Source organism: Gambusia affinis, linkage group LG11 (assembly GCF_019740435.1).
Source record: "Gambusia affinis linkage group LG11, SWU_Gaff_1.0, whole genome shotgun sequence".
Taxonomy (NCBI): Eukaryota; Metazoa; Chordata; class Actinopteri; order Cyprinodontiformes; family Poeciliidae; genus Gambusia; species Gambusia affinis.
This window is the reverse complement of record NC_057878.1, coordinates 8,024,725-8,288,526: the sequence shown is the minus strand read 5'-3', so window position 1 is coordinate 8,288,526 and position 263,802 is coordinate 8,024,725. Positions and strand designations below refer to the sequence as shown.

General features: G+C 38.7%; 10 protein-coding genes and 4 long non-coding RNA genes across 21 annotated transcripts; 6 read left to right on the top strand and 8 right to left on the bottom strand.

Annotated features, from left to right (window-relative positions):
• The first annotated feature begins 6,121 nt into the window (after positions 1-6,121).
• On the top strand, positions 6,122-10,681 carry LOC122840461. Its single transcript, XR_006372232.1, has 3 exons — positions 6,122-6,258; positions 7,714-7,814; positions 9,407-10,681. It is a non-coding gene; the product is annotated as an uncharacterized LOC122840461 (long non-coding RNA).
• Positions 10,682-12,786: 2,105 nt separating this feature from the next.
• On the bottom strand, positions 12,787-19,394 carry LOC122840276 (hepatic lectin-like). Its single transcript, XM_044132544.1, has 7 exons — positions 19,320-19,394; positions 18,668-18,766; positions 16,679-16,849; positions 16,171-16,247; positions 14,606-14,706; positions 12,909-13,012; positions 12,787-12,794 (listed from the first exon to the last, which is right to left on the bottom strand). Exons 1-7 carry the CDS (start codon positions 19,378-19,380, stop codon positions 12,787-12,789), a joined length of 621 nt encoding a protein of 206 aa, XP_043988479.1. The 5' UTR covers positions 19,381-19,394.
• Positions 19,395-27,627: 8,233 nt separating this feature from the next.
• LOC122840464 lies at positions 27,628-28,626 on the top strand. The gene is made up of 3 exons (XR_006372234.1): positions 27,628-27,718; positions 28,107-28,227; positions 28,438-28,626. It is a non-coding gene; the product is annotated as an uncharacterized LOC122840464 (long non-coding RNA).
• Positions 28,627-45,373: 16,747 nt separating this feature from the next.
• Positions 45,374-76,954, bottom strand: LOC122840459 (CD209 antigen-like protein C). The gene is made up of 7 exons (XM_044132907.1): positions 76,870-76,954; positions 51,932-52,040; positions 51,737-51,838; positions 51,383-51,559; positions 50,941-51,083; positions 50,077-50,180; positions 45,374-47,001 (listed from the first exon to the last, which is right to left on the bottom strand). Exons 2-7 carry the CDS (start codon positions 51,999-52,001, stop codon positions 46,845-46,847), a joined length of 753 nt encoding a protein of 250 aa, XP_043988842.1. The 5' UTR covers positions 52,002-52,040; positions 76,870-76,954; the 3' UTR covers positions 45,374-46,844.
• Positions 76,955-77,163: 209 nt separating this feature from the next.
• LOC122840455 (CD209 antigen-like protein C) lies at positions 77,164-91,400 on the bottom strand. 2 transcript variants are annotated; one of them, XR_006372230.1, is made up of 7 exons: positions 91,075-91,400; positions 83,909-84,017; positions 83,714-83,815; positions 83,360-83,536; positions 82,932-83,074; positions 82,067-82,170; positions 77,164-77,258 (listed from the first exon to the last, which is right to left on the bottom strand). XR_006372230.1 is itself a non-coding variant. In XM_044132901.1 (7 exons), the coding sequence occupies exons 2-7, from the start codon at positions 83,976-83,978 to the stop codon at positions 78,848-78,850; spliced, it is 753 nt and encodes a 250-aa protein (XP_043988836.1). In that variant the 5' UTR covers positions 83,979-84,017; positions 91,075-91,400; the 3' UTR covers positions 78,712-78,847. The 2 variants fall into 2 exon arrangements, 1 of the variants encoding a protein (XP_043988836.1); XM_044132901.1 differs by lacking the exon at positions 77,164-77,258 and adding an exon at positions 78,712-79,004.
• Positions 91,157-92,297, top strand: LOC122840462. Its single transcript, XR_006372233.1, has 2 exons — positions 91,157-91,285; positions 91,364-92,297. It is a non-coding gene; the product is annotated as an uncharacterized LOC122840462 (long non-coding RNA).
• Positions 92,298-102,562: 10,265 nt separating this feature from the next.
• LOC122840456 (C-type lectin domain family 17, member A-like) lies at positions 102,563-120,397 on the bottom strand. Of its 2 annotated transcripts, none has more exons than XM_044132902.1 (7): positions 119,907-120,397; positions 106,313-106,421; positions 106,118-106,219; positions 105,472-105,615; positions 103,900-104,042; positions 103,029-103,132; positions 102,563-102,877 (listed from the first exon to the last, which is right to left on the bottom strand). In XM_044132902.1, the coding sequence occupies exons 2-7, from the start codon at positions 106,380-106,382 to the stop codon at positions 102,715-102,717; spliced, it is 726 nt and encodes a 241-aa protein (XP_043988837.1). In that variant the 5' UTR covers positions 106,383-106,421; positions 119,907-120,397; the 3' UTR covers positions 102,563-102,714. The 2 variants fall into 2 exon arrangements, with proteins under 2 accessions (XP_043988837.1, XP_043988839.1); XM_044132904.1 differs by lacking the exon at positions 119,907-120,397 and adding an exon at positions 112,619-113,681.
• Positions 116,340-120,159, top strand: LOC122840460. The gene is made up of 2 exons (XR_006372231.1): positions 116,340-118,425; positions 118,461-120,159. It is a non-coding gene; the product is annotated as an uncharacterized LOC122840460 (long non-coding RNA).
• Positions 120,398-123,883: 3,486 nt separating the features above from the next.
• Positions 123,884-127,729, bottom strand: LOC122840457 (C-type lectin domain family 10 member A-like). The gene is made up of 6 exons (XM_044132905.1): positions 127,573-127,729; positions 127,383-127,484; positions 126,735-126,878; positions 125,125-125,267; positions 124,350-124,453; positions 123,884-124,198 (listed from the first exon to the last, which is right to left on the bottom strand). Exons 1-6 carry the CDS (start codon positions 127,640-127,642, stop codon positions 124,036-124,038), a joined length of 726 nt encoding a protein of 241 aa, XP_043988840.1. The 5' UTR covers positions 127,643-127,729; the 3' UTR covers positions 123,884-124,035.
• Positions 127,730-128,645: 916 nt separating this feature from the next.
• On the bottom strand, positions 128,646-134,425 carry LOC122840458 (CD209 antigen-like protein C). Its single transcript, XM_044132906.1, has 6 exons — positions 133,266-134,425; positions 133,081-133,182; positions 132,277-132,399; positions 130,586-130,725; positions 129,724-129,827; positions 128,646-129,119 (listed from the first exon to the last, which is right to left on the bottom strand). The coding sequence occupies exons 1-6, from the start codon at positions 133,357-133,359 to the stop codon at positions 128,972-128,974; spliced, it is 711 nt and encodes a 236-aa protein (XP_043988841.1). The 5' UTR covers positions 133,360-134,425; the 3' UTR covers positions 128,646-128,971.
• A 5,574-nt stretch (positions 134,426-139,999) lies between these two features.
• Positions 140,000-180,104, top strand: plekhm3 (pleckstrin homology domain containing, family M, member 3). Of its 5 annotated transcripts, XM_044132899.1 has the most exons (10): positions 140,014-140,143; positions 140,480-140,545; positions 143,684-144,588; positions 149,171-150,277; positions 159,811-159,956; positions 160,217-160,410; positions 165,709-165,772; positions 176,964-177,121; positions 178,691-178,854; positions 178,989-180,104. In XM_044132899.1, exons 3-9 carry the CDS (start codon positions 143,955-143,957, stop codon positions 178,851-178,853), a joined length of 2,466 nt encoding a protein of 821 aa, XP_043988834.1. In that variant the 5' UTR covers positions 140,014-140,143; positions 140,480-140,545; positions 143,684-143,954; the 3' UTR covers position 178,854; positions 178,989-180,104. The 5 variants fall into 5 exon arrangements, with proteins under 5 accessions (XP_043988832.1, XP_043988834.1, XP_043988830.1 ...); XM_044132897.1 differs by having other exon boundaries at positions 140,000-140,082; positions 178,691-180,104; XM_044132895.1 differs by having other exon boundaries at positions 178,691-180,104.
• Positions 180,105-193,063: 12,959 nt separating this feature from the next.
• Positions 193,064-196,504, top strand: fzd5 (frizzled class receptor 5). Of its 2 annotated transcripts, XM_044132893.1 has the most exons (2): positions 193,064-195,314; positions 195,399-196,504. In XM_044132893.1, exons 1-2 carry the CDS (start codon positions 194,116-194,118, stop codon positions 195,832-195,834), a joined length of 1,635 nt encoding a protein of 544 aa, XP_043988828.1. In that variant the 5' UTR covers positions 193,064-194,115; the 3' UTR covers positions 195,835-196,504. The 2 variants fall into 2 exon arrangements, with proteins under 2 accessions (XP_043988828.1, XP_043988827.1); XM_044132892.1 differs by having other exon boundaries at positions 193,070-196,504.
• Positions 196,505-197,823: 1,319 nt separating this feature from the next.
• On the bottom strand, positions 197,824-209,372 carry ccnyl1 (cyclin Y-like 1). The gene is made up of 10 exons (XM_044132894.1): positions 208,366-209,372; positions 206,042-206,116; positions 205,718-205,761; positions 205,192-205,292; positions 204,863-204,898; positions 204,728-204,779; positions 203,671-203,790; positions 203,179-203,345; positions 201,133-201,295; positions 197,824-200,630 (listed from the first exon to the last, which is right to left on the bottom strand). Exons 1-10 carry the CDS (start codon positions 208,523-208,525, stop codon positions 200,514-200,516), a joined length of 1,035 nt encoding a protein of 344 aa, XP_043988829.1. The 5' UTR covers positions 208,526-209,372; the 3' UTR covers positions 197,824-200,513.
• Positions 209,373-210,323: 951 nt separating this feature from the next.
• On the bottom strand, positions 210,324-219,703 carry creb1b (cAMP responsive element binding protein 1b). The gene is made up of 8 exons (XM_044132891.1): positions 219,538-219,703; positions 217,502-217,608; positions 217,184-217,330; positions 216,994-217,094; positions 216,606-216,760; positions 215,589-215,777; positions 215,272-215,425; positions 210,324-214,500 (listed from the first exon to the last, which is right to left on the bottom strand). The coding sequence occupies exons 2-8, from the start codon at positions 217,598-217,600 to the stop codon at positions 214,356-214,358; spliced, it is 990 nt and encodes a 329-aa protein (XP_043988826.1). The 5' UTR covers positions 217,601-217,608; positions 219,538-219,703; the 3' UTR covers positions 210,324-214,355.
• Between the last annotated feature and the right edge of the window lie 44,099 nt (positions 219,704-263,802).

Below are 263,802 nucleotides of genomic sequence, written 5' to 3'. Positions count from 1 at the left end.
AAATAATATTTAATTTACCTTTATTATAGTTAAAGTCATAATTCAAGAAGTATGTACTGAATTACCTTTTTAATTTATTTCAGATTACTGTATACTCCGGTTTCATTACTGAACAATTGATTATCACTTAAGAATCTGTAATTTAGAGATAACAAAGTGTTGAGATAAAGCATTCTCCAGGATAATGAAATGTAGGAAGAAACAATTCAACTCGGGCAAAATTATCAGATGATTAAGCAGCAATCATTTTAGTTCAAATTCAATAGTTCAATGAGTCTTTAATGTTTTATTATTAGTTTTTTTCCTTACTGAAGACATTTTCTATCTGCTGAAACCACAAACATTTATATCACATATTTTATTTATGTAAAATAGCATTTATTTATTTTTGTTTTTATTGGAAGCTTTAACATGCTGAAAAAAGTAAATAATAAACTTTAACAAAAAAAACAACAATAATTTGTTACATGTAATCTAATTGTGTTTGTCAAATTTACATTATGTTTGCATAACATGGCAACTTTATAAACTTAATAAATTTACTTGGATAAACTTAAGTTGATAACTTGCAACAAATTAACTTGATTTTTTTTAAAAAGTTGGATCAACTGTTTTCTTTTTCCAGTGCAACATCTTAACTTGTTAAATTGCAATGGCTATTTTTATTTCTGTTACTGCTCTTATTACAGCTGCTTTTTGAGCTGGAAAACTGGAAAAATCAAAACCTTTATTTGACGAGTTGATAATTTATTTAATAATAAAGTTAAACCTTTTGGTGATGCTTATCTAATTGGTTCAAAAGTAACGAGAGTTAAACTTTTAAATGTTACCTTTCATTAATTGAGGGCTATTGTTAATTTGTAGCTGATGACATGCTGTTTTTCGATGAACGCAGGAAACTGGGGGCGGTGATTGATGTGCAGCGGAGAGGAAGTTGGAAATTCGGTGTAGGCCTATGTGTTTCTTATCACGGCATTTACTCTAAGAGTTTTAAAAGTCTGTGGCAGATTATTGCAAAGATAAACAGACAGACAAGCAAAAATATTTCCTGCTGGTTCAAAGTTTGACTTTCTGCTCATGTGAACCATCAGAAACTTTTCACTGCCTGACAAACAACAAAGACAAAGAAATCACGAGATGAGAGAAATTTATCTGTCATTCACAAATACAGCGGATGTTAGATAAATCTTTTTTATCTCAAGTTTCTTTTTGCTTGCAACAAGAATAACATCAATAAATTGATTTTATTCTTTGCTGCAGGGTGCATCTTTCATTAGAGATTAGCTGAAATTGCTGGAATGTTTTAGAAAAAGTTGAAACAACAATGTTTTAAATCATCAATAGTTTGACACGTCGTTAAAACCTCCAACCCTGTTTTTGATTTCCAGGTTTTGCTTTCAAGTCATAACTAGGTTTTCAGATAAAAATATCGATTTTACAATAATTATCAATTTAAAACTGAATGCACCTTGATGCACTTATTATTTTGTTCTTAATTTTTTAGTTTTCAAAACAAGTCTTTTGTATCGTCAACCTAACTTTAATATCAAAAAACGATGATCTGAGTGAACGCCACAAGCGGTTTTCAAAAGATGCTTTCAATTTTTAAGAAAAAAAAGAAGATATACAAACCAAAGTGATCTCAACAAGGTCTTGTAGCCTCAGATCACTTAATGCTGTGATCTGAATAACATTCAGTGATGGATTCAAAGCACACCAGCAAACCCGCCTCTGAAGAAAATGAGCAACAGTAGGTTTTGAAATGGAGCCGCCAGGTCAGGTCGCTCATTCTACAAACGTCTTCAGTCTAAATTAAAGCAAGTCTACAAAATTTCCCCTACAGCGATGCAAAACACTCAGTTGATTCCCGCTGTTGCCATCAAGGGGAAAAAAAAAAAAGGTTTTACACATAGAGCCAAGTTTGAAGGAAAGCTATTTCCCCTAATAAATTGAAACATTTTGTATTTTTGTCTGATAATAACATTTGCTTGATGGTCTGAAATTCAAGCAGTTTCAGACCGTCAAGATGAAAAAAAAAAAAATCTAATGGTTTCACAGCGCTGTGAAACAGTATTTGAAGTAACTCAACCTGAAACATTTCTGTCAAACCAACAAACCCAACTGGAACAGATTCCACACTCCATGATCGTCTTGTAAACTAATTTGTATGTGTGTGAAAATCAACCCAAAGCAATGTTTTTTGTCAACATTTTAAGTTCGCTCCCATGTGGTGGGAACTTTATCATGAAAAGTTGATTAAAAGCAAAGGCTCTGATATGAATAAAATATGTTTTTTATACATACATAAATTAAAATCATGAATAAAATGACAAAATACCTCCTCACCTCAAAGATTTCTGCACATTTCATAGAATAACCAACGAGAATTTAAAGTAGTTTTTGTTCTTAAAAGTCATATTTTATCAAGTATCATCTTTACAATGTTCAGTTTCAGGCCCATTTGCGAAGCCGTTATCAAGCCTCGGGGAAAGCAGCATGTTGACTTTTTTTTGTGCGTGGGAGTTTTCTTGAAGAACCCAATATACAGAAAAATAATTTTGCATATTAAACTGCAAACCAAAAAAGTCCACCTGTTCAGCAGATTCCCGTCTGATGGTGCTGCTCACCATGTCTGTGGGTGTGTCTAGTGCACAGTAAGAGTCTTTAGTACCAATCCTGATTTGCAAGTTACATTAGTTGCTGGTGCTGCACAGCCGACAGCTAACAGGTCACGATGGAGAAAAAGCACATTCATGTTCATCACAGCAGACTTTCCAGTTCTGCTTCTTTAAGAAACTGCAGAGGTGAGTTTAGTTCAGACCAACAGCCTGATGTGTGTCTGGTGTCTTGGCTCTAATCTTCCCTCTGTTCAGGTTCAGAGAGTCGTTTCCATCTGAGCGTTATTCTGTTCTTCGGAGTGTTCAGCATCTGCCTGCTCATCGGACTGCTGGTCGCCAACGCTCAGTGTGAGTCTGCTTAGAAACCTAAAATTATCACAACTTGTGCATCCAACTAAAGCTTTCATTAATTCAATGATTGTTAGAGACTCTTTGGACTTCTTTCTCAACACATGAAGTCAAAAAATATATATATCTTGTTTGTTTTTAAAGCACAACATTTTTGCCAAAAACTGAGATTTTTGCCTAAAACATCTTTTGGGTAGAAAGTGGATGTAATTTTTTTCCCCCCTTTTTTTCGTTTTTTTTGCCAAAAAAATGACAAAGGCTATTATTTTAGGATGGTGGCAATTTTCAATTATTATTTAAGTATATGACGGTAAGTTTAATTTTTATTATTTAGAAGTTTCTAGAAATATAAGTGAGTAAGCATTTAATTTTTTATGATTATGTATATAATGTATATAAAGGAGGGACTAAACAGAAAGCAGCTGTTCATAAATAGAAATTATATATGAAAAGATAAGTCTATGATTGATACTACACTTTGCACATAGGGTTAAAAGTAATTTTTGAATATTTCTATGTAATACTGAGGTTTTGTAGTGGGGCAATCAGAGTCCTGCTCTGAATCCAATGCAGAATCTTTGGAAGGATCTTTACATGAGGGTAATGGCAAAGAGGTCCTCCAAGGTCAAAGACTTAACCGGACAAAAGATCCGATCAACAATTATACAAAGTGTCGCCTGATGTGTTGCAATAACAATACAGATTTTTCTATTGATTACTAATAGAAAAAATAACTAACTTCTTAAATAAAATATAAATAACTTCTTCTATGCCGATATATAATGTATATAATGTTTTTAGGGTTTTATTGTTTTAATTAACATTTTTCTGAAACAAAGCCAAATGAGAGGCCAGTCAGGACATTGTTGTGTCTTTGTCGTCTTTCCCTCAGTAAAAATCTATGTTCCTTATGAATTACAGACAACGACGCCAAACGGCAGCTGACTGAGGATCTCCAGGTCTCGAAAAAGACTCTTGCCTCCAAACGTTCAGAAATAAACCAGCTGAAAGAAACGCTTGATAAGAAATCTACAGAACTAAAGAGAGCTCTGTCTGCACAGAGTGAGCCTTCACAATTTATGTTCTCAGAGCCTTGAAGACGTCACATTTAGCTCTCCTGAAATCTTTCTTATCTCACACCTTTTCTTTTAAAAAAAAATTTATTTCAGACAGTGATCCCAAATGTAATGCAAATGAGGAACTCCAGAGGGATCTGACTGAACGTCTCCTCGCCTGCAATGAATCGCTTTTCACCATAACCAAAGAAAGAGACTGGCTGAACAACCGGCTTGTTGAGTCTCGTAGAGAGGGAATCGATGGAGGATCGTCTGAGCAGAGTAAGCCCTAGACACCATACACTATTTAATAAAAAACATTGATAAAATAGATATTTCTGTGCTCCTTTGAGAATATATATATAATCCAAAAACACATGTGGTGTTGATGAATTTTTTTTTGTTTCAACTTTCAAGCTCTTTTTTCTATTTTCAGATAACTCCATGTTTAATATGACAGAAGGAAATGAGCTCTCCGCACTTTTAACCAATCTGACAGCGTCTCGCCAAGAAAGTGAGAAAAAACTTTCTTTCCTATTCCTTGCTAAGCTCGGTGAAACGACTAAAGAGTTGCTCCGGTTTTGCAATTCTTTAGTTTTCTTTGGTAGAGACGGCGGAAGTGAAGTTAAAGTTAAGACAAAATTGGTCCAAATTATCTGGCATGTTCACTCCTGAGATAAATTGAAGACGTTTAATTATGTATCTATGTCGGAATTTGTGGCATTTACAAATGTGAAATGCTTTACATTAAAATAAAACATTGTTCTGACAATGTTTTATTGTTAGAACAATCCTTTTGATGTTTGCATAGCAAATGATTTTCACTGACTGACACAAACAACAAAAACGAAGAAATCATGAGATGAGAGAAATTTATCTGACATTCACAAATACAGTTGATATTAGATAAATCTTTCTTATCTCAAGTTTCTTTTTGTTTGCAACCCTGCAGCAAAGAATAACATCAATAAATATATTTTATTCTTTGCTGCAGGGTGCATCTTTCATTAGATATTAGCTGAAATTGCTGGAATGTTTTAGAAAAGGTTGAGACAACAATGTTTTAAATCATCAATAGTTTGACACGTCGTTAAAACCTCCAACCCTGTTTTTGATTTCCAGGTTTTGCTTTCAAGTCCTAACTACGTTTTCAGATAAAAATATAAATTTTACAATAATTATCAATTTAAAACTGAATGCACCTTGATGCACTTACTATTTTGTTCTTAATTTTTTAGTTTTCAAAACAAGTCTTTTGTATTGTCAACCTAACTTTAATATCAAAAAAAGATGATCTGAGTGAACGCCACAAGCGGTTTTCAAAAGATGTTTTTAATTTTTAAGAAAAAAAGAAGATATACAAACCAAAGTGATCTCAACAAGGTCTTGTAGCCTCAGATGTCTTATACAGTATATAAATATGATTCAAAAACCCATGTGGTGTTGATTAATTTTTTTGTTTCAACTTTCAAGCTCTTTTTTCTATTTTCAGATAACTCCAAGTTTAATATGACAGAAGGAAATGAGCTCTCCGCACTTTTAATCAATCTGACAGCGTCTCGCCAAGAAAGTGAGAAAAAACTTTCTTTCCTATTCCTTGCTAAGCTCGGTGAAACGACTAAAGAGTTGCTCCGGTTTTGCAATTCTTTAGTTTTCTTTGGTAAAGACGGCGGAAGTGAAGTTAAAGTTAAAGTTAAATGAATATTAAGCTTTTCTGCTTTTATCTAATAATATACTTTCATTACTTTTAGCTCATGATGTGAGCAGCTTGGCAGCAGATCTTATCGACAACAAAGTCAATCTGACTGATCGTCTCCATGACAGTAATGACCAGATTTCTGCCATGACTAAAGAAAGAGACCAATTGAATGCAGCTCTCTTGGAACGGTCTAGAGACAAACATACTTGACAAACGGTTCAGAGTTTGTCAAGTAAGTTGTGAGAACAGCTTATTTATAGAAAGTTAAAATCCAATGCAGGCTTTGGTTTAAGTTGGTTTTATATTATAGATCATAACTTAATGACTGATAAAGTAAAACTACATTATAAAATATAAATATATATATATATATATATCTTTTTTTGTTACTTTAGACAAAACATGTCCTGATGGATGGAGGATGTTCAGCTTTTCTTGTTATCTCCTCATTACTAAGACTGGTTCTTGGAATAAAGCCAGAGAAGACTGCAGGAACAAAGGAGGAGATCTGGTGGTGATAAACAACGATGATGAACAGGTGATGTGATCTTTCAGTGTGAGATTCATTTATGTTTGCAAATCAGATTCATACTTTCCTATTATCTTTAAGATAAACATTGTGCTATAAAATGTTTTTCATAATGTTTCTAGAATTTGAATACAATCTACAGACATTTCCAATAATTACATATTTTAAATATGTTCTACATACAGCAGTAGTTCTGTCTCTAATGCCTATTGCTGCTTTAAATTTGTTCACTTTTTTCTGTTTTGATTAATTGCCAAAACAATGATATCAAAGATAAAGTGAGTAGATAGAAACTTTTTTAATTTATGAAGAGACAAAGCTTTGTAAACACACTTTGCCCTGTGTGAGAAAACAGTGAGTCTTTAAAGCTAAAAACTGGTTGTGCAATTTTCTGCAAATTAGTTCAGCCACAATGTGTCATGTTTAGTTTGAGTTTTCTTAACCAACACTGAAAGCAGATAAAGGTTTAGTTTTTTGTTTTTTGTTTGTTTTTTTGTAAAACACAGAAGTGTGGAAATTGCTTGCCAGAGAGGGTGTGTGTAAAATTCCAGTTTAGTTAAAATGGTTGCTTTTAATTTAAATAGGATTTTGATTATTTTTAAAAAGACATATTAAAATTAGATTCTTTTATTCATTAACTGAATATGTTTTATGACCGGGCTCTCGATGCCCAAATAATAAAGCTCATGATAATTTAAGTTTACAACATAGACATGCCCGCAACAGCAGAGCTTACAAGTTTCACCACCACAGAAAGTGACCATGTCATTCTGAAATCCATCTGACATGAAGTACAACAAACCAAGAGAACAACAGAAACATCAGGCTACTGTCACTAATGATGAAACGACACAAATTCAAATCATTTCAGAACTGCGGATAGGATCGGATCATTTTGACACTTTATCAAAATCAGAGCCTGAAGCCTGGTTGACTTGTTGAACCAGCACGCAGCAGCGCGTTGAAGCGGGAACACAGAGAAGATGCTCTTCCAGGCGGCTCCAATGTAAACCTTATCTGTAAACGCTATACTGCTGTCTTGGTTCAAAAACGCGCTCAACCTGAAATGTTAAAAGCGACTATAACTCAGCCTTCAGTCCCTGACATCACCTCTGTGCCACCGATACAGAGAGAAAAGAAGTTAGCTATTCGGCTGGGCTGATCCAATTTACAGTCACTCTACAGTTAACTCACACATTGTGAATAATGTTGTTGCTACCTGTAACCAGTCCGGCTCTTTCGCTGGGCTGGAAGTTTTGGCGAGTCTGAATCGCTGCAAACAAAAAGATCCGGTTCAATTTACAAGACGAGGAACAAAATATGCGTCCAGTTTTTGGCTTTTCCTTGGTCTCTTTTAGAATAGTAAATTTTCAAAATGATCAATATATCTGGATTACAATTATAATATACAGACACTGTGTTGTGATTCAAGTCTTAAAGCAATATTTTCATGCTGTTTCACAGAATTTTGTTCTTACGATTTCTGTGAACTCACCTTGGATTGGTTTGAGTGAAGAAACGGAGGGATCCTGGAAGTGGGTTGATGGCACTGCTCTGAGTTCTGAGTAAGTTTTTCCTTTTATAGATTAATCCTGACTATGAACCAGAATGGAATCACTTTACTGTAGTTTGTACCAAGATTGGTGTTTTATTCTGTATAAAAACATTTGTGTTCAAAATAATAGCAGTCCAACATTACAAATCAGATCAATCATGGGTTTGATGGAAACTTATATTTAATTTATAATTTTTCTACATTATAAGTAGAGTAACAGAAAATATACAGTCCTAGCTGCCATGATATGCATGCTATTGATGCTCTGTAATTAATTTATTAATTGACAATGTTGTCTTTGGCTGGGTGAACAAAATCCTGCCTAAGATCAATAGCTGTTAGTGATCAGTTGCACACTGCTGGCGGATGTTTAGTGATCTACGGAGCAGAAAGGTGACGTCACTGTTTCTCCCTACATCCAGTGGGTGGCGCATGTTGCTACAATCGATAGTATTCACAGTGGCACACCCGCAAGAAGGAAACAAACGCACCCAGTACAACACTTCATTCTATTGGCTGAGAGGTTGCCAGGCAACTGTGCCAAAACGTAGTTTTATGTTTCGTAAGTAAGGAGAGACTATATCTGAGCGCAAGGAGAAGTTTTGAGAAGCACAAGCGTTACAAGTTTTGAGAAGAAAGACATGAAATCCTGCTTTCAAAATAAAAATGTAAGAAAAATTATTAAAAGTTTAGAGAACAAAAGACAAACAAAACAAAACCAGAACAAAATCCTGTTTCCAGACAGAAAATGTGTGCTCTTGGATTATGGCAGGAAAATTCCCCCATAGTTTATTACAGAAATAAGATTTTACAAAGAAAACATAGTGCACGTTAATCCAATTAACATTCAAAAATCAAAGGATTAGAGCTGGTTAAGTGCCGCTCCAGCAAGTAAACAAAAATAATAGCAGTTATGACTTGTAGATAAATTATCTACAAGTCAATCTAGATTGTTTAGAGCCAATCAAGTGCAGTCAGACTGTGAGGCAGAACTAAAGGCCAAAAGGACATTAAATGTTACCACTATATTACAACTTTGTTCTGGCAATAACTACGACTTTCTGATAATATTTTGACTTTATTAGTATGACTGTATTCTTGTAATATTATGACTTTATTCTTAACGTGGATAAAGGTTAAGAACCTGGACCTAAAATTCTACTGTAAGAGTTAAACCCAGAAATAAAAATTTGATACAGACAAATACAACATAGAAGTAGAATATTTAGTTATTAGCAGCAATAACTCAGCTGATGGTCAATTCAGGAAGGTGTCACAGCTAAACAGAAGCATCAGGCCAAATAAAATTTCTTTGTAAAGAAAAACCCCTGAAATAGTCAAGAAAATTTAAAATTGTGACCATAAACACAATTTTTGGAAACACTGCAGTTATTTTGAACACAACTTTGATTCTCTTTCAAAAGTAAAGAAATTGAATCCTTCAAATAAAGGAAGTTGTTGTCCTGATGGAAACCGTGTATCATTTATTTATCTTCTATACTCCAAAGCCAACTGCAGTAAAAAACATCAAAACTCATAAGATACCATTTTGTTTCTGATTGTTGTGAAAGAGAATCTGTGAAATAACTCTCTTGTTTACAGACTTGAAAAATTCTGGGGAGAGGAACAGCCTGATAATGCTGGTGGAAATGAGAATTGTGTACAGATCTGGGGAAACAGCAAGACATGGAATGATGAAAAATGTGAATCTTCTTTGCCGTGCATCTGTGAAAAGGCTCCAATGTAATGATGGGTAAATATTAGTGGTTGCTTTCCAACTGAGGCTAATTTTAAGCTTTACGTTTTGTCCTCCACTGCAGATACCTGAAGAGGTTTTAACATTACATATTATAGATACAGTGCAGTAGCACCATTTTTAAAGTGTTATTTCTTTAAAAACACAAATTATCCATTTGCAGATTAGATTTAACTGTAATTTCTTTCACAAAAATGCTTCTTAAATATGGATGTACAGCCTATTGTTGCTTTCAGTCTGCTGTCTGCTTCATTGTAAAGCTTGTTGAAATTAATCCTGTCATCTGTAACATCTAGCAGTGTGTGGACGTCCACAAAAAGGCCTGATTTTTGTGACTGCACCAAATGTTCACATCAATACTGAAAGTACAGATACCATTTAAATGGTGGCAATAGAAGAGCAAATAAAGAAAAACAATTTAACATAAGCAGAAGAAATAACAGTAAGACAATTGTTTTTAAGAAATACAGAGTGGAGAGATTATATTGTTGACCCCTCTGGATTATTTCTCAAGAACCGCGAGGACAAAAAACTGTATTGTGTGTTTGGTGAGAAATTGTCATTTTCTTCTTCTCTTGTAATCAGAAAGCACACAAACTGCATCATTCTCACCGTGAGACTCATCTCTGAGTGGAGAGCAGCAGTTCATCTTAGTGAATATGAACACATTCCTGTCCACACAGTCTGAGTGACTCACATTTACATACGATCAGGTCTCAACATTTGATCATGTGATCAATTATCATTAACTAATTTGTATTCAGTGAACTTACAACCATCAGAACAGCAAAAGGCCTCTTTTTGTTACTTAACAGAACAAAAGCTCCTATCTGCTACATTTACTGTACCGGTTACTGTCCATGTTGATGATGTCATTGGAAAGTTTTGTATGGATGATATTATCTTGAAAAGTTGGAACTGTATTTTGTAATTCCTTGTGGCTTTAAAAGGCAATTAAATAATAAACTTGCAGATTCTGGAAATGTCATTTTTTTGTATTTTGTAGGTTTTATGGCTCCCTCTCACTATGTAAAAGTTTGCATGTTTTTATTTTATTTCTTTATTTAAATAGGTTCATTTTTTTTAGGGACACACTGTGATGGTGTTGTGATTTTGGTAATTACTTGTTTATAACAGAGATATTCTGTTGTCCTTCCATGGACGCTTGCAGACTTCAGGTGTTTGTCAGAAAAACTTATTTTCTAAAAGACAGAAGATTCTTTTGATACCATCTTTGGTTTAAGTTCCTTCCTGCAGAGTTTCATTTATTTCATCCTCCTCAATCTGTGGGTATTTTATGTTTTTTTTTTTTTTAACTGTTACTCAAGACCCAGGATTCTCAAAATGATCTGTTTATAGTTCAAATTTTAATGACTTTACAAATGGGTGATTAATTGACCCATTGATTTCTTAATACAGTAATAATTAGTTGCCAAGGTGAAGAAAAGCTAAATTGTGGGGATTTGGGATTTTGTTTTGCTTGTGTGCTGCTTTTCTCAATTTATTAGTTAATCATTTCCCCTGTAGTCTCGTTTATTGTACCCAGCTGTGTCTTGTTCTCTGATTATGTTCCGCATGTATTTAGTCTTTCGTCTTGTTTACTGTGTTGGTAGATCCTTGTCCTTTCAGTCTGTCATTTGAGTTTTCCTGAGCTACCAGTTCATGAGTCTGTGTCAGTTTGTGATCCCACTGGAAGAAATTAATTAAGCAGTTTCTCGTCTCTACCGTCTTTCTGAGTGGCTAAGTTCTTCTCGACGGCTGAAATCATGACATAAATGTTATTTTTCCTTTTAGAAAAAAAACATGCTATGCAGGATGGAGGATGTTCAGCGGTTCTTGTCATTTCATCTCAAAGGATTTTGACCCCATTGGATAAAAGCAGAGAGGACTGCAGGAACAGAGGAGATCTGGTGGTGACGGATGGCGTTGATGAACAAGTGATGCGATGTGTAATGTGTGAAAAATACTGAGGACTTGCTGTGATTCACTTGTCCGGTCATTGGTGTCTGGTTTTCAAATATTTTATGTTCTCTTGTGGGGTTTTATTAATATGATATATACAGATGTTTTGGCAGTCGTGTCAAAGCAGCAACCTGTATTCAAAGTGTTTTAACGTTAGTCTGGATGCTGCAAGAGTCCATGGAAGGACAACAGAATATCTCTGTTATAAACAAGTAATTACCAAAATCACAACACCATCACAGTGTGTCCCTAAAAAAAATGAACCTATTTAAATAAAGAAATAAAATAAAAACATGCAAACTTTTACATGGTGAGAGGGAGCCATAAAACCTACAAAATACAAAAAAATGACATTTCCAGAATCTGCAAGTTTATTATTTAATTGCCTTTTAAAGCCACCAGGAATTACAAAATACAGTTCCAACTTTTCAAGATAATATCATCCATACAAAACTTTCCAATGACATCATCAACATGGACAGAAACCAGTACAGTAAATGTAGCAGATAGGAGCTTTTGTTCTGTCAAGTAACAAAAAGAGGCCTTTTGCTGTTCTGATGGTTGTAAGTTCACTGATCACAAATTAGTTAATGATAATTGATCACATGATCAAATGTTGAGACCTGATCGTATGTAAATGTGAGTCACTCAGACTGTGTGGACAGGAATGTGTTCATATTCACTAAGATGAACTGCTGCCCTCCACTCAGAGATGAGTCTCATGGTGAGCATGATGCAGTTTGTGTGCTGTCTGATTACAAGAGAAGAAGAAAATGACAATTTCTCACCAAACACACAATACAGTTTTTTGTCCTCGTGGTTCTTGAGAAATAATCCAGAGGGGTCAACAATATAATCTCTCCACTCTGTATTTCTTAAAAACAATTGTCTTACTGTTATTTCTTCTGCTTATGATAAATTGTTTTTCTTTATTTGCTCTTCTATTTCCACCATTTAAATGGTATCTGTACTTTCAGTATTGATGTGAACATTTGGTGCAGTCTCAAAAATCAGGCCTTTTTGTGGACGTCCACACACTGCTAGATGTTACAGATGACAGGATTAATTTCAACAAGCTTTACAATGAAGCAGACAGCAGACTGAAAGCAACAATAGGCTGTACATCCATATTTAAGAAGCTTTTTTGTGAAAGAAATTACAGTTAAATCTAATCTGCAAATGGATAATTTGTGTTTTTAAAGAAATAACACTTTAAAAATGGTGCTACTGCACTGTATCTATAATATGTAATGTTAAAACCTCTTCAGGTATCTGTAGTGGAGGACAAAACGTAAAGCTTAAAATTAGCCTCAATTAGAAAGCAACCACTAATATTTACCCATCATTACATTGGAGCCTTTTCACAGATCCATGTGAAAGAATTACCACAGTCATCATCATTCCATGCCTTCAGATTTCCCCAGATCTGACCACAATTCTCAATTCCACCAGCATTATCAGGCTGGCCCTGTCCCCAGAACTTTTTAAATCTGTAAACAAGAGAGTTATTTCACAGATTATCTTTCACAACAATCAGAAACAAAATGGTAGCTTATGAGTTTTGATGTTTTTTACTGCAGTTGGCTTTGGAGTATAGAAGATAAATAAATGATACACGGTTTCCATCAGCACAACAACTTCCTTTATTTGAAGGATTCAATTTCTTTACTTTTGAAAGAGAAACAAAGTTGTGTTCAAAATAACTGCAGTGTTTCCAAAAAGTGTGTTTATGATCACAATTTTAAATTTTCTTGATTATTTCAGGGGTTTTTCTTTACAAAGAAATTTTATTTGGCCTGATGCTTCTGTTTAGCTGTGACACCTTCCTGAATTGACCATCAGCTGAGTTATTGCTGCTAATAACTAAATATTCTACTTCTATGTTGTATTTGTCTGTATCAAATTTTTATTTCTGGGTTTAACTCTTACAGTAGAATTTTAGGTCCAGGTTCTTAATCTTTATCCAGGTTAAGAATAAAGTCATAATATTACAAGAATACAGTCATACTAATAAAGTCAAAATATTATCAGAAAGTCGTAGTTATTGGCAGAACAAAGTTGTAATATAGTGGTAACATTTAAAGGCCCTTTTGGCCTTTAGTTCTGCCTCACAGTCTGACTGCACTTGATTGGCTCTAATCAATCTAGATTGACTTGTAGATAATTTATCTACAAGTCATAACTGCTATTATTTTTGTTTACTTGCTGGAGCGACACTTAACCAGCTCTAATCCTTTGATTTTTGAATGTTAATTGGATTAACGTGTACTATGTTTTCTTTGTAAAATCTTATTTCTGTAATAAACTATGGAGGAATTTTCCTGCCATAATCCAACAGCACACATTTTCTGTCTGGAAACAGGATTTTGTTCTGGTTTTGTTTTGTTTGTCTTTTGTTCTCAAAACGTTTAATAAATTTTCTTACATTTTTATTTTGAAAGCAGGATTTGACGTCTTTCTTCTCAAAACTTGTAACGCTTGTACTTCTCAAAACTTCTCATTGCGCTCAGATATAGTCTCTCCTCACTTACGAAACAAAAAACTAACTTTTGGCACAGTTGCCTGGCAACCTCTCAGCCAATAGAATGAAGTGTTGTACTGGGTGCGTTTGTTTCCTTCTTGCGGGTGTGTCAGTGTGAATACTATCGATTGTAGCAACATGCGCCACCCACTGGATGTAGGGAGAAACAGTGACGTCAGCTTTCTGCTCCGTAGATCACTAAACATCCGCCAGCAGTGTGCAACTGATCACTAACAGCTATTGATCTTAGGCAGGATTTTGTTCACCCAGCCAAAGACAACATTGTCAATTAATAAATTAATTACAGAGCATCAATAGCATGCATATCATGGCAGCTAGGACTGTATATTTTCTGTTACTCTACTTATAATGTAGAAAAATTATAAATTAAATATAAGTTTCCATCAAACCCATGATTGATCTGATTTGTAATGTTGGACTGCTATTATTTTGAACACAAATGTTTTTATACAGAATAAAACACCAATCTTGGTACAAACTACAGTAAAGTGATTCCATTCTGGTTCATAGTCAGGATTAATCTATAAAAGGAAAAACTTACTCAGAACTCAGAGCAGTGCCATCAACCCACTTCCAGGATCCCTCCGTTTCTTCACTCAAACCAATCCAAGGTGAGTTCACAGAAATCGTAAGAACAAAATTCTGTGAAACAGCATAAAAATATTGCTTTAAGACTTGAATCACAACACAGTGTCTGTATATTATAATTGTAATCCAGATATATTGATCACTTTGAAAATTTACTATTCTAAAAGAGACCAAGGAAAAGCCAAAAACTGGACGCACATTTTGTTCCTCGTCTTGTAAATTGAACCGGATCTTTTTGTTTGCAGCGATTCAGACTCGCCAAAACTTCCAGCCCAGCGAAGGAAACGGACTAGTTACAGGAAGCAACTCTGACATTATTCACAGTGTGTGAGTTAACTGTAGAGTGACTGTAAATTGGATCAGCCCAGCCGAATAGCTAACTTCTTTTCTCTCTGTATCGGTGGCACAGAGGTGATGTCAGGGACTGAAGGCTGAGTTATAGTCGCTTTTAACATTTCAGGTTGAGCGCCTTTTTGAACCAAGACAGCAGTATAGCGTTTACAGATAAGGTTTACATTGGAGCCGCCTGGAAGAGCATCTTCTCTGTGTTCCCGCTTCAACGCGCTGCTGCGTGCTGGTTCAACAAGTCAACCAGGCTTCAGGCTCTGAACTGATTTTGATAAAGTGTCAAAATGATCCGATCCTATCCGCAGTTCTGAAATGATTTGAATTTGTGTCGTTTCATCATTAGTGACAGTAGCCTGATGTTTCTGTTGTTCTCTTGGTTTGTTGTACTTCATGTCAGATGGATTTCAGAATGACATGGTCACTTTCTGTGGTGGTGAAACTTGTAAGCTCTGCTGTTGCGGGCATGTCTATGTTGTAAACTTAAATTATCATGAGCTTTATTATTTGGGCATAGAGAGCCCGGTCATAAAACATATCCAGTTAATAAATAAAAGAATCTAATTTTAATATATGTCTTTTTAAAAATAATCAAAATCCTATTTAAATTAAAAGAAACCATTTTAACTAAACTGGAATTTTACACACACCCTCTCTGGCAAGCAATTTCCACACTTCTGTGTTTTACAAACCCCCCCCCAAAAAACAAAAAACTAAACCTTTATCTGCTTTCAGTGTTGGTTAAGAAAACTCAAACTAAACATGACACATTGTGGTTGAATTAATTTGCATAAAATTGCACAACCAGTTTTTAGCTTTAAAGACTCACTGTTTTCTCACACAGGGCAAAGTGTGTTTACAAAGCTTTGTCTCTTCATACATTACAAAAGTTTCTATCTACTCACTTTATCTTTGAAATCATTGTTTTGGCAATTAATCAAAACAGAAAAAAGTGAACAAATTTAAAGCAGCAATAGGCATTAGAGACAGAACTACTGCTGTATGTAGAACATATTTAAAATATGTAATTATTGGAAATGTCTGTAGATTGTATTCAAATTCTAGAAACATTATGGAAACATTTTATAGCACAATGTTTATCTTAAAGATAATAGGAAAGTATGAATCTGATTTGCAAACATAAATGAATCTCACACTGAAAGATCAAGTCACCTGTTCATCATCGTTGTTTATCACCACCAGATCTCCTCCTTTGTTCCTGCAGTCTTCTCTGGCTTTATTCCAAGAACCAGTCTTAGTAATGAGGAGATAACAAGAAAAGCTGAACATCCTCCATCCATCAGGACAGGTTTTCTCTAAAGTAACAAAAAAATTATTATATATATATATATATATATATATATATATATATATATATATATATATATATATATATATATATATATATATATATATATATATATATATATATATATATATATATATATATATATTTATATATATATATACAGTATATATATATATATATATATATATATATATATATATATAATAATTGTTCAAAGAAAACAGTGTTATCAAAATCATTTAGATTTTATAATATAGTTTTACTTCATCAGTCATTAAGTTATGAACTATAAGTAGATAATATAAAACCAACTTAAACCAAAGCCTGCATTGGATTTTAACTTTCTATAAATAAGCTGTTCTCACAACTTACTTGACAAACTCTGAAGCCTGATCACTTCATTAGACCGTTCCAAGAGAGCTGCATTCAATTGGTCTCTTTCTTTAGTCAAGGCAGAAATCTGGTCATTACTGTCATGGAGACAATCAGTCAGATTGTCTTTCGTACCAGAGAGACCTGCTGCTGAGCTGGATAATGCATGAGCTGAAATAATTTAAAGTAAAATATATCAGAAATGTAAAACATGTTTGTTTAAGCCTGATAAAATGTTTACTTATTTAAAAAAATAGTCGACACACTGAGAAAACCTATGCTACTCTGGATTTTGATGACATTATTTTTTTTCCCCATTTATAGGCAAGGCAATCATTTCCAAAGGGTTTTTCACAGAAAAAAAATGAAACAAATAATCTGCTAAAACTTTTATTTAATTCAAAGGAAATACATCAACTTTCAAAAGTATTCATAACTTTCAAACTTTTCTATATTTTGTCAAATTACAACCACAAAAGCGATATAGAACTGTAAAGTAGAACGAACATTATAAACGATTCAAAACATTTTTAACAAATTAAAAACTGAAAAGTGCAACATGCAAAAGTATTCAACCCCCTTTATTTTCTGAGTGCAACTAATTGCCTTCAGAAGTTGCCTGATGATTTGCTAACGACTGACTAGAGTCAATCTGTGTGTAATCTGATCTGATCTCAGTACAAATCCAGCTGCTCTGTGACGCCTCAGAGGTTAAGAAAATATTGGAGAGCAATAATCATGAAGTCCAAGGAACACACAGGACAGATCAGGGAGAAAGTTGTGGAGAAGCTTAAAGGAAGCCTAGGCTATAAAAAGATTTCCCAAGCTTTGAACAGAGGACTCTTCAATCCATCATCTGGAAATGGAGAGAGTATGGCAGAACTGTAAACCTACCAAGACAAGGCTGTCCACCTAAACTTACAGGCCGAACAAGCAGAGCATTGATGCAGCCAACAGGCCCCTGGTGAAATGCAGAGATCCATGTTGGGGAATCCGTCCACAGGACAACCACTAGTCATCACTGCACAAATGTGGTTCTTATGGAAGAGTGGCAAAAAGAAACCCATAAGAAGTACCGCTTCTTATGGTTGTTTTGGTCAGATGAGACCAAAATTTAACTTTTTAGCCAAAATGCAAAACAATATGTGGTGAAAAACTATCGCTAGAATAATTATGTTATCATTCTTACATAAGTAGTTACCAGTTTACTCTTCATTTAAAGGTTTAGTATTCAAACCCCAGAGAGGAAGAATATGTTAAACTGTGTGAAAGACAAAACTTGCTTCTTTGCTAAACCTTGAAGCTGCAGCTGCTTCTTATCTTGGGATTCTCCTTAAACTGCTTGCATGTTGAATGAAGTTATTCCTTGTTTCAGAATAGCCCTTCTTTTATTTATCACTCTCCCACATTTCACTCCCGTCTCCTTTCTTTCCTCCTGCTTAATGAAAAGACAGGCTCTGCTGCAGGGAGTCAGAACGCATGGAAACACCTTGGAGAAATAGTTTGTTGTGTCTTCACCTTCTGCAGAAGCTTGGTTTGAAAACTCATAAATGTCATCTGTGGTTCTCTTTTTATGTAGGTTTGAGAAATACTTATCAACTATCACTACACATCACTCTGAACATATCAAAGCTGGTAGAGACAAACCCTAGAAGACTTGCAGCAAAAAGGTGGTTCCACAAATTGTCCCAGTGGGGCTGAATAGTTTTGTACACCACACCTTTCAGTTTTTTCTATCTGTAAAAAATGTTTTGAATTATTAATTAAAAAAAATAAATAATTTTCTTTCACATAAAATTCTGATGAGACATTTTAATTTGAATGTATTATATAGAAAAAATTATGAGTCATGAATTCTTTCATAAGCCATTCTATTGTTGTGATGGTAATCATTTATGAAATTATTCCTTCTCTTTAAATAAACTTATTTAAAGCCATGAAAGTGAAGCAGAGCAGGTTGATAGGAGATAAATGAATAACAAAACTCACTGAGAAAACCAAGTCTGATGAGTCCAATAAGGAGACCAACACTCAGGATCCCCAAAGAGATCAGACCCACAATGAGTCTCTTCTTAGACCTGCTAGAACCTTAACAAGGACAATTTATTTCAATACCATTTGTACTGGGGATTGTTTGTCAAACCAAACATCCTATAAAAGTTCAGTCCATGAGTCGTTGCTGCTGCACTGAGCTGAAGTTTCATAGGCAAAAGTCGCCCAAAGTCCAAAACGTGAAGGTTGCTCTTTATGGTTTATTTTCTTCAGTTGGCAAGCAAATAACAAAAATTAAACTTTTCATTGTTTCCTGCTGCCTCTCTCTGGGAGAAATAAATAAATAAACATAGGCTCCAAACCCAGTGCATGCTGGTCCCTATACTTATAGAAAATGGACCCACAGTTATTTCTGCTGTCTTAGAAAAGCAAATAACAAAAATAATTAAACTAAAATATATAGTCAATAATTATTACCCTACAAATAAAGTCTGTGAGTAATAGAAAAAACATATAAAGTAAACTAAGAATAAACTAACAAAATTTTAATTGATAAAAGATTTAAAAAACAAATAGTTCCAAAACCATTCATTTCTCCTGGATAATATTAAAAACATGTTTGTGTTTTTCTCTCAGAGATCATTCTTACCTCTGTCGTTTACTACTGTAATGTTGCAGACAGAATCATCATTTGCATACATTTCCTCCATTGGTTTGACTGAAGTCTTATCTGCAGTAAAAACAGAACTACATGAAAACTGTGAAAATTGTTTTTCATGAGGAAGTTGAAAGTTTTAAGAATGCAGAACAGTTAAAACCAAATATTGTTTTTGAGAGTGACAACTTAATCTTCTTACAACCTTACAGATAATTTAGATGTTTAATGCTTAAATTACAGAGAAAGCATCGAGCGGTGCCTTTAAATTAGTCAACTCAAACTATAGAATAAATTTACATTTAATTAACACATTAAGGAAACATCATTTGCTTCCCAACACCATGAACACATTTTCAGTAAAATAATTTTCTAACTACACTGCAAAACCAGCTTGTCAATTTAGCATTTCTTTAAATAACTTCTTTTTCAATTCACATGTAGAAGTTTAAGGCCATTCCTCTTATAATAAAATATATTGATATAAAACAGATTATATCAATATCAGATTACTTCAAAGAAAATGCAAACATGACAGTTTTTGAACCAATTAAGAAATGTTTTTTTATGCTGCTCCTTCCAGTAAATGACATACGAGTTCTATGCAAGAGTCACTTAGGACTTATTTCTGACATTGTAGCTTCAATTTCTCTCTGGATTTCACTGTCTGACTGTCACACTGCTGTTATTGTTAGATTTCAAAAAATATTAAAAAATGTAATACTTCAATAAAATAATGAATAACTTACAACAAATGAATGCAGGTCAAGTCAAAGGAGGCAGGCAGAAAGCAGAAGAGTCCAGTGAAGAATAATAACGAAATAACTTATATACTAGTGATGTTACGTGATGAGCCGAGGCTTCGAGGCGTGTGTCGAGTAATGGAGGGGGCGTTTCCGTAAAGCGCTTATCGAGGCTTGCTTCATTTAGGGGAGGAGCCGAAAACGATGACGTCTTAGGCCTCGCTGACCGGCTGTACCACGTGACTGCTTCGGGAAGTGGCTCAGATTTTGTCGCGGGGTTTGACAGCTTTATAAACCTCACAGGCTCCATTCAAAATGTGGGTTGTTGTAGGCGAGTTGCGGTCAGTTGAGAGAGTGGATAGAGTTTGGATAGTGGTTATTTAGTTTGAGACAGTTAGTTTGGTGTTTGGAGAGTTTAGGAGAGAGATAGATAGATAGGAGGTTTAGGAGCGCGAGGACAGGATAGGAGTAGGATGGAGCCAGCGAGAGGAGGATTTCCCCTATGTGGGAACATTTCGATTTGATAAGCCCTACCAAGGTAAGGTGAATTGAACATTTGCAGATGCATTAGGTTTGCTTATGAGGAACTGTATTTTTCACTGTTTCTTATTTTCTGTAAAGGTGAGGTGTTTATTGTGCACCATGGAGTTGTGGTACAATAATAACACCTCATCCATGCTAAGGCACTACCGTGCCTTGCATGAGAATAGGGAGGAAACTGGAGCATCACCCAGCCAAGGTATTTCATTACTATATTGCAAACACACTATCACAATTTTTTGCATGCTGATGTTTGCTTGTTGTGCAAATAAAGACAGGTAACAGACACTGTATTTATTCCTTTTTAACCAGCCACCAGAAAACAAGAGCTGGATGAAGCTCTAGTCTCCATGATAGTGAAGGATACCCAGCCTTTCACTATTGTGGATGACGTTGGATTCAGGACATTTGTGTCTATTATGTTCTCCCTACAAGGCAGGTATGTGTGGGTCCATACATGAAACAAATGACTATATTATTGTATGTGTCACAATTCAGCAATATATATATATTTCTTCCATTAGGCTCTGAAGGCCATGGTGGAGGCCAAATATGAGTCTGCTAAGGAGCACGCTAAGGCTAAAGTAGAGAAGGTGGCTGCTGTTAGCCTTACATCAGATATCAACATGGATGCCTACCTGGCAGTGACATGCCACTTTGTGGAGGAGAACGAAAAGCTGAGCTCGGTGTTGTTGGGAGTGCAGGCATTCCCCCAGTCTCACACTGCTGAAAATATTGCTTGTGTGAAAGCCTCCCTGATGGAGGAATGGGGAATCTCAGGCAAGGTGACATGCATGGTCACCGATGGTGCTCCTAATATGGTGGCATGCGTGAGAGAGCTGAAGCTTCGCCACCACATTTGTGTTGCTCACACCCTCAATCTTGTTGTGAAGAGGGCACTTGACCAGCACCCTGTGCTCTCTGGCCTCCAGGCCAAAGCAAGGAAGCTGGTTGGCTACTTTAGAAGCAGCACCACTGCTAAGATATGCTCTTTTCGTATATTCCAATATATAATGTTAATAGTTTGTCTGTACTCCTACTGCAGTAACTTAATGGCCTACTCTTCTGTATCTTTAAAGGAGAAGCTTACACAAGTGCAGCTTCAGCTGGGCATGCAAGCAACCAAGCTGATGCAGGAGGTGGAAACAAGATGGAACAGCACCTATTTGATGCTGCAACGTCTGGTGGAGTTGAGGGAGCCAGTAGGAGCGGCATTGGCTGGATTACACACTGACATTCCCTTTTTCACTGCCAGTGAGTTTGACATTGTTGTAGCGTGCCTTTCTTTACTCTCTCCTTTCTATGACGCCACCACGGAGCTCTCTGCAGAAGAACACTCCTGAAGATGATAGAGAAAGCCCTTCAGGAGGAAGACACCAAGTCGGCACCTGCAGTAGCAGTGGAAATAGGAGAGCAGCTCATCAGGCAGCTCAGGGAGAAGCTGCACATGGTCCAGTCAATGAGCATCTTGTCGCTGGCTACACTCCGGGACCCACGATTTAAACTTATAGCATTTTTCAGCAACACAAAAGCTGCTGAAGCAGTGAAGCGCTTGACTTTAGAGTGTGCCACCGTCATCCGACGGAACACAGAAGTGAACACTCACGAGATTCCCCAGGCTTCCACCTCTCAAGAATTCACTGGAGGTAATCTTTTATATTACATTTGGAGATTACTTATTCCTATTACAACACTTACTAACATGACCTGTGGTCTCCATTTAGGTAGCAGACTTTGGCAAAGATTGGACACTAGTGTCATGGAGGCAAAGAGGACTCAAAATGTGTCAGCAGATGCCACCGTAGAGGTCCAGCGCTACCTGTCAGAGGCAAACATAAGCAGGCTGGAGAACCCCCTGGAATACTGGGCAAATCATCGGTCACTGTACCCCAATCTGTACAAACTTGCACTTATTTATTTATGCACCCCGGCATCATGTGTGCGTGTCTTTTCAAAGGCTGGAGAAGCAGTGTCAAAAAAGAGAAATCGTTTGAAACCAAAAACTGTGGAGAAATTGTTGTTTCTTAATAAAAATGAATGAAATCATCCAAGTTACACAAGCATTAGCCTATTCACTACCCCCTCCCTAGTTCCACAAGCACTTTCACTGTCCTCTGCCTGATTAAGCTCAGGCCATTTTTCTAGAGTCACAGAAAAACATTATTACACAACATGCCATATCACATGACACTACTACTTTGGGAATAATTACACACAGAGAATACATTCAAACAATATTTTATTATACACATATGTGTATACATAATTTATGTGGACAAATGATTTCGTCCTACACCTTTTGTGAGGTCATTCCCAAGAGCCATAATAGACAAAAATTCAATGCATCACATGTGTTAAGATACAGCGGGCTGTGATTATACACCTGGCCAGTAGATGGTTTCGTGTGCACATGAAGCTTCAAGAAATGAACCCTTTCTCGAACCATTTGGCTCAAGTGGTTCAATGTCTCATGAGGCTTCATCTCACCATCACTAGTTGAGACTAAGTTCAGCTTGCTCTGCTTTATGCTTGGCTGCATTGTTGTCTGTGACTGACCTCTGTGGTCTCTGTGAACGTCGACATGAAGGCCTGATTGTAGTGACTGCAACACGAGTGTTCACCAACACTGAAACTTCAAAGAGTGGCGCTAAACATCCTTTGATGTTTTATAATAATAATAGTAATGATGATAATAGTAATAACAATCAGTCAACTCATGATCAGAAGCTAAAAATAACACAAGACTTGTTTTAAGTATAACTGTGGGGAGTTTCTATTGTTGACCCCTTTGGATTATTTCTCAGGAACCACAAGGACAAAAAACTGCACTGTGTGCTAGAGAGTAATATAGACACCCTTTAGTCAAATTTTAATCGAGAGTGATTAATGACCCTAATCATTTTAATTTCCGGTGTATTACCGCCTCTCCCCCCTTCCGGTGTCAAGTTACCCATCCCCCATTTCACCCCATCTATTATGACATCTGAGTTTTAAGAATAATACAATTAAAGAATGAAAAACATGAGTTTTAAGAGTAATATAATACGTGTTAGATAATCTAGAATAATATACAATATAATATATTTAAATAGATTTGGGATGTTGTAGTTACCTCTAGTTTAAGCAGAATATCTTCCTGAGACGTGAAGCGGGAGTTACGGTCCTGTTTTGAGGCGGGGGGACAGAAATCCCTCAGGATAGTTCTCCTGACCTCTGGGTCAACACACATGGCGAACAAGGAAAATGTATGTCTCAGAAAAAAAAAACCACATTTTTCAAACCGTTGGCATTTCTCAGCTCTCAGGATTTGCGCGGCAATTTATGTTCCCTCTATGTCTCAGAAAAACACATTTTTCAAAAAGTTGGCATTTTCTGTAGCTCTCAGAATTTGCGCGGGAGAGGGCATAAGACTAGACAGGGGCTGACATCGTCCCCACCATGGGCGTGTGTGTGTGTGTGTGTGTGTGTGTGTGTGTGTGGCAGGGCTGACCTCTAGGCTCTGAAAGTAAGGGTTTGACCCCCAGTCCTTGCCATCCGTCTGTGTGCGTGTGTGTATGTGGGTGTGTGTGCGCATGGGTGTCCCTGCGTAAGAGTAAACATATACCTCTAAAGAAAACCTAAAGTTTAACTGTTTTACTGCATTATTTATGGTAGTAGAATTAGTCAGTGCTGACTGAGTTTGTGATTTCCTTCATCACTTAAATTTTAAACTCTTATAGATTTTTTTTCCTGTAACACTTGCTAGTGTGATACATGTCCTTAAAAGTCCCTCATCTGTAAATTTATTTCTGAAGAATATCCTACAGATACTAAACAGGCCTTGGTGAAGCTACTCACATGTATCTTTCAGCTTTCCCTAAAGTTGAATTTTTATTTTTTTTTTTTACATTGCACAACCACGCTCCGAGTTGCTCCAACATGGGAATTATTTTATTTCTTCTTTTTTTTTTACCTTTAAAATTATCCACTACTTTTATCTCTGAGTTATATGCTGTATGTTTCTTGGCCCTAATGATGTTTTCCCTTCATCCATTATCCGACACACTTGAGTAATGCTGTGAATATAAGAACCTGTAGTATTTACTAGCAGTCATATCGCCTGAGTTGTTCCACCTTGGTTTTCAGTCAGGTCACTCTTAACAACTACTTAATTCAGTTAAACCTGAATTGATTCGTGTTCACAGAACCAGTTTCACAGCTACCATCTGAACTAGTTCTTGCTCATTAAGCTAAAAATAAAGCAGAAAGCACATTATAGGTCATGCTGCCATTCACAAAGAAGTGTTTTGATATGTGAGCTTGGATTTCTATCGATTTATTGAATGTGTAAATATTTATCAAACTGAATGGCCATTCAGGTTTTATTTAGGTTTTTTTCTTTTGGTGTTTGTTGCACAAATTTAAATATATGAAGACTATCAACCAACAATTCAGTCAATTTGTGATTTTTCTTAAATACTCCCTCTCACGGAGACTTGCTTACATCTTCTGACAGCTAGTCCAACTTATGATAACATTGACTAAGTCTGCTATTGGTACACTTTACCTAAAAATAAAATTAATAAAATAAAATTAAACATACTCATTACACAACCACGCTCCAAGAGTTGGTCACAACATGGTGAATTGTTTTGTTACCGTTAAAATATCTACAGCTTTTGTTCCTTGGTCCTAATGATGCGTCTGTTCACTAATGTTCACTAACAGACAGTGCACCTCTTGTAATTGATAAGCTTATAAATGATCACTGTGAAGCATCAGTGTGCATTAATTAAGATCATATCAGTCAGATTAAGTCAAATATCATCAAACTCAAAGCAATTAAAATACTATTTATCTGAAAGGTAATTTCTCCTTTTCAGGGAGTTTAGACTGTATGAAAGGAATCAATTAAATATACTATGAAATATTTAATTTGCAGAATCCCCATAATAAAACTTAAATTGTGAACTGAATGATTACATTGCATCTAGACACAAAAGAATCAACTGTTAATTAGTAATCGTGCTATGTAAATGACTAACAAGATCTTCTCAAACAAGAAACTTGACTACCTAAAGTGATTTCTCACATTGAACCGTCTGACTTTCTGTAGCCGAATAAATGTAACCTTACCAAAGTTTTGCCTTAGAGCAAACAGGTACTGAGTGTGAAGCGTGGATCAGACGCCTTCAGCCATCTGCTAAAGCTAGACTCCGGCCTTCCTCACTGTAAAATAAAACATTACACTTAAAAAAAGTTCAAGTGAACATCGTTTAATTATTATCAATTTGTTGTTTGTACTCGTCTTAAACAAGTGGCAGGAACGTTTGGATATTTTTTTTTTTAAAAAAAAAGCTTGATAAGTTATTTACGTTGAGTCCATGCAACAAATAAAATAAAATAAAAAGTGAAGTATTTGAAAATAGTGAGGATTTTGGGTGGTAAAAGTTTAACATCTTACATCCAGACACTTCGCCATTTCTGCTCAAGCAAACGGAAACGTTTTGAATAGCATAACTATGTCAAATAATGAGACCGGGTGTCTTTAATCTATGTAACAAAATATATTGCTGCTCCTGTAAGCAGAAAATAAAATAAGTTTTGCGGAGAATAACATTTTGGATGAGTTGAAGAATATTGTTTGCCAAAATCACACAGTGTAACTACACTTGTCTTTTATATGATGCAGTAATTGAATCTTGTGAGGCAATTGGTTTGCATAAATTTAAGTAAATGCAACCTATTTTCCTGCTCCACATACTTAGCTAGCAGTTTGCCAATTAACTTCCCAGTCTGAACTTTTGGGCAACGTCTTGATTCAGTCAAACCTTCTATCCTATTTCTCCTGAACTCCGACATTCTTCTACATATCGGTACATATGTGAATGTTTGGCTTGCTGGTCTTCAGCATGCTTTGAATGCAGTATCTGGTTTCTCTTACTTTAACCCGCCCAACTTGCACCTGATTGGTATGTTAGTCTTTTGATTCCCTCCCAGTGAGGCGGTGCTTCACAAAGCAAACTGTGTGTCAAATGGTTGATCTGCCTGATGGCTGTTTCAGAAGATGAGGAAAGACGGTGACTGAGTTTTAGACAGTACTGGTTTTAGACAGTACTTTTTATTGTAGCTGCTCATGTAGCTTTTTTTACTAGATGGCAGTCCTAAAAGTACATGTCTTTAAAATATGAATAAATACGTACAATTTCATAGTTATTTGATCCAGCGGTTATAGAAGTTTGGTAATAATGCAATTCAGGCATTGTGCTTTCTTAATGCAAGTATTTCTGCTACTGGACAAAAAAATAGTGTTAAAAGAGGATTTAGAAAGAAAATAGATGATATTTGTATTTACTGAGTGCAAGGCTGTGACTAGTTATCAGGACAGAATGAGAACTGAAAAACTGTTGGGTCCACATGACCAAGGAGGGAACCGGTCATCTGCTCCAACAATTTATTAGTCTTTAGGAAATATTTTTGGACACAAGGAGCAGGAACATAACAATATCAGATGTATTGTTCATCCTTATATCAGTGATTCAAAGCTATTTTTAATTTTGCATCATCTTAAAGATGGAAAGAGTCAATTATTTTTTCACCCATAGACAAGTGTAATGTGTTTATTACAAGTAGGATTAACCAAGCTGAAGGAAAACAGAGAGAAAAGAGAAATAAATATTCATTGATACAGAACAAGAATTTTATGTTGTGTAAGATATTTAAGAAAATAATACTGAAGCTGTGAACTCATGAATTTCTTTATTTGGTTGTTATCTCTAAACTACGTTTACTTTTTATGTTGAACACCAGACATCTTTTCCACAGTTTTTTCACTTAGTTCCACGACTGCAGTGGATTTTGTAGTCAATGTTAAAATCCAGCGCAGAATCTGAAGCGATGGAGGAAATTTACGTCAATATGGAACCTGTTGGACAAACTGCATCTAATCACACAGGTAAGAATGAAGTTACAGAGAAATCTAGTATGTATGTTATTCAATTTTTTGCTAATGTTAAGGTTTTTGTTAAGGTTGGAGCAGCTCCAAAGAGAGACTCGGCATCGGTGTGGTCGTATGCTTGGGATTCCTGAATGTTTTAATTCTGGCTGAACTCATAGGCCTCAGTGTACACAGTGAGTCTTCTTCTAGTCATGTTACAGATGTAAAATGAGTAAATGTTATGTTTCTGTTTTTTCTACTGATCAAATAGCGAGGGTTTAAAAAAGAATAAAGCTTGGTGACTCAAAGTGTTGCAGAGAGGTGAAACATTACACTATGTTACATGAGTTTGATTCATTTTCAGCAATGGTTGCATCTGCAGCCGTTTAGCGTGTCTTTAATATCTCCTCTTTTTCAAACTATTTACCAAACAATTTATTTTTCAGTGTTACCTCAGTTTAAATTCTACAGGTGTAACCAAAATCATGAAACTATTTTATAAGTCTTAGTTGAAAATAGATGCCACTTCTTTTTTTTCTGCAAACATGTTTGTTGACTTGTTTTGGGTTTTTTTCTTCCCAGCTCATGACATGACAGCAGATTTTTCTGACATCGGCAACATGCTGACCGAACAGAACAGCAAGTTTCTCTCCATGAACGTTAACTTCACTGAAACGGCTCCACGAGCTGAAGAGACTTTAAGGTTTGTCAAAACTTTAAAAAATGTGTATCTCTTTAAAAACTGAATTCTACACTGAATTGTAAAGTATAAATAATACCTTTCCTTTTTGGTTTAAATGAGTATAATGTAAATGAACAACTTTTATTGAATTTATTAAGTGCTCTATCATTTTCGTGTGCTAAAGAACAACAATGTAAAGCCAACTGAACTTTGATTCTTTTCTCCTTACAGGACAGACAAACATCAGTTGTTCCTGTTAATCCAGGGGCTGCAGAGGAAGAGCAGATCCAGTAGTGATGGATGATTAGGATTTGTGTTCACTGTGATATTATTCATCAATAATAATGTAGCTTATTAGTATGCTGTTACATAAAACCGTAAAGATAAATTGTACACTTCCAACTGACTTATAAAGCAACAATTTTACCCGTTGTACTCTGTGTTTTTCTTTCTTGTTAAAACTGACACGATAAACAAACGTTGGGGGATGGTTTTGTGCGGAGGATCGGTTTAGCATGATGCTCTCTGATTGTGTCTTGATGTGACTTTTACTACGAGACTTTAAGGAACTCCAGTTGTGTCCGGTAATAACGGATTAAGCTCTATCTTGGTAGATTTTTGTAATAAAGTAACGTCAACACCACAGATTCAGCTGTGAGGAGTTTGTTCTAGTCATCTTAAAGATGGCAAGAGTCAATGTCCTGTTGATTCTGAGTAACTGAATAATTAACCGAATGACATTTTATTAATTTCAGAGTTCAATCAGCGTTTTGTAGTGATCCTAGTCTAAGAAAGAAAGAAACAAAGATAGAAAGCAGCAAATGTTCATGTTGGTTCCACAGACTTACCTGAAAATATGGATCAAATCAGTCATTACAGGGTAAAAGTAATTTGAAGAGGGAGAAGCGTATAAACAAGTCAAGTCAATGACAAGTCAATGACATGATGCAATCTGCATTTTGAACTTTGATAACTTTTTTTTTTACTGACTTAAATAATACATTTAAATTGCTGCGTTGTTTGATAAGTAGAATAGAAGTGACTTTTTTGTAAATGGTTTTGAGATTACCTATTGTAAATTAACGTTTTATAAATCAACTGAATCGAATTAAGAAATTTGCCCGACTGACTGGACTGGAGAGAAATGATGAACAATGTTTTATGCTTTTCGTGGAAAACTAAGAAATTAAAACAGAAATTTTCCAATTGCATTTTACTACATACCGTTGCCTGGTGTCTGAGCAGGTAAAAGGTCATCCCAAGCAATAAGAAGAAGCTGTTGTCAAAATCATGATCTTAAATTTTATTTACAAAGAGATGAGTCATAATATTCTGTACCACATAATTCACTGCTTACAAATACTAAAAAGTCCTGTTTTGGAAAAATGTTTCATGTTTTTGCAGTTTGTTCAAATGTATGATTTCAACAGCAAGTGCTAAATCATATCCTGTTTTGTATTTTTATGTATGTCGTAATAGAGAGGATGCCGGGGCAGTGTGCTGTCCTGACACGATAAACGTTTCATCTACTATCTGGTCAACATACCAGTCAATTATACTGCATAGGACCAAGAGTTTATCCGTTTATCGTGTTTCCTGAAACACGATAAACGGAAACACGATAAACACGATAAACCGATAAACCGTTTATCGTGTTTCCTGAAACACGATAAACCGTTTATCGTGTTTCCTGAAACACGATATGATTGAACTTTTTTTTAAGTGTAATGTTTTTTTTTGCAGTGAGGAAGGCCGGAGTCTAGCTTTAGCAGATGGCTGAAGGCGTCTGATCCACGCTTCACACTCAGTACCTGTTTGCTCTAAGGCAAAACTTTGGTAAGGTTACATTTATTCGGCTACAGAAAGTCAGACGGTTCAATGTGAGAAATCACTTTAGGTAGTCAAGTTTCTTGTTTGAGAAGATCTTGTTAGTCATTTACATAGCACGATTACTAATTAACAGTTGATTCTTTTGTGTCTAGATGCAATGTAATCATTCAATTCACAATTGAAGTTTTATTATGGGGATTCTGCAAATTAAATATTTCATAGTATATTTAATTGATTCCTTTCATACAGTCTAAACTCCCTGAAAAGGAGAAATTACCTTTCAGAGAAATATAATTTTAATTGCTTTGAGTTTGATGATATTTGACTTAATCTGACTGATATGATCTTAATTAATGCACACTGATGCTTCACAGTGATCATTTATAAGCTTATCAATTACAAGAGGTGCACTGTCTGTTAGTGAACATTAGTGAACAGACGCATCATTAGGACCAAGGAACAAAATCTGTAGATATTTTAACGGTAACAAAACAATTCACCATGTTGTGACCAACTCTTGGAGCGTGGTTGTGTAATGAGTATGTTTAATTTTATTTTATTAATTTTATTTTTAGGTAAAGTGTACCAATAGCAGACTTAGTCAATGTTATCATAAGTTGGACTAGCTGTCAGAAGACGTAAGCAAGTCTCCGTGAGAGGGAGTATTTAAGAAAAATCACAAATTGACTGAATTGTTGGTTGATAGTCTTCATATATTTAAATTTGTGCAACAAACACCAAAAGAAAAAAAAACCTAATTAAAACCTGAATGGCCATTCAGTTTGATAAATATTTACACATTCAATAAATCGATAGAAATCCAAGCTCACATATCAAAACACTTCTTTGTGAATGGCAGCATGACCTATAATGTGCTTTCTGCTTTATTTTTAGCTTAATGAGCAAGAACTAGTTCAGATGGTAGCTGTGAAACTGGTTCTGTGAACACGAATCAATTCAGGTTTAACTGAATTAAGTAGTTGTTAAGAGTGACCTGACTGAAAACCAAGGTGGAACAACTCAGGCGATATGACTGCTAGTAAATACTACAGGTTCTTATATTCACAGGATTACTCAAGTGTGTCGGATAATGGATGAAGGGAAAACATCATTAGGGCCAAGAAACATACAGCATATAACTCAGAGATAAAAGTAGTGGATAATTTTAAAGGTAAAAAAAAAAAGAAGAAATAAAATAATTCCCATGTTGGAGCAACTCGGAGCGTGGTTGTGCAATGTAAAAAAAATAAATAAAAAAATCAACTTTAGGGAAAGCTGAAAGATACATGTGAGTAGCTTCACCAAGGCCTGTTTAGTATCTGTAGGATATTCTTCAGAAATAAATTTACAGATGAGGGACTTTTAAGGACATGTATCACACTAGCAAGTGTTACAGGAAAAAAAAATCTATAAGAGTTTAAAATTTAAGTGATGAAGGAAATCACAAACTCAGTCAGCACTGACTAATTCTACTACCATAAATAATGCAGTAAAACAGTTAAACTTTAGGTTTTCTTTAGAGGTATATGTTTACTCTTACGCAGGGACACCCATGCGCACACACACCCACATACACACACGCACACAGACGGATGGCAAGGACTGGGGGTCAAACCCTTACTTTCAGAGCCTAGAGGTCAGCCCTGCCACACGCACACACACACACACACACACGCATACACGCCCATGGTGGGGACGATGTCAGCCCCTGTCTAGTCTTATGCCCTCTCCCGCGCAAATTCTGAGAGCTACAGAAAATGCCAACTTTTTGAAAAATGTGTTTTTCTGAGACATAGAGGGAACATAAATTGCCGCGCAAATCCTGAGAGCTGAGAAATGCCAACGGTTTGAAAAATGTGTTTTTTTTTTCTGAGACATACATTTTCCTTGTTCGCCATGTGTGTTGACCCAGAGGTCAGGAGAACTATCCTGAGGGATTTCTGTCCCCCCGCCTCAAAACAGGACCGTAACTCCCGCTTCACGTCTCAGGAAGATATTCTGCTTAAACTAGAGGTAACTACAACATCCCAAATCTATTTAAATATATTATATTGTATATTATTCTAGATTATCTAACACGTATTATATTACTCTTAAAACTCGTGTTTTTCATTCTTTAATTGTATTATTCTTAAAACTCAGATGTCATAATAGATGGGGTGAAATGGGGGATGGGTAACTTGACACCGGAAGGGGGGAGGGGCGGTAATACACCGGAAATTAAAATGATTAGGGTCATTAATCACTCTCGATTAAAATTTGACTAAAGGGTGTCTATATTACTCTCTTGTGCTTATTGATAAATCATGTTATTCAATTCTTATTCTTTTGTAATAATACTGAGGACTTGGGTTTTTCTTTGTGTTAATTTAGGTTTTTGTGTTGTTTTCATTTTATTGAGTCTCCATTTGTCTCTTGTTTCTCCTTATTGTGTGTATTTAATCCCACCTGTGTTTCTTGTTGGGTTCTCGTCTTGTCTGCCGTCAAGTTTGTTGTTTTGGTTTAGTTATCCCAGTTGCTACCAGCTCTGAGCTTTGTTGTGTCTCATCTGTACTGCCTGGATTTCTGGACTTTGGAATTGCATTTTCACCATTAAATCATCTTTAATTCACTCCAACGTGGGTCCTCTGTGTCTGCATCACCACCTCTCTACCACACTTCATGACAAAGACAGTAAACAAACTAAATCTTTCTCACCATGAGACTCATCTCTGAGTGGAGAGCAGCAGTTCATCTTAGTGAATATGAACACATTCCTGTCCACACAGTCTGAGTGACTCATAATTTCAGGCCTCAACATTTGATTATGTGATCAATTATCATTAACTAATTTGTGATCAGTGAACTTACAACCATCAGAACAGCAAAAAGCCTCTTTTTGTTACTTGACAGAACAAAAGCTCCTATCTGCTACATTTACTGTACTGGTTTCTGTCCATGTTGATGATGTCATTGGAAAGTTTTGAATGGATGATATTATGTTGAAAAGTTGGACCTGTATTTTGTAATTCCTTGTGGCTTTTAAAGGCAATTAAATAATAAATTTGCAGATTCTGGAAGTGTCATTTTTTTTTTGTATATTTCAGGTTTTCTGGCTCCCTCTCACCATGTAAGTTTGCATGTTTTTTTTTTGAGCCACTGAGCTGCATTGAAGTTTGTTCATTAATTTTGTTTTTGTCTTTTTCAGTCGATCATTTGTTCACTCGTTTCTGTCTTTCCTTCCTTTCTTTCTCCATTTCCTTTGCCTGTTTATACTCATCCTATTATTCCATTTGAAGAGATCGTCTCTGAGAGCATCAGACAGGAAATCCATTCATTAATGAAGAAGTTTTACTGTTAAACATTCAACATATAGACACAGTTTCATTTGTCTGTCTAATTATAATCCTTTTGGAAATTACATCAAACTGTGTCTGAAGCAAAAGGCGGCAGTAAATAAAGTAACAAAGTAAATAAGCACAGAAACTCACATTGATTTGTCAGTTCAAGGTTAATTGCTAATCTTTATTCCAGCTGATATTTTACATGAAAAGGAATCTTTATCTGGTTAATGTTTATTTCTTGTCTAGTTATTCTTAGTTAGTCTAGTTTAATCAGTGAGAATACATTGTTGTATTCTCACTTAAGATCCTGCTCACATTTTTCAGTCGTTAACTCACTTTTTCAACTATTTCAGGTTTTATACTAATTTCTGTTTCTGCTAATTTCTGCTTTTTTTTGCCATGTTTTAGTTTTCAGCTTCTTCAAGTTTTTCAGTTTCTTAGTCTTTGTTCCGCTTTTTCTTGCATATTCTGCGGCAAACATTCTGCAGATATGCATTCTCACGACTGTTTCACTAGAAACATAAATTTTTCTAGTTTAGTCAAACTTTTTACGGATCCTTGCGTGAAACTCAGAGAGGTTTCATCAACCCGCAGACAGGATCCCTCAGTTTCTCTCAAACCAATCCAGGCGTCCTTCTTAAATTCAGAAAGAAAATTCTGTAAAATGTTGACATAAAAAGGTTTCCTTTAGTTTTGTTAAACAATGCAATGTGATTTTTTTAAAAATCAGTTTAATCTTACATTGTTTTTTAATTGTTTGCTCCATTATCCAATTTTAAAAATTGTACCACTGTTTGCCCCACATATTATAATTAAATACTCATTTATATGCTTCAGAAGAAACTTATGATGGTTCACATAAACAAGAAAACTAAACTATGAACCAACAGGAAACATTGTGGCTTCTCTGCTTGTTTATCTTTGCAATAATCTGCCACAAACTTTTAAAACTCTTCCAATAAGTGCTGTAAAAAGACACACATTAGACCAATTTTCCATTTTCTTTTCTGCTCCACAGTGATTAATGCCCCCAGTTTCCTGTGTTTATGGGAAAACAGCCTATCATTGGTTACATGAATTAACATTTAACTCTGTAACTGGAAGGTAACTGATCTGCTGAACCTCTGAGAGGATTTTCCAACATGTTTATGGTCAAGATAGCCTAAGTTACTCATTGCTTGTTCAAATACAACACAGAAGTACAAAGTGAGGCTGGTCTGTGCCTCTCCTCTGCCAGCGTTGTGTCACACAGTAAATGTTGCAAGCAATTCATGCCCATTGCTGTCTCTTTATTTTGCCAAAAAAACATGTCTGACCAAACATGTACGCCACATATTGAAGTTTCACTGTCTGACAAATTTAGTGCGTCTGCTTGGCCATAAATGTTCAGTGAAAATGAGGCAGAAGGTATTTGGACTCACTGATCTCATTAACGATCACCTGTGAGGGTAAGCGTCTCTCTTTTTTAGCGCTATAAAAGAATAAAAAATGTAAAGTCTGATTATTCTGTGTTGGCTGATTTTCTGTTCGTGTGCGCATACGGTTTTGGTCTGTTCCGGTTAGTTTAGACTTTAATGGCTGTATAGTTATTTTGAGAAATAATAAATTTACACTGTTATATAAGATACAGGGCTGCCCAGTTGGTAGAGCTGTTGCCTTGCAGCAAGAAGGTCCTGGGTTCGATTCCCGGCCGGGGATCTTTCTGCATGGAATTTGCATGTTCTCCCTGTGCATGGTGGGTTCTCTCCGGGTTCTCCGGCTTCCTCCCACAGTCCAAAAACATGACTGTCAGGTTAATTGGTTTCTCTAAATTCTCCCCATTAGGGAAGAAGGGTGTTCAGATAATGGATGGATGGATATAAGCTACACATGTGCAGCTTATATAACAGTGTAAATAACAGCGTGCATAAGACTGACATGATACTGTCAGGAAAATGAAGGAGTCGCCATAATTCTTTACCACTCTTGTCATGAAATGTCACTCGGCAAATAGTGACAATTTTAACGCAAAGATGCACTAAAAGTTGTATTAAAAGTCATTTACAAATGTCAACTTTGTATTAAAAATGTCATTATTTACCAAATGACACTTCATGACAAGAGTCATAAACATACATAAAGACTTCATTATATTCATGACAGGTGTCATGTCATGTTTATGACTGTCTCATGTCAGTCTTATGCACAGCCCTTCAAATAGTGTTACTGATGTGACAAACCCTTTGAAAATGATTGCATTGCCTGTCAATCAAAAAAGAAAAATCAAAATAAAATACTAACGTCATCAAAATTCAGCGAGTCAAAAGTCTTCTCAGTCTGTTAACCTTTTTTTTTTTTTTACAAATTATTTCAGCTCATGCATTTTCCAGCTCAGCAGCAGTTCTCTCTGATACGAAAGTCAATCTGACTGATCGTCTCTGGGCCAGTAATGACCAGCTTTCTGCTCTAAGGAGAAAAACAGTCTGAATGCTCGCGCAATCCGCAAGGATTGTTTAAATATTAATAAGGTGAATCTGTGAGAGGGAGACCAGGTTTGTTGGCTGAGTTTAAAATCAATCAGTGATTATTGGTTATTTGCTGTGATGTATTTGTGAACAAAACCAATTCAAACACAAAGATTACACCATATTGTAGCCATGGTAACATAATCAAACTATCAAGATGATTCTTTAAACTTTTACAAAGTAAACGTCCTAATTAAATCCTAAATGTACTTTTTTTTCCTCAGCTGAATGCATTAAATAAAATTCAATAACAATGTTATTCTCTATAAATGATGGTTTAGATCTATGGTCTGTGTTACAATTAAACCATTTCTAGGGGCCCCTGGATGTCTGGAGGCCCCTGAATGGCCCCTACCAGCAGCTGCTGAGTTTTCTTTGCCTTGATATTCCAGTCTTATAATTCTAGGTCTCAGAGTTGCTAACATCAAACCCCTTTGAGCTTTTTGGATCTATAAATCAGTCTGCAGTCGGGTTGTTCTAGAGGTTAAATAGATATTATTAGAGCTTAATTAGCGAAATGGCAGAAATTTTGCTTATTTCATAACTTCATAACCTTTGACTTTCTCTCCTCTGGTCTGTTTAACAGCTACAGTCTTAGATCAGCTCAGCCCTCCAGGACTGTCAGCAGCAGAAACAGAAACTTTATACCTGTTGGGGAAAATATAGACTAGATTTGCTTTGGATTTCCCCATGTGACATGTTTTTTTTGCAAAATAAAGAGACAACAATGGGCATGAACCACTTGCAACGTTTACTGTGTGACACAACGCTGGCAGAGGAGAGGCACAGACCAGCCTCACTTTGCACTTCTGTGTTGTATTTGAACAAGCAATGAGTAACTTAGGCTATTTTGACCATAAACATGTTGGAAAATCAGAAAAAGCATTCACACCTCTTGAAATGTTCCGCATTTTGTCCGTTAGAACATAATTCTCAGGGTGTGGTTTGGGGCGTTAGTGTCATTGACACTTACACAAAGTAGCACATGACAGTGAAGTGTTAGTGAAGTGATGCATGGTTTTCTCATTTCTATGCAACTAAAATCTTAAAAGTGCGGTGTAGCTACGTTTGTATTCTGAGTTGATAGTTTGTAGATCCAATCGTTTGCTCCAATTACAGCTGCAGGTCTTTTGAGATACGTTTACCAGATTTAGACAATTATAGACAGAAACCTACACCAGTGTATCTCTGACCAGTCTGCTGTGTTCCTGGTTTGTTTACTAAATGTTTTCTGAAAAACTACTGAGATTGAATTACACAAAGGTTTAGGGTGATGAGAGTAAAGGGAGCTAAACTTTTTAGTTCTTTGTTTTTTTATCTTTGACTACCAAGTATCATTTCCCTTTTACTTCACAGTACATTGTGTGTAAGATCAAGACCAAAAACTAAAGCTTTATTAGTGTATTAAAGTCAGTCAGTTTGATCTGGTCTTAAAATGAGTAAAAATAAATAAGTTAATTAATTGAAAGGGGGGAAAATATGTAAAAATACAGAAACAAATAAGGTTTGCTCAAATGTTTAAGATAGACTTATTTGTAAGCAGTATTTGGCAAACAATTCGTAAAGGTTTCATACACATTACATAGTTTTGTGCCTTATTTGACAGACATTCCTTGTTGCACTCATAAAGAAGGAAGCTTGGATTGGTTTAAATGATAAAGAAACTGAGGGTTCCTGGAAATGGGTTGATGGAAACTCCCCGGAGTTCAAGTAAGTGATTAGATATTTGATTCAGTAACAAACAGAGAAATGTGGTTTGACATGTGGTTTTATTTCTGTACTTTAAATCACAATATCAGCTGTTTGTTTGTGTCTGTTGTTGCGTCGTATGAAACATTGTCTAATTCTGTCACAAATTTAACAGGAACTGACACGACTCTCAGCCTGATGATGGTGGGACAAGTGGAAGATGGGGAGAGGAGGACTTTGTACATGTCAATAACTACGGCAAAACGTCTTGGAATGATTTTTCATGTGATGATAATATCCATTATTCGCCGACACCAAAAACAATCTGACTAATCGTCTCCATGACAGCAATAATCAGCTTTCTGTAATGACCAAAGAAAGAGACCGTCTGAATGCAACCCTGACAGAAATGTCTAACGAGATGATCAGGCTTCAGAGTTTGTTGAAGAAAAGTAAGTCTTCATCTCATGCGTTGAGTTTTTGAGTTATGGTGGGATCATTCTGTCGTGAAGCGTCATGGTGAACACAGGTGAGTCCAGGACTTCAGTTTACAGTTTGAAAATAATCACTTTATTGCCACGATGGTACCTACTAACTGCAAGTCCAGCTAGTAACAATAATGATCCCACGAAAACTGGGAACAACAGTTTTCTGTTTCTCCACCAGAGAAACAGAAAACACAATAACAAAATAAAGAAAACTGCCGTGGCAATGACGCCCAGGTGGTGGGCATAAAGCAACACTGAACGAAAGAAAAACCCAACTCATGACACTTCAGGTGTTTTTCAGAAAAACTTATTTTCTACAAGACACAAGATCCTTTTGATACCATCTTTGTTTTAAGTTCCTTCCTGCAGAGTTTCATTTATTTAATCCTCCTCAATCTGTGGGTACTATATCTTTTTTATAAACTGTTACTAAAGACCCTGGATCCTCAAATAATCTGTTTATAGTTCAAATTTTAATGACTCGATAAATGGGTGATTAATTGACCCATTGATTTCTTATTACAGTAATAATTAGTAACCAAGGTTAAGAAAAGCTAAATTGTGGGGATTTAGGATTTTGTTTTGCTTGTGTGTTGCTTTTCTCCATTTGTTAGTTAATCATTTGAAGTGTCCATGTATAATAGTTTTTAAGGTCAACCAGCGCTCCTACCTTTACAAAATCAAAATTATCTTTAAGCTCTCATTTAAATCCTCATAGCCAAAGCAGCACAAACAAACATTTTTTTTACTGCCCCTTCATTGCGAAACCCCAGCAAACAATGCATCAAACTTCCTTCAGAAGGCCTTTAATCACAATTCAAATCCAGCTGTTTGTTAAACAGCATTATACATGTTGATGTTGCACACGTAGTAATTAATCAGTGTGGTTTCGCGAGTTTTTATTATTATTATTACTATTGTTGTTGACAACTGTTAATACACAGATAAGAGCGATATAAACACCTTTGTCGATCAGCAGCCGTTGGCGTGTTCACTCAGAAATGCTTACTGTGTTCAACACGCCCTCTGGTGGCAAAATGCTGCAACTACAGCTCAACCCTCCCTCAGTACCAACAGAAGAGACAGCCAAGCAACAAGGTTTCCTGTTGGTTAAACATTTTGGTTTTCTGCTTATATGAACGATCTTGAACATTTCACTGCCTAACAAACAACAAAAACTAAGAAATTAGAAGATCTGAAATAATTATCTATATAAATAGTTTGATCTTTGTATCTAAAGTTCAAACTAAATAGTTCAATAGAAAATAAATACGCAATACATCTAAGAAAAAATAAGAATTAATTTTTAGGTTGACTGAACCATTACTGGAACAATGGTTCAGTCCAACTTGTAGGAGGAGCAACAGTAGAGCTGATAAAACGACACAGGCTCCATCAGACTTACAGGTCTTACTTTAAGAAGAAGTGTTTGAAACGGGAGGGAGCGGCAGAGTGTTACCACTAGACTACAGCTCTGTATGGAAACCCAGAGCAGAGGGGCCATTACAGAGCAGCTGACAGTAAGAAAAATAAAGTATGCCACCTTCAGCGTAGAGAGCCTTTAAAAGCACAAAATAAAACCTTAATATTTTTTTTACAAAAACTCTGGTGCAGAGCCTTAAGTTTAAGTTATGATACTTTCCAAATATTCAATTTCAACATATTTATAGATTCTCAGCCATCGAGGACATGACCCCCCAAAAATAGGTCTAAAGCAACTTGTTATAATTTAAATAGCATATAACTTGTATTAAGAGCCAGTAACTAGTAACTTTGAATCTTATTTTGAATTCTGTGGGTCTCTTCAGGTTGTTTACTGAGCAAAACACATTTGATATGTATTGCTTCTTATTAGTCATTTTTGGGCCTGGAGCTTGAACTGAGTAAAAAGATTAAACCACATTTTACGTTACATTTCACTGTAACTTTACCAAATCCACCCACCCCAAAAAAGAAGTTTGCTCTTAAGAAGTTTATGGTCCCCCACAATATATGTATCAGAGATTGTATCAGAATCCAATTTCTGTTCTTTATTATAACCATCTATGATCAAGAAAGAGGGAAAGAGTGTGTGTGGTGGAATGGTAGAGCACAACCCAGGTATGGAGGCCTTAGTTCTTGGCCACTGAGGACTAACATGCAAACTTTTGGATGGTGGGAGGGAGTCAGAGAGCCTGAAATATAGAAAAAATGACACTTCTAGAATCTGCAAGTTTATTATTTAATTGCCTTTTAAAGCCACAAGGAATTACAAAATACAGTTCCAACTTTTCAAGTTTATATCATCCATACAAAACTTTCCAATGACATCATCACCATGGACAGTAACCAGTACAGTAAATGTAGCAGATAGGAGCTTTTGTTCTGTTAAGTAACAAAAAGAGGCTTTTTGCTGTTCTGATGGTGGTAAGTTCACTGAACACAAATTAGTTAATGATAATTGATCACATGATCAAATGTTGAGACCTGATCGTATGTAAATGTGAGTCACTCAGACTGTGTGGACAGGAATGTGTTCATATTCACTAAGATGAACTGCTGCTCTCCACTCAGAGATGAGTCTCATGGTGAGAATGATGCAGTTTGTGTGCTTTCTGATTACAAGAGAAGAAGAAAATGACAATTTCTCACCAAACACACAATACAGTTTTTTGTCCTCGTGGTTCCTGAGAAATAATCCAGAGGGGTCAACAATATAATCTCACCACTCTGTATTTCTTAAAAACAATTGTTTTGTTATTTTTTCATGTCATGATCAGTTGTTTTTCTTTATTTTCTCTTCTATCGCTACCATTTAAATGGTGTCTGTATTTTCAGTATCAGCCACACCCTGCTAGAGGACCGTTACAGATTACAGGATTTATTTCAACAGGCTTTGTGATGAAGCAGACAGTATATTGACAGAAACAGGCTGTAGATCCATATTTAAGTTTTTATTGTGAAAGAAATTACACAATATGGAGCTTTTTTTTTTTTTTTTTTTTTTTTATAGCACCGTAAATGGCACTAATGCATTGCATGTTTGGAGGAATTGTCCTGCCATAATTCAAGAGCACACATTTTCAGTCTGAAATTCTCCCATATGTATTAAAACATTTTCAGGTATCTGCAGTGGAATACAAAGCATAAAGCTTCAACTTAGCCTCAATTGGAAAGCAACCACTAACATTTACAGATTATTACATTGGAGCCTTTTCACAGATTCTTGCCCTAAAAGCACCACATTTGTCATTATTCCATTTCCTGTTGTAATCCCAGATCTGAGCACAAGCCTCACCTCCACCAGCATTATCAGGCTGGCCCGGGGCCCAGAACGTCTTAAGTCTGTGAACAAGAGAGTTATTTCATAGATAATCTTTCACAACAAAGGGAAACAAAATTTTGTTTGAGAAACTATGTTTTGTTCAAAATAACTGTTTACAAAAAGTGCATTTGTGGTCAGAATTTTTCCATTTTCTTGTTTATTTCTGTTTTTTTCTTTACAAAGAAGTTTATTTTGGCCTGGTGCTTCTGTTTAGTTGTGACACCTTCCTGGAATGAGCATCAGCTGAGTTATTGGTGTTAGTAACTAAATATTCTGTCTCTATAGATAATGTTTCATTTGTCAGCATCATATTTGTATTTCTGGTTTTGACCCTTACAGTAGAGTTTTAGGGCCAAGCTATGGAAAAGAGAAATAAAATTATGAAAATAAAGCCAAATATTATGAGAAGAGACATAGTATTACTAGAATAAAGTCATAATATTACAAGAAAATAGTTGTACTAATAAAGTCGTAGTTACTCAAGAGTAAAGTTGTATTATTATCAGAACAAAGTTGTAATATTGTGGTAACATTTAAAGGCCCTTTTGGCCTTTTGTTCTGCCTCACAGTCTGACTGCTCTTGATTGGCTCTAATCAATCTAGAAACTTGTATTTGAGAGGTTCAGTGCTCCCTTAGTGTTTTTTCTTTAGGGTTGTTTTGAATTCAATTTTGATTGACTTGTTTGGTTATTTTTGTTTAATTGTTGGGGCGCCACTTAACCCTCTTTAGTCCTTTTATTTTTGAGTGTTAATTGGATTAAGGTGTATTCTGTTTTGTTTGTAAATCCTTATTTCTGTTTAAACCATTTTACATTTCAATTAATAAGTTAATTACAGAGCATCAATAGCATACATATCCTGACAGTTCGGTCCGTCAACTGTCATGATAGTTGACAGACAATCCCGTTCTGGATTAAAATTAGGAATGATATGAAAAGAGGAAAAACTTACTTAGAACTCAGTGGAGTGCCATCAACCCACTTCCAGGATCCCTCCATTTCTTCATACAAACCAATCCATGCTGACCTCTGAATAAGGGCACGAACAAATATCTAGAAAACGTCAGAAAAAATGTTGCTTTTAGACTTGAATCACAACACAGTGTGTGTATATTATGACTGTAATCCAAATATATTAATCATGGTGAAAACTATAGCTGTTCTAAAATCCTTCCTCTCCTTCGCCCAGCATAAGAAACAATGTAAGAAGAAACAACTTGTACATAGCCAAACCAAACGAAAACAAAACTAACTTTACTTGCAGACAAAGCTAACCTGGGAAAATCTGAAATTCAGCTTTCAAATGATCACTTTCTTTAAGGGAAAAAAGCTATCCAACCTGGAGTTGGTTAAAAAATATAAGAGATAAAAGTGTGTGTCACACAAAAAATGACAAAGAAATGAGAAGTCTTGCACAGAGATAGAACCAGTATTATAGCAACAGTAGAAAGGAAAAACTCCCCTTTAACAAGAAGAAACCTCCAGCAGAACCAGAACGTGATTCAATACAAGTGCCTGCATCTGCCACGAGATTTGAGAAGACAAAAAGTAGATGCAGAAGAACTGATGTAGGATTATTTTCACTGTTCATGAAAGTAAAAAGTTAATGCAGAGGAGAGAGAGAATGACTAATTGATGAGTCGCACCGTCTCAGCTGAGATTCTCCTCCAGGGAGGAATGTCATTTGTCACAATATAGAAAAACATTAAGCTATGAGTTTCAGTCCAGTTATCTGTTTTATTTTACAGCATATTACAATAAAAAAAATTTCTATTAATATTAAGAAAAGCAGCATAAAAAGTATAAACCAAAAAAAAAATATCTAATTTTAATGAATGTCTTTTTAAAAATATTCAAAATTCTATGTCATATAAATGTAACCATTTTAACTATACTGGCATCTTAAACATCCGCTCCCCGGCAAGCAATTTCCACACTTCTGTTTTACAAAAAAAAAAAAGAAGTTAAACTTTTATCTGCTATCAGTGTGATTCTAAGTGTTGGTTAAGAAAACTCCAACTAAACATGACACATTGTGGCTGAACTAATTTGCAGAAAATTGCACAACCAGTTTTTAGCTTTAAAGACTCACTGTTTTCTCACACAGGGCAAAGTGTGTTTACAAAGCTTTGTCTCTTCATAAATTAAAAAAGTTTCTATTTACTCACTTTATCTTTGATATTATTGTTTTGGCAAGTAATCAAAATAGAAAAAAGTGAACAAATTTAAAGCAGCAATAGGCATTAGAGACAGAACTACTGCTGTATGTAGAACATATTTAAAATATGGAATTATTGGAAATGTCTGTAGATTGTATCCAAATTCTAGAAATATTATGAAAAACATTTTATAGCACAATGTTTATCTTAAAGATAATAGGAAAGTATGAATCTAAATTGCAAACATAAATGAATCTCACACTGAAAGATCACGTCACCTGTTCATCGTCGTTGTTTATCACCACCAGATCTCCTCCTTTGTTCCTGCAGTCCAATCTGGCTGTAATCCAAGAACCAGATGTAGGAGAGAGGAAATAACAAGAACAGTTGAACACTGTCCATCCTGCAGGACAGATTTGGTCTAAAACATCCAAAAAAAATAATTAGCTTCATTGCAAAAAAAAACCTTTACTAATTATTTCTGTTATTGTTATAAGAAAACAATGTTTTCAAAATCAGTCAGGTTTTACAATGTAATTTTGCTTCATCACTCATTTGACTAGTCATTAAAATACAAATTACAAATAGATAATTTAAAACCAACTTAACCAATGTGTCCATTATAAGGATTTAAGTCTATCAATAAGCTGTTCTCACAAACACTTGAAGACTTACTTTTCTCCAACCAACTCTGAAGCATGGTCACTTCATCAGACAATTCCTTGAGTTTTGCATTCAGACTGTTTTTCTCCTTAGAGCAGAAAGCTGGTCATTACTGGCCCAGAGACGATCAGTCAGATTGACTTTCGTATCAGAGAGAACTGCTGCTGAGCTGGATAATGCATGAGCTGAAATAATTTTAAACAATGTAAGATTTAAACTGATTTTTAAAAAAATCACATTGCATTGTTTAACAAAACTAAAGGAAACCTTTTTATGTCAACATTTTACAGAATTTTCTTTCTGAATTTAAGAAGGACGCCTGGATTGGTTTGAGAGAAACTGAGGGATCCTGTCTGCGGGTTGATGGAACCTCTCTGAGTTTCACGCAAGGATCCGTAAAATGTTTGATTAAACTAGAAAAATTGCTGTTTCTAGTGAAACAGTCGTGAGAATGCATATCTGCAGAATGTTTGCCGCAGAATATGCAAGAAAAAGCGGAACAAAGATTAAGAAACTGAAAAATTTGAAGAAGCTGAAAACTAAAACATGGCAAAAAAAAGCAGAAATTAGCAGAAACAGAAATTAGTATAAAACCTGAAATAATTGAAAAAGTGAGTTAACGACTGAAAAATGTGAGCAGGATCTTAACAAGTGAGAATACAACAATGTATTCTCACTGATTAAACTAGACTAAGAATAACTAGACAAGAAATAAACATAAACCAGATAAACATTCCTTTTCATGTAAAATATCAGATGGAATAAAGATTAGCAATTAACCTTGAACTGACAAATCAATTTGAGTTTCTGTGCTTATTTACTTTGTTACTTTATTCACTGCCACCTTTTGCTTCAGACACAGTTTGATGTAATTTCCAAAAGGAGTATAATTAGACAGACAAATGAAACTGTGTCTATATGTTGAATTTTTAACAGTAAAACTTCTTCATTAATGAATGGATTTCCTGTCTGATGCTCTCAGAGACGATCTCTTCAAATGGAATAATAGGATGAGTATAAACAGGCAAAGGAAATGGAGAAAAAAAAGAAAGAAAGAAAGAAACGAGTGAACAAATGATCGACTGAAACAGACAAAAACAAAATTAATGAACAAACTTCAATGCTGCTCAGTGGTTCAAAAAAAACATGCAAACTTACATGGTGAGAGGGAGCCAGAAAACCTGAAATATACAAAAAAATGACACTTCTAGAATCTGCAAGTTTATTATTTAATTGCCTTTTAAAGCCACAAGGAATTACAAAATACAGTTCCAACTTTTCAAGATAATATCATCCATACAAAACTTTCCAATGACATCATCAACATGGACAGAAACCAGTACAGTAAATGTAGCAGATAGGAGCTTTTGTTCTGTCAAGTAACAAAAAGAGGCCTTTTGCTGTTCTGATGGTTGTAAGTTCACCGAACACAAATTAGTTAATGATAATTGATCATATGATCAAATGTTGAGGCCTGATCGTATGTAAATGTGAGTCACTGAGACTGTGTGGACAGGAATGTGTTCATATTCACTAAGATGAACTGCTGCTCTCCACTCAGAGATGAGTCTCATGGTGAGAATGATTTAGTTTGTTTACTGTCTTTGTCATGAAGTGTGGTAGAGAGGTGGTGAGGCAGACACAGAGGACCCACGTTGGAGTGAATTAAAGATGATTTAATGGTGAAAATGCAATTCCAAAGTCCAGAAATCCAGGCAGTACAGATGAGACACAACAAAACTCAGAGCTGGTAGCAACTGGGATAACTAAACCAAAACAACAAACTTGACGGCAGACAAGACGAGAACCCAACAAGGAACCAGGAACACAGGTGGGATTAAATACACACAATAAGGAGAAACAAGAGACAAATGGAGACTCAATTAACTGAAAACAACACAAAAACCTAAACTAACACAAAGAAAAACCCAGATACTCAATATTATTACAAAAGAATAAGAATTGAATAACATGATTTATCAATAAGCACACAGTGCAGTTTTTTGTCCTTCTGGTTCCTGAGAAATAATCCAAAGGGGTCAACAATAGAAACTCCCCACAGTTATACTTAAAACAAGTCTTGTGTTATTTTCATCTGTTCATGAGTTGACTGATTATTATTACTATTATAAAACATCAAAGGGTGTTTAGCATGGGGCTGTGCAGTAGCGCAGTTGGTAGAGCTGTTTCCTTGCAGCAAGAAGGTCCTGGGTTCAATTCCCGGGGTTTTTCTGCATGGAGTTTGCATGTTCTCCCTGTGCATGGTGGGTTCTCTCCGGGTTCTCCGGCTTCCTCCCACAGTCCAAAAACATGACTGTCAGGTTAATTGGTCTCTCTAAATTCTCCCTAGGTGTGAGTGTGTGTGTGTGAATGGTTGTGTGTCTCTGCTGCCCTGCAAAAGACTGGCGACCTCTCGCCTGGAACGTAGCTGGAGATAGGAACCAGCAACCCTCCTGACCCCATTAGGGAAATGGATGGATGGATGGGTGGGTGTTTAGCGCCATCCTTTGAAGTTTCAGTGTTGGTGAACACTCGTGTTGCAGTCACTACAATCAGGCCTTCATGTCGACGTTCACAGAGACCACAGAGGTCAGTCACAGACAACAATGCAGCCAAGCATAAAGCAGAGCAAGCTAAACTTAGTCTCAACTGTAAAGCAATTTCTGATATACTTCCAATTTAGACTGGATCCTTTTCACAGATCCACTGCTGAGAATCAGAACATTTAAGATCATTCCATAACTTAGTAGTCAGGATAAGTGCACAGTCCTCTTCCCCCCACTGTGGGTCTCCACCACCATTATCAGGTTGTTTATTTGCCCAGTATTTGTTAAGTCTGCAAACAAGAAAATCATTTTACAGCTTAAATATAACACTGTTATGAAATAAGAAATCTGACATTTTAAGCTCTTTAGGAGGCCATGTAGAGACATTTGGTGAAGTTTGTTTTTGAGTCCATTAAATGAACGGTATTGTGTATTTTACAAACAGTTTCCATTGATAGCATAATCAATCCCACACACAATGCTGCTTTCAGTTATAAAAATGCTGTTATTTTATATATTTCTTTTAGTAATGGGTTTGTTTCTTAGTTTGTTTCCCTGTTTCTAAACAAATATGAAGATACCCTGGAGGAAATAATTATTTGATCCCCCATTAATGTTGAAAGTTTGTACTGTGACAAATAATTCAACAGTCTATGATTTTTATAGTAGCTCAATGTGTTGCCACTGATTTTTCTCGTGTTTTTTTTTTTCCACCAGGGGGTCCTTTTTTGTGGGCTCTAGTGTCCCTTTTTTCATAGTAGGCTGACAGGAAGGGGGAAAGAGAGGGGGAAGACATGCGGCAAATGTCATCGAGTCCGGGAATCGAACCCGCGACAGCCGCGTCGAGGACTGAAGGCCTCCAAGCGTGGGGCGCGCTAACCTCTGCGCTAACCTTTACGCCACCGGAGCACGCCCCTTTTCACATGTGTTTGAAGAGGAAAATAAAAACTTCCACAGGACTCCGATGTAAAGATGTAAAACAAAAATTTATTCCACAATTTTTGCGTTATCCTTTAAAGAGCAATTAAATCCTAAACAACCTAAACTGAACAAACTACGGTTCAAAACCGTGTGGCCCTGTTGATCTTACTTGCAGTACCTTCCCTTCTCTCTGCTATCTAACCTTTGTTAACGATCAGGCGGCACACCTCATTAGCATAAGTTGCAAAATGGCTGATTAAGTTATAAAGCATACAAACTTAAAATAAAACTTTTATTCACAATAAAACATTATGAAATTAGCTACATGCAATATAATAATGCTACTAAAACCTCAACAAATGCACTTATTAAAAAAACACTAATTAAACAAAAAGGTTTTAACAGTAACTGAATATTTTTATACATTAATTTGGCCTCCACACTCAATTTTAACAGTGAAAGATAGAATATCAAAAAGAAAATCTAGAAAATCAAGTAATATTTAAATAAAAAATACAATTAGCATTTCATTGAGGGAAATAAGCATTTGGTCCCCCAACAACCAGGACTAATGTTGGCTCCCACAGACCACTGACGCACCCTGATCTCAGTGAAGTTGTTTCCTGCATTAGAGACATCTGCCCAAATTGTCACCCGTATAAAAGGTCACCTGCCAACAGACTCAGTGACCCCAACATATCCACCATGGGCAAAACTAAAGAGCTGTCTAAAGATGTCAGAGACAAAATTGTTGACCTACACAAGGCTGGAATGGACAATAGAGCCATAAGTAAGAAGATGGCTGAGAAGGTGAAAACTGTTGGGGCAAATATTTGGAAGTGGAAGAAGTACAACATTACTGTCAATCGGCCTGGAGCTCCATGCAAGATATCACCTCATGGAGTCTCATTGATCATGAGAAAAATTAAAAGTCCTGCAGTGCACACAAGGTTCCTCTGCTCATGAAGCCTCACGTCCAGGACCACCACAAGTTGGTCAATGAACCTATTAATGACTCTGAGAGAGATTGGGAGAAGGTACTGTGGTCAGACGAGACCAAGATTGAGTTCTTTGGCCACAACTCAACTCCACGTGTTTGGAGGAAGAAAAATACAGAATATGATCCTAAGAACACCATCCCCACTGTCAAGCATGGTGGTGGAAGTATTATGTTTGGGCAATGTTTTTCTTCTAAGGGCACAGGACAACTTCACCTCATTGACAAGAAGTTAAACATTGAAATGTCTCACAAAATCCTGGGTGAAAACCTCCTTTCCTCCGGCAGGTCACTGAAAATGGGTCGTTGATGGTTCTTCCAACACGGCAGTGACCCAAACATACAGCCAAGGAAACAAAGACGTGGCTCCAGAAGAAGCATATCAAAGTCATGGAATGGCCCAGCCAGTCTCCTGACCTCAACCCAAATGAAAATCTATGGAGAGAGCTGAGGATTCACGTTTCCAAACACTTGCCTAAAAACCTCAAGAATTTGGAGATGATCTGCAGAGAGGAGTGGGTCAAAATTACTCCTGAAGGTTGTGCACACCTTATAAAAACTACAAGAAATGTCCCACTGCTGCGCTTGTCAACAAGGGTTTTGCCACCAAGTATTAATTGATGTTTCACTGGGGGGTCAAATACTTATTTCCTTCAATAACATGCAAATGAATTTTTTTTCTCCATCCATCCATCCATCCATCCATCTCATTTTATGTAATTTTCTCAGTTTTTGTTTTGATATTTGTTGCGTCATTGTTAAAATAAATCAGGCATAAAATTGAGATGTTTCATTAATTTTTTTGTATAAAATATTTTAAAGTCAGTGGGGAATCAAATGCTTATTGGATGAGATGAGCTTTTCAGAAGAACAAATGTTTTACTCATTTTCCTAATGTGAGAAATCCTAACTCTTACATATTTTTTGAGTGTAATTTTGTCTCAAAGCTGCAACTAATTACTATAAATCCTGTCTAATCTTTAACACTTCAGTGAGATTTTGAATGGTAAAACCACTTTTTGTTTTTCTTATCATCCATCCATCCATCCATTTTCTATTCACCCTTGTCCCTAATGGGGGTCAGGAGGGTTGCTGGTTCCTATCCCCAGCTAATGTTCTGGGCGAGAGGTGGGTTCACCCTGGACAGGTCGCCAGTCTGTCGCAGGGCAACACAGAGACAAACAACCATTCACACACACACTCACACCTAGGGAGAATTTAGAGAGACCAATTAACCTGACAGTCATGTTTTTGGACTGTGGGAGGAAGCCGGAGAACCCGGAGAGAACCCACCATGCACAGGGAGAACATGCAAACTCCATGCAGAAAGACCCCGGGCCGGGAATCGAACCCAGGACCTTCTTGCTGCAAGACAACAGTTCTACCAACTGCGCTACTGTGCAGCCTTTTTCTTATCAATGAATAAGAAATAAAGTGGAAAACTCACAGTTGAGTCAGCGGAGTGCCATCAACCCACTTCCAGGATCCCTCAGTTTCTATATCAGTCAAACCAATCCATGTATATTTTTTGATGATTGTAGAAAGAAAATCCTGTCAATATTATAGAAAAAATATTAAGGTTTCAGTACAGCAGTTATCTGTTTATGTTTTAACATGCCATGACAAAAACCAAGGTAAAGAACATTTCTATTAAAGGTTTTAGAATTTATTCACATAAAAAATTAATCAGTAAAATTTTTCTAACTGTCTTCATAAAAAATGAATCCGTCTTAAACTTTAACTATACTTTAATCTGAAGGATTCCTTTTCTTTCCCTTCAGTTCCACGCTTCTTTATTTCACTGGAAAAATAAAAACATAAGCGAACAGCTAAACATTCATCTTCTTCCAGTGTGTTTCAGTGTGAGTTAAAGAATACGAACCCAAACACGACACAATGCACAGTAAATAAAGTATGAAATGCTAAGATTTGTTTCTACTCAGTTCATCCTAATATGGTATCAAAATGTTTGACATATAAGAAAAAGAAGAAGTCTGATGGACATTTTTTTCACAACAGTGCCATTTAAAATTAAACTGGTCACATTGACATATTTGAATGTTTTGGGTGTATTTTCATTGTATTAAATATTTCTTAAAAATATTTTATAATATTTATGCATGAAATAGGCAGCAGTATTGTTGTATATGTAATACTATAACACAATGGTGATGTCTGTGGATGGTACTAAAATGTTAGAGGCTAAATGGAAACATCTTGTTACATAATATTTACATTAAACTATGAAAGAAAGATTTGAATCTCATTAGTAAACATAAATGAATAATCTCACATTGTAGGATCACATCACCTGTTCATCATCGTCGTTTATCACCACCAGATCTCCTCCTCTGTTCCTGCAGTCTTCTCTGGCTTTATCCCAGGAGCCAGACGATGTAGAGAGGAAATAACAAGAATAGTTGAACATCATCCATCCTGCAGGACAGGTTTTCTCTAAAAGATAAATGAATATTTAGCTTTTTTTTAAAACACTGCTTACTAATTATGACGTTAATAGGAAGTCAATGTTGCTCAATCACCCATTTGTAAAGTCATTAAGATTTGAACTATAAACAGATTATTTTGAGGATCCAAGGTATTTAGTAACAGTTAAAAAAACATAAAATACCCACAGATTGAGGAGGATGCAGTAAATGAAACTCTGCAGGAAGGATCTTAAACCAAAGCTGGGATCAAAAGGATCTTCTGTCTTTTAGAAAATAAGTTTTTCTGACAAACACCTGAAGTCTTACTTTTCTTCAACAAACTCTGAAGCCTGATCATCTCGTTAGACATTTTTGTGAGGGTTGCATTCAGACGGTCTCTTTCTTCGGTCATTACAGAAAGCTGGTCATTACTGGACTGGAGACGATCAGTCAGATTGTCTTTGTTGTCGATGAGATCTGCTGCCAAGCTGCTCACATCATGAACTAACAGTAATGAAAGTATATTATTAGATAAAAGCAGAAAAGGTTAATATTCATTTAACTTTAGCTTAAAAAGTTGATTTTAATGCTGTGAATAATTAAACCACTCTGGATTTTGATGATAGACTAATTTTTATTTGCTGCCTTTAGACTCATGAGAGTTAAATAAGCAAAACTCACAGAAAACACCAAGGCTGATGAGTCCAATCAGCATCAAAACATTCAGAAGAACCAGAAAGATGATGACACCCACATAGATTTTCTTCTTAGAGCTGCCAGGACCTTATCAAAGGAAATACATTTCAATAACATTCATTTCTACTACATATTAATGACATAATATATTCATGCTTCTCTTTCTCTTGTTGTTCTTACCTTCATTTTTTCTAGCAGGAATTTGCCAGGCATTATTCACAGGATCAACATTCATATAAATTTCGTCCATTGCTTTGACAGATGCTGAACGTTTTGTAGACTCTCCGATCTGCAGCAAAACCAGAAGTATGTGAGAATTGCAAAACTGAGTTTAAATTGAGGAAGTAACAAGTTCTGATAAAGAAAGAAAAATTTGTTTTTAGAGTTAAAATTAGTCCTGTGAGCCTCTAGGCCAGTGTGAGGGATTATCATCTACCAGCCAGAGAAACTGAATAGTATCAAAAAGATCCTTAATTTATTTAAAAAAAAAAAAGAAAAGAAAAAAAAGGTTAGAAAACCATATTTCAAAAAATGATGAATTGGGCCAACATAAAAAACAGAAGACAACATAACAGACTTCAACTCGGGTAGTAACTCAAACAACTTGAACACAAATTGACCTAACAAACTAGACAGAAAACACAACTTATTTGCATCTATACAAACCATGTGGAAGTGAAAGACAGACCAATAGGAATGTTCTAGCTAAACTGTAAAAAACAGTTACAACTTGTTGTTTCATTCAATATTTTTTTCAAAATATCTCCTGTTTAAATCTAGAAACGTGAGGTCATTCCTCCTGTCATAAAAATATATTAAATTAAAGTGTTTAGTCCAGATGTATATAAGTGCCTCTTAACGGGTCCAATGTCTATCTGAGGGAGATGTTTCTCTGCTGGACTGTTTCCTTCATCAACATTCCCATGATGACTTTTGGCAGAGCTGGATTTGTACAACCAGCTTCCTTGGTGTGGGTTAAATGTCTGGAATGGTCTGCATGAATAAGATGTTAATTGTGACAGGGGTGGACATGTGTTTGTGTTGATATAAAACAGTTACTGAAAAAAAAAAGTAAAAAAAAAAAAAAAAAAAAGTATATAGTCCAGGAGAAAAGTGTGGAAAATGCAGGCTTAAGAGTGTCCTGAAGCAACTCAGCATTTTATTTTTATCCAGGACTCTCCTTCCAGTTAATGTCCGATGTGGGGTGAGAAGGGTCACATGGGACTATATTTTCAAGCTGAAGACCCTACTGTTGCAGGATTGACAGACAAAGATGTCATTTAAAGAGTTGGAGGAGAGACACAACGTTTTAAGCAGGCTGTTGTGAACTTAAGATCATGTGAAGTACATTTATTACTCATAAATGTACTTCATACAATCACCTCATTTCCAAGATTCACCATGAGAATTTTATTTATAGAAATTTTAGTTAATATTTTTCTCACTGAAAGCAGAGCTGTGCTGTAGCATAAAAGCATAAATACACAAACGATATATTGTGATGTCACAGGACATTGTAGGAGTTTGTATGCAAAACATTTTCCACCTTGAGGTTTGGAGAATCGCTCTGCTCAGTAAAATATACCAGACCATCTCAAATTTACCTTCCCTGATGAGAAAATAATATATTTTTTAATGAATAGCACATTAACAAAGAAACTATAGCTTCATAATTATTTCTGTATTTTCATGTGTTTAATATTGTCAGTCTTTAAAATCCATATTGTGAGACTCTGAGTTATTTGTGTTCACCGTTTTTTTTTTTTTATTCTTTTTTTGTGCGACACCCAAAGATCATCTCTGGCCCCCATTTAGACTTCTTTAAAAACATTCTTGGATTCACTCCTGCCCAGAATCCTTTAAGAAACATTTAATATAACAAAATTAATTCAAACTGAAATATTTTGAGTATGATGCACTAAATTAAAACTCAATGGTTGAACTTAGTGGGTCTGAAGTCGTGATTGATGAATAGCAGCAGCAGCAACAGGATTGATGGCGCCCTCTAGTGGTCAATCTGTGGCTCCAGAAACAGGAGCAGATCCAGAACACTCCTCTTGTACCGTTTGAACAGTTCACCTAAAGACTCGCTAAATAAATGGAATCCCTACTTGTTGGATCGTCATTGTAGTTCCTGCTCAGGATCGGACCGCCAGGGTCCTCTCCCTCAGTCACCACCCATCACACACTGCACCTGACCCCTTTGGACCCTCAATTGGGGTGATTTGGCAAATCTTCTCATATGTTGCTGTGCCTTTCAGTCTCCTTAGAGGGCTTGTTGACTGAAAGGCCTCCCAAAGGCAAGGGAACCCAAAGACGAGTCTTGGGAGCAGGTCGTTGGATGCACTATGACCTACAACTCAGTTGTCGTTGAATCGTTATCCTCCATGATGTGTGGGTTTTGTCTACATAGTGACACATTACTTTCTCTGGTCAGGTCAGAATGAACTTTGGATGCAGATCCACAAAACTCCTCTTGTACCGTTTGAACAGTTCACCTAAAGACTCGCTAAATAAATGGAATCCCTACTTGTTGGATCGTCATTGTGGTTCCTGCTTACACACACATCATCCTTCTTAAGACTGACACACTGCACCTGCTCAGCAGAGACACAGACAGCTCTTTAAATGGTCAGGTCTAAGTTGGGGATCTCGGCACAGAAATTACACACAATAAAATACACACAACCAAATTATAGACAGTTAAAATATACCAGAATAGAAATGGATGGAGTTGGTTTTGGACCCTAGAAGACAAAGTGATGGTTTTTGACATTTACCATAAACACAACAACTTCCCATATTTTGAATACAGTTTTTTTTTTATAGCGGTGTTCAAAGTAACTGCATTGTGTTATTTTAAAAAAAGTCAGTAAAGGTCAATATGTCAATAAGGCCTTTATTTTCGTACGTACAAATTCACTGGTAACACTGCAGTCTATAGCAAAATGTATCAAATTTATTATTGGTTACCTTAAAGTAAATCATTCCAAGACGTTTTGCCGTAGTTATTGACAAGTACACAGTCCTCCTCTCCCCATCTTCCGCTTGTCCCACCATCATCAGGCTGAGAGTTGTACCAGTTCCTGTTAAATTTGTGACAGAATTAGACCACGTTTCGTACGATGCAACAACAGACACAAACAAACAGCTGATATTGTGATTTAAAGTACAGAAATAAAACCACATGTCTCTGTTTGTGCCTCTCAGCACTGAATCAAATATCTAATCACTTGGGGTGCTGTGGTGGCGCAGAAGCAAAGCACAACCCACGTATTGAGGCCTTAGTCCTCGTGGCGGTGGTCGCAGGTTTGATTCCCAGCCTGGCGACATTTACAGCATGTCTTCCCGTCTCTGATTACCCTGTTTCCTGTCAAACTACTTTCAAATAAAGGCCACTAGAGCCAACTAAAGAAAAAATAAATAAATAAATCAAATATCTAATCACTTATTTGAACTTCGGGGAGTTTCCATCAACCCATTTCCAGGAACCCTCAGTTTCTTTATCATTTAAACCAATCCAAGCTTCATTCTTTATGAGTGCAGCAAGGAATGTCTGTCAAATAAGGCACAAAACTATGTAATGTGTATGAAACCTTTATGAATTGTTTGCCAAATACTGCTTACAAATAAGTCTATCTTAAACATTTGAGCAAACCTTATTTGTTTCTGTATTTTTACATATTTTCCCCCCTTTCAATTAATTGACTTATTTATTTTTACTCATTTTAAGACCAGATCAAACTGACTGACTTTAATACACTAATAAAGCTTAAGTTTCTGGTCTTGATCTTACACACAATGTACTGTGAAGTAAAAGGGAAATGATACTTGGTTGTCAAAGATAAAAAAACTAAGAACTAAAAAGTTTAGCTCCCTTTACTCTCATCACCCTAAACCTCTGTGTAATTCAATCTCAGTAGTTTTTCAGAAAACATTTAGTAAACAAACCAGGAACACAGCAGACTGGTCAGAGATACACTGGTGTAGGTTTCTGTATAATTGTCTAAATCTGGTAAACGTTTCTCAAAAGACCTGCAGCTGAAATTGGAGCAAACGATTGGCTCTACAAACTATCAACTCAGAATATGACCAGTGACCAGTGAACGATGTCCACTTTAACCTGTGACTTTAAAGGCTTCGACCAACTTTATTACAATTTGAAGATAACAAATTCAGAATAAATATTTTCATTTATTTCTACTGAAACCATTAAATGTAGTAGTTTTCTCATTCTCAGTAAACAAATGTTAAATTCTAGATTTATGCTTTGTGTTATAAATCAGGTATTTATGGGTCAGGAGACTGACTGAGTCTCAATGCCAGGAGCCAAAACAGCTTTTAAAGACAAGTTCAGCTCTATCCCTCAACCACTGATGCAAATTAAGACTCCTGCAACAAAGGTCACCTTGACAGAAGCCCATGTCTTCCTGTGTGTGTGCAGATCTTCGTTCTTCAAGCTGGGTCGTAACACAATTTTCTTCTTTTTTTAACAATATTCTTCTTGCAGAGAGAAGGGGGGAAATACATAAATCAAAGGTAACGAGGACAGGATTTGACGAACGGGCTGCTTGCTCTAACCACACAGCCTACTGAGACTGCTGTGTGCTTGATCAACATAGATATTTCAAGGGTCCATCGGCAGCCAAGAGATTCTCAAAAGCTCCTCCGATCGTTCATTGGTACCAAGACCACTCTCCAGGACTTCTCTTTGTGTTCCAGTCTCTGGAGCTCCTCAGTTGATCTCCCGACAAGTTTTTCTGTGGATTCTCTATGCCTTGGAGTTGACAACTTGATAAGACTGTCCACAAGTTCTTCTGTTGGGTCTTCATCGTTCCTCTTCTGGGAATATCTCATGTTTCTTCACCACTGTAATACTCCAGTTCACTATACAAAAGTTGCTGATGTTGGTCATCTTCTATAACTTCTTCTTCTAAAGCCCATGAATGTCCAGTATAGAAATGTTTGTTGGTTTTCGTATTTTAATAAAGTAGACCCGTGATGTGTTGCAAATGGTGGTTTAATGATGAATTTCACTAGAAACAGAAGTCCAGGCATCCAAGGTGAGCAAAGAAGCCAGAAACTCAGGCACTGGTAGCACTGGACACTAACAAGGCACCGACATGACAAAAGCCAATGACAAGTACCCCATGTGGAAATACAGACAAAGATGGGATTCAATACAAAAGGGCTAAACAGGGAACATGAGACACAGGTGGGAACAATCAGGGTCCGACACAGGAACTAAATTAACTGGAAAACAACAGAGAAACCTAAATCCTCACAGTTCCCTTGGACGACCACCAGGTCACTCATTTGTTTTTTATTGTGTCGTTTTTTGATTAAACTCTCTTGTGTTGATTAGCCTCCTTCCCTCAGGTTACCCAACCTGCATTCTGCAACAGTTGTTCCTCTTTTTGTCCGATTTTCTCATCTGATTATTCTGTCAGTTCGACCTTTACAAATAAGTTCATATACATAAGTTCTTTCGTTATTATTCTTCACTGGACTCTTCTGCTTTCTGCCTGCCTCCTTTGACTTGACCTGCATTCATTTGTTGTAAGTTATTCATTATTTTATTGAAGTATTACATTTTTTAATATTTTTTGAAATCTAACAATAACAGCAGTGTGACAGTCAGACAGTGAAATCCAGAGAGAAATTGAAGCTACAATGTCAGAAATAAGTCCTAAGTGACTCTTGCATAGAACATTTCTGTCATTTACTGGAAGGCAGCATAAAAAACATTTCTTAATTGGTTTAAAAACTGTCAGTTTGCATTTTCTTTAAGTAATCTGATATTGATATAATCTGTTTTATATCAATATATTTTTCAAATAAGAGGAATGCCTTAAACTTCATGTGAATTGAAAAAAAGTTATTTAAAGAAATAAATTGACAAGCTGGTTTTGCAGTTTGTTAGAAAATTATTTTACTGAAAATGTGTTCATGGTGTTGAAGCAAATGATGTTTCCTAATGTGTTAATTAAATGTAAATTTATTCTAGTTTGAGTTGTCTAATTTAAAGGGAATGATGCTTTCTCTGTAATTTAAGCATTAAACATCTAAATTATCTGTAAGGTTGTAGATTGTCACTCTCAAAAACAGTATTTGGTTTTAACTGTTCTGCATTCTTAAAACTTGTAACTTCCTCATGAAAAACAATTTTCACAGTTTTCATGTAGTTCTGTTTTTACTGCAGATAAGACTTCAGTCAAACCAATGGAGGAAATTTATGATAACGTTGATTCTGTCTGCAACATTTCAGAATGCGACAGAGGTAAGAATGATCTCTGAGAAAAACACAAACATGTTTTAATATCATCCAGGAGAATGAATGGTTTTGAACTATTTGTTTTTTAAATCTTTTATCAATTAAAATTTTAGTTTATTCTTAGTTTACTTTATATGTTTTTCTATTACTCACAGACTTTATTTGTAGTAATATGACAATATTTTAGTTTAATTATGTTGCTTTTCTAGTTTTATGCCAACTGAAAAATAAACCATAAAAGATTCACGTTTGGACTTTGGGACTTTTGCCTATGAAACTTCAGCTCAGTGCAGCAACAGACTCATGGACTGAACTTTTATAGGATGTTTGGTTTGACAAACAATCCCAGTACAAATGGTATTGAAATAAATTGTCCTTGTTAAGGTTCTAGCAGGTCTAAGAAGAGACTCATTGTGGGTCTGATCTCTTTGGGGATCCTGAGTGTTGGTCTCCTTATTGGACTCATCAGACTTGGTTTTCTCAGTGAGTTTTGTTATTCATTTATCTCCTATCAACCTGCTCTGCTTCACTTTCATGGCTTTAAATAAGTTTATTTAAGAGAAGGAATAATTTCATAAATGATTACCATCACAACAATAGAATGGCTGAAAGAATTCATGACTCATAATTTTTCTATATAATACATTCAAATTAAAATGTCTCATCAGAATTTTATGTGAAAGAAAATTATTTATTTTTTTATTAATGATTCAAAACATTTTTACAGATAGAAAAACTGAAAGGTGTGGTGTACAAAACTATTCAGCTGGGACAATTTGTGGAACCACCTTTTTTGCTACAAGTCTTTTAGGGTTTGTCTCTACCAGCTTTGATATGTTCAGAGTTATGTGTAGTGATAGTTGATAAGTATTTCTCAAACCTACATAAAAAGAGAACCACAGATGACATTTATGAGTTTTCAAACCAAGCTTCTGCAGAAGGTGAAGACACAACAAACTATTTCTTCAAGGTGTTTCCATGCGTTCTGACTCTGCAGAGCCTGTCTTTTTATAGGAGGAAAGAAAGGAGTCGTGAAATGTGGAGAGTGATAAATAAAAGAGAGCTATTCTGAAACAAGGAAGAACTTCATTCAACATGCAAGCAGTTTAAGGAGAATCCAAGATAAGAAGCAGCTGCAGCTTCAAGGTTTAGCAAGAAGCAAGTTTTGTCTTTCACACAGTTTAACATATTCTTCCTCTCTGGGGTTTGAATACTAAACCTTTAAAAGAAGAGTAAACTGGTAACTACTTATGTAAGAATGATAAATAATTATTCTACATAGTTTTCACCACATATTGTTTTGCATTTGGCTAAAAGTTAAATTTGGTCTCATCTGAAAAACAACCATAAGTACTTCTTATGGGTTTCTTTTGCTCTTCCATAGAACCACATTTGTGCAGTGATGACTAGTGGTTGTCTAGACATTTAACATGGATCTTATTTCACCAGAGTCACCACCTGTTGGCTGCATCAATGCTCTGCTTGTTCTGTAAGTTTAGGTGGACAGCCTTGTCTTGGTAGGTTTACAGTTCTGCCATACTCTCTCCATTTCCATGATGGATTGAAAAGTCCTCTGTTCAAAGCTTAAATCTTTTTATAGCCTAGGCTTCCTTTAAGCTTCCACAACTTTCTCTGACCTGTCCTGTGTTCCTTGGACTTCATGATTATTGCTAATATTTCTTAATTGAGGCGTCACAGAGCAGCTGGATTTTTACTGAGATCAGATAATTACACACAGATTGACTCTAGTCAGTCGTTAGCAAATCATCAGGCAACTTCTGAAGGCAATTAGTTGTCAGAAAATAAAGTTGAATACTTTTGCATGTTGCACTTTTTGTTTTAATTTGTTAAAAATGTTTTGAATCGTTTATAATGTTCGTTCTACTTTACAGTTCTATACCGCTTTTGTGGTTGTAATTTGACAAAATATAGAAAAGTTTGAAAGGTATAAATACTTTTGAAAGCCGATGTATTTCCTTGAAATTACATAAAAGTTTTAGCAGATTCTCTGTTTCATTTTTTTTCTGTGACAAACCCTTTGGAAATGATTGCCTTGCCTATAAATGGGAAAAAAATAATGTCATCAAAATCCAGAGTAGCATAGGTTTTCTCAGTGTGTCGACTATTTTTTTGAATAAGTAAACATTTTATCAGGCTTAAACAAACATGTTTTGCATTTCTGATATATTTTACTTTAAATTATTTCAGCTCATGCATTATCCAGCTCAGCAGCAGGTCTCTCTGGTACGAAAGACAATCTGACTGATTGTCTCCATGACAGTAATGAATTTCTGCCTTGACTAAAGAAAAGACCAGTTGAATACTCTTGGAGCGGTCTAATGAAGTGATCAGGCTTCAGAGTTTGTCAAATAAGTTGTGAGAACAGCTTATTTATAGAAAGTTAAAATCCATGCAGGCTTTGGTTTAGTTGGTTTTATGATAGTTCATAACAGACTGATGAAGTAAAACTATATTATAAAATCTAAATGATTTTGACTGTTTTCTTTGAACAATAATATATATATATATATATATATATATATATATATATATATATATATATATATATATATATATATATATATATAAATATATATATATATAATTTTTTTGTTACTCTAGAGAAAACCTGTCCTGATGGATGGAGGATGTTCAGCTTTTCTTGTTATCTCCTCATTACTGAGACTGGTTCTTGGAATAAAGCCAGATTGGACTGCAGGAACAAAGGAGGAGATCTGGTGGTGATAAACAACGATGAACAGGTGGTGATCACAGTGTGGATTCATTTATGTTTGCAAATCAGATTCATACTTTCCTATTATCTTTAAGATAAACATTGTGCTATAAAATGTTTCCATAATGTTTCTAGAATTTGAATACAATCTACAGACATTTCCAATAATTACATATTTTAAATATGTTCTACATACAGCAGTAGTTCTGTCTCTAATGCCTATTGCTGCTTTGAATTTGTTCACTTTTTTCTGTTTTGATTACTGATAAGTACTTTTCCTTGAACCTAAATAAAGAACCACAGACAACGTATATATGAATTTTATGATAAAGCTTTTGCAAAAGGAATTCTCGAACAGCTTCTCCAAGCCGTTCAGAAGAGTTCTGATCTCCTTCCACGAGCTCCTGTTTTATTGTCAAAGAAAAACAGCCAAGGGGCAGTTAGTAAAAACAACAGAGGTCGTAAAACATGTAACCTAAACAACCAGCAACCCATTTCCAGGTGTGATAACTAATCTGCGATCTGAGCCCGGTTCAAATCTCGGTCAAGCTGTTAACAAAACAAAATACGACTGCTCACAGGCAGTTTAGAGGGCTTTCTGGTTGATAAGAATTTAGGGTCTGAGAACACAGAATTAACAGGCAAGCCTGACCTCCAGGTCAGAAGATAAACAGACACTTTAAACAGGAAGAGAAGAGAACACTTTAAACAGACTGAATTTGAACTAAAGTAATAACAAAATGATAATACCGAAAATTCTCTAACATTCCCCCCTTTTTATCATTTTACGACATGTGTGTAAACCTTATGCAAAAGCCAAGTATAGAAAAGAAAAATGGAAAAGAAGAAAAAAACAATAAATGCAAGAATTTTTTTTTTTTTTTTTTTCTAACCTAAACAGAACATACAATGAATAAATCAAATATAATGTATTAAATGAAAAATAAAAGAAACAGCAAAAATCAAATGCAGTTTTTCTTTCATCCAAAACACCACTTGTTTTCACAGTTTCGGTGTAGGAGTCATTCAGCAAATGAAGTTATCTGTTTATTGATTACAGAAATTCATCATTGTTCAGAAAATCGTCAGAAACTTGGAACAAGTCATCTTCAGTCGACTCATAAGACTGTTTTAAATCTTCCAGCTCATATAGAGCGTCAGAAATAGTTCCTCTAGTTCCTGTTTTAGGCACACATAAATACAGCATTGGGCCAATGATCTACCATGTTTCTCAGTTCAGCCATTTCTTTCATAGTGCCATTGGCCAGCTGGTATGTGATGTTGATTAGTCGCAGTAATCCGTACCTGTTTATCTCAACGTGGTCCTGAATCTCTCCTAGACCAACCCACGGAAAAAGACTTTGCATGAATTTTTTCTCCACCGTTCCAAATCCGGAATTCCCATGGAACTCCAGTATGTGTTGTGAGGCCTCCCCATCTTTTGACCTCTGACGTAACTGTTCGTTTTGTGAGATCAGGTGTAGATCATTCTAAGGAACCAGCAGCACAGTCCTCCCCAATTTTTCGGCAAGAACATGTATGCTTCATTTCCGCATATAAAGTACCAGTCTGCCAACATCCCCTGGCACTATGGCGCTACACAGTGTTGTCTCCTGTTTCCTCTTTGTCTTATGCGTGATGTTGAAACTCCTCTCCTGAAGTAGGTTGTCACAGTCTGGGTTTTCCTTCCAGACTTTGCAGTGTGGAGTCGTCTGTTGACCCCTGCATGCTGTGCAGGTGATGAAATCCTGTGTCGGTTCGCAGTAGGTGTAAACTCTGTTACACAGGTTCCAGGGCACCGTCCCTAGAACAACATGTCCATTATTATAAACACAGTTCCCTCGAGATCCTGGTTTGGCTCCTGCTAACGATATGATCTCTGGTATTTTCCATACAGTTTGTGAGATTTAAAGATTGAAATAGGCTTTGCACAGCCTCCCATCCGGAGGTCAACTGAATAGTCCTCCTCACTGGTCTGTCTCCTCTTATGCTTAGAACATAGAGACACATCTGTTTGTCGTCAGTAATGTTACCTGGTCGTAGACCTGAGTTATGTATGGAAACCGCATCTGCACACACGTAGCAGTTCACAGCATGTCCCTCATAAGCGGTTCTATTCATCAGCTTCCACCACAGATTCGTACTGTAGTCATGCGGATGAAGCTCAGGCTCGTTTCCTTCTCCAAACATCAAAGATACAGCTGTCACAATACAGTAGAAAATCCATCTGGCATATGGAGTTTCCATTACTGCTCGGCGTGCAGGGATGTCAAAAATCCCCAAACTAAAGGAGTGAGAATCTTAGCGTTTCTTCACCGGGTTCCAGACGAACTACAACTATAATGTAGCCCCCCTGTTTACCCCGGGAGCTTTTTAAAAAGCTCTCCTTCCTCTCTACTCCGACTTTAGGGATCAAACATTCTCTGTAGCTTGCAGTGACTGAGATGAATCCATGTGGGTCTTTCAGCAATCTTTACGGCTGTTGGTGTGGTCATCAGCACCTGGAACGGTCCTTCCCACCGTGGACTCGCCCAGTTCTTTCGTTTGATGACCTTTATGTAGACCCAATCACCTTGCTCGATTGGAGTGGCCTCCTGTACAGGAAGAGAATCAGAAGGCAGTAAATTCGCACTGGACAGCTTTTTGTAAGTCTGGAGCAAATAGAGGCAATCTGTAAGCTCTCCCATGAATTATTTCAAAAGGTGTTAGACCATCAGCTGTCGGGGTGATCCTCATATAAAGCTTCACCAAATCTAAGCATTCAGGCCAGGCCCGGCCAGTATCTGCCATGCATTTTCGTAATCTGCTTTTTACAGTTCCATTGGCTCTTTCAATGAGGCCGGCACTTTGTGGTCTGTACGAACAATGATTTTTTAATGTCATTCCTAAATGAGTAGCCATATTTTGTATCACCTTGTTTACAAAATGTGGTCCATTGTCACTATAAACAGTTTGTGGGATGCCATGTGTTGGAATAATAGTTTTACAAATAGCCTTAGCTACTGTTAAAGCATCTGCATGCTTTGCTGGCACTATTTCAACCCATTTAGAAAAAGCATCAATCATCACCAGGCAATATTTGTATGGCCCACTTTGTGAAAGTTCAATAAAATCCATATGCATAGTTTGAAATGGATAAGATGGTTTCGGGAACCTGCCTCGTTTTGGCCTTATGTTTCCCTGAGAATTATATTTCACACAGACTGGACATGCAGTACAAAAATTTTTTAAGTAAGAATTTAAACCATATGTTGTGAAATGCTGTTGTATTATAGTTTCCATCCCCCCTGTTGACACATGGCATTGCCCGTGTGTCACAATTGCTGCCGCTTTAAATAAAGATTTAGGAAGGACTGGTTTGTCATTGACTTCAAAAATGTTCTCATCATTAATTTTCGCACCCTTAGTTATCCACATCCTTTTTTCAACTGTCAGTGCGTTATCCTGCATGTCTTTTAGTACTGCTTTGTCTATCATTTGTTGTTCTCCTTCAGTCTGTGCTGAGAAAGCTCCTTTCCCATGCTTCCCTGCTGCAGCTTCTTTAGCAACTTCATCAGCTAGTCTGTTCCCACTTGAAACTTCATCTTTTCCTGTTGTGTGAGCTGCGCATTTACATACAGCTAGTTTAGTTGGCAGTTGTATTGCTTGTAAAAGATCTTTAAGCAAAGATGCATGCGTTACTGGTTTCCCAGTAGATGTTGTCATTCCTCTACGCTCCCATTGTGCAGCAAAATAAAACAGTGTAGAGAAAACATACTGGCTATCTGTGTACACTGTCAGGTGCTTGTCCTTAGCCAGTTCGCATGCCCTTGTCAAAGCAATCAACTCTGCTGCTTGTGCAGAATGAGTGTTGGAAATTCTTTCTGCTTCTATTATTTCGTTCGGCAAAGCAACAACAGAATAACCTGTCTGGTTTTTACCCATAGGGTCCTTTGAACATGACCCATCAACAAACCAGACTTCTCCTATTTCTAATGGGGTGTCCTGTAGATCTGGCCTAGGAAGCTGCAAGTGCTCTGTAGCTTCTAGGCAGCTGTGTGGCGTTCCATCACATGGTAATGGAAGCAAAGTAGCTGGATTCAGAATCGTACACCGTTTTATTATAATGTGTGGTTGTGACAAAAGTGTCGCCGTGTAAGAAAGGTGTCGTGCTGGTGAGAGCAAATTCATTTTGCTCTGCAAAAGTAGAACATCTACAGCGTGTGGAACTAACAGCTCCATTTTGTGAAACAAAACTATGTCAGCCGACATGTTTACTGCTAACGCTGCTGCACAGACTGCTTGCACACAATCTGGTAAAGACTGAGCTACCGGATCTAACCTTTTTGAGTAGAACGCTAACGGTTTCAGCTTATCACCATGATTTTGTAGTAACACAGAGGTCATAAATCCGTTCTTGCAGTCTACAGTTTGAACAAAGGTTTTTTTATAGTTTGGAAGAATCAAAGTTGTTGCTTGCATTAGTGCTTGTTTTAATTCAACAAATCTTTTTTCAGCTTCTGGATTCCAAGTTATTTTGTCAGTCATAGCCATTGGGGTGCTATGAATCAAATCCTGAAAAGCCTGAGTTTTTTCAGCATAGTGTGGAATCCAGGCTCTGCAGTAATTACAAAGTCCAAGAAAAGACATCATTTGCTTCTTAGTTTCTGGTTTAGGTGCTTCAGAAATTGTCTCTTTTCTCGCTTTTTGTATCTGCTTTTCCTTTAGGTTTCCCAACCTATGGCTCGTGGACCCTACGAGGATCCTTAACAGTGGTCCTGCTGTACAGGACTCAGAGTTTACTGGGACAAACTGAAATAATTTGTCTAATATTGAACAGAAAAGCCTCTAAAACTTTCTTTTCTGGCTAGATAATATGTGAAAAGGGTTAGTAAGAAAGCAGGTCTTCATTGCAATAACAGTGTATAACAATAGTATGTGTGATACACTTATCTTTTGATGTCTCCTTTCTGTCCCATTTCTCCCTCCTCCTCTTGGGTCTGGCGTCGCTGGGGTGCAATCCTCCCTCCCCCCTTTAACTCACTCTGCAGTTTCTGGTGTTGGATCTTGAGTTGTCCAGACTGTCCCTCTGTCAATGTCCAAACATCTCACAAATGAAACAAGCATCAAATAGTTCAGTTTGTTGTCTTCGTCTCTGAAGCACATTATCTTTTCCTTCTCCACGCTGATATCAGGGAGTAGATCAGCGGAGATTGTAAGAGTTCAGTTGCATTTTAGTGTCTGGATGTGATGGAACTCTTCTTTGTCTTCTTGATCGCTGTCAGAAGCTGGTGATGAGGGAGGGACTTCATTTGATCCATTGCAGGACAGCTTCGAGTTGAGGTCAGAGGTCAGATGCACCGCAGCGAGGCTCAGACAAAGGAAAAGGAAAGAAGCAAATAGGAGTCAATGAGGGTTTATCTTTCTTTTTGTGTTTTTTATTTCTAAATATCTCATGTATATCTTTTCTCTCTTTTGATTTTATAGTTTTAGCCACTTATTACCCAACATTATTTATATTTTATAATTCTAAATCATTTAGAACACATATAAACATGAAACATGTTTAACCTGTAATCTCTTTATATTCTTTGCCATGTTAGATTTTAAAATGTAGACTGTAAGTTAATTTAATTAACTTAGGTCGAGTGAACATCTTATCAGAGACCAGTGAATTACTTAAGTTTGTTGATCCTTAATGCTGAAGCTGTGAAGCCAGCGAGCAGCCCTCCTCTCATTTTGGAATTTAAGTGAGATATGAGGCTGGATAAAGTCCAGGTCGGTACCATACTCTGATCGCTGACCCCTCCAGACATACAGCCAAAGGATCATAGCACCAAGTTGGTGTTTTAACCTTTTGTAATTATGCTACCCAGTAATCTATGCAGTATAAAACATTGTTCTCTGAGAAGAAATGTTTTTTCCTTTTTTTTATTGTTTCATTTAATTTCTCATCAAGTTGTTTTTGCACCTGTCAAAAATCATTTACTTAAACTTCCCTCTTTAGGAAAGTCATAACTCCTTTTCAAATCGTAGACGAAAGTTGTCCACATCTTCGCCAACTTTTTGTTTAATTCCTGACAGATGACTATAATTTGCCCTTTTACGAAAATTTGTTCTAACTCTCTCACACAATCTTTCACAGCAACATGAATTGTAACACAAACAGAGACACAAAACACAAAACAATTAGTCAGATTTGTGGTCAGTCAAAAAATCATCAGTCACCAATTTTCAGTCAGTCCTCATCATTTTCTTTACTCCAATTGTTTATCAAATTTTACTGAAGCTTCAGGAATTTTCCAATGTTGTTTTTTTTTTTTTTTTAAATATTTGTCATGTTATAATTTAATTAATTTTTAAACACTAGTCTTTAGGAACCTATTTTAAATAACTTGTGCGCATAATCATCCTGTGGATCATTTAGGATGTTCATTGTTACATGCAATTGATTGTAGTTCATTTCTGTCTCAGGTAAGTCCAGTTGTCCTCAAGCTTCTCTGAGAAGCTTTCCTGGGACATGAGGATTGTCAGCTGGCTTTAGATCATATGAACAGTAGATTTTTTTTTTTTTTTTATGTGTACAATGCTACCATGAAATCTGGACAGCATGTATTTCTCATCTCCGTTGAGGCCCTCAGCGAGTGAGGAATTACAAGAACTTGTGTTTCCCATTATTTAAATCACTTGCAATTTTAGCTTGAAAATTTTTTGGTATTTTGTGCTTTCTCAGAGAAAGTGCTGTAAATCAGCGCTCAGTGCCTTCTGAAAAACAGGCTTCTACTTGGAGCCTAGCTTCCAAGCGGTTTTTCACTTTGGATCCTAATTCCGAAGGCAGAGAGGTTTACTCCCAGAGAGAGAAGCACCATTCACTCCTTCATACACACACATCAACAAAGCAGCAGACAAAAACACCAATATCAACACAGCAATAACAGAACAGTATTACAAACTTCCTATCTTACGTGAGGACTTACCCTTAAGGAGCGTCCTGTAAATAAGGCGGCTCTAAAAGCCGTTCCTTTTGCCTTTAGTTGAAACTCAGTCAACTGGGACTCTAACCCTTCTTTAGTCAAAATAATATTTGACAAGGACTTTAACCTTTCTTTAGTCAAGCTGGTATTTGACAAGGACTCAAACCTTCATTTAGTCAAGCTGGTATTTGACAAGGACTCAAACCTTCATTTAGTCAAACTGATATTTGACAAGGACTCAAACCTTCATTTAGTCAAACTGATATTTGACAAGGACTCAAACCTTCATTTAGTCAAACTGATATTTGACAAGGACTCAAACCTTCATTTAGTCAAACTGATATTTGACAAGGACTCAAACCTTCATTTAGTCAAACTGATATTTGACAAGGACTCAAACCTTCATTTAGTCAAACTGATATTTGACAAGGACTCAAACCTTCATTTAGTCAAACTGATATTTGACAAGGACTCAAACCTTCATTTAGTCAAACTGATATTTGACAAGGACTCAAACCTTCATTTAGTCAAACTGATATTTGACAAGGACTCAAACCTTCATTTAGTCAAACTGATATTTGACAAGGACTCAAACCTTCATTTAGTCAAACTGATATTTGACAAGGACTCAAACCTTTTACGGAATTTAAGCTTCTAGCAGGACTCCGACATCCTTTTGTTACGGAACTTGCGACTGTGTCTCGCAGGACTCCGCCGTCCTTTTGTTTTAAAATTCACCTACGTTTCTGTAGTTGTCTGGTTGTCCAGTCGGATCTCGTCTCTCCGCCGTTGACAGACAAAGTCGGACATGCGTCGCTGGCCCAGCGAAGAATTTGCTTCCTGGGTCTTTCTTTCCAGGTCCAGTTGACTCTGGCCGTGCACGGATTCAGCGCGTCTTCCTCTGCCTGGCAGCGGGGGAGGAGAGATCCCGGGTTTCGGCACCAAAATGATAAGTACTTTTCCTTGAACCTAAATAAAGAACCACAGACAACGTATATATGAATTTTATGACAAAGCTTTTGCAAAAGGAGAATTCTCCGAAACAGCTTCTCCAAGCCGTTCAGAGAGAGTTCTGATCTCCTTCCACCCGAGCTCCTGTTTTATTGTCAAAGAAAAACAGCCAAGGGGCAGTTAGTAAAAACAACAGAGGTCGTAAAACATGTAACCTAAACAACCAGCAACCCATTTCCAGGTGTGATAACTAATCTGCGATCTGAGCCCGGTTCAAATCTCGGTCAAGCTGTTAACAAAACAAAATACGACTGCTCACAGGCAGTTTAGAGGGCTTTCTGGTTGATAAGAATTTAGGGTCTGAGAACACAGAATTAACAGGCAAGCCTGACCTCCAGGTCAGAAGATAAACAGACACTTTAAACAGACTGAATTTGAACTAAAGTAATGACAAAATGATAATACCGAAAATTCTCTAACAATTACTTGCCAAAACAATAATATCAAAGATGAAGTGAGTAGATAGAAACTTTTTTAATTTATGAAGAGACAAAGCTTTGTAAACACACTTTGCCCTGTGTGAGAAAACAGTGAGTCTTTAAAGCTAAAAACTGGTTGTGCAATTTTATGCAAATTAATTCAGCCACAATGTGTCATATTTAGTTTGAGTTTTCTTAACCAACACTGAAAGCAGATAAAGGTTTAGTTTTTTCTTTTTGGGGTTTTTTTTTGTAAAACACAGAAGTGTGGAAATTGCTTGCCAGAGAGGGTGTGTGTAAAATTCCAGTTTAGTTAAAATGGTTGCTTTTAATTTAAATAGGATTTTGATTATTTTTAAAAAGACATATATTAAAATTAGATTCTTTTATTTATTAACTGAATACGTTTTATGACCGGGCCCTCTATGCCCAAATAATAAAGCTCATGATAATTTAAGTTTACAACATAGACATGCCCGCAACAGCAGAGCTTACAAGTTTCACCACCACAGAAAGTGACCATGTCATTCTGAAATCCATCTGACATGAAGTACAACAAACCAAGAGAACAACAGAAATATCAGGCTACTGTCACTAATGATGAAACGACACAAATTCAAATCATTTCAGAACTGCGGGTAGGATCGGATCATTTTGACACTTTATCAATTTCAGTTCAGAGCCTGAAGCCTGGTTGACTTGTTGAACCAGCACGCAGCAGCGCGTTGAAGCGGGAACACAGAGAAGATGCTCTTCCAGGCGACTCCAATGTAAACCTTATCTGTAAACGCTACTGCTGTCGTGGTTCAAAAACGCACTCAACCTGAAATGTTAAAAGTTAAGAGCCTTCAGTCCCTGACATCACCTCTGTGCCACCGATACAGAGAGAAAAGATGTTAGCTATTCGGCTGGGCTGATCCAATTTACAGTCACTCTACAGTTAACTCACACATTGTGAATAATGTCAGAGTTGCTTCCTGTAACCAGTCCGGCTCTTTCGCTGGGCTGGAAGTTTTGGCGAGTCTGAATCGCTGCAAACAAAAAGATCCGGTTCAATTTACAAGACGAGGAACAAAATGTGCGTCCAGTTTTTGGCTTTTCCTTGGTTTCTTTTAGAATAGTAAATTTTCAAAATGATCAATATATCCGGATTACAATTATAATATACAGACACTGTGTTGTGATTCAAGTCTTAAAGCAATATTTTTTATGCTGTTTCACAGAATTTTGTTCTTACGATTTCTGTGAACTCACCTTGGATTGGTTTGAGTGAAGAAACGGAGGGATCCTGGAAGTGGGTTGATTGCACTGCTCTGAGTTCTGAGTAAGTTTTTCCTTTTATAGATTAATCCTGACTATGAACCAGAATGGAATCACTTTACTTTAGTTTGTACCAAGATTGGTGTTTTATTCTGTATAAAAACATTTGAGTTGTGCTGATGGATAAAATAATAGCAGTCCAACATTACAAATCAGATCAATCATGGGTTTGATGGAAACTTGTATTTAATTTATAATTTTTCTACATTATTAGAGTAACAGAAAATATACAGTCCTAGCTGCCATGATATGCATGCTATTGATGCTCTGTAATTAATTTATTAATTGACAATGTTGTCTTTGGCTGGGTGAACAAAATCCTGCCTAAGATCAATAGCTGTTAGTGATCAGTTGCACACTGCTGGCGGATGTTTAGTGATCTACGGAGCAGAAAGCTGACGTCACTGTTTCTCCCTACATCCAGTGGGTGGCGCATGTTGCTACAATCGATAGTATTCACACTGACACACCCGCAAGAAGGAAACAAACGCACCCAGTACAACACTTCATTCTATTGGCTGAGAGGTTGCCAGGCAACTGTGCCAAAAGTTAGTTTTATGTTTCGTAAGTAAGGAGAGACTATATCTGACCGCAAGGAGAAGTTTTGAGAAGCACAAGCGTTACAAGTTTTGAGAAGATAGACATGAAATCCTGCTTTCAAAATAAAAATGTAAGAAAAATTATTAAAAGTTTAGAGAACAAAAGACAAACAAAACAAAAAACAGAACAAAATCCTGTTTCCAGACAGAAAATGTGTGCTCTTGGATTATGACAGGAAAATTCCCCCATAGTTTATTACAGAAATAAGATTTTACAAAGAAAACATAGTACACGTTAATCCAATTAACATTCAAAAATAAAAGGATTAGAGCTGGTTAAGTGCCGCTCCAGCAAGTAAACAAAAATAATAGCAGTTATGACTTGTAGATAAATTATCTACAAGTCAATCTAGATTGATTAGAGCCAATCAAGTGCAGTCAAACTGTGAGGCAGAACTAAAGGCCTAAAGGGCCTTTAAATGTTACCACTATATTACAACTTTGTTCTGCCAATAACTACGACTTTCTGATAATATTTTGACTTTATTAGTATGACTGTATTCTTGTAATATTATGACTTTATTCTTAACCTGGATAAAGATTAAGAACTTGGACCTATAAGAGTTAAACCCAGAAATAAAAATTTGATACAGACAAATACAACATAGAAGTAGAATATTTAGTTATTAGCAGCAATAACTCAGCTGATGGTCAATTCAGGAAGGTGTCACAGCTAAACAGAAGCATCAGGCCAAATAAAATTTCTTTGTAAAGAAAAAACCCCTGAAATAATCAATAAAATTTAAAATTGTGATCATAAACACACTTTTTGGAAACACTGCAGTTATTTTCAACAAAACTTTGTTTCTCTTTCAAAAGTAAAGAAATTGAATCCTTCAAATAAAGGAAGTTGTTGTGCTGATGGAAACCGTGTATCATTTATTTATCTTCTATACTCCAAAGCCAACTGCAGTGAAGAACATCAAAACTTATAAGCTACCATTTTGTTTCTGATTGTTGTGAAAGATAATCTGTGAAATAACTCTCTTGTTTACAGACTTAAAAAGTTCTGGGCACAGGGCCAGCCTGATAATGCTGGTGGAAATGAGGATTGTGTACAGATCTGGAGAAACCTGAATGCATGGAATGATGATGACTGTGGTAATTCTTTCACATGGATCTGTGAAAAGGCTCCAATGTAATGATGGGTAAATATTAGTGGTTGCTTTCCAATTGAGGCTAATTTTAAGCTTTACGTTTTGTCCTCCACTGCAGATTTTATATTATAGATACAGTGCAGTAGCACCAAGTGTTATTTCTTTAAAAACACAAATTATCCATTTGCAGATTAGATTTAACTGTAATTTCTTTCACAAAAAAAGCTTCTTAAATATGGATGCACAGCCTATTGTTGCTTTCAGTCTGCTGTCTGCTTCATTGTAAAGCTTGTTGAAATTAATCCTGTCATCTGTAACATCTAGCAGTGTGTGGACGTCCACAAAAAGGCCTGATTTTTGAGACTGCACCAAATGTTCACATCAATACTGAAAGTACAGATACCATTTAAATGGTGGAAATAGAAGAGCAAATAAAGAAAAACAATTTATCATAAGCAGAAGAAATAACAGTAAGACAATTGTTTTTAAGAAATACAGAGTGGAGAGATTATATTGTTGACCCCTCTGGATTATTTCTCAAGAACCGCGAGGACAAAAAACTATATTGTGTGTTTGGTGAGAAATTATATCATTTTCTTCTTCTCTTGTAATCAGACAGCACACAAACTAAATCATTCTCACCTTAAGACTCATCTCTGAGAGCAGCAGTTCATCTTAGTGAATATGAACACATTCCTGTCCACAGTCTGAGTGACTCACATTTACATACGATCAGGTCTCAACATTTGATCATGTGATCAATTATCATTAACTAATTTGTGATCAGTGAACTTACAACCATCAGAACAGCAAAAGGCCTCTTTTTGTTACTTAACAGAACAAAAGCTCCTATCTGCTACATTTACTGTACTGGTTACTGTCCATGTTGATGATGTCATTGGAAAGTTTTGTATGGATGATATTATCTTGAAAAGTTGGAACTGTATTTTGTAATTCCTGGTGGCTTTAAAAGGCAATTAAATAATAAACTTGCAGATTCTGGAAATGTCATTTTTTTGTATTTTGTAGGTTTTATGGCTCTCTCTCACCATGTAAAAGTTTGCATGTTTTTATTTTATTTCTTTATTTAAATAGGTTCATTTTTTTAGGGACACACTGTGATGGTGTTGTGATTTTGGTAATTACTTGTTTATAACAGAGATATTCTGTTGTCCTTCCATGGAAGCTTACAGCATCCAGACTAACGTTAAAACACTTTGAATACAGGTTGCTGCTTTGACACGCTGCCAAAACATTTGTATATATCATATTAATAAAACCCCACAAGAGAACATAAAATATTTGAAAACCAGACACCAATGACCGGACAAGTGAATCACAGCAAGTCCTCAGTATTTTTCACACATTACACACCGCATCACTTGTTCATCAACGCCATCCGTCACCACCAGATCTCCTCTGTTCCTGTAGTCCTCTCTGCTTTTATCCAATGGGGTCAAAATCCTTTGAGATGAAATGACAAGAACCGCTGAACATCCTCCATCCTGCATAGCATGTTTTTTTTCTAAAAGGAAAAATAACATTTATGTCATGATTTCAGCCGTCGAGAAGAACTTAGCCACTCAGAAAGACGGTAGAGACGAGAAACTGCTTAATTAATTTCTTCCAGTGGGATCACAAACTGACACAGACTCATGAACTGGTAGCTCAGGAAAACTCAAATGACAGACTGAAAGGACAAGGATCTACCAACACAGTAAACAAGACGAAAGACTAAATACATGCGGAACATAATCAGAGAACGAGACACAGCTGGGTACAATCAACGAGACTACAGGGGAAATGATTAACTAATAAATGGAGAAAAGCAGCACACAAGCAAAACAAAATCCCAAATCCCCACAATTTAGCTTTTCTTCACCTTGGTTACTAATTATTACTGTATTAAGAAATCAATGGGTCAATTAATCAACCATTTGTAAAGTCATTAAAATTTGAACTATAAACAGATCAGTTTGAGGATCCTGGGTCTTTAGTAACAGTTAAAAAAAACATAAAATACCCACAGATTGAGGAGGATGCAGTAAATGAAACTCTGCAGGAAGGAACTTAAACCAAAGATGGTATCAAAAGAATCTTCTGTCTTTTAGAAAATAAGTTTTTCTGACAAACACCTGAAGACTTACTTTTCTTCAACAAACTCTGAAGCCTGTTCATCTTGTTAGACATTTCTGTGAGGGTTGCATTCAGACGGTCTCTTTCTTCGGTCATTACAGAAAACTGGTCATTACTGTCCTGGAGACGATCAGTCGGATTGTTTTTGGTGTTGATGAATAAAGTATATTATTATGACATTAAAAATTATTCCAAGACGTTTTGCCGTAGTTATTGACAAGTACACAGTCCTCCTCTTCCCATCTTCCGCTTGTCCCACCATTATCAGGCTGAGAGTCGTGTCAGTTCCTGTTAGATTTATGACACCATTAGACCACGTTTCATACGACGCAACAACAGACACAAACAAACAGCTAAGATTGTGATTTAAAGCACAGAAATAAAACCACATGTAATACAGTCAACAGTCATGTTGTCTTGTATTTTTTGTATAGTATTATGTCAATGTAAAACCATCAATCACCAGATATTTCACTGACAAAAAGGCAGCCTGTTTTTTTTGTTGTGAAAGTTTCTTCTGCAGCATTTAAATGAGTATTTAGTTATAATATGTTGGGCAAACAGTGGTACAACTTTTAAAATTAGATAATGGAGCAAACAAATTAGAAAAACAATTTAAGATTAAACTGATTTTTTTTTTTTTTTTTAAAAAAGCAAAACAGTTTGGCAATTAACCTTGAACTGACAAATCAATGTGAGTTTCTGTGCTTATTTACTTTGTTACTTTATTCACTGCCACCTTTTGCTTCAGACACAGTTTGGTGTAATTTCCAAAAGGAGTATAATTAGACAGACAAATGAAACTGTGTCTAAATGTTGAATGTTTAACAGTAAAATTTCTTCATTAACGAATGGATTTCCTGTCTGATGCTCTCAGAGACGATCTCTTCAAATGGAATAATAGGATGAGTATAAACAGGCAAAGGAAATGGAGAAAGAAAAGAAGGAAAGACAGAAACGAGTGAACAAATGATCGACTGAAAAAGACAAAAACAAATGAATGAACAAACTTCAATGCTGCTCAAAAATCTTTTTTCACAAGTAAAATTTGCAATTCTTTTTGGAAGTCTGAATGACCACCTGAACTTGAAGAGTACAAAATAAAAGTGTTGGGTTCCGGGGTTTTTGTTTTTCTTTGTGGGTTTGTTGTTGTTTTCTCTTGCTGCTTCACCGTTCGTCCACCAGATGGCGCCAGAGGCTGCTTTTCTGGAGGGCGTGCATATGCTTCAATGCACCTGTCTTTGATCATCTCATTATTTCCTGGAGCTTATGAGGAGTTGACTGCCAGTACTTCGACGCCTGAGTGTTTGCCAGCAATGGTACTCTGAGCCCCCCGGAGTCTCTCTGTTAGTGATGGGCCATCTGAAGCCAGGCTTCGATGCTTGTGTCGTTTTGCTGAAAACCGCATGACTGGCAGCAAAATATGCCTCGCATTGCATGGGTCAGTGACTGCTTCATTTTGCGTGTCGGTTTTCAAAATAAAAGCATGATGAGTCGTGCTGCTTCATGGGTTATTGAATTTGATCGCGCATCAGAGGAGTATTTGTCTTCAGCAGTGGCCGAAATAAAAGGAACCTTTTGTAGTTCATCATGTGTATTAACAGTTTTGACGATGGCACTCATCAAAATGTAATGTTTGTTAATGGTTTTCTCAATGGTTGATTGTGGTATATTTTGTTACTTTTTATTTGTGTTGTTTTTATTATGTAAAACACTTTGAAACTGTATTGTTGCTGAAATAAACTTGATCGAAATGGAGCCAACAAGAGGAAAAAATCTGATATCTTGGAATGATCTCTCACAAGATTCATAAATAAAAATAATTAACCTTCTTGGAATTTGCACTATTTCTTTGTTCTGCAAAGATATATCCGTGTTGCACAGTTGAAACAGACTAAAGCTGTTGGAAGAGGAAAATTCTGGTCTGATGAGTAAAAGCATCAGATGAGAGGAATCCAAGAAAAAGAGAATTTTTGAAGAATTTTAGTTTTTCAGGAGGCAAATCAAAACTCAAAGAATACTGTCTGTCCAAAGAAGCACTGCATTCCAAATACACAAAAACAAATGTCTATTGTCAGATCAGTCAATGACAAAAGAAAACAACCTCTGACAGTCAACATATGCCTGGATTGGCTACAAATAATTATAATAACTAAAAAAAAATTTGTTAAATAGGGTTTATTTGACTCTCCTGATACTAAACACGAGTTTGACAAAAACTTTGTGACAAATCTGCATTTACTAATTTTTTTTTAACTATGTCTATTTGAGTAACAAGGCTGCCACAGTAACAACAGCAGATGTCACTAGTGAGATATGAATGAACCACCGAGTAATGAACCTTTGGGCAAAGCAATGGGCCGGGAAGCTTCATTTGGCCATCACTACTCTGTGTTTTTCTCTTCAGAAATATTCTGGGTAATTCATCTCGTTGTCCTCTCTCTTCAGGTGTTTTTTCGTGACGCTGTGGTTCCTCCTAGAGAAGATCTTGTCCTGTTTTTTTTTATTATTATTATTTCACTCTCCTCGTGACGCCGTGGATATTACCCACTGGTTGCCCGAGTTTCACCCTCACCTCTTCGGTCTGATCACAAGCATTTCCTGATTTCTTCGGCTGGCAGTCGGACCGCTCCTCTGTCCTCCCGCCACCGCAGGCTCTTCTTCCGGACCTCGCTCAGCCGAGGCTCCCATCTGGAACCTGGACCTGCTTAAGGATTTTAATAAGGAGACCAAAGCCCTGAACCCGCATTCAAACCCCTCCCAGACCGAGATCATCATTTCTACAAGTAAGATCAGTCCAATTCATCTCACAACTCCCGTTTCCAATTACCCTAAACTCACCATCTCTTTTTGCTGTCCCGTAGTCTCCGTGAATCTTCCCCAGGGACCATGCTCTCTCCACCTCTCATACCTCTGTATTTCAATAAACAATATTTCACTGATTTTCTGTTCTCCTGTGGTGTTCTGCATGTGGACAAAGAAAATGGATCCAAACACCAAACACAAAAGACACCAGCAGAATCTGAAAGCTTAATATTTAATTGCCTTTAAAAGCTGCACAAAATAAAAAAAAATAATACAGGTCCAACTTTTCAACATAATATCATCCATTCAAAACTTTCCAATGACATCATCAACATGGACAGAAACCAGTACAGTAAATGTAGCAGATAGGAGCTTTTGTTTTGTCAAGTAACAAAAAGAGGCCTTTTGCTGTTCTGATGGTTGTAAGTTGACTGAACACAAATTAGTTAATGATAATTGATCATATGATCAAATGTTGAGGTCTGAAATTATGAGTCACTTAGACTGTGTGGACAGGAATGTGTTCATTCACTAAGATGAACTGCTGCTCTCAGAGATGAGTCTTAAGGTGAGAATGATTTGGTTTGTTTACTGTCTTTGTCATGAAGTGTGGTAGAGAGGTGGTGATGCAGACACAGAGGACCCACGTTGGAGTGAATTAAAGATGATTTAATGGTGAAAATGCAATTCCAAAGTCCAGAAATCCAGGCAGCACAGATGAGACACAACAAAGCTCAGAGCTGGTAGCAACTGGGATAACTAAACCAAAACGACAAACTTGACGGCAGACAAGACGAGAACCCAACAAGGAACCAGGAACACAGGTGGGATTAAATACACACAATAAGGAGAAACAAGAGACAAATGGAGACTCAATTAACTGAAAACCACACAAAAACCTAAATTAACACAAAGAAAAACCCAAATCCTCAGTATTATTACAAAAGAAGAAGAATTGAATAACATGATTTATCAATAAGCACACAGTGCAGTTTTTTGTCCTTGTGGTTTCTGAGAAATAATCCAAAGGGGTCAACAATAGAAACTCCCCACAGTTATACTTAAAACAAGTCTTGTGTTATTTTTAGCTTCTGTTCATGAGTTGACTGATTATTATTATTATTATTATTATTATTATTATTATTATTATTATTATTATTATTATTATTATTATTATTATTATTATTATTATTATTATTATTATTATTATAAAACATCAAAGGATGTTTAGCGCCACTCTTTGAAGTTTCAGTGTTGGTGAACACTCGTGTTGCAGTCACTACAATCAGGCCTTCATGTCGACGTTCACAGAGACCACAGAGGTCAGTCACAGACAACAATGCAAATCAAAATCAAGTTAAATCAAACTTTATTTGTATAGCACATTTCAGCAGCAAGGCATTTCAAAGTGCTTTACATCAAATAAAACACAAAAACACAATGCAACATAGAATCAACAATCAAAACAGAACATCAAGTCAGATTCCGTCAATAAATTTGCAATTGATTACGTTTCAAATACAACTCTAAACAAGTGGGTTTTTAGTTGAGATTTAAAGGAAGTCAGGGTTTCAGCTGTTTTACAGTTTTCTGGAAGTTTGTTCCAGATTTTTGGTGAATAGATGCTAAATGCCGCTTCTCCTCATTTGGTTCTGGTTCTGATAATGCAGACCAGAACCAGTCAAGCATAAAGCAGAGCAAGCTAGACTTAGTCTCAACTGTAAAGCAATTCCTGACACACTTCCAATTTACACTGGGTCCTTTTCACAGATCCACTGCTGAGACTTAGAACATTTAAGATCATTCCATAACTTAGTAGTCAGGATAAGTACACAGTCTTCTTCCCCCCACTGTGGGTCTCCACCACCATTATCAGGCTGGGTATTTGCCCAGTATTTGTTAAGTCTGCAAACAAGAAAATCATTTTACAGCTTAAATATAACAATGTTATGAAATAAGAAATCTGACATTTTAAGCTCTTTAGGAGGCCATGCAGAGACATTTGGTGAAGTTTGTTTTTGAGTCCATTAAATGGACAGTATTGTGTATTTTACAAACAGTTTCCATTGATGGCATAATCAATCCCACACACAATGCTGCTTTCAGTTGTTATAAAAATGCTGTTTTTTTCATATATTTTTTTTTAGTAATGGGTTTGTTTCTTAGTTTGTTTCCCTGTTTCTAAATAAATATGAAGATACAGTGGTGGAAATAATTATTTGATCCCCCACTGATGGTAAAAGTTTGTACTGTGACAAATAATTCAACAGTCTATGATTTTTATAGTAGCTCAATGTGTTGCCACTGATTTTTCTCATGTGTTTTTTTTTTTTTTTTCCACCAGGGGGTCCTTTTTTGTGGGCTCTAGTGTCCCTTTTTTCATAGTAGGCTGACAGGAGGGGGGGAAGAGAGGGGGGAAGACATGCGGCAAATGTCATCGAGTCCGGGAATCGAACCCGCGACAGCCGCGTCGAGGACTGAGGGCCTCCAAACGTGGGGCGCGCTAACCTCTGCGCTAACCTCTACGCCACCGGTGCACGCCCCTTTTCTCATGTGTTTGAAGAGGAAAATAAAAACTTCCACAGGACTCCGATGTAAAGATGTAAAACAAAAATTTGTTCCACAATTTTTGCGTTATACTTTAAAGAGCAATTAAATCCTAAACAACCTAAACTGAACAAACTACGGTTCAAAACCGTGTGGCTCTGTTGATCTTACTTGCAGTACCTTCCCTTCTCTCTGCTATCTAACCTTTGTTAACGATCAGGCGGCACACCTGATTGGCATAAGTTGCAAAATGGCTGATTAAGTTTTAAAGCATACAAACTTAAAATAAAACTTTTATTCACAATAAAACATTATGAAATTAGCTACATGCAATATAATAATGCTACCAAAACCTCAACAAATGCACTTATTAAATAATTACTAATTAAACAAATAAGTTTTAACAGTAACTGAATGTTTTTATACATTAACTTGGCCTCCACACTCAATTTTAACAGTGAGAGATAGAACATCAAAAAGAAAATCTAGAAAATTAAGTAATATTTAAATAAAAAATACAATTAGCATTTCATTGAGGGAAATAAGTATTTGATCCCCCAACAACCAGGACTAATGTTGGCTCCCACAGACCACTGACGCACCCTGATCTCAGTGAAGTTGTTTCCTGCATTAGAGACATCTGCCCAAATTGTCACCCGTATAAAAGGTCACCTGCCAACAGACTCAGTGACCCCAACATATCCACCATGGGCAAAACTAAAGAGCTGTCTAAAGATGTCAGAGACAAAATTGTTGACCTACACAAGGCTGGAATGGACAATAGAGCCATAAGTAAGAAGATGGCTGAGAAGGTGAAAACTGTTGGGGCAAATATTTGGAAGTGGAAGAAGTACAACATTACTGTCAATCGGCCTGGAGCTCCATGCAAGATATCACCTCATGGAGTCTCATTGATCATGAGAAAAATTAAAAGTCCTGCAGTGCACACAAGGTTCCTCTGGTCATGAAGCCTCACGTCCAGGACCACCACAAGTTGGTCAATGAACCTATTAATGACTCTGAGAGAGATTTGGAGAAGGTACTGTGGTCAGATGAGACCAAGATTGAGCTCTTTGGCCACAACTCAACTCCACGTGTTTGGAGGAAGAAAAATACAGAATATGATCCTAAGAACACCATCCCCACTGTAAAGCATGGTGGTGGAAGTATTATGTTTAGGCATTGTTTTTCTTCTAAGGGCACAGGACAACTTCACCTCATTGACAGGAAGTTAAACATTGAAATGTATCACAAAATCCTGGGTGAAAACCTCCTTTCCTCCGCCAGGTCACTGAAAATGGGTCGTTGATGGTTCTTCCATCACGGCAGTGACCCAAACATACAGCCAAGGAAACAAAGACGTGGCTCCAGAAGAAGCATATCAAAGTCATGGAATGGCCCAGCCAGTCTCCTGACCTCAACCCAAATTAAAATCTATGGAGAGAGCTGAGGATTCACGTTTCCAAACACTTGCCTAAAAACCTCAAGAATTTGAAGATGATCTGCAGAGAGGAGTGGGCCAAAATTACTCCTGAAGGTTGTGCACACCTTATAAAAACTGCAAGAAATGTCCCACTGCTGCGCTTGTCAACAAGGGTTTTGCCACCAAGTATTAAATGATGTTTCACTGGGGGGTCAAATACTTATTTCCTTCAATAAAATGCAAATGAATTTTTTTTCTCATTTTATGTAATTTTCTCAGTTTTTCTTTTGATATTTGTTGCGTCATTGTTAAAATAAATCAGGCATAAAATTATGAGATGTTTCATTAATTTTTTTGTATAAAATGTTTTAAAGTCACTGGGGAATCAAATGCTTATTGGATGAGATGAGCTTTTCAGAAGAACAAATGTTTTACTCATTTTCCTAATGTGAGAAATCCTAACTCTTACATATTTTTTGAGTGTAATTTTGTCTCAAAGCTGCCAATAATCACTGTAAATCCTGTATAATCTTTAACACTTCAGTGAGATTTTGAATGGTAAAACCAGTTTTTATTTTTCTTATCATCCATCCATCCATCCATTTTCTTAACACCCTTCTTCCCTAAATGGGGTCAGGAGGGTTGCTGGTTCCTCTCCAGCTACATACTGGGCGAGAGGTGGGTTCATCCTGGACAGGTCGCCAGTCTGTCGCAGGGCAACACAAAGACAAACAACCATTCACACACACACTCACACCTAGGGAGAATTTAGAGAAACCAATTAACCTGACAGTCATGTTTTTGGACTGTGGGAGGAAGCCGGAGAACCCGGAGAGAACCCACCATGCACAGGGAGAACATGCAAACTCCATGCAGAAAGACCCCGGACCGGGAATCGAACCCAGGACCTTCTTGTTGCAAGGCAACAGTTCTACCAACTGCGCTACTGTGCAGCCTTTTTCTTATCAATGAATAAGAAATAAAATGGAAAACTCACCGGTGAGTCAGCGGAGTGCCATCAACCCACTTCCAGGATCCCTCAGTTTCTATATCAGTCAAACCAATCCATGTATATTTTTTGATGATTGTAGAAACAAAATCCTGTCAATATTATAGAAAAAATATTAAGGTTTCAGTACAGCAGTTATCTGTTTGATGTTATAACATGCCATGACAAAAACCAAGGTAAAGAACATTTCTATTAAACGTTTTAGAATTTATTCACATAAAATATTAATCAGTAAAATTTTTCTAATTGTCTTTATAAAAAATGAATCCCTCTTAAACTTTAATTATACTTTAATCTGGAGGATTTCTTTTCTTTCCAGTCAGTTCCACACTTCTTTATTTCACGGGAAAAATAAAAACATAAGCGAACAGCTAAACATTCATCTTCTTCCAGTTTGTTTCAGTGTGAGTTAAAGAATACGAACCCAAACGACACAATGCACAGTAAATAAAGTGTGAAATGCTAAGATTTGTTTCTACTCAGTTTATCCTAATATGGTATCAAAATGTTTGACATATAAGAAAAAGAAGAAATCTGATGGACATTTTTTTTTTACAACAGTGCCGTTTAAAATTAAAATGGTCACATTGACATATTTGAATTTTTTGGGTGTATTTTCATTGTATTAAATATTTATTAAAAATATTTTATAATATTTATGCATGAAATAGGCAGCAGTATTGTTGTATATGTAATACTATAACACAATGGTGATGTCTGTGGATTGTACTAAAATGTTAGAGGCTAAATGGAAACATCTTGTTACACAATATTTACATTAAAGTATGAAAGAAAGATATGAGTCTCATTCGTAAACATAAATGAATAATCTCACATTGAAGGATCACATCACCTGTTCATCATCGTCGTTTATCACCACCAGATCTCCTCCTCTGTTCCTGCAGTCTTCTCTGGCTTTATCCCAGGAGCCAGACGATGTAGAGAGGAAATAACAAGAACAGCTGAACATCCTCCATCCTTCAGGACAGGTTTTCTCTAAAAGATAAATGAATATTTACACTGCTTACTAATTATGATGGTAATAGGAAGTCAATGTTGTTTAATCACCCATTTGTAAAGTCATTAAGATTTGAACTATAAACAGATTATTTTGAGGATCCAAGGTATTTAGTAACAGTTAAAAAAACATAAAATACCCACAGATTGAGGAGGATGCAGTAAATGAAACTCTGCAGGAAGGAACTTAAACCAAAGCTGGGATCAAAAGAATCTTCTGTCTTTTAGAAAATAAGTTTTTCTGACAAACACCTGAAAACTTACTTTTGCTCAACAAACTCTGAAGCCTGATCATCTCGTTAGACATTTCTGTGAGGGTTGCATTCAGACGGTCTCTTTCTTCGGTCATTACAGAAAACTGGTCATTACTGTCCTGGTGACGATCAGTCAGATTGTCTTTGTTGTCGATGAGATCTGCTGCCAAGCTGCTCACATCATGAACTAACAGTAATGAAAGTATATTATTAGATAAAAGCAGAAAAGGTTAATATTCATTTAACTTTAGCTTAAAAAGTTGATTTTAATGCTGTGAATTATTAAACCACTCTGGATTTTGAAGATAGACAAATTTCTATTTTCTGCCTTTAGACTCATGAGAGTTAAATAAACAAAACTCACAGAAAACACCAAGGCTGATGAGTCCAATCAGCATCAAAACATTCAGAAGAACCAGAAAGATGATGACACCCACATAGAGCCTCTTCTTAGAGCTGCCAGGACCTTATCAAAGGAAATACATTTCAATAACATTCATTTCTACTACATATTAATGACAAAATATATTCATGCTTCTCTTTCTCATGTTGTTCTTACCTTCATTTTTTCTAACAGGAATTTGCCAGGCAGTTTTCACAGGATCAACATTCATATAAATTTCCTCCATTGCTTTGACAGATGCTGAACGTTTTGTAGATTTTCCGATCTGCAGCAAAACCAGACGTATATGAGAATCGTGAAGCTGAGTTTAAAATGAGGAAGTAACAAGTTCTGATAAAGAATTTTTTTTTTTTTTGAGTTAAAATTAGTCCTGTGAGCCTCTAGGCCAGTGTGAGGGATAAACATCTACCAGACAGAGATACTGAATAGTATCAAAAAGATCCTTAATTTATTTTTTTAAAAAAGGTTAGAAAACCATATTTCAAAAAATGATGAATTGGGGCAACATAAAAAACAGAAGACAACATAACAGACTTCAACTCGGGTAGTAACTCAAACAACTTGAACACAAATTGACCTAACAAACTAGACAGAAAACACAACTTATTTGCATCTATACAAACCATGTGGAAGTGAAAGACAGACCAATAGGAATGTTCTAGCTAGACTGTAAAAAACAGTTACAACTTGTTGTTTCATTCAATATTTTTTTCAAAATATCTCCTGTTTAAATCTAGAAATGTGAGGTCATTCATAAAAATATATTGAATAAAAGTGTTTAGTCCAGGAGAAAAGCTGAGATAATGCATGTTTCACAGTTTCCTGAAGCAACTCAGCATTTTATTTTTATCCACGCCTCTCCTTCTAGTTAAGTTCCGATGTGGGGTGAGAAGGGTCACATGGGACTATGTTTTAATATCTTCATCAGAGGAAGGAAGTGAGACTTGTTTGACTCTCCCATTTTTTTCTCTCTGTTGATTATAGTGTTTGCCTGTGAGCTGTACTACAGCTGTTTGACCAAAATGTGGTCCAGCCTGGTTTGATAGTTTGAAAGGAAACCATCGTGAAGGTGGAGGGAGACGTTTGCACTGGCTCCATCCTGCTGAGAAAGTTCATCCTCTGCATAGAGTTGTTGCATTAATACTGCATAAACTGTTCTTACTTGTGCACAGTTGTTACGGCCCTGGGCCTTATGGGCTGAGTTGCAGGTGCCTTGTGTTCTGTCTTTGTGCTCCTCTCCTTTACAGGTCCTGCTGATTTGTTCATTTGGGGCGCAGAGCATTTAAACCTGGCCGTCTCCACCTTCTGGGTCGCCTTCAGCGTCCACTCTGCCACTTGACGCTTGTTGTGTTTTGGTGCCAGGCCTCAGCTCCCCTCCTTCTGCACATTTGAGTTTGTCTTTGTTTTTGCACTTCAACACATCCATATGCACTCACACACCACATCCAAGCATTTGCATTACACCACATTCACAATCCATTGTTGTTTTTGTTAATAAATATTCTTTGTTAAGCACTCTAACCACTGCATGGTCTCCCGTTTTTGTTATGACCTTGAGCCGTCGTAACAACAGTTGAGCCAAATCCACAATCAAAGTGTGTTGATGATAAGTAGCATATTGTTTACGCCACATCAGCTAAACACATTTCCAACATTACTTCTCATGAGTCTCACTCCTGTCCAATTGTTGATGAAGTTAAAAAGTTCATTGCTGATTTTGGCAATGCATCGTGTGGATTATATGAAGTAGATTAAAGAGCAAAGGACTGAGCACACGTCCCTGAACAACCTCCAAACTGAAAGTAACACTTTACACAGCTTCCTTGAAATACATTGCCACATAGATATTTTCAAGCTGATGACCCAACTGTTGCAGGATTGGAAGACATAGATAAGATTGTGTGAAGTACATTTATAACTCATAAATGTCATAAATGTGAAGTACATAAGTTAAGTGTGAAGTACATTTAACTTCACATTTTATAACATTTTATAACATTCATAACTCATAAATGTACTTCATACAATCACCTCATTTCCATGATGCACCGTCAGAATTTTATTTATAGAAATTTAAGTTAATCTTTTTCTCAATGAAAAAGCAGAAAGTGTAAAGAGAGAAACGATATATTGTGATGTCACAGGACATTGTAGGAGTTTGTATGCAAAACATTTTCCACCTTGAGGTTTGGAGAATCGCTCTGCTCAGTAAAATATACCAGACAATCTCAGATTTACCTTCCCGGATGAGAAAATAATATATTTTTTAATGAATAGCACATTAACAAAGAAACTATAGCTTCATAATTATTTCTGTATTTTCATGTGTTTATGATTGTCAGTCTTTGACATCCATATTGTGAGACTCTGAGTTCTGTTTGTGTTCACCGTTTTTACTTTGAACACCGCTATCAATAGTAGAGAAACTGTATTCAAAGTATGGGAAGTTGTTGTGTTTATGGTAAATGTCAAAAACCATTTCTTTGTTTTCTAAGGTCCAAAACCAACTCCATCCATTTCTATTCTGGTATATTTTAGCTGTCTATAATTTGGTTGTGTGTATTTTATTGTGTGTAATTTCTGTGCCGAGATCCCCAACTTAGACCTGACCATTTAAAGAGCTGTCTGTGTCTCTGCTGAGCAGGTGCAGTGTGTCAGTCTTAATAAGGATGATGTGTGTTTAAGCAGGAACTACAATGACGATCCAACAAGTAGGGATTCCATTTATTTAGCGAGTCTTTAGGTGAACTGTTCAAACGGTACATGAGGAGTTTTGTGGATCTGCATCCAAATTTCATTCTGACCTGACCAGAGAAAGTAATGTGTCACTATGTAGACAAAACCCACATATCATGGAGGATAACGATTCAACGACAACTGAGTCGTTGGACATAGTGCATCCAACGACCTGCTCCCAAGACTCGTCTTTGGGTTCCCTTGCCTTTGGGAGGCCTTTCAGTCAACAAGCCCTCTAAGGAGGCTGAAAGGCACAGCAACATATGAGAAGATTTGCTAAATCACCCCAATTGTGCAGTGTGATGGGTGGTGACTGAGGGAGAGGACCCTGGCGGTCCGATCCTGAGTTGCAAAAGCTGGCTCTTGGGATGTGGAATGTCACCTCTCTGGTGGGGAAAGAGCCAGAGCTAGTGTGTGAGGTTGAGAGGTTCCGGCTAGAAATAGTTGGTCTCACTTCGATCGCATGGCTCTGGTTCTGGAACCAGTCTCCTTGAGAGGGGCTGGACATACTTCCACTCTGGAGTTGCCCAGGATGAGAGGCATACTTGTTGCTCCCCATCTCGGCGCCTGTACATTGGGGTTTACCCCAGTGAACGAAAGGGTAGCCTCCCTCCGCCTATGGGTGGGGGGACGGGTCCTGACTGTCGTTTGTGCTTATGGGCTGAACAACAGTTAAGATTCCCCACCCTTTTTGGAGTCCCCAGAGGGGGTACTGGAGAGTGCTCCACCTGGGGACTCCCTTGTTCTGCTGGGGAACTTCAACGCTCACAGGGGCAATGACAGTGAGGCCTGGAGGGCCGTGGTTGGGAGGAACGGCCCCCCCGATCTGAACTCAAGTGGTTTTCTCTTGTTGGACTTCTGTGCTCATCATGGATTGTCCATAACGAACACCATGTTCAGGCATAAGGGTGTCCATATGTACACTTGGCACCGGGACACCCTAGGCCGTAGTTCGATGATCGACTTTGTCATTGTTTCATCGGATCTGCGGCCGTATGTATTGGACACTCGGGTGAAGAGAGGTGCGGAGCTGTCCACTGACCACTACCTGGTGGTGTTGGTGGGGGAGGATGCCAGTCAGACCTGGCAGGCCCAAACGTGTTGTGAGGGTGTGCTGGGAACGTCTGGCGGAATCCCCTGTGAGACGGAGCTTTAACTCCCACCTCTGGCAGAACTTCGAACACGTTCCGGGGGAGGAAGGGGACATGGAGTCCGTGCCTCCATTGTCGAGGCGGCTCATCTGAGCTGTGGCCGCAAGGTTGTCGGTGCCTGTCATGGCGGCAACCCTTGAACCCGTTGGTGGACGCCTTTGGTGAGGGATGCTGTCAGGCTGAAGAAGGAGTCCTATTGGGCCTTTTTGGCCTGAGGGACTCCAGAAGCAGCCAATGGGTACCGGTGGGCAAAGCGGCATGCGGCTCAGGTGGTTGCTGAGGCAAAAACTCGGGCGTAGGAGGATTTTGGAGAGGCAATGGAGAAAGACTTCAGTACAGCTTCGAGGCGATTCTGGTCCACCGGGGCGAATGTACAGCACCAACACTGTCTGTAGTGGGGATGGTGTGCTGCTGACCTCAACATGGGACGTTGTGGCCTGGTGGGCAGAATACTTCGAAGACCTCCTCAATCCCACCAGCCAAGAGACAGACTATGTCACTCGGCAAGCCTGGGAATGCCTTGGGATTCCTCTGGAGGAGCTGGAAGAAGTGGCTGGGGAGAGGGAAGTCTGGGCCTCCCTTCTGAAATTGCTACCCCTATGACCCGACCCCAGATAACCGGAAGAAAAATGAATGGATAGATGGATGGATGGATCATGTTTGGGGTTTTTTCTAGACTTTTAAAAAGTATGAAGTCATAATTTTGTACTTCATGTACTGAGTTAATCTAGATATAGGGCTTGTTAAGACAAACTACAGTCTGGGTTAGACAGAATAGGAAATTGTAATAAAGAAATTGGAAATTGTAATAAACAGTGACCAGGCAGTAAGCAGAAAATAGAGTTTATTGTAATATTTAAATTCATTGTGACTAGAAGCAGGTCAATTAAAGCACTTTATAAAAGCTTTGTTTTTAGAGATGGATTGCATAAAATTCAAGAATAAAATCAAAACTATTATATTTAGAGACCTTTTTTTCAAACAGCCAATTTCAGCACTTTTTCACAGATCCAGTGTTTAGCCCAATCACATGAAAAGTCATTCCAAGATGCTTTGCCGTAGTTATTGACATGTACACAGTCCTCCTCTCCCCATCTTCCGCTTGTCCCACCATTATCAGGCTGAGAGTCGTGCCAGTTCCTGTTAGATTTATGACACCATTAGACAACGTTTCATACGACGCAACAACAGACACCATCAAACAGCTGAGATTGTGATTTAAAGCACAGAAATAAAACCACATGTAATACAGTCAATAATCATGTTGTCTTGTATTTTCTGTACAGTATTATGTCAATGTAAAACCATCAATCACCAGATATTCCACTGACAAAAAGGCAGCCTGCTTTTTTTGTTGTGAAAGTTTCTTCTGCAGCATTTAAATGAGTATTTAGTTATAATATGTTGGGCAAACAGTGGTACAACTTATAAAATTAGATAATGGAGCAAACAAATTAGAAAAACAATTTAAAATTAAACTGATTTAAAAAAAAACAGATTGGCAATTAACCTTGAACTGACAAATCAATGTGAGTTTCTGTGCTTATTTACTTTGTTACTTTATTTACTGCCACCTTTTGCTTCAGACACAGTTTGGTTTAATTTCCAAAAGGAGTATAATTAGACAGACAAATGAAACTGTGTCTAAATGTTGAATGTTTAACAGTAAAACTTCTTCATTAACGAATGGATTTCCTGTCTGATGCTCTCAGAGACGATCTCTTCAAATGGAATAATAGGATGAGTATAAACAGGCAAAGGAAATGGAGAAAGAAAAGAAGGAAAGACAGAAACGAGTGAACAAATGATCGACTGAAAAAGACAAAAACAAATGAATGAACAAACTTCAATGCTGCTCAAAAATCTTTTCTCACAAGTAAAATTTGCAATTCTTTTTGGAAGTCTAAATGATCACCTGAACTTGAAGAGTACAAAATAAAAGTGTTGGGTTCCGGGGTTTTTGTTTTTCTTTGTGGGTTTGTTGTTGTTTTCTCTTGCTGCTTCACCGTTCGTCCACCAGATGGCGCCAGAGGCTGCTTTTCTGGAGGGCGTGCATATGCTTCAATGCACCTGTCTTTGATCATCTCATTATTTCCTGGAGCTTATGAGGAGTTGACTGCCAGTACTTCGACGCCTGAGTGTTTGCCAGCAATGGTACTCTGAGCCCCCCGGAGTCTCTCTGTTAGTGATGGGCCATCTGAAGCCAGGCTTCGATGCTTGTGTCGTTTTGCTGAAAACCGACACAAGCAAAATATGCCTGCATTGCATGGGTCACGTAACTGCCTCATTTTGCGTGTCGGTTTTCAAAATAAAAGCATGATGAGTCGTGCCGCTTCATGGGTTATTGAATTTGATCGCGCATCAGAGGAGTATTTGTCTTCAGCAGTGGCCGAAATAAAAGGAACCTTTTGTAGTTCATGTGTATTAACAGTTTTGATGATGGCACTCATCAAAATGTAATGTTTGTTAATGGTTTTCTCAATGGTCGACTGTGGTATATTTTATTGCTTTTTATTTGTGTGTTTTTTATTATGTAAAACACTTTGAAACTGTATTGTTGCTGAAATAAACTTGATCGAAATGGAGCCAGCAAGAGGAAAAAATCTGATATCTGGTAATGATCTTTCATAAGATTCATAAGTAAAAATAATTAACCCCTTCACCTCCAAAATTCTCACCTTCTTGGAATTTCCACTATTTCTTTGTTCTGCAAAGATATATCCGTCTTGCACAGTTGAAACAGACTAAAGCTGTTGGAAGAGGAAAATTCTGGACTGATGAGTAAAAATAAAAGGGATCAGATCAGAGGAATCCAAGAAAAAGAGAATTTTTGAAGAATTTTAGTTTTTCAGGAGGCAAATAAAAACTAAAATAATACTGTCTTATCCAAAGAAGCACTGCATTCCAAATACACAAAAACAAATGTCTATTGTCAGATCAGTCAATGACAAAAGAAAACAGCCTCTGACAGTCAACATATACCAGGATTGGCTACAAATAATTATAATAACTAAAAAAGATTAGCTAAATAGGGTTTATTTGACTCTCCTGATACTAAACACGAGTTTGACAAAAACTTTGTGACAAATCTGCATTTACTAATTTTTTTTTAACTATGTCTATTTGAGTAACAAGGCTGCCACAGTAACAACAGCAGATGTCACTAGTGAGATATGAATGAACCACCGAGTAATGAACCTTTGGGCAAAGCAATGGGCCGGGAAGCTTCATTTGGCCATCACTACTCTGTGTTTTTCTCTTCAGAAATATTCTGGGTAATTCATCTCGTTGTCCTCCCTCTTCAGGTGTTTTTTCGTGACGCTGTGGATCCTCCTAGAGAAGATCTTGTCCTGTTTTTTTTTTTTATTATTATTATTTCACTCTCCTCATGACGCCGTGGATATTACCCACTGGTTGCCCGAGTTTCACCCTCACCTCTTCGGTCTGATCACAAGCATTTCCTGATTTCTTCGGCTGGCAGTCGGACCGCTCCTCTGTCCTCCCGCCACCGCAGGCTCTTCTTCCGGACCTCGCTCAGCCGAGGCTCCCATCTGGAACCTGGACCTGCTTAAGGATTTTAATAAGGAGACCAAAGCCCTGAACCCGCATTCAAACCCCTCCCAGACCGAGATCATCATTTCTACAAGTAAGATCAGTCCAATTCATCTCACAACTCCCGTTTCCAATTACCCTAAACTCACCATCTCTTTTTGCTGTCCCGTAGTGTGTCGACGTCTCCGTGAATCTTCCCCAGGGACCATGCTCTCTCCACCTCTCTTACCTCTGTATTTCAATAAACAATATTTCACTGATTTTCTGTTCTCCTGTGGTGTTCTGCATGTGGACAAAGAAAATGGATCCAAACATCACAAAAAGACACCAGCAGAATCTGAAAGCTTAATATTTAATTGCCTTTAAAAGCTGCAAAAACTAAAAAAAATAATACAGGTCCAACTTTTCAACATAATATCATCCATACAAAACTTTCCAATGACATCATCAACATGGACAGTAACCAGTACAGTAAATGTAGCAGATAGGAGCTTTTGTTTTGTTAAGTAACAAAAAGAGGCCTTTTGCTGTTCTGATGGTTGTAAGTTGACTGAACACAAATTAGTTAATGATAATTGATCACATCATCAAATGTTGAGGCCTGAAATTATGAGTCACTTAGACTGTGTGGACAGGAATGTGTTCATATTCACTAAGATGAACTGCTGCTCTCCACTCAGAGATGAGTCTCATGGTGAGAATGATTTAGTTTGTTTACTGTCTTTGTCATGAAGTGTGGTAGAGAGGTGGTGAGACAGACACAGAGGACCCACGTTGGAGTGAATTAAAGATGATTTAATGGTGAAAATGCAATTCCAAAGTCCAGAAATCCAGGCAGTACAGATGAGACACAACAAAACTCAGAGCTGGTAGCAACTGGGATAACTAAACCAAAACGACAAACTTGACGGCAGACAAGACGAGAACCCAACAAGGAACCAGGAACACAGGTGGGATTAAATACACACAATAAGGAGAAACAAGAGACAAATGGAGACTCAATTAACTGAAAACCACACAAAAACCTAAACTAACACAAAGAAAACCCCAAGTCCTCAGTATCATTACAAAAGAAGAAGAATTGAATAACATGATTTGTCAATAAGCACACAGTGCAGTTTTTTGTCCTTATGGTTCCTGAGAAATAATCCAAAGGGGTCAACAATAGAAACTCCCCACAGTTATACTTAAAACAAGTCTTGTGTTATTTTCTTCTGTTCATGAGTTGACTGATTATTATCATTATTATTATTATTATTAGGCCCGAGCAGCAAAGCACTGCGAAGGCCTATCATTTTCATACCGTTTCTTCTTATTATTTTCCTTCCACCCAAAAGAAGGAGCTTTTTGGGGGCTTTATCATATTCAAAACCTCACCAAACTTGGTGGACGAGTCAAGCCTGTTTAAAAATTTCGAATTTTAAGGTTGTTGCAAAAATCACACAAAAAATGGCTCAACGGCGCCACCTAGCAATTTTCAGAAGACCCTTTGCTCTTCCCTTACTTCATCGTAGAGACTTGAAATTTGGTACAGTTGTAGAGATCACCAAGACGCTCAGAATTTACAATTAAGGTCATAGTGCAAGTATCACAGGAAGTCGTTCATTTTCGATTGAAGGTCCTATTTTGACCCCATTTTGACCGTTTACAGCCTTCATATTTGATCGAACTCCTCCTAGGGATATTGATTGATTGGCTTCAACCACGGTAAGTCTGATCATAAGGCATGGGCGATTCAAAGTTATCAAAATGGTGAGTTTGTGAGCATGCTGAAGGGACGTTAGCAGGGGTCAAAGTTCACCTCCTTGCCAAAAAAAAAACTTTAAAACTCCTACACTAAAACTCTCAGAGGAACCAAACTTTTAGTGATTGATCATCATGCGTTGGCCTAAAATACCTTGTGGTCAAATGATGACATCACTAAGGCCACACCCCCTGAGAACAGGAAGTGTCATGCTTTACTGTGAGTGGTCGCTATGTTACCCCTTTGAACTAATCAACATGAAACTGTGTCCGGAGACAGAACACATTTTGTTGTATTGTGGATTCCAGCCGCGACCGGCTTCCATGGAGCAGGTGGGCGTGGCGGCGTGGCGAAGTGACCTTTAACGCCGTTGCCATATGCCTGGCTCTGAATTCCACAATTTTGGGCCGAGCTGCTCCAAATTCACTAGTATGGACCTTTATCCTCCACCTGACAGAAATTCATATTAAAATTTAGTGGGCGTGGCCTAATTTCTCTATAGCGCCCCCTAGAATATTTTAAATGATCAGCCCCAAGCCATGCTTTTACCTAGAATTATGAAACGTGGTACACATGTGTATCTCTACAGAGCAGTACTGATCACATTGTAATAGTCATTTTATGTCATCACCTTAGCCCCGCCCACTTCCGATAGGAAGTCACCTTTTTTATGTCTTACTTTTTCTCTGTTATTTATATAACAGTTAAATCCAGTGGAAACTGACTTAAAATAATAAGGTGATGACATCTGTCAATGCTGGCTGAGCAGTGTGGGCGTGGCCAGATGGCGAATGTCAGACCTTCGCCATAATCATACCATTGTCTTTAAATCACACAGGGATGAACCTATTGGTACCAAACTCGAAATGTAAGACCTGTGTTCACCTCTAAAGAGCTCAAAAGTTTTGAAATGTAATTTGACTCCACTGCTCCCCCTAGGTAAATCCATCGGCTATATCTCCGCCATACATGGACCGATTTGCACCAGATTTTTGGTGAGTCGTTGGGGAGCGCTTCCGAACGCATTCATGTGTGTCGCCTGGCGGGCGATCGGGCGGGGAAGATTTGTGACACCAGCTCTGGAAACAGTGCGAGAGCTTCTGCGGTGGCTGGAACCCCCGCAGTGGCCAGTATGCCAGAGCAGCGCTTGGTGCAAGGGCCGCACGAGGCTGCTTGCAGCTTTAATTATTATCATTATTATAAAACATCAAAGGATGTTAAGCGCCATCCTTTGAAGTTTCAGTGTTGGTGAACACTCGTGTTGCAGTCACTACAATCAGGCCTTCATGTCGACGTTCACAGAGATCACAGATGTCAGTCACAGACAACAATGCAGCCAAGCATAAAGCAGAGCAACCTAAACTTAGTCTCAACTGTAAAGCAATTTCTGACACACTCCCAATTTACACTGGGTCCTTTTCACAGATCCACTGCAGAGAACCAGAACATTTAAGATCATTCCATAACTTAGAAATCCGGATATGTGCACAGTCCTCTTCCCCCCACTGTGGGTCTCCACCACCATTATCAGGCTGGGTTTTTTCCCAGTATTTGGTGAATCTGCAAACAAGAAAATCATTTTACAGCTTATTTATAACACTGTTATGAAATAAGAAATCTGACATTTTAAGCTCTTTAGGAGGCCATGTAGAGACATTTGGTGAAGTTTGTTTTTGAGTCCATTAAATGAACGGTATTGTGTATTTTACAAACAGTTTCCATTGATAGCAAGCAATTAAATCCTAAACACCCTACACTGAACAAACTACGGTTAAAAACCGTGTGGCTCTGTTGATCTTACTTGCAGTACCTTCCCTTCTCTCTGCTATCTAATCTTTGTTAACGATCAGGCGGCACACCTCATTAGCATAAGTTGCAAAATGGCTGATTAAGTTATAAAGCATACAAACTTAAAATAAAACTTTTATTCACAATAAAACATTATGAAATTAGCTACATGCAATATAATGATGCTACCAAAACCTACTAATTCACAGATAATTCAACAGTCTAACTTGGCCTCCACACTCAATTTTAACAGTGAGAGATAGAATATCAAAAAGAAAATCTAGAAAATTAAGTAATATTTAAATAAAAAATACAATTAGCATTTCATTGAGGGAAATAAGTATTTGATGTTGGCTCCCACAGACCACTGACGCACCCTGATCTCAGTGAAGTTGTTTCCTGCATTAGAGACATCTGCCCAAATTGTCACCCGTATAAAAGGTCACCTGCCAACAGATTCAGTGACCCCCCAACATATCCACCATGGGCAAAACTAAAGAGCTGTCTAAAGATGTCAGAGACAAAATTGTTGACCTACACAAGGCTGGAATGGACAATAGAGCCATAAGTAAGAAGATGGCTGAGAAGGTGAAAACTGTTGGGGCAAATATTTGGAAGTGGAAGAAGTACAACATTACTGTCAATGGGCCTGGAGCTCCATGCAAGATATCACCTCATTGAGTCTCATTGATCATGAGAAAAATTTAAAAGTCAGCCAAGAGCTACATGGGAGGAACTGATTAATGATCTCAAGGCAGCTTGGACCACAGTCTCCAAAAAAACCATTGGTAATAGACTGAGAAGTCCTGCAGTGCACACAAGGTTCCTCTGGTCATGAAGCCTCACGTCCAGGCCCACCACAAGTTGGTCAATGAACCTATTAATGACTCTGAGAGAGATTGGGAGAAGGTACTGTGGTCAGACGAGACCAAGATTGAGTTCTTTGGCCACAACTCAACTCCACGTGTTTGGAGGAAGAAAAATACAGAATATGATCCTAAGAACACCATCCCCACTGTCAAGCATGGTGGTGGAAGTATTATGTTAAGGCAGTGTTTTTCTTCTAAGGGCACAGGCCAACTTCACCTCATTGACAGGAAGTTAAACATTGAAATGTATCACAAAATCCTGGGTGACAACCTCCTTGCCTCCGCCAGGTCACTGAAAATGGGTCGTTGATGGTTCTTCCATCACGGCAGTGACCCAAACATACAGCCAAGGAAACAAAGACGTGGCTCCAGAAGAAGCATATGAAAGTCATGGAATGGCCCAGCCAGTCTCCTGACCTCAACCCAAATGAAAATCTATGGAGAGAGCTGAGGATTCACGTTTCCAAACACTTGCCTAAAAACCTCAAGAATTTGAAGATGATCTGCAGAGAGGAGTGGGCCAAAATTACTCCTGAAGGTTGTGCACACCCTATAAAAACTACAAGAAATGTCCCACTGCTGCGCTTGCCAACAAGGGTTTTGCCACCAAGTATTAATTGATGTTTCACTGGGGGGTCAAATACTTATTTCCTTCAATAAAATGCAAATGAATTTTTTTTCTCATTTTATGTAATTTTCTCAGTTTTTCTTTTGATATTCATTGTTAAAATAAATCAGGCATAAAATTGAGATGTTTCATTAATTTTTTTGTATGAAATGTTTTAAAGTTACTGGGGGATCAAATGCTTATTGGATGAGATGAGCTTTTCAGAAGAACAAATGTTTTACTCATTTTCCTAATGTGAGAAATCCTAACTCTTACATATTTTTTGAGTGTAATTTTGTCTCAAAGCTGCAACTAATCACTGTAAATCCTGTCTAATCTTTTACACTTCAGTGAGATTTTGAATGGTAAACCCAGTTTTTATTTTTCTTATCAATGAATAAGAAATAAAGCGGAAAACTCACCGGTGAGTCAGCGGAGTGCCATCAACCCACTTCCAGGATCCCTCAGTTTCTTTATCAGTCAAACCAATCCATCTATCTTTATTGATGATTGTAGAAACAAAATCCTGTCAATATTATAGGAAAAATATTAAGGTTTCAGTACAGCAGTTATCTGTTTGATGTTATAACATGCCATGACAAAAACCAAGGTAAAGAACATTTCTATTAAAGGTTTTAGAATTTATTCACATAAAAAATTAATCATTAAAATTTTTCTAATTGTCTTTATAAAAAGTGAATCCGTCTTAAACTTTAACTATACTTTAATCTGAAGGATTCCTTTTCTTTCCCTTCAGTTCCACACTTCTTTATTTCACGGGAAAAATAAAAACATAAGCGAACAGCTAAACATTCATCTTCTTCCAGTGTGTTTCAGTGTGAGTTAAAGAATACGAACCCAAACGACACAATGCACAGTAAATAAAGTATGAAATGCTAAGATTTGTTTCTACTCAGTTTATCCTAATATGGTATCAAAATGTTTGACATATAAGAAAAAGAAGAAATCTGATGGACATTTTTTTACAACAGTGCCATTTAAAATTAAAATGGTCACATTGACAAATTTGAATGTTTTGGGTGTATTTTCATTGTATTAAATATTTATTAAAAATATTTTGTAATATTTATGCATGAAATAGGCAGCAGTATTGTTGTATATGTAATACTATAACACAATGGTGATGTCTGTGGATTGTACTAAAATGTTAGAGGCTAAATGGAAACATCTTGTTACACAATATTTACATTAAAGTATGAAAGAAAGATATGAATCTCATTCGTAAACATAAATGAATAATCTCACATTGAAGGATCACATCACCTGTTCATCATCGTCGTTTATCACCACCAGATCTCCTCCTCTGTTCCTGCAGTCTTCTCTGGCTTTATCCCAGGAGCCAGACGATGTAGAGAGGAAATAACAAGAATAGTTGAACATCATCCATCCTGCAGGACAGGTTTTCTCTAAAAGATAAATGAATATTTAGCTTTTAAAAAAAAAAAAAAAAAAAACACTGCTTACTAATTATGACGTTAATAGGAAGTCAATGTTTAAATATTTATGAAAAAATATTTTGAATATTTATGCATGAAATAGGCAGCAGTATTGTTGTATATGTAATACTATAACACAATGGTGATGTCTGTGGATTGTACTAAAATGTTAGAGGCTAAATGGAAACATCTTGTTACACAATATTTACATTAAACTATGAAAGAAAGATATGAGTCTCATTCGTAAACATAAATGAATAATCTCACATTGAAGGATCACATCACCTGTTCATCATCGTCGTTTATCACCACCAGATCTCCTCCTCTGTTCCTGCAGTCTTCTCTGGCTTTATTCCAGGAGCCAGACGATGTAGAGAGGAAATAACAAGAATAGTTGAACATCATCCATCCTGCAGGACAGGTTTTCTCTAAAAGATAAATGGATATTTAGCTTTTTTTTAAAACACTGCTTACTAATTATGACGTTAATAGGAAGTCAATGTTGCTCAATCACACATTTGTAAAGTCATTAAGATTTGAACTATAAACAGATTATTTTGAGGATCCAAGGTATTTAGTAACAGTTAAAAAAACATAAAATACCCACAGATTAAGGAGGATGCAGTAAATGAAACTCTGCAGGAAGGAACTTAAACCAAAGCTGGGATCAAAAGAATCTTCTGTCTTTTAGAAAATAAGTTTTTCTGACAAACACCTGAAGACTTACTTTTCTTCAACAAACTCTGAAGCCTGATCATCTCGTTAGACATTTCTGTGAGGGTTGCATTCAGACGGTCTCTTTCTTTGGTTATTACAGAAAGCTGGTCATTACTGTCCTGGAGACGATCAGTCAGATTGTTTTTGTTGTCGATAAGATCTGCTGCCAAGCTGCTCACATCATGAACTAAAAGTAATGAAAGTATATTATTAGATAAAAGCAGAAAAGCTTAATATTCATTTAACTTTAGCTTAAAAAGTTGATTTTAATGCTGAAAATCATTAAACCACTCTGGATTTTGATGATAGACTAATTTTTATTTGCTGCCTTTAGACTCATGATTTAAATAAACAAAACTCACAGAAAGCACCAAGGCTGATGAGTCCAATCAGCATCAAAACATTCAGAAGAACCAGAAAGATGATGACACCCACATAGATCTTCTTCTTAGAGCTGCCAGGACCTTATCAAAGGAAATACATTTCAATAACATTCATTTCTACTACATATTAATGACAAAATATATTCATGCTTCTCTTTCTCATGTTGTTCTTACCTTCATTTTTTCTAACAGGAATTTGGCAGGCATTATTCACAGGATCAACATTCATATAAATTTCCTCCATTGCTTTGACAGATGCTGAACGTTTTGTAGACTCTCTAATCTGCAGCAAAACCAGAAGTATGTGAGAATTGCAAAACTGAGTTTAAAATGAGGAAGTAACAAGTTCTGATAAAGAAAGAAAAATTTGTTTTTAGAGTTAAAATTAGTCCTGTGAGCCTCTAGGCCAGTGTGAGGGATTATCATCTACCAGCCAGAGAAACTGAATAGTATCAAAAAGATCCTTAATTTTATTTTATTTTTTTAAAAAGGTTAGAAAACCATATTCCAAAAAATGATGAATTGGGGCAACATAAAAAACAGAAGACAACATAACAGACTTCAACTCGGGTAGTAACTCAAACAACTCGAACACAAATTGACCTAACAAACTAGACAGAAAACACAACTTATTTGCATCTATACAAACCATGTGGAAGTGAAAGACAGACCAATAGGAATGTTCTAGCTAAACTGTAAAAAACAGTTACAACTTGTTGTTTCATTTAATAATTTTTTCAAAATATCTCCTGTTTAAATCTAGAAATGTGAGGTCATTCATAAAAATATATTGAATAAAAGTGTTTAGTCCAGGAGAAAAGCTGAGATAATGCATGTTTCACAGTTTCCTGAAGCAACTCAGCATTTTATTTTTATCCAGGCCTCTCCTTCTAGTTAAGTTCCGATGTGGGGTGAGAAGGGTCACATGGGACTATATTTTAATGTCTTCATCAGAGGAAGGAAGTGAGATTTGTTTGACTCTCCCATTTTTTCTCTCTGTTGATTATAGTGTTTGCCTTTCAGCTGTACTACAGCTGTTTGACTAAAATGTGGTCCAGCCTGGTTTGATAGTTTGAAAGGAAACCATCGTGAAGGTGGAGGGAGACGTTTGCACTGGCTCCATCCTGCTGAGAAAGTTCATCCTCTGCATAGAGTTGTTGCATTAATACTGCATAAACTGTTCTTACTTGTGCACAGTTGTTACGGCCCTGGGCCTTATGGGCTGAGTTGCAGGTGCCTTGTGTTCTGTCTTTGTGCTCCTCTCCTTTGCAGGTCCTGCTGATTTGTTCATTTGGGGCGCAGAGCATTTAAACCTGGCCGTCTCCACCTTCTGGGTCGCCTTCGGCTTCCACTCTGCCACTTGACGCTTGTTGTGTTTTGGTGCCAGGCCTCAGCTCCCCTCCTTCTGCACATTTGAGTTTGTCTTTGGACAAACTCAAATGTGTCCATGGACATAGTACATCCAACGACCTGCTCCCAAGACTCGTCTTTGGGTTCCCTTGCCTTTGGGAGGCCTTTCAGTCAACAAGCACTCTAAGGAGGCTGAAAGGCACAGCAACATATGAGAAGATTTGCCAAATGACCCCAATTGAAGGTCCAAAGGGGTCAGGTGCAGTGTGTGATGGGTGGTGACTGAGGGAGAGGACCCTGGCGGTCCGATCCTGAGTTGCAAAAGCTGGCTCTTGGGATGTGGAATGTCACCTCTCTGGTGGGGAAAGAGCCGGAGCTAGTGTGTGAGGTTGAGAGGTTACGGCTAGAAATAGTTGGTCTCACTTCGATCGCATGGCTCTGGTTCTGGAACCAGTCTCCTTGAGAGGGGCTGGACATACTTCCACTCTGGAGTTGCCCAGGATGAGAGGCGTTGGGCAGGAATGGGCATACTTGTTGCTCCCCATCTCGGCGCCTGTACATTGGGGTTTACCCCAGCGAACGAGAGGGTAGCCTCCCTCCGCCTATGGGTAGGGGGACTGGTCCTGACTGTTGTTTGTGCTTATGGGCTGAACAACAGTTCAGATTACCCACCCTTTTTGGAGTCCCTAGAGGGGGTACTGGAGAGTGCTCCACCTGGGGACTCCCTTGTTCTGCTGGGGGACTTCAACGCTCACGTGGGCAATGACAGTGAGGCCTGGAGGGGCGTGGTTGGGAGGAACGGCCCCCCCGATCTGAACTCGAGTGTTGTTCTCTTGTTGGACTTCTGTGCTCATCATGGATTGTCCATAACGAACACCATGTTCAAGTATAAGAGTGTCCATATGTACACTTGGCACCGGGACACCTAGGCCGTAGTTTGATGATCGACTTTGTCATTGTTTCATCAGATCTGCGGCCGTGTGTATTGGACACTCGGGTGAAGAGAGGTGCGGAGCTGTCCACTGACCACTACCTGGTGGTGAGTTCGCTCCGCTGGTGGGGGAGGATGCCAGTCAGACCTGGCAGGCCCAAACGTGTTGTGAGGGTGTGCTGGGAACGTCTGGCGGAATCCCCTGTGAGACAGAGCTTTAACTCCCACCTCTGGCAGAACTTCGAACACGTCCCGGGGGAGGTGGGAGACATGGAGTCTGAGTGGACCGTGGTCCGTGCCTCCATTGTCAAGGCGGCCTATCGGAGCTGTGGCCGCAACGGCCGTGGCGGCGACCTTCGAACCCGTTGGTGGACACCTTCAGTGAGGGATGCTGTCAGGCTGAAGAAGGAGTCCTATCGGGCCTTTTTGGCCTGTGGGACTCCAGAAGCAGCCAATGGGTACCGGTGGGCAAAGCGGCATGTGGCTCGGGTGGTTGCTGAGACAAAAACCTGGGCGTGGGAGGATTTTGGAGAGGCCATGGAGAAAGACTTCCGTACAGCTTCGAGGCGATTCTGGTCCATTATCCGGCATCTCAGGGGGAGAGCTGTACAGCACCAACACTGTTTATATTGGGGATGGTGTGCTGCTGACCTCAACTCAGGACGTTGTCGGCCATTGGGCAGAATACTTCGAAGACCTCCTCAATCCCACAGCCGAGAGACAGACTATGTTTCTCGGCTGGCCTGGGAACACCTTGGGATTCCTCTGGAGGAGCTGGAAGAAGTGGCTGGGGAGAGGGAAGTCTGGGCCTCCCTTCTGAAGCTGTTACCCCTATGACCCGACCCCGGATAACCGGAAGAAAAATGGATGGATGGATGGATGGATGGATTGATGGATGGATGGATGGATTATGTTTGTTTTTGGGTTTTTTTCTAGACTTTTAAAATGTATGAAGTCATAATTTTGTACTTCATGTACCGAGTTAATCTAGATACAGGGCTTGTTAAGACAAACTACAGTCTGGGTTAGACAGAATAAGAGCACATTATCTACACAGAAACATGTTTATGTTCCACTTAACAGCAATACTGTTAAGGAAATCAAATCTCTGAAAATCCTCAAATATGAATAAATTTGTTAATATTACAACTAATAAACCACCAACTGACACGGTCTGGATACATTTTTCTGCATAAAGTTGTAATTTTCTTTAGGGTTATTTGTTCACTGACGCACAACATCTCCAGTAGCATCTAGCCACGCATCAGTTTTCATGTCACGTCCTCGGTGCAGTTACCACAGTCTCCAGCAGATGGCAGTCTCTGATCTCTGTCAAACTGTGAAATAACTTGAATACGTCCTCTGCGATGTTGCTTTACCTTGCAAATTACACTCACTTAATTTCACATAAAGCTGTGTAGCATTAAGTCACACAGAGACACCAGTTAATACTGCAGGTGAGTTACTGTGTACAAATCGCCTCTTGATTTTGACATTGGAAATTGTAATAAACAGTGACCAGGCAGAAAGCAGAAAATATTGTTTATTGTAATATTTAAATTCATCGTGACTAGAAGCAGGACTATTAAAGCACTTTATTAAAGCTTTGTTTTTAGAGATGGAATGCCTAAAATTCAAGAATAAAATCAAAACCATTATATTTAGAGACCTTTTTTTTCAAACGGACAATTTCAGCACTTTTTCACAGATCCAGTGTTTAGCCCCATCACATGAAAAGTCATTCCAAGTCGCTTTGCCGTAGTTATTGACAAGTACACAGTCCTCCTCTCCCCATCTTCCGCTTGTCCCACCATTATCAGGCTGAGAGTTGTACCAGTTCCTGTTAAATTTATGACAGAATTAGACAATGTTTCATACGACGCAACAACAGACACAATCAAACAGCTGATATTGTGATTTAAAGTACAAAAATAAAACCACATGTCTCTGTTTGTGCCTCTCCGCACTGAATCAAATATCTAATCACTTACTTGAACTCCGGGGAGTTTCCATCAACCCATTTCCAGGAACCCTCAGTTTCTTTATCATTTAAACCAATCCAAGCTTCATTCTTTATGAGAGCAGCAAGGAATGTCTGTCAAATAAGGCACAAAACTATGTAATGTGTATGAAACCTTTATGAATTGTTTGCCAAATACTGCTTACAAATAAGTCTATCTTAAACATTTGAGCAAACCTTATTTGTTTCTGGGTTGTTTTATTTTACATTTCCCACTGATTTAATTAATTAACTCATTTATTTTTACTCATTTAAGACCAGACCAAACTGACTGACTTTAATACACTAATAAAGCCTTAGTTTCTGGTCTTGATCTTACACACAATGTACTGTGAAGTAAAACGGAAATGATACTTGGTTGTCAAAGATAAAAACAAAGAACTAAAAAGTTTAGCTCCCTTTACTCTCATCACCCTAAACCTCTGTGTAATTCAATCTCAGTAGTTTTTCAGAAAACATTTAGTAAACAGCAGCTGTAAACCTGCGGCTGTAATTGGAGCAAACGATTGGATCTACAAACTATCAACTCAGAATACAAACGTAGCTACACCGCACTTTTAAGATTTTAGTTGCATAGAAAAGAGAAAACCATGCATCACTTCACTAACACTTCACTGTCATGTGCTACTTTGTGTAAGTGTCAATGACACTAACGCCCCAAACCACACCCTGAGAATTATGTTCTAACGGACAAAATGTTGAACATTTCAAGATGTGTGAATGCATGCATTATTTTTTTTCTAATATAAGAGCATATGACATAACATTAACCATTTAAGAAACTTATGGACTTATTTTGCACACAAATAAAATGTATCTGACTAATAAAGAGAACGCAGCACCTTCTCCTCAGCATTGTTCATCACTAGCAGATCTGCTCCTCTGTCAATGCAGTCCCTCCTGCCTTCATCCCAGGAACCAGCTTCGTTAGAGAAATAGTAACAGGAAACGCTGGACGTTATCCATCCTGTAGGACAAGTTGATTCTAAAAGAATAAAAGACAAACAGAGTTTTCTCTTGTATCGAGAGAGCAGACAGTCTATCAATAACAAGTGTCTAAAATTTCATAATACGCCAAAAAAATCTGTATTTAGTGTCCGTTCTAATAAATACTGACTAAATAAGCAGAAAATATGGTTTTGTCACCTTTCTAAACTTACACATAAAATATTACAAAACATGAATCTATTAGGCTGCTGAACAGAAATAAAAAAAGTTGTTTACTCATATTTTTTTTTAACAGAATTGACTCTTCACCGTCACGCAGCTCAGCAGAACGAAGGTGTTTGAAGGAGTTTGTTGGGTGTCTATATTTCAAAACAGAACTGCATCAAGTAGCTACATTTTGCATCCCACACCGGACTTTGTTTGGACCATTCCTCTTTCCCGTTCTGGTGTGACTTCGCCATCTTCATTCCTGCGTCATCTGGCTCTGCTTCAGGGTGACCAGACTACCAGTGACGTCGGACCACTTTTTTCAGTAGCAAGTAATCTGCCGCGTTACTATTTCAAATCCAGTAATCAGATTAAAGTTACTTATCCAAATCACCGTCCGTCACTATTTCCTTTTGGAACATAATGTTATTTTCTTTATCGCCGTTTCTATGCGACGGCAGCAGCTGATTGCTGTGACATAAATGTAAATCATTGAGGGAAGAGAGAGATGTGCATCTGATTTTTGGGTTTTTTTGCTTAAAAAACAGGAACAATTTTGAGTTTCTGTTGCCAAGGCAGACTATTATAAGTGACTTTGGGCTTGCTTTTTCTAAAGTCGATTGCAAATGTAAAGAGTCACGGGTTGTATATTTTTTTGTTGTTGTTTTGGGCTTGTTTTTAAATGTTAAGTTGACACATACTAAATACCAGAATTTGCCTGATAAGCAGGTAGTTTTGGTCAAATCTGTGCAGCGGACTATCTGAGTTGTGGAGCAGCAGGAGGAGCTCTGTGCGCTGGGCTCTGACAGCAAACGCAGGTCCGTAATGCAGAACCGAACTATTATAAACATTAAACAATCTCCCGTACAGTTCAACCTTATAAATGGAGAAACATAGTTGATGTTAGCTTTATGAAATAACTTGCAATAAAGTATTGGCAAAGCTAAATGTAATATTTATAGATGGTGGAACATTATTGTCAACAGTTGCTGAAAGTTACTTGTAATCTAAGTTACTTTCCAAATCAAGTAATCGGTAATCCAATTAAAGTTACTTTTTTAAAGTAACTATGCCATCAGTACAGACTTCAAGACTAAAAAAAGGTCTAAGCAGACGTCGATTGGAACTCAATTTATTCTAATAAAACATTAATCGACTATTCCTCATAAGTAAAAAAAAAATTGTTTGCGTCACTAATCAGCCTCGCCGTCCAGTACCAGAACACGACTCATGAAAGAAATGAAGCTGTCTGGACAAACCTCGAAGCTTCATCAGCTCTTGAGTAACTGCAGTGAGGTTGGCATTCAGCAGGTCTCGTTCCTCAATTAGGATGGAAATGTTGTTATTTCCATCCTGTTGACATTCAGTCAAATTGCTGCTGGCAATATCACCTGCGTTATGATCTATTAACAACAGAAAATGTTGTTAAAAAAAAACATGTAGTAAATTTGAGCAAAGTTATAATCTTTAAGCTAAAGTGCCAGATTATGTCATTCTGGAAGATAGTTTCAGGAAATTAGCACACACAACCAGTACAAAGAAAGAAATGAGATTGAGTTTGGTGTGAGATTAGCCTCTTTTAAAACAAAAAAAATTAAGCTTCTGCTACCGAGGCGATGCTTTCTAACAGACTATTTCCAACAAAGTTTTGCAGCATGTCCTTTCAGGTGTTACTTATCAGAAATGTTCAAACTGGAAGCAAGCTGTTTTTCCGTTTTTAACTTTCACATCTTACATTGTTTTCACCACTGAATTGGTGAAACATGCCATTTCAAGCAGTGGTTATTTTAATTAGTTTTAATTAAAAGAGGCTGAAGAAATCCAAAAGACAGCAGCAAAAAGTTCACTTTATCCACAAGTAATTTAAAGACAGTGGTAGGATAAAATAAAGGTAGTCGGACTCACAGTAGAGACCAAGGCTGATGAGTCCAATCAGCATCAAAACATTCAGAAGAACCAGAAAGATGATGACACCCACATAGATCTTCTTCTTAGAGCTGCCAGGACCTTATCAAAGGAAATACATTTCAATGACATTCATTTCTACTACATATTAATGACAAAATATATTCATGCTTCTCTTTCTCATGTTGTTCTTACCTTCATTTTTTCTAACAGGAATTTGGCAGGCAGTTTTCACAGAATGGGTATTCATATAAATTTCGTCCATTGCTTTGACAGATGCTGAACGTTTTGTAGACTCTCCGATCTGCAGCAAAACCAGACGTATATGAGAATTGCAAAACTGAGTTTAAAATGAGGAAGTAACAAGTTCTGAGAAAGAAAGAAAAAAATTTTTTTAGAGTTAAAATTAGTCCTGTGAGCCTATAGGCCAGTGTGAGGTATTAACATCTACCAGACAGAGATACTGAATAGTTTCAAAAAGATCCTTAATTTATTAAGAAAAAAAGGTTAGAAAACCATATTTCAAAAAATGATGAATTGGGCCAACATAAAATACAGAAGACAACATAACAGACTTCAACTCGGGTAGTAACTCAAACAATTTGAACACAAATTGATGTTAGGTTGGGATTATTTTTCCTGTTTTTGTTCTGGGTTCTCTGGGAAGCTGCTATTTCCTTTCACAGCCACCTGATGTCACCATTGAGCGGAGCCCCTGGAGAAGTGTGGCGGCCAACCTGTAGACGCACCTGTGTCTAATCATCAAGAGCTGCGGAGGCGCTTCATAAGGACCGCCTAGCTGACACGCCAGTGCCTGAGTGTTTGCCTCAACTGGTAGACGTTTCCTTAAGAAAAGAAACCTTCTATGATCGCTCCTCGTGTTCTGATTGCTCCCTGTGTTTCTTCCGTCAGATTTCCTTGTTTCCTCACGGCGCCATTGGTATTACCAATCGGTTGCCTTCCTCGTGCATTCACCTCCCTGGTCCCTCCCCGTGGATTCCCTACGGCTCGCCACAGGCTAGGCCTGCCGGCGCTTCATGTTCCAGGAGCAAATCACCGGAACCCCGCTTGGAAGTCGACCCGCGCTCCTCTCCAACTACAAGGCTTACCTGCTCGCTCTCCAAACGGTAATCCATTTCTTCAGCCACCGCCACCGACAAACCCTCACTCCGCCTCCAAGTAAGCACTCTCTGAAATATACTCAAAATTATTACCTTGGATCTGTCCCGTGTTTCACTCCGCCTATTCTCATCAACAGTCCGACGACCGTTTACCTTCATTCCCAGGCTCCAGGACTTTTTCCCCCTGATCCCACTACCTTTTCCCAAAATAAAATTATTGTTTCATATTGCCTCTCTTAGCGTGTTCTTGCATGTGGGTAACCCGGCTAGCACCCAACATGACAGAACACTCAGGCCAACAGCCTACCCCAGCAGACGCAATAAGAAGGGCTTTATCTGAACAACACGCTCTCATACAGTCACATGATTCAGCTTTAAGAGAGTTTGGTAATAGACAGGCCGAAACAAACCGTCGGTTGACAGAGTTGTCTAACTTTTTGCAAGGTTCCGTTCAGCAGGCGCAGCCTCCAGCTCCAACCTCACCTGCAGTCCCAGACCCGCTAATCCGTTCCACGTTTTCGAAGATCCGGCTGCCAGACCCCGAGAAGTTCACAGGTGATGTGCACAAATGTGGGGGATTTATCTTACAATGTTCCATCATTTTCAATTCTTGTCCTCAAAGTTTTCCACACGACAATGCTAAAATAGCTTATGTGCTGTCCCAGCTGTCCGGTCGAGCTCTGGTTTGGGCCGAAGCCAAGTTTTCCTCCCCCACTGATTTTGGTTGTTCATATTCCGATTTCATTAAGGAATTAAAACAGGTGTTTAGTCAAGAGACGGACCAGACTTCAGCTTCCCGAGAACTCTGGAACCTAAAACAGGGGCAACGAACGGTGTCCGATTTTGCTATTGACTTTAGGATAAAGGCAGCCGCCTCTAAATGGGATGCTACTGCACTTAAAAGTGCTTACTTCCATGCATTAAGTGAACAGATCAAAGATGAATTAGCTACTCTGGATGAACCTGAGACTCTAGAAGAGTTTATAAGTCTGACCATAAAACTGGATAATAGAATTCGGTCTAAGCCAAGGAGAGAAATCGCTGAATTCTCTCAGCCAGAGCCCCCCTACAAGCTACCCGTCCTAGTCTTCAGGAGGTACCAAACCCCTCGGAGACCTCAGAACCTGAGCCCATGCAGCTGGGTAACACTCGCCTGACACCTGAGGAGAGGCAAAAGAGACTAGTCTCTTGGTTGTGCTTGTATTGCGGGGGTCCCAACCATTTCATTGCTAACTGCCCCGTACGTTTAAACTTGCAGGCCCGGCGGTAACGACGAGGAGGCTGCCAGTGCAACCCGCCAATAGAAGATCTCGTCTCCTTATTTCTGCTACACTTTTCCATCGCCATCAATCTCTTCCTCTGACTGTTTTCATTGACTCAGGTTGTGAACAAAATCTAATTGACTCTACCCTTGTTGAACAGCTAGGGATCCCTACAGAACCACTCCCTGTTCCACTTCGTGTTTCAGCCCTAAATGGGGAGGTCCTGCCCAGGATTACCCAGAGGACTACACCCGTCCGTCTTGTGATTTCTGGTAACCATTCAGAGCTAATTTCTTTTTTTGTTTTCCCCGCAGTCAGCTCCCCTGTTATTCTGGGGTTCGAGTGGCTACTCGCACATAACCCACAGATAAACTGGAGAAGGACTACTATTGAATCATGGTCCAGTGAGTGCCATGCAACTTGTCTCCACTCTGCCGTTACCCCGACTTCCATAACAGCAGAGCAGCATGAGACCGATTCCCCTGACCTGTCAGTTGTTCCCCTTGAATATAATGATCTGGCTGCAGTCTTCAGTAAGAGCAAAGCACTCACTCTACCCCCCCACCGCCCCTATGATTGTGCCATAGATCTGTTGCCCGGAGCCCCACTACCCACCAGCCGACTTTACAATATCTCCCGTCCAGAACGTCAGACCATGGAGAAATACATTAATGACTCATTAGCAGCAGGCATTATACGCACTTCTTCGTCACCCCTTGGGGCAGGGTTCTTCTTCGTGGGGAAGAAGGATGGGTCCTTGAGGCCGTGTATTGACTACAGGGGGTTGAACCAGATCACCATTAAAAATAAATATCCTTTACCTCTTCTTTCCTCAGCCTTTGACCCTGTCCAGGAAGCTACCATTTTCTCCAAACTCTATCTCCGCAATGCCTACCACCTCCTTCGCATTCGCGAGGGAGATGAGTGGAAGACGGCATTCAAGACACCCATGGGACACTATGAGTATTTAGTTATGCCGTTTGGTTTATCAAATGCGCCCGCCTTTTTCCAAGCACTTGTAAACGATGTCCTCAGAGATTTCATTAATGTGTTTGTCTTCGTTTATCTAGACGACATACTGATTTATTCCAAGTCCCTGGAGGAGCACAAGATGCATGTCAGAAAGGTTCTCCAACGCCTCTTGGAGAACAAACTGTACGTAAAGGCAGAGAAGTGTGAGTTCCATCAATCATCCGTTACCTTCCTGGGCTACGTCCTTGAGAGCGGGCAGGTAAGACCCTCAGAGGACAAGATCAGAGCTGTGTTGGACTGGCCTAGACCTGAGACCCGTAAACAGCTGCAACGGTTCTTGGGTTTTGCCAACTTTTACTGCCGTTTCATACGGAATTATAGCCAGACCGCTTTACCCCTAACTGCGCTCACATCCACAAAGTCTAGTTTTACCTGGACCCCACAAGCAGAGGAAGCCTTCAACCGACTCAAGAACCTGTTTGCTAACGCCCCTGTACTAGTTCAGCCGGATACCACTAAACAGTTCATCCTCGAGGTCGATGCTTCAGACTCTGGAGTGGGAGCTGTGCTGTCTCAAGTTTCTGAAAAAGATAATAGTACTCACCCCTGTGCATTTTTCTCTCGCAGACTTTCACCAGCAGAACACAACTATGATGTGGGAGACGGAGAGTTACTGGCTATTAAGCTCGCTCTAGAGGAATGGTGACACTGGCTAGAGGGAGCTGAGCATCCCATAGTAGTTTGGACTGACCATAAGAACCTGTCTCACATTCAGTCAGCTAAACGTTCAAACCCTCGACAGTCGCGCTGGTCATTATTCTTTTCTCGATTCAACCTGTCTATTTCTTACCGTCCAGGTTCTAAAAATGTCAAGCCTGATGCCCTCTCTAGACTTTATGCACCTGATGACTCCGAGAAGGAACTCGCTCCCCTGCTTCCCCCCAGCTGCACGGTGGGAGTAGTTACCTGGGAGGTTGAAGACCTCATCCGTCAAGCCCAGCTAACCGAGCCTGTCCCTGAGTCATGTCCACAGGGGAGGACGTACGTCCCTGCCTCCGCTCGATCCCGCTTCCTACAGTGGATACATTCCTCAAAGTTTTCCGGACATCCAGGTATCAGTCGAACTATTGGGTTGGTCAACCGAAGGTTCTGGTGGCCATCAGTTCATAAAGATGTCAAAGAGTTTGTGTTAGCATGTCCAGTCTGTTCCAGGAACAAGTCCTCCCATCAGCCACCCACAGGATTACTCCAGCCATTACCTATCCCCAAGAGACCTTGGTCTCACATCGCTATTGACTTTGTCACTGGATTATCCCCATCTAAGGCTATGACCACCATTTTCACAATCGTTGACCGCTTCTCCAAGTCTTGTCATTTTGTTCCCCTTCGCAAACTCCCCACTGCCGCTCAAACTGCCATGCTGCTCATTAAACATGTCTTTAAATTACATGGCATCCCTCAGGAGATACTTTCTGATCGGGGTCCTCAGTTTATCTCCCAAGTTTGGCGACAATTTTGTTCCGCCCTAGGGGGGAAAGTGTCATTAACCTCTGGTTACCATCCCCAGACTAACGGCCAGATGGAGAGGTTAAATCAGGAGCTGGAGGCCATGTTGCGTTGCCTGACTGCATCTAACCCCGAAGACTGGGCTCAATATCTACCATGGGTAGAATATGCACACAACAGTCACATTTCAGCAGCCACAGGGTTTTCCCCGTTCGAGGTCTCTCTCGGCTACCAGCCCCCTCTCCTGCCATCCAACGAGAAGGACATATCGGTAACGTCAGTACAGCATCACATTGGCCGTTGTAAAAAGATCTGGTCAGAAACCATCACGGCACTTAATCACACTGCCACTCAGAACAAGAAACAGGCTGACCGGAGAAGAACCACTGCGCCCACTTCTTTGGTCGGGCAGAAGGTCTGGTTGTCTACCCGGGACATACCCCTCAAGTCCATGTCCAAGAAATTGTCTCCCAGGTTTATTGGCCCGTTTGAGATAATGTCAGTCATCAGTCCAGCAGCTGTACGCCTTCCTCCCTCCCTACGTGTTCATGCTACTTTCCATGTCTCCCAGATTAAACCGGTCCTGTCCAGTAATCTTTGCCCTCCGGCCGAACCCCCTCCTCCCACCCGTCTTATTGACGGTCATCCTGCATTCACTGTCCGCAGGATTGTGGCTTCCCGTCGGCGCGGTCGGGGTCACCAGTACCTCGTTGACTGGGAGGGCTACGGTCCAGAGGAACGCTCTTGGGTTCCCCGCTCCTTTATCCTTGACCCCTCCCTTATTAGTGATTTCACCGCCTCTCAGCCTTCCTCCTCTTCTCGGCCGCCAGGTGGCGTCCGTTGAGGGGGGGTACTGTTAGGTTGGGGTTATTTTTTCTGTTTTTGTTCTGGGTTCTCTGGGAAGCTATTTCCTCTCACAGCCACCTGATGTCACCATTGAGCGGAGCCCCTGGAGAAGTGTGGCGGCCAACCTGTAGACGCACCTGTGTCTAATCATCAAGAGCTGCGGAGGCGCTTCATAAGGACCGCCTAGCTGACACTCCAGTGCCTGAGTGTTTGCCTCAACTGGTAGACGTTTCCTTAAGAAAAGAAACCTTCTATGATCGCTCCTTGTGCTCTGATCTCTCCTCGTGTTCTGATCGCTCCCTGTGTTTCTTCCGTCAGATTTCCTTGTTTCCTCACGACGCCATTGGTATTACCAATGTTTTAACCTAAAAGAAATGTATTGAGTCAAATAGACTGGGTCAATCTGACCTAGAAGTCAGGAAGGAATTCAGATTTGGAGAGATGTGGAATAACAATTACTAAAGAGAGGAAATACTTTTCATGGAGTTGCTATTCACGTAGGAAATCTGGCGCCGTTAAATGTCAATTCAAACTAAACTCTCTTTCCTTTGATTGTGTTGCGAAGCACAAAGTTGGACGAATGTGGCTTGGAAAGCAAACTGTTAGGATAAGATAAGTACAACACTTTGTGATAAATTGGCTTATTTGGCACTTTTGAAACGGAGCAGATGTGAGGTCAAAAGGGTCTGAACATTTCCAAGGAACTTCCAATATACAACCCCTGTGAAATGGAGCCAGATGTCTACGCAAATGGAGGAGAGCAACGCCATTGGTCAAAGCTTCCCAATACACACCAGTAGAGCTGGGACTCTATAATAACCTGATGTCAGAAGTAGAAGTTAAGAGATTTTGGATTACTGTGACGATGTGTATGATGTTGTAGATCCGCAGATGTGCATTAAAAATCTCTTCTCGTTCGACTTTGAGCAGACGGAGTTCCGAGTCTTCTGTAATTCTTTATTTAAATATAATTGAGTTTAGACACCTATAAATTCTCCCACAAAATTGGAGGTTCCACCGAGATACTTGTTGTGATACTTATTCCCTTTAAAGACTATAGTTAATAAATAGATGCAATTGGTTTGTTATTGGGAGACCTCTGCAATCTAAAACAAAAGCAACTATACAGATAATGCTACAATTATAACTAATAAAAGTGGATGCGGCAGTAAATAAGATTGAATTAAAACGAGTGATTTGGTTACAGGAAAATAAAATAACCCACTTCAAATAATCACATTATTAATCATTAAGTGGTGGATCTGTCAGCCATGGAAGAGTTGCACATGACAAGATTGGCACTAAAGGAGGAGTGTCAATGAAGCTGCTGGCTGGTGACATTATAACTTCACAGCATGCCAACATGGAGAACCAAAACTCATCTCCACAGCAGAAATCTGCGTGGACCATGGAGCACTGGCACAACGCCTGCTCTAACACGAAGCAAGGAATGACGCTCAGACCAGCAACAACAACGGCTGAGCACAGGAAACGGTCTCCACACCGATTGGCAACAGCCATGGATGGAAAGATCAGCAGCACCAGAACCGTCATGCAACCCGGGGCAACGGACAGTCCACCAGGAAGATCTAAAAAGATGATAAACTAATGCTACGATTAAGCCAATACACCAATGCAACTAAATACATAATTAAATGAAACAATAACTATTGAGAAGGAAATTGATCAATTTAATTAGACTTATAATTTTGTGTAAATGTTATTTTATTCCCATTACAAAGCAAATGTCCTCAATTCTAGTTGACTGGTTAACACCTTGTCTAAATTATCTATAAGCTAAACTAGCATGTTCTGTTGAGTAATGAAAATAATGAGTTCTCCCATGGCAAAACAATTCATTACCTCATGCACTGCTAACCAGGTGACAGATATCGCTCCCCTTAGGAAAAGAGTTTAGATAAATTATTAGTCTCAAGGGGGGTCAGCAGGTTAAAGGTTAGAACAAAAAAAAAATATAGATTTAGTAAAGAACTGTGTCACAATAATGCTTTTACATAGAACAGTTGATATTAAAAACCAAACAAATTGTCTGAAGTTAACCAGATTTAGTCTTTAGTTGACTATGTCACATGACCATCACACATAGAAACAATACTAACAGGAAAATCAATCAGAAATTGTTTTAGGAAAACATCAATGTCATTGAACAATACAATAGGTTGTTTTATTTGTACACTTTCAGCAACAGACAAATGTGCACCCTGCTTTCTTAAAAAATTCGATCTCGGCATCTATACTTAATGAATGTAAAGAAGTTGGGAAATTTACACTAAAGTCAAAATGTCATGGTTTTGATATGTTGGTTGCCAACTGTTTCTGTAGCTAAAATTGTGGAGGAAAAATAAGTTATCTCTCACATCAGTCTGAACCTTGTTGTAGCGGTCAAACACGAAATATGATGTCAGAAAAACATTATGGAAGACGAGATGTTAAGTTCAAATTAGGATTCTCACCAGATAAACAGATTCAGCCTTAATATGAGTGAGTACAAACAGGACCAGGTTTTGATTGCATGCTTTGCCTAATTAATGGTACTAATTGTTTCTGCTTTCAGTTCTGTCTTTTCCAGAAGCTGAAAATCTGTCTTATTCTAGTCACCTTCTTCTGATGGAAGACACCTAAATATCTCCAGAACAGGAGAAGTGAACCTGGAGACACGGTATGATGACCATACAATGAGAATATGGCTAAAGTTAAAAATTGAATTAAGCAATCAGAATTCAGGTTGTTAAACCTCAATATCAACGACTCTCTACTGGAAGTATACCTTTGGGCCACATCAACATTTTGGGTCAATCCTGAAATACAGTGTACATTAATACTATAACTGAAATCTAAAGACTATATGTATATATATATATGTATATATATATATATATGTATATGTATATATATATATATATGTATATATTATATATATGTATGTATGTATGTATGTATGTATATGTGTATATATATGTATGTATATATGTATATATATATATATATTAGAAAACTGTCTCTTTTTCAAAATAAGACTTCCTTAGAAAGATAAATAAATAAATTGAGGTCATCTTAACTGATCTTTCGAAATAGAACCAGAAAAGTTAAATTCCAATTGAATTATTAAAATCAAAACTAATATTATTCCAAAAATTTGAAGGACTAGAGAACCAAGTAGCATTGAGGAAACACAGTGCCTTAAGTGAAAGGAGGAATACAAGAAAATGAAAATAAATACACAAATAAATTAGCGCTAGGAGAAAGGAAATAGCTTCAATATGTGCAGGGTTACTTAAGCACAAAAGGAGCAATGTTCTGAACATCAAGCATTAACCCTAACAATCCAAATCCTCATAAATTGAATTACAGGATAGGGTGCATGATCTAATCCTTATTACTATAATTACACATTACAACAAATAAAGTAGAGTTTGGGGAAATTTGGAATATGATGTTTTAACCTTCACTAATTGATAACCTTCACAGACCAGTGAATTGAAGATGCCTGGCTCAATGAGAAATAAAAGGAAATGATTATATTAAAACTCACTACTATGTTTGATAACTTGTCGGAGCACCGGCTCAGTCTCTCAGCACTGAAATGTTGTAATCTGGAAGTATTGTACAGAATAAACTAAAATGATAAACAAATGCAAATAATAAATAAATAAATAGATATTAGGATACACGAGTTAGATAGTTAAATTGTTAAATTCCCTTACCAAAAGGGTGTAGTCATGGTCATAGGGGGGTAATTTGCTAATTAATTGTGTACTGGACTTAATGTGGTGTAACAATAATTACATTACTTCAACACTGAATAGTAGAAATGATTGGCATAATGGAATGACAAAATTACTAGATGAAGCACTAAATTGGACTAAGGGCTGTCCAGCATATCTGAACAAGCTATGCATGTACATATACACAAAAATAAATTTCAATGTTGCTAAATCTCTCATTTGAAACAACACAGAACAAGAAAAAAGCCAGAACCTATAAGTGCAGATAGAAGTCTTCCAGAGGAAACAGGGATTACTGGCCCTATTGCTGTTCCCTTTTGCTTCTTTCCCTGTTTCTTTCTTTTGCATGAAAACCCTGGTCAATAGATTTATATAACCTAAACAAAACTCTATCCTGTTTTGATGAATATTCCCATGAGAATTGTCTTTCAGAAGCTGAAAGCAGGAAGAGCAGATTTGCCAAGTGAATGGCTGAACCTGAGTACTGGCTGAGTGAACTAAAACAATAATATCCTTTGGGTTGAATTTGATAATTTCTCATGTTTATTAAATCCTAAAGGTGATGTTATTATTATGCATCTACATGGATATTTTATTTTAAATCTGCCACGTTAGATATTGTATATACTACCTTTCTTTTTAACCAATTCCTTTATGGTGTTGTCAGAGAATTTTTGTTAAAGTTTGATTTACAGTGTCCCTTTGAGGAGTGATATTGGGAAAGGAAGCGTGTCTGGGTATTGTTGTTAATTGTCTGTAACATATTCACCTGTGAGTTTTTTACATAAGTAAAAATCATTCTCTTAGTGTACCATGGGTATTAGGTATGCAAAATGAAGTGACTGAAATTTGTGTAATCCCCGTAGGCACAAATGGATTATTGTGACGATGTGTATGATGTTGTAGATCAATTGCAGAATCTTAAAGGCATCCTGCCAAACTTCACTATTGTCCGGACTTTTGAGTACTGAGAGGTCAGGCTTGCTTTGGATGATTAGAGGCCTTGTAAGATTTGTTTAAAGATGGTAGTTTCATAAAGAAATGTTGGTGTGAATTTGGTATTCCTCAACCAAATAATAACTAAATTGTACTAGGTCAGAGGGATGTTAGTAAACACACATAAGACGAACAAATCAACATTTAGACAAAACTTAGACAACATAAAAACAATCGTATACATAACCTCACTTGCACTTAGTCTAATTCTTGTACAGCTAATCTTTGTTGCATTGCACTGTGTGGTTGTGTGTCAGTGTGTGTGCATATTTATTGCCTGTTCCTACCTTACCTAACCCTATGCTCTGCTTGGTTTAACCTTAGTTTAATCATTGGGACCTGCAACCCGCTATTCATGCAGCGAAGCCAAAGCATGCGCGTTTCCTCCCTATGCATGCATCACACACAACTCCAAGCAATCACCAGTTTCACTGTCAAGTCGTTCACTTCTAATAATAAAGGAAACTTGCCTGTGCTTAAAGCCAAAACATGCAATTTTAAGCTTTTCATTACATGCGATCACACTTTATCATACGCCTCTCATTCAAACTTCCATTTAATTTGTCATACTTTGCTCATTCACTCTTCTTTTACAGTCATCCATCCATATGTATCCTTCACATAACTCTTTATCACACATCTCAGTGCGCACACATCAACATCATTCCAGTAGGCCTACTCACACACACTTTCATACTTCTTTCCCCATTTATTTAGAACATAATTTAGTGTCATGATAATATAGTTAATTCCCTAATTTATCTGTGTACACTGCCGCTTACATTATTGACACTAATTATTATTTTTGCCAGAACAAATAATCTTCACTTCTGCAGAATATTACTTATTCAAGTTTCCTTATCTTACTAATTCAGAGATCTCAGAATTTCCTGCAGTTAAGGCCATTTACCTTACGTTCTTCCTCGGGAAATTAGTTAATGTAACTTCAGTTAGCTAGTGTACTTATTTATGAAATATAACTGTTGTTGGCTAGTGATCTAATTCTTCCAGGTCAGAGGGAAAACTACCCTTAATTGTCTAGAATTCATTAGTTAGTCATCGTTCCAATATCCAAAATCACCTGTAATGTTCAGGACTCCTTCCGGGGCTGGATACAACCCGCAGGATTCATTTAGTCATTTGTAGTTTTTTTTAGTTTGTTTTTTGTTTATTTTTTTAATTATTTTTGAGTTCAGTGAGCTGCTGTTAAACTAAGTTCTTCCCGTAGTTTTTCACCTTCCTCCTTAAATAGCTGTAAAATATATTGCTCATTCTGTTTGTCTTTAAGCAGTTGTCTAACTATTGAAATTCAGTTTAAATTTTTCCAGTCAGTTGCAGTTTTGTTAATCTCAACCTTTCATTTGGAGTTAGTAAAGAATTAGTTCATTATTTTAGTTATTGCGCTTGTTACATTTATTCCTTGTAGTATTGTTTGCTTATTGTTGCTAAATATGTTATATATTCTTTAATAGATGTAGCAGTTTAGCAAGTTCTTTGCAGTTCTTTAACTCTATTTACAGTCAAATATACATTTAAATGATCTTCAACATAGTTCAGTGTCTAGAAACAATGATTATTTTGATTAAGGTCTGTATTATTTAGTTACTTCGGACTTATGCTTTAACCTTCTGTCCGCTTTAAGCAGAGAGAAGAAAAGGAAAAGTGTCACTGCTCTGTGCTTCTATCCAAAATGGTCAAGGGTGGGGGCTAATTGGACGTAATGGGAAGTGGGCTGTCTTATTGCTGTGGACTACAACTGGGTGTGAACAAGGACTGGTTATGAATTACGTTAGATCCCTTGACCCGTGAGGTGTGGTAGAGCCAGAGAGATGGGGCGAAAGGTTGATCAAGAGAGTGAGGTGGGGTCGAGAGAGAGAGAGAGAGAGAGAGAGAGAGAGAGAAACAGTTGGAGGGACAGAAATGGTGCTTTGGGAATGTTTGTGTGTGCCTATTCCTGGGAATCAGCCAGAAACGCTTTTCTTTCTCTCTTAGGTGCAAATTTAACTAGGAGCTTTGTCCCTCTTCAACACCACCTTTTACCTGTTTTTTTCTTCAGCAAAATATGTATTTTATAAATGCCTTTAATACACAGCATAAAGTTACATTTTAAAACAATTGCGGTCAAAAATAGAGACCAAATTTTTAACCTTTGAGCAGAACACAGCTTTAATTTCTTCAAAAGCTTTGTAGGCAATCACTTCATTTAATAAGTCGAAACATACACATTTCAGAATTTACTGTATAAACAGAGGCATGCCGATTAAATATTTACACAGCAGATACATATACAACATACATTCCCAATTATTCAGCCATTCGTCTCTGCAACATTCATTCTTTATATTTTTTGCTTCCTATCTTTTATTATCGTTATACTCTTCTTCTTCTTCCTCCCCGGGGAATATATACTTTGACTATTATAATTATTTATAAAATGTAAATATATAAAATTTTAGTTGGCTACAGATTTAACTAGCCAGTGTCCAATTTTATGTGTGCACACAATTGATTATGTTAGAACTTGAATTATCTCAGCCAAGGCACAAAATAACTCCAACCCTCTTCCAGAGATCTCAGACAAAGAAATTAAAGAAACAATTACTGCAGTTAACTCACATAAATAATCCTTTTAAAAAAACTCAGTTTCTAAACTTCAAGACGTCTCAGAATTGTTAAAGGTCTCCTATTGGAGCCATGCTCCCCTCGGTGGGATTACACAGTCCAGTCGACCTTTTCCTTAGTGCTTTTACTTCAACTTAAGAGATCGCAATTTCTTCTTTTTTTTCTTACACATATATCTCAGGCCACACGGAGAAATCTGCTATTTCTCTTACTTGAGAGTTCCGTCGCTTTTAATCCGAGGAAGTTTCGGAATACTCTCTGGCCTCACTTATAGAGATCGCAATCTCTCTTCGCAGATTCAGCTGGCTTAATATTAAACTCATGGCCTCTTGCCATACTATCACGGCCTCTTGCCGTATTTAACAAATCGTGCTATGTAATAATTAATCAGCTCACGAAAGTGCCTGCTCAAAAGAGCTTCACCAGGTTCACTGAAATACGGTAACTTATAACGCGGAATGGAAATTCCTAAAGTGTTAGACATCGCCAAAAAGGGCGCAAAGCCAGACTGACAAAGGTGCTTATTTTAAGGGTTGTTTACGTTTCCAGAATGTAAAAGGTAACTATGAGCCTTTGAAAGGTTTATTCAACCCCCCCTTGCGCAAGGGATCGTTTGTCAATGAGCAGTAAAGAACCTCATCACTTTTTAGCTCTTCAGACTGCCACCAGACAAGAATCCATTCTGTACTTTTATAAGTAAAAGAGATAAAGTTCTTACCTCTTTTTCTGTGTCTGGGCCGGATCCTTGTTCTGTAGCCAGCCTGGAGAGAGACACCTTTTCATTCCCCTCAAATTTGAATTGGCTCAATCGGCACGTCGGGGTTCACCATTTTGTGGGAGAATTTATAGGTGTCTAAACTCATAATTATATTTAAATAAAGAATTACAGAAGACTTGGAACTCCGTCTGCTCATAGTCGAACGAGAAGAGATTTTTAATGCACATCTGCAGATCTACAACATCATACACATCGTCACAGTAATCCAAAATTTCTTAACTTCTACTTCTGACATCAGGTTATTATAGAGTCCCAGCTCTACTGGTGTGTATTGGGAAGCTTTGACCAATGGCGTTGCTCTCCTCCATTTGCGTAGTCATCTGGCTCCATTTCACAGTGGTTGTGTATTGGAAGTTCCTTGGAAATGTTCAGACCCTTTTGACCTCACATCTGCTCCGTTTCAAAAGTGCCAAATAAGCCAATTTATCACAAAGTGTTGTTCTTATCTTCTCCTAACAGTTTGCTTTCCAAGCCATATTCGTCCAACCTTGTGCTTCGCAACACAAGCAAAGGAAAGAGAGTTTAGTTTGAATTGACATTTAACGGCGCCAGATTTCCTATGCGAATAGCAACTGCATGAAAAGTATTTCCTCTCTTTAGTGATTGTTATTCCACATCTCTCCAAATCTGAATTCCTTCCTGACTTCTAGGTCAGATTGACCCAGTCTATTTGACTCAATACATTTCTTTTAGGTTAAAACATATTTTAGTACAAACCAACCAATTAACATAACTTTTAACTATTAATATAATAATATTCCCCTACAATCTTTTTCTCATTGAAAAAGCAAAAAGTGTAAAGAGAGAAACTATATATTGTGATGTCACAGGACATTGTAGGAGTTTGTATGCAAAACATTTTCCACCTTGAGGTTTGGAGAATCGCTCCGCTCAGGAAAATATACCAGACCATCTCAGATTTACCTTCCCGGATGAGAAAATAATATATTTTTTAATGAATAGCACATTAACAAAGAAACTATAGCTTCATAATTATTTCTGTATTTTCATGTGTTTATGATTGTCAGTCTTTGACATCCATATTGTGAGACTCTGAGTTGTTTGTGTTCACCGTTTTTACTTTGAACACCGCTATCAATAGTAGAGAAACTGTATTCAAAATATGGGAAGTTGTTGTGTTAATGGTAAATGTCAAAAACCATTTCTTTGTTTTCTAAGGTCCAAAACCAACTCCATCCATTTCTATTCTGGTATATTTTAACTGTCTATAATTTGGTTGTGTGTATTTTATTGTGTAATTTCTGTGCCGAGATCCCCAACTTAGACCTGACCATTTAAAGAGCTGTCTGTGTCTCTGCTGAGCAGGTGGAGTGTGTCGGTTTTAAGAAGGATGATGTGTGTGTAAGCAGGAACTACAATGACGATCCAACAAGTAGGGATTCCATTTATTTAGCGAGTCTTTAGGTGAACTGTTCAAACGGTACATGAGGAGTTTTGTGGATCTGCATCCAAAGTTCATTCTGACCTGACCAGAGAAAGTAATGTGTCACTATGTAGACAAAACCCACATATCATGGAGGATAACGATTCAACGACAACTGAGTTGTAGGTCATAGTGCATCCAATGACCTGCTCCCAAGACTCGTCTTTGGGTTCCCTTGCCTTTGGGAGGCCTTTCAGTCAACAAGCCCTCTAAGGAGGCTGAAAGGCACAGCAACATATGAGAAGATTTGCTAAATCACCCCAATTGAAGGTCCAAAGGGGTCAGGTGCAGTGTGTGATGGGTGGTGACTGAGGGAGAGGACCCTGGCGGTCCGATCCTGAGTTGCAGAAGCTGGCTCTTGGTATGTGGAATGTCACCTCTCTGGTGGGGAAAGAGCCGGAGCTAGTGTGTAAGGTTGAGAGGTTACGGCTAGAAATAGTTGGTCTCATTTCGATCGCATGGCTCTGGTTCTGGAACCAGTCTCCTTGAGAGGGGCTGGACATACTTCCACTCTGGAGTTGCCCAGGATGAGAGGCGTTGGGCAGGAGTGGGCATACTTGTTGCTCCCCATCTCGGCGCCTGTACATTGGGGTTTACCCCAGTGAACAAGAGGGTAGCCTCCCTCCGCCTATGGGTAGGGGGACGGGTCCTGACTGTCATTTGTGCTTATGGGCTGAAAAACAGTTAAGATTACCCACCCTTTTTGGAGTCCCTAGAGGGGGTACTGGAGAGTGCTCCACCTGGGGACTCCCTTGTTCTGCTGGGGGACTTCAACGCTCACGTGGGCAATGACAGTGAGGCCTGGAGGGGCGTGGTTGGGAGGAACGGCCCCCCTGATCTGAACTCAAGTGGTGTTCTGTTGTTGGACTTCTGTGCTCATCATGGATTGTCCATAACGAACACCATGTTCAAGTATAAGAGTGTCCATATGTACACTTGGCACCAGGACACCCTAAGCCGTAGTTCGATGATCGACTTTGTCATTGTTTCATCGGATCTGCGGCCGTATGTCTTGGACTCTCGGGTGAAGTGAGGTGCGGAGCTGTCCACTGACCACTACCTGGTGGTGAGTTGGCTCCGCTGGTGGGGGAGGATGCCGGTCAGACCTGGCAGGCCCAAATGTGTTGTGAGGGTCTGCTGGGAACGTCTGGCAGAATCCCCTGTGAGACGGAGCTTTAACTCCCACCTCTGGCAGAACTTCGAACACGTTCCGGGGGAGGTGGGAGACATGGAGTCTGAGTGGACCGTGGTCCGTGCCTCCATTGTCAAGGCGGACTATCGGAGCTGTGGCCGCAACGGCCGTGGCGGCGACCTTCGAACCCGTTGGTGGACACCTTCAGTGAGGGATGCTGTCAGGCTGAAGAAGGAGTCCTAACGGGCCTTTTTGGCCTGTGGGACTCCAGAAGCAGCCAATGGGTACCGGTGGGCAAAGCGGCATGTGGCTCGGGTGGTTGCTGAGACAAAAACCTGGGCGTGGGAGGATTTTGGAGAGGCCATGGAGAAAGACTTCCGTACGGCTTCGAGGCGATTCTGGTCCACTATCCGGCATCTCAGGGAGAGAGCTGTACAGCACCAACACTGTTTATATTGGGGATGGTGTGCTGCTGACCTCAACTCAGGACGTTGTCGGCCATTGGGCAGAATACTTCGAAGACCTCCTCAATCCCACCAGCCGAGAGACAGACTATGTTTCTCGGCTGGCCTGGGAACACCTTGGGATTCCCCTGGAGGAGCTGGAAGAAGTGGCTGGGGAGAGGGAAGTCTGGGCCTCCCTTCTGAGGCTGCTACCCCTATGACCCGACCCCGGATAACCGGAAGAAAAATGGATGGATGGATGGATGGATGGATAGATCATGTTTGGGGTTTTTTTCTAGACTTTTAAAATGTATGAAGTCATAATTTTGTACTTCATGTACCGAGTTAATCTAGATATAGGGCTTGTTAAGACAAACTACAGTCTGGGTTAGACAGAATAAGAGCACATTATCTACACAGAAACATGTTTATGTTCCACTTAACAGCAATACTGTTATGGAAATCAAATCTCTGAAATCAGTGATGTAATCCTCAAATATGAATAAATTTGTTAATATTACAACTAAAAACCACCAACTGACACAGTCTGGATACATTTTTCTGCATAAACTTGTGATTTTCTTTAGGGTTATTTGTTCACTGACGCACAACATCTCCAGTAGCATCTAGCCACGCATCAGTTTTCATGTCACGTCCTCGGTGCAGTTACCACAGTCTCCAGCAGATGGCAGTCTCTGATCTCTGTCAAACTGTGAAATAACTTGAATACTTCCTCTGCGATGTTGCTTTACCTTGCAAATTACACTCACTTAATTTCACATAAAGCTGTGTAGCATTAAGTCACACAGAGACACCAGTTAATACTGCAGGTGAGTTACTGTGTACAAATCGCCTCTTGATTTTGAAATTGGAAATTGTAATAAACAGTGACCAGGCAGAAAGCAGAAAATAGAGTTTATTGTAATATTTAAATTCATTGTGACTAGAAGCAGGACTATTAAAGCGCTTTATAAAAGCTTTGTTTTTAGAGATGGAATGCCTAAAATTCAAGAATAAAATCAAAACCATTATATTTAGAGACCTTTTTTTTCAAACAGACAATTTCAGCACTTTTTCACAGATCCAGTGTTTAGCCCCATCACATGAAAGGTCATTCCAAGACGCTTTGCCGTAGTTATTGACATGTACACAGTCCTCCTCTCCCCATCTTCCGCTTGTCCCACCATTATCAGGCTGAAAGTCGTGCCAGTTCCTGTTAAATTTATGACAGAATTAGACAATGTTTCATACGACGCAACAACAGACACAATCAAACAGCTGATATTGTGATTTAAAGTACAGAAATAAAACCATATTTCTCTTTTTGTGCCTCTCAGCACTGAATCAAATATCTAATCACTTACTTGAACTCCGGGGAGTTTCCATCAACCCATTTCCAGGAACCCTCAGTTTCTTTATCATTTAAACCAATCCAAGCTTCCTTCTTTATGAGAGCAGCAAGGAATATCTGTCGAATAAGGCACAAAACTATGTAATGTGTATGAAACCTTTATGAATTGTTTGCCAAATACTGCTTACAAATAAGTCTATCTTAAACATTTGAGCAAACCTTGTTTGTTTCTGAGTTTTTTCATATTTTCCCCGTTTTAATTAATTAACTTATTTATTTTTACTCATTTAAGACCAGACCAAACTGACTGACTTTAATACAGTAATAAAGCCTTAGTTTTTGGTCTTGATCTTACACACAATGTACTGTGAAGTAAAACGGAAATGATACTTGGTTGTCAAAGATAAAAACAAAGAACTAAAAAGTTTAGCTCCCTTTACTCTCATCACCCTAAACTTTTGTATAATTCAATCTCAGTAGTTTTTCAGAAAACATTTAGTAAACAAACCAGGAACACAGCAGACTGGTCAGAGATACACTGGTGTAGGTTTCTGTCTATAATTGTCTAAATCTGGTAAACGTATCTCAAAAGATCTGCAGCTGAAATTGGAGCAAACGATTGGCTATGTTCTAACGGACAAAATGCGGAACATTTCAAGAGGTGTGAATGCATGCATTATTTTTTTCTAATATAAGAGCATATGACATAACATTAACCATTTAAGAAACTTATGGACTTATTTTGCACACAAATAAAATGTATCTGACTAATAAAGAGAACGCAGCACCTTCTCCTCAGCATTGTTCATCACTAGCAGATCAGCTCCTCTGTCAATGCAGTCCCTCCTGCCTTCATCCCAGGAACCAGCTTCGTTAGAGAAATAGTAACAGGAAACGCTGGACGTTATCCATCCTGTAGGACAAGTTGATTCTAAAAGAATAAAAGACAAACAGAGTTTTCTCTTGTATCGAGAGAGCTGACAGTCTATCAATAACAAGTGTCTAAAATTTCATAATACGCCAAAAAAATCTGTATTTAGTGTCCGTTCTAATAAATACTGACTAAATAAGCAGAAAATATGGTTTTGTCACCTTTCTAAACTTACACATAAAATATTACAAAACATGAATCTATTAGGCTGCTGAACAGAAATAAAAAAAGTTGTTTACTCATATTTTTTTTTAACAGAATTGACTCTTCACCGTCACACAGCTCAGCAGAACGAAGGTGTTTGAAGGAGTTTGTCGGGTGTCTATATTTCAAAACAGAACTGCATCAAGTAGCTACATTTTGCATCCCACACCGGACTTTGTTTGGACCATTCCTCTTTCCCGTTCTGGTGTGACTTCGCCATCTTCATTCCTGCGTCATCTGGCTCTGCTTCAGGGTGACCAGACTACCAGTGACGTCGGACCACTTTTTTCAGTAGCAAGTACCGGTAATCTGCCGCGTTACTATTTCAAATCCAGTAATCAGATTAAAGTTACTTACCCAAATCACCGTCCGTCACTATTTCCTTTTGGAACATAATGTTATTTTCTTTATCGACGTTTCTATGCGACGGCAGCAGCTGATTGCTGTGACATAAATGTAAACCATAGAGGGAAGAGAGAGATGTGCATCTGTTTTTTGTTTTTGGGTTTTTTTGCTTAAAAAACAGGAACTATTTTGAGTTTCTGTCGCCAAGGCAGACTATTATAAGTGACTTTGGGCTTGCTTTTTCTAAAGTCGATTGCAAATGTAAAGAGTCACGGGTTGCATATTTTTTTGTTGTTGTTTTGGGCTTGTTTTTAAATGTTAAGTTGCTCATTTCGGCTTGGAAATAAGCAGAGACACATACTAAATACCAGAATTTGCCTGATAAGCAGGTAGTTTTGGTCAAATCTGTGCAGCGGACTATCTGAGTTGTGGAGCAGCAGGAGGAGCTCTGTGCGCTGGGCTCTGACAGCAAACGCAGGTCCGTAACGCAGAACCGAACTATTATAAACATTAAACAATCTCCCGTACAGTTCAACCTTATAAATGGAGATATATAGTTGAAGTTAGCATTATGAAATAACTTGCAATAAAGTATTGGCAAAGCTAAATCTAATATTTATAGATGGTGGAACATTATTGTCAACAGTTGCTGAAAGTTACTTGTAATCTAAGTTACTTTCCAAATCAAGTAATCAGTAATCCAATTAAAGTTACTTTTATAAAGTAATTATGCCATCAGTGCAGACTTCAAGACTAAAAAAAGGTCTAAGCAGACGTCGATTGGAACTCAATTTATTCTAATAAAACATTAATCGACTATTCCTCATAAGTCAAAAAAAATTGTTTGCGTCACTAATCAGCCTCGCCGTCCAGTACCAGAACACGACTCATGAAAGAAATGAAGCTGTCTGGACAAACCTCGAAGCTTCATCAGCTCTTGAGTAACTGCAGTGAGGTTGGCATTCAGCAGGTCTCGTTCCTCAATTAGGATGGAAATCTTGTTATTTCCATCCTGTTGACATTCAGCCAGATTGCTGCTGGCAATATCACCTGCGTTATGATCTATTAACAACAGAAAATGTTGTTTAAAAAAAAACATGTAGTAAATTTGAGCACAGTTATAATATTTAAGCTAAAGTGCCAGATTATGTCATTCTGGAAGATAGTTTCAGGAAATTAGCACACACAACCAGTACAAAGAAAGAAATGAGATTGAGTTTGGTGTGAGATTAGCCTCTTTTAAAACAAAAAAAAATTAAGCTTCTGCTACCGAGGCGATGCTTTCTAACAGACTATTTCCAACAAAGTTTTGCAGCATGTCCTTTCAGGTGTTACTTATCAGAAATGTTCAAACTGGAAGCAAGCTGTTCTTCCGTTTTTAACTTTCACATCTTACATTGTTTTCACCACTGAATTGGTGAAACATGCCATTTCAAGCAGTGGTTATTTTAATTAGTTTTAATTAAAAGAGGCTGAAGAAATCCAAAAGACAGCAGCAAAAAGTTCACTTTATCCACAAGTAATTTAAAGACAGTGGTAGGATAAAATAAAGGTAGTCGGACTCACAGTAGACACCAAGGACGACCAGTCCAGCCAGGAGGGAAACATTGAGGAGCCCAAAAGCAATAATAATACCTAAATAGAGCCTCTTCTCAGACCTGCTTGAACCTTAACAAAGATTTTAAAAAATACATGTGAATTCTACTGAAAAACAATGACAAAACACATTTGTGTCTGTAGGTTGTGTCATTCTTACCTGGGTAATTTGGTGCGGAAATTTGAGGAACAGGTTTGACACCTTGAACATTAACATATATATCCTCCATTGCTTGAAAGGGGAGCTGAATATTTTCTTTCCAGACAGATTTGGAACCAGCAGCTACACTGAATACTATGAAAGCGTGGTTGGAGCGCTGTGGGGCAACACAGTGTTGGAGTCAAAGTTTGCGGAAGGAAGTGGCACAGAATAAAAGTTTGAACCAAAACTTTAGCATGTGGTTTTAGCAGGTCTAAGCTGTTCACCAACCAACACAGCCGGCGTGGAAATGAAAGATAAAAAAAGATTTTACTGACAAGATGAAAGTGCATCTGCGCAAAGAGTGTGTGGGTCCGGTTTTGCTTATGTGAACAGAGGAACAAACTCTGAGCTCTTCACATTTAATTCACACAAGTCGTGAACTGCGACTAAGTCAAGAGGCAGATTTTATTTTTTTTTGCATCAGTTTTATGTTGTGAGCTGCTAAAAAAGGGTTTACATAAAAGCAAATATTACTTTAAAACAAATGTGTGTATCTGGTGGAGTTTGTGCAGACAGAGGATGGCACTGTCACCATCACCGAAGAACGAAAATGCAACCCAAATCAGTTTGTTTTTAGCCAAAATGCTACCTATATGACCTCAGTTTAAATGGCCCAGTTTGGATCTTTTCTCCCATGTTGTGTCTATGTTGAAAAAACTATTCTTGCCCAATTAATTGACAGGAGAAGGGCCCAGTTCCACCCACAATGGGTCGGGAACAACTGAGGATACCTGTGGTGAAGAGTTGAGAGAGCACAGAGAGTTTGAAAGAGAGCAGAAGTTTTAGATGTAACCATTACAAGTTTTGAGAGCAAAGAGATGAAACGTCACCATAAGGACATGGAGGCAGCAGCAAGTCAAGGATGAGAATCAATCCTAAATTTATTGTTGGTTAAATATCACTGAGGGGCAAAGACACCTCCAGACAAACACCTAGAAAATGTTTTTTTTTTGTTTTGTTTTTTTAAAATGAAAGAAAGAAAATTAATTGAAAATTTCCAACATTTCAAAATGTTTTAAAGCTCAGTGTTGAAGAAAGTATTCCTGAAAGGTAGACATGTTTTTACGGTCATTGAGGTTAAAGGTACAGATTTTTTTTTTAAGCAGTGTGAAAGAGTAACATGCAAAACACTGATTTTGTTGATTATAGGGAATAGAAGAAAATGAATCGGACAGAAGTATTATTGCATATGACAAAGAAAAACATATTTATTTATTGAACAATTCTGAAAAAGCAAGAGTTGCATTCAAAATTCAAAAATAACACTAGCCATTACAAGCTGCATCTATTTAATAACAGGTCAAAATGGCATATTACCCTATAATGCAAAGCAGTTAGAAATGCTTATTTATACCATCTATGTTATTTCTTTTTCACAGATCCAGTTCTGAGTTTGAGAACATGGAAGGTCGTTCCAGAGGTCATCAGTTCTGATGTGTGCACAGTCCTCCTCTGCAGCTCCATAGGCTTTACCGCCATTATCAGGCTGATTCTCCACCCAGAACCTGAACGTTAAAGAAAAGAGAATCACAGTTATCACCTTTTGTTACAACAGAATCAAAAAAACAAACAAAAAAGGAACTACTTCAGTGACTCAGCATAAATAACAAAATACCTTTGTGGACAGAGTCCAAGTCTTGGATGCAGTTGCTCGGCCACAGAGACCCATTTCATGAAGTTGCATGTTTCTGAGCTAATCCAAAGCTAATCTACATCATTTTATTAAACAGATGTGTGTGTCCCTGGTGTAGCGCATTAGCTCATTCATGTTGATTGTTGAACTTTCTACTGGGGTTCATTCTTGGCTTTGCTAAAACGTTCGTTCAAGAGTACGATTGAAAGCTCTCAGCCTTAAACAGCATGTTTGATCTGAAGCATATTTCTATCTTAGTCCACTCTGTTCTTATGTACTAAGCAAAATGAAAAAAATAAAGAAAAAAAATTATCAAAAATAAAAATATTTATTAAAAATGTACACATTTCTTTATTGTCCTCACACGTCAAATATTCCTCAAAACGCAAGTCAAAGAGTAAACTAAGAAGAATCCACATTTTTAACCTGTAACGGTCAACACTGAACGACAAAAGAAACAAAGGAATAAAACTTACGTGAGAGCCGGAGAAGATCCGTCAACCCACACCCAGGTACCCTCAGTTTGTTTGTCATTCAAACCGATCCAAACTGAATCCTCAGTAGACGAAGCCACAAAGTTCTGCCAAATGTACAAAAAATAACATTTGTTTGAACTACATTTCATTGCATGCAGTCTAGTGGTGAACGTTTGCTGCGTTAATGGAACCTTTTTCCATCCTTTCATTTATTACCAATTATACTACTTATGCAAATATTTAGTTGGTATTTATAGTTTGTTTGTTTTTGTTTTTTTTTTACCTCACTCAATCTTATTGGCTTCTAAAACTAAAAAATCTGTTGAAAATTTCATATTTTTGCATTTTTACATACAGTACAAACCAAAAGTCTGTACTGACTTAGAAGGTTATTCTAGCACACCTTCTAATTGGACTCAATTAGAAGGTGTGTCCATACTTTTGGTCTGTACTGTATGTGTGACTGTAGAACAAGGCAGGTGTGCTAGAATAACCCTCCACATTGGCCCGAATAAAACAGGAAAAAAACAGATATTAAAGCACTGAGTTAGTCATAATTCCTTTCATTGGCCAAATCCATTATGGGCATGCAAAATTGGAATGCATAGCACTTAAAATATGAAGTACTTGCAAAAATTGCCTCCAAGTATCCATTACAATATTGCAAATACTGAAATTGTGATGACAACCAAGCATTTAATTGTGCAGCTCCAGAGACAATGAAATAGTCAACCAACATTTTTTTTTCTGTAGCTCTTCACAACATCAAACATCAAAACATGGAATAATATGGAACAACAAAAATGTGAATGAGTGTCATTTGCATAAGAAAAAAATGTTCCCCCATAACAGAACACAGTACCTGTTCTTCTGTGCTGTTTATCACCACAAGATGGGCGTTTTTCTTCACGCAGTATTCTCTGGCTGCATCCCAGGAACCGCATCCATACACAAGATAACAAGAACCGTAGAACCTCGTCCACCCTGCAGGACATCCCTCCTCTAAAAGAAACATCCAAAATTACACATTTCCCTCTGTTTCTGGTCGATATCAAATGCTGAAGATAAACCTTTCTAAAGTACGAATATAGGATTCTTTTTGCTTTCTATTTTTAGTAAATCTGTAAAACCCTCTAAAACATTTTTCCACATTTTTAAAATGGGGTATTTGTGTGAGTAATTAGTTAATTAGCAATAAGGCTGTAACACAACAAAGTGTCAAAAAAGTGAAGCTCTATCAATATTTTTAGATGCAGCCATACATCAATAAAGACATTTTCTCAAACTTTAATTACATGGTTTTAGTGACAAATTTCACAGTAAGTAAGAATAAATAAATAAATAAATAAATAAATAAATAAATAAATAAATAAATAAATAAATAAATAATAAAAACAGTTTTTGGGGTTCTTTGCACGTATGGCGCAGGTGTCACATCTGCATGAGCGAAATGCGGCTTTCTTGCTTCCACTTTGAGTTACCATGACAGCTAGAAAAGACAAAGTCGTATTTCAAAAGCAAGTAAAGCAATACCATGAACATTGTTGTCTTCCAGATATAATGGGCTTCATAGTTTTCATGGATTTCCCAACTATCCTGAATTAAGAAGACGGTAAATATTCGTCGCTACCAGTTAAAGCTAACGCCTTGACTTCACTCCTGATCAGCTTCTTCAGCCTAAAACTACCGGGGGGAGACGGATGGTAAATACAGGAGTGGTCCCTATGTTATTTACAAGGAACCACTTCTGTATTCAGCCTGAAAGAGGGAGTGTATGGAGCAGAGAGCCAGACAGCCGAGCGACTGATCTGCCCGTACTCATTGCTGTAAACACCGTCCTATTTGAGCTCTTTACAAGAAGCATGCACAAGTAATAAAGATAAATAACACGGAGACCTTAAGGAACACGGCCATATTTTTCTAAAAGCAGCAACTCTGAACCTGAACAGTCAGCTGAACTCAAACTTCGACACCAGAGCTGCCCTACTGTTAAGCTATGGGGCTTGTTGTGCTTCCTCATGCTTCGGAAGCCAAAAGCCCGAACTGTAAAATCCCCCGTTACTTGGTCTGTGTTTGACACTAACAACAATAATCACACATAATATATTTGAAAATAAATACAAAATAAGGTAAAAACATTGTCCATTAGAAGGAATTAAAATGATACTTAAATAGCACATTTTTATAAGACAAATGTCAGAGAACATTGCCCTTCTGGTATAAGCAAAAGTTAATGTTAGCCACAAAGTTTAAAGAAAGTAAAACTCACCTACATATCTGTGAATATATAACGAGGCGTACATCTTAAAACCTTTCTCCAGCTTACTTGTTGGGTCTTTGGATGGAGGAACATCATTAATTGTTACATTGGGTAAGCCCTGCAGGCACCTAGTGTAAAATCCCATTCCATGCAGGAAACGACTGGGAAACGACCGGCATTTTGTCTAGAGTAAAATGCCATACCGGAAACGACCGAGCCGCTTTTCCCCGAACGCGGAAGCTGACATGCAAAGAGCCCTAAAAAGGCATTCTCACAAGCAGCTGAAGACTTACTTTGTCTAAGCCTGCTCAGCTCTTCATTCATCTCAGTGAGGCTGGCATTCAGTCGGTCTTTCTCTTGAGTCACAGAAGAAAGCTTGATGGAGAAATCCACTACCAAATTGCCAGTTTGGTCACCTAAAATCAACAAACATTCATAATAAACTCGAAGATTCAACATACACAATAGATGTGGTACTGTGTTGTCTTGTTCACTATGAACCACACTTCCTTTCGTCAGATAGCTGCGTTCACTTTATTGCTTCTTCAGCACAGCGCTGCCTCGCAAAAGAACTCGCTCTCAGACAACTGCAGTACATCATGCACATGCATAATGTTAAACAGAACAAGGATACAGAAATTGCAGCTGTGCTTTTTAAAACAAATCAGAAAACATGAACACATAGCACAAAACAACTCAAAGGCAAGTTAAGATGAGAACACATATGGTTATGTGTAACAAAGCCAAAAATGTAAATATGTTTGTGTGACAATAACTAGTTTTTTGGGGGAAACTTTTCTATTGGCTTTGATTGCCTGGGATCATCTAAGTCTGTGTCTTCACTACCTCATCTAGCTTGAGGCAAATTATAAAACTTTCAAAACACCTGAGCATCATTATGGGAATCTCATACTGCTCTATTCTTACTGTAGGCTATCCCTGTTGGTGGGGTCTGCAGCCTGGAATCAGCACATCACGCTTTCAGCTTTAAAAATAGGTTTACATTATTATATATGTATTATTATGAAAGGGAAGCAGCACAGAGTTTATTCTGTTTATGTGGAATAAAAGCATTGTTTTTGGAGAACCAGACTCACAGAGGAGAAGAACATAGATCAGTCCAGCCAGCAGGGAAGTAGTCAGGAGCCCCAGTAGGATGATAACACCGACATAAACTCTTGTTTTAGAGTTTTCTAAACCTTAACAAAAAAGAAATGGGAATCAAACACAATTTGACATTTAACAATGGCAAAAAAAAAAACAAACTAAAACATATATTCACCTTGCTCTTTCCTCCACTCATTCTTTCTTCTTAGGGTAATTGCTGGACTTTTAGAGACGAATTTAATGGGTTCATTGGCGTAGATGTTCTCCATTGTCTGGACGGGTGCTGCTACTGTGCTTGACTGTCAGATCTGCAGAAAACGCATTGAGGAAAAAAGCATCTAGCTCAACCTCTTACCATTTGAGGAAGTCAGACGTCAGAGGCGACCATATCTAAGGTTTCACATTTCGTAAACAGCCATTATGTTTCCTTGACGGAAATGTATCACATAAAAATGCATATTATTTTTACCATATGCATTTTGTAAAAACAATGTGCATATTATAAATGTCACAGTTGAAATGGTGACATAAAATTATAAACAGGAATCCCCACACATCTAATGTTTAATTTTTTATCATTATTATTTAGTTGAGTCTTATTAAATATTTTTATAAATGCCTCCTATCACTCCTGAAATGACTACAAATCCGCAGCTGTTGAGCACATTGTTAAAAATGTCCTGCCTGAAAAACTCACAAGTGCCAGTTTGACAGTCAAAAGTTTACGCAAACACTAACTTGATAACTTTTGCACAAAGGTTTGTTTATTTCTGGCCTTCTCACTGCTTTTGATGACAGAGGAAGTGCAACACTGCCACTAATTAATCCGCTAATGATGCTCTGAACCTGCACTCTCAGTTCCCTTCAGAATTTGATGACTATTTTTTTCCCCAGAAGATGAACACGTGCTTCCTCTTCTGATTTATTTTGGGTCCTGCAGTCACAGATCGTGGGAAAGTCATAAGCACATTTTCAAATATGCTTATGACAATACAACTACTTTTGGCATTCATGCTTTGATTCTTTTCATGCAGTTATAGTTCCAAAATACTTTTTTTTAACTTTCTTTCACATTATATATTCTTCCATTGGATTTAATTTAATGGATAATTTGTGTCAGCTTCGTTATTTAGTTTAATTATTTTCTATTCCAATGTGACACTATGGTTGCCTTTACCAGACTCTTTTTGTTGCTGGTACATTCGGCCATTGCTGCTTCTTTTCTTGTGGCATTTTTAGAATACCACAAGGAAACAACCGTCTTTTTAAAAATTAAAGTGCCTGAAGGAATTTTATTGACATTATAATTACAATTAAAAAAAAAAAAAAAAAAAAAAAAGTTAAGCCACCAAAAAGAGCAAATACATAAATTTAAGAAGTTCCAGATAGATTAAGCTTTTTTGAAAAAAAGCTTAATCTAGTTAATTTCACGAATCATTTAAAGTGGTGAAATGCAGAAAGCTTTGCCCGCTTGATTCATAACAATAGTAGAAAAAGTAACAGTTGTAGTCATATAGTTACAGAAATCAGCAATGTCCCCTGTTAGAAAATAGCAGTAAAGTGAAAAGTCATACCTGGAAATGATTCTTTATATCAGTCTGGAGCAAATTTGACCCTCTCCTTAGAGAGGGTCAAATTTCGTTGTGATATTAAAAGCTAAAAGAAAAAAAAACCCTAATATACAGAGTTCTTAGAAAATAAAATAAATGCTTTTGCATTTTTAAAAATACTCAAAAATTTTTTTTTACTAATTTCATTTCCTTCTGCTATTGAAGTGAATGCCTCTCTAAAATTGTGGCTTTTCTTTACCATATTCCTCTTTTCTTTTCCTCTTTCTAATTTGGCTTTGTAAAAACTGTCTAAATGAAGAGTGCTTTCTTTATATTTTCATACTTTCTGACCTATTGTTTATGAGGTATAACTTTATTAATTTACTTCTGAACTTAATATTCAGAATTAAATTATTCTTTCCGCAAGGAAAGACTCATCAACTTAGAGTTTTTTTGCATTGTACCTTTCATATTTCAGCATACGCAGTCATACTGAGGTTGCATTTTTACTGCATTTCATTTCAATTAGCTTTATGAATTATGTACTGTATAGTGTGTGTAGTGGAAGCAGTTGAGCAGAAATAAAACATTTAATGACCAACATCTTTACAAGCAAACGTGTCAATTGAAAAAGCAGATAAATTTAACCTTACAAACGTGATTAAAATAACAGAAGGGAAATTGTAATATTTGTGTATAAAAATTAACTGTTTGAACAGAACGATCTCTTAGGTCTGCCGGCCAGCAGGGGGCCCTCAAGAGTGAAGAATGAATTCTCACAAGGGAGAGGATGGCATTCAAAGGGGCATTTTCAATTGAATTTAAAAAGTTCATCTTTCAGACAATCTATTAATAGAACGTATTAAAAATAATACATTTTTAAAATGGGATCTCATTTCATGGTCTCTGTAACTGCAAATATATATATATATATATATATATATATATATATATATATATATATATATATATACATTTTCGGGATTGCCTGTAAACTTTTTGCAAAATGTAAATCTCCCTCTCTTTCTTTTGTATTATCTGCTTTTCACTCTTCACTGTATCTGCGGGAAGAAAAACAAACTAATTTAGACAGCAATTAAAAGTTCTGGAAAGCAAACTAAGATATATTTAGAATATGTTCATAAGTTTGGCCAGAAGGGGTCAGTGTTTATGTGGCTCACCAAGCTGGTTCACCGTTTTGGTTGCTCAGGAAGAAGTCAGCCTGTAGCTGTACATTGCTTTGTAAAAATTCATTACATATGTATTTTTTATTGGGTTTTATATTTTATGTCTTAATCGAAGAAGGTGATTAATGGTTTGTTTGAACTGAAGAGATTTAAAGGGACTGGCCAACTCTCTGGTCATGTCTTGGGGGCCACTGAGTGTAGAAAATTTATTATTACCTCAAATAAACTATAATCAAATGGTCATAAAAACGAACAATGCAGAAATGTTTGAATACAGATATTTCATTTTGGTATTTTGATTACATTTCTTTCTGTGAGAGAATGCATCCATTCCCAAACACACCTGAATCTGAAAGATGCATCAAAAAGTTGCAGGATTGTGGCTCTTGAGGTCTGGACTTTGGCAGCCCTGATCTCTAAACCACTCCATTGTAGCCATTAATGTAAGTTTAGGGTTGACACGTTGAAGGTCTTTCCAAGCCATTAGGAGACTTCTGGGGTGGATCGTACACACAGAATCTTATCTAGGGGTATGAAAGTAAAGACTGATGAATGCAAAGTCAGACTCTTCAGACTTTTTTCAAAACAATCAAAAGAATAAGTGACTTTTCTTCCACCTCTCAATTTCGCCCTACTTTGAGAAAGTAACTCCAGACTGGTTGCATCATAGGTAAGCAGATCATTTACATGTAAAGCATCGGACTATGTGTCTCACGCAGACTTGTTCTGTTTTGTGTCAGCGAAGGGGAAACATTCACTAAACACACACGCATACACTGGTTTCCATGGGGACCAAGCGGCCACTCTGCTGTTCAATTGCCGGTGAGTGAGTTGATGTAGACATCTATTGTGCTGTGTGTGTTTGGGAGGTCAGGGAGCTGGCTTGAGGAGGGTTAGAGGGGAGCGGCATTGAACAACACAGTAGATAGATGAAAGCACTGCATATCCTTAAATCTAATCATAATTTAGTCCTCAGCAGCAGAAGATGGTTTGATCAAAATAAAGAGGGAAAGAGGCAAGACTGAGGACAGAGAGGGACCCAAGTGCGCCAGTCAAGGGACGGGGGGTTGTTGGTTAGGGGGAGGACGTGAGATCGCTCTGAAATGGGAAATGAGAGATCAGAGACAGCCTGATTCCTAAAGCTGACGCTTATTTCTTGCATCTGTCTTGATTTCCAGGCACAGGCACTTACCCTAAAAGGATTTCTAAAGCGCAGACGGAGCAATGCTCCACAGATGTCTGGACCGTCAATCTGACGATGTCAAACTATGACAGATGACTTGACAAAAGCCAGACAGAAACCACAAACCAAAACGGATGGAATGGTGATAAAGTTTCCAACAATTTATAAAGCTGTTTCTCTGAAAGCAAATAATGACGAGATTGCCAAAAGACATGTCACAAACAAGGTTTTAATATTGTTTTAAATCAAATCGGATGCTTTACATAGAGTAAAAGGGGAATTTGCAATCTGTAAAGGAACCCCAAAAATAAAACAATTGCCTGGATGGACAGATGGATGGACCTGTCTCATCAAATATGACTTCCAAAGAATTTGACTTCGTAAATTAATACCTTAAAATCAGACCCCTGTCTCTTTAAGAAAGTCATGTTCTTTCCAACTTTCCGCCTTCAGGAAGTCATCACAACAGCGCTCATCCACCAGTGTTGCAGTGAGAAGTCACTCGTATTTAATGAGCTCAGCAGATGCTCAGCTCCACCAGGTGTTTGCTAATTGCTGCTGGCTAGTCTGAAGGAGCTGCTTGGGGAAGTCATGGGATTGCCGCTCTGTGAGGCGAAAGCTTGAAAACTTGAAACTGGAAGCTCATAGGAGGAGCTTTGTCCTCAAAGGCGGAGCTAGGTCTACCCAGGTGTTTTGGACAGCTTAATGGTTGCCATGGGAGATTCCAGGATTTCTCCAAAATGCATTTAAGAATCAAAGCAACACTCCAGGTATGTTTTTGATGAGGGAATACTATTATAACATGATGTGAAACTCAAAAAAGTCGATTTTACATAAACATGCTACTTTAATTGAGGCAAGTGAGATCTTTAGTTGTTCTGGGTTTCCTTCTTCCTCCTAGATGAGTTGTTAATTTGATCCTGGGTCACGCTGATTGGCTCTCCACTCCTGGGAAAGTTTACCCAGGAGTAAACTGGGTACTACTGTGCTGGGCACACTGGTCCATGTCTCCTCCATTTGTGGTTCACTTTACCTTACTTATGCTAAACTTTAACTTTAAATATCCTAACATAAATCTATGTTGAAATAGTAGTGATTTATTTATTTTTAATCACAGCTTTCACATGTCTTGACATATGTCTTCACAATGCTGGGAACAGATGATCACCTGATCTGCTCCTCATGAAATTAACTGGTGTGTGCAGGTATGGAATTCAACAGACCCTGGAAGCAAATTATTATAATGCATCTTGATACTGATTTAAAAAAAAAAAAAAAAAAAAAAAGAACATGAGTCTGTCAATATTTTCTGGACTCTTTTTTTTTTTTGTACAAGATGTGGCTATTTGCATTCATCTTTCCACATCAGTAAAACATAAGCATGGGTACATAATGCACTAAAATAACGACAATAACCATCACAAAGGAAACCAGAGCAGTGCTTGTTGGGATAAAGAAGACTGGTCCCCCAAATATTTTTAACAATGAGAAGTGCTCCATGGGCGCCTCACATCGTTTCAGCCCTCGTGAGAACTCTGTTTGGAGGAGAATTATGTGTTTTACCACGTTAGACAGATACTTTGGGTGGCAGGTCAGCTTCAAGGAGCCCATTAGCAGAAGCCCATTCTCCACCTCTGCTGTGTCCTCCTTTCTTCTGGCCCTTTTTCATTTTGGTCTGAATTTGTCAGTGCAGATGTATTTCATGACCTCTCTTTCTGAGACTAAGTAAATGTACTACATCCTGCCTGCCATCCTTGGTATTGATCATGCTTTTTAGAGATTTTCATCCCATTTCATGGTAATGATAATAATGGAAATGCACTATGTGTTTCAGAATTGGTTTGCTGCAAAACACATCAGAGCACGGTTCTTGAAAAATCTGAAAGGTTTTAAAAGATTTCGGGAAAATAACTTTGATCCTTGTTTCTAAAATGAAGAATGGAAACAGAAAAAAAAAAGTGCTATGGTATGATGTTTTTCCATCGTGTCTTATTTCGACACGAAAAATGCCAGCAAAGAGTTAAAGCAAAATCAATTACAATCAATATAGGTGTAAAACAATACTGTGAACAACTGAACAAAATAACAGCAATAATGATGATGATGTCTGCTTTATTCAATTACTTGTATGTAGTTTTTTGGGAGGATTTATTATACAATAAATCAAATAAGATTTTCTGTTCCTCAGTCTGACAGACAGTTTTTTGTGTTTTCTGATGTATTTAGTTGGATTATTATATCTCACAGCTTACTGTATGAGCTAATGGAGACCTATTAAGTTGTGTGGATAATAAATAAATTAATAAAATGTTTATGTTTTTCACAAAAATATTTAACCTTTGTTAATAAAATGACTAAACATATTGGGAAACTGCTGAACATATCTACCCGAATAAAACAATATTGAAAAATTCAGCCATGTAAATTGTGTCTTACCAACTTCTCATTTCTTGAGAAAGAAAAACTGACTATATTTACTTTGAATGCATACAGATTGTCTTGGAAAACTATTTAGACTAGAGCAGGGCTGGGCACTCCTGGTCCTCGAGGGTCGTTGTCCTGCAACTCTTAGACGTCTCCCTGGTCCAACACACTTGAATCCAAGAGCTGAATCTCCTCCTCAGTGCAGTCAGGTTGTCCAGAGTCCTGCTAATGACCTCATTATTTGACTCAGGTGTGTTGAAGTAGAGACACATCTAAAAGTTGCAGGAGACCGGCCCTCGAGGACCAGGAGTGCCGACCCCTGCATTAGAAGAACATTTTTACATTTTGTCACATTTCAACCAAAATGTTCAGAGCATTTATTATGAGTTTAACAGACAGACAAACTCACAGTGCAGCTAATTTTGAAGAGGACGGAAAAGTATACATTTCAAAACATTTTCACATCTTTACTCTGATGCCCCTAAACACAATACACTGCAAACAATTGTCCTCAGAGGTCACATAATTAGAAAATACAGTTCATCTGTTTGTAATTTAGTAAATCCCAGTTAATCTAGCTGTTGCGTGAAAGGTTTGTTAGAGGACATTAGTGAAGGAACATCATCATGAAATTTAAAGCAGTATCAGGTTATAAAATAAGCTTTCCCTTTTGCTTTAGACATCTTACTGGGCCTTTTTCATCCCAATGGTGTGCCATGTTTAATTCATAAAATGTTTGATCACTTTTTAAATAACAGACATATCACAAAACAAACTAAATAGATATGCTATTTTTTAACATATTGTATTGAGATGTTTTTCTAATCTGTCAAACGTGTAATAGGAATTGATTTACTAAGACATTATTTTCTTGGGTAAAGACAGAGCTGTAAACAAGTCAATTGCTATTTTTTTATTTTAAAAAAGTACTACATGTTTGTTCATTTATTTTTTTTATCCAGTGCATCAGATTTTGATCAATGTTTTTCTGGGCATCTGCCTTTTTTATTTCCATGGGAACGTTTTGTGGAACCTTATTCTCCAGTCTGAGTTTCACGCCGAGGACTTCCGCTCTGACGGACTGGAATGACATCATGGTAAACAGAGTAAGGTGAGTCTTATTTGTCTTTACCGGTTGGAGCGTGACGGCAGTTTTACCGCCAGATAATCCAACATCGGTCCAGTAAAACATGGTGGATGTATTCAGTGTCAGTGAGACGTTATCGGTGTTGTTAAAGTCACATTCATCCATGATGGAGAGCGGCTACCGTTAGCTGTTAGCTCACATTAGCAAAAGATAAATAGGCCTAAATCAAGCAGATTTGCGGGTCACATATGAGATTCATGAAATTAGTTATGTCGTTTGCAAGTGGTAATTGTAAAGAGAAGAGTGTGCGGTACGTTGTCAATTATTGAAATTACCCAGAAAGCTGACTGGCTTCAATTCGGTCTCTACAAAGATGCTGAGTCTTAATGGACTCGGAGGCAAACACTTGAGTAGGACAGGATGGTGAACGCTGCTGATTATTGATTTCTGACAGCGACTAGCATCTTTACACTGAGGTGAAATCTTCCTGTAGAGATTTTTCTTTCAACGAAACTCGTTAATTAGCGGAGAATGTGTTGGGTGGCAATTTGATGTCTCTCTCTCTCTCTTAGATGATTTAATCTGATTAGGATCAGATTTAACATGAATTTATTGAGTTAAATATGAACAAAGAAGATTTTTACTGGAGAAAAAAATAATTAAGAAAGGAAAACACAATTTGCTTCTGTTTTCTCAGAGTACATGGTGTACGTGTCACTTCTGTTGAAACTAAATATGTAACTTCCAGCCTGGGAAAACATTTTTCTATTAAAATTTAGTAGTAAAACGCAACATCCACCTGATCAGACATTTTAAAGAAACCACTCCTCATATGTATTTTATTTTTGCTTAAAATAAGTAAACAGTTTATCAAGAATTTGATTCGCAACATCATTATGGATATTGTGTATATTTGCCTTTTTGTTTTATACATGAACATTTCTGAGTTTTTACAGAAATATGAATGAAATTGTCCTGGACAAACATTAGCTGTAGAAACATAAAACAAGTAAATATTTAATATTACAAGAATGCAATATTTGCTGTGTCATGAATTTAAGCTCTACATATCAATAATGTATTTGGTTTGTTGGATGGAGTCCGGCTGCAGCAGATGATCAGAGACCATTCTAGAAGCATCTTGAGTCATAAGATATCACCACAACATAAATGAAATAATATTGCAATCTCATCAATGTCTACTATTGCATAGTTTTAGTTCTATTAAGCCCAGTGTTTTTGGTGCTCTGTATGGTCCTGATATAAAAGACATCACATTACATATTAGTGTAATGTGAAAGAATTATAGAACCCTTCACAGATTATGCTGTTTAACATTTTGGGACAATACTGAGACACAAGATAATTTCAACAAGAACATACTTTTCAAGTTTATGTACTTAAAACATTAAAAGAATGTCGTCTTTTTCATTTAAAATGGCTAAAATCTTACACAGGCATATCGATTCAGGCTCTCTGGGACCTAGAGAAAGTGGACTGGAGTAGCGTGAAAGTGTTGGGTGATTTAAAGAGGTGGCATCTTTCCACTGAGAAGGACATTCAAAGCAAAACATGCCAACATGGTCATACAAGATGGTTCACCCTGAAAGCAGACCGCATGATGCTAAAAGAAGCAAAAACAAAAAACAACTGTGTCTATAGCAACAGATGATATGAAAGCATATACCTCTACAATCAGAAGTTGGCGGAAGACATTTAACTTTTATGGGAGTTGTGCAGGGAGAAAACATTTGATCTCTTAAAGAAAAAAAAAACATGGATTCCACACATTTTGTCAGAGAAAATATAGACAAATATCTGAACTTGTGGAACCAAGTCATTTGGACTAACAAGCCTAAGCTTTGACAGAAGAACAAAGGACAAATTCAGTATTTCAGGTGAGTAACCCATTGTAGCATTTCCCCGTATTACTCAAACCATTGGTGACAAACGTTATCCGACTTGTCTGCATATGTTAATCATATCTGGTCAGTTGAAGATGGTGATTGCTGCGTTTGTCATCAAAAGTACTCCTTCAGAAAGATAGCACGGAAAAAAGCAAACAGTTACCCGAGTTGTATAAACAGCAAAGTAGAACCTGGAAACAATTGGAGCTTTCAGATTGTGATTCATGTGTAATATTTATAGAAGTGATATTTTCCAGCATCCCTGTTAGTTGGTTGGTAGAAGATGGATTTGGCAGCTGGTCTGGGTTTTCGTGATTCATCTGGAGATCAGGAGGAAGTTTGATGAGTAACTGATGACAACGAACTCAAAGCTGAGTCTGCAGGCACGTGATGTCACTCTAAATATGGCGGGTGTGCGTGGTAAAATGTTAATTAATACAGACTTTACAATCCTAATAATTTGCTCCAAAGTGATGAAGCTACAAATCTTTTGAATTTAGACAATGGGAAAAAAACATTATCTGACATTTGTGACACGTCATCTTCTACTCTTAGGTTTCAAGTTGTTTCCTGTCTTTTTTTTTTTTTTTTTTTTTTGAGAAATATTTTAAAGTAAAAAAACAGATCTAAATCATAAAGATGTTTAATTTCTAAAAAAGAAAATTAAGAATATTTCTGCCAAACCATCTTAGAAAGTTCCCTTTTGTAGTTTTGAATGATTTGTACAGATTTTAACCCACCAGACATTGCATTCTAGTGATGTAATGTCCATTAAATAATTAATATATGAAGGAGGAGGAAGAAAAATCAATAGGAGCACAAATGACCCAGCGTATACAAACAGTATATAGAGGGAGGAGGACGAGGACGGATGAGCATGTCGGGCAGATGGATGGTAACCCCACCCTGGCCTGATTTTTCGCTGCTCAGTCTGACGATAAGCAGCAGAGGAGGAAGTCCATCATTATTTTACTGGGACATAAATGGCAGGATGACCAACTCTATTCAGCTAATCGAGATAACGTTGGTAGTTTGAAGTCGAATCTTTATTGCTTATCTGTTTGCTTCAACAAACGCTTGGTTTAAATGAACAAAAGCAACTGTAACATGAATTAGTTTCGTTGTTTCTTTGAGAAAAAAAAAACAATAAAAAAACAAGACGCAGCTTTCTTCCTGTCAGTTGCGCATCTGTTCTTGGTATTGGTTTTGCACAGCTTGTCTTCACTTCCTCTTTCTCTCTTCTCCTTTGTTTCAGAGAACGATCCAGACGCTCTCCGCCAGCTGACCTCACAGCCACCCAACAGCCAAGAGCAGAGCATTGATTTCAGTGTCAGGATAGGGAATTTGTAATCGGGTATCTTTGCGTGTTCACGGAAGAAAAAAGCAAACTTTCAGAAAAGGAAAAGAGGAAGACCTCTTCAGCCAGACTTCAAGAAACTATTTGAGAAATTCTCAGACATCCTGAAGATGGTTCTTCTATTCATACCTGACTCTCGTGCCCAGAAGACTCCATTATGTCCTTGTAAATGTTAGTTTTGCTTAGTGGTCATGATTCCAGGGCTTTTGTTCCTGTTCTGGAAAACTGTCTTGCTACAAGATTAGCTAGTCAGGGGAAGTCCTGTCCTTTCACAGCCATGGAGGGCCTTGAGCAGCTTGATGTGGTGGGTGACATCAGCCCAGCTCTGGAAGCCACCGAGGACTTTATCCACTCCATGGCTGGGATCCAGAGTCAAGGCCCGAGCCTCGCTCAATCGAGCAACCACCGCCAGCCCGCGAGGGCGCCCAAGCAGCTGCAGGATGTGTCCAGCTCCGCTCTGGGCAAGCTGAGCTCCAGCGGCGTGTGGAACCTGCTGGCCGGAGAGCAGCCGGAGGTGGGGCCCCTCGGCTTGGCCTGGGCCGACAACTTCAGCGTTCTGGGCCTGGGGATGGGTCTGAGGCACAGGAAGAGGAGCCGGGCGCGCTCCACCAACGACCTGGTGGCCCACATGCAGGAGTGCGCCAACAACGCCGGAAACGCCTCGTCGAAGTCGGTGTTTAAGAAGGGACACAATCGGTCCAGGTCAGACGTCAACTACCGTCCGTCTGCGTACACGGACAATGGGCTGCCCGCGGTGGACAGCGACACGCTGAAGAACATGATCTTCAACCAGCAGCAGGACGGTGAGTGCGCGGACAAAATCGTCCTTCATTAGATGATGAACCTTAAAAAGAAATGATGACAAAACGGATTGAAGGTAATTCCTATTTTAGATGTTATCCAGTTGTATCATGAAAACTTATCTTCAATTACAGTATACTAAGATTTTAGTGTCCAGTTTGTAGTTTTTTACCCACTGTTGTCTCTGACCCCTGGTCTGTGGCCCCATGTCTGCCTGTTAATATTTTGACTGCATTTGAACCAGGCTGCTTGGAATCCAACAGAATTATAATGCACACTTTCACCGCACATGTACACAGTAGTTCTTAAACCAGAGTAGTTGTTAAAAAAAGCATTATCAAAGAAACACCGTCTTTTATTTTCATGCTGAGGCGTTTGTCTGTGTCCAGTATTATTGATTTCTGTCTAAATCATCATCCGTAGACCTGTGTGTTCATAAGAAATGTATTCACAAGTGGAGGAAAGCGTTTTAAAGAGATGTCTCCTAAAAGCTGAATGTGTCTCATGTTCTGAAAAAGCAAGCTGTAAAAATGTCAGCCTGTAATAGGCATATTGTGGTTCCTTTATTGCATAATTGGAAATTCTGTTGTTTCCTACTTTTGGTTTCACAATAACTTCAAGAAAAATCTTCAATTTAGCAACATGCTCTCATTGTTGATGAATATTGGTGATTGAGAAGCGACCCCACAAAAGCTTTTATTTTTGTCCATCCTTTTGCTTTGTTTCTTGCTTTCCCAGGTAGGCTGTAGTAAGCTCTTATAACTAATATATTCTTCACCCAGCACATGCACTAATAACCTGGCAACATTTATGAGGTGGCCATTGTTACTTCATCTGTGTGTGTGTGTGTGTGCTTTTACAGTTTTGCCCCTGGTGTAATTTCTCTTATTTAGGTGAACTGACCTTTTAATGGCATAGCATTTGCCTAATTGGACATTCTTGGTGCAAATTGTTGCTTTCGCTCTTTGAAGATGATGTCATGCCCTCTGTTGACCAAATCATTGAACCTGAAGTATTTTTGATTCTCACCAGAAGGCTGGCCCTTACCTAAGAGAGCCTTCCTTCCCCAATCTGATCGGCAGTCCATTCAATGAAAAGCTTTCTCAGGTTTTGAGAGACTTGTGGAGGACAGAAGTCCCAGACTATTTGCTCTGCAGATCGGGGCGTGTGCTGCACTTAGGTTGAAGCATCCCCAGAGAAAGCAATAATGACAGAAGATGATGATAACTTAAAATGACACAGCTGTGGCTTGACCGTCCATATTCAGACTGAGAGCACTACACACACACACACACACACACACACACACACACTCTTGCGGAGAGCTCATTTGTTTGTGTGTTTTGGCTATCCGAAGACCTGAGGAGATCCGAAGAGATCCTGAGGGATAATAGCCTGTAATCCCGTCAGCAAATGGACTCAAATGAGGCGAGAGAAGAGGCAACCCAATTACCCAGCCGCTGATACTGGCAGGATTATTTAGTATTAGCATATGTGTGAAAAGGTATCAGGCTGTTTAGACCGGCGAGATGTGCATTGAAAGAAGAGAAGTAGGAAAAAGACGGTAATAAGCAGAAGCCAAAGTGATTTACTGGGCCTCGCTGTGCCTCTTTATTCACATTAATAACAAAAAGGGGGCCTGTTTGCCTTTCCATTAGTGACAGCTGGGGAAGTTTAGATGGTAAAAAGAAATGAGTAGCACAGTTTTATGTGAACAATATGCATACTGTATATGCATTTAGACAAACAAAGTCAATTAAATTTCTTTAGGATTCCTTTTGGTCTTGATTAGAGAAGATATTTCTTGCTTCTCACAATTGTGGCATTTGTTTTCCTGAATGTATTTTAAAAACTAAACTGTTGATACTTAGTTTGTGACGTGAGATAATCTGTGGCGCGTTACGTCATTGGGACAGATCATACACAGAAGCCTTTCTCGTCTTAGAAAAACTGCGTGTAGCCCTGGTCTGCCAGTGTACCGTATGAATATCAATATTCATCAGCGTGTTGCTTTTTATTTCATAATATGTCAAAATAAGGCATGTTATTGAAATATTACATTATCAATAGCAATAAAATTACTATTTTTTAAAAAACTCTTTTCCTCCTTTGCCCTGAAGCAGTCTCCCAACTACACCTGGTGAGCTTTCACCACCAAAAATATAACTTGGGTGCAGACATTAAGCTCTTCTTAGAATCCATGCAGCTTTCAATAAATATTCTCATTCTCAATATTCCAGACATCAATGTATGACTCTTGAAAAATACAGCGTCGTACCAAATATTGCGTTCGAGCAAATCTGCTCGCACTGATTTTTGCAATGACAATTCTGATTCAGTATATCGTGCAACATGGGAAGGAAATTTCTACTCTTTCGCCATCAGAAAAGGAAATGGTAAATAATTAGTGACGACTCAGGAAAGCAATGGTCCAAGTCATGAAGGCAGCAGAACACTGTGCGTTCACAGTCTTCATCCTAATATCCACAAATCATTCAGACCAGATTAGCTTCTACAGCAACTCACTGTACATGACGGGGAGACACAACAGGACTTCAAAATCACGATTTGCCTCCCCGTATTTAGACCCACAGCATGTGTTTATGCCTACACGCCACTTTGAGCATCAGTGTGACTGTAGCTTAACACAAGAGTCTCCGCTTAATGTCTTCTCTTGATAAAAAATCTGGATTTTCATATATTTTTAAATCTTTTTTTTTATTTTTTATTTATTTTTTTACTACCATTGCAAACAGGCATTGTGCACCGGAAAATGTGCGATGACCTGAGTGACAAGAAAGGACTTTGATTTAGAGAATAGTTGTGTATTAATTTATCCCTGCAAGTAAAACTGTCAAACTGGAAATTAGTGTGTTTTATATATCAGAGGTCTGCAGCGTGATTGAGTGAAACACTGGAGAGTTATGTAGTGGTGTTGAGTGTGAAGTATCAGCTATGATTGAAAGCCTGTGCGTATGAATGTTGGACTATTATTAGAGTGCGGTGTAAAAACCCCAGCAGGTAGCCATGAAGGCTAATTAAATAAAGCAGTTTTCCTCTCCACAATTCCTATTTCTCATCTCGACTCTCCCAAGCGTAAAGTCTGCCAATCAGTTGGACCCGATTCCAGTTAATCCTATTTGCATATTTATTTTATCCCTTTAGCAAAAAATCTTTGTTAACATGCAAGGTCCGTGATCCTGAGCGACTCCATGTCTGCCACCGGTTTGGTAAGATTGATGACAGCCTGCACTCGCCACCCTGAGGCTAACCAGAGCTGTGAATCATTTCCCCTTTACGGCTTTCTAGATGAGTGATCCGGTGCATTAAGGAAACAAAATGCACTTTTGCCCGTTTAGACTATGTATTGTGCTTTACAACTAAATGAAATTGTGAAGCTGGTTTTGTAACTTATTGTGATTGCTAGTGAAAGCTCTTAACGCAGTAAGAACAGCTTTTCAGATTAAACCAGTTCTAAAGCACAAAAGTCTGAAAATCAGCCCCTGTCCCCTTTCTCTCTGCTGTGAGATTGGACTGATTGACGGACCCACCCAAAATGTGTTGTTTTCACATCTGTGGTTAACAGTAGTCACCCCACTAGAAGAAAAAACTCAAAATCGGAAGGTCAGATTTTTTTTTAAAACATCAGATCAGCCAGAAAATTGCAAATTGGTGCACCCCTAACTTTGAGTAATGTCTTTAGTGTCAGGTGGGAGCATCAGTGCAATTGACCAATTATTACATTTGCATGAAAAGTGCAAGTTCATAACACTTGGAATATAAGAATATATATCTTTTTGGCTCGAAGCGTGCAGTCTCTACAGTCTTCAGTGAGCTCATGTCCTGCTCCAGCTCGCTGTGTTTTCTTAGAAACAGAGAGCAGGACTTTAGTGATCAGAATGTATCATGTTTCTATTTTAGACATTATGAAGCCTGCTTTGCTTTCTTCCGTATTTTAAGTGGTGTACATTGTTCCATTTTTCTTTAGTTCCACTCAATACTTTTGCTATTTGTGTGAAAGCTGAAGCACATTTCTGAGTTTGTTCCGCACGTGGTCCTTTTTGTTCCTCTTTTTATTGGTTTCAGTATTTTTATTGCATTAAGGCGTTACTCGGTATTTCACAGGGCATACGACGGCTTTATATTGATTGATTAAGTAGATTTTTCTGTCGTTGCACAGAACACAGATTAATAGTCAAACAAACAAGTCTTGTTGTCTTTGCTTTTATACCTTTTGGTGACTGGCAGACGTTGTCTTTTGTCTGACAGCATTGAGAAAATGATTCCAAGTCAAATTTTAGGAAAACTTGATGGATAGTCCCGTAGGCAGAAAAAGTGCCTGTAGGACTGATGATGGGAAAAATTATCATTATCAGAACACAACTAAGACAAAATAAGTGAAATAACTTTTTCTTTTTAATCACTTTTGGACATTCTGAAAAACAGCTCTTGTAACTTCTTGTTTGGTGGTGCAGAAGCACCAGCTGGATGATCAGTGGGGTTTTTTTTGCTATATGTTGAATGAACTAATTCCAAACATGCAAATATAAGTCATTTATCTCATTTCTCCTTTTCTGTTTCCAGCTGACAAGCGCAGCAGCAGCAGCAGCAGCAGCAGTGTTGTGAAGCAGGGCGAGATGGAGCAGCGCGAGGGCCCACGGGGCCGCTGGACATCCTGCTACGTTGAGCTGACTCCCTGCGAGCTGCGGCTCTATACTCTGGACAGCAGTGCCAATCGCCAACTGGGCACTGCCTACTCTCTGTCGCACTGCCAGAGCGTCATGGCCCCGGCACCCTGCAGCCAGTCCAGTCAGATGAGCCAGGCTGGCGACAAGCGCACACTCCAGGCCTTGTTCTTCAACAGCACTCGTCTCCAACTGAGGGCGGCCAACCAGTGGGAAGCGATGGAGTGGCGGCGGCTGATGTGGGAGAAGGTTCAGGCAGCGAGGCCCGCGAGGCAGGACAACCGCAAGCATAAGAACAGCGTGGAAATTAAGCAGAGGTTTCCTGTACCAATGTCACCTTCATCTTCGCCCTCTCCCTCTGGGCTCGACACCCGACCCGACGGGGATAGCGACACCCCAACGTCATCTGAGGCGTCGCTTTCTGTGAACTCTGGAGTGTTGAGTCGGCCAACCACCCTCCCTCTGTTTAACCAGCGCTTCCAGGATGTGCTGAAAGCGGGACTTCTCCACCTGCTGATGGATCAGAACAACTGGCGGGCCTTCACTTTCGTCTTGACGAGATCTGCTCTTCAAGCTTTTCCGACTGAAGGCAGGGGGTCTGTGTCCCAATCGGTCCTCCACTTCTCCCTAGCTTCCTGCTCGTCAGTACAACAGGATCTTGCACCGGAGACCGGAGAGTCATGGGCGGATAAAGGGCAGTGTTTCCAGGCCACTTTCCCCAAAGAGCTCCTCAAGCTCAAGGCGGATGATCACCTGAAAGCCCAGGAATGGGTGGAGGCGCTGCGGCAGGCAGTGGACGCGCAGAAGCTCACGCAAGAAGACAAGCGAGAATCAGACGGACCTCCTGGTCTCCAAGGAGTGTTGTTGAGGTCCAAACCATCAAGGGACAGGAAGCAGAGGGAGGCCCAGAGAGCCAAGCGGCAGTCCGTCACCACCAGTTTCCTCAGTATTCTCACCTGTCTGGCTGTGGAGAAGGGGCTCACTGCCCAGAGCTTTAGGTGTGCAGGTAAGTGACATTTACAGACACTACCAGAATCCTAGTGAGATCATTTCACAGCAGAAAGTATAACGGCATAAAGGTTTGCCTACCTCTCTGTTTCTTAAAACGATAGACAAGCATCATGTCTCCATATTCATTACCAACACTTCAGATCTGCATCATGTCAAGCACAATCATGACTACAGCATTGCCTCAGCTGCAACAAACTGTGGCCCAAAAGTGTGAAGCCGTCCTCGTAAAGATGTTTACTGACATTGAAATGGGCTAACCAAGCCTGGCTTTAAATGTCTTTGGTTAGTTTAAATGTCCACAGGACCCACGGGCTAAAAGAGTCACATTTACAGCCCTAGAAACCAGGACTGGTTGACGTGAGCTTGCAGTTAGAAATGGCTTTATTGTACATGCGATATTTTGAACACTCCTAACGTGAAACATTTCTACCATTCCCCTGGCTTATCATCTTACCGTCAACATGAGACTTCCTCATCCAGTTCTAAGAGAAGCTACTCTAGATACAAATTAAATGTCATATTTATAAGGCCTAACAAGGAGGTGTGTAGCCTTTTATCTCTACTTAGCAGTCAGATCAGAACTGGTAGGAGATTCCTTCATGATGTTCCCTCGGTCTGAAGCCCCTTTAACGAGATGAGCTGTGGGGAGCGGTGCTCTGCTGATCACCTCGTTGGAAAATAATGTCCCCAATGCTTTTCCTCTGCCTATGCGAAAGACATGTTCAGCTGTCTGAAAATAGCTCCTCTTGAAAGACTGTTGCTGTGTGAAAACTAAAGCAGCTCCATCCGTCACAGATGTTCATGTTAACGCTGTTTTGCAGCTGCTGTCAGCATGTTTGTTAAAGAGTCTGCTGCAGGTTTGGCTACCTGAGCAGATAGCTCGTCTAATTACCCACCAACTTGTGCAGTGATATTGTGTGGAGTAAGAAATGTAGCTTAAGAGCCACTTTTAAATGTAGCAAATGATTAGTTCATGATAAATTCGTCTTGAACAGAAGGTACACTTCACATTTTTTTAACGGTAATTCAGAGCTGCAGCTAGCAGTTATTTTAGTTAACGATTATTCTGTCGATTATTCAAACAATCAGTTAAACGGGTAAACCAAACATGGCACATTCAGTAGATTTTTAATTTACGTTTTTCTTATATAATCTTAGAAATGCATTAAAAAATGCCAATGAACAAACAATTCGGTTCCTTTTGTAAGTAGGAAAATAAGCATTTTATTGCTTAATATGAGTAACGCAGCCTTTCTTTACTTGAGTCTTTGTAAGAAAGGATGTAGCTAAAAGAATAACACTGACTTAAAATCAATACAGTGTAGGATGATTATATACCAACCATATTTACAGACAAAGGTGTTTCTTTTTCATATATTTTACAGTTTTGTCTCCACTACTGCTCTGAGGGTGTTGTGGCCTTCTTTCAGTTTTTGCGCTCCAGTTTACGATTAATCGATCACCAAATTAGGTGACGATTATTTGAACAATCGATTAGTCACTATCAATCCGATTAATTGTTTCAGGCGCACAGTAATTACCAGCATGTCACGTTCCAGTAGTGGCAGGAATAAAAGCAATTAGATTATGTCATGCCTGGTTGCTTTTACTTTTTCCTTTAGACATCATATTAAAGCTATCTTTTTGTAGCACTATTATTCACCTCCTCTCAGTCCCATATTTACTTTTAACTTGTACATTAATAATGTGGACTTGGAGTAAAACATGGAGGTCCCCCCAGTCTTTCATCAAGACTCTCAAACCACTCCATGACCTCGGTTAACATCAGTTTTATTAGATTTTTTTTTTTTTCTACTTAATGTACTCTTCAATCCCTTCTCCAGATTAGGACTATTAAAGTCCCTGCCTTCTCTATTAATATTCCAGTTAGTCCTCATACCAGACCCTTGGACAACCCCGCAAATGGCAGGCGGTGCTTTTCCTCCCCCTGGGTGTGAAACCTGGGCTTCCTCTCGCTCTCTCTTTTGGAGGGCTTTGAATAATCGCCGCTCACCTCCCTTTTTATTTGTAACCACTGGCTTTATTAATGCAGGGCTGTTTTGAAAGGACAGCTGAAACGGGAACGAGGATGGGGGGGCCGTCCGGGGCCAACTGATGATAATTGGCGGGCTTAAAGCGTTGGTGGGGAGGAAAAAATGGATGAATGAATGAACCTGTGAGTGAATGAGAGCAAATGAAAGCTGCCCGGGGACGCTACAGTGGACAGCTGTGAGCAGAGGGGTTTGTTGGAGGGGTTTCAGGTCAGAGCTGGACGGACGGGACAGCTGGATACGTCTGTTTTCTATAGAGCGCTCACCTCGGCTCCTTCAGCCCGTTTATTGCTCTCCTCTTCTACCTTTTCATTCTGTTTGCTTTCACCAGTTCATTCATGTTCATAGCCATGTCCTGTTTTTGTCTCCATTCCTCCCGCTGTCCACCCGTTCAAAAGGGACAGTATCCCTTCCTACTCTCTCCTGCTGTGTTAATTAGCAGACACTTGCAACTCTGTTTAAAAATTTTGATTCAAAAAATTAGAATTTTATATTTTTACAGGCAGTTTATTTTCCTCTTTTACTGCTTTTCGTCCTTTTTCACTCATCCAGCAGGTGCTACTTTAGTATTGGAGCGTGAGGGGACATGAAGTTTCTTGAGCCGGGGTCTTGGAGTCCCATTTGGCTCTTTGGGTTCGCCACTGTGGCTCTTAAAAAAAGAAAGAAAAAAATAACTATTTTTCCTGTGTGTTCTAATGCATGCAACATCTACAACAAGCTTTTAAAAGTAACCAACTTCAAACTGTGCTACCCATCCGTCCTCATTTTCCATTTTCTATAAAATAAATAAATTTTACTTTCATTTCATTGGCTTTCATAGTGAAACATTTTATTTTTGAGGTATTTGTAAAATCACTTTCAGTGGCTCAATATATGACTTTTATTTTGCAGTTCTGAGGGCAAAAGTGGCTCCTTGAATGGAAAAGTGTATCCTAGATGCTGGTTCACCTACTTTAAAACCTATATACTGTAAAGCACTTATAGAAATATTCCTGTAGAAAAGAGGGGAAATTTATCTCAGATTAGCTGAGACAGCTAAGGTACTATAATAAAATTTTAGATGAGAATTATAATAATGATCTAAAATTAAGACGTTAAATGTCTTAAATTCTTTAAATAAAATGTAAGTTGGCCTTAAATGTGTCACAGGTCTTAAATGTTTAATCTTAAAAATTGATTCTCATGAATTTGTGACGTTTTTTCCTGTCAGGCAAAAGTTTGGGTTGTGTGCAGACATCTTCACTGACTTGACGGTGGTTAAGGCGACAAGCAGCAAGCTTTTAAAACAAACAGGTCACTAGCTGCTACACCCATCTTCAGTTTCCACTCTTATTTTCTTAATATGCTGCTTCCATCCACATACCAAACAAATGACTAGTTGCTTCGCATCAAAATGTACTCAGCTGGCTGCTGTAGATAAAGCTGGCTACTTTTTACATTCCTTTTATAGGAAGTGCTTTACGTTTAAAGACTGACTCCCCGTCGACCCCTCAACCTCTCCCCACATGTGCGATTTAGACACACACATACACACACATCTCCTCCTGATTTGGTGGCCCCTGTTGTTGTTGCACTGGAGCACGTTCTCAGGCCCCTGATTTACTATGTCAGTCCATTAGATTCGAAAGGCGGGTGTTTCGAGTGAAGTGGGAATCGGTAAATTCAAGGGAACTGTGAAAGTTGGAGGTTCACTTCAAAAGATTGACAGTCTCAGACACACACACGCACAATCTTAGACTCTCCATTTGTTCACGTTTTCATTTGAGTGTTTGGTCGCTATGAATGAGGAACATCAAAGCTCATGCTTCTCGTCTTTTCAGTTTTAATTCACACATGTACAGACCAAACACACACACACACACACACACACACATCAGAGGTGTGGTGGTTTGAACCAGCGGCGGGCAGATGAAAGCAGGAGTCCTCTTCTTGCCCTGATGTCATCTATCTCTCTCTCTCTCTCTCTCTCTGTCTCTCTCTCTCTCTCTCTTTCTCTCTCTGTGTGTGTCTCTCTCTCTCCTGGTGTGAACAGGTCAAAGTGACCCTCTCTCACTACAGAGAGCCGCAGTACAATCGGTGGACCTTTGAGCCACGTTTGAATTCCCATTCATCTTTCCCTCTGTCCCTCTTCCTCTTCATCCCAGAAAGACGCATAAAAGATCAGAGACGAGCAGAAAATTCAGTCGTTGCTCTGCTGGTTGAACTGTTATTTGTTTAAAAAAAATAAAGGTAGATTCGTTTTGCGGGTTTAAGGCAGAAATTCGACTTTGTACGATCTTAAAAATCAGAACTGAAGTTGAAGTTTTTGTGTTTTGAAAACTTGAAGGCCAAGACGGTTCCTCTTGATGACGGTCTCCATCTGATCAGCAAACCATTTTACCACCGGCATTGCCAAAAAAGGACAATTTTTGTAATGCCATTGACAATAATGTATACCTCTTTCTCAATTAAGTACCCCAAAATCAGAAGAGACCCTACATAACACCCAGAAATCCTGGAGTACATAAATCCCCAGTACCGAGTAATTGTTTTCTAACATTTTTTAAGGTGTTCAATTAATGCAGATAAATTGACAGAGATAATTTATCTGTGTTAGTTTAGCAGTGTGAATACAATCTGTCCTGGGACACACTGATGTACCACTGGTACACAGATTATCAGATTGCATTGGACAACATCTGTGGTTAAGTTTTGACGATTAAAATCACACATCTTTCAAATCAAGAGCATTTATACTCTTTTTTTTATTTTTTTATACTCTTTCTGTTAGACTCATCTAGAGCTTATAAACTCCTCTGGTTTTTAAGGAGTTATTAGGCTACAAAACTCTTAAAGGAACTGAAGCAAATGTGAGCAAAGTATTTTATTTGTGTTTATATATGGCAGGATACCAAGATCGAGATTGTTCAGGGAGGATTTTAAGACCAGACTGGAAAAATGGTGCTTGGATCTCTCCACTTCTGAATTTAGCAGGAGTGGACAGATGAAAACTCATTAAATTGGGGACTGTGCTGTGTTTTATTTTTGGTTAATGCAAGTATGTCATCTTTGTCAGCTCATCAAGCTGTTGTTTATAGTACTGTGGCAATTTTAAATGGGCAAATTATAGCTGTATGATCAAATTTATTGAATTATTTTTTTAAGGCAAAAAAAGGCTGCATCAGTCAAAAAAAAAAATCATGTTTAGTTTATATAGCCCCTTAATTTTCTCTGGTTAATTCACTGTTAGTAAGCAGAAACCAAACAATTTCAGTCTGACTCACAAAGTCCTTAAGTTAGATTTTATATGCATATAATATAAACACTCCTTATTTCATAATGACAGCTCAGTCATCCAAGATGTTGCAGCTACTTGCTTGTTGTCGGTGTTCCACAGTGCAGAAGAGGACAAGTTTTCTGTCAAACTCGTCGTCTTCTGCAGAGACGAGGCAGAGCGCAGTGGGACAAACTTTTGGCTCCATTCAATCCGTTCGTTTTGTGTGGGTGTGTTCAACCTCTTGAGCTCATGATATAGAATTTGAGGTTCCGGCTTTCTGGTTTTGCGAACGTTTCTGGGCTTTTTTACGTGTGCCTCTTTGTTCCAGAGGCAGACTAAATCTGAGGCCACATATGGCCAGCGAACTGCTCTGGTGGTTTGCTACTTCCTCGAAGTGACACAGTGTTTCCCCGACTGCTAACCATGGCCGCGGCGTGCTGGCTCGCAACCGGTGGACTGCGGTTTACTGCTAGAGCATCCACCCCAAACACCAGCATGAGCTCACCTCTATAATTAGCCCAACTTTATCGAAGCTAAAAATATGCATTATGGATGTTGTTTGTTTTAGGGGTTTTTTTATAGCATCTGCAAGAAATCATATGTAGGTACGTCTCAGTACATTAGAATGTAATTGAAGAGTTATTTTGCCTCACTAATTCAAGTCAAAAATTAGTGAAACTCATGAATTCATTACACACTGGTTGGTGGTTTTCTAGCTTACATTTCCGTCTTTTTGTGTCTTATTTACAAATTACAGTTCCTCAGGTAATTTCAATACTACATCAGACAATCAAGAAAAATCATGTTTAAAACTTACTAGTTCTCATGTTAACAGGTTTCTTTCTTTACTAAGCCAGTACAGGTTTCATGGAGACTGAAAGGATCAATGGCAAGCCAGCCAACATGGTGTGACTGGTGTGTTGCCGAGTTACGCTCACAGCCACGGATGTGAATCATCCGAACCGAAGCTTTACGAGGCCAAACGGCCGAGTCTCTGTGTTGGGATCGTAGCTGGAACTGCAACGACCTTTGCCCTTCGTTTCAACTCGAAACAGATTTTACGGCTGCAAAAAAGGTTTCTCTTACAGCGAATAAACTTTGTAGTGACTCATTGAGACAGGCAGCTGTTATATAAGAAACTTATTTGGCATTAATGCAAATTTGAATTTATTACACATCTTACTTCCAATTTGACTGTTTTCAGTTACACTTTTGTCAAAGTGCAAGAAAAACGCAGTACAAAAGTGTGTCTTTACGACCCCGTAACACATAATTATTGCAATGCCCATGGTTGAGTGGTGGAAGGTTAGTAAGATGATCTTCCATTTTAGCAATTTTAAAGAACCAACACAAAAAAAAAAGGTATTTTCTTAAAATACAGAGCCCTATGTGTTCTGTTTGTCACGGTTTTCTTGGCCAAATAAATTCCGGGTGCAGTTTTTGAAAACACAACTTAGGTGTTGTAACATAGAAGTTTGGCTGAGATAATGATGATGCTGTCATCATCATTAGATAATGACGATGCTGACGTCTGATTGAAAGACGTCTCTTTCAATCAGACGTCTCTGATTGAAAAGACATCTCTTCAATCAGAGGCGTCTTCAGGTTTGTTGCAAGACTGACTGCTACAGGAGATCGTTTCTGGCCACAGCATCACCATATGATAACTTATTCCCTTTGGAAAAAATGAAGTATTTTTTTAACCGAATTGATGTTGAAAACACTGACGAACGCAATGAAGCTCTTTTGGTGACGTTTAGATCTTTAACATTAACGTAGCATTGAATCCCCCCCCAGAAGATGCCCAGAAGTCTAATATTTGTTCTGACGTTTAGCATGCATATTACGTTATATTCTCATTTTAACGGTTTGGCTTATTGGTGTGTTTATGTGGGATCCAGTGACTCAACTGATTTAGAAAAAAGAAACTGCAAAGAAAGTAACTTCACCAATAAAGAGGAAAACATTTTACTGCTTCACAGCGTCTCTGAGTTCCAACATGGGTATCGTTTCTGTCTTTTATCGGATAAAGGATGGATATAGCTTTAAATGTTGATTACAGCATTGTTTGTGCTGATCAGAGATTACAGAAAGATAGCTGAGCCGCGTTGGCTCCCTTCATCTGTCTTAATCTGTTCGTGTTGTTGTCTCTCCTTCGTTCTTTCCTCTCATCTCTCATTAGTCTATTCCTTCTTTTTATCCCATCTTGTGTTGGAGCACCGTGGACATGCCGACACATGTTCAGCTACTTCCGTCTTTCTTTTTCTTTTCTTTCTTTTTTTTTTTTTTTAGGTAAGGTTCTACTTTTGTTTAAAAATACCCGATAAGAATCTCCCATCTCTTTTCTTCCGGATCTTTCTATTTCCCTCCTTTGCTGTTTTCCTCCAGGCTCTATATCCTCTAAGATGGTGTGGATAAGGGACACCTGTTGTAGCCCTTCAGCGCTCCAATGTTTGGGTGTTCCTGATCACAGAGCGGACCCGGGTGTTTGGGTGAAGCACAAACTTTAAAGGGTTGAGAAGACAAAGCAGGCCAGGGAAGCTATCAGGCTGAATAGTTAAAAAAAAAGAAAAGAAAAAGTTTGTAGGAGTTGCTGGTGTACAGAGATATTGCTTGGTTAGGATTCTTGTGTTGCGGCTACAAAGAGAAAGTAGCAGCAATCCTGTTGTCCAAGGATTCCTGGACAGGCAGATTGTTTTTGCACATTTTGAAGCTCTGAGCATTAACTTTTACATAGTCTACTTTTAGTTTGGGTCTGTTTTTTCATTCAGTGTTAATAATTTTATCACTGAAAGCAAAAGCTAAAAGATTTCATAGCGTCAAACCAATCATTATTCTTAATTATTCTTCATTTCTTTGTTTTGCTTTCAAGGAACTCAGATGTTTTTTTTTTAAAGGGGTTTTATGTAGAAATACTCAGTGTGGGTTAGGTGAAAATAATGACATTATTTATTAATGTCATATTAAATAATGACAAGTATTCATTAAACAATTAGGCAAAAATGTTGTTTGTGTTTTACCAATATTTTCGTCGTGTTTCCTTTAAGGGCTGAGAAAATAATCGGATTAATCATGATGAATCGATTATTCAAATAATTGTCAACTAGTCTGGTAATCGATTAAATATTAACTGGAGTTTGCAGAATCTTAATGGGCCATTTGTTGAAAGAACAACGTACTCAGAACGGTACTTGAGCCAAAACTGCACTGTAAACGTTTACATTTTTCATTTAAGATAAAAACAAAACCTTTGCCTGTAAATGTTTTCTACCTTGAACTCCTCAAGTGGCCGTCTTAGCTTCACCCCGTTCAAAATGCTCCCCTTAAACACCTTTTGCTCTCCAATTATCAATCAATCAATTCCCAAAGTAATCAACAGATCAGACCTACACTGTAAGGATGTTCAGTCAAGCAGAAAGAGCTGAAAAGTCCTAACACATGTTGGTGTTGGGACGTTTTTTTAGCTGCAGTTCATCCTTTGCTACACATGAGTGAGCATTCACTAAAAAATTTTTATTATATTTTGGGCAATAAAGTGTTTATTTTCTCATTTAAAAGAAGCTAATAGCTTGGTATTAGCATCTGTTCCTAATATTTAATAAAAATGTTTTAAGTGCTTAAATAAGAAGATCTACAGAATGTGGCCATTTTTTTTCTATCCGATTAATTGAATGATTGTTAGATAGTTTAATCGATTACTAAAATAATCATTAGTTGCATCCCTACTTCTTTCTTTTTAAGCATCAAAGCGATCTTCCTTGGCATCATGGTCTTGCTCCACTTGCTTTACAGCAGGGGTCTCAAACTCCAGGCCTCGAGGGCCGCAGTCCTGCAGTTTTTAGATGTGCCACAGGTACAAAACACTGGAATGAAATGGCTTAATTACCTCCACCTTGTGTAGATCAGTTCTCCAGAACCTTCATTATTCTATTCAGGTGTGGTGCAGCAGAGGCACATCTAAACGTTGCAGGACTGCGGCCCTCGAGGACTGGAGTTTGAGACCCCTGCTTTACAGCTTTTAGTTTTTGCACTTTCCATAAATAAAGTCTGACTACCCAAAGATTTACTGTGAAGTTTTGTATTTTTGCTTCAAAAATTGGTCTCAGTGACATGTGAAAGGTCTGGAAAATCCAAACATTTTAATTTAACAATAAAAGAAAACCTTGTTCATAAGTAGTGGCTGCCCCCAGGCTTACAGAGACTCTGTCTCTCTCTCCTCAGGCTGCCAGCGTCCAGTCGGCCTGTCCAAAGGAAAGGCAAAAGTTTGCTACTACAGCGGCTGGTACTACTGCCAGAGCTGCCATCAGGATAACTCCTTCCTCATCCCTGCGCGGCTGCTGCACAACTGGGACACCAGTAAACACAAGGTGGGGAAAACACACACAGCCAGCCTGGCCTTGTCTGACAGCCAAAGAGAATCACAAGGCATTTCTAAAGCTCGCGAACGAGCGTGTTGCATCCCGCCTTTTTAATCTGCACAAACCGCAGCCTTTATTGTCGGGCCGTTCTTTAAGCCTACTTCATACAAAACATGCATGAAAAGCACAGCTTGCTTGGGATTATGTGTAATGTGTTGGCAGTGCTCGGTGCACACAACCAAAAATAAACTCTTGCCGTGCTCCTCCAGGTGTCCAAACAGGCCAAGGAGTTCCTGGAGTTTGTGTACGAGGAGCCGTTGCTGGACATCCAGCAGCTCAACCCCTGCCTGTACGAACACTGCGAAGCGTTGAGCTCAGTGCTGCGCCTCCGTCAGCAGCTCCAGTCGCTCAGGGCCTACCTGTTCAGCTGCAGGGCGACCGTCGCCGAAGACCTGAGGCGACGGTAGGTCGCCTGAAATCTCACTTCTGCTTTTTGAGCCCTCATCGAACGCGCCACTGTCGTAGTTCAAAAGCAGTTGAGAGTGAAAACGAACTCTTCTGTGCCCTAAATCACAGAGTCGGCACCTGAATTTAACTAAACAACCAGGTGAGAGGCTCCCGTTGGAAAAGTACCGGTGAATACGTGTCAGTGCGGTAAAAGGTTAGTTAATCCTGAATGATGCAGTGAGCAGCAGCTCTTTCCTTAAACAACCTGAAGTAAACATTCTGAGACTCTGGAAACGATACAATTCTGTCCAGAACCATCAAAGCAACACAAATTAGATCCTACATGAAGGTGGAATAAATGGTTGAGTTTAATTAATCTAGTTCTTATTTCATATGAAATTCGGTCGCAATTTGTTGAGCATTTTCATGTGAGCACTGTGGAGGGATACTCAAAGTGTTTGAGCTAGACAGCTGCCTGATGAAAACCCCGTAAAAAAAAAGACTCTGTTTTAAGGTGAAAGGTTGGACAGCAAACCTGGTGGAGCCTTTCGGCAAACTGGCTTTGTTACCTCTAGAAACAATTTCAACCCGTCTGCCATGTTACGGCAGGTTGGAAACTCAAATAAAACTATTATTTTAATGAAAAGAAACCCTGAAGATGAAATTCCACCAGTTACTGCAGCTGTACCTTATTGTACAGCTTTTGACAACAAAACACCTTCCACAGAACGACTGCATTTCACAAGCTGTGTTTTATATATTTAAATATTTGTAACAATGCAAACCTCTAACATCTCACATGATCTGAGTGTGATTAATCTGCTAACATTTTTTTAATCAAGTGATAGGACTAGTAGATGCACAAAAAAATATTAATATTTTCAATAATAAGATTGCAAAGCACTGCTTGGACGCAAAATTTAATAGGCCAAGTTCTCATGACTTCATGCATTCGGCTGGATTTCCTTTGATGCCTTAATGGCATCTGCAGTCTTTACGCTCACAGGAAGAGGTGGGGGCATTTTGATTATGGAGGAAAAATAGAGGAAAGAGTCAACATGTGGGTTAATCATAACTGTCATCACAATATTTTACAGTCTTACTCCAATGGTGTATTTGCACAGAATACCAAAAACCTTATTTTTACCATTTGTGATTGGTATATTCAAGACGTTTTGACATTAGACTGAACCTCACATTTTTGCTTTATGTAAAACTTCGACATTAATGATTCACTGAATGAACTGAGACGCACACGTTTACTTTTTTTTATTATTTTTTTTACAATTTATCTCTAGGTTGGCCATAATTTTGATTATGCAGTAGTGTAAACCTACCCCCTCTGTATGTGACGTTTCGTCTCCTTTCGAATGACAGAAACATTACTTTTACATTCTCATCACCAGTAAGTTTCAAATATTTTCATGTTGCTTTGCTCGACCAAGATCAGCTAAATGAAGCGAGTTGCTGCTCAGAGAAGCGTTGTGGCTTTCTGTGTTTACTTCTGTCCCATTAGCCGATGCCGGCCAGCGGCCCACCACTTCTAAACACTCCAGGATTGATGAGGTCTGTGGCGCTAAAGCCTTCCTGATGTCATCTGTCTACATGGCGGACGGGGGTCTGAAAAGAGAAACCTGTGGACACGCACACGCAGTTTAACTTTTACACCAGACTGTTGAGGCAGCGCTCGTGTTTACTGCGTTCCAGTTCGTTGTGTTTCCACAAAACGCACCAGCTAAGCCAGCAGAGGAATGAACCGCTTTCATCAGGTGCTGGGGGCGGGCTCCTGGGGAACAGCAGCCAATCAAAACGTTTATTCCTGTTTTGCTGCCGATGCGGATAAAAAATAAAAAATCAGCGGATTAAAACTGTAAACTTTCACAAGCACAGCTGGTTGTTTAAAGCTGTTAGTAAACTATGGTTGGAATGATAGGGCCTCTGTTTCCAGGGATACCGGGATAAATAATGTATTGTCAGGTTGACTCCAAAAAATGCAGAAAAGTAAACAAGCTGATCTTTTTTTTGGGGGGGTGGGGGGCACATGGGGGAATGGGTTTGGTGCCGTCTTTTTTTAAAGTAAATAATGGTACACAGTAAGTTCCACTGTTGTCCATTTGATTGTGAAGTGATATAATTTTACAACCTGAATCAAACCAGAGGATTCCTACTTGTGTCTAAAACCTGAATGTACATTCCTCTAGCTCAGTGCTAATCAATTCCAATCCTCAGGACCCCCCCACCCCCTGCTCTGCATGTTTTAGATGTGCCTCTGTTTCACAACAGCTGATACAAATGATTGCATGACCTCTTCTGCAGGCATCAAGTCCTGCAGAAGCCTGTTAATCACCCATAGATTCAACCCAGGTGTGTGTCAGCAGGGAAACACCTAAAACATGCAGGGTAGTGGGGGCCTGAGGACCAGAATTGAGAAGCACTGCTGTAGCTGAACTTTGTCACATTTTATCACTTTACAACCTTAGATAACTGTGTTTTAGTGTGATTTTATGGGACAGAGTAAGTCAAAGTACTGCATAACCTTGAGGTGAAAGCAGTGTGTAGTGAAATGTTGGGGTTGGTGTTTAGTAACCCAACTCTGTTTTAAACACTTATTTTCATCTCCTACTGTCTGGTGTGTTTTCTCTGTTTACTAATAAGGACGATTCCTGAACTCTCCAGGTTACAGAGAATTTTTATACAGGTTTATTGGAGTAAAAATGTTCAGCTTTAATGGGAAAAAACGGGTATAATTTTTGTTTAGATGAAGGTTTATTCATGCAGCGGGCAAATGCCACCCAAATCTAACTTTTTTATTTTCGCCCATATGGGACTCATGTCCAAGTTTTTCATGGCAATCTGAATGGCCCACTTCTGACATTTTTAACCCACAATCCTAAAAACTCCAAGTTGTTCCACTTCCATTTGTGACGTTAAATCAGATATATATCTGTTAGTTTTCAAAACGTCGGGCGTTCTGAACAGTCATGTTGTATTTTATCTGACTTTTACGTCATTGACAGGAAACACCAGCTCTCACTGAACATCCACACTGACTTCTCCACAGAAGTTGCAGTCCATGCTCTGTAGCTGTTAGTTGTGCTTTCTGTTTTATTGCTTTCTTTGCCAACAGTACTCTTGGCTGCCATTGCTCAACAACTGGAAGTCGGTACATAGACAGCAGCTTAATTGGTAGTATGAACAACCACCCAAGAAAAATCGCATTTCAGCAAAAAATCTGAGTTGAGCATCGAGACCTGCTGTGCGAATGCAGCCAAAATCATTTTCCTTACCTTTGACAATTAAGCGCTACATTTTGTTTGGCTAAAATCCTAATAAAATGCTTAAAAGTTTCCACTTTTAGGTCCAGCTTTGTTATTTGTCTAGCAGGGGAATTGGTAAAATAATAAAAATTTGAATTACACAACAAACTTGAGTCCTGACAGCTTGTTGTGTAATTTCTCAATGATTGTTGAAAATTCAAGTAGGGTGAGGTAACTTGGTGATAGAAAGCCTTGATTTGCCGCCTTCGTACACACACCTTGACACTTACCACTTACTTCCTAATGCACACACTTAGTGAAGTCAGACCTTCCTTTGGTAAACCATCATAATCCCAGAGTGATAACAGTTTTAATAAAAGGCAGGTCACGTCCATTTGAAAAATCCTTCAGGATATTGCTGTAAAATGTAGACTTGAGGGTTACTAGGTCTTGCAAACATAAATATTTAAGTAGTTACTATTTGTGTAACATTTGTAATTCTGTGTGAGGCCTTTCTAATCTAATCTTCTGATGTGTTTCTAATCAAGATCAACACACGCGGCACAATCTCAGTTTTTGTCTCTGCGTGTTTGTTGTCGTGAATGCTGATGAGGTAACCGTTGGTAACCTGCCAAACATCAGATTACCGGTGGTGTCTGTCGCCATGGTGTGTTTGGATCACACACGTCCATGTACCGTAGCGACACTCATCACAGCTTTAGATGGGATTTGACGCGGTGCCGTCTATCTTGGTTTTCTGAGAGGAGGCCTCGGTCTTCACACACCGAAGACAATCTTTTATTGTTTGCTATTTACCATCTCTAACCTTATTCTGACCTCGAAGTGTTACTGCTGCAGGAACGTGCAAAATTATTTGTATTCCTTTCACCTTTTTCACATTTTACGTTGCAACAACAAACTTCAGTGTGTTTTACTGGGATTTTATGTGCTAGACCAACACCAAGTGATGCATTTTAAACAAGACTCCTGATGGATTCTTTCAACGGTGGCTTTTCTTCTTGCCGCTTCCCGTCAGCAGATTCTCCCACCCAAGCTTTCATGGGACTCTAGGTCTGTTGGGTTGTTTGTCAGTTCAGGGGGATGGTCATGACTCTGTGGATTTGAAGTTACCCCATTCTCTTTCCATTTCCAGATTGAACATAGCTCCATGGGATGTTCACAGGTTGGGATGATGGTTTAAACCCTGACCCTTAATCCTCGTCTTGTTGGCTGTGTTTCTTGGTCTTCTTGATGTTCGCTAAAACCTCTGAAGTTTCCTCAGCGCCGTCAATTTATACTGATTGACGGCTTCATACACACAAATAGGCGTTTTACTAATTAGATAGCCTGATGAATCTGAGCCCCTTGTTCCAATCTTTGCTTCTTACAGAAGGTCTGCACCCTCAAAGTTTTAAATTTGATCCAATCGCTAACGGTTGGGCAGTTTGACCCCATGAAGCTTATTAGATATTGCTTGCACTGTAAATAATCAACCTCTGCTGAGAAGATAGCAGTGCTGGCTGTTCAGTATTTGGAAGCGTGTCCAACACAGACTGAACGACTTCCTTCACTTCTTCCCCCGCCATTGCTGCAACTGCAGGCAGACTGCAAATCTAAAACGGCGCAGAAAATTGTCGTCATCATTCACAACTTCTCCTCCTCTTTGCTGATTGGCCCGGTTGAAATTCTACTGTAGGAATCCACTTCAATGGGAGAAAGCCCAGACGGAGCACTGTAAGGAGATGAGAATTGAGCGTAACGGCGTAGCAAGGAGATGGCCAAGTTACTAATTAGATTACTTCTGAAGGGTTTTATTTAGAGGCAGCAGGGCCTCAGATATTTGCATGCCAAGATAATTAAATTTATCATTTTCCTTCCACCTAACAATTATGTGCCTCTTTGTGGCACATAATAAACTATACTGGGGTCAATCTCCTTTTTATCTGATGGGGAAAGGAAAGATTTAGATGTTTTCATCAGTATAAAATTACTTCATATTAACCAGTTGATCTGATTTGGGGAAAATGATGCAGTAAATGTTTTTGTGTCTCTACCAGGATTTTTCCCAGGGAATACCTTCTACAGCACATTCACCTGTACTCTCTGGCTGACCTGCAGCAGGTACACATTTACACACTCAAACATGCATGGGAGATGTAGTCGTATACAACAGAAATAATAACACATGAAGAAATAACGACACATACACTGTTTTTCTTACTCTGTTTATCAAGGTAAACCTTCCTGCTTAATGTCTGTTAGCTTTACCAAAGTTATATCTCTTAGCAATGACGTGCGGTCAGGGGAGGCAGGTGAGGCAGTGCCTCACCAGCCACCATGGAAAGAAAGAAAATATATAATCATAAAGTAATTTAAATTGTTAGATTCATCCGGTGGTTTGTACTAAAAAATATTTATTTTTCATGTAGCTTCACCAATTTCGATTTTTATTTGTTCAAAATCGCTGAATTTTCTTATTTTCCCATTCTGCTAAGCGGAGAGAGCATGTTGCTGTACGGCGTCAATAAAATGGTTTAAACAAATTTAATATGTGAAATTATTTCCAATAATTTAGCTTATGTATATAATGTACAGTGCTTTTTGTCACCAACTGTGTTTGTGTAACGTGTTTCGTGTAATGAGCGATTATAAACGGCAGAGAACAGGTTCGAGGTGAGGCAGGCAGTTCTCTTGCCTCATGGCAGGGGGCGCTCAAGATCCCAGACGTTCGTCTTGTTCACTCCTCAACTGCCGAGTAAGTGACAGCGAGCTAGGCTAAACGATTCGGGAAGCAAGTCAAGTGCAGCGATAGATTATAATAGAGATAGTGATTTTTTGTTTTGTTTTTTAAGGAAATGTGTGTTTTGTGAGCTACAGTTTGTATGTGTAAGGATGCAGAAGTGAAATATAACCTGTAAACTGCTGTCAATCTATGCATCTATTTGCAAATCTGATTCTGATGACGTCAGTGCCTCACCAGCTATGAACCTCACCGCACGTCACTGTCTCTTAGCTAGTTTCATAGAGAAAATATAGTAGATGCAATTTTGTTCTTTAAAATCAGAAATTTACATCGATTGAGATGAACATGCCTTTAAACAGTTTGAGAAAGCTTGAATAATAAGCTTGTGGCGTTTGTAGCCTTCTGATTTCACAACATGTGAGATAATTGGAGACTAATTTAATTCAAATTCTCTGTTTGGTAAGTTCATTGATAACCATTGGATAATTTCACTATTCCATCTTTTTTTTGTTTTTTGGTCTAACCAAAGTTTAAACAATGGCTGAGATTCAGTTCTAAGAAGGATCTCCACATTTAACAGATGGGTTTCTCTGATACAAACAAAGTAATGCCTTGCAAAATTTTTAATATGATGCTAAGTTGCAATTTGCTTAATTTATTTCTGTAACATATGGCCAGTTGAATGGACTTTAGCTTCTTTATGCCCACTTCGGGTTTATGTTTCTAAAAGCTGAGATACTAAAGTGTGTGAAGAGTTTTGGGGACATTGTTTATTGATTCAGAAAAGAATCTAAAAAGATATTTATGATATACATCGGGGTTCAGCAATAAATCGCAACGACATCAAATCGTCCTCAATTTTCTTAATTTTGGGAGATTTGCGATTAGTCAATATCTTTACTAACAGTCACCCCAATGTTGCTAATCTAGCAACTTTGTCACTATATTTAGCAACTTTTCAGAAAAAAAATATGCATATTTATAATTGAAATTGGCAGATCACCCCTTTTAAAGATTGGTGATCAGACAAAAAGCTGCAGTCAGTGCACTCCTGCATATAACTAACATAATTGCCCCAATTTTCTACAACAGCAGTGCAACATGTTCTCAATATGATGCAGTTCTGATAAAGAGCTTTTTGATGTGGAAAAAGCACGTCAAAAATAGCAACAAAAAAAAAAAAGAATAAAATCCTCATAGATAATTAGCTTGTTGAATTAATTCACATCCAAGTTCCTGTAAACTTGCCTTTCAGCTCTGAAACAGTCAAAACACCTCAGAGGATTATTTGCCTAATGATTGTTTTCCTGACTGACCGTCCTCTGATTTTGTATCTGCTCGCGTTTGTCTCCAGTTTGTTTTAAAAGATGTCATTGCTTTCAGCTTCACATGAAGGACTCACAGTTTTGTAGCAAATAAAAAAAAAAAAAAAAAAGTAAAAGAAAACACGCCCCGGCCTCCCCGCAGTTCAGTACCGAGCCGTCAAACTGAGTTGGGGGTCTGAGGAAAAGCGAGCAGAAATGACTGAAAAGTCCTTTTGTTTGTCATTATGTTCATTATGTAGTAGCTTGCCCCCGTTTTTTTCTTTTCTCTTTTTTTTTTTTATTTTCTTCTCTTCCCCTCTGCTTTCATCCCGCTCTGACTCAGAGATCGGCCTCAGACTCTCACGGTGAAAGGGATTGGAGCCCCTCCTCCTCCACTCCCACACTCTGTGTCTCTCTCTGCTTCACTAATTGGTCACATTCAGAATCAACGGGCAGAAAAACAAAGCGTGACATCCCTCCATTCTTCCCAACATCCCCTCAGCCTCACGCACACGCTCGCCACACATGTGCGCTCCCCTGCTAAAGCTCGACGAGTCGCTCAGAAAACCCCCCCAGAGCAGACATTTGCTACTAATTCCAACAAGAGTCTTTGACAGAGTCTGCCCTCTCCTCTTTTCCTCCCCCACCACCACCACTTCTCTCGCTCTCTCTCTGTCGGAGATTCTCGAGCACTCTGCCTCTTAATTGGTTTTCCATATTAACAAGCCTGTTTCTTTTGATTCTCCTCCTGAATAAAATGACGCACTTGATCAACGTGGCTTTTTTTGTTCCAGCTCAGAGGTCAGCGAAGGCTGAGCTTCTCCGGCTAAAGCTTGGACCACATTAGTCTTTTCACCTCCTGACAAACAGCCTCCACCCTAACTCCCAAGCCCCCTTCAATAAGGACCCAGTTGGTTTTCTAGAAGCCATATGTGTTTGTCTAGGGACACTCATCGCAGTTCCTCGGCCGGCTTTAGGGGCGGTTTCTGTGGTTTTGTGCGAAGACTAAAGTAGCAGCAAGAAAATGTTTGTGTGCATGCATGCAGCCAGCTTCCCACAGTGACACCCTGGCATTCCCTGTATGCCTGGCATGCCTCTCCACTCACACTTGACCAGACACACAGAGGCCTCTTAAGTAAAGGCTAGGTGTTCTCAGAAAGATTTCCACCTTCTCCTCGTGGGTTCAGCCGCAGGCGGAGCAAACATAGACGGGAAAAGTATCGGGTGTCCTAAACTTCACGGTCATTTGAGATTTCAAAGTTGTCATTTTATTGTCTAAGTAACAGCATGCACCAAAACGAAGTCGGGGTTTTGGGTTTTTTTTATGTTACTGTGAAAAATTATTAGCTAAATGATTGCAGTGGTGCAGCAGGGGTCGTTCATAAATCACCAATCAGGTCAGTGGCTCAATAATGTTCCAAGAACCTTAACATTGATGGCAAAAAGACAGCTTAGCAGTTTTTATCAGTCTTCAAGCATCACCTCTTCAGGACAAAGCCCTATTCTGTCTTGGAAAGCAGCGATGTGTTTCCCACCTGTACTGTGACATTTATGATGTACTTTTCAACTGAAAAACCAACTGAGAGTTGGTGAAAATATGTCAAAAAGGCGACAGTAGCTTGACTTCATAGGCTACACACCTTTAAACTTAGAAATCCTTAGAGGCAATTCCTGATTCAAAAACAATATTTAATCTTCCTAAGTTATAGTCTATCAATATTAACCCGCTCTCACTCAGAGACTTCTCCACATCTGTCCATTTTAAGTGTTGCATCAAGTTTTAGACTTTGGCTAGGACATTCCAAAGCTTTCAATTTGTTCAGGTGAAGCCTGTATTGTTGCATGACGAATGCTTGGACCCATTGTGACGCTGAAAACGTAAATCTCTGGTCATCTTCTGCTTTTTAGCAAACAAATTAAAACTGCCAGGTAAAACTGGCTGACATCTTAAACTGGTGATAATTTAGTTCGACCCTAGCAAAAAAAAAACAAAGCAAGCCTCATAATACAGTACTAATACATATACATATACATAATACATATACTCTGGGTCAAGATTGTCTTTTGCCTCTATTGCTGTAAATGTTGGCACTTTCACAACACTTTCCCTCAGTTTTTGCACTTTGCTAATTTCACATTGCTATATTTCAATTACTCCAGAAAGAGCAGAGTAGAAAATATTCAGCTTAGCAAGAGCTTTAAAAACTGTGGATTTGCTTATTTATTCTGTCTTATTGGTTAAAATCATTTGAATTAGAAATAAATGTCATGGATGGCAATATCATATCAGTTTTCTGTTTTAAACAAGAGCAAAAATGTTAATTAAAAATGGTGTGATGCTGTGAAGACATTGTAGTTTTACTGAAGGCCAATTTTAGCAACTCCTGCAATCAACAGAGGGACAGTTTCCACTTTATGCACAACATCCATCAAGTTTTGTGTATTTTCACTTCAATGGAGGAGAGCGCGTTATCCAAACAGAGTTCACCCCGGTTCTTCCCAGCCTCGTTATCCCAGCTGGCTGTCCAGTTTCTCAATGGAGCTTCAGTGTGTGTGTGTGTGAGGGAACGAGGAGGGCACGCTAACGGCTGTTAAACAGCAGTTTTAGGGGATTAGGAGGTTTTGGAGCACAAAGACTCTGCGTGCAGCAGAGAAAGAGTTTGAACTGGAGGAGGAGGGGCGCAGAGAGAGAAGCTGAAAAGTGGGTGTTTGTTATTGGGGGGGGGGTTTTGTGGGAGCTTTTTTTAGAAGGGGAAAAGGTCAAAGATAATCCAGGTGCAGAGATTTTTCCAGATAAAATCAATAATTCGGTTGATAGTTTAGGTTCTGTCTGAACAGTAGTATTAGATGGCGTGGACTTGTGCTGTACTCTGGCAATTACCAAAAATATGCGCCTATCTTTTCAATAAATTACTTCAAAGCACATGAATTACGCCTCATGTTGCCATTTAATCCCTTTCTTTATCCCTCAGCAAAGCCTTTTGTAGCCGTGTACGTAAAGCATTCGTTTATTTTTCTTTGTATTTAAGGATTTTCATAAATATTGCTCATATTATCTCCGTAAGATATTAAAGCCACTTAATTGTTTTTAAGTTTTAAGAACCTTTTCAGACTCATTATTAAGACATAATTTTTTTTTAAATCGGCCTCGATGAATAATTTATCTGATTCAACATTATTTTGCTTAGTCAGTAAGCCATTGAATTGCAGATGTCAAATTAGTTTTATATATTATGAAATTGCTTTGCTGCCAATTTTGTTTTTGTCAACAAAACAAAATTCATACTTCATCTAAAATTGAATGATTTTATTGATTACATGTCAGAGTATTGTCATCTGACTTTAGGTCCGACTTCGTCCAACGTATTTCTGAAATATGACATCAAATGTCTCCAATAATTTGGAGTTCTGTCGTAATGATAGCTGCAACTTCAAGTATTAGTGAGCAAAAACAATTATTGAGCCAACATCAGGCTCTCTTCTGCGTCTTTCTCTTAGTCTGTGTAAGCCCATCACTTTCTGGCTCTCTTCTTATTTAGCATAACTCACACAGAAGCAACTAAAGACAGCATGGAGATTTTAGAAAAAAAATAGACTCTACTACTTTTTCAGAAACTGTTTTTAAACAAATAAGATTTTCCACTGACTGAAAGCAAAAGTATAATTCAAGGTTCAAAAACGTGCTTAATTCAGAACTATTTCACTTACCTCCTTCACTTCAAACAACACTAAGTATTATTTACATGCATATCAATAAGTTCATAAGTTATACGTTGCATTTAGCTTGTCCTTTCCAGCAGTCCAAGACTCAAAATTGAGAAAAGGAATTAGAAAAAAAAATGCAAAAAAATGAAGAGAGGTGGGGCTAAAAGCTAGGATTTAAAGGAAATAAGTATAGGGGAGAGAACAAATGTAAGAAAGAGAATAAAAGACAACACCTTAGAAGTCTGCTTCTACACCAGCAGAACGAGAGAAAAAACAGAACGGAGAAAAAACAGAACGGAGAAACCACGACGACAAACATTTGCACATGGTAATAATTAAAACAAGATATGCTTGGTGGCAACCGCAGCCCAATATGGAGCGTATCTGTAAACACTTGAGTTCAAACACCTGTGTGTGGGCGTGTGTGATTAAAAATAATCTCAGGTTCATCCTCTTCAGGATTGAACCGTATTACAGTTTAGTCTTGTGTCATCAGAAAGGCCTTTGCACAAGTCTCAGTCACGTCTGCCCATATGTTAGCTCCTGGGACGTCCATTAAATTTCAACATAGCAATAAAAATTATACAAAACAATTTAACTTAATTGTGCACTATTCTCTAAAGACTTTAGACTACATGATACTTCCACTTATTTTTATTCTTTTCCACATGTACAGCAGTTGACCTCTGATCGTTCTTAAATTTTATGACCTCATACTTTAAAAAAAATCTCTAATGTGGTAACATAACTTTAATTTCTACCAAAAAAAAATGTTAGGGGACAAAAACATAGGCCATGACATAACCTGTAGATCTCAGAATCAGCAGTAACTATAGAAACAGGCTAGCTGCATGCTAGCTACAGAATGTTTAGCCTAGCGCCTAGCTAGCGTTACATGCTGTTTACACTCAACATGACTCTACTTGATGCTGCTCTTCTTCACTCCTGACACTTCACAAGGGAAACGCTTAATTGCTTTGCATCTCAACTGTAAAAAAACAACAACAACAAAAAAACCCAGTCACAGGAAGTGGATTTGAACTTAAAATGGTTGGAATATCGGTCGAAGACATTCACTTTCTACCTTGTGTAGTCCAAAGAGGAGGGGTCAATGAGTCAGGCCATGCAGTGCAGCTCTCATTATAGCTTGGAAAACTCTAGTTAATCACAATCAGTGACTTATTTTACTTTTCTGGATTTGTTCCTTAGACAAGAAAAATTGGCTTTACGCTGTGCGATTATCTGTTGGCTGAATATTTGGTCTTAATTATCTGTTTGGTCAGTGAGACGGGTTCATTTAGGTCTTTCAGGACCTGCCTACAGTTTGGCTATTAATCAGATAAAAGTAATGTCACATTTTTAGATATGTTTATGCCTTTTTTATATTAGATATGCATTAAAAGATCCAAATAAACAATTCAGTTATTTTTTAAAATAAGGAAATAAACATTTTATTGTCTAAAATCCAATAACAGCATTAATTTAGTGCATGTTTGATCTTTAGCAGCAAAGACCTGCAGCTAAAAAAAAATCCTTCTAACGTCAACGTGTGAAAAGCTCAGGCCTTTCTGCTTGACTTGGTGACTATTTGTTGGATTAGCCAATTGATAATTGGATAGGTACTTAATAGGAGATTTGTTTTTCTATAAAATTTGAACCAGGTAAAGCTGAAACTGCCACTTGAGTTCTGATTAGAACATATTTACAGATAAATGTGTTTTTTTGGAGGGGGGCTTCTTAAATGCAAAATGTATATATGGCATCTTTGTGCAGTTTTCACTTGATGTGTTGCTTTTTTCAGAAAATTGCCTTTTTTAAATCCAGTTATCGATGAATCAACTACTAAATTAGTTGACAATTTTTTTCAATAATGGATTTATCACAATTAACCCGATTAATCGTTTCATCACGAAAATGCTCTTCTTTTAGCTTTTTATATCATTGTTCTTGAAGACAAAGATTCAGCTAGAATCTGCAGATTTGCAAGATTTGGAGATCCGATATTGGCCACTAAATTCTGATTGCAGCATCTCTAAATTATCTTAAATCACAATGCATGTCCAGTTCTGAAACCTGCAGAGGTCTGAGCTCCTCGACTCTGAACTGCAGCTGATTTTCTGTCGTCTCCAAGGACAACTGCAACTTTTTTATATATTTATATGTTCTTATTAAATTTCACAGTCTGAATTATTGTCCCGGTGTGATACCAACAGCCAGTGGCACTTTGATGTAGCTAATAAAACGGTCAGTGATTATTTACTGCGGCAGTAACAGCTGACGTATGGGCATTTAAGGAAAATGAAAGCCAATTTTCACCTTAGCCAACTAGTTTTGATAAAAACAGGCTGGTGCCAGCTTCTGGAATTGCATGTTTTAATGAAAAGCACCCAGGCCTTGTCCACACGGAGGAAGCTGGATTTGATTTACTTGTTTTCTGTTTGTCAAGTTTTCGCTCTTTCACAGAGTTACTCCCATGCCTCTCCGTCAGACCAGCCACCTTCCTGTTCTTTTCCCCGCCGTTCCCCTCGGAGAGCCAGTCAGTCACCAGAGCTCTGCTGCCTTTCGCTTGACTCTGCCCAGTCCAATAATAGGGGGCCTTAATTACCGAGCCTGTCAGCCTCCATCAGCAGATCCATTCGTCATGTGGACTGGGCAGGACCGGACTGAGCAGGCCTCCTTTACTTTGGATTTGGTTTGGCTCCGTGTGGGCGGAGGGGGACAGGCACGTCTCTCTGCCTCCCTCGGGATCCATCTGGCTGCCGTTAGAACTTGATTATCTGGACTCAACTGAGCATGTTCCTGTATTTTAAATACGTACGTTTACAACGTTTCTGTTTAGGTGTTAAAGCATTTCCTACCGTGGAAACAAACTCAATTCAGCTCTTCTCAAGGTGCTTTCCAAGTCAAACCATTCAATGCAAGTACAGGAATATGTAATCAAATCGATCCAGTCATTCAGAGACATTCAGACACAAGTGCATTCAATGTGAACCTAATATTTAATAGGGTGCAGAGTTGGGCATTTATTGTATAGTATCGTTTGTCATTTATCTGACAAACGATACACAGTTACAGTGTGTAACTCTGAGTTACAGTTAAAGTCCAATTAGACTCCACAAGTTTGTTGTTGTAATGCTAGGCCAGAAAGTACGTTTTTATTCGGGCATCAATCAGAAAACAAATTGATGTCAGGTAGATAGCACCTAATGGTTGTCATGGAGACTTGGGGAACGCAAGATGAACAGTGAACTTAAGCAAGTCTTTTGTTTATTTCTGTCTTTACACGTTGCTCGCACTGTAGATGCGTTAGCTATTTCCTGAGTACACAGAAGTTTACCTCTTTTTTTAGAGCATTAAAGAAAAACATTACCTTTGTGTCGCATCATAAATATACCCCAGGCACATTATTTATTTATTTAAAGTTCCTATGCACTTTGACAACTTGAAAAACAACAGCATAAATACTAAAAAAGTGCTTTATTTGCATTTATTTTACAGAAATTATTGAGTAGGACCAATCAAAACGATACCTTTTAATTGGTCCGACTCTCTTTTTCTACCTGTTATATATTTATCAGTGTCTTTCTAAGAACTGCATAGGCTCTGTTTGGGTTGCTGCCGAAGACCATTTCATTTCGATTTGAAGTGTTGCAGCTCTTCACTCGGCTCTGTCTGATCCAGGGGAAACAGGATGAGTACATCTTAGCGTTTTATGTTTCATCTGTGTGCGTGTGTGGCTTCTTCCTCCACTCGCTACCTCAAGTCCTCCTCTTGTCCTCTCTTCGTCTGAAAAACAGCGTGAAGGAGCTTATAATTGGGAGGTCCAGAGCTCTGCCAGGTGGAACCACTCGTATCTGAATGCAGGCTCTCGCTTCTCTCTCAAGATCTCATGTTTATTATACCTCTGCCACTCTCTCCTACTTCCTCCTCTGTTTTTTCTGCTACTTTTTTCCCCCGTCTCACGGGTCTCGATATCCTCATGAACCGGTCCGCTTCACTAGCCCGGCCGGCATGAGGAAGCTTTTGGAAACATGTTGAGTTTTTATGTTCTCTGCTCACTCGTACACAGAAGAAACGCAACAATAGAGCTCCTCCTTAGCCCACCGCCGCTCCTTTTAGGAACTCGCTAAGTGTCGCCGTTAAAAGACGATCTCAAAATACAAGATGGCCGCTCTGTTACCTGTTGTCTTCTCTTCCTTCTGCTTCTTCTCCTCTTTTTTCTTCTCCGTCTAAACCAACAACAGTCTTGGTGTCATTTATCAATTGTTCTAATTTAAGTTTATTCTGCTGTATTGTGTGTGTCATACGCCTCTTTAGCACTATTTGCCTGTCACCTTTGTGTTTAATTTCATTTAAACAGTCCCGTCAGAATATTATTTTTGTTGACTGTCGCAACCTCAAATTCCAGTTTTTGTTTTTTCCTTTAAAGTTGCAGTCAAAGTTTGCCATATTTGTCATAATATCGTCTTGGCAAAAAGAAAAAATACAGGGCTTTAGTATAGTTCATATTTAAAGTGTTCTAGTACCTTCTTGAAATAGCACTCTTTCTACAAATAAAACTAGAAAATTAGCATTTTCATGCAAAACTGAAGTGTGAATGCTGTAGGCTAAAGGTTATTGCTGAAAACCGCAGAACTACTTGTAAACAGAACAATTGCTGGAATGTAACCAGCAGAAGCCGGAGAACAAAGTAAAAAACAGTCGTTTTCAAAAGCAAAGCATTTCTGCTTTAAGTTAAAGCTAAAACTCGAGTTTAGCGGTTTAAAAATCACACGTTCTTAATTGGTGAACAATTTGAACAGTGAAAAGATTGAGTCTCTTTAGTGCAGTAAAACCACTGTGTAGCTATTTAGTTAACATTTAGCTAATGTTAGCTATTTAGCTAGCATTAGTTGTAGAAAGCTAATGTAATCTTGAATGTTGTAATACGTCATGAAACAGGAAGTGAAATTAGAAGGTAGCTAACGGGATTGCAAAGCAAACTTCAGCTGCTTTTCTGAATGTCAGAGAAGAAGGAAATCCCAGAAACGTACGGGTGATTGGTCAGATTTGCGGAAAAGCTGCGATGACGACCCAAATTGTGAACGAGTTTGCATTAACAGGTGTGATCACAATTTCCTGCAGGGACTGTTTAAGGTATTTTCCCTGATTAGTCTGTGAGTGGTGGTGGTAGAGACATACCACTAGTCAGTGACTTTTGATGACATGTAGGTCATCAGTCAGGTTTTCAGCAGAAAACTTTGCTCTCTGGCTGGGCATACAAAGGATGATTTATGGACACCGCAGATCTTTCTTTGGTCTGATGAGTGATACGGTTTGTTTAGTCTGCCTCATTGCACAACAGAAATCAAAGATTTTTTTTCTAAAGAAAGCAAAGATCACAGCATTGTTCTCCCTGCTGTTGTTCATCAAAGCATATTCCCCAACCGAGCTTGTTGACGTCAAGCCCAGAGCTGTTGTCATAATGACATCGTGAGCCAATGGGCGATTATAAGGCTTTTAGCATTTATCGGCATTACATATCACTCACCCCTCTCCTCCGTCCCCCCTCCTCCTCAAGGTGATCGACGGGAAACTGGCCCCCTTCCTGTCCAAGGTGATCAAATTCGCCAGCTCCCACGTGTTCGGCTGCAGCCTGTGTCGAGAGAAGGGCTTCATCTGCGAGCTGTGCCAGAACGGACAGGTCATCTACCCCTTTCAGGAGAACGCCACGCGAAGGTACGCGTTCTCACGCCGGCTCCAGAGCCCTCGACTCGCCCGGAGAGGTTGTGTTCAATCACGATTTAGACTTGATATAAGAGGCGTTGGTAGATCCCACATAAACAGTTTCATCATTACTGTGAGCTAAAGTAAGAACTGACTTGATGTCACTGATTATTTTTCATCACAAACTTCCTCTTTCACTGTTTTATTTTGGAAAAAAAACCCAAACGGGACTTTTTCCTCTGGCCGTTAAGATGTGATAATCTGCGTGGACGTGTCGCTCTAAGCTTTCGCTCTGCGTTTTGTTCATAACACCGGCTGAGTCAGAGGGAGAGGGGATTTTCCTCGACACAGTCCAGAGCCTCGTCTTCATCGCCGAGAGTCAGAGAGAGACAGACGGCTGAGAGATAAGAGCTGAACAGGAGCGATTCCTGAAAGACGCTGAGCCGTGGCCTGGCACACACACATACACACACACACACCCCTGCACACACACGCATTCACACCCAGCTGTTGAGCTGAGTGTTAACGTGTGAACTGATAACGGCTGGGTCTGCTGGCCAGTAAGACTCAGAGGGCGGAGAACGGGGCAACAACTAGACCCAGGTGGTCTAACTGAATCTATTTACTTTAGTTGTGTTTAAATAGGAAGCCATATTTGTAGTTTTGACCGTGCCGTAAGATCACGTCCAAAAAAGATATCCACGAAACCTAAATAGAAACCTTGGAGTCATTCATACTGATTTTCAATTTGTGTAAAAAAAAAAATAAAAAATGCAGAAATGGCGTAAAAGTTTTTATCTTAAATTGATTTGATTAGGACAGTGGAAATGATCAACATTACTGTAATTCATAGCAGTGCAAGTATGCAGGAATTTGCACAATATTTAAATTTCAGTCTTTGTCCTAAGAATAGGAAGCACAAAATGGAGTGTGTGTGGGCATGGCTATATTTAGACATATGTAAATGGAATATTAATCAATCTATGTTTATTTATTTTTTGATTTAATAATGAGGGTCCAACTGAAAATATGGTATGAATTTATGGGGTAGGAGTTCATAAGTTTCTTACATCTTCCTACTCCTTTTCGAACATGTTATGATTGTACAAAAATATGTCTGTTGCAGTCTTTGTAAATGGGTACACAACTGGTTTGCTTTCAACCAATGGTTGAGTTTCTTTTTAAAGAATTAAAATCTGATTAATTGTGATGAATCAATTGTTGAATTCATCATGATTAATTGCTGTTAATTTGATTAAGTTAATCTGATTAATCCGAGTAATTATTAATCACAATTAATATGGTTTATTGTGAGCAATTGGATCAGTCGTGATGAATCGATTGTTGAACTAATCAATTTCTAGTTGATTAATTCAATTAGAAATTAGTAATCAAATAATCGTTAAGTAGTGCATCCTGACTAAGACATGCAATTTGCCACAACAGCACAATCAGAGCAGTAGTTAACCTGAAACGATAGAAAAAATATATACAAATATAATCATGATTAATCGGATTGATCATGTTTAATCGGATTATTTGTTTCGGCTCTGATTGACCTCAGTGTTTCCCGGCTGACAGGTGTGACGGCTGTGGCGCCGTTTTCCACGCGGAGTGTCGACAGAAAGCCCAGCCGTGTCCCCGCTGCGTCCGCAGAGAGCTCCACCACAAGCGGCCGTCGTCCTTCTGGTCGCCCGACGACGACAGCCCCGGCTGCTTTCACCTGCCGTACCAAGACACCTGAGGTCCGCCGCCGCGAGCGCAGAGGCCAGGAGCAAACGTGCCGGCATGCAGCCGCCACACAGGACAAAGGGCCTGTGTGTGTTTTTTTTTTTTTGTTGTTTGTTTGTTTTTTTTATTTTTATTCCTGCATCTGCAGGTTGGAGCTTGCTGCAGCTTTTTTGACCACAGGACGGATGCAGCCGCGGAGCTTCCTGCGTCGTTCTGTACGGAAGGAGAAAAGAACCGAATGCTGCATAAGGCTCTACTGGCCCGAGTTCTCGTCACTCTCTAGTCACATCTTCTACTCCCCATCTTCACTTACCTCCTGCTCCGTGTTGAACACAACAAATCGCAGCCGATGACACTGGGAAGTGGAAGCGCAGAAACCTGGCTGCTTGTCGTAACCTCTTAGAGACGAAACTGTTAGTCAGCACACAGGACGACGAAGCAAAGCACAAAATCTGCTGCTTTTCTTTTCCCGTCATGAGGAGCCTGCTGATGCTTTTTTGATTAATTTATTTTTCATCCTAGATTAAAAATAACACAGGAAAATGGATTAATCTATTGTGGATTAAAAAGAGAAACAAAATATATCTGCTCTTAAGGGCTATAAGCCTTCCAAGAATGTTGTTGCACTCTAAATTACGCAGAGAATTAGCCTTTAGAAATCACATTGTGGGGGAGTTGTGTCTGTCTTGAAGCAATACCCCGGTGCGTTTAGGTATCATGAAGGTACCTGGCAGTAATATTCCTGAAAAAGTATGAAATATGGTGTAGAAAAAAAATCTTCTTTTTTTTTTTTTTTTTTTTACATTGATTTCTACTTGGCAATAGTTTATCTTTTGATTTGCCACATTGGAACTTGCGTTTCTGTCAAATTTTGAATTCATTTTATTTTAAATATCCCATTTTCCTTTGTGAATTATTAACAGGATCCCACAGATAAACACAACTCATTCAGAAATGCAGATTTTGTCCTTACGGCCACTAGGCTGCTCGATCAAGGTTCAAAACTGGTCCTATGGGACCTTTAACTGGGTACGGTTTAGAAACCACAATAATCATTAAAACCTCTTTGTTTTTTTAATTTCTACAAATAAAGACATTCAACTTTAACAAGTCTAAGTTGGTCAAGTTGCCAAAAAACGGAGCAAAATTACCTTTAGCACACTGTGTTTTGTGCACAAATGTCCAGAATGTCATTAAAGCTGCAGGAAAAATAAGGAGATGTTTGGCCAAGAACAGAATTTATCTAGAAATCTTGTTTTCACAACAAAAAAAACATTTACACTTTTGGCAGAAAAAGCACAGTCTACATTTCATCTCAGATGGTTTGTTTCTAATATTACATTTCAACTTAGACATTCAGTGACTAGAAAGTTGTGGCTGATTCCTTAACTTTAGTTTTCATTCAAAATGTTTCTTCCAACCGTTAATTAGCGTGGTTAGCTGAGCTAACCACGCTAACCCTTGATTAGCGTGGTTAGCTGAGCTAGCTTCACCATAAAGCACGAGCTTTTGTATGTAGATCATAGTAAATGACGATCCCTACCTTCACTCTGAGCCAAAATGCTATCAACATTTCTGACTCCATGACAAATAGAGGAATTTTGCGGTAACATATTCATCCTTCCTGTTATCTGCTGAAAGTATCGCTCTCTCTCGCAGCCTGAATTGAAAGCAGATGTGTGTCGACTTGTTTTTGAAAAGGGCAGTTTGCTTTTCAATAGCCAAGTTAGCAACCTGGAGTCAGTGATTGGGGGGGAAAAATAAATACATTTTCATATTTTTTAAGTCAGCATTGATTGATCTGAAAATTATTTGAGTCTGATCTCCAGCTGATTTGTCGGTCCACAATCTACACCTACTTTTTAATAAGTCAAAGTTTAAAACGCTGTGTTCAAAAACAATGTTCAGAAAATGTCCCGATGATTTCTGGCTGAACTGAAACTTCGTTAAAAGTGACCGGAGAGCGGAATTGAATTATTTCCTAATTCAAATAATTAACATCAAACTTCTAAAATGTGCCTATTAGATCTCTTAAACCTGCAAAGCAACTTAAATGAATTTCTAAATTTATAGACTTTGAGTATTAAATTGCTCGACTAAATCTCATTTGAAAACCTTTTTTTTTTTTTTTTGACAACAAATTTTGATGAATCTGCGACGTTAAACCAGTAAAAAAAAATGGATTGATTCTTTATTCAGGAAGAGGTCTGCGTATTTAAATAAAAACAAATTAAGGAACTTTTTTGGGGGGGGGATTTTTTTAAGGAGAAGATGGGAGAAAACAACCATAATGTTTATATAAATTAATTAAATGATTAATAATTGTCACACATGCAGGTGACAGTAACCAGATTTGTACTTCGTTGGATTTTCTTTCCTTTTGAGACAACCAACCTTTCTTGAATCGTCCTGATTTATTACCTAGATTTTTAACAAAATATTCTTTTCACTCCCTTTCCTCCTGTTAATGTAAAAGCACAACGACTTGATTATAAAATTCACTGGCTGCGCGTTTTGTCCCGACTAGAAGATAAAAGGTCGATAATTTACTGGAGCTCCTCTCATGGCTGCCTCTGCCTTCCCTCTTCCTCCGCTGTGATTCTACTTCCTGTTGCGCTTCGCTCATGCGTCGCCTCTCAGACCTGACAGCAGCTTTAGCTTTTAGCATCTCTATGTAACCTGGACGGCCTTTTATTGTCCACCTTTTCCTTTTTTCACATAACCCAGCAGCTGTGACTCGTGCGGTTTTGACCCGGATTTTGGTGAAAACTCGAGCGGTTTACGTCCAGATTTATTTTTAACACCGCATTTCTTTCGGTTGATTAATTCCTTGACTATGGGAAGACATTATTTTGACCACCAAGCTCCGGTCAGAGAGGCAGAAACAATGTTGGATTTTTATTGCAGTAACAATTTCTGTGAATCCACAACTTGTAGGAAGAGTTGGCTGGACTTCTGCTGCTCTCAGGCTGAAACACATAAAAACTGAGCTGCTGCTGCTACTGAGACTTTAGTGCCGATCCCTCTGCCGTGGTTTCGTCTTGTTTCATTTGATCCATAGCAGCTTGTCAGCTCGAAGCTCGCTGATGTGAAAATCCTTTTTTTTTTGTGGGACGCTGCGCATTTTGTATCTTTGAGGTTTTTGTCACTTCCGACCCGGCTTGCTTTGTTCCGACTCTGGCAACCAATATTAGGGTCATTTTTTATGATTCCAGTGAAAAATCATTACCTGACAGAAGTCACTTTGTTGATTTAGTTTGGTCAGGAATTCATAATGGGCCTTATTTTATTAGTCATTTGACCCAAATGGGGATCGGAAGAGGGGATAGTGGGTAGTACAAGATTTTATAAACACACAAATAGATTTATTGATTAATGATTAATAAACTGCTGCCCTGAAGGTTTGGGATGTAGACTTGAAATTGCGGGTTGCCAGGTGCAAAATGGAAGAAGCTAGGGACAAAATGGCCGACATGCTTATTTTTCCTCAAGGTTGATGCTTTTTCTTTTTGGTTTATTTGTTGTTTTGTCTTTGAAATTAAAGTGTTTGATTGTTCCTCGCTGAATGTTCATCCTACAAAAGTAAAAATCTTCTTTTTTTTCTTTTTTTTTTTTGACTACGTTGTTCCTTTAAGTTGTGTTGATCATTAGTGCTTGGCAGCCTGACAGGTTTCAGGGAAGCTCATTGTGTGTCTGTGTATTTACACCAATTGAATGCAGCATCAAAACTAACGCCATCAGCACCAAACTCTAGTTTTACTTCTGGTCGGAGCTCATTGTTCCCAACATTATGGACATTATCATCAGTATTGCAGCGACATGTGTTCAGAGGACGTTCGCGTTGCATTTAAATCACCACGTTTCAGTTTTATCCAGAACAAACAGGCTTTCTTTAAATGACCAGGGTGTGTGTGTTTTTTTTGTTTTTGTGGTTTTTTTCCCCCCAGGTTTTTAGATAGTTCATTTGTAGCACTGTAAAAAAAAAAAAAAAAAAGCACACACAATGTTGCAAACTAATCCTGTGTTATTTCCCAGGACGGTAGAGCTGAAGGATCTGCAGGCCTCCACACTAAAGTTGTGCATCAGATCACTTTATAAGTTATTTCATTTGTATTTGTTGGCACATTTTTTGTGCTTTTCTTGCCATTTTTTTATTTTTCTTTCTTGCGTTTGCGTGATAGTCTGTCCAACCGGAAATTGTATTTTATTTCAATGTTTATGGCTAAAGCCTAGATTGTTTTCAGTTTGCAGCTGAAGATGTCTCAGGCGCATCGTTACAAAAGATATAACAGTATTTCAGGAAAGTAGACCGACTGAACCTCTGAACTTTTTTTTTAGGTGATTATTGTTTTTGTTTTGTTTAGTTTTTGCAGCCAAACTCTTATGCAAGCACAAGGAGTTGTTTTTCGATCAAAGCAGCTCGTCCTCATGTCTGGTTCTGTGTGAATTGACCCACTGATGCCAATAAAAACAAACTTATTAATAGCAACTGATTTTTCTCTCTTTTAATCCTGATTTGTCGCTTTAGCTTCTGAGATCCCAATACGTTGTTGGTATATTTTTGATAATAATAAGTGAGTTAACGGCATTGCTATTTAGATAATCTGACTGTATTTAAGGAAGTGGCCTCAAAGACTTCAGATTCGCGAATAACAAGGTCAAATCTTCAGTGATACAGCTGAATACAAAGGTCAAGTTTAGAAACAAGTAAAATGTCCTATTTAGAATCAAAATGTCTGTCTCTGATGCTAACAACTGAGAAAGGTAAGTTTTATGCGTTTATTTTCTTTATTTGCTTATTTGTGTCAAACATTGGTGCAATCTTTCTATGATGATGCAACTAAAATCACAATGTTTTCCCATGAAAGTTGGACCATTTTCAGGCCAAGATTTGCCTTAGAAAAATTTCTGCATGAAAAACACAACAAACAAACGTGTAATGTATATTGATTTAGTGGCTTCTCAGTTGTAGTCAGAAAACACGTACTGGTAATACCACTTACGGCCACTAGGGGCTGGCGTTCAAAGGCCAATTCAAACACCGTCAGTGACTCGCGAAACATTAAACAGTCTGTTTCTTCTTCTACCATTCATTATACAATAAAATTAGGACACATAGAAGTCACAGTGTGAGTTAATAGAGTGCAACAATTAAGAACCGAGTTTCAATGAGATAGTTAAAATTCCTCTATTGTAGCTGTTGATTAAACTCACAATGGAAAAAAAAAATCAGCATTAAGATATAATAGTTTAAAAAGAAAACTCAGCTATGCCTCTATTCCAACAGGAAAAACACAACTCAGGCTTTTTTAATAATCAAAGTGAGCAGAAACTATTGATTGTTGACCTATACAATGAATAACAATGAATACATTTTTTCCTCTGGAATAAATATGATCGACAGGAATCCATTGACCTCAGCAGCTGTTCAAAGCGGCATTTAGAGACAGAGTTGCCTTTGATTAGCACTAAATGGATCACTGATCGACAAATTTGGTGCGTATTGATGATTTTTGATTATGGCACTTCTTGACAAAATGTAATGTTTACAGCTAGTTTCACACTTGGTGACTGTATAATGTGAAGCCCTTTAAACGGCCTTGTTGCTGAATTTAAACAATGACTGTGGCAAACCCGGCTGAACGAGGATTCAAGTCATAACACACACGCTCTGAACTCACTCTGACTGGGCTTTATTGCTGATTTTGATAGTATTGTATTAGACAGTGAGGGACCATTTTACCTCAAAAACGTTATGTCAGAAGCAGGAACAAATGGGCATTTATAAGGACTGGAGCCAGAAGGTGATGCTGGATAGTTGGGTCAGAGGCTAAACCAAAGCTGAAGGTTTTTAGGGCCGTTCCCAGTGGTCAGTATCTGGTCCAAGGAAGGAAATGTTCCTTGGCAGCCAAGGCTCATTCCCAGTTCTGATAGAAAGAATACACTTCACTATTGGTTGCAGTTGGAGCTGAGAAACATTAAGGATGTCCATGGTGAGTCTGTCCACTGCCAAAACCACCAACAAACAATTACGGTTGGTTGTGTTTGTGTGTCATTTACCTGAGGAACACGAGGTACCGCTATGGGGAGAGGGCAAATCAGGTGGAAACGGTGTGACTGTTTGTCCGTCTGAAGCGTTTTGTCAGATTACAGGTATGCTGTGATGGAAAAAAAAGCCTTCGCTGATGACGGTGGCTTCTTGCAGCAGAATAAGACCAGAGCAGCAAGGATGTGGAGCATAAGTTTAAGTTGGTGACTTTCCCTCTAAATTTCCCTGATCTTAATCCAATCAACCATCTGTGGAATGTGTTGGATAAACATACCCAAACCATTGAGACCCTGCATCGGTACTTCCAGAACTTTAAGGATCTGCTGCTAGCGTGTTGGCGCTAGCCACTACATCCCGACTAACAGACCCGGAAGGAGTCCATGCCTTGATGGATCACGACTGCTTTGGCAGCAAAAGAGGCACCAACACACTATTAGACACGTGAGCATGATGCTATGCACTTTTGTAGATGCAGAAATGTAAACGCCATTAGTTCTTTAACCGGAAACAGTCCAACATGTGTATATTAAAAGACAGGATGCGATTTAAATGCCCTCGTCTGTGAAGTCCGGACTCCAAGGTCACTGTTTGCTCACGTTTGCCTGCCTTCTTATGAGCTCATCTGGCTCAGCTGAGGGCGGAAACATACATCTACGTATATATGTGGGTGTGTGTGAGTGTTCCCAAGGGAGTCTGGACATTTTCTGAGAGAGTGGCGGGCTCGGGAGGCCGAACTGTTCGCCTTTTATGTACGTCGGGCAGCAGCCGCAAATTGAAGCTGAGTGTCGACCGCGCTTAATTGTCATCGCCAATTAGTGCATTGTGGGCCGGCCACAATGGATCAACTGTAGCGAGCAGAGCGAAGTCCTTTGTGCTTCTCCAGTGGCCTGCAAGCCAGTCAAGACTCATTTGAGGGGCCCGGTCGACGGCAGAGCAGAAATGCCACCCTAAATGAAAACAAAAGACAGTTTAAGGAGGAAAAAGGGGGATGAAGGGAGGAAAACGAAGGCTTTGGGGGCGGGGGTGGATGGATGTGGACAGCGGTTACAGAGGAGGGAAGAACGAGGCCAACACACACACACACACACACGCACACACACAATTTACCCCCTCGCGACATTTTAGTGAGCTTCTGCACAAAAGCTGGCAGGGCCCCAGTGACCTGGTTATTCAGGAGCTTCATCGGCCACATTGAGGCTTTCAGCAGGTTGAAGGCAGAGCAGACTGGTTTCAGCCTTTGCTACAATCTTTTATTTATTTTTAAAGTACAAATCCACTATTTCATCTGCTTTTACTTTGAATAACCAAAAACTCGCTATGAAGGGCATCTCAGGCCGTCACCAGAGACTCGACGTCTGTTTTGTTTGCTTCACTCAAACAAGTTCCAGGTCTCTGCATGTCGCCGACATGAGTGTGGGAGGGGGAGACAAAACCCACTCGGCACATTGGAGCTCAGCTCTGATGTTCAGATTGCTGGTAAAGAAACAGCCTGAAGGTGTGTTCAGGTCACACAGGGTGTGACCGAAATCCACAACGTGGGGCTTATATTTGTATTCAGCTGAGTCTTTGTCTGAAACAAAGTCTGTGACTTTGTTGACTACAGCTGCTACATGCCTTGGAGTTCGCCGCTACCACCTCACCACTCGTAATACAGTTTGTTTTGTTTTTTTCTTCTGACTCACTGTTCACTGCAAAAACATAAAATCTCATCAAGTATTTTTGGTCTAGAATCTAGTATTAATATCTTAGTACATTTGAAATAAGACAAATCTAACTTAACAGTAACTTTTTAGCAAGATATAGAGGCAGATTGTTTCACTTGTACCAAAACATATTTCCATGCTATAAGTTACCTTGGGGAAGTCCTTTTTCATCAATATAAAGGAGTTATTTATTTAAAACAAGCACTTATTTCTTGCTGCAAAGCTACTTTTGAGTTAGTTTATCTTATGTCAGGTGTGCTAAGACATTTGCACTAGAAACTGGACCAAATTTACTCGGTAAGATTTTGTGTTTTTGCAGTATGCTTTGATAAAATAGTGGGATCAGTGGGATTTAGGTCTGATTCCAACATGTTTTAATCTTCCATGTAGCTCTGGCTGTATGTCTAGGGTTGTTGTCTTCTCGTCTCCAGACTCTCAACAGGCTCTCCGCCTAGATTTCTTTAGCTTTCCTGTTGAAGAAAAGCGTTCACAAGCCCGTGAAGTGTTGGCCTCACCTGACCACGTCGCCTTGAATGTGACTTTTCATGGGTTTATTTCAGCAAGTGTTTAATTCTTGACACTTTTCCATTAGGACCAGATTTGTGAAAAGACTGTTGTCATGCATCTTAGATTCCCCTGTAGCTTTACTATATCCTTTCCACTTTCAGATGACGAATTAAAGACTTTAAGTCGTTCAAGGTTTAGGATATTGCTTTAAATATTTTTGCATGAAACTTCTCCACTGACCTTGCCTGGTGTTTTCTCATTGGTCTTCATGATGTTTCTTCTCTAAACAAAACCTGACTCACCCTGGGATTAAATTGGTGGAATTTACTTTTTATGTTTTTATTTCTTAAACAAATATTTTAAAGCCTTCTAAGTGACTGTTGTCAGCGCAGAATATAAGGATGTGTTAGAAATAATCAAGACTGAAAAAAGCAGAACGATCGATTCTCTTGGCTTAAATGTTTTAAATTAAATGTGAAGGATTGAAATAAAATAGGGTTTAGCTCAGATGTAGCAAGTGGAGACGTGCGTGTACGATAGAGCTGAAACAATTAATCATCATAAAGTGATCATTAGCTAATTTCATAATTGTTAACTGGGGTGTGCAGAGTCTTTAAAAAAAAGGCAATTTCCTGAAAGAACAACACAGTCAGAGCAGTAATTAAGCCAAACCTGTACAAAAAATAAATACATTTTGCACCTAAGATAAAAAATATATATATTCTTTTTCTGTAAATCTGTTCTACTCAGAACTCAAGTCACCTGTACCGTAGTTTTATCTCCATCTTGTTAAATTCTGTAAAGAAAATCTCACATTAAGCACATTTTGCCATCAAATTACAAATCAGTTAATGCAAAAAGGTATCATCAGATCAGTCGTATGCTGTACTGACGCTATGTCAAGCAGAAATGTCTGAGCTTTTCACATGTTGATGTTAGAAGTATTGTTTTAGCTGCAGATGCGTCCTTTGCTACAAGAGATCCACTGTTCACTGCAGGAATGCCATTCTGTTGTGTTTTAGGCAATAAAATGTTCGCATCTAATGAGATCTTACAGAAAAAAATCTGCAGAACATGACAATGTTTTAATCTGATCAACCGTCTGAACGATTGATAGATTAATCAATAACTGCTGCTCCCTCTCCCGTTTTAGTCAAACAAACGTGGCACTTGAGAGAATCCCTACATTGTAATCACACGTATGTTCACACACATCCTTGTCTGTACTGATGTGTGTGTGTGTTTGTGGGGACCATTTTCCTGACATATACTACAAGGGAAAAAGCTGTTTTTGGGTCAGGGGTCAGATTTAGGACTAAGGTGTGAATTGAGTTTTGGTTAGGGTTAGGTATGTAATGGTTAGGGTTAGGATAAGGGTTGGGGTTTAGGCTGTAGAAATGAATGGAAGTCGGGGTTTAAACACAAAACTCTCCATCGTTTACGTTCATCTGTCAGACTGACCTGAGCAAAGGTAGATCAGGTGTAGCCTCCTCCTAGCTCAGGGGTCTCAGACTCGCGGCCCGCGGGCCAACTGCGGCCCTCGGGACGATAGTTTGTGGCCCCCACCTTAATATGAAAGTGTAATGTTAGTGTGGCCCGCGAGCAGTGATGTCAGTAACGCGTTAATTTGTAATGCGTTACTGACGTCGGACCACTTTTTTCAGTAACGAGTAATCTAACGTGTTGCTATTTCAAATCCAGTAGTCAGACTACAGTTACTTATCAAAATCATTTTTGCGTTACTATCTTCTTTTGTTATTTAATCGTATTTCCTCTACGCGTCTTGTCGAGTGACCGACGTCTCTATGCGACGGAAATGTAAACAATGGAGGGAGATGAGCATTTTGTTGGTGGAAAAACTGGAACTATTTTGAGATTCTGCCGCCAAGTCCGATTATTATAAGCGGCTTTGGGCTTCATTTTTTAAAGTCGCTTGCCGATTTAATGAGTGGCGGGTTGCGCCTTTTTGGGCTCGTTTTTGAACGTGAAGTTGCTCATTTGGGCTTGGAAATAAGCAGAGACTCATAATAAATCCCAGAATTTGTTCGTCATTAAGGTAGTTTTACTCAGTCTCTCCCTGTTCATCATTTCTCAGATGATCCGTCCCGCTGTGTCTTTGTTAACGGCAAGTTACTGTATTACCTCTGAATGACATCGAGCTTCGCGTTGCGCTCCAGAAAACTACAAACATCGAGACTAATATGAACAGCGCAATAAACAACCCACTCTCACTCCCAACTCGTCATATATTGACGCATGGGACTTCCGTCCTCGTCACATATTGACGCGAGGGGTACCCCTTTCACGTCGATATGTGACGCGAAGGGTTTTACCTGATGCCTTACCGTAATTTTTGCCCTAAACCTAACCAATTTTTGGGTTTTGAAGTGTCGGCAGTGTTTGCGAGGACCATTCGCGTAAATAATCCATGTAAAACATGCGACCTTCAAAAATCGTCAAAATCGTCAAAATTTTACGGTGAAGGAACCTGCCCAAGTGGCATGGTCAGACGGCGTCCCAACTCGTCAATATATGACGAGTCGGGTGTGAGAATGTGTTGCAGTAAACGTGAAAACAGCCACGAATGAACGTGTCCGTAGTTTCCAATAATTATAATGGCAACTTAATTCTAATTATTAATACTAAGATAAGTGTCGCAAATCTGTGCAGCCATCTGAGCTGTGAGCTGCAGGAGGAGCTCTGTGCGCAGTGACACCAAATGCAGGGCCGTAACGCAGAACCTGGAGGCTGGGGGGGAGGGAAGGGGGGGGCTTTAAAATCCTTCTTAGAGTTTTCCAGACAACAGTGGACCACACAAATCACTCAGGTTTTTTATTTTTCTACAATCTCCTCTTCAGTTCAACCTTATCAGTGGAGACACATTGTTGATGTTACCATTATAAAATAGCTGACAATTAAGTATTGACAAAGCTCAATGTGATTTTCCCAGGAGGCAGAGCGTTGTTGTTAGCAGCTGCTGAAAGTAACTAAAAAGTTACTTTTAATGTAACTTAGTTACTTTCCAAATCAAGTAGTCAGTAATCTAACTAAGTTACTTTTTCAAGGAGTAATCAGTAGTCCGATTAAAGTTACTTTTTCAAAGTAACTATACCAACACTGCCCGCGAGTTTGATATGATTGGCACTTTTCAGTGTTGTGTGCGGAGCTGAACTAACTTACCAATCACAGTGCTTCAAATGGAGCTCATTGACCCGCAGTGCCACTCTGAACTCAAAGCCAAGTTCAGGGAGGTGAGTGGAAAAGCAGACAAGCTTGGGCAATTTTTGAGAGAATTGCCACCCAGCTTCCCTGAGCTTTCCCAAATGTTCAAGCGGACCATGTGTCTTTTTGGGAGCACATACTTGTGCGAAAAGCTCTTCTCTACCTTGAACTTCAATAAGTCCAAGTACAGGTCCAGACTTACTGACGAGCATCTTCAAGCTCTACTTAGGGTCTCAACTGCCTCCTCCCTTAAGCCAAATGTGGCTCAGCTATGCGAGAGGAAGCGCTGTTTATAAACAGTTTATAAACTGTTATATTCATAACAGTTTATGTTCAATGTTCCATTCATGTTCAGAAAGTTAAAGGTTAAAGAACTGTTAATACAGCCATTTGAATCTGAATTATAATAATTACATTTATCTAGTCTTCTATAGCTGCTGTGTTATTATTATATTTTATTTATTTATTACTGATTAATTTTTTTCTTATGAATTGTTAATTTATTTATTTTTTCATCTTATTTTGTGTTTAAAAAATAAAAATAAAGACATTTGATAACATTGGAATGTTTTTGTGAGAGCTTTTCTTGTGGAAAACCCGATGCGGCCCAGCCTCACCCAGACTCTACCTCCATCGGCCCCCAGGGAAATTGAGTTTGAGACCCCTGTCCTAGCTGATACGCTGAACACACACACCCTCACTACTCAAACACACACACACGCAAACACACCTTTGGAGACCTTTGTCCCCAAGAGAGCGTTGTGACCTTTGTCTCATGCGGCGGTGAGAGACGCAGAGAGCAGAGGTTTGGTTACTGAGTGCCACAGATTTAGTTTTCTTTCAGTTTGCCTTGTAGAGAATCGCAGATAAATCCTCTGTAATCTGTTAGAAAACAGAGGATTGTATGAGAACAGACTCATTTGTTTCCTGTTGGTTTATTTAGACCAAATGGAGACGAAATAGGACAATATTTCAAATGTGTTTCTTTAAAAAAGTGGGAGATTTTTGTCTTTGCCCTGATTTCTGTACATGTTTTCTGCGATTGTACATTATCTTTGTAATGAAGCTGGATCCCTGATCAGCAAATGCTTCATTTTTTCCCCTTTCTTTTCTTATAAAACATGATTGACTGGCAAGTATCTGAGTTTCTTGTCTTATCTTAAATCAATGCAACTTTGTAACGTCTAATAAAAATACCAAAGCATTCTTCAAGGACCAGTAAAGTCAAACAACTGCTTCATCTATTTAAAAAATAAATTAATAACTGGTTTAACCTGAGTGAAGAGCTGTAGATGTGAGTTCTTATGTTTTGTAGAGTTTCAAAAGTATCTTTTGCTCTTTTAAAAGGTGAACTCTAATGGTACTCTAACAATATATTAATTATGATTGCAACACAAAGTTTGTGTGTTGCAGTTGGTTTTGCTTTTCTAACGGGAAATTGCAAAAAAACAAAAAAACAACGACATTAAAAGACCTTTGAGCAGCTTAAAGAAGAATGATGTGGTTACAAGACAATAAGGACTGTGTATTAAATATTTATCATAGACATAACAACCCTAAACACATCTCTGTATGGTCAATTTATAAAATCCCATTTTGCAAAAATAGAAAATAAAATAAAATTAAAAGATTTTGAATTATAGTCTCTAGATGTGCACAGTTGGTCACATATAGGAATAATGTATAGGAATAATGGTTTATTCAAATTATCCTTTTGATTTTACCAATATGCTTTTTTTTTCTGATTGGGAGCATTTTGGAGTCCCGATTTGAACCTGAGGGCTCTCAAGATTAGGGTGATGATAAGGAGACCTTCCAGCTTTAAAGATTTACCTCCACAGATAAACTGAACAAAATACCAGTGGCATCATAGCAAAACATGTTTCCCATTTGAATTTAAATGTTATCGTCCTGGTCTATGAGTGACTTTGGGGCCTAATTGCACATTAGGTAGCAGGAGTTTCTCAAATATAACATATAGCATCTATTTACTGACTTCAAAGCACCATGCTAACGCATCTAGCACAGCAATGATTGACAGGGGTGAACTGGCTAGTAACATATTTCCTCAAAGTGTGACTACCATCTATGTGCTACAACTAAGAAAACTTTCCTGGTTCAGGAAACTCGTGTTTCAGACCAAATAGTTTGGCAAAGTCTGCATTAGAATACATTTAAAAAATAATGCCACTTTCTTCTGTCAGAAAACAAGATATGCAGGGCCAAACTACAAATAATAGCGTCCTTTTCCGTCTATGTTTGTGAAGGTGTCAGACACTCTCGTCAGGTACCTTTAGGCTCCTCTGGGAACTCTGACCTCCTATAGCAGAAAGTTTTATAATATGCTCTCTGATGTGTTCACGGACCGCTAGGTATTTGAAATATGATTTAAGCCTCAGAGCAAGTGGTTGCGGACATCATTCTTTTCTAACGATACAAAAAGAGGAACATTCAGGATTTTTGTGGGATGAAAAGCTGAAAGCACAACATATAAACGCCGCTAAAAATATTGGCACAGAAGATATATTTTTGTTAAACTGCTGATTCTGTCATTAGCAAGTTCTATAAGCTAATGGGTTTTTTTTATATCTGAAAAATAAACTTACGTGATTTTTTGCAAATAAATTAGTCCTGCCATCTTTTATTCTCACAGAACTGATTAATATAGCTACACATCAACTTTAAAAAAAAAAGAGAAAAAAAATTGCTGTTTCAAATATTAATATGTAAAAAATGCTGATTAATTTCAGTTTAAAGCAATTAGGTCGACTGAATAGTGTTTACTTATCTGACATAATGTCAACAAGTTATTTTATGTCGATCAGTCAGATTTACAGAACGTCGTTCATACATTTGAATGCAACACGGAGTGCAGTGCAAAAGTTAAAAATGGACAAGGCATGCAGACAGCGATCGATACTGACACCACATAAAAACTAAAGCTAAGTCCAACTAGACTAAAACATCAAGTGACATTCAGAGGCGGGGGTGCGCTCCAAGCCGAGTTTTGACATTTCCGACAGCCGTGAACGCAGCAGAGCCTGTGTTTGATGAGAAGGTGCCGCAGCTTCAGACGGACTTCACTTCGTCCTCGGGCGCAGGGAGCGCAGCAATCCGCGCGTGGCCACAAACCCAACGGCACAGGATAAGTTTTTGCCCCGAGGGACTCTTCTGCTGCTGCTGCTCATTTCTGCTCTGGCTGTTTTCACTCAGAAGAATCAGAAACTTCACTTTTCAGAAGTTGTTCAAGTCGCGGGGCGGATTAAATCCATCGAGGGAAACGCATCAAGTGGATTTTACTCACCTGTTTCCTCGTGGCACAGAAAGAGGAGACTTCTGGATATTTATATTGCTCACATTTACCAGCTATTCAGTCTGTCTTACCATCCTTTTCTTTATTTTATTTTATTCAGTTTTATTTTTTAAAACTGCAGCACTGATGATGCGACTCTTTCTGGCATACAGGACATGTTTGGAGGACGTGCAGAGGGTTGAAATGCTACAGGGTCGTTAAATTTATTGGAACGTGACTGCCGGATATGAACTTTCTCCGTAATGATTGCAGGAGCGCTGGTGAATGATTGACAGCGTGCTGGCACAACTGGTTTTCCCATCAGATATCCATTTTACCCTTTAACAGGCTGGTTTGTGTCTTTTCTCTCAGAACAGAACTTTCTTCTGTTGACTCTTCTAAAACATAAAGTTTCAGCCATAAACTTGGGTAAAATGAGCCTTTCTTTATTTCAGTTGGTATAAAGACTCTGCCATACCCGGATAACAGACTTACTTCATCCATGGCATCAACAGTGAGACTCATGCCGTACAGCCTGATGCTGTACCTGCTTTTCGTTTTCTGGTCTCTCGGTTTCACATCAGGAGCCTCCAAGGTCTTGGTTTGTGAGCCCATTACAGTGCCCATGTGTAAGGGCATTGGTTACAACTTGACATACATGCCCAATATATTCAATCACGACACCCAGGAGGAAGTGGGGCTAGAGGTGCACCAGTTCTGGCCCCTGGTCCGCATCCGCTGCTCCCCAGACCTGCTGTTCTTCCTCTGCAGCATGTACACTCCAATCTGCTTGCCGGACTACAGGAAGCCGCTACCTCCCTGCCGCTCCGTGTGCGAGCGGGCCAAGCGAGGCTGCTCCCCCCTCATGAGCCAATATGGCTTCGAGTGGCCTGAGAGGATGAGCTGCGAGCAGCTGCCCCAGCTCGGCGACGAGACCCTGTGCATGGACCAGAACAGCAACGAGACCACCACTCTGGCCCCTTCGTTCCCAAAGTCCACCCCCAAAGTCAGAACCAGACCTCCCAGCCCACCGCAGTGTGACAGGGAGTGCCGTTGCAGAGACCCCCTGGTTCCCATCAAGCGGGAGTCCCACGCTCTCTACGGCAGAGTCCAGACCGGCCCTTTGCCCAACTGCGCCCAGCCCTGCCACCTGCCCTACTTCTCGGCGGACGAACGCGCCTTCACCAGCTTCTGGGTCGGACTCTGGTCCGTGCTGTGTTTCATGTCCACGCTGACCACCGTGGCCACTTTCCTCATTGACATGAAGCGGTTCAAGTACCCAGAGAGGCCCATCATCTTCCTGGCTGCCTGCTACCTCTTCGTCTCCTTGGGCTTCATCATACGTCTGGTTGCAGGTCATGAGCGAGTGGCTTGTGGCTACAGCGGCCTCGGCGGAAGCCAGCTGCACATCCTGTATGACGCTTCCGGCCCTGCTCTCTGCACCCTAGTCTTCCTGCTGGTGTACTTCTTCGGGATGGCCAGCTCCATCTGGTGGGTGGTGTTGTCCTTCACGTGGTTTCTCGCGGCGGGAATGAAGTGGGGTAGCGAGGCCATTGCTGGATACTCGCAGTACTTCCACCTGGCTGCATGGCTCATCCCGAGTATCAAGTCGATCGTGGTCCTCGCTCTCAGTTCCGTGGACGGGGACCCTGTGGCTGGAATCTGCTACGTCGGGAACCAGAGCCTGGAGAATCTGAGGGGGTTTGTGCTGGCCCCTCTTGTGGTCTACCTCTTCACAGGCTCGCTGTTCTTACTAGCTGGGTTTGTCTCTTTGTTCCGCATCAGGAGCATCATCAAACAAGGTGGCACCAAGACGGACAAACTGGAGCGACTGATGATCCGAATTGGGCTTTTCACAGTGCTGTACACGGTCCCCGCCACCATCGTGGTGGCATGCCTGGTCTACGAGCAGCACTACCGACCCGGCTGGGAACGAGCCCTGGCCTGCTCCTGCCTGTCGGAGCGCCAGCGCTCGGGCCCGGACTACGCCATCTTTATGCTCAAGTACTTCATGTGCTTGGTGGTTGGCATCACATCCGGAGTTTGGATTTGGTCGGGAAAAACTCTGGAGTCCTGGAGGAGATTCGTGGCCAGATGCTGCCCCTGCTGGCCACAGAAGGTCACTGCACCGCCTTCCATGTACAGCGAAGCCTTAACGGGACACACTCGAACAGGGTTGTCATCGGGGATCTATCAGAAAGCCCCTCCGTCCCATATATGAACTGTGTGGCAACACGAAACATTTTAGAGAACCTGTGATTGTGGACAAGAAACCAGAACTATAAGTTTGTGTCATTTTACCCTAAATATGAACTATAAACAGTAAATACTAAACGAAAAGATTCAGAGCGTAAAAAAGGTTTTTTTATATATATATAAGCATACAGTATGGAAATAATAGTTAAAGCAAAACATACGTTTGAGACTCTGAATCTCGACAAAATCTCTATAAGTGATTTTATATTTTTGCACTGCAGCTGAGACACTTGACCAAATCTGACTCTCACTTAAAACAAGCAATCCTCCCCTGAGGTAATCGGATATTCCTGAGCACTGGAAAAATAAAAATATATATTTATTGTTGTACATACTGCAAATATTTGTTGTAAAGAAAAGAAAAAACAACGTAATGTTTCTGTAAAAAAAGAAAAAAAAAAAGAAAGCAACAACATACTGCCAAGCTATGTATAAGAGACCACGGAAACAAATAATTGTCCATAAATGTGATGTTGTAGCTCGATGTTTGAGTGGTGTTGCTCCGTGTGAATCCAAACTAAATATGCTCTTGGAAATTTATTACTGTGACTAGGAACTTCCCTTGTTTCGTCTGTATAGTGCGCTCTAACATGACCACTTTAGTTCTGTGAACTCATTAAAGTGTCTTTGTGCCAGTTCTGTCTGTGTCGAGTGAAGAAACGGACAATAATGATCAAAGGCAACGAGATAATAATAATTTAAAAAAAAGGAACTCGGTCTTTAGCCCCCCCTACTTGTTCACGATGGAGCTGCTGCTTTGTGTTTTCTCTAGAGGAGGAACACTCGACCTCAAACCTCCGCAACCTGCTGCTTCCACCGGCACTGGACAAGCTTGCAGTGATTCAACAAGATGCGTCACAATTTTAGACACAAGTCTACAATTTACAATAAAGCTCAAAAGTATTCATACACGTGGTAGATATGGGTTTTACATTGTACTTTTAATTCAACCAAGTATTTTGTTTCTGATAATGAAAGTGTTTTAAAAAAAATCAGTTTTGAAAAAAATGGTTTATTTCATTTTTAAAATTATTTTCACACTTTTAGACAATGGAAAAGTCTGCATAAAAAACGTTCCTATAATTGTTAACAAACAAGTCAGTAAAATCCATCAGGGGTGTGAATAATGTTGGGTTTAGCTGAATACTTAAATGTTTATATTTTTTTTCTACCAAATCAACAACCTCCTTAACATTAATTTTATTTTTATATAACAAGCATCAAAAAAATGTCGACTGCAATCCCCTAACATTGGCGAAATCTGAATCGAAGGCTATTTCAGAGAAGCCAGTTTAAAATTTTCTGAAATACTTTGGGCACCATTAACAGAGCTGATGCTGCAATATTACTCAGCTGATAATTTTCAGAGTTTGAAAATGTTCCTCACATCATTCACTTCCTCTCAAGATCCACAAAATCTTTTTCCGAGTGCTCCCAGTCTATGAAGTGAAGAACTAAAAGGTATTTTAAAAGGAAAAAAAAAAACATAAAAAAACAGTGTGGATAAAATTGATTAATGTCTTTTTGTTGGCTGAAGTCTTTATGACTGGTTTGTTACGTTTCACAGCCTGCTGTGTGACGCCGCTGCTCTGTCTGGTGTGCGAACAAACGCGACGCGAATGGAGGGCAGCAGGTGTTTGGGTTCAGTTAGCTAACCGTACCTCGGCTTTCAATGTCAGGTGTTTTCAAAGGAAATTATAAACTTAACTGTGGATCTGAAATTTGTGTTGTGAAATTAAAAACAGTTAGATTTGAGTTTTGCCACATTATGGGATTTTTTTTTTTTTTTGAGATTATTATACTTACAAGAGCAAAGAACACATACCAGCTCAGCTGTAGTTGGTGACTGGGACCAGATGTTTTATACCAGTTATTCATCCCACATAACTTTACAGTCTTTATTTATTTATTTATTTTTTGACATCTTACGAGTAAAAATAACCAGCACAGCATGTATTTGTCACATGATTAGTGTTTATTTAAAATACTCCATTTGCAAATTCTTCTTTCCATTAAAAAGAATAATTTCACAGCTAGTAGCCTACATAGTAAGCAAAAAGGAGAGGGTTGTCCATCAGTCTTTTGTTCCCTCTGTATCTATGTCGTGTTTTTGAACAAAGGGTTGGGAGGTTTCTGTCGATGGTGAGATCTGAGGGGCTTTAAAACAAAAGAAGCTGGATTGGGGGTGAGGAAGGGGAGATCCCCCCTTCAGTCAGTAGCAGTACTGATCTATAATCAGTAGCATTTGATCATCCAAAAAGGTACAGATGTATAGACGGCATTACAACAAATTCCACAATTGGCACTCCTGATTTCTGACGCACAACAGCTGACTGAAGCTTTGATCACTCCAACCATCTGGAGTGGAGTGTGACCAGTAAGATCCTGTCATAAGACATGCTCAGTTCAGATGACCTAAAACATTTACAATTACAGCTCAAATGTACTGTACTCCACAATAGTCTTGAGTTATCCCTAACAGCTCTGTATTTTATATTTATCTTTGAGAATGATTTAAAGTGGTCTTGACCATTTGTCTTTCTGAAAGCCCTACAGAATTTTGGAGGTTTCGCTTTAGTCCAGACTACTTTCCCAGCAATGTCAATTATTTTTAAGCCACTTAACACTGAACAGGGCACGGGGTTGGAATCAGACTCTCCTGCCCTAGCATGCTAGACATTCAAAGTGTTACAGTGTAAGACAGCTTTAACACTAGTGCACAACATGACGTAATTATTCTAAGTAGAAATGCAACAGTTTTTTCCATGTTGATAAAATAATCAAGCTGCATAATATGTGGAGCCAATTTAAAATGCGATACAGCATCTGAATATTGTGACTGCAACTTCCAACAATGATTAACTCACGTTTTCCCGGACTCTTCCTTTATCCCCCATACAGCCTCCACCAGTCTCTGGGAGCTTTAGTATCACAGCTGCTGAAGAGCTGCATCATATGCATTATGTGTAATCGATAATTAGAGGATGAATGTCTCGGAATATAAAAGCCTATCAAATATGCATCCAACCAGTTGTTTGTGCAAATACTGATACTGTGATGTCAATGCTGTATTATTTTCATACATTGACAAGAAATACATAACTAGTTAACTAGCCACCTAGCAAGTAAGCTAGATAACATGATAGCTAGACAGCTATCTTTTTTTTTTTAGCTAATTGGCTAGAAATATGACTAGTACGCTCGCTATCATGTTATCTTTCTAGCTAGGAGGCTACTTTATCTTGAGTTAGCTACTTAGCAAGCAATTTAGTACTTTAAGTTAGCTAGTTAAGGCCTTCAGCTATCCAGCTAACATTCTAGCTAGCTGAATGGATTTCTAACCTCTTCAGTTCCCTGAAAGTAGTCAAATAAATTGAAAGGATGTTTCGAAAGGTCAATGATTACTCTTCTAAACAGATGTGTTCAGAAGTGTGAGCGAGAGCTGTATCTAGGAATGACCAGACAGTTTCAGTAGTTTGGTAGCATTACCTTTTGAAAACCTAGACACACCTTGATACTAGTAACTCATCCAGCTGACCAGTAAACTATTTGGAGAACTTATCAAATCCGCTCAAGCTCTTTCTATCTTAAGGTTATCAGTGTTACGTGGCTTAAGAAATGAAATCCTGCTACTCTTCTAACAGAGGACTGAAAACGTCAAGGCCTTTAGAAAGCCTGGGGAACTTTTGATCACGACCACCAAAAGATATACACTAAAATATTAATTACGGATAATTCAACACTTTTTTTTTTTAAACAAGTACTGCATAATACAAAATACATCTTTAGTTATCCCAATTAAAATGATAAGATGAGCATTTTTCAGAAAAAGTTCAAACTAACATCAAATTATTCCAAAAAACATTCACATCTGGTATTTCTCAGTGCCGTGCAGCTATTCTCAATACCCATACCTGAGGATCAATGGCACAATAAATAGTCTGTGAATATATTTGGATACAATTAAGATATGAATTTTACCTTCCAAGTGGCGCCAAACAGGTAAAATCTGTTTGTAAAAGTGTAGTGACAAACCAAAAAGAAAATGTTTCCAACACTAATTTGATGTGATTCTGAAAAAAGTAGGCTGTAAAATAAAACAAAAGATAAAGAGATGGAAGGGAATATTGTCTCCTGTTGAGATATTACGGGGTTTGTTGTACAGACTTTGCTGTTGCAGATATAAGCTCACCGGTTGACCTAAGCAAGTACAAACACCTTCTAGAGGTTTGTTCACAGAAACCAAAATATTAAAAATCAACCAAAACCTCATCTGTCAAGACAGAACAGACTGATCTTTTGTTAGTTTTTTTTTTTACTGATGCTGTTTTGGTGACAAATTAAAAATCTAGCGTCCTTCTGCTTTTTTTCCTTTCTTTCTTTCTTTTAAAACACTGTTTCTGGGGAAAAGAGAGTTTTGTTGAGAAATAAATAATAGATCTGTGAAAAAAAAACGTCTCACGGTTTACTCTGGAGCCATAATTTCAGCTTCATCGGAGACGCAGCCGTGAAGCGGCAGCGAACCACCACCATGCTGAGGCGTTGGCGGGCAGAACCCCCGTCTGATGCGGCTGCGAAGACTCTGTGGGTTCGTCCGGTGTCGGCTGTGCTGCAGGTGGAGGGGCCGGGAGGAAGGCGGGGGGGCTACGAGAGCACGGCGTTTGAGTGCCGCACACCTACCAGGTTGTCCACGCTGATGGAGCGTCTCATCGCTGCTTTACTCAGATCCTTGTATTTGTCTTCACACAGTCTTGAAATGGCCTGAGCAAAACAATCGCACAAAAAGGAGTTAAAGAATACATCTGTTATTGTATGGCTGAGAAACCACGTCGTCCCAGCCCACAAACCTTTTATCAAAAAGTTTTTTTTGTTTGTTTGTTTTGATTGACTAAATTTATTCACATAATATAATTTTGTGCAATTCTATGGTTAATAGAAATGCAGCTACTGTCACAAATCTCAAGCAGGAAGATTCCCCTTAGAAAATCAGTGACTGTATACAAAAAAAAAAGTAACATGATACATTTTTAAAATGTAAAAAATCTACATAAATCTTCAAATTATTAAAATTGTTGCAGATGTAAATGTTTTCTCAATAGATGTTTCAACAGGGAGGATGAAAGCCTTGGTGAAGAGCAAGATTCTCTTTTATATGAAAGCATCTCATCTCTGCAGATACAGCTCGACTACATCTTTAATAAGTTACTAATGACGACAAACACCACAAACGCGCTTCTTAAAAGGCGTTTAGGGGTCGACCCACCTCTAGTTTCTGAGCACGCTGGTTGTTGAGGGGCTCCAGCGGGAAGTTGAGGTTGTTGTCGTCGGCCAGCTGCCGCAGGTCAAAGTAATACTTGGCGTAAACACTGGCTGGCACGTTGATGTTAAACTGGAGAAGCTCTAGGAACTGGCGCTCCATTTCATTCCTGGAGGGGAAGGAGACGCCCGAGGGTCAACCAGAGGGTGAATGGTTTAGTTATTTGCAGGAAAAAAAACACAAGAACTAGTTTGTTGGAGTGAGTTAAGTTAGAGATTTAATATTTGTTTTCATTCACTTCCAGACAGGCAATCCTCATCATCACAGTCACGAGTAAACCTAAGGGAGGTGGTCTCCAAGGAGACAACATCCAGGAGGCTTTGTTGGTCAGCAAAAGGTGGCGAGAGTACATACGAGCGAGTGTGTGTGTGTGTGTGTGATGTCTGGTTTCCCAGGGCAACTAATGGAGCGGACGAGAGCCGGGGCCATTATGTAGAAGCGGTGAGAGCACTTGAGACCCTCCCTTCCATTTTCCTCTGTCTCCCTCTCTCCTATTCTTCCCATCCCTCGGCCCAGACTCCGACCAGCTCACAAAGACACTTCAGTGGCAGCAATGAAAACAGAGCAGAGAGCGTGTGGGTCAGACGGACACAGGAGGGAACGGAGAGAGGAGACAGAAGAGGATGGCGAGGGGCGAGGGAGGGGACACGGGCGGCAAACGCACACATGCGGGCGGAGAGAGCGCTTCTGACCAGATCATGAAAAACAAGCCACCACTCTCAACCTCTTTCACACACAGACACGGGAAAAGCAATTGCAGGAAATAAAGCCGTGGCTCTCTGAGTGCAGCCCCCCCCCACCCCACCCCCCCTGGCCTCTTCAGCGGCTCGCAGCCCGACAGCAGAGACGCTGCAGCTTCCATCTATTCCAGCACTTTTTGGGGTTTTTTCCCTGCCAGCTTTAAGAGCATCTTATTAGATTGCTTTTATTAGAGGGGCAAGCATGTTGGTGGCTTTCTGTGTACAACTTATGTGGCACAGAGAAAGCAAAAAAAAAAAAAAAAAAACAAGAGGAATTGCGGCGCCGAGGAATAAACTGAACGGAAACCTGATGCAGATTTAACTGAATGTTTTGGGTCAAAAACTGAATCAGTTGGTGTATTTGTCAGATGCTTGTCCTATTTTCAGCTGCTGGAGTTTTTAAAAAAATACATTTTCAAGCACGTTTATGAGGATGACTCCCTTCTTCCGCCTTTTCCTTGAACAAGACTCATTTTGTCTACGCGTCTCACAAAAAAAAAAAAAAAGTTCAGTGATATGAACTCGAAGTCTTACACTTTCAGTTAAAGATACTAATGTTCGCTGTGAATCTATTGCCGAAATGTTTGCAGTGTGAAGGCAGTGAGGGAACTGAAAAATAGACAGAAACAAAGGAAGAGGGAAAGAATGAGTGCTACGATAGTTCCAGTTTTATATGGAGAGACAGAATAACAACAAAACCAAAGAAAGATTTCCAGAGCAACATTTCAACAAGAATCATTTATCCACACTTGAGTCATTAACACCGTGCTGAAGATTTGTCGTGATTTCGCTGTTTTAAATAAATAAATAAATAAATAAATGGATCACAAATTGGTAGGAAACTGGTTCAACTGCAGTAAAAGGTCCTGATGTTGGGAGTCAAGTCCTTGGCGTCCACAATGAGAACAAAAAAAAACCTCCTGATATGAAACTGATCCAACAGTCTTTAGTGGAGCCAAGAGTTACAAAGACAATTAAAGACTTTGTATGAAAACTTTATAGAGTTTATCACACTATCTAAAAATCTAACTATCTAGTTTCAGTTTGCTGCTCCACCTCAAGAAAACAGATATATACACGTTTCATTTTCCTCTAATACTCTAGAAACAAGAACACACATTAGATTCAGTTTGATTTTGGGTTATGTAGGAACTCCTCTTCCAGCAGGAAGAGTTGCTTCCTTTCCTTAAATCCCCCATCCGTTCAGGCTAAATGTGGGATAAAATTGCATCCGTTCCAGCAGGCGACTTACATGTCCTCCACGGTGATGTCTTTAAGGATCTGGCAGTAGTCGACGTTCCACACCGCCTGGTCGTCCCAGACTTTGGAGGCCAACAGGATGGCTCCCAGGACAATCCGCTTCCAGTTGGCCGGACAAATGTCCAGCTCTGCGTACGTCAGCAAACGTTCCAAGTAGACCTGGACGAAAAAACAACATCAGTAAGTATTATTTGGAAAAATTGACAATAGTTCAGTTTCCCCTAATGTTTTTTATTATACACTGAATGCAATCAATACTATTTAGCAAAAATCATTACTTAAAAACCCCCCCAAAAATATTGTTCCTGGCATTCCAATCACAATGTCTCATGGATCCATCCTGCACTGTACAATGTGAAGAGCCGTATGTTTTGTCACTGGACTTTACTGCCCTCTGGTGACTAAATAAGGAGCTACAGCCGAAAACTAATGTGCCCAAAAATAAAGAAATACAAATTTGCTACTGCGCACGCCAGCGACTTACGAGTGTGACGATGGCACATTCAGCGGTGAGCTGTGCAGCGCTGAAGAGCGTCCTGACGAAGCGATAGATGAGTTTGTGTTCTGGGTCGACGTACGCGTAGTCGTCTGGGACCGGCTCTTTCTGTGCGGGATGGAAAGGTTCGCACATGACTGAAGGGAGGAAGCAGGATGTGAACATGGTTCTGGTCTGGAGAGCGGTTGGAAGTGAAAACAGCTGGAGGTCGGCAGTCTACGTATTTCTGTCCAAAGCTTGAAGCACCGTTTAAAACCACAAATACCCCGCTGGTTAGAAATAACCAAGAAAAACCCAGTTCCTCTTTTCGGTGAGGTACATGTTACGACTTTCGTGGTGAGTACCACTTAAATGATAAATTTGTGTTTGTTAAATTTTTTTTAACAAATACAGATTTAAGGTTGTGCTTTGTTATTTACCATTATATTAACTTTAAGCAGAACATTCAAAATAAGTAGTCATTAAACTGTTTTAGGCCGAACTTTTTAATAGTGGTGAGAGTTTTTGCCCAACTCATTTGTTTGTTTGTTGGTTGTGCAACATGGAAACAAGTCTGATTTTCGACTTTAAAAGAGCAGAGTTAGTTAGTTCCACCACCAAAAGATAAAAATACCAAGAAAAATATTTTTGTCTAATCAGGCTTTCCTACAAGTTTCAATGAAAACCAGTTTTGAACTCTCTATATTGGTCTTCTGCAAGCCAGATGCATCCATCATTTAGTTAAGAAGCAATACTATGGAGAACTGCTTTGCAGTGTTTAAATAATATGGTATTTGCATAAGAGAAGGACGTTCCTCTCACTGCGTTTCACATCCATTTGAACTAAAGAGCCAGGCGACTGGGTGGGACCGCTGCAACACAAAGCTGGGTTTCGAATTGCAAAACCAAAGCATCGGGCGTTTCTAATCCCCAAAAGTTTAAAGGCGACAAAAGAGAACTGGCATTCGGATCCCGTCTACAGGCCGCATCCTTTCGGACATGATAGACAAATGAAGAGTCAAAGGACGGAAAGTTAACGGTTGCTTAGGAATATCCAGACACTTACTGATAAAGGGTGCAACTTCTCATCAAAGATGTCCAGTGACCTGTCAGAGTCCCTAAAAATCAAGCAGAACATCCGTCACTACGACACAACCAACTCACCTGTAAAATAGTAATACAAGTCAAGCTTCAAACTGACCTGTTTTTGATGTGGTAGTATATTGCTAAAGTGACACTGTGGACGAGACAATAAAGACACAATTTTTGTTAACTGGACTATTTATTGAGCTTAAAGTGACAAAATATTTAAGTCAACAGGATTAAACTTATCACTAAAACAACATCACAACATCAACTTTAGGTGAAATGAGGCAAGATGACATCTGTTTGAGTCAAACAGATGTCAGGATTACCACAGTGTGATGTAACACGATGTTCTCATGAGAAATAAGGGTTTTTCCCAGCAGCGCATCAATGAGTACGAGTGTGTGTGTGTGTGTGTGTGTGTTTCTGTGTGAGAAGTCTCACCATTTAATTGTGCTTTTGAGGTTTGGCTGGCTGACGGTGCTATCGTCTATGAAGATGGTAGAACAGGAGCTGTACTTCTTCAACAGCGGGCCGGGAGAAACCTGCGGACAGAAATCCAAGTTCACGCAAACACAAAATAAAACGTCTTCAACTGAATAAAATAACATTACTTCATTTATTAAAGCTTAAAATGATGTCGTCTGGTTTACGGTTAATCTTATTTGACATGCAGACCGATTTCTCTTTACAAAACAAGCAGTTGGCACACAGCGCAGACTGAATAGACCTCAAAGGCTTCATCTTTTAAAATATTTTTAATTCCACCCACAGTCTAAAGTGTCATTTATTAGACTCATTACAAATTATGAAAAAGGTTGTCTGATCAAATGATTACTCAATTATAAATCGCAACTTAAGAGACTCAGAGTCGTACTTGATCCAAACTACGTGTAGATGAGGCAGACTCGGAAATTTCAGCACCTCTTCTAAGAACCGGGGCAGAAAAAAAACAAAAAAAACAACTTACACAATTGATATGGTTTATGTGGTTGCTTTTTCTCCTGTCGCGCACTGCGAAGATAAAAAATAAAAACGTGAAACAGGACACAGAACCCACAACCAAACAGTTAAACATACATGCATGCTTCAGTTCAAAGAACTTAAATGTGATGCAGAAGAGCGGGGAAACTTCACAGTACACATAAAAAAAAAAAAAAAGAGGATCAGAAATAAGATCCCAGTGATGACTGTTTCAGACATATATGCTGACTGTTCACATAAAATGAGATTTAATGCAGCTTTCCTGTGTATATATACATATGCATCGGTGTGATATACCAGGACCACTGACCGTCTGTCTGGGACTTGCTGAGGAAGATGGTGCTCGCTCGGGCGTGGTCCGATGGATTAAATTCCAAGGCCAGCTCTGTGAAAACATGAAGCGTATCAGTGCTGGGAGTGTCTGTTTGCTTCTCGTTTGTGGGCAGAGATGAGCCCGGCGCGCACAAATAAGACCCTGAATAAACAGACACTCTGCAAAACGATATCCTCTTGACTCAGCTATCGGCTTCTATGAATTGTGGCTAAATCCCAAAAATAACGACTGAAAAAAAAAAAATAAATAAGTAATCCCTCTACGAGCATGACATGACCGTTTTCTTTCTCCAAATCCCTGCAGAAGGCATGTTACATAAAAGAGAGGGGATTAGGATATGGGGGGGTGTTTGTGAAGCGAGGACTGGGAGGAATGCATGAAGGACCGCTGGACGGATTTTGACCCTCGTCTGACCGACAGCTGGTGTCTCTGGACCGTCCACACAGTTAACACGAATGCCACGAATACTTTGCATGTCTGGAAATCAGGGCGAAGAGGGGAGACAAGTCCTGATGCTACAAAAGTGAGCTGGGGCAGCAACTAGAGACAAATATTTGAGATGCCTTAACTGGTTGGGGGTCTGCAGGACAATGGGGGGGGAACCTTGGCTGGAACTTTTGAACATCGATTTTTGCAATTTCGACACTCCTAACAGCGAATATAGAGCAACAAACATACAAGACTTAAAATGTTTTCTTTTATATAGATGTTGCGGTAGTTTACGTAAATAGGAGTATAAAATGTTAATGTGTCGGAGATGGAGGTTACATATTGTTGTTTTACAAGACCTTAAACTGCTGCTTGGTCACATTAAACTGCAAACATCGATGTATTTTATTGTGTTTTCTACATGTTGGTCCAGTAAAGTAGTGCAATATATTATATTTTTAATATAAAAATAAAAAAGTGTGAGTTACATTGTAGAATACATTGTAGGATCACCTTGTGATAATTTTTGTTTTATTTATCTACTACAGTTTTTGCCAGATCCTTGCAAAAGTAGCTTAAAGCTCAGTCTGATTGGACAGAGGGAATCTGCTGAGACAAACTTTCAAGTTTTGCTAAGGATTCTCAGTGGAATTTAGGTTTGAACTTTGACTGGGCCATCCTAAAAACACAAATCAGCTTTGATCTAAACTATTCCACCGCAGCTCTGCTTGTATACTTAGTACAGCTGTCTTGCTGGATGGTGGACATCTGCCCCAGTCTCAAGTCTTTTTTTTCCTTCTAGGATTCTCCTGTATGTAGGCCCATCCTCCTATCAACGCCACAAACTCTCCTTTCACTGCAGAAAACAGTTAAACCCCCCCCCAAAAGACTAATGTCGACACAACAGTCTTTCGCTGTGAGCAAATGTGGGAATTTGAATCTCCTTTGACCAGAGCACATTCTTCCACATGGCCTGTAGCAAACAGGGTTTCTCGTGGCTTCCTGTCCAGACCTGTCAACAATCTTTCATTCAGGCCATATTGATGAAGTCCAGAGCCATCGCGCTAACCTAAGCTTCAGATCTCTGCAGCTCCTCCAAAGCTACCACAGGAAGTTTGACCACTTCTCTGATTAACGTCTTCCTCGCCACGCTTCTTGGTTTGTGTGTGTCAAACTGTCCTGGAGGTTTTGTAATTGTGCCACACTTTTTCCATTTTTTAAGTGATGAACTCTACATTGCTCTGTGATGTTCAAAGCTTGGGATATTGTTTTATAAATTCTCCACAACCATATCGCTGACCTGTCTGATTTCTTCCTTGGCTGTTTTTTTTTTTTTGTTTTTTTATGATGCTATATCAAATTTCTTTCAATTCACAATCATGCACTACTTTTTGTTGGTGTATCATATAAAACTCCTTCATATAAAAGGTGATGGTTGTAGTTGTAATGTGACAAGATGTGGAAAACTGTAAGGGATATAAATACTTTTTTTTTTTTTTTTTACAAAGCACTGTATTTTCTTTAATAAAATCTAAGAATTTGTTTTTAATGTTAATGTGCAGCTCTATAATTTGACGCCAGTTGGATCAATATGATGCACTGGGTATCTAAACGCTGCCAAGAATGCTTTCATCTTGCCAGTGGGTTGGCAAAAAAAAAAAAAAAACACTTAGAGCAACTTGGCTAGTAATCTCTATCTGAATACTTTCACTATTATGGTGGAACATCTTGATGTTCGTACATGGGGTGAATATTTTTCTTCTAGTTAAGTCACTTCTTAGTTTGGTAAGAAAAGAAAAAAAACCGATTGGAACTACAAATTATCACAAGACGTCACAAGTTTGTGAGAAATAATCGGGGTAAGCACCTACCATCAGGGACCTCCCTGTCGCTTATGTGCTGCAGATAGGGCCCGGTGTTGTCGTCGCTCACTTCGGTGCTGGTGAACTCCTCCAGCCGCTTCGCGGGTTGTCTCGAAGGGAGTTTGGGACTCGACTCCGGAGACACGCAGCATGACACCGTGTTCCCCATTCCAAACTCTGGGCGTAAGCTTCACACTTATCGTTGACAAGTCCGAGTAGTGCACATATATTTGTAGCTAGCTAAAGCTGACCTCGCCCTTCCTAATAAACATTAGGAGACGTAGCACCGACACAGCGCTATCTTCGCGTGCTAAACTGCCGCTGCCCATCCACTCCCAAGCAAAGCATTCCTGTTCATTTGTGGGAAACCGGTGAAACAGTCGAGGAACACTTGCCCATAAATATTCTCCTGAGTAAAGAAAATCAGTGCCGCCTTGTAGGAAAACGTGACATAAACTTGTAGTGATAATGAACTCAGTTTCTCCTTTTAAATCCAGGTAGTTGCGAGCTGCTTCATTCATTCATCCAGTTCGTTGCTATGTAGCTAAACAGTTAGCTTGTCTCGTTAACTTAAATTTACTCCGCATTAATTCCACCTTTTGCTGTGACGCAAACACAACCAACTTTATAAAGCGACACCGTAACACCTAAAAACAACACAAATGGTCAAAAAACATTTTAGGAAACTTTACGAGCAGTTCTGCAGACGTGTCCTTAAGCCGGGCTCCTTGGGTCGCCAAATCTAGTCCGAGGCTTTTGAGGCCTCCAGCAGAAATCTGAACTCAAACCAAATTAAAAAAACAACTACAAATAGGAAATAACATGTAAAAATCGGATGTCTTGGTTATTTTCCAAATCCAACGTTAGAAACCAAAAGTCAGGAAGTAGGTCGGGACTCTGTCATCAGAATCTCTACCCTGACAGATTTGAACCGCTACTAAACGCTCCTGCCGTCGCCATCTGTTGCTGAAGCTCACAATGATACTACTTGGCACCGGGATGTAGTAGTCCCACCTACCTTGGAATTCTCTTCACTCCTATTGGCTGTAATGAATCAAAACAACGACTTTTGGGAACTACCCATTGGTCAAGCGACCTGTCACTGAAAGGAGGTTTAACTCACCAAACTGTATTTACGATGCTACTATTTTTGTAGCGTCGCTGATCCGCACCCTTTATCGACAGTGAAACCGGAATCGCCTCTGTAATTTAAATCAATCGAAGTCATCGCATAGATACATTTCTTGCAATTAATACATTTTATATTTTTGACTCACGTCTTTCTGAGCCGACAAAAAAATAATAAAAAAAGCTATTATCAACACTTTTGAAAAGTGAATCCCTCTTACTCGTGCTGCTTATATTAAAGTATTTAAAGTTAAAGCTGCAAGCAGCCTGAACGGCCCTCGCAGCCCACGCTACGGCCTCCTGGCGACCACGGGAGCTCCGGCGATGCCGCCCGCCAGCAATTGCAGAGGCTCTCGCGCAGTTCCCGCACCCGACCAGGCGATACGCACCGATTCGTTCGGCAGCGATATCTGACGAACTGTTCACTGCAGATCAGTAGAGAGTTCGCCACAGCTGCTGCTGCTGCTCACGTCCCGCCCAGTGAGGAACGGAGAAGATAATGGAAAAGCTCACTATATTACAGTTGGCTTTGAAGAAGACACTCCATTGTTGACAGTCTTGTGAAGAGGATTCTCGAGTTGTGCATGATTTAACGGATTTTTATGATCGTTCTACTCACCACAATCTCCAGACACTCCCCAGTCGTACCTAGACCAACCAGCATTCTTTATCAGGTTGTAAAGTCTTTTTAACAGTGAGTTGGAGATGGGTTTTTTTGTTTGTTTTCAGTGTAGACTAATATTGGAACATAATCCAGTTAATCAAAAATAATTATATCTGTGGTAATGTGTAGTTGTTTGCTGCCATGGAATAAATACATAAAAAAGAATACAATGGACTACTTTTTAAGCAGTTTATTAAGATGTAGTTGTATACAAAAGAGTGATGTATATCAGAGTAACAGCACTTTGAAATTTTGGGCAGGTACGATGTCATAGTGTTAAAGCAAACTACATGAAAAATGACATTGTCTTTAGCAGACACAGTACAACAAATGAGATTTATGTTCAGACGTTGCAAAAGTAACAATCATTACACTGATCACAATAAAAATGGTGCATTTTATATTTATATGGCAAATAGGTATAAACAATTCTGGCACTGGGTTTCACACAATGTCAGTCTGTAAGTAAAAATAACACATAATCATGCCACAAGGTCTTATTTAGCACCAGCACTGGATGTGTGAATCACAAAGGGAGTGGCAATTATTTTGATTTTCCCTTCCAGAGTACACTTTTTAAAGTAACTCAAATACCGCTCAGTGAAAATAAGCCCTGAACACAACGTACATATCATGATACTGATTTTGACACTGTATGAATTATCAAAACTCGTGTATATATAAAGTTCCCCTCATTCCCGTAGATCCAAAAAGGACAATAAACATAATAAATATGTCTCGTCTTTACATCGATCCATTACACCACACTGTAAAGCAAAACGGGAACAAAATGTGAAAGCTATGTTACATGCTAATCTGATGATTAAAGTTACTGCTAGTGCTTTCACATGTCCAAAACCTTTTCAAATGCCTTGAAACTAATTTGAGAAAAATGTACAATCAACAAAGATGATTTAACGTTGATAAGTTATAGATAAAAAAAATAAGTCACTTGGCTGATTTATTATTTTATATCTATGTTATCACAGGACTTAGGTACCATTGTCAGATCATTTCAAATCAAGCCACAATGTCTGTTTATCAAAACTAAGATTATTTTTTTAATATAAACAAATCTATTTAAATAGCCAAACTTTTTTTTAGGTCAACACAGGAGGTTGAGACTTAACATTATAATGTTGTGATGTTTTTAGACCAAACGAAAAATCACTTCTTCTTTTTTTTTTAATTTTCATTTAGTTCAGAGTTAGTTTCTGGATGGAGTGATATTCATATACTGTACTCCTGAAAGCTAATTCCCAGTCATTTTCCATTCAAGTGCAAACCAAATTAATGACAAAATTAATCAGAAACGTTGAACTGAAATAAAAGCAGATAAAATCGAATTAAGAAAACATAAAGACTTAAAGAGGGTGGGCTTGGGAGGGGAGCATTGTGCTTTCATTTGATAAGTTTGTAATCTATATATAAAAAGATTTGGTGTTGGAGGAGTTTACACTTAAAAGATAGTATATTTATATATAAATCTCGAAACAGAAACATTCACAGATTGACAAGAAAAGATCCGATTGACTTCTGAGTTTTGGCCAGACGTCTTTCAAACACATTTACTCTTTTTTTTTTTTCTACAAACACCGCTGATCTGAAACAGATTAAAACACTCCAAAAATCAAACACCTCCAACACAGGCCGTTCCTCATTCACTAGCTGCCATAACGCTGGTTGGCCAGGAGGGACACGTCAATGCACACATACAATAATACATTGCTTTGAATTATATACTAATGTATATTACAAATATGCAAAGTTTTCTTTTTTTTTTTTTGTCTCTCCATACAAGTCATAAAAACATTTGTCAAATAAACTGAAATATATGAGGCCTACACATGCTGTAGAGTTTATGTACAGTAATATAAAATATAGACAATCACATAGGAGTTTCTTAACTCGCGCGCTCACACACACACACACACACACACACACACACACACGGGTTCTCATTCCAACAGGATGCAATATACAACTTGTGTTATTTTCAAGAAATTGCAACAAATTGCATTTCTGGATTCAATTTGCTACAAAATAAAATAACACAGCAATTTACTACATTTACATGACTATTTGACTAACATAAAAAAAAAAAAATACAAAATGGAGAAATAAAAAGGAATTCATAAAATAATTTTGTACAGTTATCTGAAATGACAACAGATTATAGATTTCAAATTTACAAATCTATTTTTATTTTTAAACCATTCTAGGTTGTGCTGTTCTGCATTAAAAGGCATCATTTCACACATGTGAAATGTGTGATATAAAACATGTGTTTTATATCTGGAGACGTAACAAGTAACATAAAAGAGGTTAACATGAAGAAACATCAACCATAAGATCACTAAAATTTCCCCCGAAAACTTGTTTGGGTGCCAATTACCAATTAGCAGTCCAAATGGACTTTTGTTCAATGTTCTGTCTTCCATGCGAAAAATAGAAAATTGAACAAAAATATTGTTATTTTCATATTATTTCCCAAATGATTGTTAATCTAACAGCTTCTATCTCATGACTAAACTCAGGATGCCCGTGTTTTCTGTACCATTTTTGAATTTTCTAACCAGCAACCCCACCACGGCGTACGACATGAGAGCTGGAAAGGGAGTAAAGCCGACCTGGGAGAGGCTCACAGAGAGCAGCTGAAACACTGCTCATTAAATGTTATGATGCTCAAAGAGTAGCACGACATTTTGTCCGCACCTGATCATTTGGAACTAGACTGATATCTTTTACCACCAGATTCAGCAAGTCACGTGTAAACAGAAAATGCTAGCATTAGCAAACGGCACCGCACGGAAACACTGTCAGCAGAAGAAACGTGTGGCCTTATGAAGACATACGTTTAGAAACAAATGATAAAGTTGGTGCAGTTTTAAAACATTGTGTTAGCTTTTCAAACCTAGCTAACTGGTTGGAGGAGCATATTGAGGCTGGTTCGTTTCTCCAGTTGGCAAAAAAAAAAAAAAAATGTCAAAATGAACATCAATTGTGAGTTAAATGCTCCTCAATCAATGATATGGATGATGTAATTCTTATGAAATGTAGTGATTTATTTTACCACACATGGCACCGATTTATATGAAGTATTTCAACGGTGTGTAAATATTGCCAAATACCTGTATTTAAATGACTCAGATCAATTTTGCAGGCAAAAAACCTTCACTGGCATATTCCTAGTAATTACAGGTAGCGAGGTTAATAAATATATACAATACGCAACAGAACTGACACTTGTTTTGTTACACCACACCTGTCCTACAGTATTGGATGTTGGTAGAAAATCTCATTTAGTTTTCCCCAGTTAGTTGGAGACTGATCTGTAAGGCATAATTCTCACCAAGAGTGATGAGAGTCCCAGCTTAGATACACCCTAATTAGTAAAACACTTTATATTGGAGCTGTTTCATACATCGTAAAATGTTGATAAACAAAGAAAAAAAAAAAAATAGAAATCATAAATATATTTTCCAGCTGAATAAAAAGGCGGCGTCTTGGAGGCGTTTCTAACAATGTCGGAAAGTGAACATGGGGCTAAACAGCGATAAACTTCAAAAGACATTATTGCTTGCACAGTAAACACAAACTTTCCTCGAGTCCGGTGAAGCCAAGTGATGATGAACAGCTCAGAAACGTTTAGAAGACATGATCTGCAATGCGCGGTCCGTCCCAGGATCTAAACCCCCCCAGAGCTACGGCAAAACGTAGAAAGCCAGTGTCGAAAACAAATCTGCAGCTTGCATTTCCATGGCATCGTTTGACTCAGGCACCTTTTTCAACACGACAGAGAAGAATCACAACGAAGAGCGTAAATACAATGACGCACCGACGAATGCGGGCGGTGGCTTGAAACTATGACGTGCATGCTGATCTCAGCAGCATCCAGCACCAAATTAAATAACGTTCAACAGGATTCTGGCTATCGGATTAGAGTGCCTCGTTTTAGATGGCACTTTTTCTCATGCTTTCCCTATTGATCCCGATGACAGCACACTACTTTATGTTGTCAAAATTTATTGTACTGTTGAAGAAAAGGTCATATGGGCGGACCTTATTGGGTAAAAATAAAAATAAATAAATAAAATTAAAAATAACAGGCCAGCCATGAGCAGATTGGAAGGCCAGAATCAAACAGTCAAAGCATTTGAAGGAAACCAGAAAACTACTTGGCCCGGCTCTGTGCTCAGGACACGAGCTACTCGGATTTATGACAGTAAAGATCCTTAAGTGCTTTCAGTTCTTCGATTAACGTCTTGTTTTGGTTCTCCAGGACGGCGACTCTGTTCTCCAGACATTTAACATACTCCTTCTTCTTCCTGCGACATTCCCGGGCCGCTTCTCTGTAGGAAGGACGAGACACAGTTTTGTTTCTTTCGTGCATTTGGTTAGAAAAGGTTTTGACGGGATGACAGCAACAATAAAGATGGGACCTATTTTTAAATCTGCAGTGAATCTTAATCGAGAGCCTGTTATAAATTTAGTACACGGGCCTTCCAGTTTACTATTGTGGCCCATTTCCCCGTTAAAACAACTCTGGGTTTTTTCTTAAAGGGGCAGTGTTACGTGTTGTCCAGGCACATAGTGTTATTACATGGCACTATCAAGTAACTATGAAAACTTTAGCTGTTTAAAAAAATACTACTGTACGTTTCATATATCACTTAGAAGAAATTTGACTTTGTAAATTAACGCCTTGAAATTGGGTCTCTGACACTTTAAGAATTCTGGGGCTTTCTAAAACTTTCCCTTCAAGAGGTCACCACAACATCGTCCTCTATTAACCCTTTAGCAACGTTTTTACCAGGGTTGCACTGAGACGTGGCTCGTATATTGAGCTCAGCAGTTCCACCAGGTGTTTGCTAATTGCTGCTGGCTAGTCTGAAGGAGCTGAGTGGAGGGGAGTTGTCCAGCTGAACGACTGACACGGGAGATTAAAGGATTTCTCAAATATGCATCAAAGAATCAAGGACACCCTCCGGGTATTAATTGGATGAGCGAATGAGCTTTACATCATAACATGATGTAGAGCTCAAAAAAGTACATTTTAATTAATACTGCTGCTTTAAGGCATTACTCCAACACAACGATGGCCGTCCGTCCCCTACTCATACCTGTTCTTCATGAGTCGGACTTCCCGTTTTCTGGTGACTTCTTCTGTGGCTCCTTGTGTCGGGAGGGCGGGAGAGGACGCCATGACAACACCAGAGGTGATGGTGTTGGCTGGAGCTGCTCGGATTTGATAGGCCTGAACATCGCCAGAGGTGGCTATATGTGTTGAGTAAAAAGAAAAAAAAAGAAAAAGTGTTTTACACCCTGTTGTGTAGTAAATCACCTTAGGGATTACTTGAATCTAACAACCGAAAATATCAAAGGTTCCTCACCAATTCAAAAAAAATGAAATAAAGATAAGAAAGGATCCAGCACTCGCCTTGGACCACCACCTGGTTACTGGGAACCAGTATCTGCTGGCCGTCGCTGGTCTGTGCGTACTGCAGGATGGTGGTTCCCGGCTGGGCGGCTGCTGCAGCAGCGTTGGTCATGGTCAGAGTCTGAAGGCCCTGAACTCCATCTGTGCCGTTATTGGCCAGCTGAATGGCTCCGCCCTGCGTGATCGCAACTGTACGGTTGGAGGGACAAATGGCAGAAAAAGACATAACGAGCAAATGAGAAATAAGAAAGGTATTTCTATCTTAGTGCCAGTCTTAACATTCCAGTGGGATAAGTGGTCTGGTAATTCTGATTCTCATTTGATTTTTATTATTATTTCTGTCTTATCTCTAGTTTTACTTCATTTTTTATTTTTATTTTATATCGATAATATTGCCACATAAAAGTGGATAGCAGTCATAACATAGGCTGTGCATCTTTAATTTTATTCACAACTTTTTTTCCTCAATCACCTTCTTTGGTCTTGACTGGAAGTAGTTTTTTCTCTTAATTCACTTGTGTGTGCTTAATGGCATATTGTTGATGCAGGCAGATGATAATTTTTGTTATAACAAGAATTAAGCACTAAAGTACATCAGGTAATGGAAATTGTACCCAAGTACAAGATGGCGGCTTTAAAAGACAAAGAAAGGATGCGGGAGTAACATTTGACATGTGATTTGGGATGCAGCGATATAAAAAATGTGGACTGATTTTAATATCTGATAATATCGCTGTTATGGCCAATAACCGATATTTGCAGATATTATATGTGTTTCACAACTATTTGACTCCCCATACAGAAAAAATGGAAACAAGATAAAAATGAATATTGGTTGTCAATATCAGGCCAGAACCGATAAGTAAAAAAAAATTACTAATATCGGCCGATACCAATATTAGTGCCGATATATCGTGTATGCCTACGTGCAAGTATATTTTAGCAAAAAAGACGATTTGCTTTCTCGTTTCCTATTTAGAGACAAACTGTACCCACACAAAGCCAGCTGACACTTACTGTACTGTCCGCTGCTGGTCTGGTAGATGGGTGTCGGCACGGTAACGGTGGTGATGGCGGGCGTAGCTGCGGCAGCAGACGAGTCCTCTTCAGCCTTTTCCTCCTCAATCCGAGGGACCGCTGGCGCGTCGGACGAAAGGTCGTTCAGGATTTTCCTTTTGAGACAGGAAACAGTTGTGAGAATTCACAACTGCAGGTTTCTTGGTGGAGATTAAAACAATAAGAGGTAAGTTAGAGTTACAGCAGCAAGTTCATTGACCACTACGAGAAGCTAAATAGTAAAAGATGTAAAAAGCTAAACCTGAGCTAATCCTGGAAAACATGAATTTATATAAAATATTTGCAGCATCTGGCATCATTCTGAGCCATGCTGGCCAGACCGGGTTACCTGTATGATGGACGCCGTGATAGAATCTCTCTGCGCTTCTGGGAGTCCGTCACGCTGTCGACTGACTCCTGAGAGTCTTCACTTTCAGCTATGGTGGAGATCTAAATCCAACAAATAAACAAAGCGTGGTCCATGGATTAAACTTAACGTCCTGGATATTATTACCCACTTCAACTCAAGAGTGTTTTACCTGCACAGCCTGGACCTGCGGGGACTGGATAACAGACGGCTGTGCGGCCTGAATGACTCCATGGACCTGGACCGTCTGTCCATTGGGAAGCTGCACCAGCGTTACGGTGGGACCCGTTGCTGAGGCGTGTCCTGCTGCCATGGATACCTTAAACGCAGAGGTGAGACAACATTCTGTTTGATGGGAGCCGGTGTGAAATTTGCAAAAGTCCAAATTAGTGTCAGTCAACACCTCCCGTCACTCGATACATAATCCAGCCTTAAGGAACACAGATTCTGCACTCCAAACAGCAGAAAGCGTCCGACTGTATCGTGTTACCTGTGCTAAAGTGGCGATCTGTGCCTGGGTGATCTGCTGGCTCTCAGTCACAGCAGTGTCTGCCGCCTGCTGAGCCTCGACTGCTGGCTCCATCTTCATTGGCGAAGCTGAGGATGGGAAATCAGAGCCAAAGTGGGTGAAAACTGAGCTTTTGAGGAGAATCTCTTGGGCTATCTACATTTATTGGCATCGTTGGGAGAAAAATTTTCAAGTTAAGAAATAATGCTTCTTTTTGTTTTTTCCTTCCCCAAAATGTCACTATTTTTTCTAATATGTTTTTATGAGGCAAATCCACTTTAATACGGTCAAAGTGTCAAAAGACCTTTAAATACTACACCAGTTTGTGTAGTACGGTGTAGGGTCTGTGATGCAACCTACGTACCTACGTGGATAACTCATAGATTGGCCCATCGCTGGGTTTCTCAGACACTTAATGAGCCAAAAGATTAATTTATTTGAATGAGTTTTACTTTTCTTCACCATCTACGGATGGTCTTATAAAAAAAAAAAAAAAGCACATTCATCAGGGGCGTCACAAGGCTTTTAAGAGGCAGAATCAAGAAAAATAAACTTTGTTGAGCTTTCCAGAAAGAGCAAGAGTTTTAAAGAGACATAGGTGCAATTTGAACTGCCCTTTTAAAGACAAGGGAAGCTTAGCCCTCAGCTAACAATAGCTGAGAAGTTACTTTTTCACTTTTGAGAAAAGATTTAACAGAGATTTAACTGTGTTTTAAGCAACCATTGAATATAACCAGAGCAATGTGTTGTCACTAAGTTTATTGACAGCTTTGTAAAATAATGGGGGGAACAAAACTAGAAGGGGGAAAAAAAACCTACCACATTATTTTAAATAGGCTTAGTGACACTCCTGTTATCCAGGATTATGGTTAAAAACAAACAAACAAACAAACAAACAAAAACATAAAGGAAATTCACATTTTTGAAATTGATCATGACTGCATAGTAGGTCTTTTTATTAGCATAGAAGGACATACAAATGTCAAATGTTTACATATAAGTGTTAGGATTGGAATCTGTTAGAAGAAATTAAATTATTCACATATGGACTCTATTTTTATTTTATTTTTTTACTAGGTACTGAAATATAAAATATAAGAACCCTCTGACAAGCCGAGCCAGATCGGAGGTCTTTGTGTTGAAATAATGCTAATCAGAACCAGCCTTTCGATGTAAATCTGACTCCGGTGATCTGTAGGTGTGCTGAGGCCGTTGCTGATCTGGAACGTGTTGTTCCCTGTTGTCGGTGATCTCACACTGTGCGTAGCGTCTCTCCGCCGCATGATTGGCTTTACACATTTCTCCCTCTGCTTTTCAAAAATCACTTGGACGCTCTGCGAGTGACAGCCCAGCCACATGGCCGGGCAACGCCCCCCACCCAAGGCGAACGATTTACGTCCCAGGAGATGGTTTTTTCAACAAAAATAAATAAATAAATTAAATAAAATTAAAAAAAATACAATGAAAACACTATGCGGCCGAGAAAAATTATTAAGCGTTAAAAAGAAAGAAAATTCTTCATGTTTTCAGAGTCGGCCAAACAGGCGGGCTCTAACAGAGAAAACTTCATGGATGGAAAAAAATAATAATAACAGAGCTGTTTTAAGACGTGACGTAGTGAAAACGTTTTAGAGGGCAATTAAATAAACGGTTAAAAGTTGGAGGAAACAAACTGAGTATATCGAGAGATTTTCATTGCACCTTCTTAGAAAACGGCGCAAAGATTTGCGCATGTAGCTGCTTTTACACTGTAGCAGCCTTTGGCAGTTGAGTGCGATAATAACGCATTAACAGTTTATAATGTGTTAACAAACAAAGTGGCCGCCTCGCTTCACTGTCGAAGCGACTCGGGTCCTCAGATTCTCCCAAACAGCCGCAGCCTCCCCTCCCTCCATCCTGCTACAAACACACCGCGGCGCCATGATCTCTTTGTTTCCTTCGGACCGAACCCGACCAAACCGACACTTTCAGTGGCCACCTCCCGTCCCTCTGAACCCCGGACGTCCCTTCCTCCTTACCGATACAGACACCCTTTCGTCACTCCCGGGTCTCCGGAGCTCCACTTTTATTCTGGCCGACACGTAAGAGCCCGCGTCAGGCTACACCTCCGCCGCGTCACCGGGAACAACAACACGGAGATTGGAGAAGGACGAGAAAGCAGATGGCGACGCTGACCGGAAACCAACGAAGCATCGACGAAGATGCCCGGGAAATCCCGAGGACATCCGAAACATGACGACACTCGCCGCCTGGATTGCGCTTCAGGAATATTTTTGATTTTAGTTTAACATGGAGGAAACAAAAAAAACAACACAAAATCATACACATATGCATCTAAAAAACACATGTAGCTGGTGGTGAAGTTGAAATATATTATTATTATTAGTGTAATAACTTAATCTAATAATAATAATATTAGTTATAAATTATTATTATTATTATTATTATTATTATTATTATTATTATTATTATTATTATGAGATTATTTATTAAGATATAAGATTATTGCTGTCAGTGATTTTTTTAGGTATCCTAGCAACATTTCAAGAGTTGTTTGTCAACAAAAAATAAATGTAATCTAAAAACAGCCATAAAGAAATAATAATAAAAATAATATTACATTCAAAATAATCATTACTTCAAACAATCAAAAGTTTTGAAATTTTGGGTTTATTTGTGTTCCTTAAACACACATGCCCTAGCAATCTACCTTTTGAAGCTATTCACCTAAAATGTTCAAAGGTCTTTTACATTCTCCCTGATTAGTAGAAAAATGTGGTAGTTAGTAGTAGACGTTTTTTTATTCACACAAGAGATCACATTTACAACAGCAGAACAAGATAAAAACACTAGCAAATATATTCTGCTTTGAGACAAAACAATATTCTGCTCATGTTTTTTTATTTTATTTTTTTAGTATTTTTGTATTTGCCCGAATCATCTTTTGAAAATGTGATTTCTTTTTATTTATTTTTTGCAAACATCACTATTGGCACAAAATGACATAGGCTTTTATTTTTATCAACCTAATTTCTGTGAAATTGAATACTTTATGCTACCATAATTGCTTCCACTGGGTGGCAGCATAAGACCAACATACTTCAACAATATGTAGGTTTTTATTTAAAATAGAAAACAAAAACTTTCTTAGTAGAGAAACTTAATTTGTGGATCAGCTTTGAAATTTTCAGCCAAAATTCATTCAATATATCTCCTGCTTCACCTTTTTTAAATTACAATGTCAACAAAATATTAATATGTCTTCGTAGATTAATTCAAAATAGTGAGTCATATGTAATATAGAATAAATACGGACATTGCAGTGTCTTTTAATTGTTTATTTGTCTTCATTTTGACACATATAGATTACAATGAAATCTATTTGGCTAATGAAAATCCGAAATTCAGTTTTTTTCAGAAACTGAAGAACAAAATAATATGCATTAATGCTATGCTACGGCTTGAAAGGAGAATGTGTTCTAACGAGTCCTGTAGTAGAGTTTATTCTAGGAAAATTCATTGGCAAAAAAAAAAAAAAAAAAAGGTACACCAGCAAAAGGGTTGACCACAGAATTGCCAAACAGTTTGGGAGAGAAGAGTGAAGACATTAAGAAGCTAAGCAGGCTGAGGTAGCAGATTTTAGAGCACTCCCCTCATCACAAGGTTTCTGGAGTTGATTTCATTTTCAGCTCTGCAGAGCTAAAAGTACCTGTACCTGATTCAGTGACTATCACATCAACGTATTTGGTTAGGAATCTCACATGATGTAATCCCAATAGAGACACCAATGCCTCAAATGCAGACAAGCTGAAGGCTCACTTAAAGTCAAGCGAAGCTTCCTTAACAACTCAGCAGGGCTGCAGGCGTCAATGCAGCTCTCCAACGATGCAGTAATTCATGCAAAATGAGAGCCTACTGATTAATGAATGAATGTGCTGCAGAAGATATGGAGATGCTTTTCAGCAAGCTGAGCTGATAGTGTTCACCGTCTGTGAGCGAGTTAGCCCAAAGCTATGTTTGTGGCTTGTTTTATTTTGCTTTTAATGGACACCAGGGAATCAGCCATTAAAGCTACATACCAACCTTTTCAGGAAATTAATAGAACTCATCTTATATAATTTTGACTACATGCCAGGTTCAGTTTTTTTTTCATTTTTTTTTTTCAGTTTTGTTTCAAGTTGCTAGATCAAAACTCCCCAAAAGCTTCCTTTCACACATGCCTATGGTGACATCATAAAAGGCATTTGGCAATGGATCAGAGTCCTGTTGAGTACTTAAGTTTGTATATATCTTACATATATTTTCCTCTTTATTTAAAAAGTTTGAATCTGGATCCTTCCTCAAAGGTTTTCATTTGTACGGCTGCATAAATTTGAGCAGAATATTAGAATTATCCATGGTCTTTGAGACATTTTTGTAAACACGAAGACACACGAAAGTGGAAAGGCAAGTTTGTGAGTTTGGACGGTCTTAGGTTATTCAGTGACAAATTGCAACAAAAAAAAGGACAGAAAGATCTCAGCTTTGAGTCAGATAGCATCCAGCGAACAGCCTTTGCGTAGACACTAGATAAAAATGCGAGTTGCTTCCACCGGAACGAATATGTTCTGTGTTCATGTTTGCCATGCAATTCTTATCCATAACTCAAGCAGAACCTATATCAGATTGATGCACACAATATCACAAATTCAAATTTGTTTACCGTAGTTTTATTGTGTTTTCCAGCATTATTGTACGATTTATAGATTTCATACAACTTTCTGTATGCAGTATATATGTCTAACAATTTTTAAGTGACAAGAAGTTGAAAAAATTTTGCTTTAAAAGACCTTTTTGACATGGCTGATTTTTTTTTTAGCAAGGAAAGTATGCTAATTACCAATGATAGTTCTAATTTATGTTAGCACATATTAACACATTACCTTAAAGGCAACATTAAAATAATTTCTAAATGTTAGGGCTTAGTATTAGAGTAATGGTTTCTCAAACCTTTTATCACAAGTAGCACTTTGAACAAAGTACGTTTTTTCACATTTTACCATTTTGTGTTGCAAAATGCTCTTGCTACTTACCTGCTACCTTAGAACAAGCTAAAGCTGGGCTTTAGCTCTTGTGTTCCAGGACTCTTATTCATGGATTTTTCCAAATGTCCAGTTGAAAATAAATTGCACAACAGCCAATCTAAGATCTTACTCTGTCTGAGCCCCACAAAGAACATGAAGGAAAAAAAATGGATCCTGACTTTAGCGAGATTACAAAAAAAAAAAAAAACGTTTGATATGTACCTGTGGGTCAATCCTGAGACATACAAAACAAGTACAGCAATGGCTTGTCGGGGTACTTTCACTAATCCTACTGACCTGCCAGTTCTGGTTGAATTCATCAACAACCAACTGCAGATTTCTGGACAGCTTACCAGGTTGTTATGTCAGTCTGCATTGGGATGCGTTTCTCCCCTGCAGCTCGTTTCGTCTCGTAAGCGACACGTTCTGCTCCCACCACGGGGAACAAAATGAAAAATCTATATCTTAATCAAAAAAATCTCTGAAAGTAATTTAGACACCAAATTTTTCTTCTAATTACCTGAAATACCTGCAACTGTCTAGTTTTGCTCATCTAAATCACAGCCTAGCACAAAACAACCTAAATAAATAAATAAAATACTGGCATGCAGTGCTCTAAAGATTGGCATTTATTCTTTTTTTTTTCTTCCCCTTATCATCCTGCTGTTTGATTCTCCCACATGATCACAGTCAACGAGAAATGAATAATCAATTCCAGTCAAGAAGAAGCCTGTGGAGCCAGTATTGCTGAGCCGCACTCACAGCATGTCGCCACTTCCTGTGTGCGTTTCTGTCTCCAGCCACTTTCTCAGTTTGACGCTGCAGGATCCAGCTGGGGTGACCAACTGCATGATGGCAACAACAAAAATTCAACAAAAGTAGCTTCGAAGTTAGATAAACGGCACAAAAAAAATTATTTGCACAAAATGGGCCCAAATTTAAACAATCTTGACTTAACGAGAAATTAATTAAACCAAACAGAATGTGTAAATCTACTTAACTTTGAATTATCTCGTGTATATTCCCATAACTAAAGTAACAGATGTTTTTAAAAATTACCACACACACACACACACACGCACACACACACACACACACAAACCCAATATAAATCACAGATTTAGTTAAATGGATAGAAGAAACCCCATTCATTTTTACTTTAGTCAAAATCTGTTGTGTTGTTTGTTGGGGGTTTTAAAAGTAAAAAAAAAAAAAAAAAAAAATGTTAAACTTCTGAAATATTTTATTGAGAAACACAGAAATTGTGGCTTATGTCAATCAGCAACAGGGGTCGACTGTTCAAAAATGGAGTTCAATTCATTTTTCTCACATGCAAGATATACCTGTGTATCTTCAGGAAACAGTGCTAACCCTTATCTGAACCTTTCTATCCCTTTAAAGGATATTTTGGTGTCAGCCAGCAGGGGGCAATGTGGTTTCAGATGAAAGTGTTGACATTCAGTGTCTGTCTCTGTGTTAGTGTGTGTGTGTGTGTGTGTGTAAATTCTCACAGCGTGGGGTAGCTGGTTAGTGGTTAGGTGCTGAGCAGACCACTGCAGAGCCCACGAGCCATGAATCTCAGAGAGAAGTGGATGTGGGAGTTTCTGTGGGTTGGCTTATTAACATTTTATTTCTTTATTTCCCTCTCATTTTGCTATAGGAAAAAAAAAAAATCAACACAACTTTAAAATCACCATTAAACATCAATTCGTCATCTTCACCGGGTTTGTGCTCTTAGAATAATTCCAGTCCATATGTGATGATGTCGTCATAGCCATAGGATTGATACATTTTAAAAGTAGTGTTTGCCTATTTGTGTGTCGTATTTCTTCACGGAATCCCAGTGCTGGAAAAAAAACAAAAAACCTAAATGATTAAACTGAGCTCTTCAGATTGTCGATTATCTGTAGAAGGGTTTTTAAACACAAGGGGCGGAATATGGCTCTCTAATGGAAAACGAGGCAAAACCAGTTCAGGAAACTCATCGAGACGATCACAGAGAGAGAGAGAGAGAACATAAAGACGGGAGATAAGTACCAGCACAGTCAGTGTATTACTGCAAAAAGAGCTTAATACTTACAGCTCATTAAATATGCAGCAGGAGTGTCTTACAGGAAGACATGTTATTGATGTCTGATTGCAGACTGCGCAGGCCACATGTGAAATTAAAACAGATGCAGGATAAATTAACTATCATGTTTTTTTGCCCTCCAAGATTAAAAAATAGAATGTAAAAGAAAACGTGCAAGATTGTTTTTTATATCTATTTTAGAAACCATGTTTAGTGTCCACTCACTGGTCCATCCACAGTCCGTTTCCTGTCCTCATTTAGCCTGTAATGACACGTTGAAGTCTTATGAAAGGTTTTTTGTTGTTTTAATGGATTTTCTTTGATTTCCTGTAATGCGCCTTGTATATGAATAATGTGGTACAAATCAACTTGTTTTGCCTTGCAATGTAGCAACACTGGAAAGCCATTATCAGCTAGACTGGCTTTTCTGCCAAATGGTCATCCATCTTCTGACCACACAGTGTTGTACCTTTGTACATGCCTTTAGGAGGTCCAATCTTCACTGTTTGTTTGGTTTGACGTCCCCATATCAAAGCAGATATTCTTCCTTCACAGCTTATGTTAGTTATTTTTCACTAATGTTTTCTCTGATGTTTCAGGTTTAGTAGTTCCCACTAGTGGGTTTGTTGGTGCCCACCTCTATGAATGACAGGGACTTAAAATTACATCTTCAAGTTGTCACAACAGCAGTTTTAGCAAAGTTTGAGTTTTTATTTTGTCCATTCTTCAATATTTTATTTTAAATAAGCAGTTGTTCAAGTCTACTTCATGAGCATTATTGCCTTTCTAGAAGGCTCTGTGACACAAACTACAGTATTGGATGGTATCTCTGCAGTTGGTTGTTTGGTCTGATGTACTGTGCCTTGAAAAAGCATCCATACATTTTGGCTTTGTAAGAAATAAAGTTTTGGGGAAGTTTAAAACAGGGTTACTTAGTGATTTAACAATATTCCAAACAATATTCCAAGGAGACATCTTCAAATTTGATGCATATGACAAAAATCATATTGCAAGAGTAGAGAGGTGAAAACAAGTTAGAAGTAAATGAAAACACTAAGTATAAAAATATTTTCTTCTTCTGTTCTTAATTTCTCGTTGTAATGAGAGCTTTAGTGTTATTTCAGTTATTCGATGTGATCCCACATACAACCGCTAAGGGGCGTTTGTCGCACTGGTGGCATAGAGAAGGTTTAGCACACAGACGAAGAATAAACCTTCCCATGCTAATGGAAGCACAGTGTGTGTGTCTCATCTTTTCTGTATCACAAGTCAGTAAAATGCATTTTGATTCAAATATATTGTTTACCTTTTAGACTTGAAGAGGTTATTGGATCGAGAGTCAACTGGAGAGTCACATTATGTAGTTTCTAATTAGCATTGTGTGGAAGACAGGACTTATTTCAGAAAACTAATTAATACTAATGCTAGCGGACTTTGTATGTGTGTTGAGCTAGCTGGTCCAGGGGTCGGCAATCCAAAATGTTGAAAGAGCCATATTCGAACAAAAAACTAATCTGTCTGGAGCCTCGAAAGATTAAAAGCCTTGTATAAGGCGTATAATAAAGGCAAAACATGCCTTAAATGTTTACATTAGCCTATTATCAAAATGACTAAGTGTATACATAATTAGCATTCATGATTAAATGTTTATTTTCCCTGCAGTGCGTCCTGGACGGAATGACGTACCACATGTCTTCTTCTTCTTCTTCTTGTTTTTTTATGGCGGTTGGCAAACAACTTTTAGGTGCATTACCGCCACCTTCTAGACTGGAGTATGGATGTACCACATGTCTCTGTTGTACGATGCTTTAAGTTTACCTTCCATTACAATATTAATGTTTTATGTTTCGGTGCATTGATAAAATTAAAGGATCATTTTTTTTCCTTTTAGGAACTCGGAAAATCTGCTCTCCAAGGCAGTTTGCACAACGATCGCTTTTTGTAAATCACCGTTAAGTGTGTGATCGAAAAAACAACAAAACAGAATGTGCTTGACATGCCCCTTATGCGGGCAACAAACGGAGTGCAATCAAACGCAAAGCAGTAGCCTTTTTAAAATGTAAAGTATAAAATTAAATTAATACACTTTAAGTTTGATTTCTGTGCAAATGCCAAGCAAGTCAGTGCAATGGTAAGACATAGCAGCATCCTCTTTTGACACGCAACCATCCTCGGACCTGGGCAACAAAACACAATAATATCACTAAGTGTCATTCTGAATATATACTGAGAAAACTCACTAATCAATTTATAAAAACAACCACTTTGTTACTAAATATATGTGCCTATGGCAGGATTGTGTTCTTACTGTTTAATGTGACTTCTGCTTACGGACATCACTGGAGAACTTCTCAACATCGGGCATGTAAGATGTGACTTTAATCTTGACGCGGCAGCTAATGTAGCGCCTTCCCTGGAAATATCTTTCCACATTACCGGATTTTTCAGACTATAAGCTGCTACTTTGTCCCCACGCTTTGAACCATGCGGCTTATAGCCCGATGCGACTTATGTATTTACGTTTCCAGTTATTTTAAAAACCATTGTAGTTGCGGCTTATAGTAAGGTGCACTCTATAGTCCGGAAAGTAGGGTACTCTTTTTATTTGACAAGTCATTTGCAAAAAATGCAAATGATTCGGTCCATGAATTGTTGAATCTCTCCTCGGCTATTCTTCTCTTTTGGTCTCCATCGTCCACCACCACACACTCGGTTTATTTACCACAGCCACCTGCCTCGCACCCCCGCCCAGCTGGAAGAAGCGTCACCGGGTATGACGCAAATCTTCATCGACAGAAATGTTGAAATGTAATATTTACTCTACACATTTCTACACTTTTATAGCATTGGAAAACATTAAGAATGACTATGTCATGTTTGTCCTCCTACAGAAACCATATTAAACCAAAAAAATATATTTCCCACCCCCATCTTTTTCCATTTTCACACATTTTGAAAAAGCTCCAGGGAGCCACTAGGCAGCGCTAAAGAGCCAGATGCGGCTCAGTCCTTCAGTAGCTGAAGGACTACTGATTTCACTTTGAATTTAATGTATTTTATACATTTCGAAACAATTCTCACACAAAGGACATTGTTTTGGTCTCTTTATTTGTAAAATGGGCATTTCTATATGAGTTATTGCAAAAAACCCCCCCCAAAAAACAGAGAAACCACATTGTTTTGACATTTGTTGAGCAGTTAATTGCTGTTTATGTGTGAAGCTTATACCCAGCATTAAAAGAGCCTTTTTTACTTTTGTCCTCAATTTTTTGTGCAAGAGATAAAATATTGTTGCTCTGCTAAAACAATGGGTGCAATTAAAAGCTAAAATGTTTAAATTTTAAAGTACATGTTATTTGTGCAGAATAAAAATGTTTTAATAAAAATTTCTTTTAAGAATTATCTTGTACTGCCACCAAACCACTAATTAGCATTTCTCTGTTACAGTACAGCAATGTAGAAATGGTGAAGTTTACCAAAAAAGCTTAATTCGTGTGCCTTTTCTTTAGCTTACCAGGATCGAACCAGTTAAATTTTTATTGATGGCAAAGATGACAGTGAGATCACTTTAACTTGCAGTCGTTGACCTCCATGATTACTTCAGTCTGACACCAACAGCTGACTGGCTAACGTCCAGGGGTCACATGCAATCGCTTTTCTTGGCTCTGATATTTCTAATCCTTTTACAGTGTGTGTGTGTCACACTGACACACATTAAGCCCACCCACTCCATCACCTAATCAATGACAATGGAATCACCGTGTATCCTGCCTGGCAACAACGGCCCCTGCATCGTTTACATGTTAGCTTACGGTTTCGGTCACCCACAAACACATCTGCATGTGAGGACACGGACAAGCCTGTCGCTCTGCTGCAACAATCCCCCAAGGGTCAGGGGATAATTAATGTAATTTCAAGCTTATTAAGTGACAGGTCTTAGTACATCAACAGTGCAACTAAGCATTTCTTGTCCCTTTTTTCCCCACCTTTACAGTAAATTTGAAGCATAAGTGATGGGATATATGTCAGCTGGACTCCATTTCCTGCTGAACGAACATACTTCAAGTGTTCTCTGAAAGGCTTTGCTAGATGTGAAATGATTTCAACAAACAAACGAAGCATGTGGGACTGCCATGCCATAGATGGTTGACAAAATTCATAAAAGATGTAGCTGCAAGTCATATTGTGTTTTTAAAAAAGCGTCACGACCCAAAAGAAAATCGCACAGTGACTTCCCTATATTATAATTTAATTAATGACATTAAGTGACATCATATTTGATTAGTTTTTTTTTTTTTTTACCTTAGTCTTTGTCTAAAATCAGTCTCGCAGCCATGATACGTAGATGTGTCTATTCTATTCTTAATAAATGTAACAAAACATTTTTTTCACATTATTGTGAAGGGCTATTTGTGTTTAGAACTTGAGGAAAGAGATTAATTTAATAGAATTTGTAATTAGGTTGTAACATTGTCATGAGGTGCGGGTGTGAGGTGGTGAGGCAGACGCTTGAGACCCAGGTACAGAGTGAATAATGATGTTTTTGAGAAAAAATAATCCAAAATGTCCAAAACCAAGGCAGCACTGCTGAGCAGAATCCAGGGCTCAACACAGGAAGCAACAAGGTACACGAATGGACCGAGACGGCAAACTGTGGAAGCATCAGACGAGGACCCGACAAAGACACAGAGACACAGGTGACACTAAATACACAGAAGGTAATCAGGGAACGAGACACACCTGGGAACTAATCAAAGGGAGGCAGGACAACACGGAGATTAAAAGACACAGGAAACTCGAAGTAAATACACAGAAAAACACGGAACATGACAAACATAGCAAAATGTGGGAAAACCAAAGCTTTCTGGATGCAAAATTAAAACAGGACTTATTTTGACTGTCCATCAACTTTGCCACATCTACCAGATTTATGGATTGCAAAACCGATAGTTCTCCTATTAACAGAGACTACCTGAGCTTAAGATATGTGCAGCTCCTCCAGAGTTGCATTAAACTTCTTGCCTGGTTCTATAATTATTAATTTCCTTGATAGTTTAATGGATTTATCCACACAATCTTGGTCAACATTGTGTGCCAATAATCCAAGATGTCATGATAATAAATTTTACTGGACATTAAATTGTCCTAGAAGCTATCACAATAAACGAAAATATTGTAGCTTTGAGGTAATTTTCAAGCAATGAAATGGCAAAGGCATAATAATGCAAAAGCCCATTCTGAAAGGTTAATAAACTTTAAACTTTGGTGAGCATTTAACACTGGAAGTGGAAGGCATTTTAAATACCCAAAATAAACAACAGAAAAAAAACCAAACAAATAAAATGAATTATGGAGTCTTTGTAAACTAAATTGTCCTTCAACAAAAAAGGGATAGGTAAGACCAAAACACCAGATTGAAAACCTTTATCATCCAGTTTTTGGTAGAAATAGCAAAACGATAAATCATGCAAATGAGAATTATTGAACTCGTTTTAATTTGTCATGCGATTAAATGATTTATTGTTTATTGTGACAGGCCTCGATCCTGTGCCAAACTGTCCTGTAGCCATTGCTGAGACATGAAGGGGGGGATGTGTTTGTTTACATTTTCAGGTTATAGAAAATCCACTTTTCACTCATTATACTCAAGATTTCACCAGTTCCAACAGTTTTCTTCTATACTGAATCCTTGGCATCACCGGTGTTCTCATTTACACTACCCTCAGCAGGTATGGTTTGCTGGGGATTTTACTGGATTTTCTTCTGGAACCGGGATGTTTGTGAGTGGAATCGGTTGCTGCCTGTAGCTGGACACACGAACCGACCGACCCTGTTGGACTTTTATTGTCTCTGTGGTCACAGAGGTTTAGAAAATCGGCCGACAATCCTTAAATCAACCAGACCTAAAATCACAAGCTCTCCTCCTCTCATCTCGTCTCGACCATTACCCTAACGCGCTCCGACTCTGGTCGCTATGGTAACGTTTCAATATCCCTTCAAAATAAGATACAGATGCACCACAAAAAAAACAAACATTTTACTTTCGTGAACATTTTAACTCACTGTAACGACTAATGGGAGCCCTGAGCTTGTTTCTCTGCAACCAGACGGTCCATCTGGGAGTGATGAGAGACAATGACACCAGAAGTGTTGCTTATGCACAGGGTGCTTGGTCTTTACTGGTGAAACAGTTTGAAGCTTCATTGCCTCATTAATGAGCCGGTCACCACATCATGCAGAGTTTTGAGTGTGGGAATCACCTATCGGGATAAATCCATTCTCCTGTCTCTTGTCCCTTCGCAAAGAAACTTTCCAAAGACATCTGATCTGTTTCTTACTCATTTTGCTGCTTGTGGGCTCAGTGTTGGCGCGCAAGACGGAACCGAGAGAATCCGGTTAAAGGATTTTCAAAGTAAAAGATCCTCCAGACTCATACATAAAACGGAAATATTTAATTATTTCTTCACGGCCCGTTACCAATTGGTCCACGGACCAGTACCAGTTCGCGGCCCGAGGGTTAGGGACCACTGCTCTGCAGTGTGTGGTATAGGTTTCCTCCAGCAGCTTTGGGGAAAAAAGTGTTTGCTGAGAACTTTCACTGAAGTCAAACCCTTTAATTTGTCTGTGAACGCAGCTCCTGGATGCCAGCGTGCGCTGTGGCCGGCGGTCTCCTGTAATGACTTGACAGCTGGGTGCCACCAACACACACCTCTACACCTCAAATGGACACACACTGCAGACAGCGGAAACACCATTACCACTGACCCTACAGCTCGAATTTGCCCAGGTTTTTCTGTGTGTGTGTGTGTGTGTGTGTGTGTGTGTGGTCATGAGACAGTCGGAGTGTTTAATTAGAAATCATCCGGCTGATCTCCTTCTTCACACTGATGCACTTCAGCGCATTCGCATTAACTTAAAAACAAGTGGTGCTTTAATGAGCATCAAGCAACAATATTAGATATTCACACTCTTGTTAAAGTGACAGCGCTACAGCAAGACGAGATTCATGCTTATGAAGAGGCTTTTTCAGTGAAATGACTCCGTTCTGACCTTCCTTTGTTTAATCGCCAAAGGACAAGTTCATAAATTCGCTCTGCAAATTCATAAAGTAAATATTTCATATTTATTTGGATGTGGACGAAAATGTGTCAGTGTATACAAACGCTTTGGCAAGTTACAGTCTTAAAATTTCCGCTTTTTTTTCTGTCTTTGCGTATCTTTCTTTCTTCACAAATTTATCTTAACACTGATTATTCTATGGACAGTAACTCCAAATTGTTGGAGTAAAATGTGTCTCTTCACTGATGTGTTTTTTTAAACATATTGAATAGCTAAAATATTAAGAAAATACAGTTCGGGAATCCAAAATGCGTAGGCTAGCATGTCAGTGCTAGTTGACATGCTTTGGCTGGCATTTGAAAAGCAGTCAATCCAAGAGCACTATTCATTTTCCTTGCCGATTGATTGTAAATGATGAGCTGACAAAGACTGTAGATGTTAGCTTGGGGGGCTAGGTGGCTAAGTTGGTAGAGTGCACCATTTTCAGATGCTATTGTCCTCAACGTGGCTGTTCTGGTTCAACTCCAGGTCTTGGGTCATTTGCTGCAGGTCTTCCTAATCTTTCTTCACCCTATTTGCTGTTCAGTCAAGGTCGATGGTGCCAAAAAAAGTTTAAAACTAAAACTGAAGTAGACGTTAGCTTCCGCGGTAGTGTCAAGATGGCTTCCACTGTGCATGCTAGGGTATATTTAGCATTTGAGCTTCTAAAATAGGCAGTTACAAGTATTTTTAGATGAGGTCTCAAGTATTTATGGTTTTCAGACTTTAACTAGGAAACAACCTAATGATTTTTAAAAAGTTACACATTTACACAGATTTGGTGACAGCTATTGGTTTGGTTCTAAGCTGCTTTTATCCTGATTATTTTTCCAGTCTATATCTGGAAGTCGGAAACCTTCATAGAATCAGTGCTTATGTCTTTTGCACATTGGCTTTGAAATACGTTGCTCCAAAATTGCACAAACGTATTTTGGGCTTCAAATTTTTGTCGACAATAAAGGCTCTTTCAATAAGGATGAAAAATTAAACCAAATTAATTGTTATTCTCCTCTTACAAACCTACAACTACAATAGTATGTTTTGTTTAGATATTGTATGGTTTTTTCTTTCCTTTTTTTTTTTTTAGAGATTAGTTTATCTTCGTCTAATTCCTGAGAAAGGATGAATAGCATCCCCCGTACCCTGCAGACGATATTAAAATCAATGGTCAGCACATGAAAAATTAAAATCATAACCCTCTCTGGAGAAATAAATCCTGCCTCAATGAGGCTTTAATCTGTCTAAGTCTGAGGGGAAGGAGGTGTGCCTCTGCCAGGAAAACAAGCCGAGCTGTGGACCACTGCAAACAAGACAGCCTGGTATGTTGAACTGACGCTTGTTCATTTCAGCATTTTAACTTCAGTTCTCTGAGTAGCACGCGGCTTGGTTTTGTTTCGTTTTCCATGCTGTGACTCCGAGTCCGACTGGATTTACAACTCATTGATTGAATTAGCATTTTATTGGCAGCTTTATGCGGCAAATACACATTTCATAGTTATGCGACTAAACAAACCAATTCTTGATTGAACGCGACTACAAATATGGACAAATCGATTACCGTCGAGGTGAGAATGTTTTTACCCGCAGAATATTTTTGACTCATTCAGAGACAACGAGGTGATTCGGATTGGTCAGAACAAAATAAACACGTAAAAGACATAAATACACTTAAAATAGTCCTTTTTTTTCCTTTTTTTTTTTTACAGTGTTTACCACACAGAGTTGCAGTTTTCCTCTAAGCTTATTTCCTCTGTCAGCAGAAAACGTTTCACTGTTAATTTCACAAGGAAACAAGCAATTAGGAAAAGAAACACGACTGTCTGGAGTTGATTGTTCTCTTGTTAATTTCCTTTCTCTTTAGTCAATAAGCTGTTGTGCTTCTGTGAACAGTGTTTTTTTTATTTATTTTTACCTCTTGGAAATAGCTTTTTGTGTCCCTGTTGCGCTGGAACAACTCTCCTCGCCGGTAGTTTTGCTCCGTTTTAATTTTATGGAGCGGGCCGAAGCTATAGGCAAGTAAAGACACAGGAACAGACCTTTTTAACGAACTGCTGTATTTTTATGGGCCATTCTTTTACTTCCACTCTTGCAACTGCAGAACCCAGATCCAGGTCACTTTTCCAGGGTATAAATTGATGTTAGGAATAGAGCTTTTGTGGGAACGCAGAACGTTTTGGATAGATTTTGAAGTTGTGGGAAAGTCCTAAACATTTCTTACTGGTTGAATTTTTTATTTAGTTTTTTTTTTTTACATTATGTTCCTGGTATCTCCTCGTTTAAACTCCTTGATACTGCACTTTTTTTCTTCTAGCTTTAAGTGACAGAAATACAAAATAACATTGGATCTAATCTTGCCTCTCTTACAGTGGAGTTACGAGCACAACCCCACTGGACTTTATCACACTCAGATTTTAAGCATGAAAAACAGAATGTGGTGCACTAACAGTCCTCTGAGATATCTACTGTATACCAGGCTTTTATTTTTAAAAGGAGTGAATATTGCGAACTTCCTCTGAAGTTGAGGTCACTTTAATTCTGTTTCCGCACGTAACCGCTGCGAGTTGAATGATGTCTTCTGAACGCCATTTTGTTCCCCCAACCAGAGCTTGCTGTGACACCAGACTACCTGAGTTGACTCTTTACAAATACCAATGTGGGGAGAGCGTGTTGGGAGGACAGAAGACGAACTCAGTTCTTTCTTCTCTGTTCAGCATGTTTTTCTACAGTGTTTAAAAATGTGTGGGCCAATTAATGTTGCAGTATTTCAGTGTTTAGTTCTTTGCAGTTACACCTTTCCATAAGATGTGGTTTAACTTTATCTGAGTAACAAAGAGGAATCACTGTGACGACAACAGTCAACATCGCAGCTGAAATTCTGTTGTCAGAACACATATTAAGTCCCTGTTTAGGAGCTCAGCAGGGTTCCCGCTCGAAACACTGCACAAATAGGGATCTTAAAATAAAATTAAATGGCTGCATGAACGCACAATCAAACGTGGAAATTTAAATTAATGTCAGCGATTCTCGTTATTGTTACAAATGTTAAATAAAGTCACCGTAAATCATTAAAAATTGCATTTAAAAACAAAGGTGCCACAGTTTTACTTCTTTTTACTTTCGGCTGTACCCTTACATGGCGCAACGGAGCATCAATTTTCATCATCAAGCATAATGAGTTCATACATTTTTATTTGACAAGAAAAACAAAATATTGTACGACAGGTAGTTGTAGTGGTAGGCATTGGCTCACAGTTACATCAGTTTAGTGTCCCTGAGTATCCAGTCACCTGCCAAAGCCACTTTACTTGTTATTAGCTCCTAAGCAACCCGCACTACATATTTACACCTGGTTGTATAAGGTTATATGTTTAAGCCACTGTCTGCCGGGTTGTTGCTGAGAGTCCACCACTGAGCGCTCTTTGCACAAAATGAAAGAAGCAAGAGTAAATCTCAAAATGGCTTCTCTGCTTCGGAAAACAAAGTAAAAGGCAAATTAAGGATCATTTATTTTGAAGCTCTATTCAGACTGTAAGAGTTGTGATCTGGTGTGACTAAAACTGAGCAAATTAGACATTTAAAGATCAGAGAAAATAAGTTTTTTCATTCTGCATTCCCACTGTGACCCAATTCCGATTTTCTTGATGTAATGCGACCTGTATCTGATCTCCTCATGAGAAGTCTGAACAACACAGGTCGGAGTCTTTTCAAATGCGACCCAGGCCAGTGAGATATCCGATACGAATGCGATTCAAATACGGATGAATGCGTCCTGAACGTCATTGATACTCGACAAATGTCACTATTCTGCGTCCTGATATGCACAGACAGGGAGAAAAACAACAACTATGACGAACTATAATGAGGATTTAGTTGCTAACATGCTGGCTCTAGTCGGAAAACAACTTAAAACGAGTAAGCTACGCTCCATGTTCACCACTGCAAACACTGAGCACTTCTTCCTTTCATGGCGGTTGGCAAAACAGTGAGAACGCTGACGTTATTGCGCCCTCTACTGCGCATGCGGATCACTTACAGGTCGCACATTAGAAGTGGGAACGGCCACGGCAAAAAAATCCAATCTGACTAAAAATCGGAATTGGGTCTCTGCAGTCTGCAGTGTGAAGGCAGTCTTAGTTTCTAAGACTTTTTTTTTTTTTTTTTAAATTATCTTCCATTATATAACATTATCTGATGTCCATTCAAATTCCTCCATTCGATTCTTTGAATGACATTTAGTGATGCAGTGCATACAAAGTTTAGTTTATTCATAAAAAAAAGAATGAAATAACTTTTTTTTCCTCAATCGCCTCGATTCCACAAATTACTAATTAACTTCCACTTTTACAGGATTGTCTCCTGTTGCTTTCTTTTTGTTTGTTTGCTGTGTCTACCTGCATAAATTCAGAGGATCGAGTCCATCACTTTTGTGCTCGTTTCCTTAATTGCTTTTCTTGAATTGTGCGAGTTTTCCCACGGCGACATGAAAGTTCAGGCACTCTAGCCTAAAATTAATTGTCCCGGGCCATCTGCTACACCTGGCAGGTTTGAGAAAACAATCAAACTCATTGTAAAACCTTCGAGCAGAATGTCACAGAGGGCCAAACAAGAACAGAGCTTATAATTAATCAGTTTTTCTCACCTTGACTCGCAGTCATACGCTTCTGCTCTGTTCATAAGCTCTGCTAGAGCTTATGAACTGAAAGTGCCTCTTTTGGCATCATTAAGTCTGCTCACTCTACGCCCCGAAGATCCGTCAGCACTAGAAAGAGAAGGTTGACTATGTAAGAAAAAAACAAGATAACACTAAATCAGATCAAAATAAAAAAAGATCCACATAAAATAGAGACGTAATCCTGCAAAATTTGTTTAAAAAACTAATAGTAAATGTTAGTTGGACTTAGAGCTTTTGTTTCAATTTCAGTATTCAGTCTTCTTGAGTTCACACCTTGAACTTCAAATAATATTCACCTCTCCTTAGAGTTCAATGACGTTTTCATATGTTGAACCTTTAGCTGAAAGGTTTTTTGCAGATAGCTTTTGAAGCAACATGAGGACCAAATTGTACAAAGGCATCAACGCACTTAAATACCATTGCAAAAGGGAGAGCTTCCAAAAACACAAGACACAAACTAACCAGAGGCTGTCAACAGCATTGCTCATGTAGCTGTAGTTTCCAACAAGTATTGGTTGTATTCAATCTACTGTTTTCTCCGTATGCCCACACTAATATGTAGAGCTCCAAGACTTTTGTCTTGGAAAGAAAGCATTTATTTCTAACTGAAGCCTCCATAGACATTGTGAGAAAATGTGTTGACGTCTGATGAAACCAAACTCCACTGTCAGGGGCATACTTCCTTTTTATTTTTTTGCCACAAAAGCATCTCTAAGTATCATCAGCAGAGTTTAGATTTATGGCCCTAGTTTGAGTCGAACCCGACACGAAATTGGGACCGACCTGGGATGGGCTGGAATTATTTGCTTGATGGCTGGGACGGGCTGAAGCCTCTGTGGTCTGTTTAATCAGCCCGCAATACATGCAGCACAAAGAAAAACAAATGGAAATACGTAATATAGAGTTGTGTTAAAATGCTCAACACGACCTTACCTTAGATCAACATTTAGGACCATCTACTTTATAGAATCAAACATGGAGAACCAACACTTTTGTTACATTAGATCAATATGTAGCTTAGGGTTAATGTTGAAACTCCTTCTAGCTTATAAATTATGGAGTTCTTATACTTATAACGGGAGCATCTAGTTCATATATTCAGAAATTAGAACAAACTTAGAATCCAGAGAAACTCCTATTGGCTTAGCTAGAGAAACTACTCATCACCTTCGATCAACATTATCAGAACAAGAATCCAGAGGAATCCCTACTAGTTTATAAATAACAGGCTACGTATTCTTAAACACGGGGTTATACGTTTTTTGTCTTCTTTTTTCTTCTCTTGATCTTTCCTTTGGTTTGCTGTTTTGTTGTATTTTCTCCTAATTTATGTAAAGCACTTTGAAATGCCTTGTTGCTGAAAATGTGCTATATAAATAAGATTACATTACCTTACTTATTATAATGTAAACAGAGGAGTTAGCTAGTTTAACCTGTTGAGGACATTTTTAAAAAAGTAAGTAGGGTGCAGACGTTCATCAGACTGTAACAAGAGCAGCAATGTGCTCTGCTCCTCTCGGTCAGCAGCTGAAATATAATCCTTTCAGTCACACATCACAGAAGATTTGCACCTGACTCACCTGCCATTACACCAAGCGACAAAATGGAGCTGGGACTCATTAAACAGAAGCTAACAGGAGAAGTGACACTACTTACTCAAATAGTGGTCTAAAAACAAAAAGCAGAAAAATCTTAGTTAAAATAATATTGGGTTCAGGCCTGTAGTCAAAGTTAATAAGTCTTGTTGGATTGGGCTCGGACACAATGCTTATGGTCCGGGTTGGATTTAATTTTTTTTAGGGCCGGTCTAAGCTCTACAGCATCAAAACGGAGATTTGTTTACCTCATAAGGCCATTTTTTTTCCTTTCAGAATGGATGAAATTGTGAATGCCTCCAAGTCAGCTTTGATCCAGAATACAGCCAGAAAGCTGAAGCTGAACAATATTTTTGCTATTTTTCACCAAACAAACATCCAAATCAATATATGAATGCCTTACTGAGAGGGAAAGTTTGTGAATGGCCTAAACCTGACAGAAAGTCTCAAGAGACGTCCTCACAATATGATAGATTTGGAGAACCTCTGCAATGCAGAATGAGCAAATCTTGTCAAGTCAAGATGATGTGCTGAGAGACTCCTACCCATGAAAAGAGAGACCTTAAAGTGAAAATGAGCTTCAAAGTAATAGTTTAAGGAGATGTTTGCTTTCTGTTAAGCTGCACAGGATAAATCTTACAATATAAAAGTTTTGAAACGAGTCACAATGGTCATGTCTTTACGTCACCAAAACCTGACATTTTAACATCTGCTTTATAAACAGTGAACAAAAAAACCCAAAAACATAGACGTTCTATAAAACCCTTGGTGTCTGTGTTACTCCAGGTCGCTCGAAGCTGTAAAAGCATCAGAATAAACATGTGAAAAGGACATATTTTAAGGTTAACACTGTCAGCCTCTCCAGGCGACTCACCACCAAGTGAAGTGAGTGATAATTGTTTCTCCATAACTGTTTTGTTTGCGGGGGATGCGAATCAGGACTCCTGACTCATGGAGGAACTTGTGTTACATCTTAATGCGCTCGCTGCGATGAAACCGAATCTCTCTTCCTGCCTCCTCCTCCATTTTCTGCTGTAAATCTACCATGATGCAGTTATCACCATGGAAATCGCTCGGAGATGGACCCTCTCTGGACAATGTCAAGAGCCTGAGTGGCTCTTTCTGCAGATTTGATTCTGGGCCTGAATGCTGCAGAGAGCCAGAGGAGATGGGCGACTCCTGAACGCCTACGGTGAGATCTGAAAGGTCAGAGTCAAAGTCACGAGTTTTTTTTTCTTGTTAACTGTGAGATTTCAGGTGGTGAGATTAATAACTAAAATTGCAACATCTGACGGCGGCAGTAAGACGTGATCGCAATCTATAAAATCAAAAATGATCCTGACCCAGACGGTTCAAACAAAAAGTTTTGACTGATTTTCATTCAAATGCATCGCCACTGGTTTGTAGTGCTGCTAAAGAGTCTTGGTGCAGAAGAATCAATATGTGAATCGCCTTAATTAACTTCACATTTGCAAGTGTTGATATGAGTCCTTACTGGTGAGGCTTACAGACATGCACACCCGATGATTCCTCCACCATTACAATGCAAAATTATACGGATCATCGCAAAGGTCTGTATATCCTTAAACCTTTCCACCGTTGTCAAGCTACCTCCCCAAACTTTAGTGTTTTATTGGAATTGTATGTAAGTCCAAACTTTTGACATTGAATCAGTATCTGGATGTGTTTACAAGTAAAAATCTTAAACTTGTGCGTGAAATTTTCTTAAGAAGTCACTTTTTAAGTCAATAGAATCCACCTGCGTGGAATTTAAGGTCATTATGAATCCAACTCTTCTGTGAAGGCCTCTCAGTACAGCGTCACGGAGGAATACACCAGACAGGTCAGGGATAAAGTTGAGGAGAGGTCAGAAGCAGGGCCAATACCTCATGGAGCACATTTCGATCTACAATCTGAAAATCTGAAGAGTATGGCACAACTGTAAAACCTATCGAGACATGGCTGTTCACTTAAATTGACAGATCAGAAAAGGAGAATAATCAGAGAAGTGGCCCCTGGTAACTTTGGCCAAACCGCAGAGATCCACCGTTCAGGTGAGAGAATCTGCTGACCGGAGTTGACATTAGTTGTGGATTTCAGAGATTTCACCTGAAGGAAGAATCTGAAGAAGAAAGCTGAGTGCTGTTGGCAATTTCCCATAAGCCATGTGGACAACAGCAAATATGTGAAAGAAGGCGCTTTGGTCACATAAGACCAACATATGCTGTTTGACCAGCGAACAAAGTGCAACACTAACGGACCCTTCACATCATCCTTAACTTTGGTGATGGCCCAGCATGGGTGCATCAAAAATACATTGAAGATCCTGATCCTAAGGTGAAGAAATTTGGAAAACTTTTTTTTCAAGACATTGGTATGCCAGAAGCACAGAAAGTGTTCTAGTATCCCCTTTAGCGCTTATGATCTTAAAGATAACTCTCTAAACAAATTTCCATGAAGTTAGCTTTAAAACCTTTGTTGACAACCTTTTTTTTTTCTTTTTTTAAAAAAAACAACGTGTTAATGCTATTAGCATATGTTAACGTCAGCCCCGTGAACAGGGTCGCTGTTTTCTTCTGTTAAAGCAGGGAAGGCAAACCTAAGTGCTCGCATAGATGAAAGATGCACATGTTGAAGAGGCTTTTTACTCCTCATCATTTGCAACAGAACAATAGCGACAATGCTAATGTAAAATTAAATAGTTCAATGGGAATTGACCTTCCTCCTTTGCTCTTTATTTGACTTTATGAGCCTCTTAAGACGGAGAAAATACCTGTGTCTGATTGGTTCGCCGCATGTCTGGCACCTCTTTAGTTCCTCTTTACAGGGACGATCTCCCTGCTTCTCTAAATCTCTGCAGAAAGCTTTTTAAATGGCGGTAGCCATAGCAACAGTGCGCCGCTACCACTTCGGCTGTCCTCCACATACTCCTTATTTTAAGTTCTGAGCGGAATATTTGCCCTGATTTTATTGGTTCTGCTCCTTTTTATAGTCTTCTGTAATAAAGTATTATTGAATTAAATCAAAGTCTATTAATGGCTCCCTATGAGATAATAGAGTTGGGAGCGAGGGCCGAAACATCTGCGAGCATGTTCTCAGCAGCTCAGAGAGGAACAGAGATAGAGACAGAGATTGAAAGAGAGAGCGGAGAATGAGGAGGAAATAAGGTCCACTGCTTCCCAGAATAGAAAGAGAAAATCCATTTATTCTGAGAGGCCTGCAGGGCTGGAGGTAGCAGGAGTCCACTGTTGAAGACACACACACACACACACACACACACACACACACACACACACACACACACACACCTCTCATCCCTCTGGAGAAAATGAATTCTTTCCCTACTTTTGTAGGTGCCCCCCCCCACCCGCCCTTTTTCCCCTCCGTCAGCAACAGCCCCCGTGATTTTAACCTGGGCTCGCACATCCCATCGGACACGCACAGACTTACACAGAGTCGCTCACCTGGTCACCCGCCTAAGGTGTTGCGATGCTGCCTCTCCCGCTCTGCCCGGCCGACAGAGGATACGAAGCCATTTATAATCCTGCAGAGAGGTGGAGACCGGGGTAAAGGGAACGGGAGACGTGCGGCAGGGACAGGGGGAAGCAAAGGTGCAGAGGGAGGATGAAAGGGGTGTTGATAAGTGAGGAAACAAGAAGGAGGGGGAAGCGAGGACAAAAAAAAAAAAAAAAAAAGAGGGGGAAAGGTCGAGGAACAAAAAGTTTGAAAGAGAGAATGAAGAGCGAGAAAAATGAACCCAGAAAGGTTGGAAACCGACAAGGAAAAGATAGATAGAAGAAAGATAGGATGAAGAAAGAGAGAGTGAGAGGAGGAGGCTTCAGAGAACAATAACAGATAAAAATGGAGGACAGTGGAGCACTTACAAGATAAGGTGAATCAATTGAAACTGTACAAAGAAAAGCGGATGATTGAGTAAAACAAGTCTCCAGTGGAATGAGATCGCCAGGGAAGATGAGAAGAAACTGACGAAATGGAGTTTGTTGATAAATTTGAATCTGGGAATGGCCTTACACCTGCTTTTATCTCTACTGGCTTTATTTGGTGGTTGAAAATTCGCAGGTATTTGTTGTGGCAATAAAACACTTAGAGGAAATAAAACATGTAAATCAATATCTATGCTGACTTCAACAAAAATCCAAAAGAACATTTTGAGAAGACAGCAGAAGAGAAGAGAGACATTACCATCTAAACTGAGGTCAGAATTGACCTGTACTCCAATGCTCCAATCATCCTAAATGACCGATAAAAATATTGTTGAAAAGACTGACATAGTTCATGAAATAAATGAAAAAAAGAAGACATTGTTGAACAAAAAAAAAAAAATACTTTGGAATATGATGATTGATTTGTTGGATACAAAAACAGTAAGATTATTGAGTCTATATAGATTTGATCAGAAATGTAGAAAAGACAGTAATCTGTGTAATTAGAAAACAGTAGCATGCTAAGGTCTCATCCTTGTGGTACCCCACAATCCATTAACAGGTCAAAAGATGTAATTGGAAATATACAAATCTTTTATTTCGTCTCAGTTGATTATGGGTTGAATTAAGTGACTTCCTTTAATGTGCATTGTAGAGAAGGTCCTTAACCAACTTTACAATTGCTGTCTCCGTGGCTTAAACTACCAGCCTTCACATTTCAGATACAAGCCTTGAGAAAGGCGTCAGGTCTTCCTCTCTGCATCGTTCTTCCCCCTCTTCTTTTCTCACTTTTATTGCCTTTCTTCTCCCGAGCTTTCTCCAATCCAAATGTCATTCTGTCCCCACCGACCTGTTTCTTTCTCTAATCCGCTGACCTTCAAACCCCCGTCTGCACGTTCCCTCAGAGTTCAGAAGGCCCACTGACTATCACCTCCAACCACTTAGATTATACTTAACCTCCAACACGAACTCTGAAAAGTCACATTTATGTCAGCGTCAGTATTTCAAACGGAGAAATCAAAGCAAACACTTACGGGCTCTATTCAGTGATACTGTAAAAACGTTACAGCTCGGCTCATCCACTCCAAGGCCAGTTTCATTCGACTACATTCCCTTTGGCTGCAGCTTAAAGCTGTTCATTTATCTGTTTAAGTTGCTCTCTGTTCTCCCTTCCAATTTCCAAAAAACCCCAAATAAAAACAGCCTTTGTCTTGGTATATAAACTGAACCTTAAAGCTGCAGTATGTAACTTTGATAAAATTTTTTTTAAAAAAACCTTTTATACTGTAGACCTACAGCCATCTGGAGAAATACACCGCTTTGTCAGAAACAACCAATCACGGTTCAGAGGAGGGTCTTGGCGCTGTCAATCAACCTACCTGCACGTGCTGCTCACAGCTTCCCCTTTGTTCTCTGCTAGGCTACAGCAAATTAACAGAATTCCTGTAATGATAAGTTGTTTCTCCATAATGAGCACATTGAGTAGCGCGTACACAAGACTGACTGGCAGCGCTAAGACCCACCTCCTGGTTTGATTTGGTTGTTTCTGGCAGAACATTCTTACTGGAGACATCAACCTTTTTGCAAGCATATCACTATAAAGCTTTAATTTCAGACAATAGCTAAACTTGTCTAAGTTTGAACTTTTAAGCAAATATCTATTCAAGGTGTGGGCCAATCACATACCTTAAGCAGGTCCATAACACGAATCCTTTCTAATGATTTCAGAAAATTTTTTTCTTTGGTTTGTTTTTGGTATTTTTTACACACCACCACTTAAGCATGACATCGTTTGCATTTGCTCGTTTCTGAACTGAACACTGCGGGTGTTCTCTTCCTATTGTCAGTGAAAACTTTTACCATTAAACTCTGATCCTGTGCTGAAGAGTACGAACAAATTGTAACGCATATTAAAAACAACCAAAAACCCCGTCAAAAGGAAATGCATTCTTCCTCTTGTTCCTGGTAGGGATGTCCCAATCCAATCCCAAGTCAACCGGGGACCCACGCTCAGTTTGAGGGAACAGTACCGGCCTAGTCGACTGCACTCAAACACTGATACCTTATGCCTACTATTTCACTTCACCTCCACCTACGGAAGCTGCCGTTGGCGACTGATGAAACATTATCCACTTCTCACGGCGACAGTCTAATTTCACTTTGAGTGAATTTGTTCACCGTCTGCTGAAGCTGAAGCAGGCAGGACCAAACATCCTGTCTCTTTGCTTCTCATGTGATGAAAACAATGTCACCTCCTGGGCCATCAACCTTTTCTTAAGTGGTTTCTTGTTTATTGTAATTTGTAGTCCTGTCACTCCATATTGGATATGCTTTCTCGGGTGAAAGATCACATTAAGACTCAACGGATATTAGCTGGTGTGTTAAGGTGTTGCAGTGACTTGCAAAAAGTATTAGCTTCTCTTGAATGTTTTCACATTTTGCAAGTTTTAGCACACTTTTCAACACACACACACACACACACACAAAAAAAAAACAGTGAATGATATGTGAAGTAGGAGAAAAATGGCTATGTAGTTTTTGTTTTTTGTCTTACAAAAGAAAATCCTAAAAATTGTGGCATCCTTTTGTATTCACCCCCTTCCACTCTGATGCACCAAAACTAAATCAATGATAAAAGTGTATCCAGCTTTGTGTGATTTAATAGGTTTGTTAAATTATCTTGAACACTATCATGCTGTGGGCATGCTTGTCTTCCAGAGGAACAGTGAAACGGGTTAAACAAGTGCATTGTTACACTTTGTGTTTGTCCATCCAACAAAGTAAATTAAAAATTATGACAGCAACTTGACAAAACACAAAAAGTTTTAAGAGGTAAGACATTTCCAAACCTGAGCATTCGGTACTTTAATGTTCACACTGAGCTGTTTCAGGGAAGCAGTGGGTCTAACAATGTCTTTGTCCCATATTAATCCTAAATGACTCATAAGAATCTAAATCAAGGCACTTTTTTTTTTTTTTTCTCTAAAGAAGAGTGAGTTTAATAAATTAGGATTATGATAACCTGTTAAAGCCTTCACCTCTCCTTTTTTATTTTATTTTACTGCAGAACCACAGTGCTGACGTTACAATTTCCAGTGCGGCTAATAGTGAGATATCACTTAAATAGTCATCATCTTAAACTAGCATGCATGATTAGACACCGCATGTGAATTCCTCCAGGGAGAGAGAGAAAGAGAGAAAAAAAACTGTTTCATGACTTCAATGGTATGAGGTAATATGAGATGGTGCATGTTAAATTATTAACCGTAAAATACAGAACAGACTTAGTTTGGATTAGCAGGAGAGAGACAGTCTATTGTAGGACCACTATATCCCAGACCTACTGACACATTGGAGACAGGGAGGAATTGGGTCAGGGCTTAAATGTATAAGGTAATAGATGGATACAGCAGAGATTTATGTGTGACTCCCTCTCTCCAGAGAGAAATAGAGAGGAAGAGACCGACTGAGAGAGGAGGAGAGAGATGGGCGCTTGGTGCTGGGTCTAAATCAGACTGTCAGTTGGTGCTAAATTTTTCCTAAGGCGACAGAGGGAAGAAGAGGGATAGAGGGTAAAGAAAGCAGAGCAAAGGAGAGAGAACTGGGACATGAAGAGAGAGTGGATGGATTGTGAAGGCGGCGTAGAGACTGGAGGAAAGATCCAAACGGGGAGTTTCACAGGGCAGACCCAGCCCAGATCAGGAGGCATTTAGGAAATGCAGCTTGGCTTGTGCCGGAAATGAAGTTATTTCAGGGCACCTGGTCCCAAGAAGAAAAAAGACGAGTCCACCTAGATTATCAGCCGGGATGCTGAAAGCTCCTGCATAAATCAGACCCTCTTTTGTTTTTAATAAGAAGTCAACTGTGTACTGTGGCTCAGTGGGTGGAGTAGTCATCGTGCAGTTGGAGAGTTGTTGGTTTGAATGAATGGACTTTATTAGTCCCAGAGGGAAATTCACAATTCCAGCTTCCTCTTGAAGCCTGATGATGCGCTTCTGTGCAAGACATTTGTTGTGAGAAGGCCTGATTTAGGCCTACACTGCCTACATCAGTGTAGGCACTTGTGGGTGGTGCTAGGTGAATGTGGGGCTGGTGTGTAGTGTCAAGCTAGACAAACACAAGAGAAATGGAAAACATTCATCCATTGTCTTTACCCTCTAATCCTTCCAGGGTCGCTGAACGAAAAGCAGGGGAAAAGGAACATTTGACACAAAATGTTGATAATTTATTTCAGAAATTTGCTACCAGTGAAGTAGTCTCAGGTTCATCTATTCATCCAACCAGCCAGCCAGTCAGCACAGGGAAGAAAGGCAAACTGTGGAGAAAGTTCCTGTCTTGGTTTAGGACCCACGGAGAATCCAATTACGTCCAAATTCTGTTCTGTTCATTCCGGTAAAATCCAATCATATGTCTTGATTCAGATCCAATTACGTGGAGTGGAACTTACTTCTAATCACAATACAGTTCGATCAATATCAGTTGGTTATGCAATGTAACAAGTTATCTAAAGTCCAAAGGATTGTATCAGGCCATTAACTTTACAGGAGTCCAATCAAGAACAGGGCGACAGTGGACAATTGATTACATCAACGGTGTTATTATAAAGTCAATTCAACGTATCATCTACAGCACACAGGTATCAAACTCCAGTCCTCAAGGGCCAGTGTGCTGTAGTTTTTAGATGTGCCACAGCTACAAAACACTTGGAATGAAATGTCTTAATGACCTCCTCCTTGTGTAGATCAGTTCTCCAGAGCCTTAATGACCTAATTATTCTATTCAGGTGTGGAGCAGCAGAGGCACAGCTAAATGTTTCAGGACAGCAGACCTCGAGGACTGGAGTTTGAGACCCCTGCTCTACAGCTACATCTCAAAAACCAACATTACTGTAGCTGCAAAGAGATTTTGAATAACACATTGAATTAGTTTAATTTATTAGGTAAATTACACAAAAACCAACACAAACCTTTGTAACTTTGTTAAAGCCAGCAGGAATGAGAATCATTGGCAAATAAAAACACCAACCAAGGTTTGCTGGAGATTTAGCCTTAGCTGTGTTCAACGACCTTCAACACTGATTGTCTTTTTATTGCATAGTAAAATTCTTTGAGGTGTTTCCAAAGTCTTCATAATGTATTCTGAGTGGAACCTGATCAAATCAATGCAAGTCAAGGTCTCTCATGTAAAACCGTAGGGGTATTGATCAGTTTGACACAGGCCTGTTTGCGTAATCCAATGCATTGCATCACGTGCAATATCCAGAGCGACATAAGCCAATTATTCATATCGCTGGTACATCCTCCTTGTCTATTATGTTCTGATCTTAACATGAGCAAAGTGCACCTTGGCTGACATTGACAACCATTTTTCAACTGTTGGTCATCAAACGCGCCAGACTGTCGGGTTGTTAGATTGGGATGTTGGTTTTTAACATGTTCTTGTGATAATTAATAATAATAATAATAATAAAAAAAAACCCATTGTAAGTCATTGAATGTTAATCTTTAAAAAAAAGCCTTTTATGTAAACATATAGAGAAAGGCATATATTGTAAAATTATCGATCACCTCTGTCTCTGAGGTGATCGATTGTATTGGAGGAGGTTGTATTAGATTTATGTGACAGTAAGAGAGGTCATAAGGTCATGAGCAAGTGTTTGAAATAAACAACTCTGAGAAGTTGCCCCTTAAATGATTCAACTCCCACTGTGAATTTGGCGTATTGCCAGTTAATAAACAAAGCTGTTATTTGCGACAAACAAATCAAGTAGGAATAATTTAAATAGCTCAAAACTGGTGTGACAAGTGGGTTTTCCAACTTCAACACAAAATGCCTCATTTTATGACCACCACAGTCTCGGTTTGATTTAACTCCTTCATTGAAAGCAACTTAAGTAATTAGTAGAGCTCACTTTTTTGTGTAATGGCCAGCCATAAACTTGATTCATCTCCTTGGAAACCTTAGCCCACTCCTCACGGGGAAGGCCGCCAGTTCATTAATATCGTCGGGTTTCAGGGGTGCAAATACGTTTTTCAATTTCTCTAAAGCGTGTGAGGCTGTTGACTCCGGTGGCGACTGAGAACAAACCTTGCTGGGGAGATGAGGTAATGATCATACTCTGTTGCGAAGCCAAATGACACCCAGACTTCAGTTTCCTTCTTGCCGTTTTAATTAAATCCATCCTGTCCAGAGGAAGCTTAACAACCCCAGAGCATCACTAAGCCATCACCATGCTTTATTAAAACATATGCTCTGTTCAACATATGCTTCTGATCCATACTGATCTTTAAATGACTGATCTATAAATACTCACCTAGTAATTATACAGTTGTGAGTTTGATTGCAATGTCAATGTGCTCCTGTGAAAGGCCCCAAGTTGCTTAAGGACACGCATATTAAATGTTAGAATGTGTGACTGAGTGAATGAACATTTAATTGTCTGTTTTGTTTAAAGAAAAGTGCTAAGTAGGTTTGCTGCTAAGTTCAGCAAACCTACCATAATTTGAGTTTGAGTATGAGGCTTACTGTGGAAACTGCTGCTTTCATATCTTCTGCAATGAAAACACTCGGGATGTGGAAACATTTCTGTTAACGAGATTTAATCATTTCAGATCTGCAGCAGTCATTGAAGGAAAGATGCATGTTTGATTTTTGGATAAACAATGTTTGATATTTGTTTTATTTACCAGATTATTATTAGAATAAATAATTCTTCATCTGATCTGAAACATTTTTTAATTTTGACAATAGAGCATTTTTAAAACTTTATGCAGAACCAATGAAAAAGCACCATTATGTACAGCACCACAACCCCTAGGTCAAAGGTCATTATCCGTCATTGGAAAGACTGTATCTGGTGTGTATTAGTACCAATGTGTGCATGGTTAAACTTCTGATTTTCTTTATCTTGTTTCTAAAACATGCTCTGCTAACACAGGCGTGCTTCCATACTTAATGAGTGTTTCATTTGGTGTCAGTGACTACTGAAGGCTGTGCTAATGATGACTTAAACTGTGTGCCTTCAGCTCCAGTCAATAATTCAAAACAGCTACGAGTCACATCACACACTCCAATTAGAGGCAGTTCTTGTCTTATATGAATTATGTTTGTGGGTTATTTGCTTTGTGAGAATGTAAGCTGCCTATTTGGGAAGAAAAGCCAAGACTCCCTCGAGATACACGAGTAACTTCTGATGTAAGGATTCAGGGTTGAAGCAGGGCAACCGTGCACTGATCATAAATTTCCTGGAAGCTGTAATGTGTTCTGGCATGACTGAGCATTATTTTCTGTGGGTGAGTGTAAGTGCACACAACTGCTAATGAAAGTATTGAAATTACCATTACCGTGTAATGACTCGCCACTTAGAGTTTTTCACAGGCTCTGGTTTCATCTTTAGTAATATAGATATTTCCGTGTTTACTTATGAAGGAGTCTGTATAATCTCCATACAAGCCATGAGGAAATTGCTCTTGAAAGGATGGAGAGCAATCGACGGAAAGTCCACCAGCATTTTTACTGACAACTTCAGCAGCTGGTTTGTGTGTTTTGTTATGTTTGCCCCTTTACATAGCATGAATGTTTCTTGGTTTTCAAAAATGTGTTGTTGTTTTTGGGTTCAGGCAGAAAAACTACAGAAAGGATTAAAGCAAAGACTGTAAGATGACTGAGTACCAGTGCTCAAAACTCACAGCCCTGTTGGTTTCGTTTATTTCTGCTAATAATCCTGACCCACTTGTGTTGAGCAGCTTTATCCACAGAACGGCACAGGGAGATGGATAATGTCGGTCAGGCCGGAGTACACCTGTTGAAATACATGTCTGAAATTTTGGTAAACACAAGTTTTGATATTTAGATCATAAACTTTTTTAGATGTCATAAAGTATAAATGCATCAAGTATAATCTGAATTGGCAGAGTTTCTACTTGACAGACACAGTGGTCACAAACTCAAAAATTATGTCACTGTTAAAAAAAAGAAAAGAAAAAAGAAAGTCTCTAATCTACTGTAAAATACCGGCAGATGTGGTGGCCAGACTTTAACTGTATAAAATGTAAAATCAATAAACACAACATAGCTAAGTAATGACTCATTAGTGATGACAACATTCTTCAGTGTGGAAGGTGTTACTGAGGTAGATCTCAAAGTTAGCAGTGTTCAGTGTCAGAGGGGTGTTGAAGGATGAACAAAGAAGAACATAAAGGTGTAATAAAGCTTTATAGAAAATAACATTTTCTACAATGGCAATCTGCTGTCTGAGACTTCAGCTGAAAACAGGTTAAATCATGAAAAGCCTTTATCATATTGAGCTTTCGGTCTCAGTCTGTCATGGAAAATGCGGATTTTGGAGATGTGTGTATTGGGGGAACCTTTAGAGTTGAGGTAAGGCTGAACTTACTGTAGGAAAAATGCGACGAGTCTACTGTGTAAAGTTGTTTTAGCCATGCAGATAATGCTAACAGCTGAGTTAATTGTAGCCTTTACAGAAACATCTGAATTGTCTAAAATGTGTGTTGGCAAAGCTAAGGTGCCAGGTTAATCTAATAATACCTAAATTTACAATAGTGGTGTATGTTTGAATGTTAATGTTAACATTTATAATCTCTAATCAATTTTACATTTGATTGGTAGTAAAAACATAATAAATGGTTTTGTACAACTGGATTTAAATACAGGTAAAAACAAACAAACAAACAAACAAAAAACAACTTCTGTCTGCCTTTTGAGCATTTCTGTTATGCCGGGAAGTGTTATCTGTAGATAAAATGCGTCATTAGAATAAATACTTTTCTTATATAATATGTATCATTACACAACTGAAGAGCACAAAACAGAGACGATGCTAAACTGAGTACTGTTGGTGTTTTTGTAGGCAAACAGGTGATTTCTGCTCCTTACTTGCTGTAACAAACTGCTGCTGTGAGGAAGCTCAGCTGTGCAGGATGGACACAAAGTGAATTTCAACATGGGACAGTAGACACGTAATAAAAGACGGATGGACACAGCCAGGGCGGGACTTGTTCTAGGAAACAGAAATCCAAACTATGCTTGGCCTCTCTTGTGAGCACACACACGCACGCACACCCACACACACCCATGCACACACACAGCTACCCACAATGGATAAATTTACAGAAGCTCTGTCACATTAAAAAACCCGCATTTTTTTAACTCAGCAGAGTTTCTGTTTGCTCTAAGGTCCTAACCAATCAAGACTCAAGTTTGGCTCGTTTCACACTAAACTGTGTCAAACGAGCCAAACCCTTTGAAAAAACCTGTTCGCCACTGGAGGAAACAACACCACAACCTCAGAAGAAGACGTGAGCACAACTTCCTCCGTCACAAAATGTAAACGAAAACGGAGTAGCGTCAGATTTTAGCGGTTGTAGGATTTCTCCTTTGTCTTTGATTAAAAAACCCACAAGCCATTTCTCCTGATAGTTGTGTTTACCCAGAATGCCCTGCACTATAGTCTGCTTCCTCCTTTTGGAGCGGTCTCTAGATCGCTTGGCGTGGACCAAAGTTCACTTTTTTGGTCGGCGTCAGAGCTTGTTTGCGCATTCACACCTCCCCAACCGGACTTTCTAGACAAACGAACTAGAGTTCGATAAAAGTGGATTAAGCAGGGCCAGTGTGAATGCACACCATGTATTTGTAGTTAACTGTGTAACCTTTTTAGAGCGACGTCTTGTGTAGTCTTACGCATTAAGGAATAAGAGGTTGCTAATGACAACATTTCCACTGCTCCATGGCAGCAGCTGCCTAACCAAGTCATTATCTTCTCATCCAGTTGAACTCAAAGTGGTGCTTAGCTTGTAATCAAATGCATCACAGGAGAGTGGAACCCTTTTCTTTTCAAATTTGAAAAATTAACGTGAATCATAAGAAATATGCTATATTTGTTTAAACTGCTCCAACTGCCGGAAAAGCATAAAAAAAAAAAATTATGTTCAGGGTTGATCTGATCCCAGACAGGAAATCTGTACATCTGTGTTTTTGATGTGTTATAAAGTTGCGGGGCTGGATGGGTCTCCGCGCGCTCCGTGTTTACTTTGGTACCATTATCTTTTATTTGTAGGCCGATTGTGTCGCTTGGCGGGGGAATAAATGGGCCATAAATCAGAAATGTGTTTGTGCATAGGTATGAGGGACTTCACACGCATGCACAAACACAATGGACGTGCAGGTGGCGCTCACAAATACAGGCAAACTCTTAGTTTACTGCGAGGATCTGGCGGAACAATAATTATAAAAAAAGAATTTAAAAAGCGGAAAAGAATGAGTCTGATGCGTTCATTACCAGCTCAAAGCATGAACACAAATCCACCATGTGAATATGCACATTAGAAAATCAGCCACGGCGAGATTCACTCGTCAACACATTTGAATATGCAAATGTTTCTTGGCACAAAAAGCTCTGACAGGCTGTTATTGCATGATTCCAGTGGGTGCAGATACAACGGGCTCAAAGGATATTACAGGAAGAGCAAGAACGGGGTGGGGGGGACAGGGGGAGCCGTCCCAGACAGTTGCTGGGTAGATGTGTGCTTGCTGCCTGCACTCATCCATCTGTGGGCGCATGTCTGTGTGCATTCACAGAGGAATCCTTGCGGTTCTAGAGGTGCTCTCTGTTTACCGCCTATCAGAGTTGGGGATGAGCTGGCGACAGAGGGCATGAAAACACGCCGATTGTAAAATCTCCAAAAACAGGTAAATCTTTTAGTTTTGGACATTAGATTGTTGTATCAAAGCATGGAACTTATTGAATCCCATGAAGGCTGGTCTGATACAAGCAAAACACGTAAGGGAATTTGCTTAAATTTCCACCTTACAAAAACTCATTTCAAACATCGCCGCCCAGTTTAAACGTGCCACTCTTTTGTTCCGCATCCGGTGTGATTTTGCACTGAGGCGGAATCGGGTTTTAAAACGGATCCAACACTGAAGTCAGACTGAGAGGAACGCTGCTGTGAAAAATGAGGTTTTCTTTCATTTTGAGAACAAAAGAACCCCCCAAAGATTGATCCAAACCTACCCCAGTGCATCCTGGATCAAGGCAGAAGTTGCACAGCATTGAGCTTCTTGTCCATTTAAATCTTCACCCCCCCAATAAAAATAAACAAGAGAATAACAGGTTTATGTTCACATTAATTTATTCCATACAAAACCAACCTGTAGTGCGTATGCATGTCTTGCTTGGTATTCAAGGCAGACTGCGAGGCATAATTTGACCAGTTGTCCGTTTCCTGAAGGACTTTGGTGTTTAAGCTCCAGTTAGGAAGCTCACCGTGTGTGCAGAACCTCCTGATCCGTTTCTAAACCATAAGCTGGTTCTCATCATCTGTGTTTGTTTAACAATTGGCGCGGATTTAAACGGCGAGGTAGATAATCCACCCTGATCTGCTGGTTTGTGATTGCCGCTTGCTCGGTCTGCTCCACACATTTGAATGTGTCTGCGAGGGAAAGAGACCACACCTGTGCAAAGCCAACGGTGAGGAGGCAAAGGGTTCAGTTTATATGTAAAGTTTGTGCAACCACAGTCTGCAACGGACAAGATCCAGCTAATTTTCTAACAAAAAAACAAAAAAAAAAACAATACTGAAACGCCCTCACCGGTTACACAAACTATTGTGGTCGCAATGTTGACTGGATCTGCGAACATGCCAGATGGATTTAGTGTCTGTTGAAGTTACTAACGGCTTGTTGAAACAAAAGTGGGACATAAACCCCCCAAAATCTCTGTGAAACAGAAAACCAGCTCGCAAACAAGGCAGTGATGAAAACTGCCATGCATCCAAGTAAATACAGCTCCTTAAAAATCATCCATTTTGTTAGAGCAACGGACGGACGGACAGATTTCTTAGTCTAGATTTTGTGCTTGTCAGTGGCACCATGACCCCCCTGAGCTGCTGTGAGGAAATCAAAAAGCACTGAAGGTCAAATGATAATTTTTGGGAAGAAGTGAGCGAGAGTACAAACAAGAGAATGAATAACTCTCCTGTTTGCGAGTCATTTTGTAAAGGTCAGGGACATTTAAAAAATCAGCAGAGAACGAGAAACTGCACATGGCAGTTTGTTGAAGACAAAATATTTAACCTCTGCTGCCCAACTCTTGGCTCTAGATTAATTTTAAAGCATGTCTTCTTCCACTGTAAGGGTATTTTTATTTTATTATTTCTTTTAGCTTAACAGCTGAACTGTAAATTTGTATGTCCTCTGGATGTAAAGTTACATTTAAAACATTTAAAATGTGAACATTGCTCTTCAAAATAAAAGCACTTCCTCATTAAGCGATTCAGAAATGCGCCACTAACTGGTTTAAAGTCTTTCTGTCAATTAAAAAAAATAAAAAATACAATTATTTGTAAAAAAGAAAAAAAAAAACAACAACCTTGAGACACTACAACAGACATTTAAGATGCTGTTTGACTTGCCAACATCTTAGTTTGAATCAAATGTTTTTTTATAAAATAAAAACGTCAAATATTAATGTGTTGATTTTATTTGAAGGCATAACCCGCAGCAATACAGTTTTTTTAGACAGTCTGCATAACATGTCAGCTGTCGGAGAAACTTGACTTGTAAATAGTGACTTGTGAATATATATCTGGCGCCTATGAGAACAGAGAAAATAGATGGGAATCCGATTGTTTAAAATGTTCTTCTGCAATGAAACTGGCCGTAAGATAAAATCATTTAATTATACTTAGTGGGTGTGTTATAAATGCTGTTTACAATAAGGAACCCCCAAATATGATTGCATTCACAGGTTAAACAAAGGAATACCATAATGTAAGCTTACCAGATGTAACAAAATGAAAAGAATTGTCTAAAATGGCTTTTTAAAACGGTGCACAAGTTACTTGTTAGAAGGCATTTATTGTTTCCACTGGCAGATTTCTTTCACTTATAACATGGGAAAAGCGTCTTGTTACAAATCTACAAGTCAAAAAAATCTGCCAGTGGAACTAAGACATTTTTAATCAGTACTAAGTAACAATTGACTTACAACAAACTCCTCCAGTTTGCTGAACTGTTACTTATAAGTTAGTTTTGCCTATTTCCAAGCGTGCTAAGACATTTGTATGAGAAACCAGACAATATATACTTGGTAGGATTTTGTTTTTGCAGTCTATACTTATGTATTTCGCACTATTAGATCGCAATATTTTCTCTCCTCATCAAACACCTTTCAGCCACATATTCCACCAACAGAAACCTTGCGATTACAAACCCTTAAAACAAAGTATCTGCAAAATATTATTGCTTCAACTGCATCTTCAGGGACTTTGTTTTATTTTTATTTTTTAAAAGGAAAAGCGTATTTCCCCATTTGCTCATACATCCACATTAAACATCGAGGCCACTGATGACTTGCCCTCCCAGAAGAAAACATCTAAATGTCAAGTAACAATAAAGGGAGGAGGATACAATACCCTCACCCTCAATACACCAGAACGGACAATAATGGTCTGTTGGTGTCTCTACCAGCCTGAAAGGTCAAGAACTGCTGAAAATATGTTCCCAGATGTCAGGATAGACTGATGGGTGATAAATATTCTAAAACAAAGCCCCTGTTTCTACAAAGCCATACTACCTACACACACCCGCACACACACACACACACACGCATGGTTGGGTGGTCACTGTAAATGTCATTACAGCTGACAGGAGGGCAGCCAGTTTATTGAAGGATGCTCATAGTGAAGTGTGGGATGGCTATAAAGAGGCGTCGCCCTCAAACGGAGGAACATCAAGGCGGACGCCACCGTCGGCTTTCAGGGCCGCGAAAGGTCGATTATGTTCCAGTGAGACAGGAGGATGGGGAAAGATTGTTTATTTCATATTTGGGAATGCAACTTTAAAAAAAAAAAAATCATGGAAATGGAAGGAGCTGATGTCAGATATGTAGTGTCCGTCGGTGAAACGCTGTGAGCGATTCATTCGTGTTTGTGATTGGACAGGTTTTCAACTCCCTTTTGGGCTGGGATTTATAGCCACAGAATCCGGAGGACGAATGTGAATGAAGGTTTACGAAGAAACGTAAAGGCGGCGTCACAGCTTCACTGGCGACTTCATTTTCTCAAAAAAAAAACCAAAAAAACAAAAAGAGTCAAAGTTTGTTTTAAAATAATTTTTGAAAATAAGCACCCCTTCACATTCTGGATGTACTGTCAAAACCCACTAAAAGGGTAGTAAATAAATAATTTAGCGGTGGGATAATAAAACATCAGAAATTGGAGAGTTCCTGTTTATGGAGCTTAAAGGATTTCATGAAGCTGATGTGAAGTCAACTTTCTGCCATTTTGAATTTTACAAGGTCATAACTGTTGACGTTGATCATTCTACCAGCTAATATTTACACAGCATAAATTATGTCTGGACTAATCCAGGATTTCCTGTATCTATTTGGTGTAAATATAACATGACGCAGAGTCTATTAGTTTAATCGTGTTTAGAATTGGAAAGACCGGAGAACGTTAAAACAAGCACTTGCATAATTTACAGAAGAGTTTAAAACAACTGGATCCTGTGAAGTTAAACGTAAAGAGGACGGTAAAAAGAGATGTCCAAAGCCTTTTAAAGCAGAAATAATTTTACTTGGAGACTTTGCAACTGCAATAAAACATAACTTTATTTAAAGACTATTAGAGTATGTGTCAAAAATAATGGAGGACACTTTTTTAGATTAGAAATGGACAAGATCTCCCACTTTTACCCATTTCACCGACAGTTGCACCCTGCAAGCGTTTTTTGTTTGTTTGTTTGTTGTTGTTTTTTTTTACTCCATCTGTCTGTTTTGACTGACTTAATTCATGACTCATTTCAAGAATAACTCATATTCTTGAAGTGCGTTTAGTGTACTAACACGGCTGAAATCGGCCGCATAAATTTAAGTTGAAAAGACAGAGGAGAGAGATGATGATTATTATTCTAACTGTCAGGACACAGAGATTTTATTTTATTTTATTTATTTTTTTGCATGCTAAACAGACATGCTTTAATCTTTAAAAACAACACGAGAGTCTGCAAAACACATCTCTTGAACAGAGTGCGTGTCACGGTGGCAGACGCGCCGAAAGAGGAGGGGACAACGCCTCTGCTTGCGCCTCCCTAATTCGATGTGAACAATGCGTACGACTTCTGGGTCCAGCCTGCAGCCAAATTAAAAAGTTCCACATCATTAACAGCTGAAGGTTGCTACACTGTTAATGAGAGGCCCAATTAGGCTTTATTAAAACAAAGAGAGAGGCTGGGAGAGGTGGGAAAGTAACCCTGCAGTATGAGATCCGCTGACCTTTTGCCAAGTTTGTGCTGTGGGAGAGAGACAGGCCGTAGCTGAGAGCGGAGACAGAAGAACGAAATTTAGATGGGGAAAAATAAAACATTTGAGCAAATATAATTAAATCCTTTTTTTTTGGGGGGGGGAAGAATTTATAGGGAAAGGTCTGTTGCAGATGCATTTTGGGAATTTGATTTACAAATGTTAGCAGATTTGCTAGCAAATGGTTATTAAACATTTGCTGTCTTTAACATTCTTTAGGTGAAAACTCCCCTCTTGTGACAAATGATAAGCGATACTGAACATGAAGGCACACACAGATGATAAGTTAAGGTATACAGACATACTCCTGCAGGCTCTGTTCCACTTGTTGTGATGAGTCCACAGGACTAAACCTGCATCTAATTCCCTCTCTTTGATAAGGCTTCACGTTCTCCCGCAGGAGACGTTCCAATGTGAGAAAACCAAGAATATTTCCGTCAAGGTAAAGAACATAATGTGGAACAGATTTAGAGTTGTAATCAAGACCACCAAATCGGAGACCGAGTCAAAACCAAGACCCTACTGACCCAAAAGACTCAGTCAGACTCAAAACCAAGATCCTGAGTCTTTAGAGAATCTGGTGACCAAGTCTTTTGTCTCAGGCAAAAAACACTGAAACAAGACCAAGCCAGACTTGTCTCAGTCTTTTGGGAGGGAGACCAAGTCCAAGGCCAAACCAGTTCCTGACCATTTTCAAGACCATTGCTGTAATCAGTTTAATGAGAGTCATAAAAAGACATTTGGAGTTCTGCAAATGTTTGAGGCTCTTATTGTGAAGGGTTGTGTGGATCTCCATCATCTGTCAACCGGCCAGGAAACCTTTCGTCAGATAAGTATTGCTTGCAGACCATTTAGGGAGTTATATCAGCGAGGTCACACACTGTGTCCATGTTCCCAATTCAATATAAATATTCTTTGGTGGCTTTAGATAGAAAACTTGAGCGTAGCATCACCAATTGGCCCAAATGACAATTATATTTGTCAAAGCAAAACATGCTGGACCAGCAGCTGGATGATCATTAATTGCTGGGGTTTTTTTTATGAGTTACAGAAAATGACAATGATGTCAATTTTGCAACAAAGTAAAATAAGTCTTTTTTCCCCCCCTACACATCGGATGCCATATGAAAATAAAGCTGGGGGGGAAAAAAATAGAAGACTGTGTTTTAGTTAGTCTTAAAAAATGGCTCTTTGGGTATCAAAATGAGATATTTGCAGAACTTGAGAGTACAAAAAGTACAGCATTTAGCTTTCTTCTTGTGCCGTTGGCTCTAGCTAACACAAATGCCTGAAGGACAGAAGAGAATGGATACACAAAATTAATTTAGCTCAGGAGCTGTTTTGTTTTTGTTTGTTTGTTTTTTTTAAACTCACTTTGTAAGAAGCATCATATTGTTCAAATTCAGGTGGAAAAAAAAAAATGACGAAACCCCATTCATTTGTTTTAGCTGTTTTACAAGAAATGTTCACAAGTGTGTCTTGTGGACTTTAATTAATTGGTCTTCAATTAAAGTGGTTTAATTAAAGGCCAAAGATTGAATTTCTTTATTCTTTAAAAGGCATTTCAAAAATGTAGGAGTCAGGTGAATATCTACCATGATATCCGCCCTCACTTCAACAGTCGGCAGCACAAAAAAAACTAAAAGCTTGAGGTTTGAGCAGAGCAAACGTCCTTCAAAAGGCTGCTGAGGTTCTTGTCATGAGCCTGTGATTTTTGCCATTTTAATTGGGGATAAATGTAGAAAAGTAGCAATTTGCAATTAGAGAATGCCTCTTCTTGCCAACTTTAAAATTTAATTGCTCTTGTATAATTAATGGTGAAATTAGGATATGTTCTAGAGAAACAACAGCATCTCCAGTTATTCTTCTTCTTATTTTTTAACATGACTGCGTGTGCTTTGTAATCTGCAATTATTTTAAATAAGAATAAATTCAGACAGTCCTTGTATCGGTCTGCTCATCTTGGCCAACTAAAGCACTGTTCCAAGGTCTTTTCAGTAGTTCATCAGAGCAGCAGAGGAAGGGAGGGAAACAGAACAGAACAGGAAACAAAGCGCTGTTATCTAACACCCCTGGGCTGATGTCAAAGAGAGCTGCTGGCAATTACAGCAGAAGACAGAAGAGCACTCTAAAAGTGTTTTAAAGGCACATTTCTTTCTTTTATTCTCAGATTTATCTCCTCCACAGGGCTTCTTTTCCTTCTCTTTTAATCCCCTCTTTCTCTAACAACCCTAAACTCTTGGTTTATCTTGATCTCCTCCCTCCATCTTTATCTCCGTTTCCGCTCTGAAAGCCTATCTGAAGCACAGCTGCGTCTCAAGAGAACCCAGACCTCTCCATCTCCATCAGCCTCTTGCCTCCTGCAGTCTTCTTATTGCCGTCCTCCTTCTGGCAGCTCCCAATCAGCACAGAAAGCAGTAAAAGCCCCCTTATCCCAAGGAACACGATCACAACAGTGTCACCGAAAATTTGTCAAAACCCCGATGCCTTAAGTGCCGTGATGAGACAAGACGGCACCGGGGCGAGGAGAGAACAGCGGGAGCTACTGGAGGAATAATAGACCTTCTCTGATGAAGAGGCAGAATTTTGTTCTTTTTCTCAGAAAACAATATTAAGAGAAAACTATAGGCAAATCCAAAGTTTAATTTATTAACTGTAGTCATAAAGCTTTACTGGAGTGTATGGTAAATGTGTCTGTGTATTTGGTTGTACGTAGAGGGACTGCTAATACTGGAACAGTACAGCAAAGTTATCAAAACCCAGGACAAATAACAACTCGGTGAGTTTGCAAAGCAGAAATTAAGCTTTTATTTTCAGTCCAGTATATAAAATATCATCAGTGTTGGACAGCATCTTCCAACCGTTGCTCTGGATTGGACTGCTTGACTGCTGCATCCTAAGTGCATAAAGGAGCAATACCACAGATCCTTCCTTTATAACCATCACTGCTTCCAACAAACTCCATAACTAAATAAATAGTTTAACCCCCCCCCACCCCACCCACCCAAAAAAAAAAAAACAACAACAAAAAAAAACCAACTAACATTTGGTTATTTTCCCATGCCGCTTGTATCTTGTTCATGTCAGAGCAAAATGATAGAAATGGCACATAAAGGTGGTGGTGTGTGGAGAAATAAACCAACCTGCCCGAAGGCCAAAGGAGGAAGGGGGGAAAAAGTGTCCAGGGAAAAGCTTTCATCAAGTCTTTCTCATAAAAGACGATTTACAGCCATCTGGGGCACTTTGACCAAGGCTGAGGTGCATTTGTGTGAACGAGGGTGTTTTTATATAGTTGTATTCATCAGGGTGTGATCATAACTCACACTCACCGGGGGGGGAGGGAAAGTGAGAACCTGGGAGAAAGACATCAGCACATTCTGGTGGCTGAATGGAGTGTAACGTGGTAACCAACATGTCCAGTAAAACTAAAATTGATTTGTTGGCTTGTCAACAATCAGACACACACAGCCTAGAGTTAAAGGAGGTCCAAACAAGGCGCACAATACGTTGAAGAAAGAATGGTTGTTTTTTTTTTACTTGCACAGGACACACTTAAAAAAATAATTCCTTTAGTGTACAAATTATTTCAGAAATATGGGTTTAAATTGATAACTGTCCAGCTTAATCATATAAAGGTTTAACTAATCAAATCTTGACAGAATGCTTACTGGACACTCTATTGACCTGTGGTTGCAAAGCAGCCAATACAGAAGAGCCATTTATTTTCCTGGACTCTGATTGGCCGAGAGCGGAGGTAAAACAGACTCTACCTATGGGTTTCTGCTGTAATGCCACGATGGTTTCCACTGTTAATGTATGTTGAGGTATATTTGATGTCTGAACAATTAAAACAGGCAATTAAAATGATTTTTTTTGCGGGCAGTTGTGGTTTCTAATCACCTCCAATACCAGGGATCCACTGTAGTTACCGTAAATTCTGGACTATAGAGCGCACCTGATGATAAGGGACACTAGAGCCCACAAAAAGTCCCCCTGGAGGGGAAAAAAACCCAAAAAACTCTTCCCATCTCCTCTGTTAACCTGTGGAGTGAGCACTTCAGACTATTCGTCCTGACTGGGGCGCCACACTTCTACGGATGGGGTTGGAAAAAATATTTTTCATCATGTGAGCCACTTGGGAAAATGAGATGATTAATTAACTATTTAAGTAATTACTCGTTGCTCATTTTAAGTAATTTTTGATCCCCCCCCCCCATTATTGTTGAGAAATGTATGTCATCGATCTAATTATAGACTAGGGTGTGGCACTTCTGAGGCTCCATATTTAAGAAATATAGCCAAGCCAACTTTAAGTATAAAGCGCGTTAAAAACAGTAGACGCAAAGCTACGTCCTTAACAAAAAGAATGATTGGGAAGAAAATAAAACATAATTTTAAAAAATACAATCGATACAGGTAGAAATAAAACAGAAGTGAAAGTAATAACAGAAAAAGAGTAAAAGCAAATGACAGGTTTTGAAATTAACTCTAAAATGAAAAAGCAACCAGTGCAGTTAGGACAAAATCAACTACCTGAAAACTAAATATATAAAATCACAAGACCCCATCCGATGCGAGTTTCAACAGTAAAAATTAAAACCTGCAGACTAAACTGTGTCCTACACAGACACTGAGAAGACGAACATTAACTGTGGTCTGTGAAACATTTCTCTGCAAACCGTCTGACGCTAATCTATCTCTGCAACCTGGGTGGAGCGATTCAAACTCGAGGCAAACCCAATCTGCTCTATTATCACCTTGAAATAAGGCTGCCACCTTTAGATTGCATCACCTGAGGCGCACTTTAACATCAGCTTTAATTGATGTCACATTACAGTCCATGATCTACAGGAGTAGTAAAAAGTCGCATTTACCGACAGTAATAAGTGCAAATCTTGCAAATATTTTCAAATTAGTACCACAAACACTTTGATTTTTATTACAGAGAATCATAAAAGAATCACAAAATCCTGGAGGGACTGAACGGATGTTCAGTAATGTTTAATTTTAAGAATTCATTATTATTATTTTATTTTGTGATCAGGTTTTATCAATACATTCTGGCACAACCGGCCCTTTAAGAGCATTCATGATCTTGATTTGGCCCAAAACCAAAATGAGTTTGACACCCTTGGTCCTAAAACAATATACTCTGCTAGATCCAGAAATTTGTCTGCGAGGGGATTTGGCCCCAGCCCTACAGATCTCGTTAAATAAAATTATGGAGATTGCGTTGTGTACAGATAAAGAGTGTTTAGCAGTGACATGGAAATTGGACTCCCCTCCTTCTCTTGAAAGGTGGTTTTCATAAATGAATAGTTGCATTCCCCTTGAAAAAGTTGCACATAATCTAAGGAAAAAAATACAAAATCTTTGTAAAGATTTGGGAGCCCTACTTACACTGTCTAGAGGCATCGCTTGCCCCAAATATTTAACATGTGCACCGACCCCCTGACTCCTCTCTTATTTTTATCTATTTTATTTTTTATTTTGAGTTATTTTAATTTTTTTTTATGTATTCTTTGTGGGAATGGATATGGTTTACCAGCAGCCTTTGTCTTAAGTATTGTTGCAACAAAATGATGCATAAAGTATTCTAAAAAACTAAACACTGCTTCCCTCAGCTAAACTCAAAAATGGGCAAAGACAGTAAAAACAAAAACAAACCAAAGGTAATTTCAACATTCTCACCCAAAAAATTCTTTAATATCTCTGAGACTCACAAAAGAATATTCTGTGGGCTGACGAGACGAAGCGTGTCTCTCGTCACTACAGCAGCATTTCAGGAGAAAAAAAAAAAAATTGCTGCTGTCCAGCTCCACAACTCGTCATAACTGATGGAACCGGCGAATTCTCCTCTGACCCAGAAAACTCCGAAGGCCAGCATTGGCTTTAGCACTTTGTGACCCGTCTCACTTGGTTTTATAAAACAGGGCAATTATCCAAAGCATGCCAGCAAGCTCACATTCAAAGGGCAATAAAGCACTTTTTAATGGCCTAGTCAAAGTCCAGATAACTAACCAGAGGAGCTGAATTAAAACCCTGATGCAGAGAAAAGTGGGCCAGAGCTCCCCGCGGTGATGTAAAACACTGATTGCTAGTTACCGCGAGCACAACCAGCGATTACATGAACGGAGCAATTAGTTTTTCACATAGGGCCAGTTTAATTTGGAGAGCTGTGTTCCCGTAATAAGTCAAGTTATTATTTGAACATTTCACTTTGTATTTAATCAGGCTACCTTTCTCTGTTACTGAAATCTGGCTGTCTAAAAACATGTAAGAGAAACAGTGTTGGAGGGGCGGTTGCCTCTCGTACGCCGGCCTTACGCCCAGTTGTGAATTTGACCTGATACAAATTGAAAATGCCAGAGCAAAAACCCGTTTTGGCATTTTTCCTTCTCGCCTTTTGTGAAAGCGAGTTGATCAGCTCCACGAGAAACCGACGTGACTGGCAACAATCACGAGCCCTGCGATAGCATCTGAGATAGCCTTCCTTGATATGCAAAAACATCGTCCCA

What these genes read in the sequence shown, in the direction of transcription:
- LOC122840276 (XM_044132544.1), bottom strand. Translation starts at nt 19,380, where the DNA reads ATGGAGGAAATGTATGCAAATGATGATTCTGTCTGCAACATTACAGTA. An exon ending in CATCAGACTTGGTTTTCTCA is followed by an intron (nt 16,850 to 18,667) that starts GTGAGTTTTGTT and finishes AAATTATTTCAG; the next exon opens with CTCATGCATTATCCAGCTCA. An exon ending in GGCACTGCTCTGAGTTCTGA is followed by an intron (nt 13,013 to 14,605) that starts GTAAGTTTTTCC and finishes TCTTGTTTACAG; the next exon opens with ATTTAAAAAGTTCTGGGGAC.
- LOC122840459 (XM_044132907.1), bottom strand. Translation starts at nt 52,001, where the DNA reads ATGGACGAAATTTATATGAATGTTGATCCTGTGAATAATGCCTGGCAA. An exon ending in TCAGAGTTTGTTGAAGAAAA is followed by an intron (nt 51,084 to 51,382) that starts GTAAGACTTCAG and finishes TTTATCTTTTAG; the next exon opens with AGAAAACCTGTCCTGCAGGA. An exon ending in TAAACGACGATGATGAACAG is followed by an intron (nt 50,181 to 50,940) that starts GTGATGTGATCC and finishes TAATATTGACAG; the next exon opens with GATTTTCTTTCTACAATCAT.
- LOC122840455 (XM_044132901.1), bottom strand. Translation starts at nt 83,978, where the DNA reads ATGGAGGAAATTTATATGAATGTTGATCCTGTGAAAACTGCCTGGCAA. An exon ending in CATCAGCCTTGGTGTTTTCT is followed by an intron (nt 83,537 to 83,713) that starts GTGAGTTTTGTT and finishes CATTACTGTTAG; the next exon opens with TTCATGATGTGAGCAGCTTG. An exon ending in GGCACTCCGCTGACTCACCG is followed by an intron (nt 79,005 to 82,066) that starts GTGAGTTTTCCA and finishes TCTTGTTTGCAG; the next exon opens with ACTTAACAAATACTGGGCAA.
- LOC122840456 (XM_044132902.1), bottom strand. Translation starts at nt 106,382, where the DNA reads ATGGACGAAATTTATATGAATACCCATTCTGTGAAAACTGCCTGCCAA. An exon ending in CATCAGCCTTGGTCTCTACT is followed by an intron (nt 105,616 to 106,117) that starts GTGAGTCCGACT and finishes TGTTGTTAATAG; the next exon opens with ATCATAACGCAGGTGATATT. An exon ending in TGAACAATGCTGAGGAGAAG is followed by an intron (nt 103,133 to 103,899) that starts GTGCTGCGTTCT and finishes CTTATTTGACAG; the next exon opens with ACATTCCTTGCTGCTCTCAT.
- LOC122840457 (XM_044132905.1), bottom strand. Translation starts at nt 127,642, where the DNA reads ATGGAGGATATATATGTTAATGTTCAAGGTGTCAAACCTGTTCCTCAA. An exon ending in TTCCGCACCAAATTACCCAG is followed by an intron (nt 127,485 to 127,572) that starts GTAAGAATGACA and finishes ATCTTTGTTAAG; the next exon opens with GTTCAAGCAGGTCTGAGAAG. An exon ending in GGAAACTCCCCGGAGTTCAA is followed by an intron (nt 124,199 to 124,349) that starts GTAAGTGATTAG and finishes TAAATTTAACAG; the next exon opens with GAACTGGCACGACTTTCAGC.
- LOC122840458 (XM_044132906.1), bottom strand. Translation starts at nt 133,359, where the DNA reads ATGGAGAACATCTACGCCAATGAACCCATTAAATTCGTCTCTAAAAGT. An exon ending in GCTGAGCAGGCTTAGACAAA is followed by an intron (nt 130,726 to 132,276) that starts GTAAGTCTTCAG and finishes TGTTTCTTTTAG; the next exon opens with AGGAGGGATGTCCTGCAGGG. An exon ending in GGATCTTCTCCGGCTCTCAC is followed by an intron (nt 129,120 to 129,723) that starts GTAAGTTTTATT and finishes TTTAACGTTCAG; the next exon opens with GTTCTGGGTGGAGAATCAGC.
- plekhm3 (XM_044132897.1), top strand. Translation starts at nt 143,955, where the DNA reads ATGTTAGTTTTGCTTAGTGGTCATGATTCCAGGGCTTTTGTTCCTGTT. An exon ending in CTCTGGCTGACCTGCAGCAG is followed by an intron (nt 165,773 to 176,963) that starts GTACACATTTAC and finishes CTCCTCCTCAAG; the next exon opens with GTGATCGACGGGAAACTGGC. An exon ending in CAGGAGAACGCCACGCGAAG is followed by an intron (nt 177,122 to 178,690) that starts GTACGCGTTCTC and finishes CCCGGCTGACAG; the next exon opens with GTGTGACGGCTGTGGCGCCG.
- fzd5 (XM_044132892.1), top strand. Translation starts at nt 194,116, where the DNA reads ATGGCATCAACAGTGAGACTCATGCCGTACAGCCTGATGCTGTACCTG.
- ccnyl1 (XM_044132894.1), bottom strand. Translation starts at nt 208,525, where the DNA reads ATGGGGAACACGGTGTCATGCTGCGTGTCTCCGGAGTCGAGTCCCAAA. An exon ending in CTCAAAAGCACAATTAAATG is followed by an intron (nt 204,899 to 205,191) that starts GTGAGACTTCTC and finishes TCTCGTCCACAG; the next exon opens with TGTCACTTTAGCAATATACT. An exon ending in AGAAGTTGCACCCTTTATCA is followed by an intron (nt 203,791 to 204,727) that starts GTAAGTGTCTGG and finishes CATCCCGCACAG; the next exon opens with AAAGAGCCGGTCCCAGACGA.
- creb1b (XM_044132891.1), bottom strand. Translation starts at nt 217,600, where the DNA reads ATGAAGATGGAGCCAGCAGTCGAGGCTCAGCAGGCGGCAGACACTGCT. An exon ending in AGATCGCCACTTTAGCACAG is followed by an intron (nt 217,331 to 217,501) that starts GTAACACGATAC and finishes TCTGCGTTTAAG; the next exon opens with GTATCCATGGCAGCAGGACA. An exon ending in TCACGGCGTCCATCATACAG is followed by an intron (nt 216,761 to 216,993) that starts GTAACCCGGTCT and finishes CTGTCTCAAAAG; the next exon opens with GAAAATCCTGAACGACCTTT.